This window comes from Drosophila grimshawi, unplaced genomic scaffold, assembly GCF_018153295.1.
Source record: "Drosophila grimshawi isolate 15287-2541.00 unplaced genomic scaffold, ASM1815329v1 contig_44, whole genome shotgun sequence".
NCBI classification, from domain to species: domain Eukaryota; kingdom Metazoa; phylum Arthropoda; class Insecta; order Diptera; family Drosophilidae; genus Drosophila; species Drosophila grimshawi.
In genome coordinates this window covers 11,806,971-12,041,154 of record NW_025063240.1, presented here as the reverse complement: position 1 = coordinate 12,041,154, position 234,184 = coordinate 11,806,971, and the positions used below count along the sequence as shown (strand labels likewise).

The 234,184-nt window shown below is 40.5% G+C and overlaps 17 protein-coding genes and 4 non-coding genes across 27 annotated transcripts; 12 read left to right on the top strand and 9 right to left on the bottom strand.

The window, feature by feature from the left end:
• Positions 1-29,557: 29,557 nt before the first annotated feature.
• On the bottom strand, positions 29,558-32,444 carry LOC6558444 (proton-coupled amino acid transporter-like protein CG1139). Its single transcript, XM_001984459.3, has 9 exons — positions 32,237-32,444; positions 31,676-31,792; positions 31,464-31,614; positions 31,280-31,401; positions 30,995-31,221; positions 30,796-30,926; positions 30,172-30,350; positions 29,931-30,106; positions 29,558-29,856 (listed from the first exon to the last, which is right to left on the bottom strand). The coding sequence occupies exons 1-9, from the start codon at positions 32,239-32,241 to the stop codon at positions 29,603-29,605; spliced, it is 1,362 nt and encodes a 453-aa protein (XP_001984495.1). The 5' UTR covers positions 32,242-32,444; the 3' UTR covers positions 29,558-29,602.
• Positions 32,445-32,970: 526 nt separating this feature from the next.
• LOC6557041 lies at positions 32,971-35,778 on the top strand. Its single transcript, XM_001984460.3, has 3 exons — positions 32,971-33,462; positions 34,943-35,272; positions 35,331-35,778. Exons 1-3 carry the CDS (start codon positions 33,445-33,447, stop codon positions 35,652-35,654), a joined length of 672 nt encoding a protein of 223 aa, XP_001984496.1. The 5' UTR covers positions 32,971-33,444; the 3' UTR covers positions 35,655-35,778.
• LOC6558257 (succinyl-CoA:3-ketoacid-coenzyme A transferase, mitochondrial) lies at positions 35,708-38,371 on the bottom strand. The gene is made up of 4 exons (XM_001984461.2): positions 38,181-38,371; positions 37,405-37,609; positions 36,216-37,192; positions 35,708-36,153 (listed from the first exon to the last, which is right to left on the bottom strand). Exons 1-4 carry the CDS (start codon positions 38,235-38,237, stop codon positions 35,839-35,841), a joined length of 1,554 nt encoding a protein of 517 aa, XP_001984497.1. The 5' UTR covers positions 38,238-38,371; the 3' UTR covers positions 35,708-35,838.
• Positions 38,372-39,823: 1,452 nt separating this feature from the next.
• Positions 39,824-53,215, top strand: LOC6556462 (lysosomal-trafficking regulator). Its single transcript, XM_001984463.3, has 18 exons — positions 39,824-40,095; positions 40,163-40,239; positions 40,316-40,460; positions 40,567-40,677; positions 40,751-43,370; positions 44,476-45,258; positions 45,331-45,773; positions 45,830-46,795; positions 46,856-48,451; positions 48,512-48,682; positions 48,742-49,482; positions 49,541-49,674; positions 49,737-50,481; positions 50,552-50,693; positions 50,756-51,114; positions 51,185-52,086; positions 52,144-52,614; positions 52,677-53,215. The coding sequence occupies exons 1-18, from the start codon at positions 39,970-39,972 to the stop codon at positions 52,795-52,797; spliced, it is 10,653 nt and encodes a 3,550-aa protein (XP_001984499.2). The 5' UTR covers positions 39,824-39,969; the 3' UTR covers positions 52,798-53,215.
• A 26-nt stretch (positions 53,216-53,241) lies between these two features.
• Positions 53,242-55,771, bottom strand: LOC6556443 (myosin heavy chain, clone 203). The gene is made up of 4 exons (XM_001984464.3): positions 54,442-55,771; positions 54,221-54,382; positions 53,820-54,157; positions 53,242-53,752 (listed from the first exon to the last, which is right to left on the bottom strand). Exons 1-4 carry the CDS (start codon positions 55,624-55,626, stop codon positions 53,350-53,352), a joined length of 2,088 nt encoding a protein of 695 aa, XP_001984500.1. The 5' UTR covers positions 55,627-55,771; the 3' UTR covers positions 53,242-53,349.
• Positions 55,772-55,848: 77 nt separating this feature from the next.
• LOC6556408 (vesicle-associated membrane protein-associated protein A) lies at positions 55,849-56,680 on the bottom strand. The gene has a single exon (XM_001984465.3). It carries the CDS (start codon positions 56,630-56,632, stop codon positions 55,907-55,909), a length of 726 nt encoding a protein of 241 aa, XP_001984501.1. The 5' UTR covers positions 56,633-56,680; the 3' UTR covers positions 55,849-55,906.
• A 177-nt stretch (positions 56,681-56,857) lies between these two features.
• On the bottom strand, positions 56,858-86,679 carry LOC6556432 (NAD(+) hydrolase sarm1). 4 transcript variants are annotated; one of them, XM_032742914.2, is made up of 10 exons: positions 86,542-86,679; positions 72,674-73,015; positions 67,136-67,428; positions 66,637-67,045; positions 61,158-63,077; positions 60,919-61,098; positions 60,683-60,846; positions 60,333-60,514; positions 58,858-59,827; positions 56,858-57,037 (listed from the first exon to the last, which is right to left on the bottom strand). In XM_032742914.2, the coding sequence occupies exons 1-10, from the start codon at positions 86,662-86,664 to the stop codon at positions 56,953-56,955; spliced, it is 4,668 nt and encodes a 1,555-aa protein (XP_032598805.1). In that variant the 5' UTR covers positions 86,665-86,679; the 3' UTR covers positions 56,858-56,952. The 4 variants fall into 4 exon arrangements, with proteins under 4 accessions (XP_032598805.1, XP_032598807.1, XP_032598806.1 ...); XM_032742915.2 differs by lacking the exons at positions 56,858-57,037; positions 72,674-73,015; positions 86,542-86,679 and adding an exon at positions 57,128-57,446; XM_032742916.2 differs by lacking the exons at positions 66,637-67,045; positions 67,136-67,428; positions 72,674-73,015; positions 86,542-86,679 and adding an exon at positions 63,701-64,078.
• Positions 74,311-78,461, top strand: LOC6556466 (dyslexia-associated protein KIAA0319-like protein). Its single transcript, XM_001984468.3, has 8 exons — positions 74,311-75,066; positions 75,121-76,431; positions 76,500-76,631; positions 76,685-76,793; positions 76,854-77,044; positions 77,111-77,633; positions 77,700-77,867; positions 77,927-78,461. The coding sequence occupies exons 1-8, from the start codon at positions 74,416-74,418 to the stop codon at positions 78,112-78,114; spliced, it is 3,273 nt and encodes a 1,090-aa protein (XP_001984504.2). The 5' UTR covers positions 74,311-74,415; the 3' UTR covers positions 78,115-78,461.
• Positions 86,680-96,773: 10,094 nt separating the features above from the next.
• LOC6556514 lies at positions 96,774-97,850 on the top strand. Its single transcript, XM_001984471.2, has one exon. It carries the CDS (start codon positions 96,911-96,913, stop codon positions 97,766-97,768), a length of 858 nt encoding a protein of 285 aa, XP_001984507.1. The 5' UTR covers positions 96,774-96,910; the 3' UTR covers positions 97,769-97,850.
• Positions 97,851-97,930: 80 nt separating this feature from the next.
• On the top strand, positions 97,931-98,013 carry Trnal-cag. Its single transcript has one exon. It is a non-coding gene; the product is annotated as a tRNA-Leu (tRNA).
• Positions 98,014-100,342: 2,329 nt separating this feature from the next.
• Trnal-cag lies at positions 100,343-100,425 on the top strand. The gene has a single exon. It is a non-coding gene; the product is annotated as a tRNA-Leu (tRNA).
• A 4,736-nt stretch (positions 100,426-105,161) lies between these two features.
• Trnal-cag lies at positions 105,162-105,244 on the top strand. Its single transcript has one exon. It is a non-coding gene; the product is annotated as a tRNA-Leu (tRNA).
• Positions 105,245-106,891: 1,647 nt separating this feature from the next.
• LOC6556454 (transcriptional regulator DEF1) lies at positions 106,892-111,035 on the top strand. Of its 3 annotated transcripts, none has more exons than XM_032742984.2 (4): positions 106,892-107,253; positions 107,735-107,914; positions 109,407-109,701; positions 109,766-111,035. In XM_032742984.2, the coding sequence occupies exons 2-4, from the start codon at positions 107,736-107,738 to the stop codon at positions 110,669-110,671; spliced, it is 1,380 nt and encodes a 459-aa protein (XP_032598875.1). In that variant the 5' UTR covers positions 106,892-107,253; position 107,735; the 3' UTR covers positions 110,672-111,035. The 3 variants fall into 3 exon arrangements, with proteins under 3 accessions (XP_032598875.1, XP_032598876.1, XP_032598877.1); XM_032742985.2 differs by lacking the exon at positions 106,892-107,253 and adding an exon at positions 107,493-107,664; XM_032742986.2 differs by lacking the exons at positions 106,892-107,253; positions 107,735-107,914 and adding an exon at positions 109,037-109,177.
• Positions 111,036-117,985: 6,950 nt separating this feature from the next.
• LOC6557597 (serine/threonine-protein kinase NLK2) lies at positions 117,986-193,557 on the bottom strand. 2 transcript variants are annotated; one of them, XM_032742771.1, is made up of 8 exons: positions 192,844-193,557; positions 191,545-192,237; positions 129,735-129,864; positions 123,225-123,280; positions 121,722-122,313; positions 121,438-121,639; positions 121,270-121,363; positions 117,986-118,149 (listed from the first exon to the last, which is right to left on the bottom strand). In XM_032742771.1, the coding sequence occupies exons 2-8, from the start codon at positions 192,054-192,056 to the stop codon at positions 118,095-118,097; spliced, it is 1,641 nt and encodes a 546-aa protein (XP_032598662.1). In that variant the 5' UTR covers positions 192,057-192,237; positions 192,844-193,557; the 3' UTR covers positions 117,986-118,094. The 2 variants fall into 2 exon arrangements, with proteins under 2 accessions (XP_032598662.1, XP_043071458.1); XM_043215523.1 differs by lacking the exons at positions 117,986-118,149; positions 192,844-193,557 and adding an exon at positions 120,388-120,669 and having other exon boundaries at positions 191,545-192,119.
• Trnaa-agc lies at positions 144,452-144,524 on the top strand. The gene has a single exon. It is a non-coding gene; the product is annotated as a tRNA-Ala (tRNA).
• Positions 193,558-193,931: 374 nt separating the features above from the next.
• Positions 193,932-194,854, top strand: LOC6556412 (ribonuclease P protein subunit p29). Its single transcript, XM_001984474.3, has one exon. It carries the CDS (start codon positions 194,150-194,152, stop codon positions 194,768-194,770), a length of 621 nt encoding a protein of 206 aa, XP_001984510.1. The 5' UTR covers positions 193,932-194,149; the 3' UTR covers positions 194,771-194,854.
• A 109-nt stretch (positions 194,855-194,963) lies between these two features.
• Positions 194,964-196,384, bottom strand: LOC6556512 (UBX domain-containing protein 1). The gene is made up of 3 exons (XM_001984475.3): positions 196,215-196,384; positions 195,568-196,149; positions 194,964-195,509 (listed from the first exon to the last, which is right to left on the bottom strand). The coding sequence occupies exons 1-3, from the start codon at positions 196,262-196,264 to the stop codon at positions 195,158-195,160; spliced, it is 984 nt and encodes a 327-aa protein (XP_001984511.1). The 5' UTR covers positions 196,265-196,384; the 3' UTR covers positions 194,964-195,157.
• Positions 196,385-196,624: 240 nt separating this feature from the next.
• Positions 196,625-197,115, top strand: LOC6556433. The gene is made up of 2 exons (XM_032743261.2): positions 196,625-196,937; positions 196,995-197,115. Exons 1-2 carry the CDS (start codon positions 196,640-196,642, stop codon positions 197,009-197,011), a joined length of 315 nt encoding a protein of 104 aa, XP_032599152.1. The 5' UTR covers positions 196,625-196,639; the 3' UTR covers positions 197,012-197,115.
• An 81-nt stretch (positions 197,116-197,196) lies between these two features.
• Positions 197,197-199,703, top strand: LOC6556458 (UBX domain-containing protein 4). Its single transcript, XM_001984477.2, has 5 exons — positions 197,197-197,368; positions 197,447-197,581; positions 197,715-198,478; positions 198,553-199,184; positions 199,246-199,703. The coding sequence occupies exons 1-5, from the start codon at positions 197,287-197,289 to the stop codon at positions 199,529-199,531; spliced, it is 1,899 nt and encodes a 632-aa protein (XP_001984513.1). The 5' UTR covers positions 197,197-197,286; the 3' UTR covers positions 199,532-199,703.
• A 41-nt stretch (positions 199,704-199,744) lies between these two features.
• Positions 199,745-201,886, bottom strand: LOC6556496 (ribonuclease Oy). Its single transcript, XM_032743260.2, has 2 exons — positions 201,652-201,886; positions 199,745-201,266 (listed from the first exon to the last, which is right to left on the bottom strand). Exons 1-2 carry the CDS (start codon positions 201,729-201,731, stop codon positions 200,345-200,347), a joined length of 1,002 nt encoding a protein of 333 aa, XP_032599151.1. The 5' UTR covers positions 201,732-201,886; the 3' UTR covers positions 199,745-200,344.
• A 20,482-nt stretch (positions 201,887-222,368) lies between these two features.
• LOC6556464 (muscle segmentation homeobox) lies at positions 222,369-225,453 on the bottom strand. The gene is made up of 3 exons (XM_001984479.3): positions 224,231-225,453; positions 223,147-223,417; positions 222,369-223,065 (listed from the first exon to the last, which is right to left on the bottom strand). Exons 1-3 carry the CDS (start codon positions 225,235-225,237, stop codon positions 222,664-222,666), a joined length of 1,680 nt encoding a protein of 559 aa, XP_001984515.1. The 5' UTR covers positions 225,238-225,453; the 3' UTR covers positions 222,369-222,663.
• Between the last annotated feature and the right edge of the window lie 8,731 nt (positions 225,454-234,184).

The following is a 234,184-nucleotide window of genomic DNA, read 5'->3' as shown; positions in this document are numbered from 1 at the left end:
TGAACTACTAGTGTGATAATATAAGCGTATAAATCACACTACAAATTTGAATAGCACTGTGCATATATATGTGTGTGTGTGTGTGTATTTGTGTGTGTTTGTGTGTGTAAGCGTGTGTGCGCGCTTATGCTGCTTTGTTAGTACATTTTTCATAATTTACATGTTGTACGTGTGACTGTTGACTTTTTTTATGTACAACCAGAGCCTTGGCTGAAAGCTGCAGCAAGCTTCACTCGACAACCCCTCTTGGTGGATCACACAAAACCCAAACACTCACGCACAGCTGGTATACACACTACTGGCAGTTTTTGAAACTGGTTCAATGCTCAGAAAACACACAAGCACTCGAAAATACACACGCACACACACACACACACACACAGAGTGCGAATTTCTGTTTGCTTTTAAATTTGCTTGGCGCATCGTAAAAAATAAATCTATTTATTTAATTGATATGCCCAGCAAGCAAACCAGCGAGAGAGAAAATACGTGAACAATGCGCTTTTTGTGATAACATCACATTGTCAATATTTGTGCGGCGCTCGCGAAATTCGTTGGAAAGTGCAAACAATTAAACATTTGTGCAAATAATTACGTAATGTTTGTTGTTGCTGATTGCTGGTTTGCCGGTTTGCTGGTTGTGCGTGTTATATTTGGCGTGAAATTGATTGAAAGAGCGAGAGAGAAAAAAGCGGGAGGAAAATTATGAACAAGAAAATGAGAAGTGAAATTGTTGTTGCATAGCAGCAGGCGCATGAATTGAAATAACTTTTTATGCGGCGCAAAGTTTCTTGCAATTGTGGCTGGCAACTTAAGCTACTTAAGGCAAGTCACGAAGGGTGTGTGTCAAGCTACATTCCCCCAATCACACCCTGCCCATTCCATGCCCCTGGCCGGTCATAACTTTGATGTCAATTGCAATTTGCGTGCTCGGCCAAAGTTTGCCATTTCGTACAACAAATGATAAATTATATAAATAAAATTGGAAAATACGTAAATTTGTAAATTGTTTTTTTGTATTGTCTATTGTATGTGTTTTATTGCTATTTATAGCGAACGTGCGAATTTTCGCACATCGTTAGTGCTTATCGCCTCGTGGTTGTCTTTCATGTTTTGCAGTCATAAAAAGCAAATGCTGCTGGCATTATATTCAAGATTTTCAGCACGTCTAAAAATACATTACAGCAAAGCCCAACAGAATTGCTTGAAAAAATATATATTTTGCCCAGCAATTAAAATGTGCTTTGAAGTAGCTGCCACAAAACAAAAAAAAAGATAAAAACAACAAAAAAAATTAAAAGGTAGCCCAAAAAACCAGAAAATCCCGTACGAAAATACCCAAAAAAAAATTCCAAAAAGTTATTAAAGTGTCAAGTTTTTAAGTACGCACATGAGAGAGTCAAAAACCGGACAACAACAATATCAACAACAACAAAAGCAGCAGTAACAGGCAACGTCAAAGCAGAAACACAAATCCAATTTTAAGCCGCCTCAAAGCCGCAGGCCAAAACAAAAACAACACTAAAAATACTGAAAACAATGGCTACTTAAGCCAAAGAGCCAACGCCCATGAAATATCTGAGATAACTGAGAGTAAGAGAAACCATAGCGAGAATTGGAGAACCTTAGATTCAGAAAAAATGGCTGAAAAATAATTGTTTAAACAAACCTATAAGTAATTTACTATTATTGAACACATATAATGAGGATATGCATATAAAATGTATATTTGATTTGCAGCCCAATCAAATTAAGAATCAGCATATGCAATTTAAAATCTCGATTACTTAATTTTGTAATAAAGCTATAAAGCGTTCGTATCTTTCCCATTTGGCAAGAAAGAATATATTAAACTCAGTTGAACTGGGGCAAAAGTGAAATTACTTTGAAAGTGCCAGCTGTCAAAATGCAGCACATAGTTATCATACCCTTAGCGGCAAGTTAATTGTTGTTGTTGTCTTTTTTACGGTACACTAAAGTGGCAAACAACGTGGCCAAATTATAGTCAAAGTCCAGGTAATTACGCCTTGGACGATGACAGTCACAAAGCCCAAAAACTACACAAAACTCAAACTGTCCTGCGGCGTATTTGTCAACAGGACAACAACAAACAACAGCATCAGGAAACAACCACAGAGTCACAAACTATGCGCACATTTTCGCCAGTTTCGTGGTTTACTGCTGCTTTTTGTTGTTTCTTGTGGTTATGCAAAAAGTCAAGCCATAGCCAACCATGGCCAAAAGGCGAGATCGGGGATAAAAAAAAAAAAGATGTGGTGGCCATGTCGCGACATTGCCGTTTGGGGAACGCTTTTGGCGCTTTCCGCTAATTTTCCGGCTTGACTGCTACACCTGTCTGCCAAGGCAGCCTCCAGTCTGATATTTTCTACTCTATAGTCTGCCCGCCCCAATTGCCAGCTCGAATGTTTTTTTTTTTATACTTTGAACAGGAGACATGGCTGCCACGCCCTTGGTTTTTGTTCGTAATCCCAACGCTTTCATTGCGCATAAATTACATGCCTAAAAAGTTGAAGCAGCAGCTTCAAGTGGTGTGGTCCCGCCACTCTCTCTGTCTCTCTCTCTCTCTCTCTCTTTCCCTCTCTCTTTCTCTGCTCCCCTCTCCGCGCGCACCAGGCGCCTGCTCACCTTTTTAGACAAATTAAAAAACTCTTATCGAGCCGTGAAAAGTTTTCTTTGCGGCTGGCTGGAGTGCGTCGAGTACGAATATTATTATTGCTGTTCCTGCTATTGTTGTTGGAATGACTTTAAAATGCTTTTCAAGCACGCAATTTGTGTTGCTTGCCAAAAAAAAAAAGGTTAAACACTGCGTATGCGTGATATTATGTGGAAATTATTGCGCATACGTCATCTGTGTGTCTATTTGGAGACCCAACAGACAGAAGCAATTTTTGGAATTGTGTACACACACACACACACACACACACACACATAAATATCAGTTTAATATTGCATGCAAGCGCTGGAAATAAGAAATTGGATTTACAGCCAAGTATCTCAACGCACCTGAGATAAGTTTGCCTGTATTTTCCAACCGAATTTCGGCTGACAACCGCCCGGACAGGCATCGTGTGAAGTCCAACTATGCTTTTTGTCAACAAGCATTGCAGCTGCAGTTGTCTTACACAGCTAAACTAACTTAACGTGTACGAAGTGCTTGAGGTTAAATGTGTAAATTAATCACAGCATTGGTTGCGCCACATTTCACTTAATTATGCTGCATAACATTTGCCATATGCAAAGCTCTCCAGACTGAAGCCTCTCAAAGCGGGCAAATTGAAATGTTGGTTTAAGCACTCGGAAAAAAGAAAAGTCGTCTGAAATCAAAATGATTTCTCGTTTCTCCGAAATGTTTACACACTTAAGAGATTCAGTTCTTGGAAACAGATTGGCGTCAATTTCAGATGGTAATCTTATTTGATTGTCGTATATGTGAGACGTAGAAATACAAACCGTTTCTATTATTTTCCAAGTGCACCAGATTAGTTTAGTCTGTACCTGTTAACAGCTGCAGGTGGGTAGGTTTATAGACGCAATCATAACGGCAAACATAACTATGCAAGTGGACAGAGGAAGAGGTGACTGTTGCTGCTCCGCTTTTTGACCACCAGAGACGCTCAAGACGTGCCGGCGCCAATTGTGGTGGCAAGGGTTGGCCACCAACGTCTCGACGACCAGTTTCAAGTGGTTTTGTGCTGTAAGTTGTCGTCGTTGTTGGCTGTGGACTAACTGTTGGCTGTGTGGCAAGCGAAAGTGCTCAGTAGTGTGTAAACATTTTCATTTGCCGTTGATATTGTTGTTGTGGTTGTTGCTTCCGCTGTCGCTGTCGCTGTCAAGTTATGTTTCGTGTACATTCAAGTGTAAAATATTGAGTTATGATGGCAGATGTTTCTCAATGAACACAGCAAGCGTTAAATCCTGACAGCAACTTGAACCCATTGTTGTCATGCATGAGTCTCAGCATGAATATAAGAAAAGACACTCGCACAGTGGGTCAAGAGCCAAATCTGCGTATAAATTACAGAGCTGACAGCTAATACAATTTGCAAGGCGCATAACACTGACAGAATGAATGCTCGGCAAGCATTTGAATGGAACAGCTGCCGAATTGAATTATAAGCTGGCTGAGCGGCATATGTGCGATATGTGTGTATGTATGTGTGTGTGTGTATGTGTGTGTGTGTATGTGTGTGTGCGTGTGTGAGCACAACTACAAATTGAGCGCTGCAAATGCTACCTGAGCTACGTGAGCCACACAGAACCATCATCAGCATCAGCAGCCACAACACACAGAGTGTGGTGATAGGACAAGAAGAGGGAAAGGCAAAAAACCAACCTGCGTTTGTTTGCCTTGTGAAGCTGCCACCGAAAATGGAATCTAGGTTGAGTGGGCGGCCAAGTGATTGCGATTGTCATCAGTCAACGCTCTAAAAGCAATTGTCTACATTGTTTGGCTTGTTTGCCTAAGATGCACACCAGCCAACACATACACACACACACACACACCCACAAGCACACACCACACACAACAAACACACAACAAGCACACACACACACACACACACACTTACGAATATGGCCATTGTCTTGATTTTCAGTAGACTCCTTTGTTTGCATGTTACTGGGTCAGTTTGATTGCTGGCAACGGGGTAGCTTCGTCAATTTTTGGGTTAGGTATCTCAATCTGAATAGGAGCCGTATTTAGAGATCTTGAGTTTATACTATTCATTTTAAGACAAACAGTAATCTAATTAATATTAATAAATAAATCAGTTAGAAACAATTGAAATGTTGAGCATATTTTTGATTAATTAGGAATCTGTACTATCATTTGTACAATAATTCACTTAATTTCGATTTATTTATTCGTTTTAATATTTTCCTCACTAAACTTCTGTGGCTGCCCTAGTTTATGTTTATATTGTTGGTATTTCCATAGCATTTAAAGCTGGCTGCCATTTAATGATTTGACTGGCACAGCACTTAAGCCAAATTAAAATGTTGCCTCCTAATTAATTAAACAATTAGCAAACCAAGCCAGGACACAAAAACAACTGACCATTGAATGTGTATCATTATCAAAAATGCTGTGCTCAATTTATGTTTTGGTCAGCTTTGTGTTCGCTTTTTTTCGTGTCGCTCTCAAGCATTTGAATGTGCCTCTGCAACAGCCCCAACCTCCTCCTCTGTGCCGCACTCTGTCTACAAACACATGCCTGTCCGCCCAAATGCGAAGTAAGCGCATTAAAGCAAAATTTATGTGCAGCCAAAAATTTTATCACAAAAATTGACTTGCCAACATTCAGGGCAAATATCGCTGCCACGCCCACACACACAAAAGCAGACTCCCACACTCAGTCACATACACACACATACACACACACAAATATACCGGGTGTGTGTTGCTTTTGTGTCATTTCACATTCAATGTGAACTATTTTGATGCATAATTTAAGGCACTCGCCACTGCACAGTGTGAAAAAAATGGAATGTAAAGTTTAAAGAAATTTTAGCCGCACACAAATCTCGATGTCAGAGCATGTTATTTACGACACTGACAGTTAGATAGTTGGTCAGACTGGGCTAGTTGGCCCTGATTGGGTTCGTAGCCTTGATTTTGTTGCCTTGCCAAAACACATGTGTTATTGGCCAAGCTAATCATATCAAAATTACGGGCCAACCAATTCCGTGTCATTTATGAGCATTATATGAGATTTATAAAAGCAGGCAGGGCGCATTTGGCATTACAACAGCTCAATGAAATGCCATTAAATTGATCCCTTGTAGGAAAATCAGCCAAAAAGGGGCAGCTTGATACAAACTCAACAACATTTCGACCTAAATGAAGCTTTCGTTGAGTTTCCCCTTTGCGAGCAAATTCCCCTCTGTGGTGAGTTTCGCATTGACACTGTTTGCATTGCACCTTAATTTATGCAAGTTATTACAAATTCACACGAAAAAATAACATTAAGTGGAAAGGGAGCTGCAGGCGCTGCGCGGGTTGCGGGGACTGCGGTATGCTTGAGCCGACCATAAAGGAAGCGATGCTTAAATTTGTTTGCAAATTTTCGGCATGTGACTGCTTTTATAAGACATAGCCGTTGTACGAATTGAAATTAAAATCAAAAGAAATTCATGCAAAATAATTTAAAGGGCATAAAGTGATTAACAAATTGGATATTATATGCCACTCCCACAGCCTTCAAGACATTAGACACGACACGGCGTATGCTTGATATTGCCACGTGTGCTTTACTTTAAATGCGCCAATCAAAGCGGCAAGCACTAACAATAAAAAGCAGGCAACTCCATTGGCTTTTAATTGCTGTTGGACACGCGCAACGGAGTCGACATGCAACTGGCTGGGCGGGGGGTGGTGTGGGAGTTGGGTTCGCTTGTGCTGCATTTAGAGCACACGACTCAATCAAGCAGTCAATCAATCAATCAACTTGTGCAACTTGCTTAACTATGCATATTGAATAATGTCACAGAGCCGTCTAAGCTCTAAGCTCCAACGCTGAAGGCTTCCTTGGCTCCCTTGGCTCTCGGCGATCCTTTGGCTCACTTTGCCTGTGAGCAGACCTAGCTGCATAATTTATGGGCTTGTTTCTGTCAAGAAATTTGCTGATAACCATTGAACATTTTTGCATATCTGCTCTGAAGACATCAAGTCAATGCGGCGAATGCGTAATAGCGAAATTTCTCTATGCATTTTTGTACAGCTAAGCGTACGCTTCGATACATGGAAACCAATTAAGTCTTAGAACACACAACCATGCATATAGACACATGTACATCCCATACATCCCACACACTCCAAAACAAGCACTGATGAAGCTAACCGCAGGGCGATCCTTTTGTGTGGCATGCATGAAAATGAAGTGAGTGCTGAGCCAAGAAAACAACCCAAACAACTGAAGGGAAAAAGATGTGAAGAGTTTTTATTGTAGTCAAAACTAAAAGTTAGTTCAGAAGTTCAGAATACATTTATCTTTATGATTTCCATTCGTTAACAGCTCCAACTGCTAAACCAGCCAAATATATGCCTAATGCTGAGATGAGTCCTTTTTCAAAGCAAACAAGCCCGATTGGGTATTTACTTAAGCTTTGGACTTTATAAAAATTAAAAAAAAAAAGAAAAAGGAAGCTCAAGAAGTTAAAGACTCAACATCACAAAAGATGTTGTCAATCATTTATTGTATTCGCCATTGCCTTAATAGCCACCTTTTTTCTCTCGTCATTAGAGAACCTTTTATCATATGTGCGCTGTCACCAAAAGTTTAGCGCAAAAGAACAGAAAAGAAAAAAACAAAGAAATAGAAACAAAAAAAAAACCGAAAACTTGCATAATTAGCTTTGATGCGGCACTGTGTCGCTTTAATGAGCTGCAAAGTGTGTCAAGAGTCGCAGAGACAACTGATGGCTCTATAACAAATTGATGTATTAATCAATCAGATCAAAAGGCAGTACCAACAACAAACAACGTGGAGGTGGGGGGGAGGGGAACGGAAGTGGGCTGGGGCGCCCATCACGCACATTTTTCAACACAGGCAACGCGACTAACGAGAAAAATAGGCATCATTGTCCGTGTGGTTGTGCATATGTTTGTGTGTATGAGAATGAGAAGGAGCATGGCTGGCTGGCTGGGTGGATGCGTCTATGTGTGTGTGTGTGTGTGTGTGTGTGTGTGAATGCGGGGCATGTAATGTGTGTAACGCCCACGATGCGAATTTATGATGAAGCATATAAAAAGAGGCGCTCAAAATGAGAATCCATCACTAGCAACGGCACAGGCTAACAAGCGAGTCCTCGAGTGAAGGCAATGGTCACTCATACAAATGACCGTGGTCAGATTGCTTAGCCCGGATCTTGTGGGAATTGTGTGTTATTGTTGCGCCTATCCACTCCCCCATTCTCTGTAACAATCGCATTAAATTTTATGACTTTTTGAGGCGCAATAAAGTTGAACAAGTTCATCGGCGTCATTCTCATTAAAAATCCACGAACCGCAAAAATAAAATTGTTGCCCAATTCTTGACATCGAAATTAAAGTCCACAATGGCCAACGAATTTTCCGGCCAAAAGTAAAGAATACGTGTTAATAAGGCAACTTGCGACGTGCCAAGAATTTGTAAACTTGTCGCGGCCAAGTAAAGCATTTAAGGTATTTATTTTCATGTTTTTTATGTGCAATTTTATTTTAATATAAAATGGGCATATTTTATGGCCCTTAAGCATGGATATGCTCAGCTCACAAGAAATGGGCATATGATAAATTACCCGCAAAAATATGTTTCGTTTGTGGTGAAGAAATGAAAAACCAAAGAAGAGGACTGCATAAATTAAGTTGTGACTTGAATCCTGCCATATTTCACTTGCAACAGCTGCTAGCTGAGTAAACCCATTAACCCATTAATTATTGCATGCTATTGATAAGACCCAAACAAGCTGTCCTTTTTCTCAATCCAATTGACAATTGCACAACAAGCTTTGCTCCACCCGAATTCACCTAAGTGCAAGAACTCCAGGGTTTCAGGGGATCCAGCGGATTCTGGGTACACTCGAATACTCAAATCGTATTCGAGGGTGCATTTAATATTTCATTTCCGGCAGCTATGCGCTGCTTTTATTACCTCTGCACCGTTGACACCAGTGCCAATTCCCGTGCCAATGACAAAGAGATCCTGGCTGGCAACAACTTTGGCTATATTTACACATAGCATGGGACACAGAAAACAGGACTCTGCGTCACCAGTCGCTAGTTGCAAATGTGCATTTTATTGTCAAGTGGTTTCAAATGTATGACGAAAATTTCAGTGATTTTCGAGTGGCTTATATGCCATGTTTCATTTCTGGTTGCATATTCTGTGAACTGCGCTTTAAAGCCCAAAGCGAGCAGGCTAACGAACTTTGAGCTGCCATCAATCAATGGGCAAAGTTTTTGCACTTGCTGTGTATACCGAACATAAGACTTTGGCCAACCAAATTCCGTTAGCGCTCAATCACTGACAATAATTTTAGGGGTTCATTTCTATCATATTTTTTTTTTTTTGCTTTGTTTCTGCAGATTTTGTGCTTAAAATTCTATTCAATCATTTATGTCGAATTTGATTAGTGGCGATTGTACGCAACCGGAGCCCTAAGTAAACCAAAATATCAGCTCATCAATATTTGCCACCCTGAAAGATTCAAACTCATTCCACCAAGTCCCCCACCTCTTAATCGGGTGAGTGTGTAATAAATTCGCTTATGGCCAAAAGCCTGGGCATCTTAAATGGCAACTGATTTATTTGCAGCGGGCCCAAAACGCACTTTGTTAAGCTCAAACAATTTTGTCAAATTGACCAAACTTAAGCTTATTTATTATGTTTGCGGCTTACACACATTAAGGACCTGCGCCAAATTGCGCCCACTAAGCAGCTCACAATTTGAATTTATTGCGTTTACTTAACTCACAGATATGCCCCGACATATATGCATACATGTATATGTATATAAATATATACACTTATGTCTTAAATGACAGCGATAATGCCTGACTGGACAGCATTTAAAGTTTGGACAGTGGAGATGGGCATGAAGAATTATTAGCCCGGGCTACACAATCAAAAAGCATATCCTTAGCTGTTTACTAGAAAACTATTTATCCACTGAGAAATGATGCTGCTTCAAACTTTTGTGCAGCACGCGAAAGGCAAAACAGTTTGCACAACTTTCAAAACGCAGACCAAATACGACATAAAATGATGGAAAAAAGTTCGCCTCTGACAATTTGGGGGCAAAATTCAGGAATTGCTGCGAAAGGCGCACATGTTTTGGGGCACCAAGAAATATATACAAATTTTAAAATTAAAAAATAAAAAGTGTTTACGATACAAAAAATTGCTAATTGCGTTTTATCAGCATCATTAAAATCTAGCAAAAGAATTTAATTTATGTGGAAAGCACAAACTAAAATAAACTGCAATTATAAACTAGATTTATAATGAAATTTTAAATGAAACAACATTTAGATACCAATTAATTATCAGGTAATTAAAATGAGCTTCATCCACTCAAATGAATTGTTTCATAATTTAAAATGATTTAACTTTATAGATTTTCCTCAAAGTATAGGCTCAAGCCGTTTCAGAACCGCTCCTGTTCAGGTTCGACCGCCTCAAGGCGAGTATCTGCACTACGGGTGACTGAGGAAGCAGCAGTTTTCAGTTTCCAGTTTCTTTTGCTTAGCTGAGATTCAACTTTTGCTGCAATTACGCGTCTTGCAAGACAAAATCACTCAGACAAAATGGGAAGCGTGCGTTTCATTAAAATCATCATCATGAAGCTCTGACCGGATGTAGGAGAGGTTAGGGGGGGAGGGAGTGGGGCGTTAAAGTTCATGAAAATAAATGTGCAAGTGTTTTTTGCGCAAACTGATTTAATTTTTTATGGCCGCCGCTTGTGAATTTTATATTTGTGCTGCTTGTGACACAAAATTGTTTATTATTATTGTTGTTGCTGCTGTTTCGATTTGTGTTTTGCTGTTGCTGTTTCTGTTTCTGTTTTTATGACCGACAAGCTGCAGTCGACCTGAACATTGCGTAATATTGCTATTCTAAGGCAGCTGCCTCTTGACTCCTGGTCTCTGGACACTTTGGACATGGCGAGTGTACATACATATATATATATATTTTTTTAGTGACTGCCACATACTTATTTACACACTGACTCACAGATTTCTAGCATTGTACAAAACGTCTACAATTGAAACATTTTTTATGCTCTTTTATGGTTTATTTGCAGAAGAAGAAGAAGAAGTAATAGAAGCAGTCAACACTTAAGTAAAAATAAACAAAGCAAATGTTGAGCGCCTTTCGGCTTGACTCAGTTTCGTTTTGGTTCGGTTCGATGGCCACTTCCGGTTGTCGGCCAACAGGCAAAATGAAATGTATAGGGCTTAACTCAAAAAGGCGGTGGCAACAGCAAAATAAGTACAACAACAATATGAACAGGGTCGATTGAACTGCTAAGTAAAAGCAAATAAATGATACGCATTAAAGCAAAAATTTAAATTCGCTTAGTGAACATTACGTGCCAGTCATCCATTCAGTCAGCCATTCAGTCAGCCACTCAGCCAGTGGAGTGTAAAGCATTTGGCAGCTGCTACCTGCCACGCCTACATTTAGCTGCCGCTTTTCGCTGCGGTTGTCAATGTTGCAAGCGCCGAGCAGCAAAAGTTTGCACAAATGCATTCTGACTTGCTGTGAAAGTTTTGCGCCGAGAGTAGCGCTCTATAACTTGTTTCAACTTGCTGCAGTAGGAGTAACAGCAGCAGCAGCGAGTCGAGCGGAAAAGTTAATTCACCTATGAGACCTGACAAACTTTGCCACACCCACACAAACATAAGAACACACACATAAAATCATGTGTCTGTGTGTGTGTGTGTGCCCACATTTGATGTTTCGTAAGCAAAATCAGCAAAGCGTTTAAAAACTGCAATAAAGGACATTTATAGTTGCTACATTGCAATGTGTCCTTCAGTCCCGAAAACGTGGCACTGTTCCCAGCAGCAATCGCTCGTGCTCGTAAAAAACTATCAACAAAAGTGAAACCTCAACCCAATCATTAAATGTAAGCAGAACCTTCACAGGTCCTTGAGGAACTCGACTGTGACAAATGCAAGCAAAAGTTTGAAGCTTGCCTCTGTTTCCATTGCTGTAATCGATATGCTGTACTATTTATTTGGTTGATGGCTTTAAATACGAGCTTATTTTGTAGCTGATACTTTGCCAATAGTAATTTAAGTTCTTTGCAAAGATTCAGTTCCTGCACCAATTGTTATGCATAAGACATGATTGTGATTAGGGTAAAGACCCTGACCATCTCTACTCGGTTTTCACCAACTTCTTTGGTCTACTCTTTCAGCTAAGCTCTCACACTGTCGCTGCCAGTTTGGCTAGACAGAGGTGTCAATCAATCACTGAAGTTGCAGCTGAACTAACTAAGCAACAGACACGTGTCTGACAGGCACGGACCCAACTGGCCAACTGGCCAACTGCCCAACTGGCCAACTGTTGTGTATGTGATAAGCAACGTCTAGGAATCTTGTTGATAAATGACCATTCAACCAATATGGGAGACAGCGTATAGTAAGCAATGTTTAAAGTTTGGCAATAAACGAGGTAAGAGTATTTGCAATTGAGCTCTGTTGGTGGCACGTGCGCACATGCGTCGTATGCGTAATTTGTATTTGATTGTAGCAGCAGCAGCAGCAGCAATAGCAAGAGCAGTAGCAAACGGAGGAGGCAACCTACGACGCGTGTCAGTAGTCATAAACAAATTCAAAGGACATAGACATGCGTGTGTGCCAGGCTTTGACTGTAAGTCTGTCAGTCTGTCAGTCTATCAGTCCGTCATTCTATCAGCCAGACTTTCAGTTCGTCGTGTCTGCTATTTTTACGCGTGTTGACATTCAATTTGGCAATTTGGCAGAAAGTTTTGCCAGCTTTGCCTTTGACACGCTTCAACAATGTTTTGGCTTACTGCATTGCCAGCAATTTTTATGAATCGAACACTGATTTCGTCGCATGCCACAATACTCAACCTCGCTCTTTCAACAATTTGCCTTGAATATGTGTTAATTTTTGTTGTGCGAATCAAATTTTCTCTAAGCTCAACACATGTTTATGTCAGTTTGATTAGTTCAATTTCATTTATGATTACAATTATGGGCGTATGTATTTTTAAGGCCATTAACAGACTGACTGGCATTCATTTACTCTCATGCACATGGTCTATATAAAAACTATTCTCTGCGCCACACTGTACAAGAAAAACAAGCCAACTTTTCGCATGAATATCAAATACGAGCTTAACCAGTCCCAAAAACTCCCATACCACAAACCCTTGCAACGCACAAAAAAACAATACACACACACACACACACATACAAAGGAAGACACGGGCTTGATAACACTGGTAGCTGGCATTGTCAGCAATGCAAACACTCAGATGGCCAAACAAAAAGTGGCTAAAAAAGAAGGCATGCAGTGAAGATTGAAATTTTGTGGAGAGTTATACTGCATGCCGCACTGGCCCAATACGGAATAAATGTCACAATTGAAAATTTATGTACTTGAATAGTTTTCAATTGCTAAAGCGACCTCAAATGTATCATAAATTCTTCTTACAGTAAGAAAATCTTTAACAATTCAATTGGATTTGTTATTAGAAATGATCATAAACCTCTTTTTTTAAGTATTATTTATTAGTTCGATAGATTACTACTTTAAAGTCAATACATTAACCTACATTGCTACAGATTTTGCATTTATATAATAAAGTAATTGCGACGCTGGACTCGCTTTGTATATGCAGTAGAAAATATTCACCACCAAAATTCACTTCACAAATAAAAGTTTCATTTTGTTTTGAACCCACTTTGCCCCACTCACAGACTACTTAATATTCATTATTTAATTTTTTATGTCATGCACAAAGTCAAACGACGCCGGCTTCTCTTTTTTCGTTTCTTTTTTTTTTTTTTTGGCATTTGGCACCATTCCAAAAAATCACGCAGAGATTGCGACGCGGATTTGCAACGAAGACGCCGCCAAAGCGTCGCGACGCTTGTTCTTGTTGTTGTTGTTGCTGTTGAGTTTTGGTTCCATTTCCATTGAGTTTCGGTTTATGCATAGTCAATGCATGTCAAACGCAAACGCGGCCGCAAAACAAATTCCAAACAAAAGCCCAAATGGTTAACCTGACCACAAGGGCGCAGCCACGCCCTTTGCTCACTTTCGCTCTTTTGCTGCTTTTATTACGTTTCGCTTTGGCAAAGTGCGTGCCAAAAAATAAAAAAAATATATATATATATATATATTTATATGCTTGAGCGTTGTTACTGTTGTTGCTTGAGGGGCTCACGCTTCGTTAAGCCAGCTCGTAGACACGCCCCCAAAGTACATGCAGCCTACCTAGCGCTTCTTGGCAAACGCTTGAGCTGAAGAGGATGTAGCAGTAGCAGTAGCAGCAGTTGCAGTTGCCGTTGCAGGATGAGTTGAGGCAGTTTGCTACATTTGAATGCATTTTCGAAAATACCAACTAACAACTTTACGCACCGGGTTGACTGGACTCACCTGGATAACTTGACTATGCTGCGGTCACAAGGTCACTGCTATGCATAATTTTCGTGTTCCTTTTTGAACGAACAGCAAAGTGGGCGATGCTATAAGTGCTGGGCAGTTAAATTGTTTTGTGTGTGCCTAAACGTGGACACATTACTATCATAATGCTGGCTGCCATGCCTAAAGTGCTCTTTGGGCCTCAACCGGAGAAGTAACCGACAAAATTACGGCTCTTGTGGTCAAGGGCTTTTACAGGAGCACACATCTAAAGTGTGCATGTGTGTGTGTGTGCTTGGGTGTGTGCTGGAGTGTAAATGCCTAAAAGCCTGATATTATTTTTTTTTAATGTGCCCCCCTTCGAACATCGAAACCGCAAACATTTATTGCCAGCAAATGCCAGCTTTCATGTTGGCCAACACGGTGTGTGTTTCAAAAATCACTTTTTTCACTCCAATGATGCCTGAAACTACACTATCGAAAACTACTAAACAATGGGCATTCACATTTTTACAAGGGACTTGACAAAGTTTACAAATGTGTGTACTTATTAAAACAAAGTAATAATACTACCTTATTATACTATTTCAAATTAATTATAAATTATTATAAATTCTTGTAAATAATCAAATTCTGAAGCTGGCAAGGCATTCGAAATTCGATAAGTTGGTTCATGGATTGCTTTCAAGCGCATTTCGTTTTTTCTATTTTTTTTTTTGCGAACATTGAAATTTGCTTATGCACATATAGTTTTGTTGCCATTTGAAAGCGTCTGATGCCCATGTTCTCCCCGGTTGTCTGAACACAAGTACGTGTCAAAAAAGTGCTTGTTTCATGGTGCCAAAAATCAATAGACTAGGCAACTATGCGATGGCATTTGGATGATGAAAGTGAAGCAAGTGCCGCAGGCAACTAGCGAAAAAGCAATACAAACAAAACAAAAAACAAAATATTTGTGGCAAAGTAGCTGCCACTACTACAAATTATGATTACGACGAGTTTGGAGGTTGGGAGGTCTCGTTTGAAATTATGACTAAAGTTTAGCATGCAAATATTTTGCGAACTTTCCGCGTCTGTCGCCAGGTGAAGCGGACTGCAGTGAGCCAAACTTTGAACAGTGTATATATTTCAAGCGCCTCCAGTTTTATTTATTCTGCAAGTTAAACTCATTCAACCGCTGAGTGTGGCTGTATAAGTGTGCTAGAGTGTGTTGGTGTGTGTTGGTGTGTGTTGGTGTGTGGTATGGGAGACGCAGATGGCTCGGCAGAGAGTTTGTTTTTGTGGCAGTTACAGTTATTGAATTGAGGGCGTATCAAATATGCGACTAGACATTGTGTGGGCGGCAGCATCTGGGCGTGGCAAAAACTTTTGATTTCATTAGCAATTGTCAGTGTGGTGTGTTTGGCTCAAGCGACAGCTGTTATATATCATAAGAGAGTCACAAGAGAGAATATGGGAGAGACTCAAATAAAAGATGAAAGCTGTGACATCTTTGTATCTATTTATATAATATATTAATTATCACTTTTAACATATAATATTCTAATAACAGAGATCAGATACTACAAATGTAGTCTAGACATAACTTATACTTATTTTACAGCATTTTTAAATTGCAATTCACTCGCGAAATTCAGTTCTCATCTTACTATTACTATTTCAAAGTGTACAATTAATCAATGTAGTATAATCTAAACTGCTTACTCACTAAATACTTAGCATAGCTCAATGCAGGCTTTAATGATTGCAATTGTCTTGGGTACAAGTGACACTATCCAGTGCTCGGGAAATTTAGCTCGAGGTCTAAGCATTTTGGCAAATCATGGTCACATGTTAAGAGCAGGTGCAAAATGCTTACAACTGCATTTACATTCACCATTAGAGACAACAATGGAAAATTGATGCAATGGATGACAGCTGAAGCTAATCGCTATTCAAGTGAATCTAATGGCTAAGTAAACACGTAGAAATCAGTTGCAATTGTCTTAAAACCCAGTTTGACTAGCTTACTTCAGTTGCAGTAATGATTAAGTATACTTTTTAAATTAAGTATCAGTATCAGTGTTGACAAGACTTTGTCGAATTGATTTAATTAATTTCCTTAAAAGTTCCTTAAACTAAGTAATGATGAGTTATAAACCTGATATTCAAATTCATGTTTTAAGAGTTTTATATGTTATATCTTCCCCAATAATTATCCAATTTCCGAATTTGCTTCTCGATTCACAAAAGATGCAGAATTTTCATAAATAAGAAATTCCGAATTACTCTCAACAATCTGGTGCGCTTTTTATATAAATGGCATTTGTTTTGCTCAGTGCACATCTGTAGTATGTATGCATATCATATCACAAACTTAAAGTTATCACATGCTTGGTTATGCACCAAGCTGCAGCTGCAGCTGCAACTGCAACTGCTGCTGCTGCTGCTTCTGATCCCTCAGCTGTTGACTCTCAACTCTCAGTTGGTTGTCTGGCAATGTCATGCAATATGCACCTGAATGAATTACCTTTAATTGATGCAACATAGCCAAAGATCTTATATATGTATATATATATATGTATATATATATACATATATTTATATCCCTGTCCCTTGTCCAAGAACTCATGAAGAAGAGATAGAGGAGAGTAGGCAAATTGGTTATGCACAGAGGACACTGGTGCATTTTGTAAGACAATGCACCATAAATTGGCATTAAATATTGAAGGCTATTATCCAACTACCAACCGGCAAACGCACAAAGGCAAACTATTGGCACCCTGGTCAGTCCTTACCCAAAACTGAGAGAGGGAAATCAGACAACATGTTATTCGAATCCTTACTTGTTTGCTTAGCACATTGTGCAATGCATTAGTCAGACAAAATATTTCAATAACAAATTGACAATTGAAATTGGCATTGGGTGCAGCTGTTGTTGCTCAATTAGAATTTGATGAAAAATGCAAGATGCTATTCAGGCTGGCACTCAAAATTAAATAATGTTTGTCTTAGTATTAAACGAATACCTGTGCAAACACAAACAGTAATATCTGTGAATGGTTAAATGGACATGACCAGTGCCAAAAGCTGTCGCTGCCATGGAAACCAATCATAAATGAAATTACTGAAAGAAATGGTAAAAAAAACGAAGCTGAGCCCGAGTTACTCGGCCAACAACTCTCCAGATACCAAAACCAACAGGCAAGGACACTTAGCCGCAAAATCGCTGTGAATTTACTGTAATCGCTATTCAAGCAGTGCTTACACTGGACCAGCTGGGCTTTATAACTAAGTCATTAGGTTTAGAATAAAGATTTCACTTTAAGTACTCGAATAACAATACAAATGATATCACTTAAAATTCTCATCAAATGGAATTAAATCCACTTGCCGCTAACATATGTCTGCTTAAAAAAGTCACAGAATGTCCAGAGTGCTCCCTGTACTGCTCATTCAATTTGCTTAATAGAAGCGGTTGCATCTGCTCTATAAGCTTTCACTCGAGTGGCAGCTTTACCTTTTCAACAATTTCACTGACAAACTATACAAAAAAAAACAACCACGACTGTTTGCAGCTGGACGAGTTTGTTGATTGACGCTGGCTTTGAATGAGTGGACATTTATTTTGTACTCTTCCCAGAAGCTGAATTATAAATTTATTTTTACTTTTTAATTGTACTATAATAATAATAATAGTATTATGGTATAAACTATTTATGGCTGCATTCACTAACCTTCTATTTGCATCCCAACTCTTTGCTGATTAAATACCTAAATGGAACTAAATGGCTTAATTCAAGTGTATACAATGTTCGTTATTTGAATAATATTTTCAACATTTCTCATAATTGGCTTAATGCCAGCGTTTACAATGTTAATTATTCGGATCCAAGTGTATACAATGTTCGTTATTCGAATAATATTTACAACATTCTCTCATTGTTTTGCTCTTATTTCCCAGTTGCGACAACTGCAACAGCGACGATGTGCATGCGAAAGATGGACGTAGACGAAGTCAACGTGAACGTCCATGTTGTTGTAGTTGTAGTTGTCGTTGTGGCTGCGAACGTGGACTTCGATGTGGATGTGGATGTGGATGTGCCCCTGCCCATTGCTCTCGACCACTTATCAGCACTGCAATTGTTTTCTTGTAAAAGTCAATTTTTGAAGTGCAGGCAACGGAAATCGGAAACGGCAGCAAGAAAAACGCATTTGACCTTATTCCAACTGGTTACCCAGCAGCCCCATTTCCCATTCCACACCCCTAATGTTAACTGATGGCAGTGTAGTCGTCTATAGCAACTGGTGGATAGTTGAAATGGACAATGATAAGTAGTAACAATTGATAAATGAGCCGCATTTAAGCATCGTCAGCAGCCGCATGGCACAGTGTTGCAACACGAATCCGAGCGCCAAATGAAATTCAAAGTTAAAATGCGCTCGGTCGGAAATAAGTTATGTTTTCCTTCTGTTTCGACTGGGTGCTGGTTTCTAGTTGTGCTTATGGGTCTGGGTGTGCTAACTGGGTTCGATTGAGAAGTGCATTGCAATCGGCAACGAAATTGGGGTCAATCGATATTGGCCATTGCAACTGGGCTGCCACGATGTCGAGCATATAATGCCAGTCAAAGGTTAAATGTTAAAATATATTTCCTCCTGTCTCTCACCCTTTCCAATCTGACAAATACGCATGCTTGTTTTGTGCTGCTAAGTTGTCAAGTTTTTGACTTTTGCCCACAAGTAATTTTCACAGCTGAGCAAACAAGTGCTTACCTTTGAAAATGCGATTGCGATTGGCGCGCATTGAAACAATTGAAGAGAGGACAAAATATATGTTGAATTTAAATGGCCAACAGGAGGTTGAGCGAACAGCTTTTGGGTGGAAGTGGGAGTAGTGGGAGCAGTGGGGGCACTGGGAGCAGTGGGGGCAGTGGGAACAGTGGGAGCAATGGGAGCAGTGGGAGGAGCAAGCAATTAATCAGCGGAAATGGTCGGAAATCGCAATTTAAGTAATTTTGCATATTGCCAAAACTCAAAACGGAAGCTGCTACAAATTAAGCCCGAAGGTTAACTCGACAACAATAGCAATAACAACAAAAGTCTGATTATAATCGCAGTGCGTAGGCAGCGAAGTGTGTGAGACTAAGCTGAGGTGTGCGTGGGGGGAGGCGGAAGTCAGAGCTCCTTTCATGTTTTATGATTCTATATAGGTATTAAGAAATCGGCGACTGTATGTGTGTGTATGGGTGTGTGCGTGCATGCGTGTGCTTGTAATTTCGATTTAGATGCAAAGTGGCAACGAATCGTGTTGGCAAAATGTCAAAAGATAATAATCCTTTTTGTTAACGCGACAAATGGCGGCCACGCCCACACCAAAGCCTCCGAATATATCAATGTGAGGGTGTTTGGGAAAATGCCTGGAAACCTCCGATAAAAAGAATGTGAATAATGCAAATAGCAATAAAAAAATAGGCAACAAAAATTATATAGATTACGTAAACGAGGCGCATCGAGAGCAAAGCGCAAAAGCCAAAGCAAAACGGAAATGGCCAAATGGCTGCCAGTGTTGCGCCTAATGTTATGCAATGACATTTTTATTTTTTGAAATGCCACTGCAAGAGGGCAATGTGATGAGTTCATGGGAGTGGACACAGCCAGGGAGACGGCAGTAGGTGCTGGGAGAAAGGGTCAGTTATAGATCAGAGACGTACTGAGGAAAGAAAATGTGATTGATAAATAAAACAAATCATAGACTTGAGAGTAATATATATTTATATAGAATAACAATATAACAAATATCTATATATTAGAAATTTTATATTATTATACATGTTCGGACTTCTAATAGTAATCAGTCATAGTCAGCTGAAGTGTGTTTACTGAGGAAAGCAAAGGAGTATACTAGAGACACGAATTAGATAGTATATTTTAATACAATATCACCCAGCATAAATTGATTGATGACAGATATTAAACTCAACAAATATATGTATTTTAGACAATTTTGTGATTATATTACTATAATATATATATATATATATTCACGAACTCCTAGTAGTAATCAGTCACAATTTCAACATCTCATATTTATATAAAACAAAATTAATAAACCTTTTATTTGCACAACGATAGGCAATGGCAATCAACCGAACTGTGTATAAGGTTATTCGCATAAAAAGTAAACCCTAGATTAGAACAAGTAGCACTTACACAAAAAAAAGTGTTTTTTTATGCTCGATTCTTAACTTTTCAAACCACCTCCCCACAGACATTTAGTGCCTGCTTTTTGGGACATACATATTAAGCCTTGCCACTGCTAAGCATTGTTGCATGTTGTGCTCTGTTTCCTTTACTTTTGCTGCTTTCGCTATCGCATTCTCTCTTTTGCTCTCTGGCTTGCATTGCACTCCGCATGCAAAAGTGTGTCAAATTTAACGCCTTCGGTAATGAATTTGTAACAACATTTTATTGTTGTGCTTTGCTAGCATAAGAGAGGAGAGCAGATGGGTCTCCGCTCCTACCTTTCACCCCCTTAGCTGCTACTCGCGGCGGTCTGGCCGTGTGTTTTTCTTATGGCACAATAAAAATAAAACACAGCCCCCAAAACAAAAGCATAAAACTGTGTTAACAAGGAATGCAACGACAACAACGGCAACAACAAATTACAATAACAACTTGTAGTTGTAGTACAGAAATAAGGACAACAATGCGAAAAGGGTTTTGGGAGCTGCCTTTTCTGTCATCAGTCCCATAGCTGGCAAACAATGCGTTTTGCATTTTAGCAACAATTTGACACAAATTAAAATGGACAAAAGGATAAGAAAATTTGTGCCACTTGCAGTATGGAGCCACGCACAGGATCCGACTCTCTGCCCCTATATTGTCCTGTTCCGGCACATGTCTCGCATAATTTAGCACCGCCTCCTGCCATGTGTCAAATATTTGTCGTTAGCTGCCTCCTGGCCGGGTATCCGCTAGCTTCCGTCTTCTCCATTATTTTCTCTGGCTTTTTTATTTCTGTTCTTTTTTTTTTTGTTGTGTGTTTTGTTGCACACACCTGAATGAATCGCGGGGCTGCCAGTCGGCCCGAGGCTGTCGCGGCTGTATCTTCATTTGCCTGGCTGCTCTGTTCATTCCAATGAAGTGGAAATATGTCAACAAGCGACGGAAGTTGGCTCCAGCAATAAAAAAAAAAAAAATCAGCATACAAACACACACACACACAAACACATACACATTTATACCTCCAATCTCACTTACTCTATGTGCATTACACATACGACCCGTAGGCAGTGCTAGTTAATGTTGTTAGCGAGGCAAAGCTGACTGACTGACTACCTGCCTCTGCTGGAGGCCAGATAAAACTAGTTGACATACTTAGCCCAAAACAACACAGTGGGGTATACACGACTTTGTAGCTGAAGACTTTGAAGACCCAACTGTATAATAGACGAATATCCGCTTTAAGTCCACGATGAAGAACAATATGAAGAAAAATATGTAAACATACATAAATCATACAATGTATTTAATATATATAATTATAGTGTGATAGACTATTTAAAATAAGGAAGGATTTGTTATTATACATTTGTATGTGCTATATTTAGCTAGTGATTCATGATAATGAGAACTCATGCGAGTGTGTCTGTGTTGCGGGGGGAAGTGAACAATTTGATGCTCTGATTCACAGTTTGTCACTGAGGCGTCTCAAAATTGCAATGCACTGCCTGTGCTCTCTGTTGTCCTGCTATTGTTCCCCACTCTCCCAGCCGACCCTTTGATTGCTGCCCCGTTGTTGTCGCACTTCCGTTGCGCGCTGTTTAGCTTTTTGTGTGCAGTGACATGTGCGCCCATAAATTCGCCCCCAAAGCAACAACTAAAAGTAGAATAACTGGTGCAAGATTTGTTACACTTTTCTTCACCAGTAGCAGCAACAACAAATTCACTGTCTGTCGCCCTTTTGTGTGCCGCCTCCCTTTTTTTGCACACTGACCTTCCATTTGCTTACTTATATTTCTAGCTGGCATTTGTAAGTTGCCATTTATCTTTGGCTTTATGCCAAACACAAGCCTGGCACGGAAATGCTGCTTATTTGTAAAGAGTTACAATGCCATTTTCCTTCCATCCTTGTATTATTTTTCACATACACACTACACATATATATGTATATATATATACCCAACATATCCCGACTGCAAGGCACATAACCAGATGACCTGCAATAAACTTCGAGAGTTTAGCATGACTTCCAAATCGGCCGCACTCTGACTCACGCATATTTTAGCTCACTTCATTAGATACGGGTTTTCGGTCCGGTTTGTCTGGCATTTGGCTCATTAAAAGGCATTTAACATTTGGTTATTCGATTTGGCAATGCTTGTTTCGAACAGCAGCTTCAATTAAATTGAAATTATACAAATATTTGCTGTCTGTGTGGCGACCACAAAATGTAAAAACAATTGCGCATTATGCAATTAGTGCGAACCAGTAAACAAATAATATAACATTAAGCAGATGCATATATATATATGTGTGATTGTGTGTGTTACATTTGGATATCATTTGCTATACTGGCCATAATAATTACAGTTACAAATTGGAGCACGCATCTCATTGTTTATGTATGTTTGTGTGTGTATACCTTGCTTGTAATTACAATTTAAATGTGGTGTTTAAAGTGACATAATTTAGCAGCCAAAACTAAATTATATTTACTTCTCAAACACGTTTACTTTACGAATGGTTTCTTCTTCTTCTTAAATTTGATGATCACAGAGTTGATATTGATGGATATCGATATCAATTTTATGTTAAGTTACAGTCTTATTACTCGACACATTACTCATATATTACAAGTTGCCTTCTACAATAGCTAATGTTTCCAAATAGCTATTGAAATATTGCCCTTTTAGCAGCGTAAAGGTTTTTTTTTAGGCAGCTTCCATTCTGTTATGTTTTAGGACTCTTAAAATGTTTGTAGCTTAAAGTGAATTATCTTATTATTATTTATTATTTCCGGTATAACTGACTAACAATAATTTAAGGACCGATTTCAGTATCTGGTTAAATTTGAGTTAAATTTGCATCGTTGCCGCAGAAAACAAAATATTTGGTGTAAATAGTCAGGCGAAAAGTGCTGAAAGTGTATGTGTGCTTGGGTGCATATGTCATTGGCTAATTAGCGGCCGCAAAACACACACAAAGGCATATGTGTTTGTAAAAGCGTATTATGGTAATGCACTCAGAAGGGCAAATGTGAAATATTATATTTGAAAATCGATGCGAACTATGCACTGAATGGCCATTAGCATGCACTCCAAATCCCATAACCATAATTATTAATGTGTTCTCTGATACTGCACAGGGCAGAGTGCATTGAGATGCTGAAGCAGCTACTGCCATCCAGGCAACCACAGCTAGAGTTGGTACGCCTAGATGATTTGTCGAAGGGAGTCGCTTGTTAGGATTGTCAAATTCTCGTGAGCCGTGACGTTATCAGCTCTTGGGATTCGGATGGTGTAAATCTGTTGGCGCTGGAAAACAAATGGCAAGCAATGCGCACAACTGCAGGCCATTTATCTTGGGCACCATCTAACAATTGTTCGCTCAATCGGCGACAAAAAAAAAAAAACGCAGAGGCAGCAGCACAAGCACAAGCAGCACGAATACGACTAAGAGTATTTATCGATTGGTTTTCATCAACCAGACAGCATAGAGGAGAGCAGCAGAGAGGAGCAGAGAGGTGCCGAGCAGACAGAACTAGCAGCTCCAGCTAAATCTATAGCCAACCAAATCCCCCTCATGAAATTCGTAGCCATTGAGTTATGGCAAACATGCGGCATAAATAATGGGTTTAGGCAAAAGTGCTTGACACCAGTGAGCTAGGAACTGGATGATAGAAGTTGGTGCGCGGTAAGCGTTGACATGCCAAGTGGTTGCTACCAGCTCCATGACATGACAGTCGCTCATCGGGCTTGTCAATGTCGACGCTCGACGATGATGATCACATTGTATTTGGTCTGATGATGACGCTAACTTTCATTGCTTGTCATTTGAACATTTGAAGCATTTGAAGCACTTGCTTGCTCTGGCTGTAATATTATTACCACACACATGCACATATTCCGCACATAGATATTCCATCACTTTGGCAATTATCCAAACACAAATTTTTGGCTAAACGCTTTGGCCGCAATTAGGCAAAAATGCCAAAATGAAAACGATTAAAGAGTCGATTGCAGAACGTGCTGATATTTGTCGGTACTGCTCTACCAGAGCCGTGCAGATTTTTGGGGTCGAGCATGTTTACAAGGACAACAGGCTCAATAAAACTTGTTATCAAACTGAATTATGTAGGAAATATCCTTTCGTATATCGCATTAAATTAAGTGCAGCACATAAGCTTAGAAAATAAATTCGAAATATGTGAGATTTATAGCATTATACTGAACAAAATGAATTTTTTTCTAAAACCAAAATGTGCAAATATGCCAAAATGAGCGCAATTCAACCCTAATGCTAGCATCAATGACTTTTAAGTTCTGTTTCATGGCTTTACTCAATGACGGAAATAATCATGCAACTAATAAACCTCCCTTGATGGTAATTCGTTCAAAAAGCACACCAAGGGCATACAAAGCAGCGAGGACGGTTCCCGTCATGCTTTTTGTGTGCTGAACTGTTTTCAGCTGTGCTGCGTGGCGTATGATTATTGCGTATACGCAACCGGTACACACTTTAACTTTATGAATTATGCATGGGCGTTTATAACAATTTCTGCGGTACACCCCAAAACAACCTCAATAAAATCTGCGTTCTGGATCTCATAAATGTTTAACGCACCTGCAGCGTCCACCAACCAGCCAGCTGCTGCTGCTGCTGCTGCGGCCACTGCTTACATATCCCAATGGTATACCGACCCTTTGAAACACATAAATGTGTGTAGATTTATCTGTAAGGTTAGGTAGGAGAGCCACAGAGAGCCGTCTCTGTTGGCCACATTAGCGGCAACAATCAATGTGTTTAAGCCCAGCGCCTATTTTAGTTGCCATGTATTCTCAGCATAAATCACATGCAACGCAGACTTCTCCAGCCAAGTCATCATTTTCATCAGCTGTCGGTGTGTTTGTTATTTATTCATAATACAAAACGAAAAAAAAAAAACAAAATGGCTCGCGTTGCTGCTGTTATTTGCTATTTGTGTTGACTGTCGAGGATGCTGATGTAGGCATTAGGTGGCAGCCGCGTCTGTTGCAGGAAATGTACCAAAATGCTGGGCCAAAATAAATATAACCAAACCTTACCGACCAAACCAAAAGTGGCTGCCACAAAACAATGCGACGCCTGTCGCCATTGTATGCCGTTGTTATTCTATGTACGTGTGTGTGTGTGTGCTTACCGTTGCGTAAAATAAATCATTTGCTGCGGCACACCGATACAATCACACACACACTGGCTCAAATGTTACAAGCAGTCAAACAAATTGCCGACTGACTGCGCCCTGCACATTTGTTGTTGGCTGCTTGGCAAAAAAAAAAAAATAATAATAATAAAAAATTGGTTAAATGAATAAAAATGAGTCGTTTCTAAGCGGCGTATGGAGAAAATTAAGCACTTGCCATACTTAATGAGCAAATAGGCAAACCCACAAAAGGTGAATGGCAGCGCTTTGGGTAAAGCCACGAACAAGATAAGCTTCTGGACTTAGTTCTGCTCAAATGCCCCAAATTGGTCCCAAATGCATGGAGCCATTCGCTAGAGATTTTGTTCCATGGCAAATTACATGCACATTGCTATTAAGAGTACTTAAATCGGGGGCAACAAAGTGTGCACAAAGAATTTGAACAATTTTTGCTCTGATTGTGTTTTTTGGAGTCTCCCCAATCCTTGCAATAAATGTCGAGCCGTTTTACATTTAAAATAGCCCCACATTTATTATATCCTTATTTTTACATTCTTTCATTTTCATTTAAAATTTAATCATCATTTAATTTATAACTTTAATTTTAAATTTATATTTCCTAAAACATTTTTTAAAAGTTGTGGACGAGATTTAGTACGCATTAAAAATATATTAAATATATATGAAAAATATCTTATTTTTAATTTCTAAATAAATATGTATGCATTGCCCCAAAAGTATACTTCAAGTTCTTAATTCAAACTCTAATTTAAACCTAATGTAAACGAAATTATTTTCTGCAATTTTACAAAATTATGCACAAGCCATAAATTCATATGCAACATGGATGAAATTGTACTGCAAAAAGTCTGCGCGAAACATTTCCACCAGGCCAAAAATAACAAAAAACAACAAAAATAAACACTGTCTACAAATTTGCACAATATGCAAACAATTTTGGAAATTGTTTAGCCAGATACCGATTTAACTATAAGTATGAAGGTTAAAAGTTGTAATATATACACATACATATATTTATGGCTATAAAATTAATTTTGTGCAATACAGCTTGATCAAACAAATGATGATAATAGATGAAAAGTTGCACTATGCTCATCATTTTATAATTTTGCTGAAAGCTCAATTCAATGCACACTTTTCATATTGGCTAGCAAACAAAAGGAATAAGTCCTTTAAAGTGAAACAAAATGGGATTTGAAAACGGTTCGTATACTTCTGCCATTTTCTACTTCAATTTGGCGCACAATTGTTTCTGTAGATAATAAATAATAAATTTGAAAAGCTTGGATATCTTGCTCTGATCAATGAAAGAGAACATATGTTTACCTAACATTTTGTGTAATTCACTATTCCCTACAATATACAGAGCATAGGAGTCAAGTGGCCGGAATCACTTAAATTGTGTGTTGAGGGCTTCCCTGCACAAATATAATTAAAATGCTCAAGCGACAAATTATTCGAATGGAAAAGTTGGCAGTACGAACAACAACAAAAAACCAACAACACTCTCAACTGACAAACAACAAATAAACCTGTCATTTCATTTGCCTGGCCTCGCGCTCAAAGTGAAACTGATGGACAGGACAAGAGCAGCAGACAACAACTGGCTGCAGAATCAAAGGACGGCCAATCAAACTATGGTCAACTTTTTGTTTCTCATTGCTATTTAAATTGTCAGAATGAAGCGCAACAAAAAAAAGAACATACAAATGGTAAAGGGAACCACAGACTGAATGCACTTGCACACCCTAATTCAAACCAATTTTGTTATTGAAGTTTTTATATTGATGTCAATACTCATTTCAACGTAATTTTTGTAGACAATCCAAGCCTTTTTTTAAATTTCTGATGTTTGAAAATTGCAACAGTTTTGGAAAATTTTGACCAATTGACCATAAGAGTATACAAAATATATTTTTGCAGCATTTCGCAGAGCTGACTAAAGTTAATTCAACCGAAGTAAGTGGCTGCAATTGTGCAATTTCTATTTTGTTTCCATTTGTAAAAGGAATCGTGTGTTATTTCCGTCAAAAGAGTAATTAAACGAACAAAGCAGCGGGCAATTCAACACACTATGTCGCACATACACGCCGAGGGTAGCTTGATGAGTTCTGCTCACATTTTGTACTGCTGGTCAACACTTGGCAGTTGCGCAACCCTCGCTGGCAATGTGTACTTGGCTTGTGCTCGGGCTTCTTGTAGCCGGCGGACATTGTGCTGCACTGTGGTCTGCAGAAGACAACGTATGTGGCATGTGTGTGGGTGGCCGCAGGAGGTGAGACTGTGGAGAATGTAGACAGGAACCTGAGCTACAAACATTGTAAATAAAATGCGACGGAGCGCAAGAGGAGCGGCCAAAAACAATTTAAGTCGGCTGACTTTGGAAAGGGGTACAGTGCTGACCTGCGGGTGCTTTTCTGTTAATTGCGGTTGCATTTAATTACAGTTCGTTGCATTTGCCGCATGTCTGACTGTCTGAACTGCAGGATAACAACAGCAACAGTAGCAGCAGCAATAAGTACTTATACCACATACCTGCTCCGCTTAGCTTTTAATTAAAGTTAAAAGAAATTCGGCTGTTTGACTTAGGTCAAGGCGACTATTGGCTTGTGGCTGTGCTGGCAGTAATTATTACCAGACCAAACGACAGCATGTAGAATACAACCATTTAGATGACAACCACAGGCGGCAACATGATTTGCATAAACCACATGCAGCTTCTACATTAGATTTCGCATAGGCAGCGTTGCACAAACAGGAGGCCAACACAATTATGCATGTATTAGTATTTATCGACAAACATTACGTTCTGGCCACACTTAAGTCCTTGCCCCGGCACTGCAATCGATAATGTTCAAAATTGTATCTGAGCCAAGAATTCCTCTAAAACCCTCAAAGAATATCAGCAGGTTTAAATTACTTAATAAAAAACTTATTATTCACTTATGCAAAAACACAAAATTTCATTTAAATAGGATTTATGATGAAAGATTGAAAGGAGCAGAGCCGATTTCTCTGTGATCATTACTCACTTTGTTGGACATTTTTAGCATCATTTTTGGGGTTTCTAACTTAAGCAATTATATTATCATATTAATGTTGCAACGCAATTACTTACTGCAACTCTAAAATGTCGTTGTGAATATATGAGCAAAAAAAAAGAAAGAATATCATAAAATGTATATAAATTCAGACTGTGAACTGACAGACATTTTCGATAATATGAAATTTCATTGTTCTAGGTGACAATAAGTAACCAGCGATTTGTGACTCATTCAAGGCCGATTCATTAAATATATAATTAATCATTTGTATAAATGTAAGACTTTAAACAACAATAACATTCTTATTGTTCAAATATTAATTCAGATGGACAACACTGCAATTCGGAGAGGAAATTTCAACACAATGCTGAGTAACTCGATTGACTGACAAACAGCCCGCAAGCAAAAATGGGGGGTCAACTTCATTCAGTTTTATCCAATAATTCCAATAGCTGACAAGGAGTGCTGAAATTGCTGTCGATACTAGAAGCTGACAGCTTGTTATGCATTACTATGCCCTGATAATCAAAACACTAGCAAAAATCTGCAATGGCAACAAACAGCAGATCTAACAAGTGCCAAATAGGCTTCGATTAGAAAGCATTTCAGGTCCAATCAAACCCAAGGCAACTGGTAAATGAGGACACAGACTTGTTAACTTGTTAACTTACTCTTGGTGTGTCTGCTAACCTCAACTGAAGAGCTACTTAATATTAAAGACCAGCAATTCAGAGCAGCCATCTTAGGACTACTTTTTAAAAAACGTATGACCCTCTTCCATAATGCACCCGCTGTGTGTGCGCAGACAGTAATAATTAGCAGTGCAAACAGCTGGGTGCAGCCACCCAAATGACAAACACAGCCCGTAACATGGTTTGCATATGCTACACGCAAAGGCTACGCTAGATTACGCATACGCAGCGTTGCACAAACATTGCTGCCAGGGCTACAAGTCTTAAATGAAGGCCAAATAAACATGTGTATTGGTATTGGTATTAGTTTTTAATGGCGAACATTATGAGGCCAGATTAGGCCACTTTCCCCGACATCGCGTTGACAATGTCCACGATGCTGACGTAAGTGCCCACTGCGCCCCCAAAAACGCCAAATATCAACAGCAGCAAATTGAAAACAAGTCGGTATCGATATGGTCCGTAGCCTTCTTCGTAGATAACACAGATGTGGAGCAGGGCCGGAAAGATGAGACCCAGTATCGATAGGCAAAAGGAGCCGACGAGCGACAGGAACAGCGATAGATCCGGAATGGCAATGGCACAACCAACTGCAAATATGACATATATATGTATATAAATAAATTGATCGAAATTTGTGATTTAGAAATGATGTGCAGCTTACAGGTGAGCAAGACAATCAGCGCCCGAAAGATTAGCTCGTAGAGCGTATGCATCTTGACATTCTCGATACGCTTACTCAAATACTGGCCCCACACAATGTGCGCTGTGACATATCCCTGCAGCGCATACGATATGTATGTGGTGATAGCGAAGAAGATTTTCGCCACCTGGGCGGCTCTGCAAAATAGCAACAAAATATTTCGGTTTCGATGGCAACCAATTAATATTCGGATAATACTTACACTTTCTCCTGTGGTATATTCAGAGTAACGCTGCCCAAAGCTTCATCGCCGTACTTCCAGTAGCCGAAGAAGCCTAAGAGCAAATACAGACTCATCACAATACCCATGCCAATGTTCATGATGCCACAAGGTTGCACATAGGCCCGAGGCGTGGCCATATTCTCTTCTATAGCCAAAATCTAACCAAAATAAGTGAGAGCGCTGTAGTCGGTTATAATCGATTGGGAAATTGGGAAAAACTAGCTGATAATAAATGGCAAAAAAAACTTCTTGCGGGTTATGATTATAGCCATAAGTTCATGCTTAAGTGTTAGCCACAAAAAGTTTTTCAGGTCAGTCAAATCTTTCCACAGTCATAACTTTGTCAAAAGTAACCCGATTTTCAAAAGGCTGGGCTTTTTGATCATAGTTTGACCTCTAGAGTTCAAGGTTTTTTGGTAATTGGTTGACCTCTGCTACACTCAAAAATAGAAATGCGATTCTAATTTAAAAACCAAGCTAAAATTATATCGTCAAAGAGTGCTTGAGCCACAACTTAGTCAAATGTTTACCACTATTATCAGAGTGTAAGGAGAATGTTCGAGGTGGCAACAGCGCTCCCATAAATAATCCTTAAGTACTTACCACCCCCACTGCCTCTATGGCAAAGAGCACAGTGCCAAAGAAAGTGGGCAGCTTAGAATAATGCACGACTGGTTCGCGAACGCTCAGCGGTGGCAAATTCTCGAATATGTAATACAGAACGATGCCAAAGCCTAAGGAAGAGGAAAAACGATATTTAAAATAGAATTCTTATGGACTTGCCAGTGCTTTGTGGACTAACCCACTACCAGCAACACGTTTGCAACACTGGAGAATGGCGCCAAAACCCGCAAGTTGCGTATGCTGTAGATCAGCAGAAGTGGAACTATCAGGATGGTCATGTGGATGCGGACATCCCATACAACCAAATACTCATCCACAAGTTGTTTGATGCTCTCCGCTATGAAGACCACATAGACGCAACAGATGCCAAAATGATAGAAGGCCAGAAATCCATCTACAAAAGGACTAAAGAGGTATGCATCTATAATATGAGAGTATGCATCTATAAGATAGGAGTACATACGCGGCAATGTGCGAGAAGCAGCGCAGACAGGGTGGTCCTTGTTGTAGGCCCATTTTCATGGCCTCCGAGAAGGTGATGTACGGAACCCGTTTACGCTTGCATAGTATGTACATGCTGCTGATCTGCAACAATCGAACAATCCGCAATCTAAACAGTTCAAAGCAAAGTCGCAACTTGAACTTACCAGTTTATGTAGACAGTATAGCGCCAGAAGGCCAATGATTGAAGTAAAGATAAATCCATTGATATAGCCCGCATGCGCAAAGGCGCTGGGCATCGCCAGGACACCGGTGCCAATGGATGCTTTCAGGAAGTGTGCAAAAGTTTGCCAGTTGCTGAAGATCATCGTAATTGTCACATAAACAAATACTCGAGAATTATAATTTCAGTACTCACTTGGTTGGGTTCTTCACATTGCGATGCATGTGTGGATCATAGTCATCATTGGAGGCGATTGTTGTTTTTGTTGTCGTCGTTTCTGGATATGAAATCGATTCATTCTTGACATGATTCCTATGTGATAAGCAAACAATAAATTATCATTAAGTGATTTTTACAGCACTGACTATTTTACTTGTCGTTAACCGAAAACTTTTTTTGGCTTGCGTTTTTATTAACTGATAAGCATACCCCAAGGAAGAAAAACAATTGTAAATGTTTATTAGCCTAGCAAAAGGCATACGCTCGTTAAACCGAAAATGTGATTAGTTTAAGAGCTATGGTTAATGACTTTTTAACAAGCTGGCAACTGTTCTACAAAAAAAAGAAAAATAAATAACAACAAAAAAAAAATAAAAAATAAAATAATTCAAATCTAAAATACCCAAATAGAGAACACATTTGTTTACACTGAAAATGACAGTGTGTCAGTCATTTTGTTATTGCTTGCGCTGCTCATTAGTGAGCAAAGTGCTTATGACTGAAGATTCTCCAGTTAAGATAATCTAAGTTACTCACTTCATTGTCAGGCGAAAGTAGCGAGAAAAATAATTCTTTGTTAAACCTACTCAACGACTACTGTTTAATATAAATCGTATATCACACGCGCGGCTATTAAGATAAAGGAATACACTATTTATACTATTACTTAGGATTAGCGTTTAAAGTATTTGTGGGAGGTGCAGTGAGCGACACAACCTAACGAGGCGCCCAACTCTCAGCTACTAAATCAAAAACGCAGTTCGAATAAGCTCAACACCCCCCAAAACAAGTGCAAAACAACTCACTTAAAGAAAAAAGAAAAATAAAACTTAATCTACCAAGATAAATTTGTTAAAAAAATATTTATAAACAATTCAAAGTCAAAAAAAAAAAATTAGCAATATATATATATATTTTTATCAACAGAGGCACCAAAATTTAAAACTGGTTTGCAAAGTAAACTCAAAATAATTTCGAGATCGTTTTTAACGCACCACAATTCATATATATAACTGCAATTTGGGCAAAAGGCGTGAGCTTTGTTATACATTTAGCGAAGACAGCAACCAGTACAAAGCTTTTTATTAAGAAACCCACCACACGGCGCTGCCAACTTGCTGTTGAGCGATCTAATTGTATTGCTCTCTATTTTTAAGACTGCCACATAGAGTACTTTTTGCTCATTATTTGCCAAAGCTTTATTTATTATTTTTTGCTTATTGTTCATTCGAAAGCTGTTCATAACAGACGTGGATTCTCTTTCCACTCTCGTGCGCGTGAAATTAGCTGCGAAAAGTCGGCGGAGAGAAAATAAAACTAATTTATATTAATATATATATAAATATATATATATCAACAATATACGATACGGTTTTTTAATTATTGTGAAATTGTGGCCATTTTATGCGATTTCAAACGCAATTAAATAGAAAGAGCCAACAACACGCTCAACCGGTTTTAATTATATGTAATTTTCTCATCGCGTTTACGTCGAATGAAACGTGTGGCGACAAATTAATATTAACAAAATACAAAATAAACAATGTAAAAATGTGTAGCAGCCAGATTTGTGTTTATTTTCCAGCATTGCTAGAAAAATGAATAAATAGATAAAAGCCCAGCTAAGTTCGAAAATCAAGCATCACAAAACGATAAGAATACTATTATCCAGCAATCATAAACCAATCAAATACAATAACAACATATAAAAAAAAGAGCGTAATAAAACAAAAACCAAAACAACCATGGTCTACTCCATAAAGGTGAGCCAAAAAAACACATTTGCCGATTAGCCAGACATTAATTTACATTTTAGCGTAGATTTTAATACTTAAATGATGTCTGGCCAAACAAACTGGTTTTAGAGAGTCTTCTTTTCACACATTTTAAGCATTGCCGGCAATTTTCGCAATTTTATAGAATGCTCAACTGAATGTTAGACAAGCAGAGAAAACATCAATCGTTAGTCGGAGCATACTATGTGCTGCATATATGTATATTGTGTGACGCATGTGGCACTCTGATAATCTCGACCCATTAAAAGATTGCAGCTAGCTGCACTTATCACTGGAAAGGGTTTATCGATTAATCATGTATATGGAGAACATTGACGACGCCTTGAATTACATAGCTTTATCGTTGAGCTGTCATCAAATTATGCGACAATCAGTGAACAGGTAGTAAAAACCGTTAAGCACCCTTTCATGATAGCCTGTTGAAAATCAAGTCGTTTTCGAGTGCTACTTTAAGTAAGCCAGACGAATTTGAGGAACAAACTGTGGAAACTGGAAATAGGGCAATATAATGGGGTATATATAACATCATGCATAGGAATTATCTGCTTTTTGTAAAAGTTGTCCTATCACTAATGTTTATTGATTTCAAAAACTATTTGAGCCGGTTGAGGTCTCTTTAATTACATACACTTAAATAATTATTATAATAGTACCTATTATTAAGCAAACATGTTTTCTAATGTCCAATTTTCATTGTCAGTCAGGATTAACGACATATATATTTAAATATCACGCAAGTTTAGACTTGTAACGTGTTTTAGAATCATTTCGTGATCATATGCAACAGTTTCAATTTGATGGGCGTGGCTCATCCATGGGATCGTAGACTAGACCTGAGAGACTACAGGCACTGTAGTACTGTAGCATGTATAATAATAATATGAAAGCCAACGGAATGATAAGCCTCAAACGTTGCAAATATAAGCCCGAAGGCGCCGTATCTCAAGTCCCGCTGATAGCGATAAGTTATTATTATTAATGTCGGGCATGCCCGAGCCCAAAAATAAAAAATCCGAGTTCTACCTAAGGTTAGTGTCAAGCTAAACATGATGGTGGTAAGATGTGTACAATGGCAGTTATTTCGTGTGCTGAGTATCATGAATCATTTGACGGTCGAGCAGACGGTATCGAACCACTGGGGGTATCACTATCAGAATAGTCAGTCTCGTTATTTTCGACGAACAATAACAAACAAAAATTAAACAGAAACAATTTAGTTGCCTTATCAGAATTGCTCAGTGCCGTATGACAAACTACGAGTGCAAAAAGTTCAGATCAATAGAAAATAATTTCAATTTGAATTGTTAATTTCATCATTAAACATGAACGAATATATTTGCTTTGCCTTTGTTAACATTCGTTGACAGTACACAGTAGATAACTAATTGTGTTGCTTATCTCATACATTCAATCTTTAATCTGAAGCTAATCTTAATATAATTTGCAGAACAGCGAAACTGGTGAGTTTGAGTACTTCTACACCGATTCAGCACGCGTCAAACAGCCCAAGTACGATGAGGAGACCGGCGAACCAGTCAACGATCAAATGAAAGTGCGATATCGAAAGCATGGAAACTTCCATGTGCCCAAGCACTATTTGCGTGGCACCATCTGCGATGAGGTGGATCATGTGCTGGCCAACAAACACCATGTCCACGAGGACATCTCGGCCAAGCATTTGGTTGGCCAGGAAACCATAAGTCAGGTGTCTGAATTGAAGAAAATCACGCCCGGCTACGAGCGCGAGGATTACATCAAAATGGACGGCGTTAGCAGCGTAAATTGGATGATCATCCATCATACACACAAATCAAATGATCCTCTCCTTTTTGCAGAACATTATATTGGGCTATGAGCGCCAGAATTCCTTCCTGATCTTCTTGATACCCACATTGTTCAGCTGGAACATCTTTTTGTGGGCACTGCTGTCCGTTTTGGAGATTTTTCTGCACATGTTGTCGCATTACAAGAACTCTCTGACCATGCAGAAGAACATTTACTTTCGCAGTCCACTCCACCTCCTCACCTCGCAGTACTGTGCGATCTGTCGCAACGAGACCGGCAGCAAATACAATCGCACCTTTGATATTCTCAACAAACAAATGCGCCTTGCACACCAATCGGATGCATTGAAGAACATGGCCAAGGCCATCGGATGAGTGACGGTGCGGGGGGAGGGGGGCACGATTAACAGAATTGTAAAACAATTGACTTTAATGGTAATAAAATCGATTATTGTTTCACGTTTAATAACAACAATAAATGCACACATATATCACCTCAGTAACTGAACAGTAACTTTTACATAGCTTTCTTTCTACATGCCAACCTCAACTCAACAACTCAAATGGGTATTTGCGACATTTGCTTCACATTCGGCGAGACGGTGAACTTGGCGCCCGTGCATGCAATTATATCGTCGACAGTGAAGCCCTCGGCAACCTCAAGGAGGGTGAGGCCAACGCCCTTTTCCACCTGAAACACTGCCTTCTCGGAGATGATCAGATCGATGACTTCCTTGCCCGTCAGTGGCAGCGAGCAGTTCTCCAGAATCTTGGGTGAACCATCGCGTGCGTTATGCTCCATGGTAATGATGACTTTAGTGCCGGGCGCAGCCACCAGATCCATAGCGCCACCCATGCCCTTCACAAGTTTGCCCTGCATTTGGAAATGAGATAAAGTTAGCTATTGAAATTGGTTGGCTGCTAATCTTCACTTACGGGTATCATCCAGTTGGCCAAGTCACCAGTGGCCGACACTTCCATGGCGCCCAAAATGGTCAGGTCAACGTGACCGCCACGAATCATGGCAAAGCTGTCATCGGAGCCAAAGTAGGCAGCACCTGGCATAACAGTAACGCTCTCCTTGCCGGCATTGATTAGATCTGGATCCACATTTTCCTTTGTGGGAAACGGGCCAAGGCCCAAGATGCCATTCTCCGACTGCAGCATAACACTCATGCCCTTTGGTATATAGTTGGACGAGAGCACTGGGATGCCAATGCCCAGATTGGCGTACATACCATCCTCGAACTCCAACGCCACTCTTCGAGCGATGCGTTCCCTCAAAGCCTGACCGGGACTTGATTCAGCAGCGGCTTTGCCCTCCTGCTTGGGCTCTGTGATGCGTAGACGCTCCACGCGCTTATTGTAGTTGCTGCCCTTGAAGATGCGCTTCACATAGATGCCGGGCACATGAATCTCATCTGGAGACAGAGCGCCAACAGGCACAATCTCTTCCACCTCAGCAACGGTAATCTTTGCAGCACGACACATGGGCGCATTAAAATTGCGCGCCGATTTGTTGAACACCAAGTTGCCCATGGGATCCGCTTTCTGTGCCTTGACAAAGGCAAAGTCGGCAAAGATGGACTCCTCCATAACATAGTTGCGACCATTGAAGGACTGCACCGGTTTCTTCTCACTGGCAATCAACACTTTGCCATCCTTCGCATACTTCACGGGTGCACCACCCTGCTGCACCAGCGTCGCATAGCCGGTGGGTGTGAAGAAGGCGGGTATGCCAGCACCACCCGCCCGAATCTTCTCCGCCAGGGTGCCCTGGGGCGTCAACTCCACGGCTAGCTCACCCTGTAAATACTGGCGCACCAGCTCGGTATTCTCGCCCACATACGAGCCAATCACCTTGGACAATTGCTTCTGCTTAATCAGCACACCCAGACCGCAATCGTCAACGCCTGCCGATAAGAAAGATAGCCCGTGAATTAAAAAAAAGAAAACAAAGTTGTAAATGTGCAGATTAGTTGTGTGTGTGGGTAATTTAAGCAAGTTGGCAACTCTACGAACAGCATTCGTGGTGAAATGTAAGCTTACAGAGTGCATTTGTTCATTGGCAACAGGTTTGACACCTGTTGTAAATTTGTATAACTGATAGAGCTGTTATACTTACCGCCATTATTGGACACCGCAGTTATATCTTTAACGCCCTTCTGCTTCAACGCATCGATCATCTTTTCGGGTATACCACAAATGCCAAATCCGCCAAAGAGTATTTTGGAGCCATCCTTAACATCGGCAACTGCATCGGTGGCAGACTCATAGATCTTCCCCTGGCGCCTGTGCTTGCCACTTGTCGAATAGCAGCATGCGATGAGCTAAAAAACAAATCAGAGAAAGTGGGGGGTAATCAGGTATTTTAGTTTACAATTTAATGGCCGCCCATTATTTGCATACCTGTTTGTCATGATTAGCTTGTGTGCGTAGTTTATATATACAGTAGAGATTGTGTGCGTGTTCTAAAATTGCGTAACCGCTGTCTCTTTATTTATTGCGACGATCGCGCGGTAGGTGGGACAATGGGTCATCATACGAACCTATTTAATTCATGTGGGGTGATTTCTATCAAAGCAACGCTTATCAAAACATAGACTCAGACACACAGACAGCGACCCTACAACACGCTCGCTTATCAAAGCCAACCTAGGCTGCTCCAATGAATATTTTTACTTATAACTATTCTATTTTTAGCAAGAATATCAACATATGCCTGGAAAGCACCTGTTTGAAAACTAGTTCTGTTGTTGTTATTGTCAGAGAATAACCTGCGTCGTCTAACACAGCACAACTTTTAGTGTGCTTCTGATATTCTAAGAATAGTATCTTTGTTGTTGCTATTATTTTGCACATTTTGGGAATTATGTATTTTTATGAATATGTTGCTCCTACCTTGAATGTTTCCCTCTGGCTGCCAATGGAGTTGCACGCAGTTAATCGGCGCAGCATTTTGTTAGATTATGCTTAGTTACACTTACAACAATAACAATTAATAACTATTTCACTTAATAACAATTAATCCACCGCTTTTAGCTGCGAGTTTCGTCCAGGAGGCAAACGCGATCAACTAAAATCCAAAACTAACAGCTGCCATTCACTACCTTGGCCTCTCTAAAATATTAACATTATCGCGAATGTTGTTAACAGCGCGCACTAGTTTGGCAAAACTGCTGTTATTTGAATTTCACATTTATAACAAGCATCACAGAACAGAATTAGTAAGTGCAATGTGCAATTGTGACTTCAGTATGGGTTCATGGAAAAGAATTTGTTTTATATTTTAAATTTTCTTCAAAGAAAATAAAAAATAACCTTTAATTTAAAAGCTGCCAATTGGCGCCAAGTGACTGTAATAACGAGCCATAACTAACAGAGCAATAGCTTGTAGAGACAACCTGTAAGGAACAAACTTAACAGCTGTTATGTTTTACATCTTATCGATATATATAAACTACCGATATGTTGTTGGCGTTGCAGCTGATTTCTGCAATAACAAAGCAGTTTCAAAACGCTTATTGTTTATAACGATAGAACGCAAGCAAACAAATACGCGTACCAAAGGCAAAAACTGTGTGAATCACAAAAACGTTAATACCATTAAATAAACAAGAGTGTACGCGGCATACACTTCAAAACAAAATGGCGTACTAATTCGTTTTTGTTGCCTGCCGTTTCGGTGTTTTTTTTTAATATTTTGGTTCTCATTATTTTTGTTGTGTGTAAGGTCTGTTGATTTTCAGCTTTCATATATATATATATATATATATATATATATATGATACATATACAATAATACAAGTGCATATATATAATAAATAGCGTCACCAACGAATTTACGCAGTTTAGAATTTGATCATTTTCGGTGTTCAATTTGTCTGTCCCCATCGCAATTCCAATAAGCATTGTTGTTGTTTAGTGCTGCTGTCATTGTCCGATAAGCCAACTTTATAATTGGTTTACGACCAATTCAATAATTATTATTTCTATTGAATATGAAGTGTTGAAGTTGAAAAGTTGTTTTTGTAGTTGGAGCTGAGCTTATCGGCTGCGCTGCGCTGCTTTGCTCTGTGTGCATTAACCGTTACACCGACACGCATCATTGCCAGCTGTTTACCCGATGGGATGGGATGCTGCTGAGTGCTATTCGCCACCCACACACCTCAACCCCCCACTACATCTAGTACCCACTCCTCGCCGGCATCGGATTCGCTTGACAACAGAATATGTGCACTGTGTGCAGTGTGCCATTGGATTGCTATAAATAGTAATCGAATAGTTTTTCCTTCTCCAACAACAACAACATCAGCAACTACAAAAGTTTCCATTGTCGCTCGTCCAAATAATCAGCTTCACCGGCCTCTGTCTTTCTGCTGCTGCTTCTGCTGCGCAGCAGCGCTCGCTGCTGCTGATGCTGCAAATAATCACAGCATGCTCCCAACCCCTTCCCTATCTCCCACATACAGCAGCAGGCATATTTACATAGAGACGAAATGAAATACTTATACTCATTAATATACTTGTGTAATTACAGCTGGCTGCCAATCTTCTTTAATATTGCAGTTCTTTCGCTCAGTTTTGTTCCAACGCTTATTGCGGCCACAACGTTGCCCAATGCCCGAGAAGACAACTGCAACAGTAGCCGAAGCAGCAGCAGCAGTAGCAGTTAGCAGGGAGCGTTTATATGGCCATGGCGCTGGAGGAGGAGCAACGTCAACTGCTGCTGCATACATTGAACAGACTTTGGAGCCATTATCTGAAAGCCTTCGACTCTGAGGCCGTCGATGATAACCAGACAGCGAGTGTCAAGGTTTGTATGCGACTCGGATACCACCCAAAGTGTGTCCATTCAACTTATCAGCTGTGTTCGCTTGCAGGAACACTGGCTCTGGCAATTGCTCTACAACTTTCAGTACTTGGATGAGCAAACACTGCAGAATGCACAGTTCAACAGGTGAGTCAACCACCAGTGGAACACTGAATACTCTTCAATAACTGTAACTGTAACTTAACTGGGTATTTTCTTTCAGCAACTTTAATCAGCTGCCCGAGGAGCTCTGCTCCTATTTACTGGAGCAGGTGTATCAGATTATCAGCGCCGCCAAGCGATCACAGGAATCGGAACAGCAAGATAAATGCATCAAACAACTATGCAAGCAGCATAATCTGGCACAGGTAAAGAAGAGAATAATGCTATCTTTGTATTGCTTCGGATTAAATATATAATGCTCAACAGAGATTGTTCCTTATTCATACTTATGATGATATATATAAATTGCAGCTTATACTTAGCACAACCAGTGATTGCAACAAGATTCTTGCGTTGCGGACATTTCTCACTAATGGCTTGGGTCAACACTTGCTGGCCGTTCTGCTGCGCGTACAAATGAAGGCAAGTGCTTTTTGCATGCAGTTTGCTATTAGTTGCATTGTTATTGTTATCAGTTATTGCCATCACATTGCAGCACATCGCCTCGCTGAAGAGTCTCTGCCAGTTGTGTATAAATCTGTTCCCCAATTGCAAGTGGAGCGCAACAAATGCTCCGCTGAAGCCGCTAACCAGTATCGCTCAGTTTATTGGCAGCTTTCACCTCAACTCACAGCGCAGCAAAACGCGACGCCAGCAACAACAACAGCAACAAGTACGACTACCTATTGAGATTCTCGACAGCTTTGATCAATTTCGAAATGCTTGCAAGACAAGTGACGAGCTGGCGCTGATACTCATCCAATTACTCACACGTTGCATAGACGCGGAACAGGAGCCGCAGCTAAGTGTAACCGTGCACAACTTTGCGCTCGGTCATTTGTGCAGCAGCTGCGTGGATGAACCAGATGATGAGCAGCCCGGCGACAACGATGAGATTATCAAATTCGAGCTGCTGCAGCTAATTGCTCATTGTGTCAACAATTTTTACATGTACGAACAGCAGCCCAGCTCCTTGGATTTCAATGGCAACTTCAGTCAGCTGCTCTATGCGCTGGCCGCCAATCGTGGCAGCACCGTGCTCTCCCATGGCATACTCTACATCATGTTTGGCACGCTGCACAATCTGGTGGAGAATGCGGCGCAGCAGTTGAGCGAAATCGATGTGAAACACTTTGACAGCTGCTTTGATGTGCTGCAGGAGGCAGCCACATGCCCCACCTCAACATCGCTGCTCTTTCTGCATATCTACAAGCTGCTGCTGCGTCTCACGGATCACTTATCGCGGCAAGAACAGCAACAACAGTGTCTCATGGAGAGCAGCACCTCGAGTGCCTTGGTTAAACAGCAACAACAACAACAGCAGCCGCCACGCCACAAGCGACAGCGCCACAGTCAATTGCATTGCACGCAGCGCTCGCTCAGCTGCTATTTCCAGGGCAAACTGTATCAGCTGCTACCCAGTCTGGTGCCGGAGCTGCAGGAGCATAGCGTACGCTCGCTGTTGCGGACCGGCAGCTGTTGCTGCCACTACAATGCCGCCAACTATGCCACCTGGCTGCGCCTGGCCACCCAACTATCAAGCAGCTATCAGAAGTGCGCCTACAAATTTCTCCACTACAATGTGCTGCACACAATCTTTGTGAAGCGTTCGCCACAGCAATGTGGCGTGTGCGAGGAGAAGCTCAAGTCGCCCGTATTTCACACACAGCTACTGGGCATCTATAAGGACAACTATCGGGCACTGCTCAACAGCGTCTCAATGCTGCTGTTTCTGAAGCATCTAAAGCATATTGCTTATCTGTTGTCCTATGATCTGGCTGCTGGCATCCTGGCCGAAGTGGTCCTACCCGTTTTCCGGCAATACAAACAGTTCAGTGAGTGCAACCCAAAACCGAATCCAGCAATCAAGTTACCCCGCTTGCAAATGCCCGGCCAACTGGACAACTATCGCATCCTACACGAATGCCTGAGTATCTTCGTGATGTACCTGAGCGACATACGCCTCGTTAAGGCCTTCTACAACGAGGAGAACATTGGGTATATGCAGGATTTGTTGGATGTGCCCGAACTGCAGCGTGGCGTCTGTGATCTCATCAAGGTGGGCATCGATAACATTGCCTTCCTGGGCGACAATAGCCACGAACAGATCGCCCTCAGCCGGCGTCTCATACAACTCCAGTTAAATAGCAGTGATCGCGCTTCGCGACTCTTCCAAGCACTGCTCCACAGATGCGCTCAGCGATTGCATGCCAAATTTTGGCTGGAGGAGACGGCCGATACGGCACTGCTGCAGGGCCATAAGCCAGTCGATATATTATATATAACAGCGCTGCAGTGGACACTCAACTATGAGCTGCTCAAGACCAGTCAATTGTTCTACAATGAGTTTGCGAAAATCTACTCGATACCCGTGGAAATGATAGTTGATAATGATGATGAGGAGCAACAACAACAGCAGCAGCCGGAGCACGAGGAGAAGCTGCGACATGGTGATAAGACCATCATTGACATACTCAAGCTGAATTACAATGCGCTTAGCTGTTTCCTTATGCTACCCAAAGCGGTCATTGAAGCAAACTCAACCGCAACGACAACCACAGCGATGAAGTCACCTATTTCTGGCTCAAGTTCATTGGAGACTCTCGTGCCGCATTTACAGCTGCTGCCCAGTGCGCTGTCAGTCTCCACAACGACCGTTGCCAGTTCGGACTATGCGGATTCCTCCTTGGACTACGCCTCAATTATCAATAACTACGCATCGCAACCGGCATTGCCTTCCTTCCTGCAACACCTGCAGTCAAGCCAACCAGACGAGAGTATTGTGCTCTTTGACATACGCGGAAGCAATCACAACGCCGCCACCAACACCACCGCCAGCAACAGCAACAAAAACCACATCAACATCGAAGCAATGCAGCCCAGCCACTTGGGGGATGAGGTCGTCGCAAACGGACTGTTTTTTAAGCTGTTTAATATTGTGGGCTCACTATTTGGAGGCAGCACTGAGCGACGCTCGCCGAGCCCTGAACCAGCTCTGGATATTGATGCCGATTTGTTTACGCTGTTCGTGGCGAATGGCGAGTGCAAGAAACTGCTTCTAAAACTCTTCGAGGCGACCATGGCCATATGCATCAAGGGCTTTCAAAACGAAGATGGTGAGTTGCAAGTCTCTTTGTTCTGCAGAATGGGGCTAGCAGCGATTGTGCACTTAACTGGTTATCGCACTCTGCGCTACAAAGCACGGCGTTTCGGTTAGCTATGCATCAACTATTAAGTGGGCGTTCCATGCTTTACGGCTTCCAAACTAAACATTGACAATAAATAGATTCGGTATGGCAGACTATAAATACAGATATTTTTTACTGACGCATACATTTTAGAACCTTCGAGTTATGGCAAATCAACTGTAAAAAATGCAGGTATTCAGTTCCTAGAAACGATTGATGGCTTATCAACTGAAACATTTATATGTGACTGAGTACTTGTGACAACATTTGTTGTTGTATAGTTTAGTTTAAAATGCATATGGCTAGAGATTCATCAGGCACTGCAGGTCAGCACAGCTCGTCGTTCTGCTTGTTTTTCATTTTGCACATTCCGCGGCTAATGCGTTTCCAATGCAACAATCGGCATTGTTGGCTAAGGCTGGGATGTGAAGCCTTATTAATGCCCGCGAGGCGAGAACAAAGCGCACACATTCACACACAAGCTTAAGAGGTGGCGGAGGTGGAGGAGGAGGAGCGGTGCGACTAATAACGGTGCGTTGTGGTTTGCCAAAGAGAGTTAATTATAAGCCAACCAGCCAGCCAGCCACTCAGTCAGTTAGTTAGTTACTAAGTCAGTCAGTCAGTCGAAGTGGCAGGCAGACGCTGAGATACTTTGCTATAATACCAGCGCTTACCACGCTCGCATCTGGCCTCGGATGAGATTGAATTTCTCTCTTACGTTGTGTGTGTTGTGTGTGTTATGTGTGTTCGTGTGGTCTGTGTTTGTATATGTGTGTTTGTTTGTGTGTAGTTGCACACGTTACAGCAGTATTTTCATGGATACTGTAAGCATTCCACACGCTCCGCCAGACGGCACTTTTGCTTTAGCGCTCGGCCAACGCTGACGATAGTCATCATCATCATCTCTCATCAGCATTGTCGATGTTTTCACAAGATAAGCGAGCTGTTTCTTATCTAACGCTGGCTCCCACTATCTCGATCTCTTGATCAACGAGGAGACTACTCTCTGTTCTCTTTCATTTCGTTGTTGCAGTCGAGAAAATGCAGAAACACTTGCGCAAACTGAAAGCCGAAATATTGAGCAAAGCCTCCAGCGACTGGACAGAACATGGGGAGCACCATGCCCGAGACAATGCGGTTATATTAACACTGCAGACGCTGCTCAAGATTGGCGAGCTCTCGAGCACACACAATGAGCCAGCGGGCGTCGTGGTGAGCAGTCCAAATGGTGCCGCCACACGGACGCGACCACGTGCTCGCTCCTTCAACAGTGGCAGCGTGGAGCTGCCCAGACAGCAGACAGCAGTCAAGCTGCCGGCCAAGAACTCGCTGGCCACGCCACCCACGCCTCGACAACGGCCCAATTCCAGTGATGGCGCCATTGGCGACGCCGATTACTTCTCCACGCGTGCCTCAGTCAGCTGCGCCGCCGACAGTGAGTTGGAGCTGAGCGAGAACGAGCATGAGTGCTATCTAACCGCCGACGAGGGTTACGATGCGGATGGCGAAATCGCTGGACCAAGTGAATCCGAATGCGATCTTAACGGCGGCGTTGCGGCCGCCAATGAATCGTGGACACCTTTCCAGCCATCGTCACGCTATCGCAGTCACATTATGCACGAGGGACTGAGCCAACTGGTTGTGGAGATGCTGGTGGAGCTATCGCTACTGTGCATGCGCCAGCCCAGCGGCTGGACAGAGAGTCTCACCCAGCTGGCGAATCGTTTGTTTGTCATACGCGACTATCTGGGTGGACCATTGTGCCTGCTGCAAGGATTTGCTCCAGTGCTCGGCAGCAATGATGCCAAACTGAGAGGTAAGTGAAAAGGTAACTCTGGACTAGCTCTGATCTATTTCTCTGGAACTTGTTATTTCTCTTCTCTTGCAGAACTACAGCAATCCATACTGGAGCTCATCAGTCATCTGAACACACCCGATGTGCTCAACTGCTTCTTTGGCATCCTGAGCAGCAAACAGCCGCCAGTGGAGCTACTAATGCGTCACATGCATCACATTTGCGCTGGGAGTCTGCGACGCGCACAGCCCTGCATGGAACTGGAGTTTCCTATCACAATCGACGGCAAAGTTGTGATCACAGCGAATGCATCGATCAGTGAACAGATCGAACGTGTCAGATTGCAGCATCAGCGTTGTCAGGCAACCACTTTGTTCACACGCGCCGCCTGCATTGTGCCCGTGACGCAGACGAGCCTGTGGCAGCCAAATGGACTCACGCTCTCGCTGTGGCTGGAGGTGAAGGGTCAGCAAATGCATCGCAGCTTTACACAATTGAACGATGACGAAACACGGTACTCCGGCGAGGATTCAACGGTGAGTGCAGCGAATATCCTTAAATACAAATATGTTATATATTTGTGCTTCTCTAGAAATGTCATCTGGTCTCGTTGGGCAGCAGCGCCGCCATGCTCAGCATTTATATTAGCAACAATTTGCAATTAATTTTCGAGCTGGTGCGGCCCAGTGAACCGTTGCCAGCACGAGTCGAGGAGCACATGGAGGCCAGCAGTGAGCTGCCGTCACAGCTGAACAGCGGCAGTTTTCGTCATGCTCTGAAGCAAACGAAAATGAAACTGCTGAATAGCTTTGGTCAAATGCATCTGCTCAACGGACATGGACAGGTGGGGAATGAGGGCTGCAGTGGTTACTTTGAAGGCGCCAGTGTGCAGGTGCAGCAGCTACGCTTGCCGCGCAACAAATGGACGCATCTGGTGTTCGCATTGCAACAGCAGGCGGATGGATTGCAGATCGCCATCTTTGTGGATGGCCTCGACCAGCACACGCTCAGTTTGCCATTTCATAATCTGCGCCACGCCTCGCGCACGCACAGCTTTCAGATGCTGGCCGTGGGTGAAGGTGTTCCGGCCAAGAGTGGCAACAGCAACAGCAGCTCCTCACGCTCCACTCTGGATGGGTGTGCGCCACGCTATGCTCTGTCTAATCTAGTGCTCTTCAAGCGTCGCCTCGTTGAGCGCAATGTTATGCTTAATCTGACTGCAATGGGACCGGACTTTACCGAGTTCACCCAGTGCCAAGTGGCCAACTGGAAACCCAATTATGGTCATGTGCAACTTGGTAAACTGACCACTTCCAATTTTGGCAGCCATGCGGACTGCATGAAACTGTTGCGGGAGGCTCGTATCTTAGTCTACACGGCCCAACAGCCGGATCTGGTCATGTGTCACGATGCCAGCCAAGAGCTGGACATGGCATGCTATGGCCAGCCACAGGGACATATGCTCTATGGTGAACTGCTGCAGCATCAGCCACAAACGCTGCAAACGGCGGTGCTCCTAAGTGGCGGATTATCCACCATGCTTTATCTTTTCGCTAGGGTAAGTTGCCAACGTAAATCTCAACTGGCATCCAATTCACACGCACTCTTTCTTTCACAGATTGTGGAGCTGTCGGGCAGTGCCAATGCGCAGGCTTTGGCCTTGGATTTGCTGTTGCAGGTGGGCCACTCGGATGCCCAGCTTTATACGGAGTTTCTGCGTCAGGATTATCTGTCGCTCATCGGTTATGTCATCAAATCGGAGCGCTGCTCCAAGGATGTGCAACTGCTGCGCAGCATTGTGAACAATGCCTGCTCCCAGCCAGTGATCAGCCGCAAAGGCGATGTGCTCCATGTGAATGACAATACGACGGCCAGCTTAATTTATCCCAGTCTGCTGCTGGCGGTGCTTCTGCGCTACTCAGATTGGCATCGCTCGGGCGCCACGCATTCCGATGTGCTGGACATGCTGTTCCGTTGCATATTGGCGCTCAGCCGGGACAAGCATCCGCAGCGCGATTTCAACATGGAGCAGCTGCAGAAATCGGGTCTGCTGCGAGCGCTGCTCAATCTGTGCAAGGTGTATGTGATTGAGTCGCCAAGTCCAGTACACATATCGCCCTACGCAGCTGAATGCTTTGTCCAGATCTTGGCCGTATTTGCGGGCTCACCGCCGGCGCCTTCGTTGCTGGACGAAATGATGAAGCTGCTGCTGTTGCTGCACAAGCCCAGCGAGTGTTTTGTCACCCACGATCGTTCCAAGTTCTACTTTCTGCTGACGCCACAGATGCCGGTGAAGGAACGCTCCATTGTAGCAACGAATTTGAGCCGTGTGACCACCTCGTTTCGGCGTCAGGTCCAACCGCCCGTTCAGGAATTGGATGCAGAGCGTGCCGAGCGCATTAAACGATTGCGACGCCTGCACAACTCTAGTTCCAGCTATAGGCGTGCTCTTAACGACATGGAGGATCACCTGGACCAAATGGCCGACTGCTCCAATCTGAATAAGGCCGCACTGCATCTACTCAGTCCGGTGGAGGCATCACGTTGGCGTCTCAAGTTCAAGCGACGGCATCCCACTGCCTCCAGCCAAAGTCCCAAGCGAAGTCCGCTCAAGGTGGCACGCAAACGCGCCCATTCCCATCCCACTAAGTACTGGCAGCCCTCGATACACAGCACGCCCAGCTCGACACAGACAACACCGCTGCCCAGTCGTAAAACGGACTTTTACGAGCAACATGGCATTGTGATGCTGCAGCAGAGATTGCTCATCCTGCTCAAGGACTTTCTGTGCCTACTGCCCGACTCTGCCGTGGATGAGGTGCTGCGCCATTATGTCAAACTCGAATTTCTGCTCGTCCTGGCCAATCATCGCAGCTGTGCCGTGCGCACAGCCATCATCCAACTGCTGGCCGTATTGACCAAGCGTTTGGCTGCAGCAGAACTTGCTGCCGCCTCCAAGCAGCTGTATCCAATGCATCTGGCCAATCAGCTGACCATCCATGGCAGCGATGTGGCCATGTTTGAGGCGTGCTTCTCCTGGGTGAGCGATCTTCATGGCAATCTCACCGATATGCTTAGCTCTGAGATCATCTTTGGCATACGCCAGCGCTTTGGTCTGCAAGCCATGTTGGCCATTTCAATGGCCATGGACCACAGTAGCTGGATCACAGAGCCGCAACGTGTCTTTCAAGCGCTGCTGCGTCTCTATCTACAGGTGCGTCAGCTATTCTTCAGCTAATCCAGCTTATTTGCTAATATCTGCTCTGTTTCGCAGAATCCGAATGAACAATTGTGCCTGGTGGAGGCGGGTCTGCTGCAGTGCAGCGTCAAAGCACTGCATCAGCTGTATTCGCTGCGTCTCACACAGCCAAACATGGATCAGTCCATTGTGGAGCTACTGAGCGGCATTGGCGAGCGTGCGCTCAAATCTGTCGGACAAATAAATGTGAGTACACATTTGGACACATTTGCCACTAAATCTAATTATATCTTTCCCTTTTTCAGTTGGTTTGGGACATACTCAACATGCTGGCCTTTTACCAGGACAAACAGCCACCGCACATTGTGCGCAGCTTTCGCCGAGTGCAAGCTCAGCTGCAGCTGAAGTGGCTCAACGTGTTCTTCGAGGCCTGCAATGGAGCCAGCTGTAATCATGGCTATCGCTTAAGGAGCAGCCTGCCCGACTGTTCGCTCAGTCAGACGGAGTGTCGTACACGAATGGAGCTGCTCATTGATCGCTGCACACAATTCTTTACGGCCGGCAGCAAGAGCAGCACGTATGAGGATAAAAGCCAGGAGCTGGCACTGTTTGAGCTGCTCGTCTCCTATGGCATTGCCAACAATCATCGCTGCAATAATTTCATTGCCTGGGGACTGCAGCCATCGTGTCCGCGTGATTTGCGCGCCTACATTGTGGATGCGCTCTGGCGCACTTGTCATTCTGAGTTTCAATCATCCATCATATGCGATGTGAAGATGATCAAGGCGCTGTTGTGGCTCAGCCTAATGGAGGATGTGAAGCCACCCATTGAGAATTTGTCGAACCTGTGCAAGGAGCTGGGCATCAAGGAGGATGATTCCACTTGGAATCTGGAGCACGAGCTGGAGCGTTTGGAGGTGAATCGCAGCAGTGGGGCAGCTAAGCAGAAGCAGCTGCTGGAGAAGACGCTCTATAAATTTGAGCCACTAGTGCAGCACTGCATTGAGACCTCAATGGTGACCACGAGGCGTGTGGCGGAGTTGCAGGTAACTAGATCTCGCCTCAACTAGTACCCTAAGTATATTTCAATGATGTGCCTTACAGAATGCCGAGCGCAAGCTGCTCATGTGTCATATGAAGGAATACGATGACACCTCCACCTACACCAAGTGGCTGGAGATCATCCGTCGCATGACGCACGAGGGCGCACCCTGGCACTGCAGCGAGCGTGCCGAGTGGTGAGTATTATTCGCGTATTATGTGCTACATCCAAACGATGACTTCTTCATACTTACTGCAGCTCCTGGGAACTGGACGACACGGAGGGTCCATCGCGTGTTCATACGCGTCTGCGTCGCTGCCACTTGGACATTGATCGGCGCTTTTTCATGAACGACTACTGCCTGGGGCAGGGGCAGCGTGAGGAGCAGGATCAGTATATGCGTCCGCTGGAGTATTTGATAGCCAGCTACGATCAGCAATTGAACATATCGCTCAACTCCCAGATACTCTATAATTTTGCAGCGAAATTTCTGCCCGTCGATGGTGAAATCGATGGCGAGATTATTATAACCGATCTGAAGCTCTATTTTCTGGCCACATATCGTTGTAAATACTTCAATGTGAACTGTGATATATCGAACATAACTGAAATTTGGCTGAAGCGCTACCAACACCAGGAGAAGGCATTCGAAATACTATTGGACAGCAACAAGTCCTTGTTCTTTTCGCTGCAAAATGCCGACGACTGGAAGATCATGCGCGAGGTATTCTGTGATAAAATTGTAACCTTGCCCGACAATGATAAGGTGACGCAGCAATGGCGTGACGGCTTGCTGACCAACTGGGAGTATTTGATGGCACTCAATCAGATGGCCGGACGCACCTACAACGATCTCATGCAGTATCCAGTCTTTCCCTGGATCCTGGCCAACTACAAGTCCGAGACTTTGGACCTGCGCCTGCCACAAAACTACCGGCGTCTCCCGCGACCAATTGCCGTACAGCTGGAGGAGAATGAGCAGCATTACATAAGCAATTATGCGGTTTGTGGAGCACATCTTATTTCATTTAACTTTATTATATGTTAATAAATGTATTTACCTTGTTTTGCAGTACATCAACAGCACCAATACTAACATGGGCTCTCTAATCTTGAAGCCGTATCACTACAGCTCCCACTACTCCAACTCTGGCACAGTGCTACACTTCTTAGTGCGTGTGCCACCATTCACCAGCTATTTTCTGAACTATCAAGGTAATGCTCATCACATGCGAAAATAGTATCCTCGGTCTCACAATTGCATTCTCTTTTAAAAGACAACAACTTTGATTTACCGGATCGCACGTTTCATGCGTTGAATACCACCTATTGTCTGGCTAGCAGGGATAGTCCCACGGATGTCAAGGAACTCATACCCGAGTTCTTTTGCCTGCCTGAAATGTTCGAGAATTTCGAGCGTTTCAATTTCGGCCATCGACAGAATGGCGAACGCGTTGACGATGTCGCCTTGCCAGCCTGGTGTCAGCGGGATCCTCGTCTCTTTGTGCTCATACATCGACAGGCGCTGGAATCGGAACTGGTGCGCAACGAACTGCATCACTGGATCGATCTGATATTTGGCTTCAAGCAGACGGGCGAGAGTGCCGTTGAAGCCATTAATGTCTTCCATCCAGCGGTAAGTGTAAACAATCGAATAATCTTATCTATCTTTAAGATACGAATATATTCTTTTGGTTTGCTTGCAGACCTATGCTGTTTTTCTTGACTCGGAGACGAGCGATCCGATTGAACGCGAGGCAGTCAAAACTATGGTCAAGACGTACGGACAAATGCCGCGCCAGCTCTTCAAGTCGCCACATCCATCTACAAAGACATTGGAGTATGCTTTAGTCGACAAATCCATTGTGTCCAGTGTGAAGGGACTGCGCTGGGGTGTCTATGTGGGCTCGCCGCAGTTGAAGCCACCCACTTGGGCCAATATTCACAAAATACCCGGCACGGAGCGTCTAGTTAGCCTCAGTAATACAAATGTGGTATATGCGTTGGCCGCACGTGCTGGCGTAATGCAGGGCGCCGAACCGGATACATATAAAGTGATTTCGTGGGGCTACGATGATCGCATTGTGCGCATTCAGCCGCTGAACAAACCACAAGCGAAGCCCAAGAATCTGCTGCACAATGGCAGCTTTGATGACATCAGCGCCTGCGGCTGTGATGTCAACTGCAACCAGCTCTGGTTTGGCCACAAGTCGGGACGCATCAGCGTCTACAAGTGCACCAGCGGCGTCGAGGCACAACAGCGCGCAAGCACCAAGACCCGTCAAAGTTATGTGATCGGTTTGCAGCTCTCCTACAATTCAGCCTTCCGTAAGCTGACCACCAAGAGCACTGGATCCGGCATGGGTGCTGGAGCGTCCGACGACTCTGGCAATTTGCACAACGCAAACTCGTCGGCATCGATGGCCTCATCCGGTGGCTCCTCCAACAGCGATGCGATGCAGCGCGATGGTGCTGATCTGAGCTGGTTGGGTCCAACGTTGCTGGTGCGGCACACGGATGAGATCACATGCATTGCCCTGTCCGTGGAGTTTAAAATTGCAGTGACCGCTGGACGTGATGGCATTGCCGTCATTTGGGATCTCAACGAGTAAGTTGTTCACATTAGTTAAACTAAAAGTTTTTAACTAAAACGATACATCTTTAGCTGGAGCTATGTGCGCACCATTGCACGCCCCGCAGAGATACATCAGTCGCCCATCACGCACGTGGCCATCAGTCCCACGCTTGGGGACATTGTTACCGTGCACACGCTGCCCCAGCAGCTCACAAATACCGCAACAGATGCAAATGCAGTGCAGCCAAAGCCGACTCCATCCAAGCTAAGCACAGAGGACGAGTGCATCGAGGTGACCGAGGAGAGTATCGATGACTTCGTGAATGTCAACATCAATCCCAATGGCAAATCCATACTGCGTCTGCATTCGGTGAATGCACGCTATGTGCAGCATTTGGTGCACGAAGATCGCATTGAAGCCGTGTGCTATTCTTACATCAAGGAGGGCGTCGGCGTCAATGTTATTGCCACCGCTGTTGAGGGTGGCATTGTGCGTTTCTGGTCCAGCTGGAACTTGAGTTTTGTCAGCCAACTGGCCACAGGCATATCGCCTATACGCAGGTGAGTTCAATCTTTTGCGAATAAGTTGGCGGAAATCCACATTTAAATCGTATATTTTGCAGCATATGTTACTCCACGCATCAGCATTTGGTGGTGCTAACGCGGGATTCCAATATCCAGGTCTGGGAATCGGAGGGTCTCTACGGCAATGCTCCAAAATTTCCGCAAATCGTCTATAAATGAACTAAACGACATTCTCAATAACAGGAATAACTAAACTCAAAGCATATCAATGACAGACACATAAAACTGAATAGCTGAAGAATCAAAATTAAATCGATCTTTAAAATATATCAACTCACATTAGTTTTGTAGCCATAGGTTCATAAAGCTCTACAAATACATTTTTCTACAAACAACTTTTATAGTTTACCACATTTCGTTTTGTTCTTTATGGCTTATAAGAAAAATATTAATATAATTATGTGACGATGGCATCTCTGATACTATATAGTAACTATATACATATGTGTAAATTTATATCAGTGGAGAGAACAATCTATGCCACATAGTTTGCTCTTGCTTCGATATTACTTGTGCTGCGCTGCCTTCGAAATGTTGATATTATCAATAAACAATGCATTTTTGCAAAACAATTAAATTAAACAATTTACTTTTATAATATCTAAGTAAAAATGTGTACAAAAATAGAAGCCACCACATGTGGCTATATAGAAATTCAGACTATCAAACTATTAAATACACAATTCAATCAGTGCCTCCAAACTGCAACTATCAGGACTTCCAAGGCGGTGGTTTGGATCCGTTGCTCGCATTACGCTTCTGTGGCTTACCGCCCTGCCTGGCGTTCATGGCGAGAATCTCGTCGAGCTTATCGAAATCACCTGGTGATTTGCTTAGCAGCAGCTCAATGTATGCCTGCAGTTTGTCCATCGGCGATGCTGGATCCTTCTTGCCCACCACATCCAAGTTGTTCTTCTCTGTGTTGCCGCTGCGTTGCGTCGTTTTACTTGACTTGGGCGTGTCCGGATAGTGACGCGCATTGTTCAGATCCGGCGACTCGCTGTCCGTCTCGCCGCTAGTCAGCTGAAGTGTCTGATTGGGTGAGGTTAATATGGCCAGCGCCTGTTGCCACTGCGCCTCCATCACACCGTGCAGCTTCTCCGCAATGTCCGCACTGAAAGCCACAAATGGCACACACATTTTATACATTATTTTCTTTAGTTTAGTGATAGATTTGTTACCGCTTAGTTTTATAGCAGCTGAGCTTGAGCTCCAGTTCGTCTATCTTCTTGGATGCATTCGCCAGCTGCAGTCGATACAGCTCCACCTCCTCGTTGTGCTTTTCCTGTATGAGATTCAGTTCCTGGTTGTTCTTCTCGTTGATCATCTCCAGCTGCTTGACGGCACGATCGGCAATCAGGCGTTCCCGTTCGCGTGCTTCTGCCTTTAGTTGCTCCTCCGATTTGTCCAGCTGACACTGGAACTCTTGCAGCTTTTTGGCCACCACATTCTCCATTTGTTGTTGGTAGTGTTGCTTCAACGATTTCTGTTGGACTTCCAGTTTTTTCTTAAGTTGGGTCTACAAAGTTGGGCAATTTAATCAATGAGCTGGCTACAATTAAGGAGTTATCAAAGTACTCACCTCGGTGTCTGTCAGATTGGCCAACGCCTCCTGCAGAGATTTGCGCTGCGATTCGAGGCTGTTGGCGCGTGTTTTTTGCTTTTGGTGATATTCTTGCAGCATTTCCTTCTGTTGTTGCAGCGTCCCATTATCCTTCTCCAGCTCCTCGATGCGCGATTTCAGCTGTGTAAATAAAAGGGATTGTAAGAGAGGCAAATATTGTTATCAGATTCGGGTTAAACCTTCTCCTGTTGATAGTCCGCCTTGGCGAACTTATCGCGCAGCTTGTTCATCTCGGCGTGGGATAGTTCTTCGGCTCGTTTGCTGCTCTGCAGCTGCAGTTCCAGCTGCTCCTGTTGCTGCTTTGTATCGCCTGCCTGGCGCTTCTGACGCTCCAGATCTGCCTCCAATATCTCCGTCTTCTCCTGAAACTTGGTGGCCAAGCCCACTGCCTGGGCCAGTTCGTGCTGCAGTGCATCGCATTTACTATGATTGTCGGCACGCTCCGTTTCCAGCCGGTGCAGCGTGTCTCGCAGATGCTGCACCTCAAAGTTTAACGTCTTCAATTGCTGCTCGGCCTGCTGCAGCGCGTCATCCTTGGACCGGTCCACTTCGATGGCCACCGAAATGCGCTGTTGATACTCCAGCAACTGAGACTGCAACGTTTGTACCATTTTCTCCAGATGCTGACGGCGCAGCTGCTCCTCCTTCAGCGATGGACTTCCGTGAAGCGCGGACACATTGTTCGCTATAACAGTGCCTGCCAGATTACTCTTGCCCCACAGCTCGCTGAGACTGATTAGCTTCTGCTCATTATTCACCGATGCCGATGCACCCAGTCGAATGCTGGGCAACGAAGTCGCCGCCGTCGTCGTCTGCGAATCCTGCGCATGCCCCGCATACGCACGCAAGCGCAAATAATCATCGCTGTGGTGTTGATGATGTTGTGGCAGCTGCTGCTGCCAAGCATTTTGATCGTCCAGATAGTTGTCGATTTCGTGCAATATATTATCCTCCAAGCGACGATGACGTGTCGGCTCCACCGAGCCACACTTGGGCGTTGAGTGCACCATGCCGTGCAGCTCGCGTTGCGCTTGGCTGCCGCCCAGCGCAGTGCGCACTGTGCTCGATGAGATCGTTGAAATGTCCGATGGTGCCTCAAAGCGTCGATCATCTTCGCGCTCCAGCTCAAAATTCTGCAGTCGCGCATTTATTTTATTCAGCTCCGACTTTTTGCTAGGCAACAGAAACTGATAGGCAGCTGTTGTTGCCACTGGCAGCGGCGGCGGTGGCATGGCAAGTGCATCTGCTGCCTCAGCAGCTGCACTCATTTTGGCCTCGAGCATCAGGCGCTGGGCGGTATTCGTGTAGTAATTGGGCGGTATCAGCAACAATAGATCCGTATCGTCCGTATCCGTATCACTCATTACACAAAAATTGCCATTCTCAAAACAAAATCAATTTGTTTATTTTACAAAACGAAACATTTAAATGGGAGACGCGCAACGAAATAGGCACTCGTTGCTATAGTTGCTGCTGATCCACGTAAATAAAGCTGCCACCACAGCGCATCTCAATTGAACGGAGTGGCAACGCTGCGACCTTAGTGTTGCACAACTACACAAAATTAGCGCTTCATTTAAAAATGATTTTGGATTTAGGTGTATAAATGTTTATTTGCATTCGTAATACATTGGTGAGGCAAGTTTACAAGTAAGTTTTGGCAACATACCCGCCTAGAATAGCAGCCAACAATACAATAAAACTTTCCATAAAAAAATAGTAGCAGCCACCACGTTGCTGCTGCTTTACCTTTAAAGCCTCAACGCTGCTACGTTGTTTCTTGTTTATTTCGATTTGCTGCAACATCTGTTCACGTTCCTGTTGCAGCTCCGTCACTTGCTGCATAAGCTTGTCGACGGTATCATCAGCATCCTCGTTAGTTTCTAAGGTAGTATCACGTACATTTTGATCAAAGAAATCATTATCCTGACTCTTGTCAATAGCTTTGGTGTCAGTCGAGGCAACATCGTGTATTTTATCAAAATCTGGATCAGGGTTTAATAATTTGACCTTTATTTTGGCATTCCAGATTTTAAGTTTATTTTCATTCCTCCAGAAATCCTTCAGCTTAAGGAAATTATCATCTGCCACAGCTGCCTGCACCATAAACTTGTGGACCTCCAAGTTGATAGGGCCACTCCGATAGAGTGGATGCACAAGGATGTCAACCTTAATGTACTCGAGCGGCTTAATCACACCAACACTGGGGCGAACAAAGAAAATACTTGGCGTGGTTGTCTTCCATTTGAATGCAACGCGCTCCTCACTATTTGGATTATGCATATTGATTATTTTGGAAGCGACACGACCAAATGGTCCTTCGATGACTATTTCGTCGGCGGGGTCTAGGATCAAAATGGGATTAGCCATTTTTTTTTGTCTACTGAATAAACCAAAACTTTTCGAAATAGCAAAAAAAAAAAATAATTTCCTTTTTCGTTCGAATATCGATGGAAACGAAACGAAAAACGAGTTTTAAATGATTCTTAAAAAAAAAACTCCGTCTTTTATATTGCCAAAATTGCAACGCCTACTTAGAGTATAATGAATTTAAAAACCAGCTATCGGTTTCCATCAAGTTGAACTGCCAGTTAGTTCAAATCAAGTCACCTGTGAAGCATTTAATTCGTTTTGCTTTCATATTTACAAAGTGTTGTTTTTTTTGTGAAAATTCGTTTGAGTTTGTGTCTCTACCAAAATATCATGCGTCCTGCATTTGGAGACGTTGCCTTGGACAGGATAATATCCGCGAGCTCATCGTCCTCCAGTTCGTTGCTGTTGGTATATATTTTGTGTGCATGGTTGTTGAAGGGAGAGGGGGGGAGGGTGTAGTGTTTTGTGGGTGGCACATTTAAAAACAGTTAATTAGTCTGTCTTGTATACAGTATGCACAGATATACATTTTTTATTTTTATATTCGCTTTTTGTTTGCTTTTTGTTTTGTGTTGTGTAATAAATAACAATGAATGTTTGTTGTTGTTGTTGTTGTTGTTTGCAACAGCCGGACGACGACGATTTCCCACTTGATGTGTGTGCGTGTGTGTTTCATGCTTGTCGACAGGATCGGGATGTGGAGTGATGAGAATTAGCTTGTTGAGTTCGATTCAGGTCGGATACATATGCGCAGAGGGCAGAGGCACAACAATAACGACAACAACAAGTACAACAAATGCGCTTTTATGGTCTACAAATAAATAATTGAAAAGAGAGAGAAAGAGAGAGAAAAAGAGAAAGAAAATATGGAAAAGAAAGTGTTTCCCACAAAGAAAGTGTATAATTTAATTAGTTGGATTTGACAACAATCAACAGACCAACGATTAAACAAACGAATATTAGACATGAACAAAACATTAAAACATACACGTAAAACGTAAAATGAACATGCGAATGAAACATAAGTGTGACTGATAAAGCAGGGGAAATAATCATTTTGGTCAATAATACACAATTGCTTTTAATAAGTTCACATTTTATTTTAATCTAGTCGAATTTTAGGCACTATTTTATCATTAATTATATGTATATATTGCAAAAATCAATTAAAATAATGCCTTAAGTCTCTTTTGTTAAAATTAAAATATTTTACAGCATTGTTTCTGGGTGGATTTATTCCTTTCCTTTAAGTTTTTCTTTTCTTTTGTTTTGTTTTTCTTCTTTTTTTTTGTTGTTACTTTAAATATTTGTAGGTAATTCATGTATAATTTAAATATCACTTAATTATTTTCGTTTCAAGACACTCGTGTTGCTGTGAAGTTCATATTTTCTTCTTCTTTCTTTTGTTGCGGACGGTTATAAGAAAAAAATTGCATTTTGAAAATAAATTTACAACTTTTGACAATAAATATTAATCGTAGTTAAAATTAATAGAGTTCCCATGTATTTTTTGTTTCTTTTCTTTTAAATTAGTAATATAAATTATGTATTGTTTATATGCAGTCGTTAATAGTAGTTTATAAATTAGTTTGCAATTTAAATTCGTTTTTTTGCATTTATACAAAAAACAACTAATCACAAGGCAAATAGATATTTTCATTTTTCTTCTATTTTTTTGTTTTGTTTTGTGTTGACTGTAAGAGGGAGGCGTTCAAAAGGTTCTTGGGCAACGCAGGCAAGTTTTAGTGGATGCTAAGCTTAACGAGTTGAAACAACGAGCTACGAGAGAGATAAATTGAGATAGCGAGCGAATACCATAACCACAGAGAGACAAAAAAAAATATATATAGAGAGAGACAGAGAGAGAGAGAGAGAGAGATCGAGAGCGTGGCCCAGGGAATGACTTGGTGTGAGTTAATAATGTAATGATGTATTGACTGATTGATTGATGCATGAGATTCGTTTAAGTTGTGTAACGAGCAGCGAGTAAGCATAAGGCATAATGAGTGAATGAAAAAGACACGTTATTGACCAGAAGATGAGTCAGTTTTGAAAGTAATGTGCAAAGTAGTATTAGACAGTAACGAATGAAAGTAGCGAGTAACTAGTTGAAGTAGCGAGTATCTGAATTAGACGATCGACATTATTCGCATTTTCTTGCAGTTTGCATGTTGTTGTTGGTTGATTTGGTTTTGGTTTGGTTTGATTTTTGTTGTGCTTACTTTTTGATCAGCGAGCGCACTTTTTTCATCGTTCGATTAAAGATCGTCTTATTGTTGGCGCTATTGTTCGATCCCAGCGACGAGTTGGACGTCTTATTGCTGTTGATGCTGCCACCACGATGCACATGCGCCGCCGCCCGCTGCTGATTGCCATGAATCGGTGCCTTCACCGGCTCCTGCCCATCCTCGCGCTCACTCTCCGTGGAGCTGACACCGTCGGGACTGTGCCGCTTGAAGACGCCACGTTGCGGCGGCTGAACGGTTCGCTCCGGCGTCGGTGATTTCGAGGATGAGCTGGCGTCTCGCCGCTGCGGACACGGTGTCATCGGCAATGCCAGATTCTGCATGCTCTGTGTCTCCTCGTTGGGTTCGCTCGGTGCCAACAGCTCGGCGAGCGTCTGCTTGGACAGAATGTGATCGAGACTGCGCGATTTGCGATGCTGTTGCACATTTGGCGGCGCCAGATTATCGCGCTTCTCACGTCGCGTCACATGGCACAAGCCATTCGTGACCAACTGATCATCCCCATCATCCGCCAGGTCCTCCTCCTCCTCCGGCTGCAGTGTGCACGTGGAGCTGGCATTCGTTAGCGCTGTGCTGCCAGCAGTGACAACAGCTGCCGCTGCCGCAATCCGCTGCTCGGGCGTGCTCAGACTATCATGACTATTAGCCGCCGCCTGATCCAGCAGCCCATCCACACTGTGCGATCGATAGCCATTCGCCATGCTGGCATTGTGCCCCAGTCCGGCAGCAGAGCTGCGACGTGGCGGCAAACATGCCAGTGGCATCATATTCTGCATCGATGCCGACCCAGCTCCGGACTTGTGCAGCAGCGCCGCCTGCTGGGTGCGATACGGTGGCAGCATATTGGAGCGCTTCGTCTGGCCGCGTCCATAGCTCAGCAGGGAGGTGCTGCCGCGCTGGCGGGCTGGTGAGGGTGATTGCCGGTATCTATTTGCCTGGTGATTAGCTGCTCGTGAATTATCGAGTTTCGAGTTTGCAATCAGAATTAAATTAATTATTAATTAAGTTGGTTTTTCGTTTAGAGTAGAGAGAAAGAGTTATGTGTGTGTGCGAAAGTGAGTGTGTTTGTATGTGGGTGTGCGTGTGCGTGTGTGAGAGAGAGGGGGGGCTGTCAATGCCGTTTTTAAATAGATATACATTTTTTTTTATGAAAGTCTTGACTGAACAACGGCCTAGAGCAGTCCCCAAGTTAACGAGTTGATCTTGCTTGAGGATTTCTGTTTTTTGTTTGCTTAAATCATAGGATGGATATCGTAGTAGTAAGTAAGTAAGTAAGTAAGTTGGTAAGTTGGTAAGTAGGTAAGTAAGTAAGTATATTCGAGGCTAGCCTAAGTGCTCTCGGTGGCCTAGTCTACGCTGATTCGCATTCGCATTCGAATTCGAATTTGAATTCGAGTTTGGATTCTGATTGGTTGAAGTAGTAGTAGTTGTTGTTGTACTCGTTGGCCCACCTTGTCCGCTGCCATTGGCCGCCATCAGGCCATCCACCACACTGCCCGCGCCACCGCCACCGCCAACGCCACCACTCTGCTGATAGTCGGAATCGTTGCTGTGCATTCTTTGGTATGAGCCCCCTGGCACTCCGGGCGCCATCGCCGCGATGCGATCGACATTCTTTTCGCCTCGCAAAAATCTGCCGCATCAGAAGAGGGTAAGAATTAAGGGTGGGAATTGTTTTAAAATTAAATATGTACGCATAATGTATATGTATAAATATATAGATATAGATATAGTTTAGATTAATTAATCGATCGATTATTTGGTCGTCATCCATTTAGTCCTAAATGTGCCGGTTATATACCTTTCGAGCTTATCGATGCACGCATCCTGATAATCGTGTATCCAGCTGACGGCATTGAAATGAGCCACACTGCACATGTCGTCCGGTAGATTCTCTGGCCACGTGAATTGCTGATCCATAATCGGTATTATATTGCAATTTGCGTTCAGAGCCGCAACAATTTCCTATCAATGAATCAATGAAGCCAACAAAAAAAATGAGCTTAATTCAATTGGATTGTTCCGGTTTGAACTTACGCGATGCACCCAATCCTTGCAGTCCTCATCGTTGATGCAGCGATGCAGTGCCTCTGGGGTTAATACTAAGACAAAATTCTTTGCCTGTCGAATACTGTTGAGTAGGCCATTATCAAATTTGCCCGCCTCCAGTCGCTCCACATCGATGAACACCGAGAAGCCGCGCAACTGGAGATGTACCTGAAAAAGTGAGTACAGAATTTAGCCAATCCTTTGCAGAGATCGGGGCTGAAACGCACCTTAAGCAAACTGGCCAGCTGTGAGCCATTGGAGCGTCTGTAGCTGACAAATACGTCCAGTGTCTTGGCCATATTCTCCTCGGATGAGCTGGGCAGCGAGTTCTCAAGATTCTTCACCGAATTCAGAATCCGCAGACGGTGAATGGCATTCTTGATGCCGCACTCTGTCATCAGCATATCCTCGTTGACATGGGGCAGGGTGCACTTATCGATGCCAGCATTCAATATGGCATACGTATAGGTGCAGTAATCGGGGCCGAGCTCGGCAAGGAAGTGATGCATCTTGGCCGTGTCCTTGGACGAGTAGTCCGCCATACGTTTGAGATTTTGCAGTTCACGCTCGAAGCGCTTGAGAAGAATGCCGTTTGTAATGCCAATGTCATCGCGAAGGTTCTCCTGGTTCAGCTTGAGCAACAGATCGCCATCCACCTGGGATTCATCGAACTGGCGCAGGTAACTATTGAAACCAATCTGTTTGACCCACTCCTGCACATCTTCGACACTCCAAAGAGGCACCTGCTGGGACAACTTGTGTGGCACCGTTTCACCAATCAGACGCAGCGCCTGCGCTGCAAACTTTGAGGCAATCGCATTGGGGCAACTCGCCACAGTTTTAAGGGCCTCAATGGCACCGATCTCGTGGAAGATGTCCGTGTTGCCCTGTTTCCGTTTGATGCCCGCCTCCATGCAGAAATGGAAGGCGGCCAGATTGCGAGCCTCCTCCCGATTGGAACTCAGAACGGGCACCAATCTCTCCAGCCAGTGTTTGCTCTGGCCGTGAGCATGCGAAAGATTCGACTTGGCAAAGACATACGGATCGTGCGAGGTGACAAATGGCTCGACGAGATCAAGACAGCCGGATTTGAGGACCTCCGCCTCGATCTCCTTGTTGGCAACGAGAACGGCAATGGCCAGGCAGGCATAGTACTTGATGTTGTCGTCGTTGTGGAAGGCAAGCGGGAACAGCCACATGGGCACCTTGCGGACAATCATCTCCTCCTGATTCTCAGCACCGCCATATAGCGAAAGATTGACCAGAGCGCTGGCGCAGTGACGCAGCGTTTCCACATCGTTGGTGCGGCACTTGAAAAGCAGGGCGTCGAGGCCACCCAGCCGGATCACGTCGGAGCATGTGCCCTCGGAATGCTTGAAGAGATGCTCCAGTATGCCAGTGCCGACACGCGAATGCTCCATATTCGATTCCTTGGTGCAGACGCATGCCACATTCACCACCTTGTCGAGCCCATTGTCGACGACATGCGATCGATTCTCGGTGGTGAGACACTGTTCGAGGAGATGGGCCGACGAGAATTGGAGATCACTGTTGTGCTGCACGCAGTTCTTCATCAGCAGATCGAGACCGCCACTCTGTCGCAGTGAATTGCAGAGGGAGTAGCCCAGCTCGTGTCCATGTGTGGGCACTGCCCAGGCGCGACGGATCACCTCGTTGATCTTCTCCAGATAGACGGATTTCTTTTCGCCGGCACTGGACACTGGACTGCTGTCATCGCTTTGCAGCGAACTGACGAAGGCAGTTAGCACATCTGAATACTTTCGGATGGCCTGCTCAATCTCCTGCTGGCCGCTGCCCGATGACAGGGATTTCAGATCATCGAGCTTGAGATCCTTTAGCTTGAGCCCCTGACCATTTGTGGCAGACATTTGCGAAGTGGAAGAGATCATGCTGCTGCCCGTGCTGGAAACACCCTTGTGCGTCATCGAATAGTTGGCCTGCGATGCCGAGGAGACATGCTTCTCCTGGCTAATGATGCCATTCGATGTCATCGTCTGCGATTGCTGCGACTGCGAAATGGCCTTTTTATCGGCCGAGAAATTGTCGCTGTGCACTTTAATACTGGCCGCGGCCACCTTGTTGCTCGCCTGCTGTGTAATATCGCCTGTGCGCAGCGAGAGCGCTTCCTGCAAGAGTGACACAGAACGTGCAACAATTAGTAATACAATTTCATAAAATGATGCAATATCAATGCTGCTAAAAGGTTTCTGACCCGCAGTATGACAGTTTCACAACTGTTAATCATATGCGGTACTCATTACATGCTGTGAAACGGTTTGTGTCTAAGGCTAACCAAGTCGAATTACAGTTTTGCAAATTTTAACAGAACTGTTAAGCACTTGCCCTTGAAATGTGTAACAGTGTTACAAATGTTAAACGCTCGAGTAAACTAATTCAGTGTTGTATTACAGCTGCTGCTTTGGAGCTTTTGTTTTGTTCACTTTAACATATTCTTCTATTGTTTAAATATTTGCCGCTGTTATACCTTGCTCTGTTCTACTTCAATGGGTATTTCGCGTACATGTTTGTTGTTGTTGTTGTTGTGGTTGTTGTTGTGGTTGTTGTTGTTGTTGCTGTTGATGTTTGTCGTTGAGTTTATGTCAGCTGTGTAGCTGTTGTTGTTGTTGTTGTGGTTGTTGTTTGGAGGAGACGATTGTGTGGTTGTTGTGGTGGGTGGTGGCGATAAAGGGCAGGTGGTGTTGGTGGCGGTGTTGACTGGCTGCAAAGGTGGATTAGAACTTTTACGTACTCTTGTGTGGGAGCTAGAGCTTGAGCTAGAAGACGATGACGATTGCGCGGAGCAGGCAGAGGCGGAAGCAGAGGAGGAGCTACTCGATGCACCCGACATTCGGGCAGCGGACGCAGTGGACATGGAGGCATTGCCAGCGGCAGCAGATGTCACCACCTGAATTGGTTGCGGGGGCGGTGACAGTGGGGAGTTGTGGGCAAAACGATTGAAGGGCGTGCCCACAGTCGTCGGTGGCGGTGGCGACAGCGGCATCTCAACGATGGGGCTCGGCGAACGATTGTTGGGCACAAAATCTGATTGGCCACTCGAACGAAAGATGCCCTTGCGAACGGGCCAAGGCGGCTGCTGCGGCTGATTGGACATGTTTCCTTTTGGGCTTTATATCTTTCGCTCTTTTGTACTTCTTTCAATAGTTCGATGATTGTTCAAATGTGTATTTAAATATAACGCAGCGTGAACGTGAAAATGAATGTTCTTGTTGTTTTTTTTCTACAGTTTGATTTCTATATTTTCATTCACATAAAAATAGCACACAAATTGGCTGCGCTGAGGAAGAGTTTGTTGTCTGTGTGAGAGATTGTGGGAGTGTCGATCATATGTCTGTGTGTGTGTCTGTTTGTGTGTGTGAGTGTGTGAGTGTGCGCGCGTCTGCTGACACTGACCGACAATTTAAGTTTGTAATATTTTACAGCACTGTTCAATTACTGAAGCTACAGCTGCTGAACACAGCTATGCTAATAAACAATAATAGCAATTAACGAAACTTGACGAATGTTCGAAATGCACATGTAAATGTATTCTGAGACAGACACTTGTTAGCTCCGCTACACATACATGCACATGCACACATACATATTTAGAGAAAAACAAAAACGAATTCTTGTCATATATCTCACATATTTTCGCATTGTTAATAATGCTTTGTTGTTCAGTTGGTTGATCTACTTTATAGTTTAGGTTTAACTTGAAGTTTTTCTTGATTTTGTATATTATTTGAATTGGTGAGCTTTCGAAAAGTTTTACGTTTCGCCGAGTTTTGGAACTTTGAGCACCAGCAAATATATTTCATAGTGTTTTTTTGCTTAGTTTAATTTCTGATTTTCATTGGTTTTTTTTTTTTTTTTTTGAGCACTCAGAATTTCATCACAGCCAACGTGAAATTTATGAAATTCCGAAATTTGTTGCTTTTGTTTTTATTTTATTTTTGTTGTTGTTTTTGTGGTGTCGGCACAAGTGTTATGTGTTGTGTTTAAAAGTGAGCCACCCAGAAGGTCAGGTTCTAAATATGTATTGTTTTGTCGATTAGTTCGCTTCGTCGTCTTGTTATGTTTTTTTTTTTTTTGTATAAGGTATTTCCTTAAAGCAGTCGTAGTCGTTGTCTTTTGCCAATCTTTTTAGTGCCAATAGACAAATTAATGCAATGTTCGAGTCTATATTATAGTATTCAAATATATAAGCACATGTCTTATATATATACACATATATACATATATATATATAAATTCCGTATTTATATTCGTATATGCAAAACGATTATTTAAAATTGCTCGCCTAAAGCGTAACGCTCGCGTCGATCGTTTGTCTGATACTGAACTGAGAACTGAGAACTCAGAACGGGGAACTGAGAACTGAGCAACGCTCAGTGGCATTTTATTTAAAAGAACAATTTTCGAAAATAAAATACAGCCTTTGCCCCTTTCGGTTGACTGAGTGAAAATTCTATAGAAATATCAGAGCGCAAATAGCGCAATAAATCAAAAAATATATTATATATATATATATATATATTGCTAATTGTGAGCATTTGGTCAAAGTTTTTTTTTAATGTTAATGCATCTTTTTTTCTTTGCAATTTAAACTTTTAATCGTTCGAATGAATCTAAAACGTCTTTGACTGCGCAGCTACATCAAAATCTTTTTGCTGATTGGGGCATAAAAATTAGAAGTCTGCCCACATGGAGCGTGTCTGTTGTTGGCCAAATGCCAGCAACAAGAGTCTATTGTATTAGCCCATCTGCTAGACTACAGGTTCGTAGACAATCAGAATCATCAATTGTACAGCAAGGATTTTCCAGCTAACTTATTTATATTGCTTGCAATTTATCAATGATAAGTTATTTATTAGTAGTAGCTGACTATTTGACCTTAAGCGAGATTCTATTTAATCAATAGACTGCATAACATTTCATCATCCAGTTCGAATTGCGTTGTTGACAACCTTTAATGAGCCGCATCATAAAACAATTTATGCTAATATATCATGGGGCTCCCCGCTTATCGATTAGATAAGCCACAACATTGTGTCGCCATTGGAAACGAGGGGTTGCAGCTAAGGTGCAACGATGTCGATGATTATTATTACCTGAATTCTTCTTAGCATGGAACCCTTTTTCTTGTCCTTGCTCAAATGTCGCACTAAGTGTGGGCTCCACTGGAGCGGACGTTGGTTCCGAAAAAACATATTACGTATACGCGATGCTATTTCGAAGCAGACTGTTGCCTACTTTTTGGCGCAGCAAAAACATGTAGAAATATCGATTTTCTCTGTTGTTTTTCTTCGAGCAAGGACAACAATTTTAACTAACTTCACTCGGGACAGTTTTCACAATTCGCTCGCGCCATTAAACGTTCCCAGTCGTTCTTTTTTTCTGTTTTTTTTTTGGTGAAGCGTGCCCCTTTATGCGACCCTAACATGCAAGCGACGAACTTCGACTGAAAGGAGTGGCCGGCATAACGATTGTTCACTGGTATGCTTGAACTTTGCCAGTGGTTGCCCTGCTGCGTCACTAGCTTGCAAAAGCTTTCAAAGCTTCCCCGCTGAGCGACAGGGAGGGAGAGGGTTCAATGACTATAACAATAACTTGGTGGTCTGCAGCATGTAACAAGCAAGTGACTACTGTTGGTTGGATTGCGATATTGATTGATTGATTGCTCACCTGCATGACGGCTGCACTCTCCTCAGCTTTGACGCCATCCACTTCCAGACGATTTCGAACCGCTGACGCAGCCTTAGCCTCTTTGTAATCAATGTCACCAGCCTGGAGACGTTTCATTTCCGCTGAATTGCTGGTCGCCTGCTCGGAGCTGAAGCCATCGGCCACCACTTTTGTGGTGGCCATCGATTTGGAACGCTTCTCCTCAAACTTGATGGTGTCAATCGTTTTATTCGAGCCACTTAAGCCACTGCTGGCGCTCAGCTGTGTGGCAGTTGGATGCGTTAAATCCAAACCGTTGCCAAAATGTTTGTGTGTGCAACAATCATCATCGCCATCCGGAGTCGTTACAATGCCGTAACAGCTGCCATCATCATTGCCATCAACTAGATTCTCGATTGAGGCACGCATTCTGCAAGAGTTTAACATGATTTAACATCAAGTTCTTAAGCTGATCGATGATTGTTTGATTGATTGATTGATGGATGGATGAACTACTCACTTCTTTTTCAACTGCGTTATGGTATCTTCGCTATTGAGACCCTTAAGGTCATCAATCGATGGATGGTGTCGCGTTTGCGTTGGCGCCGCTGTCAGACGTTCTATTTCCGACATGGACATTTTAATATCAGTGAGATCGCGCTTGACGGCGGCGGCCTTCATTTCCGAAGACGTTGATGACGAGGAAGACGATGACGATGATGACGCTTGTGTCGTCGATGATGATGTTATGTGATGCAAACGCTGCGATTTCTTCTCCACACGCGTCGTTGTGCTGCTGCTGCTGTTCACAACCTGTAATAAGTATAGACAGAGACAGAGAGAGAGAGTGAGAAACAGAGAGAGAGAGAGAGAGAGAGAGAGAGAGATTAATAACAATCAAAATATTTAAGCACAAGTTAATTCCTTTATTTTCAGTGACACTGAATCAGCGCAGACATATGCGAAATATTTGCAAAGTGGGCCTAATTTATGTGTCTCTGTGCTATTTGTCCGATATTTATGTATATATATAAACATATATATGTATCTCTATCGCAATCGGCTGCTTATTTTTATGACAGGCGCTTGGCGTCGTCTTTTTACGAGATCGTAGTATTGCCCCACTACTTGGCTTTGCCCCCTCCTAGATGGTCTCCTATTTATTTAGCAACGTTTCTGTCTGACAATGGTTTATGATTTAGCATTTTTAAATTTATTGGCGCCGAGTATTTTATTGTCGAAGTGCAGATAAGATTGCGTTTATTCTAACTTAATTAGATACACATCAGCTGTCAACCGTTGCTTGCATATGCAAAAACTTCTCTACAAAGTCGACAATAATCAGGGATTATCAGCAGACACAATGGAATGGGGAAGTCTGTCAATAGATAAGTGCAACAAGTGCGATGAATTGAGGCGATTTAAAGCTTTAAGCTTATAACGATCTTTCGTCAAGTGTGAACAAGTTCAAGTTTGTCTAGTATTGAATAAGAGCTCCAATATCATCTATAAAAATCAAATATTGACAGTAAGTTGTCATTAAAACTGTCTTCTAGCAAGAAAAACAAATGAATCTCATACATCAAAATCGATATGGTGGCCATTTCTGAAGAGCATTCCTCAATGGCTATTTTCGCGAAAAATCTACTTCAATTCTATTCATGCGCAATCACAATAAAGGCTAGACACACAATAATTGGATTGTATTTGAAATATTTAGCTCTCAAGTATTTTTGAAAAGGTTGTCAGAAACCAGGAAAACACAACACGGCAACCCACAGATCGAGCAAAAGTCTCGTTTTTTCTTCATTATTTATTTATTTCGATTTTTTTTTTTTGCTTTTTTTTGACAAATGTAGCAACATTACGAGTCAATTCTAATTTTGGACGGATTTCAATTTTGCGCGTTTTGTGTATGTGTGTTTCTTGAAAAGACTTGAAAAGAGCAGAAGAGCCAAAACGAACAACATGCCGAAAATCGGTGTGTGGGTGTTGTTCCCATATAGTTTTTATATGGCTCGAAACGTTGACTAATAAAACATTTATAAATATTATAATGATAATTGGCCTGTTTTGGATATAACGTATGCTCTGTGTCGATGTGTCGATATGTCGATAGACACAAAGTAAATATTTTGTTGTTACGGTCTTCAAGCTTCGTAAAACATAATCAATAATTGGAATGATATGTGCGGCTAGGTTTTATGGCATAATACGAGGTATACCTAATTCGACTTATCACAATTGACAACGGCAAAAAAAAATTCCCAAGTGGCAAGTGTGATCGACGTTCTCTTTTTGTTTTTTTTATTTTTTCTACACATTTCTTGTTCCCGTTGTGTGTTAGTAAATATTATTGTATAGTCATGGAAGAGAGAGAGAGATAGAGAGAGAGAGAGAGAGAGTGGAGGGGGCAGGGCGGGGGCGACCAGTTCTTTGGGGCTAGGCGTTACTTGGACATGAAGTCAAGAGATTAGATACGAGAGAACCCTAACGTTTTAAACACTGCGTCATTTACTAATTTATCAATATTATGTATTGGTCTACACACAGATTTACACACTTACACACTTACACACACACGCATTATACTAACCGATGTCGGTTATCGCGATAGCCCTTTTTGTTTTTGGGTTCTTTCTAGAAATTCCTTAATATGTTCAATTAAAGTTCATATTACGTATACGCCTACGTTGCGATAGCAGTCTTAACTCTGTCATATATATAATATATGTGTATTCTAAACTAAATCACGCCTTGTGGGGGGCTTATCAGCGGACACACACACACACAAACACAAACACAGTCGGTCAGACAATTTGTATATGTATATGTAAATATCTGCCTTTGGTTTTGTACGCTTACAAATCAATTCTTTAACAATTTGTTTGTGTGCTATGTTTTTATATATATATTAAATATTTATTTATTTATTTTGTTGTTTTACTGATTTTCTTTCGTACTTTGCTTTGGGCCAGATGTTTTTTTTTTACTAAGGTAACGCGGTCTTCGTGTTAATTGGTTCACACGCTGCAAAAACGCTTCGCATACTGAATTGAACTTTCGAGAGTTAATATTTTTCACGCTTGCCGCGAATATTCCCAACGGCACTCAAATAATAATCGTTGAGAGTTCTTATTATTTTTTTTTTTGTCGTATTATTTTTATTTTGCTTTTATGCTGTTCGTTTTTCGTTTGTACAGAAAATACTGATAACAAAAGTAGAGTTCGTTTAATTGTTCGTTAATGTTGGCAACAGTTTGTTGAAGAAACGTTGCGCTTTTCGTTCGATTTCGTTTCAAATAATTAATATGCAAATTATTGCTGAATTTATATGTGAATATATTATGTATGAGGCGCTGCCGTCACACAAAAAAAAATCATTGCACGCTAACAATTAAATAGGATTTTTGTGTCGGTCCGTTCAATGCTGCTTTTTTTCTTGTTTGCTTTTGTTTCTTTTTTTTTGTGCGCGACGCTCGCTTCTCGTTCGTTTCGTTAACTAAAGTAAAATGAGTGAATTTCTAGCGTTCAACCGATGGGAGGCTCTAGCAGCGAGCTTGAGCTTTTAGCGCTGCCGGCGTCAAAACGGGCCGATTGTCATTTCATTTTAAAGTGGCGCTGCCAACAGCGATCGCTGTGGGTGCGAGCAGTACGGCCATTTAAAGCACAACAACGTTGACGTTGACGTGAGCTCTGCGCTGAGAATTCTAGGAAATCGTACTGTAAATGTTCTCGCGCCGGCAACTTTTATACAAACAAGTAGAAGAACGCGTCGCTTATTATTTTATCTATTATTTAATTTATGCAGTGTATTCGTGCATTTCCATAATTCTGCGACAGACTCACGTTTCAGCTAAAGCTGTTTTTTTTTCTTTCTTTCTAATTAACGCGTTCGGCTTAAAGATTCAATTAAATCTTATGTGGATGCTGTTTCCACTTTGCAACTGAGAATTTGTATCTTTCAGCTCGTTTTGTGCGCTGTTTACTCACTCGATTAGCGTCGCTCTTTTAACAACCAGCCAGTTAAGCAGCAGATTATTGCTGTGGCTGAGACTGTGTTTGTGTTTTGTTTTATTTAATGTGTTTATATTCATAATTACTTAGTCGATTTTTTGTTTTGATGGCAATTCGTTGCTTATTTAACATACCCATTTATTTACACACATTTGTATGTTAATTTATGTACAATCAAACAATTGGCATTTCTAATTTGCATCGTCTCTGCTCAGTCGTAGTTAAAAACTACCAACTTTAAACAGCTCTTCAATATTAAATATTCGAAATTGTATCTATCTATGATAGAAAATTAGAAATAACAAATAAAATATTGGCAATAAATCACTGTATTGTCATAAATTAAGTTCATTGTTGGTTACATATTTGGGCTGTTAATATATATTAATATTGCAGCTTCTTGTTATGCTTCCAATAATCCCTAGTTTTCACCATCTTTTGTTGTCTTATTCAGCGATGCGTCATCAGATTGTTTCTTTCGTTTCTTCAAACACCTCCGCAATACTCTGGGTTGGTGCCACCAAATGAAGGTTTTATCTAAAATGGCACTGCTAATATGCTAAGCCTATTCATACTTATACGATATGTAGAAATTGCTTATTTATAATTTTCGTTTTAATATTACAATCACTGTATTTTCTGGGAAACACAACGGCGACCATATCAGTCCTTTCTTAAGCGTTCTAAAATTAAAGCTTTTTCCCAAGAAATTCACATGTCAGGCATTGAGCAGGCAACGACAACAGCTAATAAAGAGTCAAACAATATCGTTTCGCAGAAAATAAATGTAATAATACAATATATAAATATTGTTCATCAATAAGCAACTTAAGCAGCGATTATCTATTGAAGAACACTAAAAAGAAGAAAAGCATCCGCCTCAATGATAAGCGTCAAACGACACAAACGTCACGAGCCAAAGACGACGTCGACGTGATGCCGGCAGCAGAAGCAGCAGCAGCCGCAGCCGCAGCAACAACAACTACCGGTAAATGAGTCATAGCAGAATCGGAGCAGAAAGAGCAAGCAAGCTGAAAAGAGATGCCTGCGTCGAGTTTTGAACGTTGAATTGTTCGAAATGATTACACAAGTGACTATTTTAATGCCTGTGAGCTTGTCGCCATTTGATAGGCATAACTGTTGATGGGCAAGTCAATTAATAATCAACCGAAAAAACTTGACCAAGGCAACGTCAAAATGCGCCCTGTGTAAGCGACTATTTTCAAAGCAAGTGATTCAATGCGTTGACAAAGATAAGCAGCAGCAGCAGCAACAACAACTACACAAGAAAAAACACACTTGTCACACTTCAAGTTATTATTTGGATGGGAAGTACGCTTATCAAACGAGGGAACCAAGTTTGGCATGCAAATGCCGCTAAAGCAATCTAATCTAAGCTCATAAAAAAAAATAATATGTGGGAAATTTTACTGGATTGTTAAATGTTTAAATATAAAATTAAGGCAAGCGGCACGATTTCAAAAAAAATGCGTTTATCTATCTAAATAATGAGAATGTTTATGAGCTGGCTATGGCTATGTGCAATTAATTTTATGACTTTGCCCAATCAATACGAATACAAATAACAAATATAACAAAGTGTTCACAGTATTTCAAAGTAATCGGCACACACATTAATTGATTTCTACACACAGCAGCCGCTGCGACGCCAATCAGAAAGGAAAAAAAATCAAACATAATCTAATCAGAATTCAACGCCAACTGTTTCCATATCGGAAGGGAATTGTTACAGTTGCTGTTTTTTGCTTATCAGGTTGTAGGGATGGGGTGGGGCGGGGTGGGGTGGGGTCATCATATGTGTATATATTTTACATTTTTTGACTTAAGTAATTGTTTAAAAATAGAGACGAGGTAATGTGCGTGAGCTGATCAAAGGCCAACTGATTTGCGCTCCATAAATTATGTGTGAGCCTCGCCGAGTCGAGTCGAGTTGAGTCTATCAATTATCAAACAATTGTCAAACATTGCCCAAGATTTATTTATTTACTATCTGCGTAGTTTAGCCTAGTTTTTGACTTACCTGCTGTGATGTGGATGTGGACTGATGTGAGGTTTCCTTAAGACTACTGCAAGAACTCGAACTTGTATTTATCTGTCGTCCGCCCAAACCAGTAACTGCTGCTGCTGCTGCTGTTGTTGTTGTTGTGCTGCCCCCGCTGAGGGGACCCACTCCTCCGTTTGTGTTGCCACCGTTTAGTGTGGGCGTATTGTTGTTGCACAGCATGTTGCTGCTCGTGGAGCTGGTGAGTGGCAGGGAGAGGGGCGTGGTCGTTGCCGAGCCACTCTTCTTGTTGAAACTTTCAATGAGCGTTGACGCCGGACTCAGCATTCCACTCGGTGAACTATCCGAGAAGTCTGCCATCTGAAATTATATTTCATACTAATCAGCAAACAAATTCGAAAACCCCTTTTGCTTAAAGAACTAATTCTACAAATGTATATTATATGTATTTGTACGCAAAGACCAGATTACGTTCTCATATCGTAGCATTCATGTGTATTCATTCAAGTTTCACCATATATGGCATGGTCTTATGAGTAGAGCGGTAAGAGCAGTTCTCATTCGGTGTAAATATTCGTGCAAAATATATATGTATATTATATGTCAATAGTAATAATGTGGTTGGAGTCATAAAGAGATAACGTGATTTGCATTTTGGGAATGACAAAACACTTGGAAATGCTTAAATTAAACAACAATAATAATTATCATTTCAGCCACACTTGAGTGGAATTTATTTGATTTATTCACTTAAGCATCCAAAAATAGCATTTCAATTTTAATTATTGCAAAGCTTCGCGCCAAAGCATGTCAAACTGTAGCAGTTATGGCACCTTGCGAACTATTTATCAATGCAAAGCGCTTGAGATAAAAACCCAAAAGCTAAAGCAAAATCAAAAAAAAAAAAAAAAGAAGCATTAATTGTTGAACAATAAAAGAATTTTAAATTTAATGCATTGATTTATTTATCGTTTTGTGTTGTTAATTTGTTGTCGTGCATTATGCGATTTCTCTATTTACATAAAAGCTTCGCTTCGCTTTGATTTAGCATCGACAAAATGCTCGATAAACAAGCCGCTGGCAGTTTTGCGATTTGTTTGCAGTTATGTACATAATTAATAATATTGTGATTTAAGACAGTCGCTTGTGATTAAAATTCCAATTACGCGTGGGCGTCCCATTGATTTTGTTATTGTGGTTTTCGTTGCGGATAATTGAGCTCGTTTCTCAGTCAATGTGCAATTTCATATATATAATTTTATTATTATTATGTGTGGGCGCACGAGACCAGTTTCAGCCGTTTTGCGTTCTTGAATCAATATTTGCCATTTCATAAGTAATCGAAATGTAAATTATGTAAACAAGCTGAGATTTTGCTTATTTATTTTTCCATCAGTTGTCAGGCAATAAAACACGCCATAAACACGCAAAGAAAACGCGTTAACTGCTGAAAGAGCTTTTTGCTTGTGCTTTAGCCGCTGTAAGCTTCAAAAGTTAACGTATATTGCCACGACGATAGTTTACAGCACTGGTTGTGTAAGTTCTGCATGCAGAGTTGCCCATAAGAACCAAACAGCTGTTTCGGTAAGTGCGCTTAATTTTTGGTATTTTTGCCAGTTATAGTTAATGCCACACTGGCCACAGCGACTGGAGTTCTTGATAAAAATGTATTAATTTATGCAAATTAAGGTGGAAAAATTGCACAAAGGCGGCTCAAAGTTAAACGCAGGTAGTAGTTTTCAAAGCCGTACAACAACGAAATGGAACGCGCAAGCCTCGCTAAATATAGCTGCTTGTGTCTCTGGCTCTGGATGGCGTCAGCCAAATGCGCAGCAGGCGACGTCATGACTGGAACGGGAACAGGAGTGGGGGGAATGGGGGCAGTTGGGACAACAACAACGCAAAACGCTTTGTTATCGTCGACGGGCAGCAAACAACAAGAGGAGCTGACGGCAGCGGCAAGTGCCAAGCAGCAATTGCCAATCTGTCCGCGAATGTTGCGCCACGTTTTTGAGAATGCGACGCCACGCGACGAGCAGCAGGCGGGCGTCTTTGAGGAGTACAAACCTGAGGAGGGGCAACTGTTCGACGAGGAACGGTATCTGTGGAACTGCCTGCAGGCGTGCTGCGACAAATCCCAGTCACAGAATCAGAGTGCCTGCAATGTGGTGTTGGTCTTCAAGCGCAAATGCTATCACATCCACTGCGCCAGCAATGAGGCCTGTTTGCCCAAACCGTTGACCCGCGAGCGGGAGAACGATAAGGTCCAAATGGTACTCGTTAATCCGGTGGCCAGTGATCCGCAAGAGTCATGGACGCAGCTGCTCAAGGCCACCAAGCCGAGCGCCGAAATTTTACCCTACGATTCGGAGCTTAACTTTTGGAAGCAGCCGCATCGATTACAGTTTCAGGTGAGCAAACAGAATCCACCTCACGGCATCTAATCTAATCTTTTGCCCATGCAGGAAAGCAATCTGGCCTACGATGAAGATGATGCCTTTCCTTTGGCGGAGAAACGCATGAAGCAACTGCTGATGCAGCAGTCCGATGACAACGATGAGGATCTCAGTTACTATGGCGGCACTGCTGAGCTGCCCAATAATGCGAAATTCATGGCTTGCGATGTGGACACACCTTGCCCGCCGCAGGAGCAGTGTGTGCGCCTTCAGGCGAATGTGGTGACGGGTCTGTGCAGCTGCAAGCACGGATTCGTGCGCAATAAGCAGAACAAGTGCGTCATGCCCGCGATGGCCTACAGCGCCTACTTGCCCGGCATTGATGGGGCCGCCGAAGTCACACAACAGCTGGCAGCTGGCAGCGAGATTGCCCCCGAGCTTGTTGTGCCGCCGGCAAGCAAAGTGGAGGCGAACAAAATAACTGTGTCGGTCATGTCCAAGGAGGTGCAGCTGCCGGAGCAGGAGGTAACACTGGCCGCATTCACAGTGCCCGAGGAGGAGACAAGTGGCACCAAATACAAATATCTATGGACATTGATTTCGCAGCCGAAGGGACCCATGAATGGCACCATTTCCGATCAGAGCAACGCGAAGGTGAAACTCTCGAATCTCTCGGAAGGCCTGTACACCTTCAAGGTGACCGTCACCGGTGACAATGGCACCTTTGGCGAGGCGGCTGCCAATGTGACGGTGCTGCCGGAGAGACGCATCAATCAGGCACCGCAGGTGATTATCACGCCGCGGGAACAGATTATACGACAGCCCACCTCGAATGCGGTGCTCGATGGCAGCACCAGCACCGACGACGACAAGATCATCAACTGGCACTGGGAGGTCATTCTGGGTCCCATTGGCTATCAGCCCCAATTGCCGGAGGTGAACACCCTGCAGCTGGATCTGATCTCGCCGGGCAACTACACCTTCAAGCTGACCGTGACGGACTCGAATAATGTGACCAATTCCACCACGGCGACCATAGCAGTGCTCAAGGAGACAGACTATGCGCCGGTGGCGAATGCAGGCGATGCCGTCATCTTATATCTGCCCAATAATAATGTCACCCTCAATGGCACCGCCAGCTCCGATGATCACGAAATCGTTGAATGGGAGTGGACCAAGGATGCCAGCGATGAGGCCAAGGCCGTGGACATGCAGAACACGAGAACTCCTTACGTGCAGCTGTCCAACCTGGAGGAGGGCATGTACACCTTTGTGTTGAAGGTCACCGACGGCAGCAAGCAATCGAGCACCGCCAAAGTTCACGTCTTTGTGAAGCCTCCAACGAATTCACCGCCCACAGCAAAAGCAGGCGCCAATTCAGTAAGTTTGCAATTGAATGCCAATAAATGATTAAATAAATATTAATGATATTGTTGCTATATATTTAGACGATCAGCTTGCCCCTCAATTGGGCCACATTAAATGGCTCCGAATCGAAAGATGACATTGGCATCAAGAGCTATCAATGGAAACAGCTGAGCGGACCCAACAATGCCGTCATACTCAAATCGAACAACTCGGTAAATAACTAAAGATTCACTTTAAATCCAAATCTAATCTATCTTTTTCACAGATTGCCAATGCTACTAGCCTTACTCTGGGTCTGTACGAGTTCGAGCTGAGAGTTGCCGATGAGAACAACAATACCGCAGCAGACAGCACCTGGGTAAAGATTGTGCAGGGTAAGTTCATCAAGCCAATTTCTTCCCTGTTCTGCTCATTGCCAACTTGACAACTTGCAGAACGCAATGCGGCGCCAATTGCAAACGCTGGTGGAGATCGCACCATCACCTTGCCCGTGACCGCTATTTATTTGAATGGTTCGCAGTCTTCAGATGATTTGGCAGTGGTGAAATACCTGTGGACACGTGAGGATACCAGCCAAGCCGCTGGCGTCATCATTGGCGACACCGACAAGCAGCCAATTATGATTGTAAGCCCATTTTTGACTCGACTCCTAACAGCTTCTCATAGATTGCCCCCCCCTTGTTTTTCATAGCTCAGCAATGTTGTACAGGGTCGCTATGTCTTCAAGCTGACTGTGAGCGATGATCAGGGCTTGACGGGCACGGATACGGTCAGCATTAATGTGCATGCCGATCCGATGCTGATGTATCTGGTGCAAATGACACTGCCCATGGGCATATCGGTGATAACCAAGAGCGAACTGGACTCCATTGTGCAGAAGCTGCAGCTGCTGCTGGGCGATGACAATAAGATACAAATTCGAGAGCTTAAGCACGACCTGCACACAGAGGCAGCCGTGCTGGTCTTCTATGTGATGGCGAACGGAGCACCGGCGAAGCCAGTGGATGGCCTGCATGTGGAGCGAATGCTGCGTGCCAAGCTGCAGAAGGACGCCTCCATATTAGGTGCACTCTATGTGGACATACGCACCACAGTGTGCCAAAACAATTGCTCCGGCCATGGCAGATGCAATCCAGCGACAAGAGCCTGCATCTGCGAAGCCTTCTGGATGCCGACAGCCAGCTACTTCTTTGCCAACGATGAGGCCAACTGCGGTAGCTATATATATATAAATAATATTCTCTGCAAGAATATCGATTTAATTTATATTCCTTTCTTAGATTGGTCGATTTTATATGTGTTTGTGGGCGTGATTGGCGGCTGTTTGCTGCTGTCTGGCATCTTTTGGGGCATTGCCTGCGCCTGCCGCACAACAAAGAAGCCGCGCATGCGCCAAAAGGTGCAAAAGTATGCGCTGATAGGCACACAGGACGAGGAGGCGGCCAATTGTAAGTAATACGGCACACACAAACTGCATAAATCTATATCTGCTTTGTTTCGCTTTTAGATTCGCGCAACACTTCGCTGACCGAATCGGAAACGGATTCGGACGTGCTCTTCGAGACGCGCTCCAAGAGCAATGGAATTGGTGGCAAGCATAAGGCACAACACAGTAACTCGCACGGCAGCAGTTCAACTGGACGCGATGGCACCAAATATGCGGTGACCAAGTTGGGCCGCAAGATCAAAGCATAAACGTGGCAACAACTGCTGCACTTGTGTGTGCCTGTGTGTTGTGTTGTGTTCGTTCGTATAGAGTGTGTGTGATATATATACATATATATATATATAAATTTGTATTTCTACTTGTCCCTATATACAAAGAAATGTACTCGCATCTTTTGTACTTGCCGCGCACGCAGAGTGCCTCCTAATTTATATTAACTATATATTTATATATGTATTTGTGTGTATGTATGTGTGTGTTTTCGTTCCTTTAAGTTATTTATGTGATATGTGCACAACCTCTGATTGATTTATAATTACCTCTTATTATTATTTAGTATTATTTACACAGCTGGTGTGCAATTAACAAATGTTTACATTTTGTATATCGTTCATTTTTTTTTGTTGAAATTTTGTTTAAGATTTGTATTGTGCTTATTTGTTTAAATGTATATAGCGAATAGGAGTTCACAATCAATGTAATAAATTACATGTAACTGCTTTAAACTGCAAAAGTATTGTGTTGTTTAACTAGAAGATAAGATGATGTTTTAATCTATCCACTTGTACAATTTGAGAGTCATGCCACAATTAGCAGCTGCGTGGGCAGCAGCAGCAGCAGCCCCATTTGTCTTGTTGACCTAATGCAAATATTGACGCATCTTATTTGTCTGGCCAAATCGGTAGCCGGCTGCCAACAGACGCTGCCTAGTTTGGAACCGTTCCGGCTTTCAATTCACTGGAAATCTCTGGATGGCAAATATATATATATATTTATATATATATATCTTTAAAGCCTGTCTGTGATTCATTTTTGGCTGCTCGTTTTTGGGCAGTCTGAACATGGCTTTGAGCTTTATATTGATTTTAGCCGGATTTTGTGCTACCAACGGCGGGCGGTCGCAACGTCAGTTTGTTGCGTGCTTTATAACTTTTTTTTTTGTTCTTTTGCTTTTATGGTGGCATGCCACGCGCGCTCCATATTTCACACACAAAGGCACACACACACACACGCTCGTGCCGAGAACTGGGCGCGGCAGTGTGGCTTAAATATGACACGCGATTCGCTCATAGCCAGAGCTGTGTCGCCTTCTGGACGCAGCTGTGCCCCCCAGGCTCCACGACGTTCACCAGTCGCCCAACTCAGCCAGCACCTGAACCTAATTAACCGGCCTTCGTCGTCTGTTGACCAATTTTGTTCTTGTTGCTGGCGCACTTTGCATGTGAAACTAATGAAAAGTTTCTTGAACTTTTACCCTCTCACCAACGCACACACACACACACAGATACACGTGACATTATTATTATTTTTTGGAGCCGTGTTGTGGTTTCTTTCTTTAGTTTTCTTGGTATTTTTATGCCCGTTTAATTGTTTGTTTTGACTGCCCGCACCAGCAGCACCCACCGAATCACCATTCACCAGCAGACACCATCAAATTGGCTCGATTCGTTCAATATTCATGCATAAATATAAAATTCCTTTCGCATTTCCAAGAAACCGTTGAACAATGAATCGTTGTATAGCATTAGGTATGTTTATGTTGAGTTTTATTATTGTTTAAGCCGCATGCATTTTGGTATGCGACAATCTCTTGACTAATTTACATGCTTAACCCTGTTGACGTTTACAGCTCTTAAAGTTAATCATTTGGAATATACATGATGATGCCTCAATGCCCCCCAGGGCCGACTGGCTACCGGTATTATCAGCATTATTATTTTTATTTGTCTTCGTTTTATTTGCCTTTTTTTTTTGTTTCTGTTCGCATCGTCATTTGACAAATCAGCTACGAAGAAATCTGACTAAATTTGGCTGTCGCTTTGAGTTAAAAGCATTTGCATAAATTACATTTAACTAAGATCTTTATTATTAATTTGTAGAAACACAATTAACGATATATTAATTTATCAAATTTTGAAAAAAAAAAAAAGCTTTCAAGGGGAAAGCATTTTTATAGGCCTAGTCATAATAATACGATATATTTTGATATGTCGAAGAAAACCGTTTCAGACTTTTCTGTTGAATAAAATCTTTGCATATATTTACATATATTCGCAAATCACATATAAAAAGCATCCGGGAATTAGCGTTATACATTTGAATTGTCCAAAATCAATGTCATTTAAATAATGTAGAAAATTACATTAAATTCGAAAATACTAAAAGTATTTCAAGGTTTTTCGGCTTCAATTTGCGCCTAGAATTTCATTAAAAAATTATAATATTTATCAATTAACATAAAAAACGTGCAACCACAACAACAACAACAACAAAAATAACAACAAACAAAATGTTAAGAACATAACTGGCTCTGACAACAGATAACGTCTTTTTTATGTGGTTTTTATGCGATTTAAATGAATACTGCAAGCAAGGGGCAAGTTGGGCATGGGGGAATTTCCTCGTGTAGAGTCGCATTTTTGCACAACACACGCACACATAATCAAATCAACTCAGAATGCTGTACTCGAGTGAGCTCGACTATAATATACCCTGCAAACTGCTTTTAAATATAATATTCTAGTTCAATTGTCAAAATTTCTCTTTAAAAAGCTTTGCTCTCATTTTGTATTCGATGAAATCAGTGTTTATTATAAATCAATTAGAAGGCTTTGTCTTCAAAATTATCGCTTTTACTGCTACGGAAATCGATATTTATCGATAATCGCGAAACGAGAGCAGTTATACAAGAACTTACATTTGAAGAGTGTAGTTTTTAAAGTCTCTGAGATATGCAAATTCATAAAGACGCAAATGGAATATACTAATCAAGAATATGCAAAAAGTAAAGACGATCATTATACCCCTTTCACCCATTTTGAATGGGTTCAGGTTATAATAAAAGCCAAGCAAAAGTAAAATGGGACACGAGACAATGGTTGAGTGATTTTTAATGTAGTCGTGACAATTATTTGTGTGTTGCAGATAGCACTGGGCCATAAAATGTTTGGCTGTTTTATTTGCGTTTCATTATTGTTTAATTAGGTAGCCACGCCCCCGCACCTCCCCGCAACGAATGAGAAAACATTGTTTATGTGTGTGGTGATCGCGTTGTATAAGGCAAGTTTATTGTTCTAGGTAGCATTTCAGATGCAAATGCAAAATCCAAAAGCAAATACGATCATCAGAGACAGAGAGAGAGAGAGAGAGAGATAGAGAGAAAAGCGTGGGCCAGGCAAGTGTGAAAAGATACAACAACAACAACAACAATAGAAACAGAATTGCAACCAGGTTGGGATTGGGTCTCGAGTTCGATCTGTGTGGGCTGTTCACGGTGACACTGACTAATTGAGCTAAGTGATGAAATGGCTGGCACACAAAAGCCAATCTGTTAGTCAACTTATTTCACAAGGAGTTAGCCAAGTCTTATGTAGGCTTTGGCCAGCTTGCGTGTATTATATAAAAACAAGAAAGCGAAACTTTTGTCAGATGCTTCTTTTGCCTTCCATACAAAGCAATCGTTTGTAGCAAAGCTCCGCATTAAAGAGTTGTCATAGAATTAATACTGCAAAATGTAACTTGGCTGATAACAATTTTTTGGTTTGTTTAGATATCAGCACTTTCTGTCTGAAAGGCGCTTATGGTTTTATTTCAAGTAACTTGTTAAAGGTCATGTTTATGTGCACAGAGACACCTTTCAGCTGGATGTAATTGAGTGCAGTCTCAGCCAGCTTTGGCAGAGCAGTCGCAGTCTGCCTTAGACAGCTAAATTGGAAAATAAATATGACATTCGACTCAGAAGCATTTCCGCTCCAGCAGCAGCAGCAAAAGGGCCAAAAGTCAACAGCAGCAGCAAATCAAACAACAAAACCCGACAGCTCAACAGACGCTCAACAATATTCTATTCAAATTGCGAAGAGATAATCGTGAAAGCTGTGAATTTGCTTATATTGTTAATATTGCGCATACGCCCCCAGTGCGATTCGATTCGATGCGATGCGATGCGAAGCGATGCGATGCGATGAGTTGAGGTGCAACAATGTACAGTTGAGGCAAATTGAATGCGCATAGGTTCAAGGTCAATGCCATTGCCATTGCCATTGCCATTGTCGATGTCGTTGTTGTTGTTATTGTTGCCGTTGTTGTGAAACAAACCAAGTGCAACAAACAGCTGCAAAATCTGTGCCGTGCTCGTTGTCTTTTGCTAATTAGTTGCCACAACTGCCACCGAATTGTGTCTCATTAGCTGCAGATTAATTTTGACTGCACTCGCAATTTGACGCTGCGTTTAGCAAGCACTGTGTGGGTGTTGCCAAAAAAAAAAAACTACATAAAAAAAATATACTGCGGCAGTTCAAAAGTTGCCGTTGGTGATTTTTAAGGGTTGCTCTTGATTTCATTTTGCCACCCTTAGCCAAATGACGCAGTTAGCATTCGATACGAGTCGCATTTGATTTGTGGTTTTTATTTTTTTGGCGCCAAGCGGGTCAGGTTGCAACTGCAGTGTGAGTGTGTATGTGTGTGTGTGTACGTGTGTGTGTGTGTGTGTTGGTGTGTTTTTGATAACAGCTGCCAAAGATAAGCCATAAATAAACAGTGGGCAACACAAAGGGAACAACAACTGCCATTAAACATTAAATACAGTTGCCATGCGTATGGGGTTAAATTTAAAAGCAACAGCAACTAAAAAAAAAACAAAAAACAACCATAAAACCGGTTGATCAATGGACTTCGACGTCAGCGTGTTTGGCAGCATGCCAATGCGTCAGTTTGGGTTTTTGGGTGCGGGTTCGGGTTCGGGGTCTAGGAACTGTGTGCTGGCCACTTGGATCTGGGAGTACAAAAGATAAAAGTGCCAAATAGTAAATAAATTGAATGGCAGTGTATTTGTGTGTGTGTGTGACGGTGCAATCAAAGCATAATCGAAGCAATCGAGCATGAAGCAAAAACACAAAACACACACGAGCAACACACATGGCAGAAACTATCTGCGAGATACATTTGCGAGCATTTCCTATCCACACACACACGCACACACACACTCAGGCACAGACACACGCTAATCAGAGACAACAAAGTGCGATCTAATGGCAAAAAAAAAAGAACAATAAGAACAACGGGAACCACCAACGCCAACAAAGTTTAACTATAAACAACAGCAAGCATTTTATGTCTTATTCTGCTTAAATACTTTTACTTTTTATTTGTTTTTATTAGTGTTTTCTTTTTTTCTTTCTTCTTTACCTCTTCCTTTCGGTTATGCACTGTTTATGTTTATGCTTTTGTTATTTGCGTTCACATATCAAGGTAAAATCATTTTTGCTCAATCAACGATCAACAATTTTCTACTTGCTACTTTCTGCAACACAAAAAAAGATCGCGACGTTAATAACCGCCCCGAAATCGCGTGCGTGTTTCTAGTGTGCACGCGGTTCTTCGATTTTCAGCTTTTGCACGCGCGGAAGCAACGAACACAACTGACACGAAAACTGAATGAAAAGCACAAATATCTCACAGGGCTTGTGCACTGAGATATAAAATCAGAGAGAGGCACACAGAAAAAGAGAGTGAGAGAGAGAGAGAGAGAGCGGTTAAACTTGTTTGTGTTTGGACCGACTGCCTACCTCAAAGAAACCTCGGGCAGCAGCCAGAACAATAACAACGGACGAGCCAAGCATGTTTAGCGCTTTTTTCTTTGCGCTGCTTTCGAACACTGTATGGCATTGCCAGCATGCATGGCGGCAGGCAGGCAGGCAGGCAGACACAGAGAGCTTTTTAAACTTGTTGCTCTTGTTATTGTTGTTACATACAAGAGTTCTATCGCACCCGCTCGCACATTTATTCTGCATTATGAAATTTGTGGCAGTTTTGGGGGACGCCTTTAATTGCCTGCTGCAGCATGTCCACAGTGAAACTGGTAGCTCTCTCTCTCATTTATCGCATTATGTATGTTCGCACTTGCGTCGGAATGGAAAACGTTTTGTGTTTTTTATTTTGTTGCTCCTTTTGGTTTCGGTATGCAGCCGTTGCAGTTTGAATGACGCTTTTAATTAAAATGAGCTGTCATTTAGTGGAACGAGTCTATGTGTAATGGGTGGACAGGCCGGTTTAATATCCAGTTTGTTGTTCGCATTTAATCTTAATTGATTTCATTCATAAATTATTGCCAAATGGCACGTTGATCTTTGATGTTACATAACACTGAAATATCTAGTTGCTTGAATTTTGCAAATTAAAATCTCCACTTAAGATAAATGAAATGAAAAATGTGTATAGCCTTAAGTCTTTTACAAGAGATGTTAAATTTAGCATCAAGGCCAACATAAGTTCTTCAAATAGTTTGGTCTGCAACAACGGATTGACTAACTGATTAACTGACTGACTGAGTGACTGACTGCCTAACTGTCTCCCCCACTTTCCAGCAATGGTTTCAAAAATTCCCTGGCACAGAGACAGCGACGCTCCCCATTGACGTCAACAGCGGCGCCGGCCTGTGAGCCCAGTGAGGCAGGCCGAGGCACGTTCTGGAAATCAAATTATGTACGTATCTATGTGTATGTGTGTGTGTGTGTGTGTATATAGTACATATGTGGTTTATACTATAGACTAAAGACAAAGACACAGACGACGCACAGAAATAAAACAGTCGGACGCACCACTTTACTGAATAGTCAAAAGAAAATTGCTACGACGAACGAGGCACGATCAGCAGTAGAGGCAAGGAAATTCGTATTTGGTTAAGTGGATAGATCGAGATTGGATGAGGCATGGTAGTGGGGGGACTTGGGACAGGTCGAGAGTGCAAATTAGCAGATGGAAGCAGATCCGAAATGGAAAATGTTCAATATCTCAATTTGGGCCGCTTAGGGGAACTACTTATAAAATATAATTAGAGACTGCCTGCAGTTGACGTATTTATATCGCAGTCTCTCTCGCACTCTCTCACTAGCTATCTCTCTTACTCTGTGGGTGCCGATTGGGGGCACAGTAAACAAGAGTATAATGAAATGGATTATAAACAAAATAACATTTGCCAAATTTATGTGCCGGCTATATTTAATGGCTTTTATTGTGAATTTGCATGCAATCTAAATACGACCACGTTGGCCGATATGCAAATAACAGCTAAGAAACTGGAACTGCGATTGGATGATGTGTGTTCGCCGCCCAAAACAAAAATCGACCAATTTCAATACTAAATTCGATGACTATTTAAATTGCGTTTCAATTTTATAGTGTTCCAAACTCAACAAATAGTTGAGATATCATTAAAATGCATTGCACGCTACTCAAAACACTTTTATGTATATGGCAACTGCAGTATGCAATTTGAAGGAATTTACCGAGGTAATTAAAAAATAATATGTATAAAAATAATTGGTACAAATGCTTAGGAATTTACAACACAATTCATTGTGCAAGTCCACCAAATGTTTTAGTGTATGCAAAGCTAGACATGTACAGTTTACACAGGAATTTCAACCGGAAGTCAGCTTTTCACCTTTACATGTAATATTAATCTAGAAGTCAAACACCCACAAGCTCTTTTTGAGTACATAATATTAACGAAGTAATTATTCGTTTCCAACTTTAAAAGCCGAATTAAGCTAGTATTCAACATTATCAATGAGTACTGGTTTTTGAATACCGGATAAAATGAATATGAATATCGAGCCATAATCGCGTCTCCAACTTTGAATGTAACAAATTTCTAGTAGTCGAAACCATTATCAAAAAGTCTTAGCTTTTGTTATGGCTTTTGAAACTACTGATCAGCGTCTATAACACTTTTTGAGGGTATAATTTGAACATAAATTTCAAGATGCAATCGCATTTCCAACTACATGTGTAGTGTTAATCTCAGGTTATGGAACTGATCAGGCTTGGGTGCTTCTTCAGAAGGGATCGCCTGTTGCACATATTTCACAGAAGAACGCCATAAAATAATATATTATGTGAAGTGCATTTCAAGTTGTCGTCTGCACAGTTTAAGATGCATTGTCCGCTGGCTGGTTGGTGTCTGGCCAAGGGTCAAAAACGACTCACTCACGCACACAATTGGACTTGATAATAATCATAAAGACCACTGTTTACACATATATATAAATACATATATATATGAGAATATTTCCAGTGTGCCTTTCACTCGCACTAGTCTGGACTGAGCTGGAACTATTAGGCGTCGCCGTCGACGTCGTTTGCTTTGGTCATTTGTTGCGGCGCCTCGGGGTTAATGAACGACGTTCAGCTACACTCAGAATAAAAATCGAAGTCGAAGAACGTTTCTAGATAACTTAATGTATTTATGCGAATAAATATTAAGCCTAAATGTGTGCTTATAAATTAATAATATATAAATGACATTTTTAGATATTTATGTTTTTGCTTAAGTAATAAATTTATTACTTTTTCTGAGTGTACACTCTGAAGGGGTTCGCCCGTAATCGCTCAATTGAGATGGAGTTTCGTTAATAGATTCGTTATTGTTTGGGGTTGGGGGGAAAAGGGGACGTTACCTGATAGTGTTGTCGTGGAAATATCAAACGGGATCGCATTGCGGCCGTGTGGCTGCCACTTGTTGCTGGATTATTGGGCTGCGTCTGCGCCAGCAGCGGACTACGCGTTGTGGTGACAACCATTGTTAAATTGTCGTTAAATACTGCAACACTGCACAACACTTGAGAACACTTGCGAACACTGGAACTGAAGCCCAGTATATCTGTTTTAATTATATTTATTTATTTATTTGTTGTTGTTTTGTATTTGAGGATTATGTTTTTATAGGTTTTTGTGTTGCGTTTTCTCTTTCAGACACTCTGTCGATTCGCTGGCATTTTGCGAAGTGCTGTTAAAAATTGTTTTTCTACATATCTGGCAGAAACAATACATAATTCATTTGCATTAATTACAAAGCCCGAAAATTAGCATTCCAGAAGGCGAACGTTTTCCCAGAAATCGATAATAACACTTATACAAATTTTGCAAGCCACAAATGAATAAATGAATGTGTCTGTCTGTGCATATAGCAAAGTTATTGTTATAAACAATTATGGCACATCTGGGTTTTTTTTCACTCTTTGTGTGTGTGCGCCGAAAGCGAGACAAGCAGACAAGCAGACGAGCGAAAATAAAAGTAAAGAAAAGGAACAAGAACAAGAACAAGACGAAGACAAAGAAGAAGACGAAGAAAAATGCAAAGATCGGCTACTTGGTTATAAGAATAACAACAACAAACCGTTAACCGACAAAATATTCTCGAGATACAATAAAAGCAAAGCAGATGCAGACAATGGGAAAGGCTTTACAGAAAGAGATACCAGAAAACTGGTTTGCGACCTTTTGTCCGTTGACAAATGTATCTAGCAGATAAAATGCCATCAAATCGCCAATTATGTGTGTTTGTGCCTGGCCAAAAGCCTTGACAATTAACAGCACTATGTCAAAGCCTGGCAAGAGCGTGGGTGCAAGTTCAACACATGCCCCCGTTCCCCGATTGCCCACGTCTGCTGTTGCTGTTGTTGTCATTGCTCATTTCCGTTTGCACTGTCAAGTTGCATGCGTGTTTTTACAACTGGCTAATGAATTTCCGCTTGGCCAAATGCAAGGCGTTAACCGTTTTAGACACCCCTCCCACTCCCACTTCAACTGTCTGCCTGTCTGCCTTTTGTGTGTCTTTGGGTTACTCAATAAACGCGTTTAGCGACTTTAGTTTGGGCGTCTTCTGATTGTTTTGCGTTCGACTTGCGCAGCCTACGCAATTGGCTTTAATTTTCCGAGCCAGTTATTGGGAAACTGGTTTTGTTTGTTAAAAAACATAAAACAAGAAAAACATTAATGTCTAACTATGTAAATTTACGACCATTTTATATTTACATTAATTATGCTAAACTCAAGAAGAAGAAAAACAGATATATGCCATTCAAAATTAAATTAGTTCATTTTATTTCAGTCACAAATTTTGTGCACGTCAGAAAAGTAACAATAAACACGAAATGTTATTCTGGGAAATTTGTGTGTTTTATTTTTATTTTGTGGCTTAATTTATATTCGTAAAATCATTGAAATATTTATCTAGTTTTACGCACAATTCACTTGAGGTTTTTTTTTTCTTTATTACTTATTTCGAGCATTCTCTACATATTTTCCAATATTATTTAATGCTTTTATCTCGCGTAACCAATTTCATACACATATATGTAGAATATATATTTATAAACACTATGTTATTTTTAATATTTATCGTGGGATTTTTAGATAAAAAGCCGTCGTTGCCTTCGATTGCGCTCTCTGAACTAAACCGTTGAGTGTTCGACACAAGACTGAACAAATTCAGTTGTTCAGCACAGGTTCGAAGCGGTTTTAAGCGTTGCCAGGCTGAGAGAACGAAATGCGATCGGGAGAGCGAGTGAGATAAGTAAAGAGAGAGCGTATGCATGGATCTCTCTCTCATTCTCTCGCTCTCTTTGCAGCTTGCTTGGATTGTTTGTTTTTTTGGCGCATTTATTTTTGCCCCAATGCAATTTGGCTTGCGCAGATTCGACAACAACAAAAAAAAACATTTTTCAATTTTACATGCATTTTAATGTTGTTTTTTTTGTGCTCTGCATTTGTGTTGAACTTTGAAGTTAGCTTTTAGCTTGAAAACGCATTAATATAAACAATATAGACATTAGTTTACTTTAAGCACTTGGCTATTTTTTCATCCGTTTCGTACCGTTTTTTGTTTACGCAAAACAAATAAACAAATGCGTTTATATTGTTGATTGCCGAATGGTCGTTGAGCTCAGGTTGGATTCGATGATTGAATCGAATTTGAGATCAAGTCGAACACGTGCGTCGCATTTGATTTTCTAGCGTTTGGTTTTTTCATTACTTGCGTGAAATTTGCTTATTTTTGTTGTTTTTTTTTTCTTTTTTTTTTAGTTGTGTTGTTTATTAAACATTTCAATTGGCAAATTGTTGGCAGCGAACTGGAAACGTTAATGTTTCCAGGAAATTCTAAAGTGTGCAAAACAACCAAATGCGAGTTTTGGAATTTTCAAAATTTTGTTGCTCATGCCTCTGGTTTTGATTACAAGGCAGCGCTGCCATGAACCGCAATAATGTGTGCCGCTGTGGCTACTGCTGCTGCTGTAGGCGCCACCCACACGCAAGCAGCTTCGTCAAGTGTATATGTATCTGTATCTGTCAGATACATGTTGCTGCTAAGTTGTTGAACTACACCAGAATCAGAAGGTCAATTGTTAGCGTGGCCAATGCGCTGCATATTCTCACATTTAATTGAGTTATAGGAAGCGGATTCATAATCAACAATAATTATACAATTAGTTATGCAATTAGCCAACGCACAGAATATTACCTGAAGCGACAGGCGAACAATCACGAGACGAGTGCCTGAAATAAATGCGATAATTTATCATAATAATGCTGACCCAACTGTCAGCTACTTTCGCTTTTCATGTGAAATGAGGCTGAGGCTGAGGCAACATCAGCAGCATCAGCAGCAGCCGCAGCAGCTGCCGCCTTGAAGAGGAATTCGAATTAGTCACAAATGTGTCAGCAGCTCTTTCAACTAGTTTGTCAAATTTTTTTGGGCAAGCGATTAGCATTAATAAATGGATCCATGCACCAAATTAAAGCCACAACCATTTAGCGCTCGATCCTTGGGCTGATTCACTCGCTCAGTCGATGCAAAAAAAAAAAAAACAAGAAAAGAAAAAATGTGTCTTCAATTACGCGTTGTATGTTTTGTATCTTGTAGCTTGTATCTGGTATCTACAAAGGCATGAATGAATGACTTTCGCCTAACTTCAAGTTGCCGCTGACTCATCCCAATCATTGTATCAACGTGTATCAAGTCACAGCCCGAGGAAAGGTTTGCTCGCTGACTCATCATGGGCTTTCATCTAACAGAACCAAACACCAACACCAACTTCAGCTCAGCTCGCATGGGCGGCGGCGTTTCCCAACCTATTTCAGGGCCAAGGCCCATAACTCAGCCAAGCCGTGGGAGAGTCTCTTTGACAGACACGTTGCGCTTGCGCCCAATGGCCAATGGCCAATGGCCATTATCATCGTCAACCACATCAACATCATCATCATCATCGTTGCCGTCTTATTTTTTATTGTTCACTTTTCATGCGTAATTGATTTTTATGCACTTCTACGATCGAGTTTACTTCGAGTTTATTTATATGCACAGCGTGCTTAAAATGTATTTTGATTTATGCGTTTGACTCGCAATTGGGTCATTTGATGGACAAAATTCCCAAAATTGTAGATAAGTCTTTATTTGGGTAATTTGAATGTGTTGCAGTGATTGATATTGATTGATTCATTTGCTTTGACGTGTGCTCAGCGCAGTCCACAACTCTATAAAATTCTACTTTATATATATATATATATATATATATATATATAAACAACTATAAAACTGTATAGATATACTAAAGATTAGAGGTATTCATTTCAAGGCGCATTCTTTGTATATTCTTTGTCATTAGCAAAACATTAATTTCAGTTCTAAGCTTATTTCAATGACTAAGCTCGGCTTATAATTTATAAATCTTCACTCTTGGATACCTTGACAGTATAAAATGTGATATAAGCATCCGCCTTTACAGCAATGTCAAATTTCCGACTTTATGTCATGCTAATGACACAGTGGATACCTCCCCCAGAACGACCTCAACAAGAGCAGCAACTTGGGTGTCCCTGAACCTGAACTACGACACAAGTTTCGAGCAGCGACAAGATTGTTATTGTTTTAACACCCCTGACTGAAAAACCAGCCCAGAAGCACCAGCGAAATGACATAATTGTTGTTATTCGAATTGTTGTTTTGATTGTTGTTCTTGTTTGTTTGTTGTTGTTTATAATTGCGTTGGGCGCCGCGAATTGTAAATGTATAAAAAGTGTATAAAAACAATTGCCCCTTAGGAAGTGTGCAGCGCGACATGGATTCGACTGGGGAATGTGGTTTTATTATTTTTGGGTCGCATACTCACCTTGACAGTGGGCAATTGAGTATTATCATGCTTCATGTTGGCCTTCTCGTCTCTTGACTGCTGAGCAGCTGCTTTAGTTTTGACCAGATCCTGATATTGTGCTTCAATTGTTGAAATTGGGCAATTCGATGTTTTGTTCGCTGTGTTTCTATCTTTGGAGGCGCAGCTCGTTAAAGATAATCGCCGTGCGCTGCCAAAGCGAAATGTGCCACCAAAACTACCACAACCACCACCAGCACCACCAGCACCACTAGCAGCGCCAACTGATTTTTTTCTGTTTGATTTATTGTTGTTACAAATGCTATTCTCGTTGAGCTTCTCCTGTTGTTGTTGTTGCTGCTGCTGCTGTGGCTGCTTTGGATCGCTGTTGATATGTAATGTTGTTGTCTTTTTACACCACAAACCACTCAAACGATTGCCCATGCTACAGGTTTTTTTTTACCGCGCGATTATGATAACGCCCAAATAATGCCCAAAAAAAACAATAAACACAAGGCAGAAATACTACGCAAAGAACGCGTTACATGCTCATCAATAGTTTGTTTGGTTATTAATCAAATGACAAATGCGTATTTATATTTATTATTTTTAATAATAATAACAACAGAGAAACGGGATTTAGAACTCTCTGAACAGAGGCAACCGGCGCGCATCTCAATTCGGCAAATACTGAAAATGGAATTCTTTCGAAAACCACACAAATGCCACACACACCAAAAAAACGGTTGTCAGTTCATAAGTAGCTTTTATATTTTGTTCATATGTGTTGTGTGTGTGTGTGTGTGTGTGTGTGCCTCGCATATCTCTCTGTGTTTGTTTATTTCTGATTGTTTGCCTGTGTGCGTGTATGTGTGTTTGTGTACGTGTGTGCTTTATAATGCCCGAAAAGAGTCGGCGTCATCATCAGTAGAACTTTGTTGCTTTTTTTTTCTTTCTTTGCTTATATTTGTATTTTAACAGTTCCAAGCGCTAACTTCCTTTTGCCCGAACTTTTGTTGGCGAACTAATCGATTTTTGTCCGTACCGGTCGAGAGTCATTTCTCAACAGCCGAAGCCAGCCGCAAATGAATATGCTCAGAGTCCCATACACATATAGAAGTATATACTATTTAGGTGCTGGTACCTGTAGCGCTATATACACATACAATCTTTTAACTCCAACAGCAACAACTACAACAACAACAGCAACAACAACAGCTACGTGATAAACGGCAAGCAGTACTCACGCTCACGTTTTGTGCGATGAAGAGCTTGTCAAATAGTTTGCGAAGAAAACACACACAAAAACAAAAAAAATACCCACAATAAGGTGTAAAAAGAAGCTTATTAACGCCTGCTTAGCTGATTTTTATATGCTCTTCCCAATCAGAAAAATTAACGAGCTAAATAGCTCATCAAGAAATAATTAGTTTTATATTCTTTTGCTCAAGTTTTATTAGTTGTAATGTTTAATGACTAACAAAAAGCGCTTGTTATCGCCGCCTCGTATTGCCCTTTATGGATCATCATAAATTGTTTAACTTTTAAATGTTGCAGGCTTGCCGACATTATCGTTTCATCATCAGTGAAATTCACCATAATCTGGACACAGCTACTACTGATGGCTGATTCACGCTCTAGCTAATCAGTGACAGTTTTATATCAGTGGCAACTGTATCTGGGAATCGATTGACTCAATCGAGAGTAGGGCACACAGAGTCAAGCCATACTACAAATCAAAGCACAGGTTTAACCGCATGCCGATTATTCATATTATTCATAATGTCTTTGTTGCTATGTATACTATACACATTCATATATATATATATTTATATACGGCAGCAAATTTTTGCCAGGCACATCGTTAGTCGATGCGATTCTTGATATATTCAGTTGCTTTACCGCACCCCCTTAATCAGCTAGTGCTAAACATTATTATTTATTATTTAAGTTGACGATATTTTCTACCTATTTACCTCGGCCAAAGCGAAAAAATATGGTCAGCCGGTTTAACGAAAGTCGTTGGGAGTGTCAACGGCAAGCCTCTCTCTCTCTCTCTCTCTCCATCTCTCTCTCACTCTCTCCCCCTCCACTGTATCCGCACCCACTTTTACTTGTGGTCGCGTGAGATGTGAGCTTTATATAAATGGATAAACACAATGTGGGACAGAATGACGATTGGACGGACTGCCGTTTGTGTTTGTAAAGCTTTTCGCTGTGGGTCAACAGCATATGCAAAATCGTGAAGAGTGCGTGCCAGCAACCCAGCAGCGAAAAGAATCCATTACAAATTCGATTCGTAATCCATACTTTGTAGGCGATGGATATACGTATACGGAATGCGACTCCATATACCAAATAACTTAATGCAGTTGCATTGCTGTGTGGAACTTATATTTTATATTATTCAAAGATATATAACAATTTTAGATATAAACATTAAAATATATTTTACTTTTAACTACACAAATTGCATCACAGATAAAAAAAAGCAATTCTGCATAGCAGAGTATTGCTAGGCAATGAATTAAATTGTATGCAAACAGAATGCATTCAGTGATGAGTGGTCATTGATTAGTTCGCTACTGGGTAGTGACGGAGAGAGAGAGAGAGAGAGGCAGAGAGCGAGAGAAAGAATGAACACTACAATTGAGCGCTCAAGTTAAAGTTCAGCTGACCTTTGGGCAGTGCCTAAAAATAGGTTTTAATTAGGCATTCTGAGTGCTACTCATTAAAGTTATGAGTGGAATGGAAGGAAACTTGCGAACTGTGGAACTAACTGCTTACAATTTTATAGCATTTACAGTAAGGCTATTTATTTATAGATTGTTTAACATGCAACATTTCTGAGTCCTTTAAAGTTTAGTTTCCTTCAAGTTTCTTCAAGTATTTCTAAATTGCAAATGGTACTCACATTTCCGTAACTTCTCATGCTGGAAGGACTCAGGCTGAAGAGTCTGCCCAGCTGATGATGATGTGTGGGCGAACCATTGCTATTCGCTGGCGAGCAGGAAGCGCTAATATCCGTGAACAGAGGCGAATGCGAGTGATCTATAAAATGAGATGCTTAGTAAAGTAATGGTTTAAGTTATGCCTCTCAAACTCACCACTCAGTTCCAGGGCTGGCGACATGTCCTTGGCAAAGGCAAACAAATCGTTATTGTTGCGTATGTCCGATGAGTTGAGCGTTAAGCTGGGCTTGCGTACGCCCAGAAAACTGGAGGAGGCCGAGGAGCAGCCGCTGCTGCTGCCACCGGCACCATTGTATATGGATGGAGTTGTACTGCTGCCCGTGGGCGTCACATTTGGCAACTTGTGCGATTCCAGTGGCGATGCCGATTTGGGTATATAACTGTTGCCCCCGCCACCATTCAGATTGCCGCCGCCTGAGGTGTGACGTTTGAGCAGCGGTGCTGGCGGCAGTTGCGATGGCGAGTGACGATATATGTTGCTCGTTTGGGCATGGGGCAGTGTGACCGAGTCACCCTGTTGCTTCGGTATCGCCAAACGAAGCGTTTGTCTCGCTGCTAGCCTACGTGCAGGCGCAAATTGATTTGCTTGAGTCTGATTGCTGCTGCTGTTGTTGCTGTTATTGTTGTTGCTGCTGGCATTGCTGTTGCTGGTGTTGTTGCTGCTGTTGTTTCGGCTGTTGCTGCTGTGGTGAGCTTGCGCACTCGTATTGACGAGCTGTGGTGAGTTCATTTTGTTTACGATCGGCACAGAGAGAGAGAGAGAGAGAGCACGCGGCGTATGCGCAATTTTTTTTACAAGAGTCTTTTTCGTATTTATCAATGAATTTGTGTTCTGATTGTTATTGTTTGCGTTGTGCTTTTGTTATTTGTGGCTCCTCATTCAGCGCCGCACTGCAGTTGCACAATTGAATAAACAAACAAAGGCGAAAAGAAATCAAAATTACTGAAAACGCACTGTGAAGTTTCGAACAACAACTCGCCGCGCAATTTGTCGATTTATTTGAATTGAATGAACTGCATGATGCCTTGGGACGTGCCCCTGTCTCGCTGTCAGTGGCGTCTTCACTGTGTCCCTCCGACCGTCTGTCCGCCTGACCCACTTTGTGTGGCAGCCAGTGAAGGCGACAGCAAAACGCAGCCAACACCTTTTCTGTTATTTCTCTTAATTTATTGTTGCTTTTTGACTTTTTTGTGAGTTCTCTGAGCTCTTTAGTTTTTATTGTTTTGATTGCCGTCGTTGTCGGTTTGAACTTGAGCTTTACGTGGTCGGCTTCAATTTGGACGCGACACGGAGACGGAGACGGAGACGAAGACGGAGGCGAAGATGAAAACGGAGACTGTGTCTCAGATTCTGGCACTGAGAAATCGCGATTTTGCGTTGCTCAATTTTCGTGACTTGCGTAGGAGTTGCCATAATAGTCCATATGCCATTTAATGCCGTGTTTAATCTGTAATATATACACATATAGAGGAAGAGGTGGAATGAGCGAGAGAGACTGAGAGAGAGCGATACATAATGACATTTTAATTTAAATCTTAAAAACGTAAATGAATCTTATTGTTATTGTTATGTCTGTGTGGAAAAGTGCGTCGACTGCTCAGACAGAAACGACGCCGCTGACCTTGAAAGTTCTAGAAAAAAGAATTGCGAGGAGCTCATAAGAAGAAGAGTCTGCAGCTTTGAAGACAGCTCTTCAAACGCATGAGCTTTAAGCTCAAGCTTAAGGCGATAAATGCTTGAGGTCTGTGCTTTAATAATTATTGTTGGGTTTTTTGAAATAAATTGAGCAAATCAGACAGCTTTAATAAATCTGTTATTCCAATTTAAATGAATAGGCTTTAAACAGCAAATAAAAAATAAAAAAAGCTGTCAATTAAGTAGAGCTTATTAAAATACGGCAAATTAAACATTTACATGGTTGCAACTAATTTGAAGCTTAAGCTCCTCGCGAACCAGTTTAAAACTAATTAAAAGCACATTTTGCCACAATTTCAGGCAAATATCTAGCAAACTATATATATTTTTTTGAGATGTCATTTAGTGTAATTCAATTCGATTCGCGCTTGTCAATCTTGGGTGCAGTTGTTGCATTTTGTAGTTGTGTATTCAAATCAATTGCTGCCAGCTGACAACTAATTAGCAACGATGTCAGCTGGCTGCACCGATTGAATGTCAAACGATTGCCACAGATGATGGATAGTGTCAGGTTCAATTGTCAACTGTGACAGCGACATGGCCTGTTGGCCTGCTAGACAACACACCACAACACACACAGCAAATTTTTTATAATGAGTTTGCGATTCTCTTCAAGCAGGCAACACAACAAATTTGCATGCGAATTTGTGAAAAGCCGTCGGCCTTTGGCGGCACATGCTTGCTTACACATGCCTTACAGAGAGTCAAGAGTCTTAGCTGAATCTGAATTTCTGGCATAGTTGCACACGGATTTACAATAAATTGCAATTATGCAAATGAAGCGAGCAGCGAGAAACGCGAGAACTCTGAGAACTCTGAGAACCGGTACATTTATTTAAATCATTAGCAAGAAACTAAAAAAAAAAACAAAAAAGAGAAGAAAAAAACCAAATAAAAATGCTAACATTAATCACTGATATTACTTGGGCACAATTTAGCAATTATGGATATATTGACGGGGCGTGTCAATTTGGCCATTTGATAAATGATTAAGCATATCCATTCAATTCATTTCGTTTCGTTTCGATCTGCCATTTGTCAGTCAGTCCTAATTCTTGCTGTGGGTCAAGTTCAGGTTTAAGTTCGTTAGTCAAATTAACATAATCTAATCTGTTACACTTCATATATAAATCTTGTTAGTTGGCGCTTTGAGTAATGTCTGATTTTGACTACTTTTTAACTACTCAGTTTAGGATAGCTTGCGAAATTCAACCAGTTTTTTTTTTAAGTCATGGCAACTGAACGCTTGAAGATTCGAACTCTTCCCTCGTTCATAGAGCTGACAGCAGCAGATCAGGCACTATGCCTGGAAAGCTATCGAGCGGAACAGCTCGATGATAAGAATCTAGAGAATAAATACATGAAGCGTACCGCTCAGCTAAGGAAACGAGCTAGCCCCGATTCGATAGATAACGAATGCTTTCTCTGCTTTGATGTCTACCCGATGAATTTCAAATACAGCACAATACTCTTCTGCCTCTGCGGCATCACACATCATGCGTTCCACGTGCTATATGTGAATGTCATTGAGGATACCCGGCTTGAGAGTCTCAGTCAGTTCGTATGCGATCTGTTGGCCAATATGATCACCACTGAGATGCCAAAGCTGAAGGAATTCTCGCTGAAGTTTATACTGTGCCGCAATAATCCGCTCAACAATACGGTTCTAAATCAGTTTGCCGAATCGACGACGACGTCCAAACTGTTCAATACGTTTCCCTTCATTCTTGATACAAATGTGTTCCGACAATCGCATCCGCATGATCCTTACGTCCAGTTGGCATGGATCGAGATTATGCTGGGCAATATTCAACAGAATACGGTTGGGGAGATATTCCAAAAGCATCGCGAAGCGGCCAGAATCAAAAACAATGCAGAACTAAAACAGTTTGTTGACGATTTCTGTGGCTTAGCCAGAGACCTGCTGGACTCGAGATTTTCGGTAAATCTCCGTCTCTGCACCATGGACAGAATGGACTACTTTGAGCACATAATAAGCGCCCACATGAAGGCCCACAAGGAGACCAACTTATCGCGCTCATTTCTTTTTGACTTAATCAGAGCCCTAATACACATTTATGGCCACTGAGCAATAATTGGTTCTCTCCAAAATTGGCTAGAAATACGAAATTGTGAGTGTGACAAATACAATTCAATTATTCCCATCAGCACTGCTCCCGAAATGTGAATATTTGCTCACTGTGCGCTTCCCTTTTGCTTGTATAACACTTTGGACCCAGTGGTCGTAGCAGTCAGGATGGCCGAGTGGTCTAAGGCGCTGCGTTCAGGTCGCAGTCTACTCTGTAGGCGTGGGTTCGAATCCCACTTCTGACAAGACTTTTTGCAGTTTTTTTTTACATATTTCTTTTTATGAGCATATTTATTTTGTTCGCTTGGTTTTATGTGCAAAGTTTTCGCAATTAATGTAGCTAAAGATTTAATTTATATACAACAAGTTGAATAACCTGCAGCCCATAAGAGAAATCAAAGCACTTCACAGCCGCAATAAAAACAACACAAATCTTATCTTTGTCGTTTATACTAGAAAAGTTTTCATGGACAACGCATTAAAATGCATTAGATGTGCTGTGAAGGGCTTTATAATACTTATAGATAGCTCTAAAAAAAAGTAACACTTCGCGCCACATGTGGTTATGATTTCATATATATACATATATATCTATATATATACATTTATATTTGTGCACATCCGCGGTACGTGTGAACTATGTAAGTTTTGCTATTACCTGTTGCCATATTTATCGCTTGCATTTAGGCTGTTTAGATAAAATAGCATTAAATGGTTACAGATAAAAACAGCTCAGACCTTGCCGTGATTTCAATTCTGTTGACGCAATTGCTTTTGCGAAATCGAACTCAGCAAAATAATATAATATAATAATAACAGAACTGACCCAAACAAAATGGCAATGAGCCCGTGCCCTGGAATTAAGACCCAACTGTGTCAACTGGCAACGCTTTGTTTATAAACAAATGCGCCAAAGTAAATTGCAATGCATTTTATTGAAACACTAATAATAATGGTGTCAGTTTCAGATTTCCCATTTGTCATAACACATTACAACAAACCATTTCCACACCTTTGTCGGTGCGATCTTTGACATGCGATATTCGCTAAAATTCACATTTTCATGAATTCCGCGTGTGATTGAAGAATTGCGTGCTGAAATCGAGTTTGTGACCCACTTCAACGATTATAAATTAATTATCAAGAGCGAGAGAAAAAGAGAGGCTTGAGGCTGACTTCTCTCCCCCTCTCCCTCTCTCTCTCGCTCTCTCTTTCTCCCTCTCTCTCTCTCTCTCTCTGGGGAAAACTGATAACAACATTTGAAATGAAATTTGTTTACAAACAGATTTGCGATTGGGGCAAGATTTTTGCGTTATGTCAAAACATTTCATGCCATTTGGTTGGTTTTTTCCCTTCAGATAAACAAACAATTAGCTCGAAATGCGCATGCATATTATGACGGAAAATACTTTTAACAACTACTACTACATATGTGTGTATATATACATTAATATTCATGTACAACAACTATAAATAGCATTTAGAAAATACTTGTTGTCGGCAAGTCAAGTCAAAGCGTATCTTTTAAAGACTTTCTGAACAATGCTCGTCCATTCTTCAGTGACAACTACAACTGCATTGATTGTGGCAGAAGCGTTTAGGCGGAACTGAAACTGAAAGCGTTCCAATTTTAATTTATGCAAAAGTGACAAAAGTGAACAAAAAATACATAATACATACAGCTAAATGAACACCGGGCATAATGAACTTTTCAGCCATAAATCAAGTGAAAATGTCGCCAAGTGTCGAGAAACTCATTAAAATATCTCTGCCAAGATAAAAAGCCAAACAAAATATCCCACGGCGACTGTCTATATCATAAATAAGATACACGTATATATTTGTAAAAAAAAAAACAAGCAACAACAAAAGCGCCGGTCTTTAATGAGAGAGTATTGTGAGAGCCTCAAGTCTGGAAATGACACGCCTCCAAACCACAATATTAGCGCCCAGATTTGGGTTGCTCTGTGTGTTTTTTAAAGAATGCGGGTTAACCTCATTTTCAACTGAACTGAATATTTTGGAAACTCTTTTTTTTTGTTCAGGGCGAAATGGCAAGCGTTTTTTTTACAAGTAAATCGGTATATGCTCTTCAGTGACTAATCTCTCGCTCGGTTTGTGCTTGTTATTTCTTTTATTAGTTTTCTTTTTATTTACTGGACTTAATACTATTGTCTCCGGGCCAAGCCCACAACAACAGCAGCGATAAGATTTATCTTTAGGGAAGTACAACGTTGTCGGCGTTTGTTCACAAAACAGCAGATCGAATCAGTTCAAATTGCATTCATTATGCCATAAAATTGCTCTTGAATTATAAATTTAATAGAGTTGCGAGGGCTGAGGGCAATGCAAATTAGTTAACTGCCCATTAGTTGTGTCATAATGCCATAATATGTTAACCAATTAACATTTAGCAGATTGCTTCACAGGCATAAAGTATGGGAAATTTAATAAGAATTTGAAATCAACAACAGTTTATACACAGCTATTTATAGCACAGCACAGTTAACAGTGCACACTAACAGCGCTTCAGCAAGCTGTTGTAGATGAGCGCTGGCGCACCTCATGCCAACAGTCAGGATGGCCGAGTGGTCTAAGGCGCTGCGTTCAGGTCGCAGTCTACTCTGTAGGCGTGGGTTCGAATCCCACTTCTGACAAAGTTTTTTTGTTTATTCTTCTAATTGTTGATATAAATTTTCAATGTTTTTACTTCTTGATTTAATTTTTTTACATTAACCTATAGTCATAGTTGGAAATATGTATTATTTGTTTAAAACATATTCCTATGGCCAACACATGTTTTGTGTGGTTGGATTTCTTTGCCATTTTGGTTTGTATCGTATTGTGTGGGTGTCATCTGCTGGGCTGATGGAAAACAGCACCCACCGCCAGAAATATTCATCGTTTTACTTTACCAATCAACGCACACAGTTGTTTTCTAATTAAACTTTGCATTGCAAAATAATCAGGAACCATTAAGACCAGCCAAAAACCAATTTGATAACTTACGATCTGTTTTTCGCAGTTGTGTTTAACAAATTAATTACGTGCTTTATTTATGAACTAAACATAAATATGCATGTTTTTGTTCAATTTATCTGTACTTCGAATCTCTGCCCTTATTCCCGCAATTGACTTTTGTGTTTGATTTTTATGCGCATCGGATTGATGTGCAATTAAACAAAAGCCAGACAGATTCGACATGCATATAATGTAAACAAAGTCTACTTTGTTTTCTTTGTGTTTGCGAGCTTATGAATATTTGTGGCCATGTGAATATATTTGGCTTCTAAATTCAAATTGAATGTGCAACTTACAGAAAACGCAACTCATGCGCCTTCCCATAATCATCATCAGCAGGAGGGGCAGCCAGCCAGCCAGCCAGCACCCAGCCTCCGTCAGAATCTCGTGCGGCAGATAAGCAACGGAAGCTGCGGTTTTGCTGGAGATGATTTGGATGATGCTGTAGATGTGGATGTGAATGCGAATATGGATATGAATATAGATTTTGAAGAATCTCGGGATGCTGACGGCTGTTTGCTGTCGGCCGTTGAAGTCTCAAATTCCTGTAAGTCAATCAACCCGACAGCTTCTCTTGTTGCTGTTTTGTTTTCTTTTTGTTGGTTTTGTTTTATTTTACTGCGTGTTTTTAGCGTTTTTGCTACTTTGACCAAGGCGCACAAAACGACGGACCGACGACTTTTCCGTGCCGGATCGTTCATATATTTTGGCGCTGGCGCTTTTATATTTATAGACACATGGAGGAACGCACATAAAATTTCAACGTAAGATTTCGTAATTGCATAGCAGGAAAAATGAGAAATGCTCTCCACCTAAAAGATTTGACAAACAACAAATGAGTCCAACCACTTGACAGACTATTGGAAAATGATTTATTATTGTATTTGGGTTTACTTTAAGAGTTTCAACGATAAGACACACGTAGAAACTAACTATATACGTGCAGAGACTCGACGCGCGCGGCTGTAGTTTTCCGTTGGAGCAGTTGCCGAACCGACGCGTTGCGCTTTGTGCTGTTGACTGACTGCAGCGGCAGCAATCAACAAGCAAGCAGCCAGCTAGCAACCTCAAAGTAAGCCGATCGCACAACGTAATAAAGTGTGGGTTGTGCAGCGCAGCTGCTGCGCTCTCTCGCATGACGCCAGCTGCTCTGAGTGTGAGTAACGACACGTGTGACGTCACGCTCTGCGTCTTAGCATAACCTTCTAAGCAAAATACCACGAAACGATCAGCAAGAGAGCACGGCGACAAGAGACTGAGCCAGAGCGGAACAAGAGAGAGAGAGAGAGGGAAAGAGAGAAAGAGAGCGCGCGCGTTTGCAAGCAACCAGCATTTGCGTGTAGTGTGGTGCGCCATAAAGTTTTGTTTTTATTTCATGTCTTTTTATTTGTCTTGGCTTCTTCACTTCGCACACTGACACGCCACAGGCAGCGTCAAGCCCACAAATGCGTGGGCAGCTCGCACACAAACACAGACACACACAAACACAAACACACACACACAACAGAGTGCTCATATGTCAAAGCTTTGGCTGCACGTGCAACGTCAACGCTCATGAGCCAAACCAAAAAGCAAAACAAAAATGTCAAGAGAAGGAAAAATACAAAATTGCATGGCTAATTAAATTTCTATTAAGCAAGCGGTAAAAACAAGCATTTAAAAATGTTTTCAAATTGATTTCGGCTCGCTTTCTTTGTGCCTGAGAGCTGTCGCTTAAGCATTACGTATACGCCCCCATAATCGCTTATATACAAACACTTTATTTGTATGTCTGTGTTTGTTGTGGCTATAAAAAAGCACAGAACAGACAAACTTCTAAAACGCTAGGCGGCATAAAAAACAATGAAACCTGTTAATTAACTTTGTACAAATTTGGCATAAAATGTCGCGACTGCGCACTAAGAAAAAAACACTAAAATATATATATATGTATACAGATTTCGAGATATTGATTAATGCTCCAAGTGGTCAAAGTGTGACTCCATTGTCTGGCGGCATCAGCTACTTTTGGATGATTTGAACTTGAAAGAGTCTGTTGACTTCTTCCTTTGTTGTTGCGGGTGGCTTCGGAGATAACGCTCAAGGCATACATTTTTATGCATAAATCTTTGGGATATTCAGCGAATTAAGATAAGATTATATTCAAACAAAATATTTCCACAAATTTAGCAGCAAACAAAAATGAATTAAGAATGTTTGCTTATGTGTTTCGAATACTCAGTTTTGTATCGTTCTAGAGATCACGATCAAAATGCTCTGATTTTTAAAAATAGTTCTAGTCTTAAGAAACTGATGGCAATGGAAAGTTTTGAACAGTCTCTAAAAGCTGTTTTTGAGCGTATGTTTCGAAATACAAATGCAGAATTGAACTAGTGATTGAATCATGATCAAAAGGGACTGGTTTTAGAAAATCGGTTTAGGTCTGTCGAGGTTATGGTTATGCCAAATTTGGGCAAATTGTCAACACTTTTTTTATGGTACAGAATACTTTTATGAATTTTTTCAGCTCATTAATATTATGACAAAGTATGCCAAGTCAGATAGATATATTATATTTCATTTAGAGGAAGACTTGCTACTTAAAAGTACCAAAATAGTCTCTAATAAAAATATATATTCAGTTTATAAAAAAGGGCAGCTGGTCAAACTATCAGATAACTATAAAATATCAGATACAAATGTTGGCCCCATGTTTCAGTCTTTCTAATGTCTTCTTTTACTTAAGTTGGTTATTAACGTCAATATCATAACTATTTATCTGCTGCAGTTATTGTTATGGTTTTTATTGTTGTTGTTTTTGTACTTGTTGACCCACTTAACTGGGCCATTGTAATGCTAATTTACAAGCTGCACCCACTGCAGCAGCAGCAGCAGCAACAGTTGTTGGATGTGGAGCAGAGTGCAGTTATTGCCACTGCCACTGCCACTGCCGCTCCCCGGTGCGCTCCATATATTTATGTGTATGTTTTTATTTATATTTATACATATTGTGTCAAGCTGACAGTAGCACAAATTTTGATTGATGACTTTTGATTGACATTCGGGCAATTTGCTAATTTTATTTCAACTGCTTTTGAGTTTTATTAGACAAATACGTGCCGAGCACTACAAAAAAAACGACATGCATAGGAAATAGGTCAGTCTGTCTAAGAACTTTGTGTGGTATCATTAATCACAATGAATTTATGTTGGGGCTCAAGTACGCATTTGTTGAGGTATGTATACATATCTATGTACATACATATGTATGATGGGCTATATGTGTCTGCAAAAGTAAACATGTGAATTAATGGATAAATAACTCGCACAGTACTTGTTCGTATGCATTGAATTTATGCCGGCCGAAAGCGTAAACTTTAATTAACTTTAGCTGTCAGGTCAGCCAACTGATTAACATATATAAATGCCTATCAAATGTCTACAATCAAGCTATAAAAATGAAAATATCACTCGAGGCCTGTTCAAAGTCAAAGTGGAGCAGCAACAGCAACTGCAGCAGCGGCTAATTGAAATGCATTGAAAGTGCGTGCGACCGGTACTAGCAACAAGTGGTTGCAACAACAGCAACAGCAACAACAACAACAACGTGGACGTTAAGCGTGAATTGCAGCTGCTGCGTGTGAAATGTCAACAGCATTGGCCAGGGAGCAATTTGGCCGCTGGCCAGTTGACATTTGTCAGTGGCAAACTTATTATTCGACTATAATTTAATTATTTTGCATAGCTCATTGAAAATGCACGTTAAACTTTAACAACAACAACTGCTCTGGCAGCAGCCAGTGGGTGGGCAGCGCCTTTTTATATATGCCCGTATTTTTTATTGGCTGCTGCCACTTGTTGCATAATAAATGCAAATAAATATAAAAAGTGGCACTTGCAAATCGGCGAATTTACTTAATTTGATATATGTATTTGACCTCATTTCAGGCTAAAGTTACTTTTTATTCGTATTATCATTCCAATCGTTGCATTTTTCATGTTCGTATTATAAATGTACAATTTTAAGTCGTGTTAGTGTTTTGTTGTTATGTTTTAATCTTATTTATTATTATGTTTCGTTGTTTTTTTTTTAAATTTGTATGTTGTCAGTCAGTACACACCTTTCCATGACGAGACGAGTGCAATTTGTCTTTGCCTCTGGGCGCCACATGCAATTTTTCATTCGGCGCGTAGGCAGCCCAAGTTCAAAAGAGTTAAGTGTGATTGGCAAACATATGTAAGACATGGCGTATACTTACCGTATCAGCTAAAAATAAAAAGGGGAGCTGGCAACACTATTTTTGTGTTTTGCTTTTATTCTGTTATTCACCATATTCGATTCGATTGGGTTGCCATCGATTGCCGTTGGTTTTTTAACATGTTCGGGGGAACAGTCAGGATGGCCGAGTGGTCTAAGGCGCTGCGTTCAGGTCGCAGTCTACTCTGTAGGCGTGGGTTCGAATCCCACTTCTGACAACACTATATTTTTTGGTTTTTTTAAGTTTTCCCCGCTTTTACAATTGAAAGTGTTATCATATTTCAAAGCAAATATCCCCATTTTCAATTTAACAATAAAAATACGCCGACGTTATTATTTTTGTCTATAAAAACAACAATTGGAAATCATTTGAAGATAATCAAATTCGTGTTTAACTTCTATTTCACTTTCTGCTGATCCCCTGAACTCTTCACAAGGGGCATCACATCACTTGTTCGCCTCCGCAATTTGCCTCAATTGCTCTTGTAAGTGTGCAGCGGTGGGCGCCATTAAAAATTACAAGTAAATCAATTTATGTGCGCTTAATTGTCAATATTCTAATCACATATAATCTACAGCTGGCAAGCGTTTGCCTTCAGGCTAACAGTTAAGACCACACACAGCTCACTGATGATTACTATATCTGTAGTCTGGCATCGCCGAGACGCCGTCAATGGCAAACACTTTCAAGTCGACAACTAATCATTCATTCAATCAAAATAGAGAATCGGTCAGTCGACCGTTTTCAAATTCAACTGTGAAGGCAAATGCTTAGCAGACTAGTTTCTTGCAATTGTTCTTGAGGATATAATCGGTTGGACATTGATGCGGTTATAAAAACTTACAGCCCTATTTTTCATTATGATCGTAAAATGCAATTAGTCGCTTTGAACTAACAATTAGTCAGTTCAAATTCCAGCTTGTTTTTTTTTTAATAGCACAAATTTACAAAGATATTATATTCGTATAAAATGGGAATCTGTAATGAAAAAAAACCAACTATAAAAATTGTTTAACTGCCGCAAGGAGGGACACATTGAGGCTGGTTATAAGCTGGCAGTTAAACAATTGACAGGCGGCTGCTTAGCAAACAAAAAAAAAATAAGAATAAATAAAATAAAAAGAACTGTCTACACAATTTAAATTGACATCTTAGCAGAAAAAATATGAATGATGTGACAAGGCGACGCTTATCTGCAGTTTTTCTAAGAGTTTTTTTTTTCTATAAATGTATACATTTAAGTTTGACTGAGTAACTATTGAAATTTATTGCATCCACAAGTTGGCAATTGATTGGCTTTTAAAAAGCGAATAAAACGTGCTCCCAGCAAATTATTATTAATGATCAAAAAATTTTTTAGCACGCACCACGCTCCCCGCCCGCAAAGTTGAATTTAACACCTGCGGCTTCCAAATGTAATTGAATTGCATTGATTATGAAAAGCTTTTAACACATTTAATTAAATCTATGAATGTAAAATACTGGCAAATTTGCATTCCGAATGGTCACTATAATTTATGATACGCAATTAAGATAAGAAATATTATTTGTCAAAATGTATGTTCAAGAAGTTATTGGTTAATCATTAAATAAATAAATGATACGAAACACATAAATGCCTACACAAACATACTGTCGCTAAAAGCTCAGTGCGCCTTGTTTTCATAGCAAATAGCTTTTGTATAACACAAAATTGGATCTCGTTTACTATCGCACTATCATATTGTAAACATACAGGCCAAAAATATAAAACTCGCAGTGCTCAAAGAAATTTTCATGTGAACCGAGAGAGAGAAAGCACATGCGCGCTCCGAAACCGAGCTTAAAAAAACATCAGTCCATGAGCTTTCAAAGAGAAACGAAAGCGTCAGCCCGACAGCTTTTCAGTACGTTTTACATTCCACTTAAAATGACGCAGGCGAAACTTTTGGCAGTCTTCGAGATACCGTGACGTAGCTTAGACAGAACGTAAATCAACCCAAAAACCAAGTGAAACTGCAAACAAACAACTAAATCAGTAACGAATGCAGCTGCACAACATCAATTCAACTGAACGCCTTACGTTATTAACGCAATGAAAAAAGCTATTTGAGTACATGGAGCGAACAGGCCAAAAAGAGCACTGATAATCGTGCCAGGCAAAAGCATGCTTCACTAACAACGTGTTGTGGCTGTGGCTTGCAGGAAGGTTATTCAACTCGCATCTGTCTGAAGATCACAAAGCAAGTATGTGTCATAAGCGACTAAATAGTTTCTGATCTATAGTTATGTATGTTAGTGATAGTGAAAACAAAAGAGCAGTCAACAAGTGTCGCAGTCTTTTACTGACTTTTGCAACCTCAGCAACAATTGAGGAAGGCAAGCAGCGGACAAGCGAGGGCATAAGCGTTGTTCTAATCGAGCTTTTCACATGGCTGTGCAGTGGCACCCAAAAGCTTTTACTCATTTCAAAAAAAAAGAGAAAAAAAAATAAGAAACTGCATGCGACGGCTGTCGAAAGCTGTGCAGAGAGCGCTAAAGCTTTTAACTTTTATTTCGCTGCGTGTGTGTATGTGTGTGTCCGTGTTTTTGTCTTTATTCCGCTCCGCCTTGGACTCGGACTCGAGTAATATTATTATGCTCCAGCTACGTAGATAAGTAAATAAATAGCCCACACTGTGTAAATATATTAATATTCATTTATTTGCACGTTGAATTTTCTTTTTAGAATGAGCAACTTACGCATTTGCAAGGCCATGTCGCTGCATCCCTGCGCCAATCTGTGGCAACCTGAGCCTGCAACAGCCGACGAAGTAGGACATATACCGTTCAACTCGAGGATATGTCTAATGGGCTGCAATGCGACGCCAGCGGAACTACGTCGATTCCCAGTACACGATATTAATCGGTTAGTGTCCACACGCCCAATTTGAATTCATTTAAAATTGCGTTTGTCGATCTACATTTAAAACCAGTTTATGGATATATCCAGCCCTGCAATGAAGCTTGTTGCGCATCACAAATTCTCTTGCGCATACATATGTATGTATGTATGTACATGTATACATGCATGCATGTATATATGTATGTATGTGTGTACATATGTCAGGCGTGCACACAAATAATATGCCAGACAAAAAAACTTGCCTATTTGAGAATGAGCTTTTGCTTTGACGCGTCTCCTCTGCCCCAAGCCAAAGGTTATTGAACTTTCGGCGCCCGCATCAACTTCATAGAAAAATTTCAATGCCATGGCAAAAAAAAACAAGTACAAGAAGCTATACATACATTTGTATTGCAATTATGCACATTGTGGGTGTGAGGGAAACAGCGACAGCAGCATAAGAAGCTGCGTCCCACACATACACACACGCACACACAGGCATTGGTTTATTTTTAACTCTCTTGCTCTCTCTGTTAATGCATTTGCAGCGCGCTCTGTTGGCCGTGAAGTTTGTGCTGCAAAACAGTTCTGTGCAGTTCTGAAATTGTTGTCCATCAGCATGGAGTTTAGAGTGGACATTAAATGTGTAACATGAACAAATTGGGAAGCATCAAAAAGTGTGAAAATATTAAACTTATATTCACTAAATTTGCTACAATTACTTAGGTAAATAATCTTAAATCGAGTAATAAATTTGTATAAGGTCCCCCATAAATTGGTTCAGTCGCTGCGCTATTCATAAAGCAAGTAAACAGCAAATACTCTCTTGTTATTGTTGTGTTATGGGCCGCCGGTTAATGGGATGTTGTATGAGAGAGGAGGGGGGTTTAAGTAGAAGCAGCAGTTCAACGCCGGCGTAACAAACTTCCGCTCCAAGAGAGAGCGAGAACACCGAGCGAAAGCACCACACATGCACACAAATGTATGAGCCACAGACAGAGAGAGAGAGAGAGAGAGAGTATGTGAGTGCATTTGCAGTGAGCATAAAAGTGCTTTTTGCAGCTGAAATTTTTTGGCGGCCATGGTATGAACTTTTCATTAGCTTGTTCAAACTTCGTGTGAGAGAGCGAGAGATGAGAACTAATTTTAAAGCTGCACAGGAAAAGCACTGCCAAAAGAATAAAACTTCAATGCAATTTGTGACAGTAAACAAAGAACTTCCGAGGCGATCGCAACGTTGAGCAGCGCTTAACAGTTGTGTTTTTGGATAAATACCATTAAAAAGAAGTTTGTCAACATAGAACTGTTATTTATTAGTAAAGCGAGTAGAGTTTCTAGTGTGTTGCGAAAGCTTTCTCTTCAAGAACTTTTTTGCAGTTGTTAAACAAATTACGACAAAAGCTGAGCTTGCATTGCCAGAGAGAATCGTGCTCACACACACACACAAATACATCTATATATATATATATGTATACGATAGATGTGCATGTAAATGAAACAATTGTAATTCCTGCAGCTGCAACCATTGGCTACGCCATTTCGCTGTGAGCGACCAACTTGTGGAGGCACTTGGCGGCCTAAAAAAACTACGCATCTGCTTCAGGCATTTTAGCCAGCGCAAGGAAATGGCCAAGACGCGCATGAAGACGACGCCGATGCGTGCATCCAAGCCAAATAAAATAACAACAGGCGAAGCAATTGCAACATCTGCAACAACAGCAGCACCAACAACAACATCATCAACAACAGCAATTGATACAATAGCATCTGCTAATCCATTGGCAGACAGCACAACCATTGAGCTGGTCGATGTGAGTAAAGTCTTACATCGAATACAAGAACCCATTGAAATAACCTGAAACTTTTGATCTTTAGTGTTCCACTGGGAAGGCTCAGAAGCAGTCACCGATGGAGAAGTCGGTGACGACCATAACACCTGTGCCACAACGTTCCCACTCCACGTGCTCGTCCTCGTCCGTCTCCAGCGATGTGCAATCGATTGGCTCCGACTACGAGGCCAACTTGCCGCTTAACATTGTGCTCAATACACAAGCCGTGGGCCGCAAGGGCAAGGCAACCACCAATGGGTTGGCCAAGAAACGGAAATTGTATTTGATAACTGAAAAGTCGGATGAGAAGAATGGCAACAGTGGGCAGCCCAATGGCCAGAAGCGTAAGATGTTTGTATTGGTGGAGCAGGAGAAGGATTCATCTGGCAAGAAACTAATGATTGTCACGGACAAACAGCAGTCGACTCTCACCCAGCACTTGGAGAAATACCTACCCGAGATACTCAGCTGCATACAGGGCAAGGAGCAGGCGCAGGTGCAGGCGCAGGCGCAGGCGCAGGTGCAGGCACAGGCACAGACACAGGCGATAGTGAAGCAACCGACGATCAAGGCGCAACAGCAGCCGGCCAAACAGGAGCCGCTGTCAACGAAGCCAATTCCAATTCCAAGCATAGCCCACAAGCCGCACATAACGTTGCCGCCCAAGAAAAATCCGACAAACTTTGTCAAATTGGAAGAATCTGCGGTCATTACGCCACCACCCACCAGTGTTTCCTCATTGCCCGTGGTGCAGCCCGTGAAGGAGTCGACGCCGCCGCCGCCGCCGCTGCTCGAAACTGAGACCAGTATCAATTTATCGCCCGATTTTCGGTTTCTCATGAAGATATTACCCAAGTTGGAGCATATACCTGAACCGCACAAGCAACATGTCAAGCGTTCCATACAGATCTTTATCGAGAAGAGCTTCAGCCATTATGGCAAAAAAGATTAGCACAACACAAACAACAAAAGTTCACTTATCATTTTAGTGTGTACTACTTGCTCATAAGTTCTTCCCTTGCGGATTATTATTAACATTTTTATTTGTCTAAGACTGATTCAAAGCGTAGAATACGTAAATACGTACAACAAATATGTATTTTTAATGCACCGCAGCGCAACTGCAGAGCTGCAGTGTAGATTCTAGATGTAAGATGCAAATTTTATGGAACCCGATCAAAGATCGACCCAAAGATGGGTATACTTTTTAATTTGTAGCCATAAAAGAAAACTTGAATTCTGAATTAGATATATTTGAGAGCTCTTTAGCCACGAACTGAATGACAAACGTTATGTCTTATAAATCATAAAACAGATGCTGCTCAATCTATTTACTTCAGGGATTTTCAGAATTATCATTGGAGTGCAGAGTGCAACTGTAACGCACAATATCCTTTGGATATGTTACAGCTATTTTTATGAAAACGACGTTCGTTTTCCTAAAGGATATGGGAATGACACATATTACTCTACACTCTACTGGGTCAGGTAGAATGCCTATCGAGTGGCATTCAAGGATTTTCAGGATTCGACAAAAATATTTGGCAAAATATTACACAAAGGTGTGGGTCAGAAAAATATGGAAAAAACAGAAAATTGGTTGTCAGTTGGCCATTTCGAAGACTACCTGCGCGTCCTTTGGGCCATAATGGACATTACTTGGCCTGGCGATTTGAGCAAAAAGCAATAAAAGTCCTTTAAGCGGCTGAAATAAAAGGAAATTTACTTAAACACAAAGTTGGTCATATCTCGGCTCTATACTGATGGATAATTGCGAGTCCTGTATCAAACAGTTTGTTTTGACCAGCGTTGCAGGCTGGCCAACTTGTAGTTTTCTCCCTTGTAGCTTTCCCCCTTAACGAGTGGAAATTCTACAAGTGTTTGGGTGCTAAGATGACCGCATTGTGGGTCGGTGCGATTCCAACTCATTCCATTTAAAGTCTGATAAAATGTGGTTGAGCTATATGTTTTTCCAGAAGCGGTAAGTGTCCTGTTCTTATGGGATTGAAATATGCTTAAAAGATGTTGATTTGCTGAGACTCGCTGTGTGCTGGATGGGTTTAATTGTCATGCCCAGAAGTATGCTTTAAAATTGTAGATTTTCTGTAACATCGCTAACGTGCGCACTGCTTGAAATGCAAGCAGTGTACAGAATTACTAATATGTTGGACTGCTGTTATTGGTCTGTTATCATGTACATAGCGGAAATGAGCGCTATTTTAGGGTGACCACATGATCAAATAAGCAGTGCAAAGCAGTATTTGAAATCCGGTTTTCAACTGTCAGCAGAAATAAGAAAAACATTTCAATTTGGTTTCGTATCTTTTGTTTTTTTGTTTTGCATTGTAATTCCAAAGAACTTTATTTAGTTTGAAAGCATTTCTTACTGTTTTTCATTTTTTTCAGTTTTACGTTATAATAATGTTAGTAAGTCTAATGTTTTGGTTTATGTTTGTTTTCTTTTGTTTTGTTTGTCTTTTAGTTAATACAATGGGTTAGTGTGTATTATGGTATTATGTTAAGTATGTAATTTTTGGAAAAGTGTTTAATTTTTATTATAATTTACAAGTTGTGGCTGCGAGCGTCACGCTGAACGTCGCTTAACTATACGAAAAACGTATGCATCAATTTGGTGAGTGTATATTTTAATGGTTACGCTTTATACCTGTGGATAGTTTTTTTTTTTTAGATTTTATAATTACATATATACAGTTAAACAATAAATGTTTAATTTCATTTCATTCCAATTCGTTTGGTTTTCTTCTTCCTTTGATTAACCAACAGTTTATAAAGGACCGTTTCTGTCGAGTGCAGCTTCTACTTAAGGGGATTTTCTTCATTTGTTTTCATTTTCGTTTTCGAAATGTGCCACATATTATTTTCACATATACACATACATATATATATATATATATATATATATATATATAGAGTTACGTTACAAATATATTCTTTTTACAACATTCATCGATATCTGTGTGTGGTAGTAATAATAATAATTAATAAGCACGCCTTCAAATAGGCTTGTATATATATTAAATATATGTGGTATTGTTAACTACTCGTACATTGTGTTGTGTCCTACATTTTTTATATTATTTATTTACTTTTCGTTTTTTTTTTTTAATTTTAGGAAGGAGAGTTTTCTATTTAAATATATATAATACGACGAATTGATTTATTAATCGAGCGTTATTCTTTACATGTTGCTATTTGATGGGTATGTGTGTTTTGGGGTATAAGAAAAATTACACACACCGGCTTACATATGACTCAATATCTACTATCATCAATGAGAAGCAATCACAAAGTTTTCTACATATACATATATGTAGACATATATACATGTATATATATTATATGCCATTATAAGTACAGAAGTACATACATCGATATTATTGCATGTATTTTCATTATTATAATTTATCCGCTTGATGTATTTACAAATTTCTAGCGGTGCACAAAGCGGCCTTTTTTGGTTTTTGTTTTTTCAATGTTCCACACTAGTTTTGAGACTAAGCAACTACGGTTGCATAATTAATAATCGGAAATGATTCTTGTGTGCAGGGTTCTAAGCGTGTTTTCTACTCACATTTACAGCAGTTAAGTTTGTTAATGCCTTGAATATCATATCATATATATATGTAGTTGTTGTTCCAGTATATGCATATATATTTATATACATATATATTTCTTTTGGGTTAAAAAAACTGTGTTACAATTTCTACAAACAGCCTTTTGTTAAACATGTTAAACGTACATTTATTTATGCATTTTGTAAGCAATATTTATGTTTTTCTTTCATCGAATTATGTTTTTTTTTATACATTTTATAATAATGTTTTTACATGTTTTTTATTTTCATTTCTTTATAACCTGAGCGCAATTTTTTCTTTTAAGAAAACTGTTTTTTGTTTTTGTTTTTTCAATGCTATCCAAAAATGTTTCGTATTTTAGTTTTTTTGGTTTTTTTTTGGCTTTCTGGCACAAATGTTCATAAATTTCGAGTTGTATCTATTACCAATTAAATATTTGTATATTAGTTATGAGAAATATTTAACAGCAGCCTCATGAACTGCTCAAAAATGCTCTATAATAGGTAATATGTTGCAAACTTATTTGTTATATTTCTTGTCCATCGAAATACATATACCAAAATGTTTGTTTACCTGTACTTGAATATCTGTTGTCGGGTGTTTTATGAGTTTACTTGTTTATTTGCAAATATTGTCCATACATACACATACATATATATATTAATATATAGAATATATCGTATATAGTGCTAATTTGTTGTTGTTGGTATATTCATGGGGGAAAAAATGCATATACGTATTTTATAGCTATAAATTCTAATTGCAAATGCATTGGGTTTTTTGCGGTTTACTCGACGGCCAGGCACAGGTGCCCCCTATGCTCGCTTGCGTTAGGGTGTGCCACAAAACTTGTCAAACAAATCAAAATCAAAATCTAAATCAAAAGTAAAAGTAAAAGAAAAGGTTGAATAAAACAAAAAGGTGGTTTCGGTTTTTATACAAACAGGTTTACACAATTTTTATTTCGCTCTGCATCCATTATGAAAACGTTACCACAAACGTAAACGTTAACTTGTATATTAGGTAATTTATACGTAGGTTCTACTGTATAATTAGCACATCTATATGTATATATATAAATATATATATATATATATATATATAAGTAGTACTGCTCCACAATTGGCTTAGGTCAAATACTAATGCAGTTTGTTTTGTCAGTTATCTGTTATTATTACTTAACTTAACTAACAATTAAACATATGCGTTTTTTTGTTGTTGTCGAACTTATTGAAACATAAGCGCCTAAAATGTATATAGACAAAGTAGTTCAACTCACAGATCCTTAAGAAACTCCATAATTACGTTTATATTCAGATTTGTAATGTTTTTGTGTTTGTTTTTGGGTATTGAAAGAAAGGTGTGCTAAAATGTACATGTTTCTCAACAATCAGACTCCGAATTGAATCTGATTTAATCTAATTTTATAGTTTTTATATTTGTTGATTGTTTAACTAAAGAAAACTAGTTACGGCTTAATAGTTAATTGGGTTATATAATATAATAAGTATTGGTGGGGTGTTAATGTTATGTACATGGTGCTTACACAAAGTCAAAATACAATAATTATGCTTGTAAAATGTGCTTAGCTTGCTAATGTATATGCTAATTTTGCATTGTATTCGTTTTTTATTTCAGTTGTATACTTTATAGTTACATGTTACAGTTAAAAATATAAACTAAATTTATATATTCAATGTGTGTGTGTGTGTGAGTGTCCTGTGTGTGTATCTATTTCAATGCATGTTAAGCTTTCGAATTCGAGTGTGTCTGTCTGTGTGTGTTGTCTGTGTGTGTGTAGTGTGGTGTGTGTGTGTGACCAAAGACTGTAGTCTATATTTAAGAAAAAAATGTTATTTATAAACAAAAGTAGCGGCTATGTTAAAAAATTAAAAAGAAATCGGCTACTAAAACGGGGCGGCTATCGATCGGCTCTTAGCCATATGCCTAAATAGCCCCCGTTAAGGTTTTCTCTGTTCTGTTTTAGCCAACGACTTCTTTTTGGCTTTTCATCATGTTTTTCGTTTTTTTGCTATGAGATCTCCGTGAAAGTTTGAATTCATATTTATTTTGTTTTTTTGTTTTGTTTTGTTTTTCTTTTTCGCTTTCCCTCTTTTCTTTTATATCATCTTTAAGCGTACGCTAAATTAGTTAATTCATATATATATATATAAGTATAGTATATATATCGATATATATATATATATATATAATTAAAAACTACATACATAAGAAAGCAGCACAGTTAGGAGTTGAAGAAATGGGGCATAGAAATAGGCTTCTTTGTAGTGAGCGATTTTGGTATGCAGAGCACAGCGCCTACAATTTCGAGAAATTACACGATCTGTCCAAAAGACTTAAAAATTACGAATACATATACACATAAATATATATATATATATATATAGATTAATGTATACATATACATATTTATATAGTTTGTTTGCTACACTTTTAATACATATATCAAGCATCGAAAATTGGCAAATTGCTCAAACGAGGCCTTTTTTTCAACTTCTTTCCGAAAATCGTTTGACTTTTATATTTATTTATTGCATATAGGCGCGCTTGTCAACCATCTCTTTTGTAGAAAAGAAAATGAGAAAACTCAGTCTTAAACATACATACATTAATTAATATAAGTATAGGGGCTAGAGATGCTAACAGATCTGTACGGATCTGGTTGTCCTTTAGCTATAGCATTTAGTTGGCATATGAGCATTTGTTGCTACTTAAAAAGAATACGAAACTATGATGAAAACTGTTTGGATGGGTTCATTTTGGGAGTGTGTTACAGAAGAAAATTAAACTAGATTACTCGTTAAACTAATTGAGAATGTATATAAAACTAACTTGAAATTGCAAGGCGTTCAAATATGGATTGTTAGACACAGACACACACACACACATTTACACACACACACACATATACACACACATAAACAAAGAGAGAAGTTTGAGTTGGGCTTAGTTGCCACCAGGAGTCTGTTGTACGATCTGTGGGGGTGTGCGTGTGTTGCGCTTGTGTTTTGGTGCTGCAACATTTTGAACGCCTTGGCACATTCACTGGGGGCAGTGTGTCGTCCACTTGTTGGTTTTGCTTTACCATTTGCAACTTATTTGCGGTATGCGAAATATATAGGTTAAGTCGTCTACATATGCTTGAAATGTGTGTATTGGAAACTAAACATTTGCTTGCCACATTACAATAAAAGCAAAGGCAAAACAAAATCATATTAATTATTATAATATTCATAATTGTCATTAACTAAGCATAAGTGTTAGTATTACAGTTAGTACAAAAAATTATATTGGTTAATTGCATAATTGTCGGCATTATGCAATTTAATCAGTCCACGGTTAAAATATTTTTGCGTTTGTTTTTTTATTTTTTAACTAATTTCGAAAAGTTTGCCAAAGGAATTCTATAGTTTATCGTAAATGTCTGATTCAAACCAAACAGACACAGACAGACAAACATATTAACAAACGCACATACATTTAATATATATATATATTTGTATATATATAGCTTGTTATATAGAACTGTGTGCGGCATTATTATTATTTTTTTTGCCATTTTATATATTTAGAAACCAGTTTCAAAATTGAAGCGCAAATATGTGAAATTAATTTTTATGTTAGTTTAGAAATATATAAATTGTTTAGTATTTATAGCAAACTACACATTTAGCTCTATAGTTTAATTTATACACAGAATAGAAAAAAAACAATTATTTTAATGCTGTGTGTAAGTGTGTGTGTGTGGGTGTGTGTGTGTGTGTGTGTGTGAGGTAAATTTGGTAAACAAATTTAGAGTTGCAAGTGTGTTTCTGATCAAATGTAATTTGTTGTTTTACTCCTTTTGTTTTGTGTTTTACTTATTTGCTTTATTTCTTACAATATTCGCTTGAGTTGCTTAGTTTTCGAGGGCGAATATGATGTCGTCTGGATGAGTTTTTGTTTGTGTTTGTTTTCTGTTTGTTAGTCTAATTGCTAATTAATTTACATCGATTTGAAGCACTTAACATAAAACATTTTGTAATTTGCTTATAAGACCAAACATTTTGTGTGTTTTTTTTGTTTTGTTTTGTTTGTGTGGTTTTCTTTAGTTTTTTTTTTTTATACCAATTTTGCCAAGCGCACAACAAACATATTTTTGTAGCTTTGTTGCTTCAATTAAACTTGTCTACGCTTTCAATTTACATAGCGTATTTTTGTTTTTTAGTTGTTCCTCTCTTTTTTGTGTTGTTTAATATTTCTACGTTGAATAACTTTGTTTCTTACGTGTGCCGCAGCATTAACTACAATTTTACTTGTTGCTTTTGTTTTGTTTTTTTTTTTTTTTAGACTAGTTTCAGTTGAGTTACGTTACATTTTGTGTGTGTTGTGTGTGTGTTGAGTGTGTGTGTTGTGTGTGTGTGTGGTTCTCTTGCTTTAATGCCTATTTTTTGTTTGTTATTTAGTTAATTTCGGTGGTGGAATGCTTTAACTTTTAAACAGACAGCGCTTAAAAGTGTTTGGCGCTTAAAATTTAATCGTTGTTCTTCCTTTCTGTTTTTTGATGACTTCAGTTTTGGGGCTTGTACTTGTTGTGTTGCCGTCAAGTCCTTTGTCCATAAAGTGTTTCATTTTTCAAACCGTTTTGTTCTTGTTGTTGTTGTACCTCCTTTTTTGTTTTTTTTTTTTCTTTAATTATCTAGGTGTGAGAGTTATTGTTGTTGATTTTGTTTCAGTGTTGCTTTTCATATTTTAGGCAGCAATCGCCTCATTTTGCCGTCATTCCCATTGATGCGGCGATGGCGGCAGCTCCGAAGGATGTGCCACAGTTGAGCTGTTTAAGGTGAACACAAGAATCAAGAAACAATTAGTTAGTTAAGCACAATATCAATTATCTATAACATACAGAGATAGACAGCTAAAGAGAGAGAGAGAGATAGATAGAGAGATAGAGACAGAGAGAGAGAGAGCGAGAGTGAGAAGAACATGCAACATCTAGCAGCTAACAATACAACATAAAAGATATATTTAAGCCACAGTTAAACCGTGTATTAGAAGCATTAAGCATACAACAATAATATACAAAACAAACAAAAAAAACTTGCAACCCACAACAAAAACAAAAAATCAAAATACTTTTATATATAGATATATATATAGTGTTTACTAAAAAATGGATATAAAATGAAATATATGAAAATTCAAACTACAAACATAAATTTGGAATACAACAAACAAAACAAAACAAAACAAACGAAACAAAAAAAAAAAAAACAAAGCAAAAATGATAAATAGTATTTTAGTTATTATTAACTTGAAATGGAAATTTGTTCAAGCATTTTTTTTTTTTGGTTTTTCTTGGTTTTCAAACTACTTTTTTGACCATTGTCACTGCTGCTCAACTGCACTGAATTTTACTACGATTACAGATGGTTTTCAATATGAATTTTGCTGTTTGTTGTTGCTGGCAGTGTTTATATATATATATATATATTTAAGGGGTTTTCTCAATGCTAAAGCTGCTGTGGGACTGTGTTTATTTTGAATGTGGCCAATCGAAATGGGTCGCATTGGTGATATGATGATGCATTGTGTGTGTTGCTCTGATTGGTTGTGACTGACATAAATCTAGTTGGAAAATGTAAAAAGTCAGGTTTTGTTTTGGTGACGACCGTGTGATAAAACATATAAAATAATAGTTTCGGCATGCCGAACATTGAATACCATTGCAGTTATTATATATACACGTATAATGGTCTAGACTCTATACTTATATGTGTAATTCAATCTTTATGAACGATTCTTGCTTCCTTCCTTCATTGAAAAACTATTTTTGGAGTTACTTTAATCTATAAGTTATTATTTCTAGATTGTATATACATATCTAAGCGATTTATTATTTACTTATTACAAATTTCATGATGGAAGATATGTAAGAAGATATCTAAGACATTTTAAAAAATGTTCTTTTAATGTTTTAGGTAGTTTTTGTTCTATGTTGCCTTTGGGTAGGATATATCGGAAAAAATACAAATTATATGAAAAATTGTATTATATATTTTTGGCATTGGGTGAATATTTGTTGGTTGTACATTTGATGTGTATAGTTGTGTATATATGGGGTATATATGGGTGCAGAATTGCTATGTAATTTGAAGAGATTTATAAAGTGTGTATGCGTTTATTGAATAGAATTGATATTTAATGCTGTACACAATATGCGATATTTATATATGTATATGAAATGCAACGGAAACAGAAACAGAAACAGAAAACATAAACATAAATCGATTATGGGTACAGATAGATATATGTATATGCATTGGGTTTTTATGATTATTATTTGTACTTGTTTGGCTTGAAATGTGAAATGTGAAAAATGGTGCCAATATGTCGGTATTTTATTTTTCTTATGCCAATTGATTTTGATCATCTTTTTCATAATTCACCGACCAATTTCTGTCATTTTTTAAACAATTATTAGTTAGGAATTGCCTTATTTTTTGTGTGGTATTATTTATATTTGTATTTTTTTTTTGTTTTTAACAATTATGTACACAAATAGATACGCAAATAACCCATTTAATAATTAAAGTAAGGAAAATTATGAGTTATGTTATATATTTAAAACTAATAATAATAAGAGTTTTATACACATTTGCATTTAAAAGAACAAAAACGAAAACGAAAAAAAATATATTTGTATGTATATGGTGAACATAGGGGTTAAATCATATATAAATTATAAGAAACTTGAAATGATAGAGTTTTTAGCAAATGTATAGCAATAAATGTATTTTGCTTTATCAACAGACCTAAAGATTTCAAGATCGCGCGCATTTGGGAAGTGTTGCTGCTGCCGAGGGGCCCCCAACATATTGTAGCATGTATCGTTATCGTTATCGTTATCGATATCGATTCGTTTCTCGATTCTCGATTTTGGTATTTGCTTGGTATCTTGCTTTCTTTCTTTCTCGCTTGCTTTCTTGCCTTTATCTGCTTACTGTTTTTCTTTTTTCTGGCGGCAGTTTTGTATTGTATAATTATTGTTATTGTTATTATTATTATTATTATTATATTTGTGACTTCTGCTCGATTATTGACTCGTTCTGTATTCTGTGTGTTGCTTGACTTTATTGGTTAACATACATATATATATGTATATATGTATATATATATAAATATGGTATTATATATCGTTCGGTACGCGCCTAGTATTCATTGTTCGTTGCCTGTGCAGCGACAGAGGCGGCGGCGGCGCAGTAGCAGCGGCAGCAGCAGCAGCGACAGGAGCAGCAGTGCAAGTTGTGGTAGTAGTAGTGGTAGTAGTAGTAGATATTCTCATTCTCATTGGCTTTACAACGCAAATATAATAATTAAATTTAATAGAATATTTTTCAATATTAATATATCGATGTTCGAAAAAAAAACACAAAAAACAATTGAAAAAAAAGAGAGAAACAAAAATTAAAATTTTTTTTATAAAATATATATCAAAATAAACAACGTTTAGGTGACAGAGATAGATAGAGAGAGAGAGAGAGAGAGAGACAGAAAGAGAGATAGGGAGAGGAAGAGGGAGAGAGGAAGAGAGTCGGAGACAGAGATAGAGAGAGTGGTGAGTTCTAAAGCAGTTTTAAGGCTTAACAGACTCTTCGGACTCGAAGCAGTGACAAAAACTTTTTTAGAGAGAAGGACAGATTGTGTAAAAGAATAATAGGATAGAGTTTTTTTATTCCAACTGAAAAGCATATTACGAATTTTCGGAACAACAACATAATATATATAGAGACAGACAGAGAGAGAGAGAGAGAGATGGAGACAGAGAGATAGAGAGAGTTGTTTAGAAGAAACTGTTTTAGAATTGTGGGATTTGGGGGGTGGTTTGTTGTTGGGAATGGGAAATAATATTGTTTGCAACGTGCAGCGTGGCATATGGTTGATTGCAACTCACCTGGCAAAGCTCTTGAATGCCGCACTCTGCGGATTAATGCAGAGCGGCACACGACCCGTTTGCAGCTGCTCGGCAATAAATTTATGCATTTCCTCTGTGGAAACAAATGAGTTGAGTCAGATTATTGAAATGGGTTGGTGGCATTGGATTTAGTTTGATGCGACTCACCCTTCACCTGCTGCACAGAGGTGAGTTTGCGCTCCCATAGATCATCAAAGGGCTGACCGGCCGATGGCTCAAAGTCCGCCGTATACTGACGCATGCCAGCTGAGGTAGTGAAACAGCATTTGCACATGCACGAATGATAGCGCAAACGGCCTTCATCCAGATAGGGATGCGCCAAAGCATCCGTCACTGAAATGCGCTTATCCTATAGGAGGGAAGAAGGAGAATGGTTAGAGCAGGCTTAGATTACAGGAGTCTCTCTCTCTCTCTCGGTCTCTATTTCTTACCGGATCAAAGACAAGCATCTGGCAGAGCAAATGGACCGCCTCGTGTGTGGCATGTGAGCTGAGCGTGTACAGCACCGAGAAGGATGGTGGCTTTGGCGCTCGCCTCAGCATGTGTGTGCGTGCCCCCTCGCAGGCATGACGCATATCCTCCATGGTGGGTGTGCCCAGCAGCTCGGTGATTAGCTCCAGCTGCTGTACGGGATTCTGCGCCTGGAACAATATACGTCGGCCGAGCAGCTCACCAAAGATGCAGCCCACCGACCACACATCCACCGCCGATGAATAGTGGCGAGCACCCATTAAAATTTCGGGCGCTCGATAATATTGTGTGACCACTTCCTGGGTCATGTGCTTGGCCTGATCCGGCTCCTCGACGCGCGCCAGCCCAAAGTCACAGATCTTGAGCACACAATTCGAGTTGACGAGCAGATTGCCGGGCTTGATATCGCGATGCAATATCCGTGCCGAGTGCAGATACTTCAATCCACGCAGTATCTGGTATAGAAAGACTTTGATGTGATCCGCGGATAGATGCTGTGGCGACACAATGATCTTGTGCAGATCCGATTGCAGCAGCTCAGTTATCACATAGCTATAGCAAAAAGAGCGTTGAGGATGCAACCACCAATTCATGTGAAACAATCTAAAAGGGTTATTATTATTATCGACTCGAGTAGCCATATGCGATGCGATTTTCACACGATTTTCACACAACCCACACCTTTTTCATCAGCCAACAGGCAACACTGCTGAATAAACTTTTCAGTTTGTTTGTTAGCTTTAAACTTTTTCAATTAAATAGTTATTCGTTTGGGGTTTTTGGCTTAACGTTCGTGCGCTAAAATGAAAATAGATTCGCCTGGCTTTCATTTTCCCCTGTCAACCCCAAAAGAAAAACACTTTCAGCAACTGTGACTCAATCCGATGCGGCCAAACATGTTGGATATCTAAATCTTCTCAGCTTAAATGCGGTTCACAGCTGTTGAGCTTCTTAGTTAGTTTAGTCAAGAGTGTTGTATGCACTTGAAAAATGGCTAAGATTTGGATGGGTACGAATGGAAAATTGAGTTTAGTCTGCTTATAACTAAATGTTTTTCTCTTGGTGAATATTCAAAATTTTCCGTAGCCATAACTTTGTTTGACCTCTAGAATAATGTTGCATTTAAAGTTGGAAACGAGATTGTAACTCGAAATTGATGTTAAAATTATAGCCTCAAAAAGTGCCTATAAACACTCGACTAACCTTCACATTGTCATAACTTTTTTCAAAAAACAAGTGCTGACTTGAGCCCAGAATTTATATATTCATATTCATATTTCTACGATTACCAGTTACCAGACTTAAAAGTCTGTTTGTTAAGGCTACGCAAACTGATTAAGATCTGTCTTAATTGTGGCGACAACTTTGTCACTTAATTTAATTGCCATCGCACAACTATTTTGAGGATGCAATTGTTATATTTTTGTTTTGTTTTCGTTTTGTTGTTGTGTAAAAAAGGATACATTTCCTGAAAGAAGTCCAAATGTGGTGGCTGTAAAATGTCCAAAGCTGACAGCACCTGCAATGAGAAAGGAAAGCAAAATCAAATAAAGTTTCTTTAATAAATCTCAGCACACACACACACACACACAGAATGTAAGTAGACGGCGAGTGTGTGTTTATTGGAAGTAGCATTTGCAACATAAATCTTGAAACAATGCTGCAACATTACACCTACAACGAAAGCAGCAGCAGCAGCAGCAGCAGCAGCAGCAGCGACCAACACCCATTTGAGCTGGTATCAACTTGGTTAAGATCATAAATTATGCACTCCAATAAAATATAAATAAAAATCAAGCTTGCAGCGCATCAAATGCGCCATTTAGTTGGATGTTAAGTGTCGCTGCCAGGGACTAAAATGCCACAAAGTTCAGCAGCAGCAACATGCAACAACAGCGATGACCCGTTGATGATGTTTAGCGGCAGATACAAAACACGCCACTGTCTGTGCCGCTTCGGGGGAGCTGTCTGATTGTCTGCAACAGCAGCAGAAGGCAACGGCTCTATAAAAAAATATATAAATATAAATAAAAAACGGAACGTACTGGCAAGAAGTTGATGGACAGCAGAACACAAAGAGCATCAACAACAGCAGCAACAGCAGCAACAACAGCAACAACAACAATGCTTGGCACAAGCGTCGACAGAGCCAAAGCCCTCTGCGCTAACTGCCCCGCTTTGGACTCGAATAACCGCCCTTCTCCCCCCACGACCTCCTCTGTTCCCTACCTTTTTGTCCCGGCCAAAGACTGAGCTGCAGACAAGCGCTGATTTATTTTGCTTGCGGTCAAAATGATGAAGGAACTTCCACTTCAACCAAAAAGCAGTCAACGGCATTCGCCGCAATCCCAGCACAAATCTAACAGCCAAGAACAACAATGAGATAACCGCACGGAAGAAGAAGAAGAAGTGGAAGAGTTGGCAGTTGCAAGTCTGTCTGTCACACATGCGAGAGCTTGCAGCAACAGCAACAGCAGCTGCAGCATCAACAGCAGCAGCAAGCTTTAAAAATCAATTTTCAATATCGTTTAACCAGTTCACATCTGCCATAGAGATTCCCCCCAAAATAAGTATATGAAAATTGCCAAAACCACAGACACGAAAATGCGAATGCGTGAGGCAACAAATATGTTGCACAACTTCACATTATTGTTAGCCTTTTGTTGTTGTCTGTCCCCTTTGCTCTTCCTGCTGCGATTGTCTGTCGGCAAAAAGGCCACAACAAATTTTTGCGCACTTTTCAAAATACACATAGAGAGAGAGACATACACAGAGACACACACATAGAGAGAGACATACACAGAGACACATACACAGAGTCACACACACATAGAGACACACACACACATACATCGACTTAAAGTGCCGCCGAGTTGCTAAGCCGTCGACTTCGTCGTGGTCTTAAGTGGCAAAAGTATTTTTTTGTTGTTTTGTTTTTAAGTTTACAAGAGCTGGCTTTGAGCCTTAGAGTCTTTGAGGGTTTTCGTATCGTCGTCTTTGGCATTGTTTTTGCAACAGTTCTCGTAATATTTCAATGACGTTCGCTGCTGCTGTAATTTAGCGACTGCATTTGTTGCGCTTGCGGTTTCACAAGCCACAATAATAACATGAGCCAAACACCAAAGCGAAGCTTAAATACTTTACTCAAATACTCTCAATAACGCCAGAGTTTCAGTGTAGCATTTTACACTGGCTTTAACAGTCGTCGCAGTTGATTAAGAATTATGTGTTAATTTTTCCAACAAAATTGTATTATTTACAAGTCTAACAAGAGCACGGTTAAGAGGCCGTTTGAGTTAAGATGGGGCATTGCTGCAACTAACTTTACACAATCCTAATCATAATTGCTGGCTAAAGATTGTTCCAGCCGTGAAACTATTACTACGACTCAGCTCGATGAGCAAAGCTGCTGTAAAAGCTAGGGGAACTGCTCCTTGGGCAGTGTATAGCAAAACCTTCAAGTTAGTAAGTTGGCTTAGTTGCTTGCTGGCTGCTTGTTTCGCACACAATTTGTTGCAAGCCGCTGCTGTGGTTGCTGTTGTTGTTGTTGTTGTTGCTACGTTTAGTTTACTACCTGGGGTCCGCACTGTTGGCCTCACACGTGCGTTGCCGCTGCAGCTAATTAACATTTCGTTGTGGCAGGCAGGCAGGCAAGCAGGCAAGCAATCAAAAACCAAATTTATGCAGTTTATATTGGCAAGCTTTTGGCTACTGTCCTTGAAGTTAACAGATGTTTCTTTCTTTCTTTTTTTTTGTCCAGCTGCGTGAAACTAGGCGTGTCATAATACGAGAAAAAAAAAAAACAGCAACAACAATAACAACTTAGACAACAACTTTCTTGAGGTGCAGCTGAACAAGTGTTGCAAGTGGCAACAGCTGTGCCATATCGACCATTGTTGTTGTTTCTATTTAAGAGAAGATGTAGAATAAAAACGCAAACATAATCAGCAATAGCATCTCTCGCCTCGACTCTGCTCCGCGGCGCCCTCTTCAAAGTCTTTAAATGATTTCAACTGAATTTCAAGTGGTCGCAGCAACTCAAGTTGCTTTAAACAAAAGCAAAAGTGTTGTTAGCTATATTTTCATGCCAAGCGAAAAATTCTAGATAAAAAATAGTTGCAGCCAGCTGCTGCTGACAACATTTCTACCTGTTTTTGTTGTTCCTCTGCTGGGCTTGCTTGCTGGCATGCTAAACTAATTAAAACGCCACCGATTTTTTTTTGTTAAACATTTTGTCAGCTTATTGTCGAGACCTTGAGCTGAGATAATGATCTGAGCCAGGTCAAAGCTGGTGTAATGAGTTCCAGCTAAAAATGCAGACAGCAGCAGCTGTTTAATATCATGGGCTTGATTTTGATTTGATTTGATTTGACGTTACTTAGGAGCAATTCAAAACACATTTGCACATGGCCTGTCTGGCAGCCAGTCAAGACAGATCAAATCTCTTGGCAATCGATTGATATATATATATATATAAACACATATAAAAGTGTAACCGAAACGCACATCCATCAGATTTTTTGGCAAGAAATGAAATTGACATTTCAATTGCAATTTGTTTGGCTAAAAGAAGCGCCCCAAAAAGCAAATAATAATAACAAAATTTGCATGCAATTGAACTCGAAACTCAATCATTTACATCACTGATGACTCTGTGTGTGTGTTGTGTGTGTGTGTGTGTGGGGTAGGTGTGTGCTGCTGCTGCCGCTGCTCCTGCAAAGGCAACACTTCGTCGTCGACAAAAAAAAAAAAATACAAAATAAAATACACACGTCGGTTGCATGTGAGAAATGCTTTTGAAATGTGCGCCACGTTCGTTGCAAAATCTTTTATTGAAATAAGCAGCAACAATAATGGAGCAAACATTTTACAGCGATTTGTTAAAATGTGTATTGCACATAAATTGCATTGCAGATCAAGCACAGATACACACACACACTCACACACACACACAGTCGGTATTCAGTGCCATATAATGGGAAAGCAATTGAGACGATTGCCAGTCTCTTGACTGTCACTCGGATCATTGTGTGACTCGGGAATTGTTTGGCAATTGGTAAGAAGGAATAACTGCTTGTCTCGCTTACACATGGAGAGGGCTTGTAGAGAGCCACAGTAGATTCAGGTAGATGAAAAGCGCAACAATTTAAAAGATATTCAACTAAAAATCTAAACACCGGAACTGAGTCGGACATGCTTTATTCTACAAGTTTTCAAAGTGTTGCTCTTAAGCACGTATTTGCAACAAACAATGTTGCTCATATCAAAGTCACTGCAAAGAAACACAAACATGCTATTAGAGACAGAGAGAGAGAGAGAGAGAGAGAGAGAGAGGAATGCAATTTTGATATTCTAATAAATTAGAACATTTGAATAAAATCCAGCAACTGAATTCTCGCCTCGAGCACTAGTTGCAAAGACTACTACGGCATTCTGCATTTATTCCACCCACGTGCTGAGCTCAGAGCTCTGGTCACACCTTTGCCTCTGGTATACCCATTGAATATGCAAACGTCTCGAGCCCCATTTAAGGTTGATTGCACTTGTTTGACATGACGTCGACGTCGTTGCATGTAGGAAATGAAAATGGAATTGAAACAGGAAGCCAACAACAGAGACACATCGGCAGCTGCAACAACTACAACAATAGCAATAATTACAATAGCAACACACACATATTTTTTCATTTTTTTTTTCATTTTTTTTCTTTTCCATAAAGCACTTTGCATATTAATACAAATTTGCATAGGTGTTGGCACAATGCTCGTGCATTTTGAAGAGTGGGCAGAGTTCGCTTCATTAGGGTATCTCTTCAAATGCATTACATAATTTAGACTTTCAACTCACTAACTAAAGATGCAAATATTTTCCCATATACTGGATATGTATTCATAATTTTAACACTCTGCCCACGTTTGATTTGATTTGATGTCGAACGAATTGAATCGAGTGTTGCTTAATTCAAGAGTCTCGCTGACATTTACGTTCCAAGCATGTGTGTCATAAATAACATGAAAGTTTGCTCAACAATTTATTTCGACTAATGACTTCATTGACATTTCTGGCCAAATGTCATAAAATTATTATCACAAAAAACAACAACAAAAAGGAGCTGAGCAAAAACAGACAATCAAAGATCGGTTTTGCATTGTGCACGTGAACAAAACGCAACAAAAACGAAACAAATGTGTTCAGATAAATATATTAAGGCAAATCGGCACAAAGTCACATAAAACTGGCAATAAAATCGCACACAATGCAGCTGTCGACCTCTGTGCACACTCCTCCCCCCGCCACCCTCCTCAAACTTCCTTCAATCCTCTGTGCCACACTTATCGTGCAATATTTTTTGCTTTATATTAATAATTTCAACAATAATGAATAACAATAATTCTTAAACATTTTGCTGGCATTTGACTTTTTGTGGCCTGTCCATATGCCTTTTTGTCTGTCCGTCTGTCTGTCAGTCTGTCTCCCTCTATCTATCTCTCCCCTCTCTCGCTCTCGCTCTCGCTCTCTCTGCTCTGCTCTGCTCTGCTCTATGTCCGCTTGTCAGTGTTAACAAATTTGCATGCAACGTTTTGGGGCAGTTTTGCATTCTCAGTTTCGTATTTGTTATTTATTTTTTTTTGTTTTTCATTGCAATTTCTTGTGCATAAAATTTGTATGCCATAAATTTTTGGGCCTGACAGCCTTTTGTGCGGCCAGCTGAGGTAGGTGGGCATGGCCTCATGTGGGCGTGACACAGCAATAAATGTGTGTGTGTGTGTGTGAGTTCTCTCAATTTGATTTGTTTTATGAAAAGTCTGGGTAGCTGCACAATGAATATGAATGAGTTAATTAGTGTTATGAATGATTGATTCACAACTGTCACAGAATACAACAAATTGATCAGTGTCACTTGGCCGTACACAAGATGTGATATTAATCTGTGAGATATTTGTGTACAGTTCATTATATTATAATACAAAGAACAAAAGCAATATGACTCAGTTGTTAACTAAGTTGCCCAAATTAGGCTTTAAGCTTTCAACTGTAGTCAGTATTCTAGTGTCGCTCAGGTGTTAATATCTTTTTACAGAGTTGCTCAGCTTTCCATATGAATAGCATTGAGTAATCATATGTAATGAACAGTATATTTAAATGAGTCGGGACTATATGTAATGCCAACTCTCGACGCACTACATATGTTTAAGCCAAGTCATTCAAGATACAAGCGCAACATATAATTTAACATTACGCTTATGTGAAGTGTTTAATTTGTGACATTAATTATACAGCGCATAAGCGGAACTTGCTGTGACAATAACCAAACAACAATAACAATAACTGCCACAGACAATATTAAATTGAAGTTGTGTCCAAAAGGCAATTAGTGCCAGGATATGTCAGCAGTGAGTGCGCGTGGCAAGCAAAAAGGATCCGAATCAGTATACCGAACCATGACGACGTTTGAGTTGTAAATAATACAAAAATTAAAATATAATTGTTAATAAATGCGCAAGCGAAACGTGCAAACAAGCGTATCGACTGCCAGATACCCTGTAGAATATGGTCAAATGCTCTAGCTCAGTTTCAGCTCTGAAATACTCCCTCACATCTAGTTGTCTGGTGTCAGAAGCGTTTCTATATATGCTGCATTTACAGGATATCAATGCCAGAAGCCCTGACAGAGGGATTGAGTCCTTGCCGTAGTCACTGCGAATGCGTAATATTTGAGTGTGTGTGTGTGTGTGTGTCTGTGTCCACAAAGGGAACTGTACAGAATATATATTTTTGCACTCTGTGCGGATAGTGTCAGTCGCAGCAAGAACAACAATAAAAATCGAATTGGATTTTTTAATTAAATTTGTATGTCATAAACGCGTCGCGTAATTAAATGTAGGGCATTTCTTTGTTGAGTTTACGATGGAATTACAATACACGTATAAAATATACACATGTATATATATGTATATATATGCAGTACTCACGTTCTCATGCTTGAAAAAGCAAAGCATTTTCAGTTCACGGAAAACGCGCTTGGATGAGACCAACGATTGGAAAACATTTGGCAGCTTTTTCAGTGCGACGCGGCGTCCATCACGCGGATCTGTAACGGCCCTGGAAGCGAGAAGAAAAAAGAAAGATAAGTTTGAGATATCAAATCAAAGACAGGAAGTCCCTTTATCCAGAGAACATAGCTATAGATAAGAAAAGCATAACCAGTTAAATATAAGTTGCAACTCTCAGCTCCGCGGCTAAATAACAAAGAGATTTAAGTATTTGGCAACGGGCACTCTGTGCGCATTAGCCGTGGGGAAAGGGGTAGAATGGGAACTTAACTTTGCATTAATATTGTCGAAACAATAGACCGTTACAAAAAAAAAAAAAAAAAGCTGCGAGGCACTCAGCAAACAGACAGATAAACAGACACAAACAAACATACAAACATACAAGCGCTGCAGCAAGTAAGCTAACAGACAAACAACAAATGTCGATTGTTTTTGTCTCGCAAAAAAGGGTTCACTGAACTTGGCCACAACAGTAACAACTGGCAAGAGGCCTAGAAGTATGCAGCACTCAAAATCATATCTCTCTCTCGAATTGATAAACACTGCAAATTAGCAACGCAGAAAAAGGTCAAACAACAGACGAGACGCGACGATTCGAGTCGAGACACAATCCAATGCTACAGTTTTATATACTTCTGGCTGCTACCCCTTCTACCTGTTCAATTTGAGGCAAGTGCGTGCTGTGCGACAAACAACGGGAAAGCTGTCGACGCAGCGGCGTCAATTCAATTCAAGACCACCAACAACACCAGCAAAAGTACAAAAACAACACGAGCAGCTTTTAGCTAGCTAGAATTTTATGATGCCATTGGCCATGGCCAAAAAGTGCGAATGTCTGGGCTAAAAGGCAGGGCGACGGCGTCTTTGTCGCCGTCTGTCTGACTCATTCCGCAGTTATGAACATCTATTTCGCTCGCTCTCCAACCCATTCTCCTCCCTCCCTCTCCCTGTCTCTCTTTCTCTCTATCTTTCTCAATTTGGCTACTGCGAAGTTGCAGTCGAAAAATATTTTTGTTATGGTTTTTGCGTTGGCCAAAAGCAAACAAGAAGAGAAAAAAAAACAAGCTCAAAATTACGCATCATCTTATTTATTATTTTTTTTCGTTTTGGCAGACTTGTCACCCGTTTCTTCATCCTGACTATTGCCCTCCTTGCTCTGCTTCTACTTATCCTTCATCTATGAAAAGTTGGCTGCCGTAAATCTTTCGACTCGTCGTTAAGCGTTAAAATTATGGCAAATTGCTGTAAATTGGTTTGAATTGCCTTGCGGCCAGATGACTCATCATTTGCCTCCCAATGCGGCGGCTGCCTCTTGTTCATCTTGGCGTTTTTGTTGTTGTCTACATTTAGGCGCTGCTCGCATCGCCCATTTGCATGTCTAATAGCAAACGGGCCAACTGTCGGCATCTTAATGATAATGACTTGATTATACGAAAAATCCAAACACTTTTAGTTCTATTTTTAGTGTATATTTGCTAAGACATTTCTATGCACAACATTTTCGATTACAAAAAAGAAAAGTTGCAGCCTAAAGTTGTATACAGATTAAGCTGTAATCTGTGTAGGCTTAATTGAGGACTCGAGTGTTAAAAGAGTTGGGTTAAGTGTGTTATGTACACATCTAAATTCGATTTTAGCCAATTTTCGATGACAGTATAACAGTCTCTACAAATAAGTCAAGAAATTTCTATTGAATCAATCTCATCAATTTGAGTTATTTGCTTATGCACCAGCACCAGAGCCGCACAATCTCTTCACAATCTGAGCCATTTGGTGGTTACTCTAAAGAAGACCTTGACGTCAAAGTCAAATCAAAGGAAAATTCAAATATACACTAACGAACACACACACACACACACAGAGAGAACACATGTGTGCTACGCACATTAATATTTTACGGTCATCTATCAAATCTGAAGAAAAAAATCAAACATCGGTCGTGGTTGGGTCACTCTGACTCTGACTCTGGCTTTGGCTCTGGTCGCCTGCTGTCTCCCGTTTCTCTCCATACTTGTCTGTCTTTTATTCCTATTATTTTTTTTTTTCCAAAGCATCAAGTTACAAAATCAAAAAAAAAAGAGAAAAAAGAAAGAAAATCAACATTAAGACATGCCCAGCGGTTCTCTCTTAACTTGTTCAACACTGTACGCATTTCAGTTGAAATTGGGTTAAACAAATTTTGTACATGAAAACCACACACACACACATGAACACACACACACACACACACACACGAAAAATTGTAGAAAAATCGTTGAGAAAAACTAAGACAAATAATTCCGAGTTGATAAAATTGTATGCATTAGGATTGTTGGCGCGGGAGGGGCAATAATAGAGCACAGAGAATGCCGCCGCCATCGTTGATGATGGATGACAAATGCAAGCACATTACATTGTAGCAAACACACACAGATACACACACATACACATACATATACATATATCCGTACACTTATTGAGCCAGTGAGAGGCACAGCATGTATTCGGAGTCGAAGTTTCTATGCTTGGCTTTGTCCTGCTGTTGCCCTTCGGCTACGCCCTTTAGTTGAATTCTTTCTTCAATGGCAGTTAATGGAAAATCATTTATTATGTGCGTGTCGCCGTCTCAGGCACTCGAGTAGAACTTATAGAAGCATCAGCAGCAGCAGCAGCAGCAGCAGCAGCAGCAGCAGCAGCAGCAGCAGCAGCAGCAGCAGCAGCAGCAGCATCAGCAACTGCTTACAGAAACCAGAATCTTAAGAGTCCGGTGAAACAAAAAGTGCCATAACTAAATGATAATTACCAAGGCAGCACAAAAAACTGAAATCCTATCCTAAAAGATTGTTATCTGCTCTGTTCTCTTTGCTGTTGCTGTTGTTGCAGCTATGGCCCTTTTGTGCTGGATACCATCAATTTGTGTTGGACAATTTGTGCACGCAATGTGAAAACTGTAGCAAATCGTTTCTGGTTTTCTGATTGATTTCAGAAAATTAAACATGAGAATGCTCTAGCTGACTGACTGACAGACGGACAGACGGACAGAATGCCCTGTAGTGATTTTCTATTCTGAAATCTGTCCGCATTGCATATAGATAATTTGCATAGCTGTTTGCTTAACATATTACTCGTATTTAGATAGATATTGTGCATTTGTTAAGTTATGGTAAATAATATCTGTAATAATCTGTAATCTGTTCAGTTGGTACACATTTCTTTAATCCGTTCTTGCATATAGGGTATATACGTAATCAAAATGAGTGTTCATTCTGTTGCACAATTGGAAATTACTTTTTGGTCTCAATTCCGACTTGCGTTTTTCATCAGGTGCTTGGCTGCTGGGGCCAAGCGCATTTCGTGCTCAAGTGTTGACTGCAAACTGTGAATGCTGCAAGGTGGGCTGGCTGGCTGGCTGGCTGATGACCATGTCTATGGCTAAAATCAAATCAGACACCAATGTCCGTTTGGCACGTGATTGGCAAATGCAAAAGGCAGCATTCAACGAAATGAAACGAAAAGTTCAAATGGCGATTTTGGCATTGGAAAGTTTTAAACTTGACTTCATATTTGAATGGTTTCCTGTCCTCGCCTACGGGCATCCTAACGGTCCCAGCTGCCTCTTATTTTCATTGCCAGCACAAATGGTAGTTAGCCCTTTCTTGCATTTGATGCCACATCTTTCTGACCCAACTGTCTCTCGCTGCCATATGTACGTATCTGTATATATATGTATGCATATTTTTTAATCTCATTTGATTTCTTCTGACATTTTGCACATGCTTTTTGAATAACTCATCACCTTTGCCGCTTTATCCAATTCTTAAACTGTTCCATCACATTCCACAAACGAGCATTCGTTGCTCGTTGCCTGCGGCCTTAACTTGCTCGTCTGCTTTTCCTGCCGCCCTGCCCCAACCCGACAGATCCCCCCGCTCCCGCTGCTCCACCCTCGAAAGTCAAACTCCTTTGGCAGCTCCTGCAGCCGTTCATTGAACTTTGTCGACAGCTCACTGCGCATTTCTTTAAATAATTTTTATGAACAGCTTTTGAGGAGCGGTCTTAAATTTAATTTGTATGTCGGCCTTCATATCTTCTCTTCTTCTTCTTCTTCTTCTTCTTCTTTTACTTCTTTCTCTTTCTCTTGCTGGTTTTTATTTTTTTGCTTTGCGCGTTTTGCACGCGTCATAAACCGCATGTAAAACGCGCGCGCAACAATTGTTGCAATTAAATAAAATGGTTAACTGTTCAATTACTAATTGCAGTTTGGCTATAATTATAGCTCATTACGCATGCCATATCACAACTAGTTACCAGGAAATCATGTCTGCCCCCTACATAGCTGTTGCAGCTGAGGTGTGGGGGTTGCAACTGAATATGCCACATTGGTGTATTGTGTTTCGCGTGTAAATTAGTAATTTATGTTGTTGCAACTTTGTAGTGGCTTCATTTTGATTGTCACTGTGTATATCCATCAATATGGGTTTTCTCTGTCTGCTTGCGATGCGTCAAGCTTACACAACACAACAATATATATATATATATATATATATATATATTGCGAGTCCCAATCCAGGCGACAAATTTGACAGATGGCAAGAGATCGAAAGATTACCCACAGCCAGCTGAAGGGACTTGTGAGATTTTTGAGCGATGACGGTCACAATTAACAAAAAAAACTGATGACTGATTATATACTGGTTATTTATGGCATTTATAAGAGAATATGCTATTGCATAAATCCAGTTCTTTATTCAAACCAAACCTCAACTCCAATTCCAATCCAATAGCAGATTTAATTGCATATTTAACTCAGTTATGAAGTCTTCAAGAATCTGGAGAACAGATTACTTGAACATGGACGGGATCTCTCTAAGCCAGTTGCTCATTTAAGCCAAATCTACCAAATCCCTAATTTCAGTTTCAGTTGAATTTCAACACATTTGTCGCCTGACTGAATCGCCCGCTGTTTTGCCACACAAAGCATGATGCAAACTGCGCGTAATTCGCATGTTTTGGGCAAGCGTTTCGAGCGTTGCCCACTGTTATAATTATGGCAATGTATGCCAATACCAGCGGGAGACTCTAATATCGCACACATGCAGGCGGCTGCCAGTTGCCAGTTGCCAATTGCCAATTGCCAGTGCGGGTGCATTTGTGTGTGTGTGTGTGTGTGTGTGTGTGTGTGTGCCACACAATACGTAACATTAATTGCAACATTTCGTTGTTGTTAATTGACAAGAGCGGCACAGACAAATAGTGTGCGAGTGAGATATAGATAGAGAGTTAGAGAGAGATGCTGGCTGGAAAGGGCAACGACAACAAACACAATTAAAGCAAATTGATTTTGATTACACGAATTTTATATGTGAAACTCAATTTGAAACTAGCCTGAACAAAAAAAATCTGCAATAACCCACCCAACACCCAACACACAACAACCAACATCGACGTCCCACAATTCGCGTCCTGCAACCCCTGTGGCAACATTTTGATATCGTCGTTCGTCTGCTTCAATTTATGCGCGTAATCAATTTTACAAATGGCCTGCAGGCCGATGGGCGTGGCATGTGGGGAGGCGTGGGGGGCGGGGGAGGGGAATGGCGACAACGAAGTGATGGCGAACGAGCAAGAAATAAATTTATGCAATTTAGAATTTGCCAAGTGAGGCCTGAGTTGTCAAGCATGTGTGTATGTGTGTGTGTGTGTGTGTGTGTAAATCTCTGTCTAAGTGTATGTGTGTGTGTGTGTGTGTGTGTGTGTTGCCAAGCAGCAGTCATTGACTTTAGAGCACAACGAGTAACGACGCGACGACTAAAATCAATTAAAATCATTTTGATTGCATACTTCTTGGCAAATTATGTGCGCCTCCCTTAGCTGAGCACAAGCAGACACACACACACACACACACACACACACAACCAAGCATAAGTGCAAGGGAAGCATATGGCTCTTAAGAAATTTTCCTTAAACTACTCCAATGGTAAAAGGCTTAAAATAGGGCTTACAAGTCGTAGGGTAAATATTCATAAATATTTATATAAGCGCTCAGGGATAGTTATGCAAAACAGTTGGTACTATTTAATAAGACGCCAAAACGAGGGCCGATCGCAAAGTCAACGACAGGGCAACGACAGAGGAGACATTAAAGCGCACAAATGAGCAGGCATATTAAAAATCATCGCAGGCAATAACTAAAACCATTTAATAGGCAGCTGCTGTTGTTGCTATGCTTAAAAGCAAAAGCTGACATTAATAACGATAAAGATGTTGCCTCTTAAAAAACATAACAAATACGAAGCAACAGAAGCACACACACACACGATGACACACACACACACAGACACACACAGACACACACACACACACACACGCACAACATGATACAATATTTCACTTTAATTTCTCACTTTTGGCTACGGCACGCCTCAAAGTAGGCAACGCTGAATGAAAAATGACAACAGCGCCAAATTGCAAAGGCATTACATAAAATATTTAAAAGTGGGCGGCAAACCGGGCGTGGCATGGCCACGCTTTTTGTGTTTTGTCACCCAACCCCAACAGTGACAGGCACTTTTTTTTTGTTTTGCCTTGAGGGGGGGGGGGGGCTTCGTTCTTTCCGTCTAAAGAATAAAGCAGCGCATTCAGCGTGCTTGCTTTTCATTTTCCTTTATATACGCAGCACCGAGCAGCAGAAGACATAGTCCCCAGCCCTCGATTTTTAATTGTTTAAAAGAGAAATTGACATAAATTTATGCATCATTTGGCAGCCACACAATCGCTGACCAATGGCCAAGTGGCTAGGTGGGGGTGGTGAGGGGCAGTTGCTGACGCTTTTGTGTTTTGGGCCACAGCCATTTTTGGCGGCATAATAAATGAGGCCATTCTCGACCTAATTGCATAGCTTTAGTCCTCACTGCGCTCAACGCTGCAAAGTAGGCAATGCAAATATTTATATTTATTTGCAAACACACTTCGCGAATTGAAATTTGCGCGCTTAAATTCAAATTAAATTGCCACAATAATGAGCAGAATTTTGCGCAAAATTCAATTTAAGAACTTCGCAGCGTAAAAAGAAGAAAATCCTCAAAAAAAAATCCTAAAAAGCTTAAAAATCTCGAATTGGAATTTGGTTTGCAAAAATTCTTGGAATACGTTTGATTGAGTTAATTCTTTCAAGTGTACTTAGCCCATAAATCACTTTTCTCTAGCTCTCTCTCTCTCTCACTCCTTCTGTCTCTTTCTATCGCTATATTTTGTTTTGTTTGCTGGAGTTTTATATAATCCAAGCAGCTTACCTAAAAAAAGAAAATGAGTGGAAAATGAAGGAAAAAGGGTTAGTCGTTAAGAGGCTGTTTTTCAGTGTTTTCATTTTATTTTTATATTTTATAGGCACCTCACAGCGCGGCAATACAAAGGTCGCTGCAAGGTGAAAGTAACAATTTCTAACTCAAATTGCCAACGTCAACCAATTTCAAACGCAATTGCTTGGCGCCTACGCGAGTTGCTCAAGTAAATTGAAATACATATTTGCAACTTTTAACACTGGGTGCTTAGTGATTATGAGACAAACACATGAGCACAAAACGTGACTCGGCCTCTGACGTAAATGCTGCAGCAGCAGCAGCAGCAGCAGCAGCGGCAGCAGACAGAAGCACAAAAATTGTGTGCCTCTTACGTAATGGAAAACTACCCGGCAAAGGACACACGAGGCACAATTGAGTAGGAGCAAAACCAGAAAGCAAATCACTAACTGAAAACACAACGCAAGAGGAGCAGCACCAAGTGGATCAGGCGGGCACAGCAAACAGCAGGGGTAGAGGAGCTGGAAATAAACACGGGCGAAAATCTCTGGTCATGCATTTGACACATGAAAAACTTTTGCTGGAGATACTACAAATGATGATGGCCTTGAACGTAACAGTGTAACAGTGTGGCAAGCAGGACCAGGAGCCGCAGCAGCAGCAGCAGCAGCACAGTTAGAAATGGAGCCCCGTGTTCGCTTTTCCATTCTATGTGGGCGTCCTCAGCTTCGTTTTGCGGCTAACTCATTTTTCGTTTTTATGAGCGCGAGCAGTGCAGCGGGTGGGTGACGGGGAACGGGGGGAGGGCAGTGCGGCAAAAACGTGAACCCAAAAATAGCCACGCCCCCAGGCGAACCGGCTGCTACTGTTGCTCACTTAAGAGCATCATCAGCATTTCTCATGAACTCCACCGCCCCCTATCCACTCCTACCCTCCATTTCCCTATACCCCTGCAGCAACAACCACGCATCCATTTCATTTTGCATGCCCGAACGATTTCTTCATGCTGTGGCTTTGTGTTTGGCATGCTTAATTTAGCCTGGCCATCATCAGCACAGGATACAAAGCAGAGCAGAGCAGAGCAGAGGAGAGCAGAGCAGAGCCGAGCAGAGGATGGAGTCGAAAGGAAAACCGCAACTTTTGCAACTGGGGAAAGAAATGTGGCACTCAGACTCGCCGCATTTGCTAGCCTTCAGTTTAGTTAGTTTTAAATTAATTAAGCGTTAATTATGTAATTATTATAGCAACGAATTTGTTAAGACTAATGATAGTCTGCGTGCTTGGCTCTCTTTCCTCTTTCATGGCATCGTTTTCCATCAAGTAAGTCCCTCTGTGCATGCTTCGTCAGATGTGACTTATCTGCGGCATTCAACTCAATGGCCAACGTCTCTTTTATCAATGCCACTCACATAACCGGCAATTTCTTTTGTCATCTTTAGGCCATTTTTATACACCTGGCTAAGCATTTTCGGCAATTTCCTACAATGTTGATTCTCCTACAAAAAGTGTGTCGCTCATTAAAAATGCGTCAGGTGAAAAGCAACAAAACACCAAAAATTGTGCGAGTCGGCGGCGTTGTCTGCGTATAATTTATTAAAATTCAAGTCGCGCAGTAAACAGCAAGAAGCAGTCAACAATCTGATTAAAATAAACTGGTTGCCTCGTGCAAAGATGTGATGAGATGATGAGATGCATAGCGAAAGGAGCGCGTAATGCCGACTATAAATGTAAAAGCCAGCACATTTCTCATATGCCAGTGACAATAACAAAAGGCAAAAGGCAAACGGAAGTGGGTGGCTGTGTGGGTGGATCACCCATCCGGGTGATGCGTACGTCAACGCTGACTGCTGCTGCTGCTCATGAGCGAGTTTTTATAAAAGAAAAAATAAGAAAAAATAAACTGTAGGCGACTATTGAACGGCCGGAATGGATGCCTGTGTGTGTGTCTGTGTGTACTATAAACATGACAAGCTGTCATTGTTTCATATACTTCTTTTGATTTCAAAAATACACACACACAAACACATCTTCAGCGAAAGCACAAACACAACATAAATAAGTTGCGCATACGACACGTTGTACTAATAACTTAATAGCTGTCGCTCTATGTGCCACACAGCTGGCCAAGGCCACATAAGTTTATATACATACATTATATATATATATATATATATATACATTAATATGCATATGTATATAAATTATATATATAACTTCCTTTTTGTGGCTCTCGCTGTCAGCTTAACGCTCTGCACACATTGCTGACAAATTGAAAATAAAATAGGATTTTACGGCAAAGTGGCAAACGCCTAAATCCGTGCCACATTTTTGTTGGCCCTTGACTGCAAATTTATTGCCAGGCTACGTGTATTGTGTGCGTGTGTGTGTGTGTGTGTGTGTCTGAGTGATTTGCTGTAAGCAAAACAGCAAAAGCAACTCAAGAATGCTTCACTTTTTTGTTAGCGTTAAAAGATGCTTTTAATTGTCAACAAATTTGATATTTAATATTAAATGCTTGAAGCGTATATAGACTAGTTTAATTGATAAACACTTGAACCACAAACATATTCAAGTAATATAATATTGTTTTGTACATTTTCGAGTGTTTCAGTTTAGTTACTTTAAGTTTCAGGTTAGAGGCAAACAATGGCTGCGCCCCAAACCATGAGAATATTGACCGATTGAGAACAGCTGCTAAGAGCTTGGCGCTCGTTACTAAGTTCAATGGGTTTCTATGCAATTTGTGCGCAGCCAAACAATGGAATGGCTTTGAATGAAGTTGGCTACCTCCACCACACCCCATGCTGCGTGCAACAGACAAGCGCATGCGACTGTCGTCTGTTTAGCTATGACGTGCAACGACTACTTGTAACAATGCCTCAACAGTTAACACCAGCTGATGATAAGCCACGTAAAGGCAGGCAGACGGATAGACAGGGACTATAAGGACTCACGAGGACTAAGCGGCGCACAATCCTTTAGATGCCCCTCAATAATTTATACGCTCGCGTTGCTTCCCCTTCCGCCTGCCTGCTTGAGTTTATTTATGAGGGACACGCGTGACGCATTTTCATTTCAACAATTACGAATATGGGCCATGCAAGTATTTATATATATATATATATATATATATATATATTTAAGTGAAGTTGAGGCGGGAACTGAACTGCGCTGATAACACAAAATCAGCCAAGAATAAATTGGTAAATCTATCAGGCGTGAATAAATTGGTAAATCGATCATGGCCTTAAATAAAGGTAAAATATTTAAGCCTATGTTTATTAAATTCAATATATTCAAATATTCAATAAAGTTCAACGTTTATTTGTGTATTTTGCGAATGTAATTCGTAAATCATTTAAATACCCGTTGATGGTTAAAGTTCACTTTTATTATTGATTGACTACAGTTTCAAGGCTTAATTTAATATGCATTAAATAGTTATTATATCGCAGTATTGTATTATGGCATAATACTTGATACTCAGCACAACGAAGCGCATAAAAATTGTACATAAAAAATCTGCTTTTTATACACATTATTTTTGTGTGTATGTAAATGTAAATGTTAATGTGAATACATATATACGAATATATTTGCATGCAGAGCATAAATGTCAACTGGCAATTTGTCAAAGTCCAATGCTTTTGTCGTCATAGTTTTCACATTAGCCATTTTTGGACAAAGGACAACAAGCTGCGACATGTCAAAATCATTTTACGAGTGGTATTTTGGTTCATTCCATTTTTTTCCCTTCTTCTGCATATTACCATAGCATCGGTTTTATACTTATTTGTAAATTCAACACGCACACATGTCATGATGATATGTAGATTTTAAATGCCAGGACCCAAATAATAATCACCAATGGTAATGACTCACAAATTACAAGGCATAAAGGGGAAAGGGAAATCCACAAAATCCACTCTACAAATTGTAAGATGTAATCTGAAAGAATGTTAGCCAATAAGGTCGCTTCAAATAGTGTAGGGTATGCATTTATAATTCAACTTCCTTTTTTGGCGCTGGCAGCATTTAAATATGCATAAAACATTTGTGCGCCCAGCGGCTATCTGAAAGGTCGTTGGTTGGTTTTAGTTTTTGGTTTTCGCTTTTGTTGGAGCCAAATTATGGTAATGCTGATGAATTATCATAACATTTCAGTACGCTTGATGTTTTTGTCATTGGCAATAAAATGCAATCAAAATGCAAATCTCTTGCAGCTTTTTTTGCCGACTAATGCTCAACTTTGTATGTGGCGATTGTAATATAAAAGCTAGAGTGATCATTGTTAGTAGGGTCTGTGCTATGGAAACTGAATAATTCTATTTTAAATTTTTAAATATACCACGAAATACGCTAAAAAAAAACTGTCATATTAAGATACAATAAACACTCAGATATTATAAGGAGTTCGTAGCAGGGCTCTAAGCCGAAAACATCTCAAATCAATCTAACTTCGATATTTCTTCAGAGTTCTTTGTCATTCGTCTTAGATAAATGTTGCCACATTAACATGAAAAGTGCCTTATTGGCCAAATAGATCAGCATTGAGTGATATATAATATACATATATTTCGAAATTTGTTTATGTCGTGCTGCTAGAAATTAGCGAACAGCTGCGAGACTGAAAACGTTAAAACTCTTAGCGCATTGCATGGAAAAAAAGAGCAGAAAACAAGAATAAACACAACACAAAAAGCACATAGAAAAGGCAACAAATTCCGCTTTATGATGTGTGCACATATTTAGCATTATTTAGCTTTGTTTTTAGAGCCAATTATGCTGATTTACGAGTGATAACAGAAACAGAGTCGCACAACGAGCGAAGAGGGAAAGTGAATGGGGGGCAGAACTCGAAATGTAATGAGATTAAGGCAAGCTCACAAATTGTAATTGCGCTAATGCTTTATAATCAACTTTGGCTACGTGATTGAGGCAGTGTGTGTGTATGGGATGGGATGGGATGGAGGGGGTGTGGGGGTAAGGGAATCAGGCATAGCAGGCAAGGCAATGCCCCACCATTTTTCAGCTATGGCAGTCACTTGAATTTATTTTGCAGGCGACTTTTCACGCCTGCAAACCATTTCCCGTTTAAAGGTAAAAGGTGCTGGTCGCAAATGGTAAGCTCCTGGCCACAACCTGTAATCAAAACGGAAATGGCAACGCGTTTCCGGCTCAGTCAACCCCGTGTTGCGATTAACCCTCGTTTGACCTTATTCCCATTGGCATTGTGACGTATTTTATGAATTTCTTGCATACCAAGAAAAACACGCAACATTAATTAGCATGGAGGCGTAGAACCACCACCACCACCTCCCCCTCCCTCTCTCCCGCCCAGCTAGCCCCGGTCTCCGGATATCAGCTAAAAAGCTAGCCAGCTGATAATAATGAAACGAACAATGCGCACAGCTGACAACCAACAACAACGAAACAGTTGTTCCACAAAAAAAAAAGGAAAAGAAAAGTGTCAGGCGATAAAGTCCAACAGCAAACAGAAACACAAAAAACAAACAAAAAAAAAACACAACGAATAAAAAACCAATTGCGCAAAGCGCGTGAAAAATGTTTTGTTGGCTAACAATGTGAAAAATGTTTGAAAATTCGCTGCCTGTCAGTTGACACCAAAATCTGTGGCTGCATTCGAAGTTAACTGTTTTTTCATCCCCCCCTCCCCATTTTGTCTATTTTTGCCATTTTGCTGCAGGTTAAGTCAATTTACACGCCACTTAATTGACAATGGGGGGAAACACAAACGTGTCTAGCAGTGTAGCACTGTGGCATTGTGGCCTTTCTGTGTGTGTTCGTCGTGTGGAGGGGGTCGACTACTGTGCGTATGCGTAATGCGAAACCAACAAGCGACAGAGTCACAAATCTCAAATGTCAACGCTTGAGTGACATTTGTATTGATTAGTAATGCGATTAATCACGTGACGTTGCCTCGAGTCTCCCAGCGTCTCCCTCTGTGTGTGTGTGTGAGTGTGTGTGCGTCAGTGTGTGGCATGCGGCAATATTTAATGATATTACGCATACGCCAAGTATGTGGGCCAAAAAGAGTTTGGTGTGTGTTATATAAGGTGAGCCATAAATTATGCCAAGCCACAAGCCACTGCCTGTGGCATCCAGGCCCCCCTCCCCCCTTGCAGCACCCACACACTTGCCACAAGCGTTGCTAATGAAGCAGAAGTTTTAGCACACAATTTTTGGACTTTCTGTTGTTTTTTTTTTTTTTTTTTTTTGTGGCTTTTGGGACACCATGCGGAAATTGGCCAAATCCAGCTGGATTGCTCGCATATTATTAGAGTTCACAGTTTTTTGTGCGCAGCTGTTGCAATAATTGCTCCAATAAATATGGTTGCATATAAATCAAACAGCTGCTGTTGCTATTCCTGTTGCTGTTGCGGTCTTATCTTAACCACAAAGCCATCTACTTCATTTCTTAGAGCGCTATTTAAGTTGTGCGCCTGCTGTTGGCCGACTAAAGAACAAATTCTTGTTAATAAGGCCAGCGACGAGACGCTGACGTCACAGGATGCCAGCAACTGAATCCCAATTCGTTGCCAATTTAGACGACAGGCTACGCGCAAGACAAAAAACGAAAGAAGATAAAAATAAGAAAAATGAAAAAATAAAAAAAAAAAACCGAAACGCATATTGAAAGTAAAATGGCCAGCAGCTGCTGGCTGCTGCTGCTGCAATTCTGTTGCCAACAGCAGCAGCTGTCAGCAGATAGCAGCAGCAAACACGTTCGACACGTTGTTCATCAACATAATTATCTACAGGGCAGTGTGACCTAATTTTGCAAGTGATATTTGAGCATGAGACTGCCGAGAGACAATGGGAAAGGTACAGACACAGAGAGAGAGAGAGAGCGGGAAGTTTGCATGCTTTGACTATTACTCCTGCACACGGTCTCACACGCTCTCACCCGCTCTCTCTTCACTCGCCGTGTATATTTAATCAACAATAACAGCGCTGCTAATTAGCCATAATTGAGCACGACAATAAAGGTTGCTACATCAGCACACAGAAGCAAACACACACACACACAAGCACACATACATTTACAAAACGTAATTTTGCAAATTACATAGGCAATTAATAAGCCAATTATAAGCAGCTGCCGTTCTTTAAGAATCTTTTACAAGTACTAATTCCAATAACAGCAACTGAGCGCACTTTCAGCAGAGAGAGAGAGAGCGAGAGCGCACTGCTAAAAGTGTTAAATCAGCTGCTCCATTAAGCAGGTTTATTTATAGGCATGGCATAGTATAAGCTGAGTGGGAGTAGCATAGCCAACGATCGCCATTCACACGCTCTCGTGCTAGTTTTACAGCCATTGTCGAACTTGCACTACATGGGGATGTAGCTCAGATGGTAGAGCGCTCGCTTAGCATGTGAGAGGTACGGGGATCAATGCCCCGCATCTCCAACGGTGTCAAAATGTTTTTTTCTTTTTGAAATATTTTAAATTAATGTAAATAGTTGCTATGCATTCTTTCGTACCTTAAATTTAAATCATCAGCCAACAGCAAAATGTAATCTGTTTGAATTGGGAAAACCGCAGTGTTGCCAACACTTAAAGCAAGGACAAAGGCCTTAAAAATCCGAATGGGCGCAGTGCATCATCAAATAAAATAAAAAATGTAATGGAAGAAGAAATCACGAATGCGTCATAAAAACTTTCCACATCAATGCACAACAAGAGAGAGAAGGGAGACAGACAGAGACAGAGAGTCGGAAATGGGGAGAGAGAGATTTGGTGATGGAGATAGAAAAGCGCGGTGGTCATCAGCGGCCACTTTAAGAGCGCAGCCAACAAAGTCCTGACACAAAAAGTAAAATAAAAAAAAAAGAGTATATATATATATATAAAATGAGCTTCCAGTGATGCTGAGAAAAGAGCACTTGAAAATGCAGCAAAAAGTGCCAAATGGAGAGGAGCTAGAGAGCTCTGGTGGAGCTGTGTATTGAAGGGTCAGCGTGAAGAACGCTTTTATTGCAATTTTTTTTTTTTGGTGTGCGTGTGTATGTGTGTATGCGTTTGTGTGTGCAACCCCCGACGGCAGTTGCCTCATTTGCTGATGGATTAGTCAAAGTGCAGCGAAAGACCACAGACACAGAGAATTGACAGTAGAGGAGAGGAATGGATGCGCAGGCTCGAGGAGGATTGCAGGTTGCCCTCGGGCTGGCAATTTGCTGCACTTCCAGTTGCAGTTGCAGTTGCATTTTGCACGTTTTTGCATCATTAAAGCCGACAGCAATAACAAGTTGCCTTCGTACGCACATCGCACAAAATTTTGATTGATGATTGAATGCAGCTGATGACCAAATGGTGCTTAATGATCCAGCCGGCAAAAGGAAAAAAACGGAAGAATTTCAAGTTTGTTGCATATTCAGCTTCTTCTTAGCTTTGCACTTACAAATTACGACTTAATGTTCAATTTGAACCGGCAAAATATTAATCTTAAGCTTGGCCTTAACTCTCCGTCCCGATTGTGCTGCCCCCGCATTTTATGCTTGCCCTGCAAATTGATTTAAACGTGTATAAAAATTTGTTGTGATTTTCCAAATAGTTCACCTGGAAACTCAGTGACGGCAAGAGAAATTATATTTGTATGCTTTCCATAGCAATACTTCGTAACTTTTTTCAAACAATTTCCAGTAGAACGGTTGACAATCGTTAAAAACAGATTTTTTCATGTTCGCTCTTAATTAAAGCATTTATAGTTGTGTTGCCTTTGGGCCAAATATGACGTAATTTAACGTAACGCAAATATTTTGATTTTCATTGCGTTCAACAAGCACCAAATTTTATTTTACAACAGAAATTGTTTGTTAGGTGGCTGGAAGGCATATTTTTTTTTTGCACAACTACGGAATATTTGCGAAAGCATTTTACACAACACAAAAAATATATGTATAACTATATATAGCATTTTAAATGCCTGGTATTTTTTTTATTGGTAAGTGATTTGATGCCAAGTTATTTTTAATCATTGCCCAGACTCAGGTGCTGTTGCAGATTAACGCTTCAGGGTTGTGCTTTAAGCAACCATTTTTTTAATGATTTATTTTTACGGCATTAATAAAAGCGCGCATTGTACGAGATTAAAATGTTTGCAACTTAAATGCCTTAAGTATGTGAGTACATTTGTATTATTTTCTCTTTTATTCACAAGCTCAATTAAACGAAAATGATGTTGCAGGAAATATATTACGTTTTTCTTATTTCAGTTTGTTGCAAAACCGAGATGGGCCAAACTGGCTTAAAATAAATTAACCAAGAAGCTTCACAAAAGTTATTAACAAAAAGATACCTTAACACAAATCGCCCTACAAATAAAATCGATCTTAAATGAAATTCGTCCTGTAAACTAGAAATTAGACCCTGGAATTGGGAAATGTAAAAGAGAAAACAAACACAGACGTTTGTTTTTATAAATATGATTAAAAATACTTTATAAATACTAATGGGAATTATTATTATTATTATTTTATAAGTGCAGAGCATCTGAAATTCCACAGCACTTTTCAGTTAGCTGCATTCGAGGCATTTGGACATTAATCGTTGACATTAATTACTGGCAGCGGGCCATGTGTGTTTTATTTTAGTAAGCTTTTCATCACTCGCTTATCAAGCTCTGCTTGCCCCACTCTTTTTAACGACCATTTTCGAATTTTTTTCCCTTACTTTTTGCGTTCTGTTTCATTTGTTTACTTTGAATTCGTTGTTTGTTCAGTTGTTGCCGTTGATGTTTTTTTTATTGTTTGAAATGCTCTCGCAATTTAAAGTTACAATTGATCAGAAATTCTGGCACTTCGGAAAAAAACACAAATATTTGTTGCCAAATTAGCAGCTGTTAGTTGAAATTGGATTAAAAAGAGCTGCAATTTGGCTTGTCGCTCGTTTCATTGTAATATATAACCGGGGAGTTTTTTTTTTTTAAAGCTGTTGTTGCTGTTGCTTGTTAGCAATTTGGCAACTGAATGTTGGTCAAGAAAAATGAAAAACTTAATCGGCAGCTCGCTAGCAATTTGGTAACTGCATATTTATTATGTTAGCTTGTTAGTTGGCTACGCTCGCATTTAAATATTTAATTAAGTTTCCGAAGCGAAGAAACTAGAAAATTGAGTTGAGGTAGCCCCAGTTGTGTGTTTAAATCTGTTGTGGGAAGTCCAAAATTAGCATATAGCAGCAGCAACAACAACAACAACAACCACAACAACAATATTAACAGAACATTTTGAACAGATGCCACAACGAACAGAGAAGTTGTACGATTTACAATTCTAACAAATTTTTGGCGCAGCAGCAGCAGCAGCAGCAGAGATAAGGGCTCTTATCAGCAGCAGACGCACAAAGTGAGCGACAGGAGTCAGTTTCAGAGCTCTTAAAGCTTACCGCATTCTTGCGGGCATCGCTGCTGCCGCTGCTGCTGCTCAACTTCTCAAGTGTTGCAATCTTTTGGCTTTTTACATCAAGTATCAAATTATGTAAGCAGCCATCTCTCTCTCTCTCTCTCTGTCTGTCTCCCTGCGATGCTTTCTCTCTCTCTTTCTAGCTGCTTTAAGCTTAGCCATGAGCTGCGTCTTGGCGTTTCTTGTGCTTGTTGTTTTCCTAATTAATTAGCGAATTCATTTGAGCATTGAAATTGCTGACATTTTTTGCTGTTAGAGGGTGGCACCACCTGAGGCAGAAGCAACAATGCTGTTTGCTTTTAAGCTGATTCATGAGCTCATCTGCAATTCACAGTAAATCAATAATAAAAAAAAATATACAAAAATAAAACCAGAGCCATGGCCAAAGTACAAATAAATAAACTATACAAGAAACTTGTCGCCGCTGCCACAATATATATATATATACATTTATACACGTCTATTTTTTTCCCACAACAGCCCACACTCTCTCACAGCTTTCAAATGTCACAACAAAGACGGGGCTAGGAGGCAAGGAGGAGACGCAGCAGCAGCAACAGCAGCAGAGGATCTACAAACGGAGCAGAGCACATTCCGTACGAAAAAGGGAGGAAAAGAAGAGCAACACATTTAAAACATGTTTAAAAATGCATAAATTAAGCGCAGCTTAACTTCGCCTAAACAAAGTCAAATGCAAATTAGCCTGGCGCGGAAGGCTAAACCGCCGATGATTCGGTGGGCGTGTAAGTGTATACATATACATATATATATGTATGTGTGTGTGTGTGTGTGTGTGTGTGTGTGTGTGTGTGTGTGTGTGTGTTTAATTATGTGTATGTAAATGGGAATAAAGTATAAAAAGCCGCATTGCTGCGACCTGCACACAATTTTCAAATGTGTTTCCAGTTTAGCGAATGTGTTGAAAATGCAACGCAAGCGGAAATCAAAGCAAAACAAATGCAACAAGAACAACAACAACAGCAACAAAAACAACAACAACAAGCAAGCAAGCACGCAGGCAGGCAAGAGCCAAACAGCTGAGCAAGCAGAGAGGAGGCCGCAGAGGCAAAAATGTTGATAATGACGACGATGACGACGCCGACGACGACGCGTCGCTGCTTTTGCTTTTGTGTGGTTTAATGACCTTGCCCAAGTTGTGCAACTCTCTCTCTCGCTCTCTCTTTCTCTATTGGTGCTCCCCTGCCAAGCTTAATGGCAGCGTTGACGTCGACGCCACGCCATGTGGTCGAACGCTGCGCTGCTCTGCGTTGCTCTGCTCTGCTTTTGCTCTGCTCTGCTCCGTCGATGTTCGTGCCTAAATTTAATTTGTATGCGCGCTTCACACGCCTCTGCGTGCATTCGCCGCCCTCCCAACCCGCCTGCTCCCCACCTTTGAGCATCAAACCCTTGCCCCATCAAGCATTTTTAGTTGATTGGCCGCTGTCGTTTTATTTTTAAACTATTTCGAGAAGTGTCTCGAGAATTGTGTCAAGTGTACGACGCCCAAAATAAAATAAAATGAGATGAATAAAAAAAGTTCACATGTGTCTCATGCTGCAGATGATGATGAAATCTTTGCGGGTGGGCGTGTGTCGTGTAAGTGTGTGCGTGTGTGTGTGTGCTTGTGTCTGTGTGTGTGTTGTTGTTATCGTCCCTAACCTATTCAAACTGTTGTCGGTGTGTGTGTGTGTGTGCGATGTGCTGCATTAAAAGCTCATAAAAAATGACAATCAAAATTGTCGTTAAATGCCATAAAATGCAGACGGCATCTTCGATAGAAAGCCACAAGGAACAACAGCGTAATCAAAGCCTAAAACAAACGAAACTTGCCATAAAGGCTTATATATAATATATATGAACATAATTTCATGATCTGATGTACGATGAGTGTATAAAATTTTATGTATTATACTTAAAAATAGTCGCTTCTTGGTTGTCCTCTCACTCTCTCTCTCTCCCTCTCTCTCTCTCTCACTTTATGGCTGTGTTTTAATTTATTGCCCCGCACAAAGTCAATGACATGTGTGCGTGGGGATGGGGAGGAAAACGTGGTGGCAGCAAAGATGTATGTGGAAATAGCAAGGGAACTGTGTGTGACGCAGAACCACAGAGTGTGGGAAGGGGAAGGGGGAGGGGATGGGGAGGCGGCACACGAGGCAGACGAGGTGCGGTTGCGCATTTGACCTTAGCAACAAGATTAAGAAAAATTTGTGGGGGGTGGTGGGTGGTGTACAACAGTACATAAGAGTTGAGTATAATTAATTATACTACAAGATGACTAATTGCATGTGGATTGGGGAGGGGGGGCCCTGTAAGTGTCAGTAGAGATAAGTTTTTCTGCGCAACTAGAGATGTATATAAATAAATAATAGAAGTGAGTAATCTAAAGATGGGCACTGGAGTATATAATATGATATTCGAGTGCTTAGCTGGAATACTAATGAATGTCACAAAAGAGAGCATTCCACTCCTCATCCTTAACTATTAATTAATTTACTGTTAGCCAGGCATAATTTGTTGTTGTTTATCAAAGTAATTGCAAGGGTGGTTAAGGGGACATAACTTAATTTCAAAGGCAAAATCATTCATATTGCTATAACTCGACCCACAATTCATGCATTCAACTCATTCAGCTGTTGCCTCGTCCCCTGTGACTGCTACTGCTGCTGCTGTTTTTGGGGCACCCTGATTGTGTTTGGTACGCCATTGTTGTCATCGTCTGCTTGTGGCATGCCACAAGCTCAGCGTTCCAATTGCCTGCTGCAGTTGCAGTTGTATGTCAACTTGGCAAGCGCTGCTGGTGCTGGCAGCCAAAACAAAAAGAAATACACATACATGTAAAAGAAAGAAAATCATAAATAAATACTTACACACACTCACATCAAAGTGTAGGTAAGAACAACAACAACAACAATAACAACAACCACAAAGTGCACTCTTTCGTGTCATGGCTGGGCAGTACATAATGATGTTGTTGCTGTAGCTGTTGTTGCTGCTGCTGCTGCTGCTGATGACAACACGTTGACAACCAACAGCAACAGAAGCAACACAGCAAACAGAGACAAGAAGTGCACACAAAAGTAATGCGCGACAGCAGCAAAATAACAACAACAAAATACATAGAAATAAAAGAAAAACTCTCTGCTGCAACAACAACAACAACAACAATCGCGTTGACGTTGTAATTTGGCATGTGGATTTTTTTTTTGTTTTTTGTTGTTGCCGCCTTTGTCAAGGTTGCATTTTCATTTGCAATTTGTTCAAGTATCTCAGCACGTGTGTGTATGGCTGTTGTGTGTGTGTGTGTGTCTCTGCGCGGCTTGTCAAGCTGACTGCCAACACACCAACAGCAACGCCTCCCTTGGCCACCTACTCCACCCAGCTAGCAGCATGCCCCACTATAGCAAAAACCGTGAGCAATTTGTATACCCTGTACAAATAAATGTTATTAAAAAGGCATGCTGCACATATCCTTCATTTATGTTGTCAGCTATATAAACAGGCTTTTCTATTTTTCTTTTACACTTCTTTTGAGGCCCAAATTGAATCGTGCGGAAAACATCATTTTTTGTACAACTTTTTGCGGAGTATTGATTAGTCGTGAAACTGCCGCGCATTTTACCTGTTTTTTTTTTTGTTTTTTTTTTTTTTTGATTTGCTATTTTGAGCATGCTAATTTTGTATTCATTGTCAAGTTGCTCAATTTGTATATATGCTGTTTATTTTTATATATATATTTACTAGCCTTGTAACATTTAGTTCCCATATCTCAAAAACCAAAATGGAAAATTCTTATCAGTTGATCAAAAGTATGAGAAATATATAGACAACAATCGTTATATTATATATTCATGTTCCCACGCTGTTCTCTAGCCCATTAGCACCGTGCTAACTTCCTAGTTGTGATGTTGTCATTGTTTGGCCATATATCAATCGATGTTTTATTTGATTTCCAACTGATTTATTACTATTCGCGCGGGAGTCTGATTTCAAATACAATTCAAGAGCTTCGTTATTTTTTTTTTTTTTGTTTTTTATGTGCATTTGCCAACCCTTAAAATGGGTTCTGCTTTCCAACTTGTGTCCATTAGCTTAGACTCTTTACTTTTTTTGGGGTTTTTGCTCAGAGATAACGAAATCGTAACGACAATAATAAAAAGTTCAATGCACTCTTTGCAGGTGAGCGATAGAAGAGCGCACGTAGAAGGCAAATAATCAAAACCAAATTAGTCATTTGAGTTGCGTTAGTCAACTAAATCAAGAATGATGTAGTCAAGTTAGCTCGACTACGATATACCCAGAATTCATCAGTGGAAATACATTCTACTTTTGTTATCGAATTTCACTTTAAAAGTTTTGCACACTTAATGAGTTTTCCTTCTCTGATCTCGATGAAATTTGTCCAGTTGTTCAATAATATGTCAATGTATAGTATATATAGTTGTTGCTATCGGTAATCGTCTTGATCAGGAATATCTATACTTTATGGAGTCGGAAATGACACACTTTAACAAAATAAAACCATTATACCCTATTTTCCCCATTTTTAATGGGTTGAGGGTATAAAAAGTGTTACAAAAAACAAAGACAAACAAACGGTGCTCAGCACACAGTATCTGTAAAGCCAGAGAATCGTGGATAAGATAAGAAATGACGACGACCTCAAGCCCCAAAAAAACAAATCCGTATAAAAGTCGTTACTGAGAATTAGGAATTGGGCCATATTCATTTTTCATGATTATTTCGCGCAATGTGCAAGTCATCTAAATGCAGTTAAATGTCTGCAAATTTGGTACTATTACGAGCAACGATTTTGTTTGTAATTTCGCAAAAGCCTATTGAGTTATTGATAGTTAAACGCAGATAGTAACGGCTAATAAAAATAAGTTATGCTAATGTTGTTGTTGCATAGCTGGACCGATTACTTTTTAGTCTGCTCCTCGGAATATAAAGTACAAATGTACAATTCAACAGACTTCTCAGCCAGTTAAATCAACAGTGCCTACCTGGTCCCGATCATACTGCTCAAGCACATATATATGAAATCAAGTATTTTGCTTACCTGCAAAGAGAAAAAGATAAAGAAACATTTTAATTAATCTACAACATTTTATATGCACTGCCAATACTCATAAATTGTAAGGCAAAAAAAGAAGTAATTATGGCTACTTTAGGCACGCCGAAGATTCAATACCCTGCAGACCGGAGTTAATCTGCTGAACACTCTTTAAATGAAATGAAATCAAATCAATTAAGAGTTGTTGTAAATCTTTGGGTATTAAAAGGTAAAATGTTGCAGTGGATTGGGGAGCGTAGACGCTTCCCGGATATATGTTTGTATTGAATAATAAATGGAAACACTTTGTTTTTTTTTTATAGGGTATAGTTAATAGATGAAATACAAAAAGTGAAAACAGTTTTGCAGTTTTTATGAGTATTAGCCAGCAAATCATGTGGCAAGTGTCATAAATTACGATTAAAATGACTCCAAGACGTCGCTGGAGCTCGACTCAAGATCACAAATCTTAAATCGTTTCACCATGTCGGCGCTTTTGGCCAAACTCATGGATTGGACCAAACTCATGGATTGGACCAACTTTGTTGTTTTGTTTTTGATTTTTTTCTTCTTTTCCTATTTTGTTGTTAGACAAGTGTGGTCATAATTTATGTGTTTATATGCATCCAACAGATAGTTATTATAGTTATGTGGGCAACCAGTTCGATTATTTAGTAGTTAGCAGATGAAAACTGAAAGTCTGCAATGCAATATGTAAATATTTTCACGATTAAACAATTGAAAAATTAGTCAGTGAAAAGACAATTGCAGCAAATGCTGTAAAATTGCCACTTCACGTGTCGCAGAGATGCAAGCATGTATTCATTGTCAGACTCCACTCATTAATTAAGCAAGCTTGAGCTTCAGGCCAAAGTGGCAGCTAACATACAAAATGCATTTACGATATCAGCTTTTTGAGTTGTTGTCGTCACAACAATAACAGCAATAGCGACAGCAACACTCGACAGCAACAACAACAACAACAACACACAACAAAATCGATAAAAAGCTGTTGCTGTTCTTTCCGTTCCGTTCCGTTCCGTTTCGTTCCGTTCTCGTTGATTTGCAGTTGCTGGTGGGCGTTGTTTCTTTTTACTAGTTTTGGATGGTCTGAAAACATGCTGAAATGCATTGAATGAACTTTTGTTTGCCTCTCTTAATGATTAATTGCAATTTGAGCATACAATACACACACACACACATACACACACACGAACATACTGATAATTGCAGTCATCAGTTAGTTTTGGCCAATATGCAATCATCATTCGATATGTACCCGCATCAGAGTTGGCCATAAAAGCTTGTTGAATTCCAAACTAATTAGCCATCATCAATTTCGGTTCGAGCTGTCATTGAAAGCTGTTCAAAGCCGCACACAAATATGTGAATGACGCATTAGAGACAATATCTCTCAAATATATTCTAGTTTTATTGCCAAAATTTCCCTTTCTAAATTTCTCCACACTCAAATTGAAACAGGTTTTAGGGGATAAAATGTTGTATTTCTTATGCGATTTTAATGAAATTTGTTCAGTTAATCAATATTAAGTCAGGGTATATTGTAAATAATCTCTGAGATGCTGATGGACAGACAGAAATGCCTATATCGACTCAGCTGTTGAGTATTTGGGTTCGAATATGCATCCTTCTGACTTTCTACATCCTTTTACACAAAATCATTATACACTTTTCATGGTTTAATTATAATTATAGACAATATCTGTTTCCTTAACTATCAAATTAAGTTGCACGGTTTGCAGCCAATCAATAATTATGCGTGTTAGCAATAACAGCTCTAAATTATGGTTATATTATAATCGATAGCTGCCTAAGAGCAATTCTCGAAATAAATATGAAGTTATGAATTGGTTATGCTTAATTACCGCATTGTGTTGCAAACAAATTGTATTAATTGAAATACCCACACAAGCACACTCTCTTTTGCCCAATTTCTGCAATTCTAAACTCGTTATAGGCAGCTAGGCACTTTTAGAATTGAATTTCATTACAATCCATTCACAGACACACACACACACACGCACACACATAAAGGTGAACTGCCAAGTTGATCATTGGCATCATAATGATGATGATGTTTGTTTTTGCTTCCAAGTGCTGCGCGCCGTTGATTGCTGATTAGTTTTGATGAGGTTATGCCCCAGACAGTGGCCGCCACAGCACAACTACTATCGCTATGCCCCCACTTGCCACTCCCCAATACCTTCCCCCATTTCCACTTACCCCGACAGCGTTACTGGACTATAAGTCAGCTATGTAATTATAACTGTTTACAATTGCAGCTTCTCTCTCGTATCAAATCTCAGTGGAAGCCGTTAGAGCCAACACAGAGAGAGACAGAGAGAGAGAGAGAGAGATGTACTACCAAATTAAAGCGAAGCGAATGAAAAGGCAGCCAAGCATCAGCAACTCTTTGAGTACTTTTGCATATACATACAACAGCAACAACAGCAACAACAACAACCAAGACTATTGCCCGCAGTTAGAAATAAGAATCCTTTAAACTTAACAAGTTAAATGCTGCGGGGCAACATGGTAAAAACAAACCAACAGGAAGGCAAGAAAGATAGAAGGAGCCCAACGACAAATGCAAAATAAATAAATAGTTAAATAAATGAATGCCAAGCAGCAACAGCAACAGCAACAACAACAACTGCTATAGTTGCTGTTGCACTACGACTGCATGTGCAAACTGGTATTTTAAACCACAGCCAAGTTCTACTTACAGTGGACTGTCTTTCAAGTTTACTTTCAACGCCTTTTCCTGCTTAGTTGCTGTTGTTGTTGCTATTGTTGTTGCTGCTGCTGCTGCTGTGCGTGTCTCTTAAGGCCAGATACCGCGCCCTTGGCTAACAAGGCCCAAATCCATTACGTATACGTAATATCTATAATTATGCACTTTGTGCATTTCCGTTGGTCGCTGCTGCGGAACTGCATTTAAATTTATAAACACTCTATAACAATTTCACAAAATTAAACTAAAAATAAATATAGAAAAAAGAGAGAGAAAAAATTGCTGATTGTTGTAACATTTTAATTGCCGCTTAAGTTGTCTACGAGTACGCTGTGCTTTGCTCAAATACAGCTAGTAAGCGGAAACGGATGTCGACTGTGGCGCATGCCACACAACATGGCACAACAACAGCAACAGACGAGCCAGAGAACAGAGCAGAGAAGCTGACTCAAGGACAGCAGAAGGGCGTGTGCCGGCACAATTAGACGATAAGGCAACATAATTGAGAGTTAGCTATTGCCCCAAGCTTGTCGCAAGAAGCAGCAGCAACAGCAGCAGCAGCAGGAAATGAAGATAGCTGTGAAAGGAAAGCTGTTTAGCTGTGACAAAAAAAAAAGAGAATAAGAAGAGGAAGCGCTCAATAATGCCATTATGTAGATTATAAAATAATTGCCAAAATATCACTTTTCAGCTATTCATCTATTGATATTTTGTACGTTTCAAGTTATTTGATTAAAATGAAGAATAAAGTTAAGCTAAGATCCAATCATATCTTCTATTCACTGCCAATGTAAATCATTTGTGTATCTATAAAATAGTTTCATCAATTTCTTAGTCTTTTCAATTGATTTTTCTTTACATTTCAATTTTATTTACGTGCCAGCCCCAAAAAAAAAAGAAGTAAATAAATACAAATTTCCCAACAAAATATTTTATCTATAGCATAATATCGAAAACGTGCCGCAAACTCTACAAACAAAGACGCATTGATTTTACAGCACACACACACACACACACACTCACACACACACACAAACGGTGTCTGAGCATTATTTTGAATTGCTGCTGTTGTTGTTGGAAATTAGATGGCTCGGCATTTACATACAGGTATGTGTAAGTAGTTTGTGGCACAGGAAGTCACCTGCTTCAATAGCTTATTCTTTTGCTGCTGCTGCTGCTGCTGCTGCTGCATCGTTTTTCGTTTCTTTCGTGTCTGGCATTCAAAATTGTCGTACAAAGAGAGTTATACCAAATACGAATACAAAAAAAAAAAAGGCTGTATATATATCACAGAGTTAAGCACATGAAAAGGGCTGTCAGGCAGAACTTCTAGCAGGAGCGGACAGGCGGACAGGCAGACACGGACAGACGGACAGACAGTCGAACAGACAAGCAGTCAACTAGACGATTTCAAGCTAAAACTATGTAACTTCAACTGACACGCAATAGTTAGACAAAACTCGTACGTCCCTTGAGTCCGGGGTCCGGTCTTTCATTGGTTTAGGTTTTTGTTTCGTGTGTCTTGTCTTGTCTACCTGCTGCCGTTGCAGTTGCTGCTGCAGTTGCCAAGTTGTTGTGTTTGGGGCATGTAATTATGCTGTTTAACAGCGAGAAGTTTGGTTAACAAATATAAGACACGTTGAGTTCGCAGCCAACCCGCCACATAATTATGGTTAGCCAACTATAAGTACAAGACTACAAGTTGAACTTCGTATTCTCTCTGTCTTTTCGACAATTGGAACTAAGCTAAAAAGGGAAAAAAACACAACAACAACAAAACTGTTGTTAATTACAGTTGGAGGCAAACAATTTTCAAAACATTTTAAATAAATAATACAAGCAAGCTCAAAGGTCGAAGGCTTTTGGTTCAGTTTATTGCATTTCTGGGGCTTATTAATGTGGCAAATATTTTGATAAATCATTTCGAAGAAATAACATGTATAAAAAACAACTGCTCGAAAGCACAAAAAGTGTTTAGAAATTTTTCAACAAGCTGCCGTCGCCCAGCCACTCCGAAAATGAAAACCATTTCAATTTAATGTGCGGCCTTAAATCAAATCAAGGCAAAAAAAAATGCGACAAGGGTGGGAAAAACACACTGAGAGAGACGGAGAGACAGCGAGAGAGAGAGAGAGAAGGCATAAATATTATGAGGGAGTGCAGGTTGAGTGTGTAACAGCACATAAAATTAGTTATTGATGGTGGGTAGACAAAATATATTTCATAAATATATATATATAGATAAATGTGTTTGTGTGCTTTCAATTGTATTAAAGTCAAAGAAATATGGAGAGAGGCCTAAATCAATTGAAGCAACCCTCTGCTAAAAAAAAAAGACTGAAGTATGCGGATAAGGCGGAGGGTTGCGTTAGGTGTGTTTATATAGCTAAACACAGGGCGTGTCGTGCATTGAAAGAAAAAAAAGAGAAGAGGAAAACAAGTAAACGCCAAGTGGATATGTCAGGTTGAATGTACTCGGCCCAGTCGCTAAACCATAGAGAACAACGTTGTTGTACGACTGACGTCGTCGTCGTCGTCGCCATCGTCATCGTCTGCCTGTTGTTTTTGTCGTTGTTATTGTTGTTGTTGTCGTTTCACGATCGCCAACCGGACAGCGGCGCAAAGTTGATAACCTTGAGAGCATTTTCATGCGAAAGTTCAATGAATTTAGTTTTACTTCCATGTCTCAAAATGAAAGAGAAGCGCAGAGCAAGCAACAGCAGCAGCAGCAACAACAATAACAACATCAACAGCAACAGCAACAACAACAACAACAACAAAGAGAATTCTATACGAGATTTTGTTGTAGAACTCTCTGAAGCGCAGACAAAGTCGCAGGCGAGTTCTAAAAAGAAACCAGCACATGTGAAAAAGAAAAAAGAAGAGAAAAAAGTAGTTATAACTACTGAGAAAAGTGAAACAAAACCAGACTAAACATTGGCTTTGAGAACCAGTTCAGCAAATGTACAAACTGTTGCAGTTGATGCCAGCAGCCGAGATCGCCTGTGTAGAGCAGGAGGCGCAGTGGAGGAGTATGAGTCTGGTAAGTAGCAGCTGGATGGAGCAGAAGCAGCAGGGGCGGTGTTGGGGGCGTGAAATCGATGCGTTGTCGTTGTTGTCTTCGTTTTCGAAGCTCATGAAATGCGCAGGAAATCAATGATTCGGTTTGGTTCGGTTCGGTTTGGTACGGTTTCAATTACACGCACACGACGACGACGGACGACGACAACAACAACAATAACATTTAAGCTTGCAACATGCTAGCTATAGTTAGCTAGCTAGATGACTTGCCACGCAGCATGTTGCTGAAAGCATTTGCTATAAATTAACAAAAATTATAGACAATTATTACCATTGATCGAGGCAGCGAGGCAGCGAGCCAGTGAGCGATGAGTTGCAGCCTTGCAACTGCAGCAGTTGCATATTTATTGGGGCGTTTGCGCATTTTAATTAAGCTATTTGTCAAAGGACCGCAAAATGCTATATAAGTTGTATGCTACACACATAAGCTCGAAAGAGGCCAGTTGCAAGTTTTCTTATTGATTACACTGGTTTCCCCGTGGGGCTAAAAGCCATTCAGTTAAATACTTGGTTTGCTAGTGGCATCAAAAAGGGGGTGCAACAATCATTATTCAATTACAGTGTTGGATTATTTTGGACTACGAGCTCAAATGCGAATGTCGAACCTTGAAATTGAAGGGTATATCGGCAAAATTGAATTGAATTGGCAATGAAATTACATTTTAACATCGCAAATTGAAAATGATCGAGACGAATATCTATTAGAAAAAAGTAAGAGATTGCTTTACAAATTTGATTAAACGTAAAAACGTTCAAATGAACTCCACTTCAAATCGAATTGAACACAATTTGTTGTCAATTTAACACAAAATTATGGCTATTTATGCTGAATAGCGCAAATAACAAATCTAAAATAAAAGTCAGTTTCCTTGATACAAACAAAAAACATTCTACTCTCATAAAGTTGAGGAAGCATTAAAAGTATCATCTGCTCAAATTGCAGATCAGGAAACAGCTTGATTCTTCAGCTGTTGGCTGAAAAGCTTCCTGACCAAAAGAAAATAAATACAAAATTAATATCAAGCAACGCAAAGCGTTTCAAGGAGTCAGCTGAGCCAACTGATTTAAAGACGCCAGATACAACAATAACAACAAGCAAACGAAGAAGACCAAGAAATGAGGTCGGGAACATATCGTGTAATTTGAGTGCCGTGTAAGCCGCAGACATAAAACCCGCAGCGTACATAATTTAATATGAATATAATAAGTATATAAAAAGGTCGATTTCCCCCCTAAAACATACAAGCTGCCCCAACTCCCGTATGGCTGCAGCAGTCTTAATGACAAACCGAGTGCAGCACTTCAACACTTTTAGTGGCAATTTACAGGAGCTGACCACAAAGACAAAGAGGCAGCCAGCAGCAGCAGCCAGCAGCCAGCAGCAATAACTATAATGACCCCATCCAAGCTGATTGCTGATTATGACATGGCTAGCAGACCAAAGCTGGGCTAGCTGAAGGGCCTCTCAGTGCCTGAAGCTGGCCAAAAGGGTGAGAAAAAGTCAGCAAGTTAGATGATTGTCGTCAGGCGCATATGCAGATGTGATGTGAAGTGCAAATAATTATGACAAGCAGGCGAGCGAGGACAGCACTAACTCAGTGAGCAGACAAGCCAAACGGAAGCAATGTAAAAACAGCAGCAGCAGCAGCAACAGCAGCAGCAACAGCAGCAGCAACAGCAGCAGCAGCAGCAGCAACAACAACAGCAACATCGACGACAAGAAATCATTGCACACCTGCGAAATGGCAGCAAGAAAAATATATATACATAATAAAAAATTGCGTGGTGTGAAATAAAAACAACAACTACAACAAATTGTGAGTGAGAAGCGAGTGAAAAAAAGTGCAACACTTGAACTTTGGTGCAGCTGCAATAAGCAGCAAAGGCAGCAAGCTGGGAAGGGAAGAGGAGTGACGAAAGCAGCAGCAGCAGCAGCAGCAGCAGTGGCAGCAGCAGTGGCAGCAGCAGCAGTAGTAGAAGGCATTGAGTCAGCAAAAGTCTCAACCTTAGCCACACCTCCAACAATCCAACAACTGTGTGGCAGCACAACAACATAACGATGATTATGAAAGACAATCAGCTGTGCCTGCCTGCCTGCCTCATTGCTGTTGCAGTTGTTGCAGCAGTTGAGGTTTGTAGGGTAATTGACAACGGCTGGTGCAATGGTACAATGGGCAGTAGAGCAGCCAGGCAGCCAGTCAGCTAGCCAGCCAGCCAGCTAGCCAGCCACTCAATGAGCCACTCAGGCAGCCAAGCGGCAAGGCAATAGCGACCAAATGCCTTAGTTATTGGCCCAAACAACAACGTGCAACAAAAGAATTGAGAATAGAAGAATAGAGGCTACACACACAAACGAAACGAAACGAAACGAACCCACCTAGGGGTTAATCTTGTCCGTCTCTGTCTATGGCAAATGACTAAGCTCCACGCCGATTGCTGATAAATGTGTTACGGCAAATTGAGTTGGGCTCTTGATCGATATATCCAACCTGGGGCACATTCCCCAAATTGGCGAGGGGGAGTCTCTAATCAGCTGAAGATAAGACAGCCAGCGGTAAGTAGAACAATGAAAAATATTATTATATAAATAGTTAGCAATATTTCGTGGTAAAAATTATATTTATCAGCAACTCAAAATCCATTTAGTAATATATGATTAATATATGTATTTAAAAATAACACAACACAGTAAAATTGATTAGTTTTTTTTAATCGCATGTGAATGTGTAAAAGACCATTTAAGTATATGTTATGTACTTGAACAGCAGCAGTCATTAAGTCAAAGCTTGTCAAGTTCAAACTTAGGATCATTTAAGCACAACAATTTGTATAAAACCTGCTAATGCCATTATACTAAAATAAATTCCCGCACAGTTCCACTTTGTTTAATTCGCAGTGCAAAGAGGCGGGTCCATCATATAATATAATATAATATGCTGCTAATTATGATGGCCCTTCAAAAACTTATGATGCCATTTCAAGTTTTAGTCACAGTCACAGTCACTGAAGAAGAATGGGCAGAGGAAGAAGTAGCTCAGCAGGCAGTCAGCAACAGATTATTAACCGAATGACCTTTAAGGGCATGAGACCAAAGTGTTTTCGAGTCAGAACCGCGTCAAGTCAAAAGCTAAAAGTCAAGACAATATAAAATGGTGAATGCCAAATACTTTTGACAAATTATTAAAGCCAAGGAAAAATAAAACGAAAAATCAATTAGCAATTAATAATGTTGTAGACTGGTTTAACCAGAACCTTCGACTGACTAACTGGAGGCGTCCTTAAACGATTAAAGCACGAATCTAGCCGCAGGGAGCCGCATTAATAGATGCCATTAAAGTTGAATTATTATAACAATGTTTACATTTGATGAGAACGATGCGAGTTGCGCGGCTGCCATTCAATTAGCAGTTAAAGCTTATGGGCCACTAAGAATCAAAGCTCTATCAGGGACTGCACCGCAGGCCAATTGTGTAGGATTTTGTCGGTGTCCATTTTGAGGTGACTATCAAAGAGTCAGATGGAAAGGGGGGATTGGGGTTGTGTGGCCACCAAATTGTTAACAACTCGAATGCGTAACGACTTTAAACGCGTTATCGCAATAACCAACAACCTTTGCACTTAGTTCCTCCTCCTGCTCCTCCTTCTCCTGTACTCTTTCCTTCATTTCCATTTTATCTGCGGCTTTCGCACGCAATGCGCCATGACGCTGATGCTGACGACGACAAGTGTCATTATATCAAATGATTTTCCTTTTGGCCACAAGCAGTGCCACTGCATCCAGTCTCTCACATCACTTCACTTCAGTTCCTATTCTCCTCGACCCCAGCACAAGCCCCATCATTGTCATTTTCATTGGCATTGGTTGCCAACTTTTGAGTGGCTTATGGGCCCGTGCCTCATGTAAACCCCCCCAAACCTACTTCCTGCTTTGACAGTTTTGAAGTGTTATGCGATTTTACATTATTGGCCCTGGCTCTGCTCTGTCAATATCGCTGTGCTGCTCTGTTCTATTCTCTGGCCATGCCTCGCTTCTCTTTCTCCCATCTCCCATCTTTTGTCCGTGTGGAATAGTTTTGACGTAGTTTTGCATATGTTGGCTAAAAGTTTTGTGCATCGCTTGACGTGTCTGCCTTCTAAATAGATTTACTCTGGCGGCTTTGCAGCTTGTCAGCTAAGATAACAGTACAACACAAGAGGCAGAGAAAGCGAGCGAAGAAGGGGTGGGGAGGAGCTAAAGGGGAAGTAGTGGGAGACAGCGGGAGCTCAAGCTCATTGTTTGGTAAGTTTTTCAATGTTTTCTGTGCTTTGCAGCACGTGTCCCCTTTGCAAATCCATTGACGTACACACGACTTGCCAGAGCATTGTAATTTTAGAACTTGGCTTTAACAACTTTTTCCCCGATGTGATTTGAATTATTGATTGGAGGAGCTACAAGCATAAAAAGCGTGCTTTTTGTACCCTAAACCCAATTGAAAATGGGTAAAGTTTTTGTGTAAAGGTATGTAACAGGCAGCAGGAAGCATATCCGACCCCATAAACGATATATAGCCAAGTATTTAATATATATATATATATACATTCTTATATGAATTATACAATTATTGATATGAACAACTCGAGTTTGCCGCCGGCATTTCAAATTTGTCATCAATTATTAAATGTTACAGCTACTGTAAATTTAATTTTCTACCATTTAGCACTTTGCTTTAAGCCAATTAAAATTCAAATAAAGTTTGCCGTTTAATTACACTTAAAGTTAGCCACAAGTGCACAACCTAGTTATGCTTTGAGGATGGCATTATACGTATACATATTTATATATATTAATATATGCATATATATATATTTATGTATAATAAAAAGAGTGTATCCAATTTACGTTTCACATAATTCCCAGGAATCTCATTCACACTAATCTACATTTAATGCACTTAGCAATTTCTTCTTTTAGCCTCAGCTGTTTCTTCTTCTTGCCAACTACTACATCTTGTTGGCAACTTGTTTCATTAGGGAAGAGGGGGAGGGGGGCAGTTGCTGCCTGCCATAAGTTTTGTTTGCAATTTATGCACATGACATGAAAACGTGCACAGAGAGAGACACACAGCAAACAAGTCCAAGTTTTGTTCTTGTTTTTGTTTTTATTATTATTGCTGCCTTTTATTTACGAGCTGTGCTTTACGTATGGCATTTAATAAGTAACATTTTATTGTGTATTTTATGCGTTGCGTATTCTGATTAAAAAAAATATTGTTACAGTTTTTTTTTTCATTGAATTTTTATGAGTTTTTAATTGTAATGAAATAAATTGCAACTACTTTGGATAAAGCTAAGCCCAAAAGCAACAGCGGGAACAACAACAACATCAACTTGCTGGCAGGCGCATAAAAAACTGGGTCAAAAGTTGGAAAAATTATAAAGTAAAAAGAAAAGTGTAAAAAAAACTGGCGAGGGTAAAAAGAAAAACAGAAGAATCAGGCGGCAGCAACAGAAAAAGCAACAACGTTGCAACGGCGACTGCGAGACGAATGTTTACACACAAGTGCACACACACACACACACACACACACACACACACACACACACACACACATACACACACATATACAAATGTAGACAGACGCAGCCAAAGAGTTGCACATTTGCCCACATCTCCAACGCCCCCTCGCCCAGCACAGCACAGCTTTTGTACATTTTGTTTATTATTTTGTTTATTATTTTGTTTAGTACTTTTTATTTACTATTTGTTTGTGTTAGTTTTATTGCAACGCCGCAAACAAAGCAGCCAAATGTTGCAGTGGCAAAAGCCTTTTCCTCTATTTGTCTGCCAGTCTATGCCCCAAGGCAGGCCAGCCACAGGGGGGGTTGGCAGTGGTAGGTGGCATATCAGTTTCGGTTCGGGTGTTAAGCAATGATGCTGCATTTATTCACTAACTAAGTTAATTACGCTCCCTAGTAAGCTTTGTTTATTTTGTTGAATATGGTATGAAATAATACTAAGCAGCTTTAAGAGCGCGGGCGAAAAATAAAATAAAGTATATACAATATAAGTACGCATATAAAATATAAGTGCGACCTTCAATGCGGCGTTGAAAACAAGTTTGAAAACAACTAGAGAAAAAGTTGTACTCGAGTAACATTACGGATATTTAATATTTAGCCTTTAATTATTTTATAATTTATCCGCTAGATCATTTCTTTAGTGAATTCTGCAGTTTGAATAACTTATTCATATATTTCATTTCAGTCTTAGAGTTTTAGAGAACCTATATGTAATCAGGGTTAAAATGGCAAGCCCCATTGGCAATCTTGAATTAATTTGCCTAGATCTCGTCGTCGTCGTCGAAGGTGTTAACTACAATTTTATGCAAATTACTCAGCTAACTGATGCATATCCTCAATGACTAAGAAATAAAAACTAATTGCACAGAAACCATACCTGTTTCTGTTTTGCCAGCATTAATTAACAAAAATATGTTTACCAACCCAAAAAATAAAACCGCGCCTTGACAACAGTAAGAACAACAACAGCAGCCAAGCCAAATATGGAGTGGTGTATTCAATATGACACCTAACCGAACATAAATGAATACCAATTTGGGCATTTGATTCATAGCAATGTAGTGGAAATTAAAGACACGGCCAGCGAACGATAAATATTAGCTAATTATAACAGCAATAACAGCAATAACAACAACAACAAAAACAACCAACAACAGAGAAAAGTTAAATAAAAGTAGACATGGCCTTGATAACAAACAATTGCAAAGAAACAACAAACAAAATACAAGAGCACAAAATAAATGATAAAATGTCAAAGCAAAAAAAAATAAAAATATATTTGCTGTTAGATTTGAGTTGCAGTTGTTGTTTTTTCTTTTTTTTTTTTGCTGTCAGCTGCAGCAAAATGTTAACAAAAATACGCTGCACACAAATGTAAATAAATTACATGCAACAATCGCGACGTTGACGTCGCAGTCACGTTGCTGCCGCTGCCGCTGTCTGTGCCACTAACCCACTTCAAGACAACTCAACTCGGCTATCTCTCTCTGGCGCACTGCTGCTCTTTCTCCCTCTCTCTTTTGCACAGCGCAACGTGAAACGTTGACAAAAACAACAAAAACAACAACAACAGCAGCAACAACAACAACAACAACGCGACTGCCTTCGCTTTTTGCATTTTATTACGAAAATTCTTTGCATTCAAAAACAAAAAAGCCCAAAAAGCATTCAATTAATCAGGCGTCTGGTTAGAGGATCAGAGCGGGTGGCGCTGCTGGTTTATTCCCCAAAAACAAATTAGCAGCTTAAAGCGCGCCCAAAAGGCGTTGATTGATTTGAAGGGCTTGCAGCCTGAGAAATAAGTTCTTTGGCCAGTTGATCATTTACTCAATGGCTAGCATTTGGCAGCTGTCAGGAATAAGAAAAAAGATGGGGGCGAAGTGTGTTGTGAGGGAGAAACAGCTCAATTTAAAGCTTATTTATAGGCCACATCACACTGACAGCCGTCGACAGTTATGACCCAAAAATGTTAAGTGTTCGTGTGTGTCTGTGTGTGTGTGTGTGTGTGTGTGTGTGGAAACCACAAAACCACAGTTGACCACACTTCCACAGTCATCGAAAGCAACCACAAAGTGCTCGAGCAACACACAAAAAACTCCAAAAATAAAGATAAAGATAATGACACGAGCGTATTTGAAAAACTCTTTTGGCACTATCAAAAAACTAAATAAAAAAAATACAAAAAAACTTCAAGTGGTTGGCCATTGTTTGGACTGCTCTGATTCATCAACAGTCCTCGTCGCTCCTCCTCCCCCTCAACCGACATAGTGTAGCTGCCATTCAACTGCACAGCCCATAAAAATAAACATAATTTTCTATTGCATCGAAAACTCGACGCGATTTCAACTCGATTCAACGCTTTGTCAACAGCTGCAAGTTGCGTTGCATTTTCGCTTTCAAAATGTTGCACAACTCTTTACTTTTTTTTCTCGGGGATTTTTTGGCGTTGTTTAAATTACTCATTATGGAAATGAGTGAAGCGGGCATGCTGAATTCTTTTGAACTCTTCAGCTGTCCCGAGATGACTGTTTCAAATGTTTAAAATGTTACTGCTCTGCTGATCCCCTTACAAACATCACTTATAATTTCCAAATAATTTCAAGCTTCACTTTATGACTTTATTTGCCTTTACAGCGTATCTACTAGCACAACATACTTTAGCCACATTTTTAGGTATTCCGTTTACTTCTTTTTTTGTGTGTAACATGTTATTTCTTTTTAGCAGGCTTCGCATAGCTGCTAAACTTTAAGCGCGAGACTTTTTGCATAGATATATATGTAGTAGTCGAGGCAAGTAATTGCAATGCTAAGTATATGCCAAGTGACAAGTATATATTAAACAAAAGCACACACCCCCGCACACACAACACACAACACACACCTTCACACCAAAACAGTAGCAGCAACTGAGCCAAGTCAACAACCAGCTGCTGGTTCAACGAACTGCACTTAACAACAGCAATTTTTTAATGACCAGTTCACTAATTAAATTTGCTTATATCAATTATAATCATAATCATGAAAAATAGCACTGATAGGGGAGTGACCAAAGCTCACACATAGAGGAGGGTTCAGTGCCATGTGTGACAAACACAAGCTCGACAAATTATAAAATTTTAATATGCGTCGCGCTCGCTGGCGCTTCGGCAAATATAAATGACATTAAAAGACACACAGACAGACAGGCAGACAGACAAACAGACAGACGGACAAGTGGGGTGTCTTCTGTGTGTGTGGGGGAAGAGGTAGAAGGCATAGAATTAATTAAAACCTGTTGCCTCATCTCTTGCTTGCTCCTAGCTACCTACGCTTTTGCTGCTCATACTTATATTATATTCCTGGAAACCAAGCCCAACAAAAAAAAAAAAAAAAAACCGCGCGATTTACTTGCGTTTCGAGTGCGTTTTTTTTAACGCGCTGCAGAGAAAAGTGTTAGCCAAAAACATTGCTGACAAAGTGCAATGCCGAAAGGCATTAGAGCGTTGAGGGCGGGCAGGGGGCGTGGCTTGGCATTAACATAATGCATTGTAACTACAATATAGGAAATTCACAACGGATTTTGCGGATGCGAGCGTTGCAAGTTTTTTTCTTTTGCATAGATAAAGTTTGTAAATGAGTCTAGGCTAAATTTATTGTTGTTGTTGCTACTGCTGAGAGTTACTTGTATTTTGTTATTGTTACTGTTGGTGTTGCTGGTGGTGGTTCAGTGCCGCCAAGCAGCAGCGCGTAAAAGTCAACGACAGCAAAAAAAAAAAAAAAAAAAAAAAACTGAAATTAATTTTGTTGTTTTTTTTTTTCAAATTTTATTGCGGTTATAGAGATGCCGCAAGTACTTCCCCCAACTAAGTGTATGAAATTCCAATTGTTTTTGCTCTAGCTGTATAATTTTAATGAGACACGCACGCACATGTGTGTAAAGAGGGGTTTTTAAGATTTTCATCTGCTATCTTTGCGGTTTTCTGAGTATGTTCAACTTTAAACTTACAAAAGTTTTTTTTTTTGGGAGCGCCATCGCTAAACTGGCCAACGATCCATGACATTGTTAGTTTTGATCATCGTCTACTCAGAAATTATAATGGCGAATTGTAGTTTTTAACTTACCTGCAAAGAAAAGAAACGAAATAAAATGGAAACATGAGTAAAATTAATTACAGACATACGCATGTGAATAAGGTGAACAACAATTTAATTAGAACTACAACTAAATGATGGACTACTTTGTGATATTAGTATCACTTCTTCTATTAAACAGAGCATGAATCAAAATGCCACAAAATTTTTATTTTGGCCATAAAGTGGAAACAATGCCAACACTATGTAGAACATAATGTTTGGAAAGTAAATTATATTAAATAATGGACACAAATAAGGTAAAGAGTTTTTAATCGAAATCTAAGATATTTTCCTTTCAAAATTGATTTGTTAACTCAACAGTTTTTGAATTTAAAATACTATAATTGTAAAGCACAACAATAGAACAGAACAAACATCCCGTATGCATAGTTATCGACTTTGAATCTCACTCAATTGGCATAAATGCGCAGAGGAGCTTTATGAAAACAATTCATAAAACAAGAACCTCAGTCTCAAGTGACTGCATGCAGCAGCAGCAGTCGTCACATGAAATACAACATTTGGGTATGTTTTTGAAGAGAGGGGAGTAGAAGAGGCAAGCACGCTGAAACAAAACTGTCAAAAGCAAATTCAGCAAACACTTAAAATGGTCTCAAGTGAGCAAAGGAAGGCGCAGTCCAAAAAAAAAAAAAAAATAAAAATTCAATAAAAAAACAAAAGCACTAAGACTGAGAGAGGCAGATGCATAGCCTGAGAAAAAAAATAACAAAACTACAAACAACAACAAAAATGGCAGCAAAATAAACAAAAAACAATATAAAAAAAAAATAAAAGAATTATAGACGACAAGGCATTACCCCAGAGCAAAAAGCAAAAAGTCAACTGCTGGCTAAAAAGCAACAAAAAATGTCAAGCAAATAAGAGAATGCGAATGGAATATTTTTATGTGTGTCTGTGTGTGGCACACTGAGGAGGGGGCGCCACACGTGGCGGTGGGTGTAGGTAGCAACTAGATGGCAGTGAATATGCCTGCAGAATATAGGCAAGCTGGAATTGTGTTGAAATTTATGCACACACATCAGGCTAGAGACAGAGAGAGAGAGAGCGAGGCAGATTGAGCTATAGACTCGGAGAGCAAGGGGGAGAATTCAGAGTGAGAGAGAGAGAGAGGTGGAGAGAGGTATGGCAAGTCCCAGGAGACTGGACAAAGGGGGTGTTACCAATGGGGCTGACTGCCTGCAGCGTCGACTTTTTGTAAATATGCATGAGGAGCACAACGAAAAATAGCTGAAGGACGCTGACACAATGACAGACGGACTGACAGAAAAGCAGACAGACAGTCAGTCAGGCAGTCAGTCAGTCAGATAGTAAGACTGATGAACTACTGATTTTTATTTGAACAGCAGCAGCGGTTGCTTTATGAACTGCAGTTACAGCCAAGAGAAATTTCGGATTCATTTTTAGTTTACGGTTTTCTCCCATTGTGCAAAATTCAAAATTGCGACGCCAGTGAATAAAAAAATCCAAAGTTTGTAATATGTCATATAAGAGATGGGGAGTTTGGATTAGATACAGCTTTAGCCAGCAAAACAGCGACCAATGCTGCTCTCCAAAGTAGTGACAAGCTGTTTGCTAAGTGCTTTGCGAGACTGACACTTAATATGAGAAAAGTTGAGTGCACTTTAACTTCAACAACAACAACTTGTATGAGGAGGCGAAAGTGGACAAATTAATTGTGCTCGTTAAATGGTTTTCAACTGTTTGATGAATATATGCAGCTTTCTGCAATAATAGTCAAGTTTAATAATTTAATTAAGTTGACTCATCGATTGTTATAAAATTATATGATTTTTATATAATTGTTTAAAGTTATAGTTTAACATTTAACAATAATGATACGTTGATTGATCGATTGTTATAAAAATATATGGCTTTCATTTATACTTGATTTATTTTTCAATTCATTTATGCCGCTTTTATCTAATAATTTATTGTTTATGATTTTAATTTTTTATTGAATAAAATTAACCTCCATTTTCAATATGGTCTTGGGGTTAATCACTGTCACTTCGATATTACATTTTTATTAAAACTATAATTTAGATTTGTTGCAATTTTGCAGCCGCAAGAAATCATGATTTATATGATTTCATTTCCATGGCAAATCAAAGAATTTTATGAATTGTCAATGCTATTAAAATCAGTAGTAAATCAAATCATTTTTCAGCTGATCAGGCGAATAAAACTCAACTAAGAAGCCAATAAATTTTCATAGCTGCCAGCTAAAAATTCATCATGTAAATACATAAATACGAATACACACACACACACAAACACACAGTCACACACACAGTCACACACACAGTCACACACACAGTTACACACACATACACACACACGGCGAGATACAGAAAGCAATGCGAAAATGCGCCACAAAACACGTACAATAGCTAAAATAATACAATAACAAATCGCCACAGAGACTAAAGGAAAATCGAAGAAGGAAAATCGCTGGAGCTTGGAGAAAAAGGAAATGAGCACTAGGCTGAGCGGAGAGTGTTGGGGAGAAGGGGAAGGACAAGGACTCGAACTGAAGCTGCCTTGGCTTCTTTCTATCTGTCATTTTGTTCGTGTGCCCGGGCATTTGCTGCGTCCAGGGGCACACAAGCACACGCACATACACACAGACACACACACACACGCACACACACACTCGCACACTAACGCAATAGAACTTTTCCAAATAAACACACACACACACACACAGTGAAACATGAAAATCTACTCAGCAGCTGCTGCTGCGAAGGGTGCAAAAATTTGTGTGTGCGCGCGTGTGTTGCTGTGTGTGTATACGTAGGTGTATGTCTGTGTGTGTGTGCGCTTGGGTTTGTATTTGTGTGAGACTACCCAACGAGGGTGTTATAAGCGGTTAAATTTCGAAAATGCCCCGGCTGCCTCTAGTCTCGCCACGCACCCCCCTTTTGTTACCACACCCAAAATCTACCTTCGCAACATCGCTCCACATCGTTCGCCCTCGCTCCCTGCCAACCACCAACCCCATGCTGGGTGTGCACGCGCCGCTGGCGCCGTCGTTACCGCCAATTTCCCATCGTCATCCTAGCCCCGCAGTGCGCATCCCTCTACAAAGCCGCTGTGGCTGCTGGCTGCTAGCTCTAAGCTGCTCCTGTTTGTCCTTTGTGCGACCCCCAGACCAGTGCCACGCCCACCCATGTCACACCTCCCCCATCCCTCCCATTGCGCCTTTTGGCCAGCTTTAAGCCACGTGAGTTTTGGTCTGCCAGCGCTCTCTATCCGATTCCACTGTTGTGTTGGTTAATTTTACGTTACGCATACGCCGCGTGTGTGTGCTCTGAAAACAGCAAGAAGCAGAGGAACTGTTTATTGTTGTTGTTTGGCAAAGATGGAACTAAAAAGCTCTTGCCTAGTTTTAAGCGCTTTGTGGTGAATCGGTTTTCGGGTCGCATTTGCGATTTCTATTTGAAAAATGAGCCAAATACGCTTTAAGCAAACAGAAACAGAAACCAAAATCGCAGTGAAAGTTGCAACCAAATATTAAATATTTGTATATTTGTGTATATAAAAATGTTCAGCAGAAAATTGTATATTTTTTTTGGTTGTCTTTTTTTGTTGATTCGTTTTCCCGTTTTGGTTATCTGTAGCCACACAAAATTACACACACACACACAAGAAAAGAAAGGAAAAGAAAAGAGAAATAAAAGAAAATAAAAATGCGAAATACGTTAAATAATCACCGCTTGGAAAAACTTTTGCCTGAAATTTACATATTTTCGGGCGGAGTGGGCGAGGCGAGGAAGGACGTAAAATGTCGCTTAAAATTAAACAAAACACAAGCTGGCAGGCAGATCAGAGCAGGGCAGGGCAGGGCAAGGCAGGCAGCGTCGAGGCCAACGAGAATCTCGGCTAAAGTCAGGCACCCGGAAGCAGCCACGCCCCCATGCTGCTGCTGCTCCAAACGCCCCCGATTGCTGCGTAATCTAGCAACTACTCGAGCGGCATAAATTTTAGCAGGCAACAACGACAACGAAGACTGCAACGTGGAGCCATAAAAGTTACAGCCCAATAAGCGACAGCGAGTGTGTGTGTGTGAGAGAGAGAGAGATAGAGAGTATGGGGTTAAGACCTGACCGAAGAGATGCCATATATATATATATATATATATATATACATAATTTCGCACTGAAGGCACTGAACTTGGCGACTTGGTCTGCATAAGTAATAAAAATAGTAATTTGCTCGTAAAATAGTTGCGCTCAAGTAATTTTAACGATTATGATCTTAATCAACTTGCTAACGGGGTGTGGGGTTACAACATGCTGTTGCAGTGGCTGGGGGGTATGGGGTCAAAGGGGGGGAATGACTGTGACTCTTATTTGCGCGCAGCTCTCTAAAGTTTTATAAGCATCTTAGAGGCAACAGCGAAAATAGCTAGCAAGAGCCAAGATTTAAGCTTTGGAATAATATAAACGAGCCCATCTTCAAGTAACTGCTATTAAATAAATGTAGCTTGAATGAGGGCGTATAAATCTTTAAATTAAGCATAGAACACTTAAGCAAATTAAGGGAAAACTACAAAAAAATATAAATATTTTATATCCCTGAAAGTTGTTGATCAAGTTATCCTTAAATGTGTTCGTTTTGCTTTATAGCCTTTATAGGCTCACAAAAATAACAAAATTTCTCTCCTCGCCTCTCTTTAAAACTGGTTTCAGAGTTTATACACAATTTTGTTACAATATAGTTTTCAATTAATAATAGATTACGTTGCATTGACTTTTGCCTGCTTACAACTTGCATTTTCTTTTTGTTGCCTGCTGAATTTTCATATTCAACAATGCATGCATTGAATTATTTCTCTCACACAACATTAATTGTTTTATTATTCATTCTTTTGTACAAATTTCATAATAGAATGTACGAAATGTTTGGCATAGTGGAATCCGACTATTATTTCATCAAATATTTTCAGCAAAATTTATAGTCTGCATTTTCCTATTTATGGTTGCAAATAAATCATTTTTTGGATGAAATGCAACATTTTTGCACTCTGATTAACCATATAAAGTTTTCGGGGAATCCAATTAAAACTTCAATTTTCCGCATTTCGTAACAAATTTTCAATTTTTGCCCGCATATGAGAAAAGTTATCCTGCCCACAATTTGCTAAACATTTTCTCACCCTAACTAATTTGCATACATGTACATATATGTATAAATTCAACACTTTTCAAAACATTTTCCATGAGTTTGCCCTGGTACAACACTTTTTATTCCACGCCCTTCGTGCCCACCAACAATAACGCTGATCACGCCGTTCAAAATTTATAGCGAACAAATTTGCTATTTTCCATTTTGGCATTTTGCTAAATTAAATTCGAAAAACCCTTAAAAGAACGAACTAGTAGAACACGCCCAGTAACAACAAAATGTTTTTGGTTGCGTAAAGTTAAAGTAATTTATTTCAGAAGCAAAAGCAAAATAAATATATACGTACATATGTATGTATAAAATATATATATATATATATGAATATATACTAAATATATTTATCTATAATGACATGAAAGTGGGAAAAACATGACTGGGCCGTTGGAAAATCCAACTAAGGCGTTTCAAATGCTAAGCAATGAGTAAGCAAAACAACTGAAAAACAAAACACACGAAAAACAAAGAAAATTGTTTTAATGGGAAATAGGGGAAAATTCAACGAGACCGTCTAGAGCCATTTTGCGACTTGAAAAACCAGCGCTTGGATTTATGTGAATCATTTTTATACTTGCGCCCCAACTGAATTGTGGGCGTGGCAATTATTAAGATAGAAAGCGAGAGAGAGAGAGAGAGAGAGAGAGAGAGAGAGAGAGAGAGAGAGAGAGCAAAAACCCAGTAAAGGAAACTTTTGTGATTTGCTTTAAACTGTTTGTGCAACTAAAAGCATTGCTACGAATTCGCCAAATGTAATTGAATTGGTGTTCCTAGGAACGCACAGTGGACTGTTGGAAAGTAGGGAAAAACAGCAAAACAACTTATGCCACACAAAGAAGAGTGGAGAACCTAAGAGAGGTGCAGAAAAGAGCTACATATGAGTTATGTGCTAAAGTTTTGAATACAGCACCTACAAGGTATCAGTTTAACGAGCGAGCATTACGGGAAGGGAAGCGAAGGGGCAGGGAAGTCAGGGTTAGTGGTGTGGCATGTGCTTAACAAGCAAAACAAAAAACATGCGTGCAACAACTATGGAAACCCCAACAATGAGCTGAAGCAGTTGCTGCAACGCTGCAAACTGTGCTACATTTTTTTGTGTGTTTGTGTTCACAATTAAAGCCGCTCAAATGCAGCTTAATAAGTAAAGCTGATGTGTGTGTGTGTGTGTGTGTGTGTGTGGTGCAAGAGTGTGTTGGTATGTTAACCACTCCGAGGTATGCAAATTTCATTTTCAACATATTTGTTGCAGCAACAGCAACAACAACAGCAGCAGTGAGGACAACAAAAACAGGTGTGAAAACAAAACCAGGCAAAGTCGAAAGCTCAAACTTTCAGGCATTATAACAGTAATAAGTAAAACAACAATAACAACAACAACTACAAAGCACAACACACACACACATAAACACACACACTCACAAACAATAACATTGCACATCAGCGGCTTTGGCTTTGGCGTTGAAGTGTGTACTTTGTTTAATGAGTTTTCAAGATGAGTTTTCGGTGCCGCGTCGCACACAACAAGCAAAACAATAGCTCTACAAAATGCCACGCCCCCAAATAATAAAACTTGTGGGTAACGAGGCCAGCAGAGGCCGAGTCAGTCATACATATAGAGTGCAAAGTAAATAGAATATATATGTATATATTTATATATATTTTATTATTTTGGTTTTTTTTTGTTGATTGAAATGCGCGCTGGCAGCCAACAAAGTTTTGACAGCCAAGCCAAAAAGTTCTCTGGAGACTGAGAGAAAAGCAGCATAGCATAATGCAACAACAACGGCAACGAGAAGAAAAGTTAAAATGAGAAAAAGAGAAAAAGCGATGCGGAATTGCAAAGCGAAAATGAGCTACGCGATGGGCAAATTGGGTGGAAATTTTCATTGTGCTGCTGAGAATTGGTAAAGTGTGGCAAAGACAACACAACCGAATGGGGCAAGAACACAGCCCACACAACACTTCCTACAACCCCCAGCAGTGCCTCTACCCCTCCCCCCAACTAGCAGCAGCAGCAGCAGCATGTCCGCAACATTTCAAGATTTTTACCACTAGCCAACTGCAGTTGCCACGCCCACACAACAAAATTGAGTGCACACGAAAAAAAAACAAAACAAACCAAAACTCAAGGCATGTGAAAAAGGAAACCCAAAAATGAAAATTGTTGGAAATCTGAAAATTCAGCGCACAGCAGGTAAAACACAGCAGGAAAACTAAAAAAAAACCGATTATGTTTGGTTTTCTCAGGAGAGTAAAAGAAAATGCTTGTTGTTGTTTTTGCTGCTGCTGTTTGCAGACTAATGACAAAAATGCTGGATTTTTAGAGCTAACCCAAATATCAGTTGATCGATTTTATAGAGAAATCTACCTTTTATGTTACCAGATGTTTATCAAAGGCCCAAGGAGTATCAAAAAGGAAACGAGATGCTTAGATGAAGTCTCGAAGATAAGTCAGCCAAAAACCATTTGCAAGATAATGTTTTGTTTACACAACAGACCGAGAGCGAGAGCGACAGAGAGAGAGAGAGAGGGGCGATGAGTTTTCCCCCCAACCCACTTCAGTTGTCGTCGCACAACAGTTTTCACTGCGAAGGTCAACAAACTTTGAGAGCGAGGCAGGCAGAAAAGATCTAAGCGAGCAATACGAGCACATATGGCAGCAAAGCTATATACAAACATTCATGTGTATGTGTGTGCGTGTGTGTGTGCGTGTGATGTGTGTATATATAAAAATAGTTAAACTGTGCCCCCAAAGTGAAAATATGTTCCAAGTTGTGCTGGGTGCACAATTAACAGCTGGATAAATACCAAGTGCAGAGTGCAGCAGATGAGAAAAGTCAACGAAAGTCAAAACAACAAAGTTTCTAATGATAATGAAGTTCAATATAGATAATAATGACGTTGAGAATGAGTCAAAAGAAATTATCAAGCGAATGCCGACAACGAAGATCGTGCTGACAAATCAATGGCTTTTGGGGCCCCCCATTTAAATTTAGCAAATATCTAAAGAATCAACACAACAAACCACTGGAAAAACTATGACAAATAGCTGAAGAGCATATGCGCTATAAGATCGATAGCCAATATGAGAATATGTGTTGGACTATAACACTATTTAATATGGACTATAACTATGTAATATGCCGATTTATTATATATCCATTGAAGGGATCTGCACTTCAAAATTGTGACATTTATTTCTTTCGGAAATCGATATTTATTGATAAAATGAAATAAACTTGATCTGCGCGGGATATACGAGAATTGTTGTTGTTGCTGATCAAGAATCTAAATACTTTTAGCTTTTGCTGCCTGTTACATGTTACATGCTTTGCACAAAACTATTATACCCCATTTACCCAGTGCTATGACAAAGAGGCGAAGCACAACATATGCGCTGTAAGATCGATAACCTGCCTCGCCCTCCACGCATCTTTTATGTAGAGGGAAAATGTTTGGCGTTGGAAAAATCGCTCCCTTGGCGTTCACACATGTCTGTCAACATTTTCCGTGCTGCTGAAAGCGAATTAATGTTAATCTGTTAATAATGCGAACATTATGTGTGTGTCGGAATTTCGTTGAAAACTATTCTCTTTAAATCTAAAAGCGATTTCTTAAAGAGAACTTAAAGAAGAAGAAAAAAACACTAAAAATAAAAACAATATTCCAAATTCACGCACAACACAAAGTCCTGCCAATAATTGTTTGCCATTGTGTTCGCTGTATTGACCAAAAGCCATCTTGGGGGTTTTGTTCTGTTGCCCGTTGTGGCAGATAATATAACATTTTATGCACCATTCTAGACGTACTTTTTTAATTACGGCTAACAACAGCAGCAGCAGCAACTGTAATTCCAGAATGAGGCCTGCATATTGCCTCGCCTAAAAATAGTTACCACTGCCGCAAGGAACTAAACAACAACAACAGCAACAGCAACAACAACACCAACACCACCCCCGCCCACAACACCTTGTCCAGCAGATTAGTTAGCCTTGCCTCGCCTTTCACCAATATTGTTTTATAGCCCATACAATATTACCATTAGATAAATTGCCTTTTGGCCTGGACATGAACACTGAGCGAGTGCCGGTTGCCAGTTGCCAGTTGCCAGTTGGTGGTCACCGGCCAGTTGGCAGCGTGCCTCATTCTCTGTCCTGTTGATGATGGTTGCTGCCACGTCGCAGCTTCGTTGTCGGTTGCCACGTTTCAAATTACTTTCTTTATTGATTTCACGATGACTCGCATTGTTTGCTATTTTTACTGCACTTCTACATGCATTCCAATATACGCTACCCATTATTAGTCGCGTCCCAAGACCCGACGACGACTGAGTGTGTGAGTGTGAGAGTGTGCACATATGTTGGCATCCACTTAGCTATAAGGCAGACAACCCCTAACCCCATACCCTCTGGCCACACACACTCGCACACTCGCACACTTCACATGTGCGTGTCAATTTGATGCGTGTTTCTGCTGCATTTTTTTTGACCCTAGCAGAACATTTTGTAGCCTGTGTTTCCTGAATACATCTAGACCCCGAGAGCTAAAGCACTTTGTCGACACTTTGCCATACAGATGTATAAAAAGATGTTCCCACTATCAACACGTCTCACTCTATCTCCATCTCCCTCTCTATCTGTCTCTCTCTCTTTCTATTTATTTATATTTATATGCTTTGTGCATTTTTGTTATGTATTTCTACATTTATTTTATGACGCATTTTTATTGATAATTTAATGCATTTTGTTGCTGTTGTTTCGTTGAATGCGTTTTACGATGCAAGTTGTGTCGTGTCTATTGATTGGCTACCCATTTCTCAAACACACACACACACACGCTCCCTCCCCCATCCCCTACTCATTCTCCATTTATTACTCACTTTTAGAAACTTTTTGGTTGAAAGCGCAAACGTTTTGAGTGCTTGTCGCATGCGGGTTTAAGGCGGTACTTAATTAAACCACACTGCCCCCCCCATTAATTAGTCATACATAACGCAGTTGTGGGCTTTTTTTGTTTGTTGTGTTCAGTTCTTTTACTTACGCAAGAATCCAAGAATCAATATACTAGTTAACATCAACTTACCTGTAAAATAAATAACGCACAAAATTAGTAATTAAATATTATGGAATGGTTATAAAGAAAACGAGTTTAATTAATTAATGTAACCGTTAAGCGATATAATAATAAAACTATAGTGCTATTTAAAAGAAGCAATTTAACGCGCAACTTGTTTTTATATGATTTGTGAATAAAGATACTCTTATCTGAATTCGAATTGAGTCTATTTTTGTTACCTGAGTTAAACATGAATCCGTTTCTAGCTAATAATAAAAATACTCAAGATTCCGTCGTCTCACATTTCATAATAGGGAACCTATTTCTATAGCTATAAATAACAATTAACTCATGGATGTATCACACAGCTGCACCCTGAGCTAAATAGCATTAACACACTTCATTCGCGTAATTAGCGTGCCCCAATTGTGACTCACCAAAGACTAACTGTAAATAGGTATGTACCCATTATTAACATGTGGGCTCGATTAGGGGGTCTTGGGGGTCGTCTTCTTGAGGTTTACCTCCTCACTTTATGCATGTTTTATGATATCTATCTAATCAATAACCGCAAAAGCCACTCCCCACCACAGGAGGGAGAAGCAGCACCACCACCTTCTCACACCGCTAGAAGTTTGTGCCCCCCCGCCTGCGGTTTTCGATAGTGTAGAAAGAAAAGTTAAGACGCATTGTTGTTTTGTCGGTTCATGTTGTTGTCTGGAGGCAAAAGTTCAATTAAAAATATTTAAACTGCGCTTTTGCCGCCTGGGGGAGGGGCAACATACACACACACACACACACACACACACACACACACATTCAACATGCACACACATAACATGGTGTGCGCATCCGAAACCCATTCGGTTTGCCTGATGCGTGTCAAAATTCAACTTGGGATAGGTTGGAGAGCTCCCGCAAGGCAACAACAACAACAACAACAACAACAACAGCAGCAACAGCAACAACAACGAGAAAGAGAACAACAACAACTTGCAACAGGCAGCCGGGCAGCCGGTCAGGCAGTCAGGCAAAAAGGAAGGCAACTCCAATGAAAAACTGCACAACGAACGCCTCGCAATGGCCATAAGCCGCCGCATCGGTCAACGTTTGACGACCCCCCTGGCCATAGCTGCCCATGTAGAACCCTCTCTCCCCGCAGACCTCACAGAACACCCCTTGTGCCAGACAAGAAAGCTGGGCACTGCCAAACCATCCGGTTCTCAGTTGTTGTCGTAAAAACACTGCAACAACAACAATAACAACAACAACAACAACAACAACAACAACAACAATAAAAACCCCAACAAAAATTTCATTCTTCTTTTTTTGTTCTTTTTTTTTATATTTTTGTGTTGTATATTTTTTCAGTTTGTTTTTTTTTTTTTGTTTTTTGGGTGCAATGAACGTTGCGTCGTCGTCGTCGTCGTTGGCGCTGCTGCGCATGCGTGCCAGCAGCAGCAGCAGCCACAACAACAACACCAACAACAACAACAATGTAGCTGACTGGTCGTCGGTCGTCTGCCCGGTTCGTTGAAAAATTCGTTAATAAATTGGCTAACCGAACAGCGCAGGCAACACACACACACACTCACACACACACATACACAAAAAGTTTTGCGCACAGCTTCTTGAAGCTCCACCTTGCGTCAATATTAACATTCATGCTCATCCTTTTTTTTTCACTGGCTGTTGTTGCTACCCCTCAGGGTCAACGGCCCACTTGTGTCGTCGCTATTATCTCAGACCATCTGCCGTGTCCAAGATCAAGTCCAAATCGACATAACTTCTCTGCTCCCACAACAACAGCAAGAAGAGAGGCAGACACAATGAGAGGGAAACAGCGAGACCCAATCGATTTGTGACATGTGCATAAAATCAATAAGCAGCTGCAATTGCTTCAAACAGAGAGAGAGAGAGAGAGAGAGAGAGAGAGAATGAGAGTCCTACTTAAGGACACAGGTACTTGAGCTAGATATGGGTGTGTGCGTGTGTGTCCTGTACGGATCGCTGTCTGAGCATCCTGTGGCGAAACCAACCCCTAGCTGTAATTTGAGTGTACAATGCCTGTCTGGCTTTTGTTTCGCCCTTGTAAAGCAAAACACTTTATCCTTGCCTCAGAGCACATTTTCGTTTCAGTTTTCTGAGGATCTGTTTTGTTACCTGCAGCAGTTTTGGTAAAACAGTTTTGCACCTGTTTTCAAGTCTGTGTTTCTTTTTTATTGGATTCTTATCGTCATACAAATGTTAAGTTGGCCATAGCTAATTGGACTATAGAACAAAAATAATGAGAATGACTTAGGGCTTAGCAAATTGAGTTTATGAATTGTTGAGAAGTGAACATATTTTATGAGACATTGATTTTGTAATTTTCGGCAATGAAATTGAACAATTCGTCATAATTGAGTTGTCATATTGGGCAAAATTTGTACACAATTTATATACACATATAATATTCAAGAATAATGGAAAATAATTACGCAAAATATAATTATTATGCATCATTGTTAGTAAATTTGTTGCTCTTGTGGATTACTCACCAATTATTCATGGTTATAAATTAAAGATAAACCAAAACAAATGTGTCACTTTGTGTGGTTAAATACAATGTTGTAGTTGTAAATAACGTTTACTAATTAAAAACAGGATGATTCGATTCTGGGGAAATTCGTCGGCTTTCAACTCAAATTTCATTGTTGCTCACATTTCATTACGAGCGCAATAATCGAGATATTCTGTTGCGTGTGGCATTTGGCATTTCAGTTGTACATATGTAAAACTTTTGCAACAATGCACAACAACAAAAAAAACAAAAAAAAGAAAGAAAAACAGCTGAAGTATATTGAAAATTGGCAACAAAGCGCAACAATAACCTGCCCCAAAAGCATCGCCTTGCACAGTCATCGCCGCGTTCCCATTGCAAATCTTCAGCCGACGCAGTTCAGATGGAGGAGGCGCCAAGGCAACAGAAAATAAAATATAAATAAAAATAAAACAAACTGAGACACACAAAGCAACAACAAGATTTAACGTAGGAGTTGATCGACGGGGGTCATCGGGGGGGTTGGCAATCTTTTGTCATGTACATGCGTTGTTTATTGTACGGAAATCAAGATCATACATCAATAACGCCAGTTGACAATGAGAAACTGACTGCGGCTGCTGCTGCTGCTGACTCAAAATGCAAAAAAGGAAGTATGCAAACAAATAATAAAAAAAAAAGCCAATTGAAATTATTTTTAAATGTAATGAAAATGCAACATGTCAGGCAAATCAGAGGCAGATATGTGTACTACACTGGAGGAGAGCACCCAACGCAAAATAACTTGAGGCATGTTGCAGGTGGCGCACACAGCTTTGTTTGCCTCCCGTTGGGTGTGGCCAAATCCAGATCAGCCCATTGCCATCCACAGACTAGACAAATGTCAGCGGCTTAAAATGCAACAGCAGCCTGACAATGACAACAACAACAACAACAGCAACAGCAATGTGAAGCGGCACCCAAATGGGGAAAACTGACAAAGCAGATAGAAACAGATGAAGTTACGACTAAAGCTGCAGCTGGAGACGGAAGGGGATTAAGCAGGAGTAGGAGGATGGTGAGGGGGATGAGGTGGCTGTTGCTTGTTGCAGTCACTGCGGCTGCTCATTTGTCATAAGACATTAGCAACAGCAGCTGCAACAGATAAACAGCAATCATATAAACGTATATATATATAAATACATGTGCCACATTTTGAGGCGTGGCCCATGCAACTGTGGATGAGTCAAAGCTACAAGCAACAGCGTGCGTATGTCGCAAAACATTTGAAAGTGCCACAATTAACGCGTTCGTCTAATTATCTCTCAGCGTTGACAGCACATGGCAAATGTGGAAAGAAAAACAGAAAGACAGAAAATACAGAAAACATAGCACAGCCTACAAAACTGCAGACAGTGGCGCCAACTGAACCATTTTCAAATACATTTGCCAAATGTGTAGCCACTGGGCAAGCGATGACTGACTAGCAGATGCCCTGTAAGCTGAAATACATGCTGATCTGCCCAATCAAAACTTATTCATTGTTACCTTTAAAACTTAACTGAACTTTAACCTAAGCTATATAATAAAACATATAGAATACAATGTTAATATGCTGATAAGCATGTAAACCAAATTTGAAAGATGTAAACCAAATTTGAAAGAACTTATCTTTTGAGATGGTGGATTAGATTGATAAATACTATTATCTTGGATACATTATCTTACACATGTAGCAGTTAGAGGGTATAACAATGATGTCGTCGTCATTGCGACTACAATTACCGCATCGTAATAGACGAGACTTTGTAGAATTTTAATTGAAATGTCAAAAGCGTTTAGTGTGGCGGCAAGCACAATGATGCAGCAGTCGCTGCGGCAGTCTCAGTTGCAGTTGCAGGCAAACGCAACTGGCGACCGGCCAGGTACTGGAATTTTAATCGGCAATGCGGCAGAATTTGATTGTGGCATTATTGAGGTTAAGGAAATATGTTAAGAGCATCAGTTAAAAGTGATTTCAGATGCGGGCAAAGGGTAAGTCTATAAAGCATTACAAATTAAGCTTTTTTTATTTTGGTCTTTTTTTTTTTTTTGGGTGCGACAAAGGTATTGAGAAGATACTTAAGGTGTGTGTGTGTGTGTGTGTGGATGTAGTTCTGTGTGTGTGTGTTAAGAAGACAGCTGCAATGTTGCCAAACTTCAGGTGGCAAGCTTTACTATTTGTACAATTAGCCAGAACTTGGCATTACTTTAAGCAGCTCTTATATAATGCTTATAACTCTTATATATAAGATTTGGAAAAGTTGAAATAATAACGAAAGAAAATAATGCATAACTTCGAATGCTAAACAATCGTTTTACACACAAAGATAAAAAATGCCAATGGCAAAAATTTGAGTTTGCCACACAATTGCGGCAAACTTTGCCAAGAGGCACATGAAATGTCTGTCAATCGAAATCGATTAACGTTCGAAAGCAGGCATCAGACAATTGTTAATTAACACTGCCACAGGCAACACACAGCACAAAATCTGCACAAATTGTGGTAACAAATTGGGCTTAGTGCACGTTGCAGCAGCAACAGCAGCAGCAGCAGAAGCCGCAGCAGATAAATCAAAGTTGCACCGCATTACCAATTCGAAGCGACAGAGAGAGAGGGAGAGAGAGAGGGGGTGGTGGGTGGGAGTTGGTGGCAAATGTTGTCAAAACTCGTACAACAAAAGATTTCAGATAGGAAGGCATATGCAACAGTCCAACACAGCTGTCACTCTCTGTGAGGGGAAGGATTGGGGCAGCCCGCAGACATTTACAGTTGCAGTTGCAGGGGCAGAGCGAGAACGAGAACGAGAGCAAGTCAAAAGACGAGGCAGAAGCTTGGCTCATTGCCGTTTCATTTTTAACCCTCATTTAGCATAAACAGCCGGCCCAGCAGCAGACTCAGACAATGACAGCAGTTGGTGGCTGCTGCTGCTGCTGCTCCTGCTGCTGCTGCGGCTGTTTGCAACTTCAACTCCAGATACTTCTCGTATTAAACGCTCGCACGATTTTCTCGTTGCGGCTGACTGACTTGTGCCGTCGTGCCTGTGGCATCAACAGCAACAGAAACAGAACAACAACAACAATAACAACAACAAATATAAAATAAAAGGCTCATGCATTGTGCTAAATATAAGAGAAGCTGGCTCAATGGAGCACCATCATCCAAAGCATCTGCTGAAAGCCACCTCAAATCCTGTCCCCACAACTGATAACTCAAACGTTCTGATGATGACGAAGCTGCGGCGTTTAATTAGCACGTCTCCCCAGCCTTCTTTCTTTTTGGCTATAAATAGCACTGTGTGCTGGAGGGAAAACTCTAAGGGAAATGGTGTGATTAAAATGCACATGCTGAATGGCGATTATGATCAAAAGATGCTTGTTAAGCAGCAATTCAATTCAAATGAGAAGTTAAAGAGCTGACGATATTAATAATAATATTGGAAAATCTACATCTTTAAAAAAAAAGTAGTTATACTAGTCATAATAGGTTAAATGTTCATAATGACCAAGCAGTCATTTTGCCACTCACACTTTAAGGACAACGCAGACGCGAAATGAAAGGAAAAGAAGGATGTGGTGTGAGGAATATTGAGCATAAAGGCTTAAGCTTTATATGTATGTATTTTATAGAATGATTTTTGATATGATATTTGATGCTACACGCTCTCCCTAGATCTCTCTGCCAATCTCTGCCAGTGCATAATGCATTCTATTGCGTCATAAATATTTGTTACTAAACGTTAGCAAAAAAAAAAAAAAAAAAGTGGCTTAAAATGTTGACGAGCCGCCTTTGACAAGCGTACTATTAGCTTTAAATCATGGCTGCGGAAACGTATACATAAATTGTCTCAAACATTTTTCCAGTTGTTTCATAGTTTGACGCAAAACTTAATTAGTTTCTCGCTGGCCCAGAGAACGAGAGGGAGGGAGGGAGGGGGAGATGCCGTCTAGGCAGCTTAACGCCTGCCCGCTACTCCACAACACCCTCCCCCCACAACCCCAACCAGATAACATTCGAATGTTGTGGACTTTTTCTCTCTCTCTCTCTCTCTCTCTTTGGTTGTGGACCGGCTGTGTACGAGTGTCTTCATAAAGTTCGGGTTCAAGTAGTTGCCCGCCGACTGCCAGTTCAACTGTCCAGCTGTATAAGAGCACCTCCCTCCTGCTAGCCCCACATCATCTGCCCCGCTCCAACCCGCCGACCTCCTGCGCCCTCGTCGACTCTATACGACTCGACGAATTGTCTATTTCAGTTTTCCAATGTAGTTTACGATCCGTTGGTTGTAGCAAAGAGTTTTGTTCATCGCTCGTCGTTTCGTTCTGTTGTCCAACAACAGCACACGATGATTTATTTGGCACACACACATACGCATGCACACACACACACACACACGCACACACACACCTTGACAGCTACCTGCGCGTGTAAATGCATTTTGCTGTAGGTGAATTGAGTTTGCTGCTGCTGCTGCTGCTGCTGTTGCCGTTGCCGTTGCAACTGACTGGGGCAAGTCTAGGTCGAGGGCTGGGCGTGGGGAGTGCAGGGAGCTAAAGTCTCGCTGGGCTAAAGCTTTTTCGTTGGTGGCACTTTGTTGACTATTATTTTTCATTTTGAACGCACGCAGAAGGTTTGCTGCTGCTGCTGCGACGAGAGCCAGCCAACTTGGGCGGCGCGAGACGCAATGGAAAACTATTTCATGATACGCCACACACAGCGAGAAAAAGGGTACGCACTCCGCTCAAGTTGAAACAAATATGAATATTGCTATCGATTAAATGTAATCATCGATTAACGTAATTTCTAACCTTCTATATATATATTTTAGAGGTTTTCATTCTAGCAGCCATAAAATGAATATCAATTAAATAAGTGTAATACTAGAGATACTATTCTCTCAGTGTGCCAACATACCACGTTGCCAGAGTGTTTGCTGTGACTGTTACATGATACCTAAAGCCGCAGCTGCAGGCGACTGAACGATAGAGAGAGAGAGAGAAAGAGAGAGGGAGAGCGAGAGCGAGCTGGCGAGCGAGATAGAGAAAGATAGAAAATATAAACCTCAAAGATACATTTGCGCTTCACTTGAAACATAGAACGTAATTCAAGTAAACTAAGCTGGCCGTAGCAAGTGACTCACATATGCAAGTGTATGTGTGTGTGTGAGTGAGTGTGTGTGTGTGTGTGTGTGTGTATATATATATAGATATACACACACATATAAATTGTGTGTTTGTGATGCGAGGGCGCAATGAAGCTGTAGACAAAATTGCGTGCGTAATTCTTTGCCAACGTACAGCAAATGTTTGGCCAAAAACAAAAGAGCGTAGAACACAAAATAGTTTTGGGCACGACCGGAGCTGGGGCAGGAGCAGCAGCAGGATACAAGAAGGATGGTGGTGGCAGAAGCGAAGAGGAGCGTTAGAAACTGGCACGTTGTTATTGGGCGCTACCTAAAGCCGAGGCAGCACTTGAGTTGGTTTTTATGGATGAAAATTGCATTTACAGCAAGCAGGCGTCGAGCATTGTATTTTAGTAAAGATTGTTGTTATTGCTATTTGCCGCTGTTGCCGCATTTCACAGGCAAGCAGGCAGGCAGGCAGCCAGGCAGTCAGGCAATCAGAAAGATTAGATGACTTGAGGTTATATGGGGAAATACATGCTAGAAACAAATTCCATGAAATAACAGCAAGCATCGCAAATCTTTACTACAAAAGCAATACAATTAATCAAAATGTCTAGTTTAAATATACATAATACATTTCGTGGAATGGAATGTGTATATATAAATTTTGAAAAATAATCATAAGAGGTGCATACCCTCTGAGGTCTATCAACGTAATTATTACTCTTGCTGGGTAGCATATAGTCTGTGCGCTGTTGCCAAACTTCACTTGTCGTTAGGTAAAACAGAAACTTCTCTCTATGAACTATAAGCTGGAATAGTTGATGATTTATGCAGGGATTTACCGTAAGCCCAACTATAACCCGCTCGAAATCGTGAATAACACAAAGTTCAAAAATGCATAAAAACTCGAAATGAAAAAGAAATATATGAAAAAGTCGGTGGCTCTTGCTGGCTGCCAATGCAATCAATGGCAGTTAAAAAATGGCATACCAGTAAGAGGAGGGAAATCTAATGAAGAGCAACGAATGTAATGAAAAACAGGATAATTATTCAAACACTTTCAGAGTCAAATACAAACACACACACACACACACTGAAAATATTAATTTTTTTTGGGGGAAAATCAACGAGAGCATTGAGAGACGGGCTGGGAAAAAGTTTAGTCACGGAAAACTGCAGTGCAAGGGATGTTGTCGTACTGTTTTCAGGGAAGTTTTTACTACAATTCATGCGAAGCGAGAGATGAGACGGAACGGAACGGGACAGGATGGATAGGAGTGTAGAAGAGAGGATAGGAGAGGAGTCATGGAAATGTGGTGGCAGACGATAAACATATGCGGGACTACATATCCTGTAAGCGGGCCTGTCTGCAGAATGTATGTGTGTGAGTTGTGCGACAGACAAAATAGCTAAAAACTGTCGAAGGTTGTTCAACCAACCACCAGGAGTAAGAGCAACAACAACAACAACAACAACAGCAGCAGCAGCAGCAACAGCCGCCCAGCATCAGCCACGAGCAGAGCAGCTGTTCCGGCGGCTGCTGAAAGAACTGAACAACAACAACAACAACAACGATGTGAAAAGAAATAGTGGATGGTAAAATAAAACTACGTGTCCCGGTAGTACTCAATGTAGTCAATGCTCTGTGTCGCATGCACGGCTTTTGCATTGCTTTTGTTTTCGGTGGTGCAGCGGAAGGAGAGCGAGGGGCAGCGAGAGCGAGAGGAATCACTTAACAGGCAGGCAGGCTGGCAGGCTGGCAGGCAGGCAGCGCAAAGGGGAAGCCTGCAGCATGCAGCAAGCGGCAAGCAGCAGCGTCGATTAACGCCAGGGAATCGCATCGAAATCGCGCGTCAGCGATGCGGGCCTAAGCCGAGCTGGGCAGGGCCATTGGACTCGAGATTAGCAGCAGGATTTGCGCCTGATCAAAGACCAAAAGCCTAGAGCACCACTGCCAAGCTAGTTAAGTGCACGCCAACGAACAGCAGATACCCTTGCTATAATTTAAGTATGTCAATAGCAGATGTGAAATAGAGTAAAGACAAAGCACTTTAGTGCAGCAAGAAATTAGTGGCAAGTGGCAAGGTTTCAACTTCTAAAACTAAGCGTTTTGCAACACTGATCATAGTATAGTTGTAAACTATGATTTCAGAGTAGGTTTTTAGAAATTTTTTAATATATTTTAAAGTAAACTAAACTATGATTTCAAGTATTTACAATTCAACACAATTTTAACTCGTACATCGAGCATTCTTCACAAACTTTATTCATGTCTTAGTTTAAATTTGATTGGAAAGGTAATTGAAATACCTTTCACATCGCATAAAATAAGAAAAGGTTGCATACAGAATAGAATTTAAAGTGATCTCTTCTTTCAACACATTTTGTGTAGATCAACGAGAATACTCCTAGTGTGAAGGGTATAGAAAATAACAGGAACACGAGAGGCGCGCGCTGCACAAAAGCAAGCCTGGCTAGGCTAGTCTGGGCAACAGATAACAACGAAGACGAAGACGACGACGTCGACAACGACGACACCTTGCTAGCCAGAGGCTGTGGCTTAGGCTAAGGCTAAGGCGAAGGCACACAGCCTCTGCCTGTGCTCGTGCCTGTGTCTGGTACTGGTGCTGGTGCTGGTGCCTGACCAGGCCAGATACATTTAGCCAGAGCCCAGAGCTCAGAGAGCAGGCCACAAGTCGTGCAGCAGGAAGCGAGTTTTGTATTCAGGCAAAAGGTTTGTTTTTTTTTTTACACACACCTCTCCTCTCCTCTTCTCTCCACTGTCTCCATCAACCGTCGCACCGTCCGGCTGTCTGTCGCGACTGTCCGTTCTTGGACTTGTCGTCTTCGTCTGCCTGCCTGCTGCTTCAAAAACCAGTTGCAGGTAGTTTAAGTAAGCCCAAGATGTGCGCTGCTCGCTCGGTCATCTTTTGCGGCTCTTTTCGGCTCATGCCGCACAGTTCTGCTTCTCCTTCTTCTTCCTCTTCTCCATCATCCTACTCCTCTTCGTCTTTGCCGTCTTCGACTGCATTTGCAGCAAGCAGCAAGCAGCACAGGCCAAAAAGACGCTATCCAGCACTGGACTCTACGGACTCTGGGTCTGTGTCCAATATTTTTGTTTTGTTGGTCGAAACGAGCGTTTTTTTCATTGCCCATTTCCCCCCCGACTCCCTATTCACTCCACCCTCCGTGCTTGGTTTATGTTTGTTGCCCTGAATGCAGTGAGAAAAATTCGTAGAAGTTTGCCTAGGATTAATTGGTTAAATGATATAAATGATTTCCCAATTCGACGAAATGAATTGTAAACTAATTAATCGGGCCGTTTAAGCAAACGCATTCATTTTATTGACATAACATTCGTTTTGTTAATTAGTTCAACTTCAATTGCATTTGAAACTCTATTGTCAAAAATTAGCATTATGCTGCAGCTAATTTCAAGGCATATTTGTGAGCAATTTTAAGTGCATGCCTTTGCCCTGTTGCCGAACTTCATTAAGCTAGCATATCAAGTGGAAACGACCCCAAAAAAATAATGTCTATGACACTGTCTCGCAGCAATGCTGCTTAACTTCCTGCCACATCTATATGTCAATATATATGCATATATTCATATAGATATATGTAGGTCTGCAGAGGTAGGTCTGCTCACCTGCTGCTGATGCTGTTCCTGTTGCTTACTAGGCGGCACAACGGCACATTGCTCCGTAGTGCCCATAAACTAAAAAACTAGCCTGGCATCTGGCCACACGGCATCTAACAAGTTCGACATTTGGCACTTAAATTTAACGCTTGATTGCATTTACAGTGCGCCATAGCAATATATTAATATAGTTTTTTTTTTTCTCTCTCTGAGCTCCGACTCCGACTCCAACTCCGACTATGACTGCGACTGCGACTGCGAGTGCGACCCAGGCCAGAGACCAAAGACCAGAGCACTGCGAGAACATGATGATTGCTTTCAAAAGCCAATCCAACGTCAATGACTCTATTCTGCGGGTTCTGTTCGTGTGCTTTAAGCCAAGCCGGCTTTTCTCTCAGCTCGTTCTTTAGGGCCTGACTCTGCACTGCTTCTCCTCCTCTCCTCCCCCTCACTCCCACCACTTGTGGCACATTTCGATGTCGTCTTTATGCGCTGCAAAGCTTCCTTGTGCCTACTTTTAAGCACCAACTTCAACTTTACTCCTCCTCTGCCTACTCCTGCTGCTTCTATTTGGCGTCACTTAGCGTGTGCCAGTTTTTCACTGGCTTCTCTTCGCTGTTTACTCAACACAAGCCCCTGTGCCCCTCTGCACACACACACACCCTTCTCACTCCCCTCTCCCTCTCCCTGCTGTGTGCCGGATATGCCGTTTTACACGTGAATGAATATTTGTTGTAAGTTTCTTTATTGTGCGCCGTTGCCAAATTTCAGTCTCAGCTGTCAAAAACAAGTCAAAAATATCAACCGTTAAATCAGGCAAAAGCAAAACTCGTTTAGCAACAATTAATGTAAAATTGTAAAAAATATTTTCATTCGCAGCTAAAATCTGAAATCAAAGGATGCGGAAAAACTTTTGCCCAGCCGCGAGCCAAAAACAGCAACACACAAAAGAACAAAAAAAAAGAGAAGACAGAAAAACAAAGCAGAGACGATGACAGAGGGGGTGAGAGGGAGGGGATGTAGCTGCATATTGGGGGGCGGAGGGTGAGGGGGTTAGCAACATTTTATAGAAAAACCACCCCTCCGTTACGTTACGTTACGTTTGGGACAAAATGCATCAGGCACAAAGGACGAAGGACGAAGGACGACCAACAAGCTGATGTTAATGTTGACGCTGCGACGACAGACCGCACAGTAAAAAAAAAGGGGGTAATAAAAAAAAATAAAAATACAAAACAAAACGAAACGAAACGAAACGGACGCGAGGCCTATGGAGAAGGCACAAGGCATAAAGGACTGCAGCACACAGGCAAAGGTCGCCGCCAGGCAAAAAGGCATTGAACCCAGTTACATGTTTGTTCTAAAGTCTAGTAAGCAGCTACCCAGCAACAATAATATAGCCCCCCCACCCAACACCAACACATGTAAACAAACTAAACAAAAAATAGCAGAAAAGAACTAAGCGAAACATGTTTCAAGTATCAAATATGCAACTAGCTTTTGGTTGGGCTGTTAAGAAGCTGTATATTCAAGAAATTTGAATATATATATATTTATATATATTCTCTAGATGCCTCCTTTTGCCTGTTACATTTACATAATATCCTTAACAGGGGATAATAAAGCACCCCAGCTCGGTGACAATTGAAAAACTATATGGATTACTCAAAACAGTTCAAATCTTGCCAATAAGACTATCAAATCGTTAGACATAATAACAAATTCTTATCGATTCTAGAGATCAGGGAGTTACTCGAGTTATTAGGTTTAGAATATTAAGAATCTTTTGACTTTGTGGGATGCTTTCAAATCAAAAACTAAGCTTCGAAGATTTCTAGATTCTTACTCGAAAAATATAAAGTTTTTACAAACAAAAAACTTACCAGACAACGCCGAATGCACCGTAGCCAATTGGACGATCCGGTTGAACATCCTGTGGCACCGCTGGCGGTTGATAATATGGAGCCGCAGCTGCTAGTATTGCGCTGGCGCCCTGTGGCGCACCACCGGCAGCACCACCCTGTACCAGTGACATCGATACGCTCATCGAGCTACGCGGCGCAGCAGCTGAAGAATTTGGGCAGCTGTTGCTCTTGTTCTTCTCAGCGTTGGTGGTGGTGTTGTTGATGGAATTGGCAGTGGAGGATTTGATGATTTTGGTGGTGCAGTAGCTTGGTGCTGTGTTCTGTTGGTGCTGATGGTGCTGGGGATTAGCTGGCGTTTTATAGCTATAAAGCTTGTTGTTGCTGCTGCTGCTGTTGTTGTTGTTGTTGTTATTGCGGATGTTGGTGGTGTGGCTGGGTGTATTGTTGGTGGTGGTGGTGCTGTTAGTTGGATGGGAGAAATGGTGTTGATTGCTCAATGGATGCCGCTTGGGGCCACTAATGGCCGCCATTCAATAGTTGCCCATTTGTTTGTTGTAATTTTGTTGTTGTTGCTTCGTTTGTTTGTTCAACGCACACAAATTTGTTGTTATCTATTTTTGATTTAACACATTAAAAATGATTTTTATCGAATTTAATTAGTGCACATTTTTCATATTATTTTGAATGATTTCGAAGATTTTTCCGCTGCGACTGGAAGAAAAATGTTAATTTCAATTAGAAAACAAAACATATGCAGAAGAAAGAGGAAGCAGCTGAGGATTCGATTTTTAGGCGCATTTTTTGCAGGCAAAAGGCAAAGGAAAATAAGAAAAGTGCCGTTAGCTGCGACCGGGGCGCGTCCGTGTAAGCAGCATAAAAGTGTGCATATGTGTGTGCGCATGTATGCGTGAGACAGTTAAGCGACAGAGATAGAGAGAGAGAGAGAGAGAGCAAACAAAAATACAGTGCTGTGTGGCGTCTTTTTTTTTTAAGTGTTGTTTACATAAAGAGCAGACAGTTTAATCAACTTGAAAAAACGTAAATTTCTTATTTAATACGTGCACATGTTTTGCAACACTAACAACAACAACAGCAGCAGCAAAAGAGAGAGCGAATGAGAGCAGCGTAGTCGTTGGCGTCGCGCACTTGACACTTTTTGCTAATGCTGCTGCTGCGAAGCTGCCGACTTCGCTGCACGCAGGAGAAACAATGTGAAATTTGTGTAATAAAGGAAAAAGTGCAATTAAATTAAGAAAAAATGTTTGAAAAAATTGCAAATTGCTGTTTGTTGTTATTGTTGTTGTAGTAGCGGCTTACCTTTGAAAAAATGCACAAATTATTGAGCGGCGACGGCGTCGGTTTTGTTTGTGGGATGACAACAACAACGGTGGGGGGGAAGCTGATTGCGACGACTGCGGTGACTCTTCCGCATTTGTATGTGTGTCTGTCTGTCTGCTGGGTGCGTGTGTTTGCTTATCTGTGTGCGTAACTGCGTACGTGTGCGTGTGCGTGTGTGTGTGCAGCGACGGCGACTGCGACGGCGACGACGGAATGAGAGACGTAAATCATATGAAATTTACACAAATCAAAATTCAAAGCGAACTAAAACGCGGCAGCGACTAAAATGCAGCAAGTCTCTCGAATTTGTTGTTGTTGTTGTTATTTGTGGTTGATTGGCGCACACACACATTAATTTCGACACACACACACAGAGAGAGAGAGAGAGGATAGCGAGAGAGCGAGCAAATGAGAGAGACCGACAGCAATCAATTGTATAAAAATTTTTTGTTGTTGTTTTACTTGTGCATTTGTCACGTTTTTGGGGGCGGGTTGTAGTGGGGCTCAATATTATTTTTTTAATAACAATTTATCACACACACTAGCCCGAAGTTTGGTAGGCAGCAGCGAAATGGCTTTTGCGATACATATGTGTGTATGTATTAAATTTTTCCTTGCCTTTTGCATGAAACACACGCGGCGTCTTTCTACCGATCTTATGCGTGTCGTTTATGCGAAAGTCGTGATAGGACTGACAACAACAAAATTTCTGGCAATGTGACCGGGCTTACACGAGCGGTGTGACCCATCGATAAATTTTCGGTATTTTGCCAACAGCTGACTATTAGCAACATGTTGCCTCACTTGTACAAACCAGCAACATGTAGCCAAGTCTGTTAGCGCTGTAACAGCATGTCGTTTAACATAACCAAATAGGTATAGTTACGATTTCGCTTATATTTTTATCAATTTTAAAATTCTCATAATGTGTTTCAATTTCCAATTTTAAAGCGCTTAGTAAATCAATAATACCGCCCGTTCTGTGGATGGATCAATGTTAATTAACTAAATGTTATTTAACATATACAGCTGTTTTCTTCCGGTTCGGTGATTGCTATCGATGCTAAGGATAGTAGCAAGCTAAACATAAATTTCTCATGCTGAACCACGCAGCTAAAATAAATTTACAAGGGCTAATACATTTACAATAAGTCGCCAGAAGTGCAAGTGATCAAGTTTGAAGTGAGTGTAAATTGGGAACACTCGACAAATTTTGTGATCATAACTTGTGAGCTGCGTACCTGGCTGAACGTATTTGAAATTGCAAATTGTAAACAAATCAAAAATGGAAAGGGAGACAGAAACTGTAAAGGAATTCCTCACCGATCTCGTGGTGCCGCATCATCGTTGCAATGTGAACATCATACCCGACCACATAACCATGCTGCACGGGCCCAAAATCAAGAAGCAACACAGTCGCAAGCGACGCACCCACAAATCGAGCACGTTGAATCGCCGCGAATACGCCGAACTGGGACTGAACACGCTACCCACGCGGCAGATGAGATATGAGCAGGCGCTGCCACTGCACCGCCTGTGGCGGGGCTACATGCGTGAGCATCTGGATCTAGAGGAGGGGGACGAGTTGCCGCAGGTGCATGAGAAGCGTTACGAGGAGTTCAGCAGGCAGCTAGTCAAGATGGATCTACATGGCGCCAAGCTGCGTGTAATGCAATCCAAATGCTCCACTCTAGTTGGCCTCAACGGCATCTGTGTCATGGAAACGAAGAACGTACTCAAGCTGCTGGGCGAGGATCACAAGGTGCGCACCGTGCCCAAGAGCGAGTGCGTCTTTGGCATGCACGTGGGCAACATGGAGTTCACTATTTTCGGACAACACTTGAATGTACGGCCAGCGGAGCGCAGCGTCAAGAAAATCAAAGGCTATGTGGAGCCTTTCATGTAGCGTAAATCAACAGAAATGAAAACTAATTGTAATTAATTTTAGTTTAAACTTTTATATAAAAATCATGTTTTAACTGGAAATGAGAAGCTGTCGTTTTTCAATTTTCTGTGATTTCCGCAAATAAGGAATTATAAATGCTTGCTAGCCACAACTGTTGCTTATTGAATGAATGAATTAACGGCAACCGATTGTATAAATTGTAAAACTTTAATTTAAGCTTTTATTTAAAATCGTACACTTAACGCCCGTAGTCGAGAGGGCGACTGGAAATATCGCGCCATACTTTTTACGAATATAATATCGTTTATAAATGTTTATTAGTTGTAGTTGCTGCTGCTGCTGCTGTTGGTTTTGTGTTTCTTGTTGTTTATTTGTGTGGGATTCGATTTACGCAGTCGACTTGGTCATAATGACGACAGCGGAGGGCACCAGGCCCAGTGCTTCCAGCGGCTTCTCATAGTCATCATCGGCAAAGATCTTGCGCGGAAATGTGGTCATCAGGGCAAAGGGTGTCTCAATGCCAGTCTTAACCTGGATGAAGACGCGCACAGCAGACAGCGGCTCCTTCACATTGAACTCGGAGGAGAGCGTAGAGCCATCCTGCAGTCGCACCTGGATGCGTGTCTCGGTGTAATCCCGAGGCGGTGACTTCACACCCGTCGGCGATGTGGCCGTCGTAGTCGAACTGACCGAGGGCACAGCATCCGACAACGCAGCAGCGGGACTGTTCTTCAATTCCCTGCAAGATACTTGTATAAATCAAGGGATTCTTTTTGAGTTTGGACTGACTGATTTACCTGGCTTTCCGAGCCGCCTTGTCAGCCTCGATTTGGGCGCGAACTCGATCGCGTGCAGCTTTCTCCTCCTCCTTTTCGCGCTTGCGCTGATCGACGATCTTTTTCATTTCAACCTCCTCCATGCGGCGGCGTGCCTCTGTCATGTCCTTGCCGGAGCGTATGCGATTGCGTTCACGCTCCAGAGCCTCACTCTTCTCACGTTCCTCGCGCTCAACGCGCTTCTGTTTGAGCTTCTCCTCGATGAGAGCTAGTTGGGCCTTCTTCTCCTCCTCGGTGAGGGCCTTTTTCTCTTCGGTGGACTCGGAGAAGTTAGCGTGACCCGTCTTTGCGGCATGGTATTCCACCTCTGTCTGATCTTTGAGCACCTTGCCGCAATCGTCACATTTCAACGATTTGGCAATGGGATCTTCGCTGGCGCCGCTGCTACTCGGCGCCGAGTCTTCGGTTGCAGTGGCAGTGGATGCTGCTGCTGGTGCAGCGGTGGCACTCACTGCACCTGGTATCTCTTCATCAACGTGGGCCAACAGCCATTCCATGGCCATCTCGACGCCCTTATGATTAGTTACCTTCAAGGCATATTCACTTAAAAATAAAATATAATTAAAAAGCCGGCGAAGAAAGAGAATATTTATTGAAGATGCACTCACACTCTATCTTTGGGAAAACCCATGTCCATCAGTGTTTGTACATCGCTCATTGCTGTCGTCTGTTGATAGGGATGTATTGGTCTCAATAAATACGTAAATTTTTGCAACTATTTTATTTTCCTCAATATTCCCTCTGCAATAATGACACACAAAAACAATGCCTGTTAACTAGTGTTGCACAACGCGTAAGCTTAATGTTCAATCACTATTTCGTATTAATCGATTAATTGTATTTAGCAATTAGACTCATTTCCAATGTATACAATATACAAATCTAGACATAATAATAACCATTGTCAACGCAAAGTATTTATAAATAAACAGAACATTTTTGTAGCATTTCTTTGAATATAAATATCGATACCACATCAGCTGGTCGCATAGCGTCATTTGAACCATTTTGTTTTCTCCTATTCCCTGACAAGATGTCGCATCAAAATAAAATTAAAAAGATGATCATTAAAATCCCTCGGCATCCCTTCATAATTGACCAGAGTAATGTCAACTATCAGGAAAATATCTCGCTACGCAAATGTCGCGTCAATTTGGAGCGCATCAATGGACAACAGGCACCATCGGCTGGTGGAGGAGGAGGACTCTCATTTCCACTAAAAGCGAAGCCAAAACGATGTTGTGTTCGAGTTGCTCGATTACCAAACGTAGAGCGCAACGAGTTATCTGTGACGCCAGCCAGTTCCATTGTCTGCTCAGACTTTGACGATGGTATTTGGCTTACTCTTTGGGTGACAAGGCAGACATTTAATAGTTCTGTATTTGCAGATTCTGCTGCTGAGTAAAAGCTGTAATTGACACGGGACAGAGGATTTCAAGAAGCGTCGATTCCCCGCATTAAATGTATTTAGCTGTTACTTTCAATGTTAAGAAATATATTTTTAATAAATAAATACAGATATTTATTGTGTTTTGAAAGTTGACCCGATGACTATCGATAACAACGTTCGAGCGATAGGTTCATCACTATCCCTTAAATGTCAGGTGGAAAAAAGTTTATTTGTGAAATACTAGTCTAAAATTATTGCTTGTAATAACATCGCCCAGACAGAAAACAAACATGAATTGGCACACGGGCAACATTGCTGAAGCTGTGGCAGAATCCAAGGCCAAAGATGCCGTCTTCGTTGTATACATTACAGGTAATAAACAACGAACGATGAAAATCAATTTTCACCACGTCATGTTCGCCAAATTGGACATTTGTATTTAAATCATAGGTCAGGATGAGATGTCCGCCAATCTGGATAGATTGCTAAATGACTCGCTTATCCACACGAAGCTGCAAACTTCCGACTTTGTGGCCGTCAAAATACAGGGCAATAGTGAAACCTACGTTCAATTCAGTTCGCTATGTGAGTACAGTGAACACTCGATAAGAGTGAAAGACTTATACTTATTTGAAACACATCATTTCAATATATATTATAACATCATTTCAATATATATTATAATCTTTATACATATAAACAATCTAACTGATTGCAGACAAAGTCGTGCCAGTGCCATCAATTTTCTTCATTGGAAAATCTGGAACCCCGCTGGACATTGCTACGGGCATCGTTGCCAGCGTCGAGGAGCTCGTAGCCAAAATCGATAAAGTGCTGCTCTTGGCGGGCAAACGAACAAATCCGGATACCCCAACGAGCAGCGGAGCAGTAGTTAGTAATGAAAGTAGCCGCAGCATTGCTGGGGCAGACAATGAGGATGCACCAACTCAAAAAACAGAGCCGATAAAGACAGTGGATGTGTCGGAATCGGAAGTCACAGATCAGGAATCTGTTCCAGCTGCTGAAGCTGCAGCTAAACCAGTTGTAGTTGCAGTGGAATCAACTGCTTTGCCTGAACCAGCTGCTCGAGTTGCTGTTGTTCCACCAGAGCCAACTGCATCGTCAGTATCAGCGGCAGCCGCTGCCGAGAAGCGTGCAGCGTCCGCAGCAGCTGCTGCCACAGCGCATACAGCAACCAGTGCTGCCACTTCGATGTTGCCCACTCCCATACAAAACATTGCGTTACAAACGCCGCTGGTGCCAACAGCTCTGCCAGGAGAGGCACCGACAACACGTTCGACCGCCGAGGAAGCGGTATTGCAGACTACAGATATACAGAGTCTCGTCGCACAGCGGAGAAAGGAACGCGAGGAGGAGCAAAAGCAACGCGACAAAGAGAACGAGCTGCGACGCCGGCGCGAGGGTCGTGAATCGCAAGCCCAGCAGACGCTCACTCGAGATCAGGAGCTAAAAAAGCTACAAGTGAGTTAAAAACCCCCCCAAAAAAAAGAAGAAATTAAACCCAAAATGAAAAACTCTTTTTCAAACTTCACCAGGAGCGCATTAAGCGTGAACGCCAGCAGGAGCAGCAGACAAGGGAACGGATTCTGGCCCAAATAGCCGCCGATCGTGCGGAGCATGCATCGAATCGAAGATCCTTAACGGCTGACGTGCCAAGCACCACCAGCAACTCAACAGCGACAACAGATTCTGTTAGATCGACAGATTGGTCACACAACGCCGGCACGGAGACGCGTCTGCAAATCCGTCTGCCCGGCGGCACAACACGCACGCAAACCTTTCCCGCCGCGGAGACGCTGTCCACAGTGCGCAAGTTTGTGCTCGATGAGCTGCTCGCCGGTAGCAATATACGCGAATTCACAATGGCCACCAGCTATCCGAGGCGTGAGTTCAAATCGGATGATGAAACGAAAACGTTGAACGAATTGAATTTGGTGCCCAATGCGGTGCTGCTAGTGCTCCACAGTGAGCAAGTCAATCGCGTGGTGCGCAGCCGGAACAGTCTGTTCAACATGTTGACTAGCATAATCTGGGCAATCTTCACACCTGCTGCAATGGCCTTTGACTACATGAATCGCATGGGACTGCAACGTTTGCGACAGCGATTCAACCAGATGATGGGCTGGACAAAACCTGACGAGGACAATCGTCAAGCTCGCGATGATGTGTAAGCTAAATCTTGAAACAATCTGATGCAAATCCGAATTATTATCCCTTTGCTTTGACAGTACCGCACGACGTAATATGGACATGTTTCTATTACGTACGACGCAGAGACCGGGCTTACAACAATCTGCACCACAGAATGTGGCTGGATCTGAATCTGGGTCGCAGCCATCGGGCAAATCAGTGCCGACCGAAGACGCATCCCAGGGCCAGGAAGTGGGGCAGCCCCGTTCCGTTGGATATAAGCCGCCACGTTATGGTGAATCGAATATACGACGATTGGCGGACACCAAGGACGAGGATGAGGATAAGGCTACCTATAATGGCAACTCAACGCAGCAGCAGTAGTAATCCATAATAAACAGTTAAAGCTTTCGATATTTAAAAAAATAACCGTTACATTCACAGCTTCTTTAACTATGATGAAGCCTTAAATTATAAAATACCTAGATACAAAATCCACAATATTCAAATAACATGCACGTATATATATATGTGTATATATATATATATCTTGTGAGTGTGTCGTCTTTTTTTTATTATTATTATAATTCATATTATTATTATTATGGTTTAAACAAGCAAGAATATTATATTATCAGCGGTTTGGTCTAAAGACGCAATATTGTGATAAGATATCAAATGGGCAAAGAGTAAACATTGTTCAATAATTTGTTCTAAATGTAATTGCAAACATTTTTAATTACTTTTCCATTCATAAACACGTTTATGCGGAGTTCCTTCAATGTGATTACAAATACATATATACAAGAATCAAAATGAATTTCCTTCTCTGCCATGCATAGTCACAATTCAGAGCAGCCGTATAAACGCATTCGTCATATATGTATATATATATATATAAATATATACATATGTATATAGTGATTGTGATATGGTGTACCGATCACGTGTGTCTCAGTTTTAATACAATTTAGCCTCGAGTCTGGGGAACAACAAATCAACATTGCAGCTGATGCGCCTTTTTAGTGCCATACAAAATTGGTGAAATTAGTTTTAATTTTAGTTTGAAATAACCTTTTTGTGTGGGACATAACAAATGATTGATTATCTTAATTTCTGTCGAGAGACGGCCCACAAAAAAACAAAAAAAAAAGAACAAAGGAAAAAAAAAAAACAAAAACCAATGACTGATCCCATCTACAATGTGAACCACATCAGAAATTGCAACAGTTTGTAGACGTTGACCAGGCTCAATTTCCAATCCTCTTTGCGTTGCACCGGCGGCACCAGGCTGGGATAATGCACCGGACTGCCAACGTGACAATTGGTGTTCACCGTGCCGCCTGGATACTTAATGGCAACCACATCGACCAGCTTGACGCCATCGCAATCGATCAGCTCCAGCGATTTGTTGAAACAGATGCGTATCTCCGACAAATAGCTAATGCTATGCTTGCGATCGTACAGGCAATGGATGGAGGGATTCTTGCCGAGGCCGCGCACAAGGGCATTGTTCAATACGATGATCGTGTTATCGGAGTCGGGATGTATTCCGGCCGCATCCAGCACATCGGATATCACGTACTTCTGCCTCCACTTCAGGCCCTGTCCAAAGTACTTTAGCTCGTTGTCTAGTTCGGTCAGGACAGCGGCACAGGTGCCATGCTTGAGCCACTCGTGCTTCCACAGGTCGTCCTGCGGCGCATCGCCCTCCAAGTCCAGCCAGTAAGTGTTCAAACGGTCAAGAATCGCTTGCAGTTGATCCGGATCGAATTCAGCCGACTTATTGCAAAAGTTGGGTCCAATTTGACCCCATTTCGTTGGCCAGATGCCGTGTATGGTCCAAAACTCCTTCTTCTGCGGCAGGGTGCATTCATGCGACGGATCCTGCTCCCTCCAGTGGTAACAGGTCGTAACTGGCCATTGCTGTGTGAATATTAAAACATCAAAGCTCTGTGCATCTTTGCCCAAGTCATTCGCATACAGCGAATAATCATCGTCATCATCCTCATCAGAGAAATCAGCGGCGCTTGGTCTTTTCAAAGGCTGCTCGGCGGAGCTGCTTGACTCATCCGAGACGTTGCCCAAAGCTATGCCCGAATCTGATATGTCAAGGGCGCTACAAAATGAAAGAAAATGCCACCTTGTGAATAATTTATTGTGCTCCTTTCTCTATATATAGTTAAGGTGTTGTGTGGGTAGATATGTGGGTAAATGGGGGTAACCTTGAACTTGATGCCTTTACAAGAAAGAGCGCAGCGTACTCGGCTTATCGAAATATCGATTGTGGTTGCTGTTTTGCTCCAACTGTCTTAACTTTTTTAGTTTTTGCTAAGATATATGCCAATTTTGGCCAATGTTTTCTTTTTTGCATTTGTTTTTGTTTTTGTTTCTATTTTTTTCATTGGCACCGCCAACGCAAACAAAAGCGCTGGAAATTTCCCTGCCTGCTGCCCGTCGTTTTGTTCGCCTAAAATGCCTAAATTCAAAAAGCAGAGACTCACCTGAATGGACTCGTTTTTGTCACAACAATGCTGCATAATAAAATCGTAAAAGTAAGTAAATATTGTTGTTGCTTCTGCATAATTGACACTCAAAAAAACGTATCGTAAGCAAAATTTTATGTTGCGATTTTTAGCATTTCTAGATAATGCAAGACGCACACTTTTTGTTTTAAAATACTGAGTAGCACTTGTTATGGCTTTCTACCCAACAATTTTAATTGTAACCCAAAAAATTAGTTGATAAGTTGTTTTATACACTTTTGTTTTTGTTTCTCTTTTTATTTTTGCTATTGCGCTGCTAATGAAGTGCTAACAGCTGTTAAAGGCAACTGTAAATGAAAAAAAGTGCTGTATAATATGAACTATTACCGATAGCTGTATCTACACTACTGCACGATATGATATCGATAAGTTGCGTATATCGTTGCAAGCGGTTCGAATTCAAATTTTAATGCTAAATGGCAGTTATGTTTACTGTGATTAAGTTTCACCTGCTAAATAGGTGTTCAACTAACACATATTTAGTTTGATATATAGTAAAGAATAATTAGATACCTATTCTTCTGATAAAACGACTTTATCGCTATATTAATTAGGAGTAACTGAGTGTTTTTTTACTGATTGCACGTAGACCGGATTTGTAAATACAACGACAGTTTGTCTGCTATGATTTTGTTAGCACAAATCATCCGAGAATAGAAAACAAAAATCTATCTGAGGCTTCTCTCTATATATAGATAAGATGCAATTTTTGGCCTATGGAGTACACACAAAAAAACAAAAGAAAAATGCACACAAACACGCGCCCAAGCGCTTTAATTAGTGACAACGACAATTACACATATTTTGTGCTGGCACAATTGCGCTATTTTATCTATGAAATACAAACATGACATGTAGCCAAACACTAAACGACTTCTGTTGAAAACCCAATGACTACTACAACAACTACAACAACAAGGTAGTAACAAGTCGAACAAGAAGAGCAGCAACTACTATTTTTGCTACTGAAATTAATAGAACCATTGCTAAGCAATTGATTATTGCTTAACTGTACTTTGTACTTTCCACTGATGATCCAACTACCAAGGCTATCCAAGCGGCAGAGAGGGGACTATAGATAAAAATAAAATAAAAAAAAAAAAACCCCATTCGAACCGAGTGGGGGCTCTTAGAAAGCATTTGTCACCACTTATGGCAACTTTAACACTTAGTGTCAGCAATTTTATCAAATTCAATTAGTCCACCCCAGCGATAAAACTCATTTACATGGGCTCAATGAGTGTTATCATACAAACATATACCCTTGTCACCGACTTTATCATAACATTTGTGATTATTTTGTCATGTTTGCTGCGTTCTAACTGAATACATGATTTTTAGACAAGAACAACTGTGGGATCCAATTGGGGGTTGATTTTATGCAGATTTTTATATTGTATACTCGTCGTCGTAGTGGGTTTGTTTGTTTGATGACAAATTAATTTCATAATAACAGCTGCAAACATTTTGTAATCAATTTAGCCCGGCTCAAATTATCAACTATGTACAATCAATTAATGTTTGCTGTTCTCGTTATTGCAATAACATTTTTAATGGCATACTTTTTATGTGGACTTTGTGTGGAATTCGCTAACATATTGCACATGAATTCAGGGCTTTAGTTAAACTCAACCAAATAGCATCATTTAGCTAAAATGCCGACTAGGTAAACTTAAAAAGTGTATAACTTTTTCTTTTTTTTTTTTGCACTCAAATTGACAAAATTATCATTATTTAGCGCAAATAGTCAAAAAATCACCGAGGCAGACGAGAAAAGTTGAGCCATTAATTTAAAAATGCGCCCATTAGAAGCTGCCGCTGCCGCTGCCAGCATTGACGCATAATCAACGCCATCATCATCTTCATTGTATCCGCCATGATGATGCTGCCACTGCTGCTGTCAGCGTCACTGCCACTGTCTCTGCCACAGCCTGTGTCTGTGCAACGCATGCGTTGAGAGAATGCATATGCGAGCGAAAGAGAGAGAGAAAGTTAGAGAGTACGCGAGAATTTTATGGGTGGAGTCAGCATTATATAGAACATATATATGTATATATATATATAGGAAACTGGAGGGTAGGCAGTGCTCCGGTAATTGCCTCTATTTCGACGTACATATCCCGTAGCCAGTCACTTGACGTGCTGCCCTTTTTTGTTGCTTTCTTGACAACGTCGCCGTCGTCGTTGTTGTATTTGTTGCTTTTGTTTTTGTTTTTGTGCAATTGCTGTGTAAATGGCATGAGAATGATAATTGTAGCAATTATAATATTAAATTGGGAGATCATGGCTCACAGGGTTTTCCGTTTCGCTTTTTCCCCCTCTCCAACTCAACAGAGTTTTTATATAGCATACTTTTTTGCTGACTCCAGCTCCATCTCATTCCCTGCCCCTCTCACTCTCTCTCTCTTTCTCTTCGTCGCTCTCCCCTCGCTCTCTCTCTCTCTCTCTCTATTTGTCTCTTCTACTCGTTGTCACTCTCCAGGGCATTTCTTTACTGCTGTGTATTTTGTCGGATTTGTTTGTTAATTAGAATTCTAGCGTTGAAATTAAAATGCTCACTCCACATCACATCACTTGACTCCCCTCACCACACCTCACCTCCTCTTCCCTACCATTCCACTTGTGCACTCTGTGGAATTTAAAAAAAAACAAAAAGAAAAACGATATTTATTTTTTGTAGCATTTGCGAGTAGTTTTTTAGGGCATTTTGAGTGGGTGGAGTTTGGTTTGAGTTTTTGGCTGCCTTCTCTTAATTACTGCAGTTTATTTTCTAAGTGAGACTAATTAACAGGCTATTCGTAGCATTGCGGCACATTTCTGTACGCTTCCTGGCAGCTTTGGAGTGTTTGGGTTTGAGTTTGAATTTAGTTTCACTCTGTGCTACTCTGTGTGAGAGCTTCAACTGGATGTTTGAGTGGCTAACATAGTCAACAATTTCGGCTAGTTAGTTGGTTGATAGCATGCAGAGTGGCCGAGTGAGACACACAAACAACCAGCTGCCATTAAAAACTTTATTCCTTTCAAGTTGTTTTTTTTTTTGTTTTGTTTTGTTTTGTAGCTAAACTTTTTGTGCCCAATTAGTTGTCAAGTTTTTGGATAAACTTTTAACTATCAAATGTGAAACTTGAGAATTAAACGAATTTATTTCTTAGTTATTAAAAAATAAATAGAACAATAAATATTGTCTTTGCAAGTTATAAACTGTCATAAATTTTGAATTAGATCTTAAATTAATTTGGACTCAACCGATATTTTTGCCTCTTTTAATTTACAAGAATAAATAAATTTGGAGTTTTAGTTTTTGCATTATTTTTAAATGGTGTATTTTGTAAACTTTCTTGAGAAGCGAAAATTCATTTGTAAAAAATTGTAGCTTTACAATTCAATATCTTAAATTAATTTATACTAAAATATATTTTTGTTCCTTGCTAATGACTCATTTACATTTCAAATCCATAGGAAATGTTCTTGTTTTGTTATTTTTATCCACTCCGCAATTACATTACCTTTATTTGCGCAAATAAAATTGTTTTGAAAATATTTCACATATACTTTTATGACGCTGACAACCCACACCAGTCATCGGTTTCTTTCTAATGTTCGGCTCTGTTCAGCAATAAGCCACAAATTTACGTTATTAGGGCAACATTAGACGCACTGCTAATTATCAACAATGTCTGCCAAAAGCAACCACAACAAAAAGTGCCCATACAGCATAAAGTATCATAAAGCGAACCCCATCACTTGCTCTGGCTACAAGTAAGATCACACATACACACACACACACACACATGCACACACACACGCACACACACTGAGAGAACTGGGGGCAACCCTCGCACGTTAATGAACGTAAAATTCACTTAATTCCAACTTTAGCCATGAATTAAGCACGACAAATGTTGGTTGCCAGGAGTCGTCGGCCATTGCCTAGTGGGGGTGGTAGTGGGTGGGGTGGTTGGCTGGTTTGGCTGGGTGGTTGTCTTTGGGCGCTTTTGACTGGTTGGCCGTGGCTCGAGCCGGGCATAAATAAAGCGTAAAGACGTGCCGCATTTGCCCGGGTGGTAGGTAGCCGAGTGTCTGAGCCGTGCTACAATAAGTAAATGTGCTTTTATGGCTCTTAATTAAGGCAATGATGGGGTGTTTTAATACGTTTGCCAAATGTTAAATGACAAAGTGGCAGTTGGGCGCGGCACGTTCTCAGCCACGTTGTATGTATGTCTGCCCATTTTGCCATTTGCCATTTGCCATTTGCCTGGCATTAATGAAGCCGCTTTTCTTCATTATTTTTTTGTTTTTGTTTTTGTTTTTTGCCATGTGGGGTTTGGCTTTTTGCAAATTTTCATTTTCATTTTGATGTTTGGACTGTAAAGCGCTTTGCGTTGACTTAATTAAGTAGCTGGAGCAATTGTTATCACACTTTCAAAATTCTATGGCCAAATACAAGTCGAATTATTGCCGTTTTTATGGCTGATTGATTTTTATACACAAATGACTGAAATCTCGGGGCAGGCACTCAATTGTGCTGACTGCTCCTTCTGTCTATGGGTTTTATGTTTTGCAAATGTTTGCCTTGGCAAGTTTATAGCTACATTTGCTGAACAAATAAATGGCGCCATTTGTGGCTTTTTATATAGACTGACCATATATAGTATATGTATGTGTATCTTTTGTGTGTGCAAATCTGTGCGGCTCATAAAAATCCAAATGCGCCATTTGCAGCGCTGGCAAAAATAACATTTTCAACACTTTTTGTTTGATTAATCAAACGTTATGCCAACCAACACACGCATAGCCGCAAAAGGAGGGGCGGCGGCAAGTTAGGGGTAACTGAAAGATACATAAAAATATATTGAACTATATATATATATATATACATATGTATGTAGCACATATATATATCTATAAACTTGTATCCATTTAGTCCAAATTAGTATGCCACGCACGTTTCGCCAAAAAAAAATAACAAAATATATATCCAAACACTGAAAACAAAACAACACAAAAAATACACAAAAGCAAAAACGAAAAACAAAAAAAAAACAAAAAAATGGCGTCAGTTTCAGTTGTTCTTGTTGTTATTGCTGTTATTCAACTCTGTTGAATTTTTTATGTCTGTTTATAAATTCAAAACAAATGCAATTGGTTTATTTCACATCAATAAGCGCGACCAACCAGTCAAATTTGCGCTGCGGTTTTTTTCCAAAAATGAAAAATAAAGTGTAACTGATAAATATGTAAATGCGTGTGTATCTATGTCTGGCATAAACGTGATCAAATTATGTTTTGATTGATGCCATTGATTTAATATACATATATATATGTGGGTCTGTTGTGAATAAGAAATGTGTTTGAAATTATCTCTAATAGAACACAAAATACCAATTCTCTTATATCTGAAATATTCTTAAACACAGAAAAAATCGGCCTGAAAATTACACACTTTTATTGTTTAATGAATTAATATATTTCTTAATAATAAATATATATATATATAATATAAACAACCATAAAGCTAATGTAATCAGAGTTCTTTGAACAAGCCTGAAATTAGACATATTTTTTTAAATATTTGAAAAATCTAACCTGGATTTAAGAAAAGAAAATCGTTGTTTTTTTTTCAAATATACTTTTTGAATTGCCGCTAAAAGTATGGTGAATTTCTATAAATCAAATCTAACTGTACAAGGTGTCATATTGCTCTATTGTTTCTCAGTTCCACTGCAAATATTTGTATTTAATTTAACGTGCAGGGTCTGAGAAGACTGACACCATTAGATGCATCGATTGATTTATACACCTCCAAAAGTAACTGTATCTCAACAGGTCACTTGTCATGTGCTTAAACAGCTTTCACTGTGTTGACCCAAGCAAATAGCCTGCAGTTGCAATTGATTGTTTATTTAACAAGGCTCCCCCTTTTGACCAGTCACGTACGACTCTTTAATGCGTTGGCCAAACAGGCTGTGCTGCCAAGACCAGTATCATATCCAGGCAATTAAAATTATGAAGTGCAATAGTGAGTATCTTTGGATTTGGCTGGGTGTTTAAAAGACAACAATTGCAGCGACGTTGACAGCCTCACAAGTAGATAAAGTCAAAGTGCTGCCCACACAGATAACTTGGCCAGATTGCAATTTATCTGCACGCAAATTTTCCAGAGTCAAAAGTGCAGCAGCAAAGCTGGGCGTGTGTGTGTGTGTATGTGTGTGTGTGTATGTGTGTGTGTTTGTGCGTGGGTGGAGTGGTGTGAAAAGTCAAGTTGTCTGTTTGGCTGGGCAAACAATTGGGAGCATAGCAATGATCTTGGTTTGCACTTTTGGGTCTGTCTGGGTCCTCAACTCTGATTTTGTGCCTTCGGAAAATTGAAAATGGAGCTGGTGCTGCCACTGCTGCTTTGTTAGCACTGTCATGGAGTCAATTTGTGCACAATTTCGTTACTGGCTAGCGAATTCCCCAATGTGCCCTTCTCCCAACCTCATGCACATATCGTTGTTGCTGTTGGCCCACTCCATAACTGCTATCGTTAGTGGAAATGAGCTCGGCAACGCAATTTTCAGCTGTGGCAAGTCGTGCGTTAACTTCCAGATACTCTCCTCTAAGCAAACTTCAAGTTATGTATTTTGATATGCGATTTTCAGTTTACAAATTTGCGTATGTGTTTAACGAAGCGACTAGTCTTGGGTCCAAGCGCGGTGTGGGGCTGGTTGGAACCGCAAATTTGTGTATGATTTTTGTTTTACGACTGCCAGCAACTGTACGGCAAATAGCAAAAAGTGTTGCCCGGTTCTTTGGGCGTATATTTAAGGAGAGCAGTACGGCAACATTTAAGCCATTTGTCTCTGTCTGGCTGTCTACAAATATTTATACATTTCGCATAATAATAAAAGACACACCCAATTTTCGTAAAATCCACAAATAAATACAAATTGTAGATTTGTCGGCTCTAGCTACGATTGTTATATTGTTATATTGGCCAGGCCCACCCGCCCAACCGCCCACTGGCGCCAAAGCAATGGCCAGCCACAAAGCCAGTCAACTGTAAATTGCCCAATTTTTGTTTACACAATTTTATCGTTCGTGGCCGAAAACCCCAAAAATTGTCATGCATAGCAGATAGTCCAACAACAGCAACAACAATAAAAATAAGAACAACCAGTGACCCTAGGCTTAATTTAAAATGAAAAACAAAAAACCACAACAACAACAAGAAAAACGAGCTGAGCAATCGGCAAATACAAGACGCTCTGGGTTCCATTTAATTTTTGGTTATTTTGCCATTTTTCACTTCATTAAACATTTTTCCCGGATTTGTCATATCAATTTACTGAAAGGGTTAAGAAAAATAACTATCTTAAGGGTTGATTGAGACGTTCAAAAGGCTCAAAGAAATGCGAAAACAAACAAATTTGTTATAACGCCCAGGGCGGGTTGAGGTTGGGGGTTGGGGGTTGGGATAGGAGTTTAGGGGTAGGGGTTGGTTACTCATGACTAAAGGGGTCGTCGGTGCCGGAGTCGGGTTTTTTGGGTTTGTCATGTCAAATCAATGTCAGGCTGGCTGCTACTTACGCAATTTGCTTATATGATGTCAGCATCCGTTTCTATAAATCCTAAACCCCACAACAACTTGAGTTTTTAAGTGCAGGCGTTTATTTACATAGAAGCACATAAGCACATCAACATACATAAGAGAAACATTTGTTTTTATATGCCAAGAACAACAACAACAACAACAATATGATACAGGCCCCAAGTCCGTGCTAAGATGTTCCCTAAATTCTAACAAATCTGTAAAAATTTGTCGTCTGTCGTCAGCTAACACAAACACACTCACTCACACACACACACACACACACACACACACACACACACGATTTCGCGCATGTTTAGCATACTTATCACTGAGTGGGGGTTTTGCTTGCTGTGGTGGGAGTAAGTCTTTTGCTCTTTCATTGTATCATGCGCTCGTTAAGCGCCAAGTAAAACAAATCATAATCTTCAAGACGTCAACATCAAGTGCTCTGAAATATGACAACGCGTGCCATTTGTCTGTTTGCATTTTGTACGCCTTTTGCGGTCTTGTCAGCCAAAGTCCTCCCAGTTGTCCTCCGCCCCAAGTTGTTCGTTAAGGACTTGCCTCATGAGCTCCCTGGAGCATCGCATGTGCTGGCCGGGATTCGCTTGTTTGTACAACTTCTACTATAATAAATCTAAAGAATTTGACAAATTACACAAATAGACTTACAGTTGCTTGCTCTCTTAAGTTGCTGGAGATTTGAAAGTCGATTGCGAGTCCTGCTGGAAGGATGTAAGATTAGTAACATTATTGTAGTTTATCTTAAGAAAATGGCTATGTAAGTAATTTCTCCGTATAGGCAGTCCATATTAGCAGTCTTCGAATACATCAATTATTTTTATTCATTACTTAAAATAGCATCTTCAGGCTCGAGTCTATCCTAAATTTAGAGAATTTGTCAAATTATAAGAATAGATTTCATTAATCTAGAGTTGCTGCAAATATAAAACAAATTCTAAAAGTTTCTTTGTGCGATTCTTGAAAGGATCTAGAAGAGGACAATTGCAATATGTTTTCTTAAGAAAATGACTACGAAAATTATGTTGAAATTAATCTTAAGTCCAGCAGTCTTCGAATATATCCACCGTTGTATTTCAGTTTTTATGTGTTTAGGCTCGAATCTATACCTGATTCGCTGCCACAATCCACAGCCAAATTTGTAAAGAGAAATATTTATCAATGCCCACCCAGCAGCTGCTGCCCCACCTCTAATCTTCTCTATGTCTATAGATTTCCACACACACACACACACACACACACACACACACATGGTGGCAACTTGAACTTCGCACCATCAAGCAACTATTCTACAGCCACACTCACACACACAAACAATCATAAATATCCAATGCGATATCTTATCAGTATTTGAAAGCACTTTACTAATAATTAAAATGTCATCATTTAGAAATATGAAAAAGTCAACAAAAGTCACAGAGTAGTTGACAGCTCCCAGAGAAACCTTACAGAACAAACTCCTAACTAGAGATGGTAGCGTGCTGGATTATTTGAAACAAGACACGAGCTGTAGATGAATTGGCAAATTGAATAAAAAATATAATAAAACCAAATAAAATTGGATGGCCAATAGAGTTTTATGTTTTAATATTTAGATAGAATCACCAAGCAGACAAATACAATCATTTTATAATTAATAAACTTACTTTTGATCAGCTAATTAATTATACATTAATTATACATTCAGACAAATACAAATATTGTCTGCCAAGTGATAGAATGTATAATTAAGAGACTTACTTTTGATTCGATTTTCTTGTTGATATGCTCAACTCAAACTCACTCTAAACCTCACTAAACAGACAACAACTTTAGCTGCACTTGACTATTTAAATTTGAAGTGAACTGAAGTAAAGATGGCAAGCGTGCCGTTTAGTTGCCCATTTAGTTCGTGTCACGACACGCACCCAACTCTAAACCTCACTTAACAGTCAACAACATTAACTGCATTCGAAGCTGAAGAAAATTTATTGTTTTGCTATTGACTATTTAAACTTGAAGTGAAGTGAAACAAGGTTGGGAGGTAGCTAGGTAGATAGGTCTATGGGTGCCTTCTAGTTGCCCATTTTTATCGTAGACAGAGGTGTCAGTATTTACCTGAGCTGGACATGGGTGCCTCAGACTCAGACTAGAGACATCAGACTACTGCTTTTGATTCTGCTTCAATGTTGACACTAATGGCGACGATTGGCGTCAATTTTCGTGTCACATTTGCTGGCTGGCAACGACAGTAGCTGCATTTTCAATTAGAAACAGATGTAAAAGGTCTGATAACGTTGCAGTCGTCGTCGTCGTTGTTGTGGTGATGTTGTGATGGGGGCTTATCAGGTTGGCCGTAACACCTTAAACACCGCGTCTCAGTCTGGTACTTGAGCTGTAATGAGTCGTGTCAGAATCGTCGTAGTCGTAGTCAGAGACTGTTGGCTGTTGGCTGTTGGAGTTCCCATTCGCTGTTTGCACAGATGAGTTTTTAATTAAATGCTATCGTTGCGCTTAAATAAATTGAAATAATCAATTTATATTACGTATACGACCAGCAGCTACCCCACTGCTTGGCGCTCTGTCAACAAATTTAATTGAAAATCTAAACAGCGAGTCAACATCGATGGAAAGTCAAAATGGTTACCGTACGGTATATGAATGACGGACACGTAGCTACCATTGCTCCCGAGCAGCTCCCTCGCTAGCTTTTAGCAAACAGTAGCAACAACAACCAATACAACAACAATACTGACAACATTGCATACTTTTGTTTGTGCGCATAATTTTAAAATCAATAGAAATATATCCGTGCCCAGGTTCGTCATTATCATCGTCATCGTCATCGTCGTCATCATTGTCGTCATCATTGTCGTCATCATTGTCGTCATCATTGTCGTTGCTCTTGGCAAACATTCAAATAAATGGCAATCAATGGTTACCAACAGTCAGCCAACTGACTACCGTATAATCCATGCCCATACCCAAAAAACATACACCAGCCTTATCTCTGTAGCGTTTTCTTTTTTTTCTTTTTTTGGAGGATTTCGTTGATTGAAAATTATACGCTTTGCTTTCAATTAAAGCTGTCTGATATGCGGCAGTTGGCCATAAATCTTGGCAGCAAGTGTCGCCTCCGACTCCAGCGTGAATTGTTTTCATTGGCTACCGTAGCCGATGTGTGCTCATATATCTATATCTTTATGATGGCCCAGTAGTCTTATCGACTTCATTAACTAAACAAATGTGTTTATTGTGGGCTAAGCTATAAACTATATCGATGGCAATCAGCTCAGCGCTTAGTTAGATAAATAAACAAATTAAATGAAATTATTGCACTAAAAGTATTTAATATTATTACCAGCCAGGATAATAATAATGCCCAACCACGCATGGACTAAATGTATGTGTTGGGGTTGGTTATGTGGCAGCTTTAATAATTAAACGATAGTTTATGATAGTTCTATAAAAGATTTAGTTCAGGCAAGATGCAGTAGCGTCGGTTTTGGGTACGAGTAAAAGGGATCGAAAACTAATCCATGATTATTATATTTAAATATAGAAAATGTTGGTTCATTTCTGTTTATTATAGAATATATTAAAAACCCATTCCAGACTGCTGAATAGTCGTCTTAAAAATATTATTTCCAATCGTTTCTAATATATTTAAAAAAGGGTTCCAAACTAAATCTTTTTTTATCATATTGAAAGATTCTTTACCTATTAAGTTTATTATATATTGCACTACAAATGTAGATTATTGTTGAATATATTTAAAAACCATCTCAGATTTCCGATTATATATCATTTCTTTTCAATATTATTTAAAGTTTGTATTGAGTGCTATATTTAATGCTTTCTTTGTACTTTCAATGCTGCTCTCTTAGGCTTAAGCTCCCTGCTTATAATTAGATGCACGCCTCCACTGTCCGATTGGGGCCAATTTACATGCATGGCCCAAAATGCAGAAGGCATCGCCATTTGCACGCAATTAGTGACACAAATTATCGCCTGTCGGCGGGAAAGTCAGTAAGCGGAACGCAGGCAGGTGCTGGTAAAGCGCTATATATAGGCAAAGGCAGTCGTTAGCTACTGTTTGGATTATCTACAGCAACACACATATACATTATATATATATATATATATATATATATATTTACCTGTACCTGCGTAGTTTGCATAATTATTTGCAATTTATTGTGCGCTAATTGTGACGCCAAATGCTTTAGTGCCATTCGGTATTTAGTAGGTGCCGCCGAAATGCCGAAAATCCCATATCCACATCCAATTGCAATTTATAGGAGCAGCCACGCAATTTCCATTGTCTATTGGCGCATTTGCATAATCGCAATCAATCACAGGGTGGAGGGGAAAAACAAGAGAAACCATTTGAAAAATTACGTTGCACTTGTTAAAAACAATTTGCTGCCTTTATTTTATGGTCGCACTGGGTTGTTTTTGGTTCGAAGTACTTGTACAAAATGGTTACAGACTGCTCGGTTTTTTTTTTATGTGTTTGCTGTTTTCTTCTATTTTTGGGGCTGGCACGAATGGCGTGCAAAATGATAAATGCTAATTTGAGGCAAGATCACGCATAAACCAACAATAAATAAATCAAATGGCAGGTCACACAAAAAAGCTGCCCCCAAAATAGAGAGAGGGAGAGAGAGAGAGAGAGAGAGAGCGATATGGGAGGAGGTTATGTGGGGGAATATACTCATATGAATGCGATTTAGGGCCACTTATGCGAACACATGTAAAAATCCAAAATCAAGAAACCTTAGCACGATTTTTACTTGCATACCGTACAATTTTTGCAAATTGTTAAGTGATTTACGAGACAAGACAAGCCATTTATTAGATAAGATTAAGTAAAGGGAGCAGAGAGCACAGAGCACAGTCAACACAGCAGCAGCAGCAGCAGGACACAAGGCACACAAGCTTTGTGGCAGAGAAAAGTTTTCTGCAAATATTCGTTTTCAGGCGAAAAATTCAAATAAAAGTTTTGTGCTCAATACAAATTGCAGCAACATTATGTAAGATTATATATCCATATAGATAGCTGGCGACTGTGTTGGCAGTTCGAGAATTGAATAGCACATTAGTTGAAGGACATTATATGTGTTATTCTGTGAATTTGTTATAAACTAATTTCGTATAGTATTCTAATCTTTGTTCAATTCCATTCCTTTCAGTATTTTATATAATTGCATTATATACCAGTCTAGTCAATTGTATTCCTTTCAATGTCATTCATAAAATATCATTAATTTTTATTAGGTTTTCTTTGTTAAAACCAAAACCGCTACCATAAAATCCATTCAGTTCGATATATAATCATTATATTTATCTAGTATTTATCGTTTCGTATCACATCCCTTCATCTAATGTGCCATTTCATACCAATCTTAAACAGTCGTACTCCCATTTTGGCCGAGCAATACCAAAAGGCAAAAAGCACAATCACCTCACACTCAGTGAGCTGAGTGGCACCACCCATATTCCTTGAGCTGGTAGCTCTCTCATCGTAACCCGTAAAATACACATTTTCTGGTGGTAGAAAATCCAGCAAATTGATTTTAGTGGGTGTTTACACAAAGCTTAGAAGTACTTTCAGGCGAACTTTTCACAATTTGCTTGCCAAACCACCCCGAGCACGCCCCCCTTTCCAGCTAACCAGCTAACCCCCAAACACACACACACCACACACACACACACATACATATATCGTTGTATAGGGCAAGTGGCAAAACCTCACAAATGGCAAATGGCAGCATTTAGTATGATTATCAACAGCCCCCACCCCCCAACCCCCTCCCTGTCTTTCTTCTTAGCCTTGGGATATGAAAGAGCTGTGGTTGGAAACAGTGAAAAGGAGCAGCCTGGATGCCGTTGTCTGCTGATGGCGACGGCACTGATGTTGATGATGGCAGACAGTGAGACAAGTGCGTCCCCTTTGGGGGGTAAATGCCACTTTGCCACTAAGCATTTGGGTGTGTCCAAAGGGGTGGAAGAGGGGATTGGAGTGAAGGCAGCGCAGCCCCCTTTTGTCTGTGGCTGCGCTTTATATGCCATTTCTTTTATTGCTTTAATATGTTAATAGCTTTTACGGGCTGTTGTTGTAGTTTGCTGTTGCTGTTTTTCTTCATCTTACTCGCTTCGCTCTTTCTGTTTTTTAAGTTTCTTTTCTGTAAATTATTTGTGTGTGTCCCTCTGCTTGTGGGGCTGATTTTGCGAATCTGGCCAAAGGATTCAGTGCATTATTATCTTTTATTGCCATTATCATATCATCTGGGTGTGCAAAAAAAAATGAAAGCTCATTTTTTGCGGGCTATGTTATGTAATGTGTGTAGTGGGTGCTTCAGATTTGGTTAGTTAGATTGTTTGATTTTACCAATTGGGGGAAATGTTGGTAAACTTATTTGTAGCAAGCTGATACAGGCGATGGAAATGGAGTCGTGTAAGTTCTATGTGAATTGTGAGCAACTCAAAACTTACTAATTGAGATTACTTTAAAAATGCCGAAGAAGTCTACGTTAAATATAGTTTTGAGAAGTGCTTAAAAAATCTATTAAAATAAATGTTTATAAGGAATTAAGGAATTTTAATATGTTTTCTAGCAAACCCAATTATACAATACTGATAATATTTATAGTATTTCATTTGGCTTGCTCTAGCCTTTATCCAAACTTTGTCAAACTTTCTATACAAAAGCCAAGTAATGCTCTAACTTCAAAGCCTCATCTGCAGCCACCTTAACGGGCACCATCCACCCACACATATTCGTGGAAAGGTGTAAGCGCCCTCAGGTATTTCAGCCAATTAGTGGCAATAAAATAAATTCAATTTTACGCACACGCTGCGGTTGGACCCAGTTTTGGATTCTGGTTTTGTTTGCCAGGGAGCCGAGAGCATGGCCAGGGCCCTAGGGAAATGCCTAAATGGGAAATGGGAAATGGGTAAGCGTGAGCGCGCTCAGTTAAGCGTATGTGTGAATAATGCTACCCTGCGGCATACCCGCTCAGCGCCTCGCAAATTAACGCCGTTTTAGGGGTTGATTAGGCACACGAAATTTTCGTTAACTTTTTGTGCACTTGTCTGAAAACGGACCCCGCCAAGCAAAACCAAAACGAACCGAAGCGTATCGGGGACCGGGGTACGCATTAATTATGCTAAACATTTTTAAATATTGTCCTCACGTGCATCGCTTGGCGAGGCCCTTGAGGGTTCAGGCACACTTTTGATTGGATTGCCCGGAAAACTTTTTGCCACGTAGAAAGAACCCAGAGACAATGTTCGTCTGCTTCCCCCTTGGGCTTGGCTGATTTCAGAGCTCGCGCATTTTCAGCAATTATGCAAATGCGTTTTAATGCCTTTTACTCATTTAAGCGGATTACAATTTAATATTTTTGTTTGTTGTTCTCGCCGTTGCCGTTGTCGTTGTCGTTGTTATTGCTATTGTTGTTGTAGTTGTTATCCGGTGTTTGTTTAGAGTTTAGAGTACAATTTGGAAAAGGTAGGCACATTGCCTGACACATGGGTTAATTTGCATACGCTACGACTTTTGTGGCAAAACATTTGTATTTTAATTGTTGCAATTAAAAGGGCTGCAACAAAAGGTCTCAAACTTATTAGCCAATTTATCAGCAGTTGACGGATGTAAGGTAGGCAGACTGGAATATGGCAGTAAGCTGAATTAATGACAAGCACTGAGACTGAGACTGACTCGGGGAAAAACTTAAGAATAGAAAAGGGAACACGTGAAGGAATCTTCGTATTATAAACGATATTTCTTAAGCTATAATGGGGTTTCATATATTTGTATTTGTTCTACACTTCCAACTAAAGTTTCCATGTTCAAAATCTATACAAGCTTTCCAAAATATATTTTTTCCTGCTTCCAACCAAAGTTTCCCTTTTCAAGATCTATATATACTTTCACTCAAAGTTTTCCTTTCCAATATCTATCTGTCTTTTACGTAAGTATTCTAATCATTTGCCCTATCGATTTACCTCGAAACTCAACTGAAAAAGGAAATTCCCCATTACAATTTTACGCTCTCAGCTTGCCGCAGCTTCCCCCTAATAAGCCACTCCAAAACTCTTCACAATGTTCTTAAATTTGCTAATTAACTGAACATAAGGTTTTCTAATTTCATTTAACGCACATCGAGAGACTCATACACAAAAGGAGGAAGCAGAGCCCGCCATTAGCAGCCCACCCGCAATCCTTGCACCCCTCACCGTGTTCGCCATTGCACCCTCTGGTGTGTCTACTCCTTGCTCCTTGCTCCTTGCTGCTTGCTGCTTGCAGTCAGTCAGTGAGTCAGTTAGCTCACTCGTCCGTATCATTAGCCTCCGGGGATGATTTGTTGTTTGGCAGCACTTGATCAACGGCAATGAATTCAATTAGCACCAAAACACCAGATAGCACAATTTGAGCTCGAGCATTCGTTGGGGGAGAGCACTAGCCGAGGGGTGTACCGCACTTGCTGCAGGCAGGCAGGCAGACAGCCATTCAGGCCGGCAGGCAGGCAGGCATTCAGGCCGAGTCAGAGAATCGTAGAATTAGGAGGAGAGCAGACACACCCCCTCGATTAGATGTCACTGCTTCGTCTGGTCAATTGTTTGGATTACTTTTTCTGGTGAATTATTGCGTGTTGACGCATATGGTGACAATTTGGTCTATCCCAATGGAAACTGCCTCAGACAGCGACTATCGCTATCTCTGTCTCCCTTTCTTCCTCTGGGGGATCTAATGCGCTTTGGGCTCGACTGCATCGCTAACAATTAGCGTTGATATTCGTGAATTTTGATTGCAAAATTTCCTGGCGATTAAATCGAAATCATTTGACAAATTCTTTGCCAATGTCCAAAACCATATCGATGAGTGTATGTGTGTGTGTGTGTGTGTGTTAGTGTGCACAGTAAACTAATGGCCCTTTTGCCGGTTTCTGTATCTGTCTTTCAGTCTTTTTGTCTCTGGTGTGCATTTTTGTTTACTTTGCGCGCACGCACGGATTTTCTTCAATAGATTGATGGCTGTGACTACGGCTTGGACTGATGATTGTTAACGGGCATTGACATGTGTCTGTGTATTGGAAAATATAGCCAGATGGATTGTGTAAACAAGTTGGAAATTATGGCATTAAGCAGCAAAATGCGTTGTAGTTTTTGTCTATCTACATATGCGTGTGTGATTTATAAATCAATAAATTAATTGCTGGGCTGGGCAAATTTACGATTTTTACTGAGTGCTACCTACAAAATTATTAGAAAAGAATTTGGCAATTTTCATTAATTTCTATGATATTTATTAGCTTTGTTTAAATATATTATTTCGATAAAAGTATACACCCCATATTTTGAGTATCTAAAAATATATCCTAATAACATAAAACAAATTCAATCCTTTGAAAACGCATCCTTTTAAGCCATTCGATTCAAAGCATTTAAATTCAGTTTCGGAACATTTTTCATTTGTAATTTGGATCAAAGAAATATGTTGTAATTAAATGAAAATTGTCACATAAATTGTCATATCAGTTTCGCGATTTATCATGCCAAACAATCAATCCCCCCCTGCTTCCCTTGCCAAACAACAAACAGCCATTAGACAACGGGGCAACTAACTAACGAGCGATATCAGCGATTTCAGTTGTTGTTCGCGGCGAATGCAAATTTGACAATAATAAAATGCAACATATGACAAATAATCGCACATATTTGACAATAAAATCAAATGGAAAGTGCGGAAAATGCGTAAAATGTGGAAAATGGGCAAAAATGCATTTGGCCAAAGCCGTTTGAATATTAGCAAAAATCGATGGATGCCCAAAATCACAAAAGTAAATAGCGCACATCGAGCCAGGGGCCAGGAGGACACACACACACACACACACACACACATACACAATTATAAGCATAAAATGTGATCATCTGTGTTGACATGAAGATCAACGGGTATGCAGACACCCCTAGGGTAACCAAATTGTAACACCAGCAACAACAGCAACAGCGGCCGAGCTAAACTGGTGGCAAGTCATGAGAGGGGGATGCGACCCTCAATTCAAATGGCAATTTACTGGGTGTGCACACACACACACAGACACACACACAAAGTCTTTGGTTATTGTGTGCCTGTTTATAGAAAATTATAACTCAAATTTAATTTGCAACAGATGCGACAGCATCCAAAATCCAAACAGCGCTCAATCCGACAATTAAGCAATACACAAAACTCAAAACCCAGTTGTCGCTCCGGTTTTTGGTTTGAACTCTGTCACCCTTTTTATTCAGCCTGTTGAAAGGAAATTGTGCTGTGCAATTGTTACAAATTACCCGCTAATAGCTCATGAATTGAATTAGACAGTTGGCATTCCCCATTGTGACATCCTTTGTGCTCCGATTCAGGTTCAACTTCAACACTTGGCCACTTCAAGGCATCATATCAAAATAGCGCAGCATCAGCAGTCACTTCAGCCCCTCAGGCCACTGCACACTGGTTCAAGATGGTATATTAGAAGTTGATCACAATTAGCTCATATAGTTCATGGCATGCAGTTGAACTGTGCAGATGGCAAGCATCACAAGGCTGCTGAGTCCCATAACTTTGTGAAAACTCAACCGATTTGCAAAAAGCAGGTCTTTTTGAAGAAGGTTTGACCCCTATATTAATACTACATTCAAAGTTGCAAACGCGATTCTAGGTCCATATTCATGTTCAAATTATACCTTCAAAAAGTGTTACAAGACGGATAAGAACTTTCACAACTTTGCCAAAACTTAAGCAATTTTCAAAAACTATGACTTTTTAACAATGGCTTTACCACCAGAATAATACTACATTCAGAGTTTGAAACGCGATTTCAGCTCGAAATTCATGTTCTCTGAACTCTCTGTATACTCTCTCTATATACTCTATATACTCTCTCTATATACTCTATATACTCCCAAAAAGTGCCATAAGAGCGGAAAATGATTTTCCGTAACTTTGTCAAAAATGCACAGATTTTCAAAAACCTGAAGTTTTTGATGATGGTTTGATTTCTTTATTAATACTATATGCAAAGTTATAAATGCTATTGTGGATAGAAATACACGCTCTGATTATATCCTCATTTGGTTCAAAATTTTCCACAGTCAACACACCAATTTTTTCAATATTTATTTACTAAGTTAAATTTGCTCCAGCTTTTTAAAAATTAATTGCTTGCATTTATTTTCGAACCACTGTCGGAAAACAGAACAGAACCGAAGAAAAACATTCAATGAATAGTGAGCTCTCGCCGACTCTTCCCTTTTCCCCTCTGCTCCTCTTGTTTTGTTGACGCAATGCGTTACGTGTTTGGTGAGTGTCCGTGAGTGTCTGGCGGGTAAGGAATGAATTTTTATTAGCCCATCAGTCGCATAATCAACACAACAAGAACTGCTGCATAATAACAACAACAACACGAGCATATCAAACAACCAATAATAACAACAATATAAAGCATACTTCGGGGCATGCCCCACCCCACCGTCGAAGCCAGAGTTCTCTCTTTCCCTTCCTATATGCGTTTCATGTCTATGAGCTACGGTCGCGCTCATAGATACTTGAGAATTACGTGATAAAGTGGCCAGACTATTGCCTCTATTGAATTTTCACGGAATATGGGAATATTCGAGACTAGTCACAATCGTCGTTTATTTCTCATTTCGATTATAATCTTCAATAGCTAATTGTTTTGGGTGTTTGCTGAGGTTGCAGAGGGTTAGGCAGAGATGTTATTTATGTTGTTATATTCGGCACATAACAAGGATTACGAATTATTATTTTTAGATAGTACATTCAATTAAAAATAATAAAATGTAACAAAAAAGTTTATTACCTCGTGCCGCAATCTAAGGACTTTGTCCCAATTAACTTTGATTGTTGGCCATTCAATCTATCAGGTATTACTCCAAATACTGTCAGCACCTTCTCGATGTTGCCACCTTTGATTAGCCATTAGCTTCGATTAGGCCACATATCAGAAATTTTTTTGTTTTACCCCTGATAAACCCAAGAATGGTTTATTTCTTTTTTCCTACGAGTATTTAATTTTGAGGCTCAATATGATTTTTGTTTTTGATTTTTTCGTATTGTAGTTGTTGTCAATAAAAGCTACATTTTAATTAACGAAATAATTCTTAAGTGACATTATAAATTTAGACATAATTATTGTCTGAACAATTAAATTGATTAAATTATCTCCGCGCATTTGATTTATTTGCAGTGATAAGTTATATCAGCTAGCGATGGTCGTATAAAATTGAAAAATTGTACTTGAATTGTGTATATACATATATATTATATATATATAATATATATATGACTTTTATAAATACACCATTAATAGTTTAGGGGGGCATACACAGATAGCTCTAAAATGCTAGGCGATTAGATACTTTGTTTTGGAGGGGCTAGAAAGGTATGAGTACCTTGTTTTTGAGGAATCAAATCCAATTGAGAGCTGATTGAAATATACCACTAAAAATAACTTAAACACAATAATGAGCTTTTGATTTCAAGAGCACTCATGTGATTTCTGAAACTCTTGGAACCCGTCTGTGTTCTAAGTTAATAACTAATCGGAATTTAGGCATGTATTTTTTTCAATAGAGTTTTATGTTAAACTCCCTGTATCCATGAATAACTTTTGTGGATTTAAAGCAATAGGTTCCATTGATAATATATTTCTTTCTCTTGGAATTTAATCAACTTTTGCATACCAAATTTACCAATTCTTCGAACATTTTCAGCAATTGAGAAGTCCGTTTGCAATTTGTAGAGCACATTTTATTTCTCATTTAAAATTTGAAAATAAATTTAATAAAATTTACTAACGCTCCATTGATGGCGGCATTTTGTTTAAAATTACATAATTACAATTATTTACACAATTTACACACAAAACTAAACTAAACTAAACTAATCTCATTTATTGTATTTGTTGTATTACACATATTTAACGTAATTCAAATTAATTATGGTATGTTTGTGTATGTTTATGTACATGGGAAAATACTTTTTTGTAGCAGTGTCTAATTTATATTTTTTCTTGTTTACATATATCACACAGAGCGTTTTTTTGTTGTTGTTGTTGTTATTGTTGTTATGGCTGTTGCTCGCGAAATCAATTCCCACATCGAGCAACACAAAATCAGAGCAACAACAACAACAGCAACAACAACAACAACAATGACCAAAATAATTTCAACTAATTGCGAAGCTAATTTTGCGCAATCACATGAAATGTTGTGGTATTAAGGGGCGGGGGGTTGTTGGCGATTCGCATACAGGGTGTCTCACCAGGCGGACGGGTTGTTGTTCATGGCATGACTAGAAGTGGTTTTTGTTGCCGCTCCAAGCGAAACTAACTGGTGCTGCTGGTGGAGCTGGTGGTGCTCTGTGCATTTTGTTGTTGCTGCTGCTGCTGTGACTTGACCCGCTCCTTGGCCTCCTGCTGCGCCTTCTTGGATCGCTTCCATTTCATGCGTCGATTTTGAAACCAAATCTTCACCTGTGTCTCCGACAACATTAGACCACTGGCGACCTCAAAGCGTTTGGGCCTGGATAAGTATTTGTTCTGCTTAAACTGTTTCTCCAGCTCGAGCAGCTGCTGGGAGGTGAACGCGGTGCGGGGTCTTCGCGTCTTGCCCAATATGGCATGATGCGGATAGGCGGCCAGCTCTGGGATGCGATGATGCAGCATGCCGGCGCGTGCCAGAAACTCAAACTGCAGCTGTGATGGCATAAAATTGTGACCCATTGGTATCTGCAATAGGGCAAATGGGAAGACAGAAATGTGTTGCTTTAGCTGAATATACCGAATATTTGAAGCAGCTCTGATGCTTACCGGTATGGGCTTCCCAGACGGATCCAGTGGCCTATGAAAAGCGGAGTTACTTTGCGCCAGTAGCTGATACGGATGCCCGCCCGCATAGAGTGGGAAATCTTGTGGACGGATGGGACTGTGTGGAGTCATCGGTTTCTTGAACTCATCATGGAAATCGGAAATGCGTATAACACCCAAATGTGGAGGATGATGGGCATGCTGTGGCTGCTGATCCTCACAACCGGGACTGATGGGCGGACTGGAGCGATGCGATGAGCTGGGAGATTCCGATCTGTAAAAAAAAATAGTTGCACATTGATTAGGACACCCTATACCACAATTAACAAAGCTCTAGCATCAACAAGACAAATTCAGGTTACGCGACAGTTTTGAAAACAATTAAAACCACGCTGACTGGCTGCACAACTAATTTGTTTGCTTTGCCACCTCGCACACTTAAACATATTCGCATCGGGCCGCACACCGGGCGTATACGCAATCGCAATCATAATGATGGCAACGTGACCAGTTTAGGTTACTCTACTCCATTGTTAGCTTTTCGGCCATGTTGTGTCGAGTGCCAACAAAGCTACTTTAAAGCCCAATAGCATTGTTTGGTATTCCCGCTTGGCATTTTGTTGGGTTTAACAGAAAGCTACTGCATTGTGGAATTACCATCGGTTAATGGTTAGAGAGGTAAAAACAATTGCTAAAAGTGTTAAATAATTCACGTACGAGAATAGGAATACATCTTTCACAACTTGCGTAATTGCAAAAGGCTTACCAATTATTTTCTGAAACCAATCTTGAGACCTTAAAACTTATCTTAATGTTGCTTTTTAAAATTCTATTAAAATGTTGCTTGCGATTATCTAAAGAGTTCATCACATATAACATGAAAACTAAAGAATTTAAATATTAGAAAAAGTTGTAATATAATTTTCAAGAAACTATTCTATATTTAAATACAGTAAATACTTTTATTTCTAATCATTCTTCAAGTAAGAATCTGTTTCAGACAATTAATAATAGGCTTTCATAAATGATGCAAATATAACTCTTTAAAAATCTTTAATTAGTCAAAATAAATGAATCTGAAACCCACCTGGACATGCCGTCGGGACTGGGTGAATCATATTCCCGCGACTCGCGTATCCGCTGCAGTGCCTCCTGCTCGCTGATGCCGGCGGCAGCCGCTGCCGCAGCCGCATTCGAAGCTGCCACGAAGGCGTGATTCAGTTCCGCCTGATCCCGAGCATAGTGCAATGCAGCCAAACGATGATCATCCATAATCATATCAGTTGCTGTGTTGGGCTGTGGTCTGTCTCCAGTCTGATGCTGACTCTTCGCGAGCAATGCATCGATGCAGAAGGATTTCTTGGGCTGACTCTGCGCCTGCTGCAGTGCTGTGGTTGAGGGCGGTGAGCAGCTGGCATTCGGAATGGGCACTGGCGGTGGCGGCGGTAGCGTTGTTGCAGGTACCACTCCATTGGCGGGCAGCATGACCGCTGCAAGTGGCAGCCTGGGCAGCGGATAAGCGCCATTCACCAAAGGATGTGGCATGTGATGTGGAGGAAAGTTGCCCTCGACGTAGAGACGCGGATGCGGGACGTGTGTATGCTGATGATGTGTTGGAGGTGGGCCAACTCCGGTCGCCTGACAGCCCACGGGTATGGGCGCCACCAGAAGTGGCATGACGGGTGCAGCAACTGTCAGCTGCGAATGGAGTTGTTGTTGCTGTTGTTGTTGTTGTTGCTGCTGTTGCTGCTGCTGATGCTGCTGCTGGAGTTCCGTTGGCGTTTCCTGCGTTACGATTGGACTGTGTGTGGGTGCGTAGGCGCTGTGCGGTGAACCTGTCGTCGCCGATGAGTGCGTCGGACTGGAGGCGACTGCAGCAGCTGCTGGACTGTGGCTGCCACTCGATCTGGGCGATGAAGTGTTGCTGCACTGATCGTAATCAGAGGCGGCTTCGACAGCGGCGGGTGGCGTTGTTGTCGCCCGTTGCTGGGCGGCGGCAATGTGGCTAATAAGCAACTGGCTAATGTGAGGCGTCTGTTGCGTCTGCTGTGGCGACGGCTGCGGCGGTGGCTGTGACACTTGTGCACTGGACATGCTTTGTCTACGCGCGAGCCTCTTTCGTAATTACAGTAATAACAATATTCTCTCTTATTGTTATTTTTATTGTTTTTGTATACTTTTTGTTCTTTGACAATTTGCTTTGGCACTTTACGGGCGTTTTTTGTTTGTTTTGCGAGCGATTTGCTTGCGTTTTTCGGTTGGAAAGCGCGCGTCTAAAATGTTGACTCACTGCGACTGCGAACTCGACGCGACGAGCGCTAATCAACGACTGTGCTCAACGCCGGCCCGTGCCCGTATCATATAGTCAGTATTAGAGTCGCATATCGGCATTGATTGGGCTGTTCCAATCCAAGCCAGTCGTCGTCTGTCGATGATTGTGTGCGTGCACTGAGAGCAGTTGCTTTGGGGTGGGCTGGCACGCACTGAGAGACGTGTCGTGTGGCAGCGATTGTGCTGTGTGCACTGAGCGAAAAAAACGATACCAAAATTATGTGTAAGTGGAAATTGATTTCATATAATTACCATCCAATTACTATCAAATATATACTCACCTCATATTCGTTATTTAATAAACATTGTAACTGTTAAAATAATGTGAAAAATGCAGGTATTTATAATTCATACAAAGATATCTATTTTATACCTACGAAATTCCTACCAAAATGAAACTCTTAATCTTAAGTTAATTGCTTGGTTTTTCTCAGTGTACAGTCGAGTATCTGGTTAATTGCCCACCACCAAAAAACTCGTTAGCACCTTGGCTGTGCTCTCTCTCTCTCTCTCTGTCTCTCTCTTTCTCTCTTTTTCTTGCTCACTCTCTTGCTCTTATCCACTCGCTCTCCGTTCGCTCTCTTCTCGCAGCACGCTTTCAAGATGGAGGCGCTCAGCGCATGCCAACTCGCTTGCACCAATGTGAGTGCGAGCGGGCTGACAACAAATGCTGGGCGTTGCCATTTGTCGCTGCTGGGGCCGCAGCTTAAAAAAAAATGCCGTGTGGCGGTGTGTGCGGGGGCGTGGCCTTGTCCCGTTGATTCTGGCGCTCCTGGCTGCAAAATTTCATATAAATTGTTGGAAAAACGAGCTATAATTGCCATCATTATGGAGTGTTGAGCCAGTTGAGCAGCAGACGGGTTTGGGCTTCGTCTCTGGGTTTTTGGTTTGGGTTTGAGTTTGGCGGGGGCCTCGACTTCATAATCAACTTGGACGGCGGCGACGGTGACGGCGACGGCGACGGCACTGTCTCTGGTCTGGTTAGCCCGGCACATCATTAGAGCAGCAATTAAGGAGGCAGTTAGTTGACTTGACTGACATTCGTTTTCAAGCCACAGTTAAATCTACGCTTTAAGACCGAAAAATCAATAATGTCCTTTGTCCTTTGTCTGTCTTTCTCCGCTCATTGATATTCAATTGTTATGGCCACACAAATCGGTGTCTCGTCTCTGGCTGCCTCAATAAATGATATAAATGATTCCTTTCAACGTTCGGTTTTTATAACTTGCTCGGCCAACACCTAATGTCCAAATAATGCATTTTTTATATCAAGTACCCATAGTATTGGTCGACCATATTTATATCATAGACAAATACACAAAATGTAAGCGTTTTATGGCCCATACGCTTTGCTCATCAATTCTATGTTTGTGTTGACATTTATTGCCGTCTTGATGGATTACTAAGTGATCTTTTAGATGACATTGCTCAATGACCAACTAATCGGCTGCTGTAATTTGGCGACTCCGAAGAGAAACATGAAGAGGAGAACACAAATAAAACGCTTTTTTTAACAAGATTTATTCGAATATTCGCGACTTTTGACTATATTTTATGTGATCATTAACTTAATCCCAATTACTTATAGGAATCAGGAGAAAGTATCTTTCATAAGTGTCCATAACTATGACCGAACTATATTTCATAGTTCGAATTTACTTAAAGTATTCGACTTATAAATGCAATTAAAGTCATGTTACTCTGCAATTGAGATTCTCCTCCATCTATAAACTTAGATTCGATCTACAGGCTTTTGCGCAGTTTCCCATTCCGCTACAGACTTTCCCTGCACAACAAGTACTCCTTCTAGTCTTTATAGTCGAAATTCTGTTCTTCATCTAATGTCTGCGCCTTAATTTGAACTATTCACCTATGCCAAAATAAACAACGACGGACTATTCAGCTGGCTGTCTGGAAGAACGCCAACTGAGTCTGGAGTAGCAGTTGCAAACAGTTCACTTATTTATTGTATGGACATGTGTTGGTAAGTATATCATCATGCAATGGCCGGGCAACTGTTGGCTAACAAGAAACGTGCTAAAGTGTATTTTCTTTGGCCACGTACTCAGCCAACACGAATCCGAAATGAACCCCAAAAAAGTAGCTCCAAATTAGTGCGATGACTGCAACGAGGATTGCGACTGATTGCTGTTGTTCTTGCAGCTGCTTGTTGTCTGCGTTGTTATTGTTGTTACCCCTTTCCTATTTTATTTTCATTATACGATATTTATCTACTCATCCACGTGCATTTAACTAACATTTACGGCCAGCAAGGGGAGCAGAAGAAAACTTCGGTTTGCAGAGCTGGCCATCAGCCAGAACATTGTGAGCTGTGTGCACTATGATTGGTGTTGTTTCAAAATAGTTTACGTTATATAACAAACAACACATTCACTCACACAAGAACACAGAGCTGACTGACCGTTGGGTTTTGGGGATCTGTCAGTGTCCTTGTACCTGATTTTATTTTGATTTTGTGGAAATGGTTGCGTAAATACGCAATTAGTGTTGCATTTTCCTAACTGACTCTGCAACTGCTCCTCACTCGACTCCCAGCCAGCTACTTCCAATAGTTAGTGAAATTTCCGGCATATTAGTTTGACTCTAATCAGGCATTATGCCAAAAACTAAATTACTAATAAAAATAAAAGAAAATTGTCGCATATGCTGCTGCAATTTAGCCTTGCGGTCAAGGGCGAAGGCGTGCCAGAGCCAACCCCCCTTGGCCAAGCTCAATGGCAACCCCTCTTCTGTCGTGTTAATTCATCCGATAAGTGCACAATAATGCCATACAAATTTCTAACACCCAGCGAAATGCTGAACAAAAGTTGAGACAGAGCCTATTAGCTGAGCAAACAAATGCCGATTTAAGGGTTGGCCCAGTTGAGGGGTTTTTGTTAGCACAAGGGTTGGCTTTTTAAAGTCTAACGATTTGTTTAGCCAGCACATTTTACAAGATTTGCAAAACAATTTTGAGCGTGCAGTGTCGAGTCATTAATCATGCGGCCAAGTTGATGCCACGCCCACCCACGCACCTCAATTGAAAGCGACATGCAATTGATAATTAAACAAATATTTGTGTACAAATAATTGGCATTAAATTGCGTTATCAATAAATAATTTTTACAACTGAGCGCTGATATAAACACCGATACAGCCCCATATCCAGAAACATTTGCAGTTGCGGATTGCAGATTGCAGATTACGCGTTGCATATTTAAGCATTGGCTAACTATGTTGCATGAGTTGCGGTCACCCAAAGAGACTCTACATGAAAAAAAAAAAAAATATTATGATAATCATATTACTGTTGGTATTTTTTATTTATTTACAGTTTACAATGCAAACGGAGGCGCGACTTTGATTAATGCAGTTACTGCAACATGTTTGCATAGAGGGAAGGGGCATTAATCAAGTTTTACTTAATTCTTTTATGGCTTTTTTTAAGCTATATTATCTTTGAATGACGGTTATAAGATTGTAGAATATTTTAGTTAAATCATATATCATAATTTTCTACGTTTCCTGTATACAATTCATAAATCCTCATTCAATATATAACGAATTCTACGAATACCAATTTTAATTATTCAACCATAAAAAAAAGAACTTTAATTAAGCATCAATCAATCAGTTATTTCCTCATTTTTATCAACGAGCAGCTTTTAAATTTTCATTAAAAATCAGCCAGTATACATTTTATCATTATCATTATGCATTTCATCATTATAGACATTGGGAATTGGCATTAATAAAGTAAATTTCAATTATTGACATAAAATTTTAATTCAATTTCAACATTGAAAAAAAAACTTTTAATGTTTGCGCGCTTCTGCCTCACTTTTTTTTTTATTTACCCCATTCTTGATAAAGTTTATAATTGAGTTGTGTTTTTATCATTAAGTGCGCGAATTGATTTGCTTCTTGTTTTTGGTTTTTGCTGCGACTTCCACACTGAGCAAACTTATTTAAAACTGATAAATGCGTTTTATTGAATTGTATTTATTTATATGTATGTATGAGTGTATGTATGAATATATGTATGTATGTATGTATGTGTCAGAGGCAGGACAGTTGCATATATAGGTGCTACGAAATTATGATGACGATAAGCCACCAAGTGAAATTGGAGTGTGTATTAAATTCTCTTAAATGATAAGCATTTCGACGTTAAGCTTTCGGGCTATAAATGAGGATTTAAAGAGGAAATTGCTATGCTAAGTGGTAAGAGATTGCAATGCGATTACAAATTATTCTAAAGAAGTGGATTTGTGGCGAAATTAAAATATTTGAGTATTTGGCAATATATGAAACTAATAATGAAATAATTGTTGAGCGTTCACAGAAGATGCAATTCGTAGGTAAAATCAACGATTCTGTAGACCATCTCTGGGATCTAACAAGTTAACAATCTAAATGTCAGCATTATCCTTTGCAGTTTTAGCTTGGCTATTTTAAGAATTGCGCCACATAAGCGGCTCTGCTCTGCTCTGTGTGTATCTTGTATCTATGAAAATATGTAGACTGTGTATCCGTATCTGTATCTGCATATTGATATCTATTCAGTTTGAGAGCTGCGGTCGCGTCTTGCTGCGCTGCACAAATAAAGTTGGCTCATTAGGCGCAGCGTAAACAAATTCGCTGTCATTGAAAACCATCCCAGCCCAGCAGGCAACCAACGAACCAATGAACCAGCCAGTCAACCACACCACAACCACTCAACCACTTGGATAGTGGAACAAAATGTGTAGCAATGCACGGCAGTTGTTTGCTCAGATACATTTTGCTGCCGTTGTCATTGGTCTTGTTGCTGTTGTTGTTGCCACAAAGTTTTTTAACCTTTCCACGGCAACACACGGGACACACTTCCTTATAGCGCCACAGTCTGAGTTCGAGAGCTCGTCGTATTCGAGTCGGAAAGGTACATAAACGTGTTGTGTTGTGATGTGTTGTGTTGTGCTGTGAGATAAGGTTACCTTTTGGCTGCCTGAAAATCGCATTTTGATTTGTATTCCGTATTTGATCAGAGAGTTACGAGTTACGAGTTACTCAGTCACATTTTTCCATACATATTTGTACTGCATATTGTAATTATTTGCTTTGTAAATTCAATTGCCAGATAATGATGACGACGCTGCTGCTGCTGTTGCTGTTGCTGTTGCTCTCGCTCTTGCTGGTCTCGGTTATCATCGTATCCTGGTTAGACCCTGTGCCTGAGCTCACAAATCAATATTTTATTTTCGGTTAGGCTTTGTTTGCCTTGCGTTTCATTTTATTTATATATATTTATATATATGTATATACTTCTTTTTTTTTGAATGTGTTTATAATTTATTATCGGTTATTTTTTGTGAGCGCACTTATCTTCAGTTCTTAGTCGTCCTCTCACTCGTCTTTGACTTCTATTATGATGGATTAATTTTCAATTATTGAAACCCGTTGCCACAGCTACTTATCGAGAGAGAGAACGATGCAGAGAGGGAGAGAGAAGGGGCGCAACAGGCCCCTCGCCTTATCATTTGCTATGCCATCGCTAATAATCAATTTTCAATTAATTCAAACCGCATATCAGGCCAGAGTCGTCGAGACTCGTCGCTCTCAAGACCCCCAAAACAAACACCACCGATTTTTAGTCAGAGCCGATAGCATTGCTAAGTAGTATACAAAAAAAAAAAAGAACAAAATTATAGAAATTTGTTTAAAGCCGTTTAAATTGCACTTTAAGCGTCGTAGTGTCACTCGAGACTCGTAATCTAATCGCTTCCGCGATTTAATTTATATAATCAACTTGTTTTCATAATTAAAAAATATTAAAATTGTTTATTATACATACAGAAACTGTGCGGAGAGGGTCTCTGCCGCGATAACAGCACTCGGAATCTCATCTGCTCGGACGGAATTTCAATTGTGGTCTATGTTTTATGGCCACCCTCCGGTCAACTTGATTGGTTTGTGATCGCTCCGTGGTCGCCATATGCCAGACTTTGGTTGCCTTATCAATCGGTCCTCTACTTTGTAGCACTCTAATTGAAATTTCATTGAAATTGATTGATTTGCTCATAAACGTGAAATACTCTTAGGCGTCGAAAGCATTTCTTAGTCCACACTATTTGTTAATCGTTTTATTTCGGCTGGGCATTAATAAAATGTGGGTTAAAGTAGTATCGCTTGATTTGTCGGCTTTCAAGTGGATCTCCATTGGCAGTCGGGAGCAATGAGGCAACAACGACAGCGGGTTCAAAGTAGAACCCTGAAGAACATTGAAACCCTCAATCCGACAAAGATTCTGATATTCGTTCAAGTATTACGATTGATGGAAGAGATTTAAGCTCGGAAGGGGGCAAGAGATCCCACAGGGCACAATGTTTATAGCCCTCAATCACTATAGCCCTCAATCACTGTAATAAGAAATTTCCCTGATGGCATGTTATGGCTAAAAGGCTATTACTTTTGAAAATCGGTTGACAGCATCCTAGTTTAGAAACATCTAATGAACTGACCTAAATTTCAACTGCTCTCAGCTACAAATTACGTATACGTCACGTAGTCACTAAGTAGTTATGACAATCTCTGCACTTTCCCACGTTCTTAATTAGCCCGACTGTAATAAAAAATGCGAAAAAAAAACAAAACAAAACAAAAATGTCTAAATAAATAGGAGTACAAATAGTTTTTCGAAAACATTTAGCAAAATCAACATCAAGGGGGCGCCTCTATGCGCATTAATCTCCATTAAAAGGGAATTTCAATGAATTTACGTGCGGGGCACAATGTGGGGCGCTGTGGCGCCAGTGGCAACCACTCTGCTTTAAAGTCCGACAATCATTGTCCACACACTCGGCGCGAATAGTGAAGCTACCGCACTTACGCTGTTCGACTGTACGACGTCTGTACTTACATTTGCAATAATTCAAAGGTAAACAAATGCCAAAAATGCTTAGAGAAAATGATTTTATGCTGCGAACTCCGCACCCTCAACAGCCTCCCCCCCTCGCTCCCCCATAAACCCGCTATGCCCATCAAAAGGCAGACGATGGCGACGCCACAGCGCAAACATTTTAGTCGCCCAAAAACGCTAATGGGTAAACATCTGCGGATGCGGTGAAGATCCAAAGCTGAACCTGAAGTTGAAGTTGAACATGAACGCGTTTTGCGCGCGTTTAAAAACGCGTCGCGCTTTAGGAAAACTACTGCACGGAAATGGTCACTTGAGTGTGGGCAAATCCAGCAATTAACTTGCGTTTTCATAGAGTAGATTGGTTTTCCATGATAAGCCCAACGAGCTATGCCGATGCCACGCTGGTTATAATAGTACAAATATTTGATTTATCAATTTGCCACCGCTACCTATCAAGATGTATTAAGCTCTAATCAAAGACGTTGATTTACCAAGGCAACCAAGGCAGTGGGCATGCCTCGTTATAAATAACATGTTACGAATACAAGGCAACCGAAATGTCGTATATAACCCCGTATATAGCATGTATTATTAGCAGCAATTGCATTTATCAACTCACTTTGGAAATCGCTAAAAGTGCCGAAACCATTTCTATTTGATTTAAGTGCGCTGATTGTCCGGAGACCACCGAAAGCAGAACAGGCCTCCTTCCAGAAAATGTATATACATTTATATACATATATATGTGAGAAGTATGACAAATCTGTTTACCTGCCCGACTTGAGTTATATTTCGGTTTCCAATTAGGTGTAGCACTTTAATATCATATTATGTCAGTCATTGATAGCTCAGCAATTTCACGAAAATTGTGTGTCGCTTGTAAAGTGATTCAATTATAATGAAATGATACTTTTTGTTTCCTTATAGACATTGTGTCACCCCTGTTTTGCTCACTGACATTGATTAGCCAGCTACGGCAAAATGATGAATGAGATTGATAACTCAACTTATTACTAAGGGCAGCGCTTTACGTCAAACAGAGTCCGGACGTTGCGCCTCTTCCGGGATTATTCATTTTAAATGTAAAAAAGCGGGAAAGTAATCGTTTGATATAGTGTTGAATGGGTCAATGTTTAATAATAGTAATGGGGCATTTCTACGGTATTATGACTGAAAATAATTTGATATCATTTTCAAGATATGATACACAGCGAAAAACTCGAGTAAAAATATAAACACATAAATATGCTTAAGTTTTTGCATGCTCAGTTTCTCAGTTTTATAAAGATTCCTCGAATTCCTTTAAAAACAACGTATTTCTTACATATTTCACATCTTTGACTGGTAATACACACATATTTTGATAACATATTCTTACTTACTGTTTAATGGAAATTTTCTGAAACAAATACAATTATCTTTAAAGTTTCGTACACATAACATTCATGAATATCAAAATTATACTCAATTGCTAAAACGTATCTGACCAAATCTTTTCAAAAGTAACCAACTAAATTCATTATCTCAAATGTAATCATGGTCCCCCTTCAAAAAATAAAGGTGCCTCACCTTATCCGAATCAGCATGATGAGTCACTCTAAATTCGGTATATCACAATTCGGTCAATGGATTGCGTCAATAAAGTGGTCATTAATGACCATTATCGTCATTGAGTTGTCACCGTTGCGCCTACCATTTGCACAACAAAGCGAATCTTAAATGTATGCCGCCCCGAAGCCCAACTTAAATCAACTTTAAAATGCTTAAGAAAAAGTTCGAAAAGCCATCGGCAGTCGTTTTTGTATTGTATTG

What these genes read in the sequence shown, in the direction of transcription:
- LOC6556464 (XM_001984479.3), bottom strand. Translation starts at nt 225,237, where the DNA reads ATGTCCAGTGCACAAGTGTCACAGCCACCGCCGCAGCCGTCGCCACAG. An exon ending in AGTCCCGACGGCATGTCCAG is followed by an intron (nt 223,418 to 224,230) that starts GTGGGTTTCAGA and finishes TTTTTTTTACAG; the next exon opens with ATCGGAATCTCCCAGCTCAT. An exon ending in CGTCTGGGAAGCCCATACCG is followed by an intron (nt 223,066 to 223,146) that starts GTAAGCATCAGA and finishes GCCCTATTGCAG; the next exon opens with ATACCAATGGGTCACAATTT.
- LOC6556512 (XM_001984475.3), bottom strand. Translation starts at nt 196,264, where the DNA reads ATGAGCGATGTACAAACACTGATGGACATGGGTTTTCCCAAAGATAGA. An exon ending in GGTTTTCCCAAAGATAGAGT is followed by an intron (nt 196,150 to 196,214) that starts GTGAGTGCATCT and finishes TTTATTTTTAAG; the next exon opens with TGAATATGCCTTGAAGGTAA. An exon ending in AAGGCGGCTCGGAAAGCCAG is followed by an intron (nt 195,510 to 195,567) that starts GTAAATCAGTCA and finishes AGTATCTTGCAG; the next exon opens with GGAATTGAAGAACAGTCCCG.
- LOC6556412 (XM_001984474.3), top strand. Translation starts at nt 194,150, where the DNA reads ATGGAAAGGGAGACAGAAACTGTAAAGGAATTCCTCACCGATCTCGTG.
- LOC6558444 (XM_001984459.3), bottom strand. An exon ending in AATGTGAAGAACCCAACCAA is followed by an intron (nt 31,615 to 31,675) that starts GTGAGTACTGAA and finishes GATGATCTTCAG; the next exon opens with CAACTGGCAAACTTTTGCAC. An exon ending in AAACGTGTTGCTGGTAGTGG is followed by an intron (nt 30,927 to 30,994) that starts GTTAGTCCACAA and finishes CCTCTTCCTTAG; the next exon opens with GCTTTGGCATCGTTCTGTAT.
- LOC6556443 (XM_001984464.3), bottom strand. Translation starts at nt 55,626, where the DNA reads ATGAGTGATACGGATACGGACGATACGGATCTATTGTTGCTGATACCG. An exon ending in CGGACTATCAACAGGAGAAG is followed by an intron (nt 54,383 to 54,441) that starts GTTTAACCCGAA and finishes TTATTTACACAG; the next exon opens with CTGAAATCGCGCATCGAGGA. An exon ending in CCAATCTGACAGACACCGAG is followed by an intron (nt 54,158 to 54,220) that starts GTGAGTACTTTG and finishes CCAACTTTGTAG; the next exon opens with ACCCAACTTAAGAAAAAACT.
- LOC6557041 (XM_001984460.3), top strand. An exon ending in AAATGGACGGCGTTAGCAGC is followed by an intron (nt 35,273 to 35,330) that starts GTAAATTGGATG and finishes TCCTTTTTGCAG; the next exon opens with AACATTATATTGGGCTATGA.
- LOC6556514 (XM_001984471.2), top strand. Translation starts at nt 96,911, where the DNA reads ATGGCAACTGAACGCTTGAAGATTCGAACTCTTCCCTCGTTCATAGAG.
- LOC6556462 (XM_001984463.3), top strand. Translation starts at nt 39,970, where the DNA reads ATGGCCATGGCGCTGGAGGAGGAGCAACGTCAACTGCTGCTGCATACA. An exon ending in ACCAGACAGCGAGTGTCAAG is followed by an intron (nt 40,096 to 40,162) that starts GTTTGTATGCGA and finishes GTTCGCTTGCAG; the next exon opens with GAACACTGGCTCTGGCAATT. An exon ending in CAGAATGCACAGTTCAACAG is followed by an intron (nt 40,240 to 40,315) that starts GTGAGTCAACCA and finishes ATTTTCTTTCAG; the next exon opens with CAACTTTAATCAGCTGCCCG.
- LOC6556454 (XM_032742984.2), top strand. Translation starts at nt 107,736, where the DNA reads ATGAGCAACTTACGCATTTGCAAGGCCATGTCGCTGCATCCCTGCGCC. An exon ending in CCAGTACACGATATTAATCG is followed by an intron (nt 107,915 to 109,406) that starts GTTAGTGTCCAC and finishes TAATTCCTGCAG; the next exon opens with CTGCAACCATTGGCTACGCC. An exon ending in CAACCATTGAGCTGGTCGAT is followed by an intron (nt 109,702 to 109,765) that starts GTGAGTAAAGTC and finishes TTTGATCTTTAG; the next exon opens with TGTTCCACTGGGAAGGCTCA.
- LOC6556432 (XM_032742914.2), bottom strand. Translation starts at nt 86,664, where the DNA reads ATGGTTGTCACCACAACGCGTAGTCCGCTGCTGGCGCAGACGCAGCCC. An exon ending in CCACATCCACATCACAGCAG is followed by an intron (nt 67,429 to 72,673) that starts GTAAGTCAAAAA and finishes TACTTATTACAG; the next exon opens with GTTGTGAACAGCAGCAGCAG. An exon ending in GCAAGGATTGGGTGCATCGC is followed by an intron (nt 60,847 to 60,918) that starts GTAAGTTCAAAC and finishes ATTCATTGATAG; the next exon opens with GAAATTGTTGCGGCTCTGAA.
- LOC6556466 (XM_001984468.3), top strand. Translation starts at nt 74,416, where the DNA reads ATGGAACGCGCAAGCCTCGCTAAATATAGCTGCTTGTGTCTCTGGCTC. An exon ending in CAACGATGAGGCCAACTGCG is followed by an intron (nt 77,634 to 77,699) that starts GTAGCTATATAT and finishes TTCCTTTCTTAG; the next exon opens with ATTGGTCGATTTTATATGTG. An exon ending in GGACGAGGAGGCGGCCAATT is followed by an intron (nt 77,868 to 77,926) that starts GTAAGTAATACG and finishes TTTCGCTTTTAG; the next exon opens with ATTCGCGCAACACTTCGCTG.
- LOC6556496 (XM_032743260.2), bottom strand. Translation starts at nt 201,731, where the DNA reads ATGCAGAAGCAACAACAATATTTACTTACTTTTACGATTTTATTATGC. An exon ending in ACAAAAACGAGTCCATTCAG is followed by an intron (nt 201,267 to 201,651) that starts GTGAGTCTCTGC and finishes TTCATTTTGTAG; the next exon opens with CGCCCTTGACATATCAGATT.
- LOC6558257 (XM_001984461.2), bottom strand. Translation starts at nt 38,237, where the DNA reads ATGCTGCGCCGATTAACTGCGTGCAACTCCATTGGCAGCCAGAGGGAA. An exon ending in GCCAGAGGGAAACATTCAAG is followed by an intron (nt 37,610 to 38,180) that starts GTAGGAGCAACA and finishes TTTGTTTTTTAG; the next exon opens with CTCATCGCATGCTGCTATTC. An exon ending in TGGCCAACTGGATGATACCC is followed by an intron (nt 36,154 to 36,215) that starts GTAAGTGAAGAT and finishes TTCCAAATGCAG; the next exon opens with GGCAAACTTGTGAAGGGCAT.
- LOC6556408 (XM_001984465.3), bottom strand. Translation starts at nt 56,632, where the DNA reads ATGGCTAATCCCATTTTGATCCTAGACCCCGCCGACGAAATAGTCATC.
- LOC6556458 (XM_001984477.2), top strand. Translation starts at nt 197,287, where the DNA reads ATGAATTGGCACACGGGCAACATTGCTGAAGCTGTGGCAGAATCCAAG. An exon ending in CTTCGTTGTATACATTACAG is followed by an intron (nt 197,369 to 197,446) that starts GTAATAAACAAC and finishes TTTAAATCATAG; the next exon opens with GTCAGGATGAGATGTCCGCC. An exon ending in CGTTCAATTCAGTTCGCTAT is followed by an intron (nt 197,582 to 197,714) that starts GTGAGTACAGTG and finishes AACTGATTGCAG; the next exon opens with ACAAAGTCGTGCCAGTGCCA.
- LOC6556433 (XM_032743261.2), top strand. Translation starts at nt 196,640, where the DNA reads ATGTCGCATCAAAATAAAATTAAAAAGATGATCATTAAAATCCCTCGG.
- LOC6557597 (XM_032742771.1), bottom strand. Translation starts at nt 192,056, where the DNA reads ATGGCGGCCATTAGTGGCCCCAAGCGGCATCCATTGAGCAATCAACAC. An exon ending in GCTTTTTCAAGCATGAGAAC is followed by an intron (nt 123,281 to 129,734) that starts GTGAGTACTGCA and finishes TTCTCATTGCAG; the next exon opens with GTGCTGTCAGCTTTGGACAT. An exon ending in AGATGCTTGTCTTTGATCCG is followed by an intron (nt 121,640 to 121,721) that starts GTAAGAAATAGA and finishes TCCCTCCTATAG; the next exon opens with GATAAGCGCATTTCAGTGAC.